The 288,358-nt window shown below is 40.1% G+C and overlaps 4 protein-coding genes across 11 annotated transcripts; 1 reads left to right on the forward strand and 3 right to left on the reverse strand.

Annotated features, from left to right (window-relative positions):
• Window positions 1-39,602: 39,602 nt before the first annotated feature.
• On the reverse strand, window positions 39,603-162,424 carry KLF8 (KLF transcription factor 8). Of its 2 annotated transcripts, none has more exons than XM_024564373.4 (6): window positions 161,909-162,424; window positions 90,454-90,527; window positions 67,686-68,250; window positions 64,102-64,204; window positions 63,234-63,373; window positions 39,603-45,760 (listed from the first exon to the last, which is right to left on the reverse strand). In XM_024564373.4, exons 2-6 carry the CDS (start codon window positions 90,523-90,525, stop codon window positions 45,579-45,581), a joined length of 1,062 nt encoding a protein of 353 aa, XP_024420141.2. In that variant the 5' UTR covers window positions 90,526-90,527; window positions 161,909-162,424; the 3' UTR covers window positions 39,603-45,578. The 2 variants fall into 2 exon arrangements, with proteins under 2 accessions (XP_024420141.2, XP_024420140.2); XM_024564372.3 differs by lacking the exon at window positions 161,909-162,424 and adding an exon at window positions 103,558-104,288.
• Window positions 162,425-187,408: 24,984 nt separating this feature from the next.
• RRAGB (Ras related GTP binding B) lies at window positions 187,409-244,340 on the reverse strand. Of its 6 annotated transcripts, XM_045198623.3 has the most exons (12): window positions 244,323-244,340; window positions 243,983-244,126; window positions 213,455-213,488; window positions 210,617-210,716; window positions 206,257-206,340; window positions 204,334-204,400; window positions 196,573-196,795; window positions 194,074-194,169; window positions 191,773-191,895; window positions 190,251-190,342; window positions 189,077-189,192; window positions 187,409-187,934 (listed from the first exon to the last, which is right to left on the reverse strand). In XM_045198623.3, exons 2-12 carry the CDS (start codon window positions 244,018-244,020, stop codon window positions 187,837-187,839), a joined length of 1,071 nt encoding a protein of 356 aa, XP_045054558.1. In that variant the 5' UTR covers window positions 244,021-244,126; window positions 244,323-244,340; the 3' UTR covers window positions 187,409-187,836. The 6 variants fall into 6 exon arrangements, with proteins under 6 accessions (XP_045054558.1, XP_024420107.1, XP_045054560.1 ...); XM_024564339.4 differs by lacking the exon at window positions 244,323-244,340 and having other exon boundaries at window positions 243,983-244,187; XM_045198625.3 differs by lacking the exons at window positions 243,983-244,126; window positions 244,323-244,340 and adding an exon at window positions 214,803-215,007.
• A 115-nt stretch (window positions 244,341-244,455) lies between these two features.
• Window positions 244,456-245,926, forward strand: MAGEH1 (MAGE family member H1). The gene has a single exon (XM_024564351.3). The coding sequence runs from the start codon at window positions 244,723-244,725 to the stop codon at window positions 245,380-245,382; it is 660 nt and encodes a 219-aa protein (XP_024420119.1). The 5' UTR covers window positions 244,456-244,722; the 3' UTR covers window positions 245,383-245,926.
• A 21,027-nt stretch (window positions 245,927-266,953) lies between these two features.
• USP51 (ubiquitin specific peptidase 51) lies at window positions 266,954-271,105 on the reverse strand. Of its 2 annotated transcripts, XM_053917559.1 has the most exons (2): window positions 270,518-271,105; window positions 266,954-269,374 (listed from the first exon to the last, which is right to left on the reverse strand). In XM_053917559.1, exons 1-2 carry the CDS (start codon window positions 271,103-271,105, stop codon window positions 269,093-269,095), a joined length of 870 nt encoding a protein of 289 aa, XP_053773534.1. In that variant the 3' UTR covers window positions 266,954-269,092. The 2 variants fall into 2 exon arrangements, with proteins under 2 accessions (XP_053773534.1, XP_045054584.2); XM_045198649.2 differs by having other exon boundaries at window positions 266,954-271,105.
• Window positions 271,106-288,358: the final 17,253 nt, after the last annotated feature.

A 288,358-nucleotide genomic window follows, 5' to 3' on the forward strand; every position in this document is an offset into this window, starting at 1 on the left:
ATGACAGTGGCCCCATAAAATTATAATGACATTTAATTTCTTATAAAATGGAAGAATATGTTGTTCAGAACTTTTTTCTCTGAAAAAATACCTGTGGAGCTTGGCAATAGAATCCCTCTCACAACACTTCAATTTTGAGTGTACAGATCACATTCCAATCAATCAAGCACTGACCTGTTTCAAAACAGAGGAGCCTGTCACCACAGCACTACATATTGAGAGGTCGCTACAGCCCTACCAGATCTAACTTGATGGTCTTCAGAGGACATTGCTGTAAACTCTTTGCTGAGGACCCAAGATCCTGAACAAGTTCACAAGTCCATAGGAGCTACCTTAACAAGTATTAAGTGCCACTGCTGCTTTAGTAAACGCTTTCTGTGGTATTGTGGATCCAGTTTGCCCCTTTATTTTGGAAATATTTTCAGATTGTAATGATGTAAAACATAGGTAAGTTTTATTTCTTCCATCAGATCAATGCCAGAGAGACTTCTTTGTGCCATATAGGATCAATGAAACAAAATACAAATTTCCAATGTCAAAATTTTGAGTCCTAAATCCTACACCCTCTCCATGTTAAATAAACATGCTCTTTAAAAAAAATAAACACCAAAAAGTTACTTAATCTGACCATTGCTCCAATATGCAATAGCTAAAAACACATTGCCATGACAATGTCCTATATTCTTTTTTTCCTCCATCTTGGTTTTTTTATTCCTGCTCATCCTCATGTCACCTTTCACTCCCTCCTGACGTTCACTATTATAGTAACCTACACCTTTCCAGATCAGTTTCTCCTTGATATTTCCAATCAGTTGGAAATATCCCAGATCCCCGTTCATGGAGCAGCATCAACAGTTTCAATGTTCTATTTCTGACCCTTTTGGATGAAAGCAGGGTGAAGGCTTGTGGGACAGTGTTTATAATCTACAGTACTGTACTAAAATGCCTTAGTCCTTCCCATTTACTCAGTACTTACTCATTGACTCACCCAGAACAACTTCCAATCCAGCAAACTGCGTTCATGGTAAATAGTCCATACAGGTGTATCATTTTTTATGTTTTATACCTTATGTTTACTAGAGTACCTTTTCTATGTTTAAATATTTACTTACACAAATATTTACCCTTATGTTACAGTTGCTTACAGTGTTCAGTATAAAGTATTCAGTATATGTGGCAGTGGTTTGTAGCCTAGAAACAATAGACCATATCTAATATCCTAGGTGTATCCTAGGTGTATCCTAGGTTATACCATGTAGGATTATGGAGGTGCACTCTGTCATATTCATACAATGACAGAATTGTCTAATGATGCATTTCTCAGAATGTAGTCTTGTTGTAAAGTGACACATGTCTATACATATATGCATTTAATATATATTTATTTATTATAAGAAATTGACTCAATGATTATGGAGGCTGAGAAGTTCCATGATCTTCAGTCTGTAAGTTGAGACTCAGGAAAATCAGTAGTGTAATTCCACTCAGGGTGTGAATGCCAGAGAACAAGGGAACTTATGGTATAAATCCCAATCCAAGGAGAAGAGAAGACCAATGTCCCAGTTCAAGTAGGTTGGCAGGAAGAAAAAGGGGTAAATTTATCCTTCCTCCAACTTTTGTTCTATTCGGGCCCTCAATGGATACTCACCCACATTGGGGATGTCAGTCTATTTTACTGAGTCCATCAATTAAAATGCTAACCTCATCCCAAAAAAATGCTCACAGACACTCCCAGAAATAGTGTTGAATCTGTGCACTCTGTAATGCAGCTAAGTTTACATAAAATTAACTATCACATGCAAAAATCAACACAAAGTGGATAATAGACTTAAATGTAAAATGTAAACTTAAAAAACTTTTAGAAGTTTTAGAAAATATTTAGAAAACTCTTAGAAAATATTCAGGGCCTAGGATATAATAAAGACTTCTTAGAGATGACTAAAAGACTTTTATATAGACTAAAAGTATAGTCTATATAAAAAACTTGATGAATTGGACTTCATGAAAATTTAAAACTTTTTCTCCATGAAAGATCCTGCTGAGAGGATAAAAGGTTAAGCTATGGAATGGAAAAGGACAGCTGTATATCATTCATCGGACAAAGAATTATTATCTGGAATATATATTAAACTTTTAAAATTCAACAGTAAATAAAATAATAAATCAACTTATTATATATCTCCAAATAAACATGAGCAAGAAACATAAAAAGATATTTCATTGAATATAATATAATGTTGGCAAAACAAAATCACATGAGATGTTCAACATCACTAGGTCTTAGGGAAATGTCAATTAAGGCCATGATGAAATATCACTACATAGGGGGAGATCCAAGATGGCGGAGGAGTAAGTAGAAGCTACACTAACCTCCTCCCAAGACCAATCCAGAATTACAACTACATTGCAGAGAAATCATCTGAAACAAACAACTGAACAATAGTGGGAGAGAAGACTTGTAACCACGGACAGGCAGAAAAAACAGCTTCACCACAACATGACTTGATGTAGTGCAGGTGAGACATGAGAGGGCTGGCTGGGCACCCACAGGAAGCAGCTGAACTGCCAGAGGATTATTTCAGCAGCCAGGGGGTTCCCTCTGAGTACAATGGGGTCTAAACCGTAAGCTGGACTCCCCAGCCTATAGCACCTGAACCCAAAAAGAACCCAAATAACATCCAGCTGCGAAAAGTAGCAACATTTCCCTCTGCCAGAGACAGACATCTGGAATCACAGCCTTTCAAAAGGCCAATGCATAAAATTTCATTTGCAACCACTTACCCTGGGCTCTTGCAAGTGGGGGGCAGAGTAGACTAGAGATGCTTGAGGAGAGAAGGGGACAGTGGCTTTCAGGAGAGAACTGAGAGAGCAGCTGCCAGGATCCTGGTGCTGAGTCAACCCCCATATTGCAGGAGCTCTTGCTCATGCAGAGCACTCTCCTCCAAATGGCAGCAGCCTGAGGGGAAGCAATAGCCCCACCCACAGGAATTACTCTGCCCCATGCTGTGGTGCTTAAGCTCGACTGCTATTATAGTGACCAGATTAACAGCTGAAGAAGTCAGCCATAGACTGTGGATCCCTGGTAGTCTCTAACAGGCTGCCTAAGGCCAAACTGGGACACCATCTGACATCACCAGAGGTGAATCCAGAAAGAAAAAAAACAGTGGTGCACACTAGATGCTACTGAGACGAATTCCAAAACAGTCTTCTTCATGATTTGCGATATTTTCTCTCCAGCATAGCTTTGTAACATTCATTTCTTACCCTTCAAGTTTGTGCATATTAAGTCACTAGATTTTAATTATAGTTTATTAAAAATCTCATATTTTGCTCCTCCCTTCTACCCCATTTTACCTTTTTGTTTCCTCTTCTTATTTTCATTTAAAATTTTGTTTTCTCTCTCGCTTCAACCTGTTTCCATTCTGCACTCTTACTATTCCCGTCCCCTCCAACCTCTCAAAGCCATTTTTCTTATTATTGGCCATCTCATATTCTTTTTCCCACTCTTAAAATATCCCTGGTTTTCTCTCCATTTTTATCAATTTTTGCTTGATGGTTGTGGATAAGGTGGTTATTGTTGCATTTCTATATTTTTTTCTCTAGATCTTCACTATTTTTGTATTTCAAATCTCAAATTTTACCATTCCCCTGTCCTACTCCATTCTGTCTTCCTCCTGCATTTTCTTTTTTCATCTCAAACTTTAATTTTTCCCTATCTTAGCCTGGTTTCGTTCCTAACTCTTAGTATTCCTTCTCCATCTATCAGCTCAAAATCAATTCCCTTTCCTATAGACATCTCTTAAGCTTTTCTTTCTTTCCTCTTTCCTGTTAGGTAGCCGAGGTAGCTAAGAAAGGACCTGGAGCCAGAAAGGTCCAAGTAAGGGCTTTTATTCAAGGCAGGACACTGAGATCAGGCAGGCTGGGTCGGAACAGATGGAAACCCCAAGGGAAAGTGTAGAAGGGTTTTTAAGGTGTGTAGCAGACCCCTGGGGGAGGGCGAGTCACCCGCTGATCTTCTCCAGCTGTCCTGGGTATCTGATCAGGAAGGCCTGATTCTGTAGAAAGCTTGAGGGAGAGGGGAGGGGACACTGAGGATTCAACTGGTTTCCAACAGGATGCCAGCAGGCTATGCCTCAGGTGCTTGTGATATGGGGAATCTGAAGGTCAGGTATTTAGCTGGAGATGTATACCTTCTTTGTTCCAGCATAGGCGGTACTTAGGTCCATGTTCCAGTACATTCTAACATCCCAGGCTTTTTTTCTGTTTTATTTGGGGAAGATGTTGCCAAATTTCTTCTGTAACTAGTTTAATGCTGACAAGGGTTGAAGAGTCATCTTTAGGTAATATCTAGAAATCGAGCCTGGGCCTGTACAGGATTCTGATCCTGCAAGTAGAGGGTGGTCCCGACTTGTTTTTTGAGCTGGTCTAATCTGGAAGATATAAACTTTATAAGCAGGTTAAATAGGCATGGGCCAAACAGGAGTAAAAGAAGTATCATGAATAGGGGGCCTAAGAAGGGCAATAACCAGGTCATATTAGGAAGCCATGAGGTGGGCTCCCACAAGGAAGTGGAGGTCCTGATCTTAGATGCAGACTCATGAATACTTTGAATGTTCTGCTGGACTTCCCCTGATTTGTTTATATAAAGGCAACACTCTTCTTTAAGGTACAGCCATGTTCCTCCTGCTGAGGCACTAAGGAGGTCAAGGGCCCTCCAGTTTTGTAAAGCTACCCCTGCTAGGGAGTCCAGCTGTTCCTGGTGTGCAGCTAGGGTTTCCCCCATCTTAGTTAGTGATTCAGCCGTGTCTTGGGAAATTTGGTGCTGTATGCCTAGTGAGGCACCCCCTATTGCAAACCCAGCAATGGCACCAATTAAAGCTATTATGGGGATTAGTAGAGGCCCCCCCTTTTAAAAAGACACCCATGTCCCCTGAGCAGGAAAGGAAGTGAAGTGTTTTCCTAAGCAAGGCTTACTTCTATGAGTAGGTATCCTAAGGAGCATTGCCCTATCCAGTTTGGGTGTAGGATCCAGTATATGTGATCCACAAATCCAGTATATTCTTGAGGGTGGGTATAACTCTGCAAACATGTATTGAGTTGTGAGTCAACTGTGTATGCTTTGTCTTGAGGTGCCATCTGTAACCCTAGTTCCCCACCATTCTAACCCTTGAGCCACTAAAGATGCTATAAGCAAAGAGTCTAGGATGGGGGTAGGACCTCTTGTGACTTTTTTTTTTTTTTAATGCATTCAGTGAAAATGGAACCTTGATATTTTCCAAAGTGGAGAGCTATGTTTTGGTCTCCATAGAGTGTGGGGCATTGTTGAGTGATGGTTTGGAGAAATGAGGAAAGTTGATGGCATAAAATTAGAGGGTATAGAAATTTGAGGAAAGGTGGGAATCCTACATGGAGGGCTCTGTGGAAATGAGAGAGGAATTATCTTCTTTGGTTTAGAGGAAGTATTAATTGCCCTGCTTTGGTGACATACTCACCTTCCCAGACTGCCCTTTCTTGTACAAGTTTTTTAATTTCTTCGGGAGTGTATCTTGGTGTTAGAGTAGGGAGAGTTAAGAGTTGGTATTTAGTGGCAGGAAGGGTGGCTGCTTGTTTAGTGTGTTTGCCTGCCCACTCATTCCCAATTGAGATGGCAGCTGTATCGCCCTGGTGTCCTTTGCAATGAATGACTGCTATTTCAGAAGTTTGCTGTGCTGCTAAGAGGAATTTAGACACGAAGTCTGTATTGGTGGTAGGGGATCCTTTGGATATGAGGAAACCCCTCTATGCCCATATGGAGGCATGTGAGTGTCAGATATGATAGGCATATTTGGAGTTAGTGTATATGTTGATTTTTCTGTCCTTTCCTATGCTGAGGGCTCAAATTAAGGCTATGAGCTCAGCTCATTGTGATGATGTCCCTGGTGGAAGAGGGCTAGCCTCAATGATTTGGGTGAAGGATACAATAGTGTATCCAGCCCTGTGCTGACCTGCGTTTAGGAATGAGCTCCTGCCTATGAACCAGGTGTCTTCTGGGAAGAGAGAGGCAATTCAGAAATATGAAGAAAAGGCAAAATGATGGTGGACAGGAATTTAGTGCAGGAATGTTCCTCCCCCGTGGTTTCTGGTAGGGGGAGGATTGTAGCAGGTTTTGTGGTGGTGTATCTAGCTCCTTTTACATGGGATGCCTAAATTTAGGAAGAATTGCTGTCGCCTTGAGGGATGCAGGAATTTTTCTGCCTGATTGACAATTAAGTCTGCTATTGCATGGGGGGAGTAGACAGTTATAGGTTGAGAATAGGTAAGTTTTTGGGCCTCTGTAGTAAGTATTGCTGCAGCAGCCAGGGCCCTCAGGCATGAAGGCCAGCCTCAAACGGTAGGGTCTAGCTGTTGAGATAAGTAGACAATTACTTTGAGATCAGGTCCTGATTTTTTTCCAAATAACCCTAACACTATTCCTTGCCTTTCATCCATATAAAGGATAAAAGACTTCTAGGTTAGGGAAGGCTAGAGCCAGAGCTTCTGTTAGGACTTTCTTCAGCTCCTTAACTGGTTGGCAAATTGACTTATTTGGTGGCAGGGGTTCATTTAGTGGGCCCTTGGCAGCATCATACAGTGGTTTAGCTATGAGACCAGAGTTGGGGATTCAGATTCTAAAATATCCAGCCAATCCAAGGAAGCAAAGGAGAGCTTGTTTAGTTGTAGGAATTGGCATGGAGGCAATGAGGGTCTTACAGTCAGGGATGATCTCTTCGTGTTTGGGGGATAGAATAAATTGTAGACATATTACTGATGATTTGGATAGTTGGGCCTTATTGGGGGAAACTCGGTAACCTAATTGTCCTAAGTGATTAAGGAGTTGGGCCATGTGTGTCTGCGAGTCTTATAGGGTCAGGCTGCGGAGTAGAAGATCATCAACATGTTGTAGAAGGGCTGATGGGGAGAGATCAGTGGCTTTAAGATCCCTAGCCAGGTATCCCAAAAAGGTGGGGACTGTCTTGAAATCCTTGGGGTAAACTGCCCAAGTAAGTTGTTGGGAGATATGGGTGTCAGGGTCAGTTCAAGTGAATGTGAGATTTTGAAAGTCAGGTTGTAAAGGAATGGTGAAAAATGTGTCTTTGAGGTTGAGGACAAAGTAATAGGTAGTGTTTGGAGGAATAAGAGAAAGAAGAGTGTATGGGTTAGGGACTACTGGGTGGAGGGGAATAACAGCTGGTTGATGATTTGTAAGTCCTGGACTAAACGATAAGTGCCATTTGGCTTTTTGACTGGAAGAATGGGTGTGTTGTATGGGGAGTTTGTAGGTCTCAGTAATCCTGCATGAAGGAGGCAGCTTATGATGAGTTTTATTCCTTGTAGGGCGTCTCATGCTAGAGGGTATTGAGGCCATGCTGGAAAGTGGATAAAATCTTGGAGGGAGATCCAAATAGGGAGTTGGTGTTTAGCTATAATAGGAATATCAGTGTTCCAAACTATAGGATGTACTTCTATGACTGGGAGGGATAGTGACTTGTGAGGTTTGGAACTAGCTAGAGAGAGCAAAAAGAACCTTTGAGGATTAGGAGGAGAAGGAATGAGTATTTGAGCTTTAAATTTGGCTTGGAGGTCTTTTCCTAGAATTGGTGTTGGCCAGTGAGGAAGAACTAAAAAGGAGCGTGTGAAGGAGTGTCCTTCTAAGGAACATGTCAGAGAGGGAGTATGGAAGGGTTGAGAAATTATACTGCTGACCCCAACAATAGAAACTGAGGAATGAACAAGACTTCCAGAATATTCGGGAAGAGCAGAGTAAGTGGCCCCCGTGTCTATTTGAAAGACTATTGGCTTACCTGCTATTTTTTTTTTAATTTTTATTGTTACTCAATTACAGTTGTATGCCTTTTCTCCCCATCCCTCCACCCCACCCCAGCTGAACCCACCTCCCTCCCCCACCTCCACCCTCCCCCTTGGTTTTGTCCATGTGTCCTTTATAGTAGTTCCTGTAATCCCCTCTTCCCACTGTCCCAGCCTCCGCCCCCCGCCCTGGCTATTGTTAGATTGTTCTTAACTTCAATGTCTCTGGTTATATTTTGTTTGCTTTTTTCTTCTATTGATTATGTTCCAGTTAAAGGTGAGATCATATGGTATTTGTCCCTCACCGCCTGGCTTATTTCACTTAGCATAATGCTCTCCAGTTTCATCCATGCTGTTGCAAAGGGTATAAGCTCCTTCTTTCTCTCTGCTGCGTAGAATTCCATTGTGTAAATATTCCATAGTTTTTGGATCCACTCGTTTGCTGATGGGCACTTCGGTTGTTGCTTGAGGAAAACATTGGCAGGAAAATCTCAGACATTCCACGCAGCAACATCCTCACAGACACATCCCCTAAAGCATGGGACATAAAGGAAAGAATAAACAAATGGGACCTCATAAAAATAAAAAGCTTCTGCATGGCTAAAGAAAACAGCACCAAATTACAAACAGAACCAACAGTATGGGAAAACATATTTGCTAATGATACCTCAGACAAGGGCCTGATCTCCAAAATATATAAAGAACTCACACGACTGCACTCCAGGAAGACAAACAACCCAATTAAAAAATGGGCTTACCTGCTATTGACAGCGTTACCCGCGGCTGCGCTGTGTAGATGGTCGCAGGGCTTATGGTGGCTCCCGGGCACCCTCAGTCTTCCACAGCCAGTCCTAGGAGCTCTGGGAGCCTGAAGCTAGGGGTCCATTGTGAATGGGTAACCGATGTCCCCTTGCCTTGAGAGGCCTGAGGACAGTCGGACTTCCAATGGCCCTCTACTTAACAGAGAGGACAAGGCCCTAGTGGAGGCCATGGCTGCAGGCAGCACCTGGCCCAGTGCCCTGACTTGCTATGTTTAAAGCAAGCTCCCAGGGGAGGCTTTCCTATCTCTTTGCCTTTTCCATTAGGCGGCCCTTGGATGTCTTTCAGTGTTGAGGCTAAGAGCTGGTAAGCCTGACAACGGGACTTGGCCTTTGCCTCCTCTCTTTCCCTCTTTTGTTGTGATCGTTCCTTGTCTCTATTGTTAAAGACCTTAAAGACCAGTTTCATTAGTTCAGTTTGTCCAGTCTTGGAGCCAGCATCAAACTTTTGAAGCTTTCCAAACAAAATATAACCAGAGACATTGAAGTTAAGAACAATCTAACAATAACCAGAGGGGAGTGGGGAGGGTACAGTGAGGAGAGGGGATTATAGGAACTACTATAAAGGACACGTGGACAAAATCAAGGGGGAGGGCAGAGGTGGGGGAGGGAGGTGGGTTCGGCTGGGGTGGGGTGGAGGGATGGGGAGAAAAGGCAGACAACTGTAATTGAATAACAATAAAAATTAAAAAAAAAACTTTTGGAGCTTTCTCCTTATGTCTGGGGCTGACTGTGAGAAAAAATGTATATGGAGAAGTAGGCTGCCTTCCAGGGAGTTTGGGTTTAAGTTAGTAAACCGTTGGAGGGTGTCCTGGAGATGGGACAGAAAGGCTGCAGGGTTTTCATTCAATCCTTGTATAATTTCCTTAAATTTATCATAATTGACTGCCTTATTTGCTGAGGACTTAAGGCCAGCAATTAGGCAGGTGATCATATGACTACAAGCCCACCTGCCTGGTCTCCCTTCCTGATAATCCCAGTCAGGTTCTTCACGTGGGATGGCAGTAGCACCTACTGGACTATTATTAGGGTCTTGTCTGTTTAAAGCATCTGCATGGGCCTGAGCTGCTAACCAAACTCGTTCCTTCTTCTCCAGGGACAGGCAAGTGGAAAGAATGATATAGAGAGCCCTCCAAGTTAAGGTCATAATAGACAGTAAGGTATTCAAATTCCCTAATAAAGCACATAGGTACATTTTTTATTGTTGTTCAAGTACAGTTGTCTCCATTTTCCTACTTGAGAACACAAATTAGTCCAGGAACCTGCCTGTGGAGAGAGGATTGACATGACTAGATATATGGTACAGATAGTGGCCCAAACCAGCCACAAGAATGAGGCATCCAGTGCACCTCTCTTATTTAGCCATCAGAGAAGGAAAGGGAACAACAGAAAACAACAATTAAAATTTCTTCTCCCCTGCCAAAATAAAGCAAATAGGGTCAGAGGAGTAGGATCCTAATTTTTGTTTGACCTGAGAGAGATTGCAGAGGGAGGAGGGACATGGACTCAGATTGGACCCTAGTGTGGGGAACTGTTCCAAGCATGGGAAATGTGGCTCAGCCCCCACTCAGAAAACCAGTGGGGAGTGAGGTTGGCAGGCAGGACCTATGTCCACAGACAGGTTCTCCAGTGGGAAATCAGGCCTGTATTGTATCTAGACTGCTATGAGACTTGCTCTTGCTAAAACTCCCTCACCCTGAATTGAGGCAGCAAATGTTTACTAAGTATCTTTAACTTCCTAAAGTCTGTGCTAAACCACCCAAGTATGGAGTGTGACCAGTTTCCCCCTCAAGCTGTAATATCCTTCTCTTTGAAGTAATTAGCAGTATTCTGTCCTTTGTTGTCTTTAAAAGGTAATCACCTGTGGTGAACCTGTGCATAGTAAATGAGGACCATCCTCCATGTAATGTGCCCAGAAAAACAATAAAAGCCTGTTCAGGCAGGGGTCGGCTCTCTCTCTTGGGCTCTCTCTAGCCCTCTTGCCCTCTCTCACTTAGAGAGTGGCCATGCCATCCCTTTTCCTCCACAGGATTTCTGTAGTCCGTGTGTATTTGTATATTGCAGCCACAACACCGGATCCTGCGGGCGGGATCTGCGTCACCCTGAGGCCCAGCAACTTCCCTAAGGGGGCACATGGAGCACATACCCGGGGGTAGAGGGTCACCCTGGGATTGTGTTCAGTGGGGTGAAAGAGGGGGATAACTGGGACTGGAGTGAGTAGAGGAATGGGAGGAAGGTGAGAGAGGGTCAGTTTAGGGGTCTGGGGGAGGTGTTGGGAGGGAGTGCGACAGGAGCAGAGGGAAAAGAGTGATCAGCAGGATCGAAAGGAGGGTCCATAGACTCAGAATGTGAGGACTTGGGTAGAGGGGTTGGAGAAGTAGGACTTGGTAAGTGGAACAGGATTGACAAAGGGAGGGGCGCCTTCACAGGTCAAAAAAATGCCTGAATATAGAAGTTGTCAAGATCAGTAAGAATTTGAGGGTCAAAGGACCCATTTTCAGGTCAGATGGACCTGTTGTCTAATTTATATTGAGGCCAGGCATTATTACAATAGAAAATGAGCCTCTTCAGTTGAATTTTGGACTTGAGGTTTAATTTCTTAAGGTTATGAAGGAGACATCCCAGCAGAGTGTCTCGTGGAGGGCGGGATTGAGATGCCCCCATGCTGGAGACAAAGGTAAGGAAGATAAGTGTTCCTTAGACCAAAGACCACTGAGGGGGCATCCCCTCCTCAGAGTGTCCTGGTCCATGCAGCTAAGTGGAGGAGTTTAAGAAAAGGGCATCCCCTTTACTCAGTCTCTTCACAGGTCCTGGACCTGCAAGCAGCTCCCTACTCGGGGCTGAGATTTTCTGGAATGTTGTCCAGGATAAAAGTGCAGAAAAAGGAGAGCCAGAAAGGAACTGAGCCTTATTTCCTTACCATGAGAGATTCACCAGTGTTGATGTGATGTCCAGACAAGTGGGTCTCCCTGAGTTCTTGATCTGGCTTCGAGGTGTCTAAACCTCACAGACAGGGCCAGGGGGTTAGCCAGGAAGGAGCTTCTGCTGCCTACTTCTCCCCTAGTCCCAAGCCTCAAGAGGCTGGAGGTGACGTTCCAGGTTTTGGCACCAAAATGTTAGGTAGTCGAGGTGGCTAAGAAAGGGCCCAGAGCCAGAAAAGTCCAATTATGGGCTTTTATTCAAGGCGGGACACTGATCAGGTGGGCTGGGTCCGAATAGATGGCAGCACAAAGGGAAAGGGTACAAAGTCTCTTAAGGTGTACAGCATATCCCGAGGAGAGGGTGAGTCACCCTGCTGATCTTCTCCAGGTGTCCTGGATATCTGATCAGGGAGGCCTGATTCTGTAGAAAGCTGGAGGGAGAGGGGAGGGGACACTGAGGATTCAACAGGTTTCCAGCAGGATGCCAGCAGGCTATCCCTCAGTTGCTTCTAATATGGGGAATCTCCAGGTCAGGTATTTAGTTGGTGATGTAAATCTTCTTTGTTCTAGCATAGGTGGTAGGTTAGGTCCATATCCCATTCTAATGTTTCCCTCTTATTCCCATCCCACCTATATTAATCCTAGCTCATTTGTTGTTGATAGAGATGTGGTGGATCTTTTTCTCCAATTTGGCTCCCATTGTTTAAATTTATTTACTCACTTTTTCCTTTTTCTTTGTCTCTCACTGTATATTTTTTCAATTTCTGTTTAAATCTAATACCACACACTTCCCTTCTCTTGCACCATTCAAACTTCTTCATTCCCTTTTTTTATTTACAATGTAAATTTTATTTTCTTTCTCTCTTTTCCTTGCCCCAATTCCTTACTCTTATTTTTGCTCCTCTTTCTTCCCTCTCAAACTCATTTTTCTTTCAGTTAGTCATCTCAAATTGGTTCCTCCTTTATTATAATAGTCTTAACCTCTTTATACTATTAATACCATGGGCTCATTTGCTATTTTTCCCCAGAAATCAACACATTCTTTCATTTTTAATATCTACATTGTATTCCAGTGCTTTGATACATCATAGTTGCAAAGCTATTCTGTTATTTTGAACATTTTGTTGTTTTAAATCTTTTTTAAGATTAGGAACAATGTTTCAACAAATATCTTTGGACAAATTATCTTCTTTTTTTATTGTCTAGCCTTTTTACCCATTGCTGTCCCCTGCCTCATCCCCACTCACAGTCAATGACACCTGTAGTCTGAGCCCATGAGTCCTTTATTCATGTTCCGTGACTTGTCCCTTCCCCTTCTTTCCCCCATTATCCACCTCCCCACTCCACTCTAGTCACTTTCATTTTATTCTTTATTTCCATGTCTCTGGTTCTATTTCTATCATTTGTTTGTTTTGTTGATTAGGTTTCACTTACAGGTGAGATCATATGGTATTGATCTTTCACTGCTTGGCTTATTTCACTTAGCATAATGCTCTCCAGTTCCATCCATGCTGTCACAAAGGGTAGGGGCTCCTTCTTCCTTTCTGCAGCATAGTATTCCATTGTGTAAATGTATCATAGTTTTTGGATCCACTCATTTACTGATGGTCACTTAGGCTGTTTCCAGCACTTGGCTATTGTAAATAATGCCACTCTGAACACCGGGGTGCATAGGTTCTTTTGAATTGGTGTTTCAGGATTCTTAGGGTATAATCCCAGCAGTGGAGTTGCCAGGTCAAAAGGCAGTTCCATTTTTAGTTTTCTGAGGAAATTCCACACTGTTTTCCACAGTGGCTGCACCAGTCTGCATTCCCACCAACAGTGTACTAAGGTTCCCTTTTCTCCACAACTCTCCAACACTTGTTGTTTGTTGATTTGGTTATGATGGCATTTCTGACCTGGTGTGAGGTGATATCACATTGTGGTTTTAATTAGCATCTCTCTGATGGCTAGTGATGCTGAGCATCCTTTTATATGTCTCTGGGCCCTCTGTGTGTCCTCCTTGGGAAAGTGTCTGTTCAGGGCTTATGCCCATTTTTTAATTGGATTGTTTGTCTTCCTGATGTGGAATTGTGTGAGTTCTTTAGATATTTTGGAGGTCAAACCCTAGTCTGAGGTATCACTGTCAATCATGTTTTCCCATACGATTGGTTCCCTTTTCATTTTGCTGATGTTTTCCTTAACCATGCAGTACCTTTTAATTTGATGTAGTCCCATTTGTTTATTATTTCTTTTTTATAGTTTCATTTTCATATATATATATTTGTTCAAGTACAGTTGTGTCCATTTTCCTACTACCACTTTCCCCTGCCCTTCTATCCCTTCCCCTACAGGATGTATCAGTGAAAATATTGCTGCATGGGATCTCTGAAATTTCCTGCCTATGTTTTTCTCTATTGCTTTTATGGTGTCACAACATATATCTAAGTCTTTTAATCCATCTTGAGTGTATTTTGCAATCTGGTATAAGTTGGTGATCAAATTTAATTTTTTTGCATGAATTTGTCCAGATCTCCTGACACCATTTGTTGAAGTGGCTATTTTTACTCCATTTTAGGCTTCTTCCCCTTTTGTCAAATACTAATTGAACATATTGACATGGGTTTATTTCTGGGCTCTCTATTCTGTTCCATTGATCTCTGTGTGTGTTCTTATGCCAGTACCAGACTGTTTTGATTACAGCAGCCTTGTAATATAGTTTGATATCAGGTAATTGGAAGAAAGGGCAACCCTAGAGCATACAAACAAGGAGATCAAAGAGACTGCATCACTGAGTCCCACAGAATTCCGAGCACAGAAGTTCACCCTACAAAGACAGCTGGCAAAGCAGAGCATCAGCAATTACATAAACAAACAAAAAGAGTCACCTAAAATGGGGAGACAACGAAACAACCTGTAATCAAAAGGAATGGAAGACTCCCCAGTAAAAGAGCTAAATGAAATTGAGGCAAGCAATCTATGAGACACAGAATTTTTTTAAAAATTGATATAAGAATGCTAAAGGAACTAAGTGACAATGACAAGGAACTGAGTGGGAACTGTGAAAGTGTGAAAAAGAAAATAGAAACTGTAAACAAGAACCAGGAAAAAATGAAAAATACAATGTCTGAGGTAAAAAAAATATATACACTAGAAGGAATTACAAGAAGGTTGAATGAAACAGAGGACCAAATCAGCTAGCTGGAAGACAATGAGATAGAAAGAAATACTCAGGCAAAGCAAAAAAATGAAAAAAGACTCAAAAAGTATGAGGATAGTTTAAGGGAACTTCAGGACTACATGAAACATAACAACATTCACATCATAGGACTACCAGAATGACAAGAAAAGGAGCAAAGCATAGAAAGCCTGTTTGAAAAAAATAATGACAGAAAATTTCCTTAACTTGGACAGGGGAAAAACCATGCAAGTTCAGGAACCACAGAGAATATCAATCAAGAAGAACCCAAATAGGAGTTCACAAACAAAAGAGGAGAAATTATAAATGATATCATGGAAATAAAAAGATTATAAGAAATTACTATGAACAACTATATGTGAAGCAATTTGAAAACCTGGGCCAAATGGACAAATTTCTATAAACATATTATTCTCCAAAAGTGAGTCAAGAAGAACCTGAAAGCCTGAATAGACTGGTAACAACTACTGAAATTAAAGCAGTAATCAAAAAACTCTCAGCATACAAAAGCCCTGTGCTGGATGGCTTCACGGGAGAATTTTTCCAAATATTCAGGGAAAAGCTAGCCATGATCCTTCTCAAACTATTCCAAAAAATCCAAGAAGTGGGAAGATTCTCAAAATGTTTTTTTGAAGCTAGTGTTATCCTATTTCCAAAATGAGATAAAGACACTACAAAGAAAGAAAACTATGGGCCAATACCACGGGTGAATATAGGTGATAAAATCCTCAATAAAATATTGGCAAACTTCATCCAGCAATACTTAAAAAAGATCATACCGATGATCAAGTGGGGTTCACCCCAGAGATACAAGGATGGTACAATATACACAAATCAATAAATGCAATACATCATGTAAACAAAATGAAAGACAAAAATCACTTGATCATATCAATAGATGCTGAAAAAGCATTTGATAAAGTACAGTATCCATTTATGATAAAAACACTCAGTAAAGTGGCAGTAGAGAGAACATACCTCAAAATAACAAAGGCTATATATATGAGAAACCTGCAGCCAACATCATACTGAGTGGGCAAAAACTAAAACTTTCCCCCTACAATTAGGCACAAGAGAAGGGCGTCCACTTTCACCACTTCTGTTCAACATAGTATTGGAAGTTCTAGCCACAGCAATCAGACAAGAAAAAGAAATAAATGGCATCCATATTGGAAAGGGGGAAGTAAAACTGTCACTGTTTGCAAATGACATGATAGTTTACATAGAAAACCCTATAGCCTCCACCAAAAAACTACTGGACCTAATAAATGATTTTGGCAAAACAGCAGATATAAAGTAAACACTCAGAAATTGAAGGCACTTTTGTACACCAACAATGAAATATCAGAAACAGAAATTAAGGGGAAAAACCCATTTACTATAGCAACAAGAAAGATAAACTATCTAGAAATAAACTTAACCAAGGAGTTAAAAGACCTGTACTCAGAAAACTGCACAATCTGAAGAAAGAAATTATAGATGACACAAATAAATGGAAGCATATACCATGTTATGGATTGGAAGAATTAACATCATTAAAATACCCAAAGCAATCTACAGATTCAACACAATCCATATTAAAATACCAATGACATATTTCACAGACATAGAAGAAACATTTAAAAATTTTATATGGAACCATAAATGACCCTGAATAGCCACAGCAATTTTGAGAAAGAAGAACAAAGTAGGAGGCATCACAATACCTGATATCAAACTATATTACAAAGCCACTGTAATCAAAACAGTCTGGAACTGCCATACGAAAAGATGCAGAGATCAATGGAACAGAGTAGAGAGCCCAGAAATAAACCCAAATGTCCATGGTCAATTAATATTTGACAAAAGGGGCAGAAGCATAAAATGAAGTAAAAATAGCCTCTTCAACAAATGGTGTTGGGAGATCTGGACAGCTACATCAAAAAAAAGAAACTCGACCAGCAACTTACACCATACACAAACATAAACTGAAGATGGATAAAAGACTTAAATATGTCACGACACCATAAAAGTCCTAGAGGAGAACATAGGCAGAAAAATTTCAGAGATCCCATGCAGCAATATTGCTAGGTTATGAGGTATGTCCAGGAAAAGTCTAGCTACTATTAATATAACAACAACAGTTTGAGTGACATTAATGTAACCTGGCAGCCAAGGAGAGTGGACTGGAATGTGCTGGTGTGAACAATGATGACTTCACTATGCTAGTCAGTGGGGGTAGTAGATGCAACTGAATGAACATGTGTAGTGTGTAGACACTGAATTCTAAATGACTTAGCAAGTAGAGCAACGAATCTGCATCAAATTTTGCATTAAGCTTGAACATTCCCTTCCGGAAACTATTCGGATGATTCAGAAGGCTGCAACTATGGGCAACTGGTGTTTGGCAGCTTCATCACATTGCGCCCGCTCATGCATCAAGTCTCCTGCAGAGTTTTTTGGCAAAACATCAAATCACCCAGGTGACTCAGCGCCCCTATAGCCCAGATTTGGCACCTTGCAACTTCTGGCATTTCCCAAAACTAAAATCACCTTTGAAAGGGAAGAGATTTCAGACCATAGATGAGATTCAGGAAAACATGATAGGGCAGGTAATGGGAATAGGGAGAACCGTGTGAGGTCCCAAGGTGCTCACTTTGAAGAGAACTGAAGCATCACTGTCCTATGTACAATGTTTCTTTTATCTTGTTTGTTCTTCAGTAAATATCTCTATTTTTCATATTACATGGCTGGATACCTTCTAGACAGACCTCGTATATATATTCAGTGCTTAATGGAATCAACACAGAACTAACACATGTTCCCATACATTTGAGCCCCACTTCTGGGCAGGCTGGATGAATGCATGTAAATTCAAATGAATTTTGTTCAGTAATGCTGTGCTCCTCTTTGTCCTACTATGTGTGTATTTGTCAAAGAAACAGTGAATAATCAAGAATATTTACTAGCAAAGAATTTATTTACTCAGAGTCAAATCTTTTTAATTTTACAACTTAAATTGCAGGACACCAAAGTTTTATTTCTTCTGTGGAGATCAACCTTTCACTTTACTTTAAGCTACTATTGACCATATTTTCCATAGGCAACAGTAATACTTGTTCTCAAATTAGGGGTGCCATATTTAGCAAATAAAAATATGGGAAACACAGTTGAATTTAAATTTCAGGTAAAATACCCTGGCTGGTGTGTCTCAGTGGATTGAGCAGCAGCCTATGGTCCAAACGGTCACTGGTTTGATTCCCAGTCAGGGTACGCACCTGGGTTGCAGGCCAGGTCCCCAGTAGTAGGCACGTGAGAGGCAACCACACATTGATGTTTCTCTCCCGCTCTTTCTGTCTCCATTCCCCTCTGTCTAAAAATAAATAAATAAAATCTTTTTAAAAATAAAGAAATTTATAGGTAAATAATGAATAAATAATGAATTTTTAGCAAAAGTGTGGAGAAATTTAGAGATGTCTTTATGTAGATAAGTGTTGACCTTTTAGCCAGTGTGTAAGCTTTCAGTACAAGGACAAAGACTTCCTAAAACACAACTATCATTACAGGTAATTTGAAGATGGCATAAGGGTCCATTCATAGGTGGCTGATTTCTGTCTTAAAATGTTCCTTTTCTATACTTATACCTGATTTCTAAATTGTTTTATTTTAATTTCTCTAAAGTTGGCATTTGGGAAGGAACAAGGATGAGAAGAATGAAACTTTTTTATAATCATCTAATGAAATACACATGGGCAAAATTGGCCCTTGGTTAAGTCTTTGATGCTCTTATGCTGAGAACGTGCAAACTATTGCATTCTTCTAGTGTGATGTACAGGCCTAGCAGCTAGATACATTCTTTTTGGAATTTGGTGAGGCAGTGGGAGGATAGGAAGGAAATAGGGATGAAAGTGTTCCTAGATTGTAGAGCTTGGAACAAATCCATGTAATTTCCAAATCTGGCAAACAGGCCTTTTTGGGACAATTGTAAATCTATGTATGGCTTTGAGATGTTTCAAGGTGGGAGGCTGGGTAAAAAAACAGGGAAGGAATTTAAATAGCTCAGAAATTAGAGATTCTTCAAGTCTCAGAATATCTCACTTTTCTTTTCTCTCTCTTGGAAAAACAGCCCTAAGACTGGAGTGACAAAGTCTGATTATAAAATCACACCTGCCCCTTCCTTCCTATGGCTGCAGCTGTTCTAAGCACCATCACATTCTGGCTGCCAAATTAGCAAATATAACACCTGCCTAACAGTGTGATTCAGGAGAATTGGCTCTCATATGAGCTTTAGTTTGCATCTTCCCACCTATGGAGTCTTCAACCTGTTTGCATCTGTTCCTGTCAAGGCCGAGGGCAAATTCCAACATGTGGAAACCATCTGAGGAAATAATGTTACAGTTAAACCTCATGAATTTGGACAGTCTGATTAAGAATTTGTATAATCCAGAACCAGGTCAGGATGAATTTAACTGCTATGATATATATGATAAAATGTTCACTAAGCACCCATGTGGAAATGAAATTGATGCACTGGGTATAAATAGTTGTCAGGTCCTGATGTCTCTGTAAGCCAACTCTTTATTATCCAGTTTGGTTATTGTATTTCCTTGAAAAATTCGCTCTTGTATCTCTTTAAATATCACACTGGTCACTAGTTCAAAGTGCTTTTCTTCCTCTGTTAAAATTCAGAAGGTTCAACTCTTTCAAGCAACCAAAAAGTCTATTTAGGTTTGTCAGTAAGAGAAACCAGCTTTAAAGCTGCCCCCTTTCACCCATAAAACAGTTCTCATGAGTCTACTTCAGTAAGACCCCATCATTTTCATACAAACTAAGAATGTTATTCTGATGGAGTATTGACAAAAGTAAAATAATTTTAAAATCTATTTCAAAAAATCCAGTACCTCTGTACATCATAATTAGCTTTAGTCCTTAGTAGCTAAGTGCTCATGCCTTGAAAAGAGGTTGAGAAGGGGATGTCAGAAAGCATGTTCAGCAGGGTCTCAGCTCCTGTCAGGAAGCATGTGGGCAGGTTGGCTAGCAACAGCAATTTAACCATTAAATCATCTTCCTGATTTGAACAATAAGGATGATTCAAGAGAAAGTGTCCTCAGGCCCAAGAAAGTAACCTTGATTTTTCTCAGCTATATGAAAATATCAGGGTATTAATGCCTTAAACTGGCATTGGCCCTTCTGGTCTAACAAGCACTATGTGCAGCATACAGTAAATTGTTTGTTCTGACAAATCAAAACTGTTCCTGAGTTTGTTCAACACTTTCCTGGACTGTTTTTGCTTCTTATTCCTGTAGTTTTTTGAATGGAACATATTTCCTCCTTTTCCTTTAGTGATACTACTCCTAATCGAAAAAAGCCTAACACTATGCTCTAGTATTAAGGGTTGGGGAGATCTAGAGCTGTTAAAACTTATTTAACTTTTAGTTCATTGGGAGATGTTGGATAGCAGAGTATGATGACAATTACAATCACTATCCTTCTTTTCATGCCTTAAACACAGAGAAGAGAGTCAAGGTTCAGTCTGTGCAAAAAGAATATGAGAAACATTGCTCTGGCTGGTGTGGCTCAGTGGAGTGAGTGCCGATCTGAGAACCAAAGGATTGCCGGTTCATTCCCAGTTAGGGCACATGCCTGGGTTGCGGGCCAGGTCCCCAGTAGGGGGCGTGCAAGAGGCAACCACACATTGGTGTTTCTCTCCCTCTCTTTCTCCCTCCCTTCCCCTCTAAAAATAAATAAATAAAATCTTTTATAAACAAAGACAATGAACTGAGAAGAATACTTGTTACTCATATGACAGGAAAAGGTTTAATTTACTGATACAGAAGGACTCAAGAAAATTTTGTAAAATTAAAATTAGTATTAAAATCTGAGCAAAGACCTTCCCACATTTAGTGGTAACCACATGGCTAGAGAATGAGTATAAATGGAATCGTGCTACATAACCACTAAGCCCTGGAAATGGTCTCCATATCCCACAGGCAGAGGGACACTACCATAACAAGTTCCAGGTCCAGGAAGTCCTCTTTGTCCTCCCACTCATCAAATCTCATTCCAGGCCTGGGAAAACCTTCTCCTACAGAGAGAAACAACAGGCCCGGCCTGGGAAAACTACTACTGCCCCCTCAAACAGTACCAGTAGGAACCAGGGAATGTTTCAATTGAATGAGGTTAAGTAAAACAGACCAAATACCACTGCATATGCTCTTAAAATTAGAATGTTATTGGGATAAAACCATACCAATTAAGCCAGGACCTACACACCATCTCTAAACAGGGTGGTTGCCTATTAAAAATTTTTAATTATTAAAATCAAGATTACCCCAATATACTAGCCAAATTTCCTATTATATAATAAAAACATCACCCCTAATAACAAGAGTAGAAAAGTCACAACTTGATTAACTGATGCTAACAGTGAGAAACAGGAATGTTTATAAACTTCTAAGACTTTAAATCAGTGTCTTCTGGAGGGCCATTGTGTAATATGTATCAAATGTAAAATAGATCCACTGTCTCTCTAACTTCCACTTCTAGGGAATCATTGTAAATAGATAATGGCACGAATAAAAGACAGTATATGAAAAAATATTTAAATCTAAAACTGACTTTAACAATATACAAAAAACCTAATTTAAACACTATAATCATCTATCATTAAGGATCAGTTAAGTAAGCTGTAGTTTAATCCAAGTAATGGAATAGTGGACATTTAATAATGTTAATAAAAATGGCAATAATGATGTTTGTTGACTTGGAAAAATATTCAGACTATGTTATTATGTAGAAATTGGCTTCAGAATATCAGGAAAAGAATGCTATTTTCTGTTTTTAAGATTTTATTTAGTTATTCTTGGAGAGAGGAAGGGAGAAAAAGGGGGAGAGAGAAACATCAATGTGCAAGAGAAAGATCAATTGGTTGCCTCCCACATGCCCCCACCTGGGGACCTGGCTCACAACCCAGGCATGTGCCACACAGGGAATTGGTTTGCGGGACAACACCCAACCCACTGAGCTACACCAGTCATGGAAGTCCTATTTTCAAAATTTCATATTTCTATCTCTTGCCAAAAGACAGAGAAAAAAACAATGTTTTCTTAGATAGCTATGCTTATCATTGAATAATAGAATTTGAGATCAATTTCACTTTCCCTTTCTTCCTTGCATTTTATGCATTATTTTAATATTTTAACAATAAATATGTATCATTTTTATAACAATAAATCTATAAAGGCAACATAAAATTTAAGAATATAAAGCATCAATGAAGCTTTATGCATTTTATAAGTTCTCAAAGAACTCTGGGTGGGTAAGTCTGAGGAAAGTATACATTACCATATAACAAATTTATCAAGATAAACTTCTAATGTCAAACATAATATGGTATATTAAAGATAAAAAGCCAGAAAGTCTTTTTGGATATTCTACTCTTAACATGTATTTCAGGATATATGTAATAGTTACACCAGTATTTCAGTTTCATCATCTACTTCTATGTGGTATCTTGAATATAGTTTCTGCACACAAAATCCTTGAAACATTAAAGTAAGTCCCAGGTCTGTTTTGCTCAGAAGACACGGTACTCTTAGGTAATAGTGATAATAGTGATGATGTTGATAACAATAATAATGCAGGAAAAGAAGAAAAACAAAGTAGGAAGAGGATAATTAATGGTAATAGTTATTGTCTTGGACTGGCTGAAGATGGTGGCATGAAAACATGCACCTGCCTCCTTTTCCTGCTCCAAATCTCTAGAAATGATAGAAAAGAGAATCCATAATATTTCTCAAAAACAAAATGGCCCTCTGCTGTACCAAGAATTATGAGGACTCCCTGAAAGATGAACACAAATAAGATTGGGTTGACCAAGGAAACCATAGTCATAAATATATGAAGAAGAGCACTCATAAAAGATAATGGTGGCTCAGAGGCAATATAAAGTTGAGGTAGACAAATGTGGAATGTAGTAGGAGCTATGGGAGCAATTGTCAGTATGATTAGCTGAGGCATTATGTGTGAAGTAGCCATATATGTCACCTCTCCAATCCCTGTCAAGAATCACACAGCAGAGGATTTTGCTATTAAGCTGTAGCAATATGTGTGAATGATTAGACCTGAGAGAAAACTGAATGATTTGAATAGTGGTGACAACAGAACTGTAAAATTCCCATGACCTTCAGAAAATCTGCTTATATACCTTTCCTGGTGTGATATTCCATTCTTCCCTCATAATCACTGGAGGTAGGCTTTGGTAGCCAGAAATACACTCCACAGAGAAGCAAAAAAAAAAATTTCAAATTTAAAGGTAAACCTGAAAAAAACTGTCAACAAATATTTGAGGAAAAAAAACATAGACCAAAAAAAGATGGACCAAACTCAACACAGAAGACCTAAAGGTGAAAGCAAGAAAAAAAAAAGATAATTTAAAAATAAAATTAATATCCACACAGATATAAAAGAGGATATAACATATATGAAATAAGAACAGGCTGTCATAAATAATTAAAAATATTGCAAATTAAAATGGGCACAGGTAAGTGGTAAAATAACTACCTGAAAGATTTAATAGAAGATGTAGTATGAATGTATTGCAAAATACAAATGGAGTTAGAATACATAAAGCAAAATTAAGACACCCAAGAAGGGACCTAGCACCAAGCCCACTCATAGATACCACCAGGTATCCACCATGGATTCCCACCACGGATCCTTTCAGCTGCCTGCCTGTGGACCCTGACAGATAGCTGTCACATGCTTTCACAGCTAAAGCCCACAGAGAATCTCTGGCCAGATGCCTCAGGAAGAACTTTCCCAGATTAAGCCAGTCTGCAAAGAATGAAAGAGATGGCTGCTTCTTTTTAAAAAATATTTTTAATTAATGTTCAATTATAGTTGTCCACATTTTCCCCCCATTACTCTCCCCTGCCCTACCTGCCCCCGCCTCTCACATTCAATCTTCCCCCGCCATTGTCTTTCTCCATGGATCCTTTATAAACTTTTCTTGACTTAACCCTTCCGCTTCTTTCCCCCATTATACCTCTCCCTCCCTCCCCTCTGGTTACTGTCAATTTGTTCTTTATTTCCATGTCTCTGATCCTATTTTGCTTTCTTTATTGATTAGGTTCCACTTATATGTGAGATCATATGGTATTTGTCTTTCACCATCTGGCTTATTTCACTTAGCATAATACTCTCCAGTTCCATCCATGCTGTCATGAAGGGTAGGAGTTCCTTCATTTCTGCTGCATAGAATTCCATTGTGTAAATGTACCATAGTTTTTGGATCCACTCATTTACTGATGGTCACTTAGGCTGTTTCCAGCACTTGGCTATTATAAATTGTGCTGCTGTGAACACTGGGATGCATAGGTTCTTTTGAATTGGTGTTTCAGGATTCTTAGGGTATAATCCCAGCAGTGGAGTTGCCAGGTCAAAAGGCAGTTCCATTTTTAGTTTTTTGAGGAAATTCCATACTGTTTTCCACAGTGGCTGCACCAGTCTGCATTCCCACCAACAGTTCACTAGGGTTCCCTTTTCTCCACAACCTCACCAGCAGTTGTTTGTTGATTTGTTAATGATGGCCATTCTGACCTGGTGTTATGTGGTACTTCATTGTGGTTTTAATTAGCATCTCTCTGATGGCTAGTGATTCTGAGTACCCTTTCATATATCTCTGGGCCCTCTGCCAGTCCTTTTTGGAGAAGTATCTGTTCAGGTCTTTGGCCATTTAACTGGATTGTTTGTCTTCCTGCTGTGCAGTTGTGTGAGTTCTTTATATATGTTGGAGATCAAACCCTTGCCTGAGGTATCATTGGCAAATATATTTCCCCACATGTCTGCTTCCCTTTTCATTTTGCTGATGTTTTCTCTAGGCGTGCAGAAGCTTTTTAATTTGATGTGGTCCCATTTGTTTGTTCTTTCCATTTTATCCCTTACCTTACTGGACATATCAGCGAAAATATTGGTGCGTAGAATATCTGAAATTTCCCTGCCTATGTTCTCCTCTAGGACTTTTATGGGGTTGTGACTTATACTTAAGTCTTTTATCCATCTTCAGTTTATTTTTCTGTGTGGTGTAAGTTTGTGATCTAGTTTCGTTTCTTTTTGCATGAGGATGTCCAGATCTCCCAACACCATTTGTTGAAGAAGCTATTTTTACTCCATTTTATGCTTCTGCCCCCTGTGGCAAATATTAATTGACCATGGACATTTCTGGGCTCTCTATTCTGTTCCATTGGTCCATGTGTCCATTCTTATGCCAGTACCAGACTGTTCTCATTACAGCAGCCTTGTAATACAGTTTGATATCAGGTATTATGATCCCTCCTCCTATGTTCCTCTTTCTGAAAATTGCTGTAGCTATTCGGGATCATTTACGGTTCCATATAAATTTTTGAAATGCTTATTCTATGTCAGTGAAATATGTCATTGGTATTTTAATAGGAATTGCATTGAATATATAAATTGCTTTGGGTAATATGGACATTTTGATGATGTTAATTCTTCTAATCCATGAACACAGTATGTGCTTCCATTTATTTGTGTCTTCCTTAATTTCTTTCTTCTGTGTTACTTAGTTTCCTGAGTACAGTTCTTTCACCTGCTTGGTAAGGTTCATTCCTAATTACTTATTTTTCTTGTTGCTATAGCAAATGGGATTTTTTTTTCCTGATTTCTGTTTCTGATCTTTCATTGCTGGTGTACAAAAATGCCTTCAATTTCTGAATATTGACTTTGAACCCTGCTGTTTTGCCAAATTTGCTTATTAGGTCAAGTAGTTTTTTAGTGGTGTTTGTAGGGCTTTCTATGTACACTATCATATCATCTACAAACAGTGACAGTTTTACTTTTATTTCTCTTTCTTGTCTGATCACTGTGGCTAGGACTTCTGATACTATATTGAATAGAAGTGGTGAAAGTGGACATCCTTGTCTTGTTCCTGATCTCAGTGAAAAAGCTTTTAGTTTTTGTCCATTCAGTATGATATTGGCTGTAGGTTTCTTGTATATGGCTTTTACCATGTTGAGGACTGCTCCCTCTATTCCCACTTTGTTGAGTGTTTTTATCATAAATGGGTGCTGTACCTTATCAAATGCTTTTTCTGCATCTATTGATAAGATCATGCGATTTTTGTCTTTCCTTTTGTTTATGTGATGTAGTATGTTTTTTGATTTGCAAATATTGTACCATCCTTGCATCCTTAGGATGAATCCCACTTGATCATCATGTATGATCTTTTTAATGTGTTGCTGGATGCAGTTGGCCAATATTTTGTTGAGGATTTTAGCATCTATGTTCATCAGCAATAGTGGCCTGTAGTTTTCTTTCTTTGTTGTATCTTTATCTGGTTTTGGAATTATGGTTTATCTGGTTTAGGGTGATGCTGGCTTCATAAAAACAGTTTGGGAGTCTTCCATCTTCATGGATTTTTTGGCATAGTCTGAGAAGGATAGGGGTTAGCTCTTCCTTAAAAGTTTTGTAAAATTCTCCTGTGAAACCATCTAGTCCAGGGCTTTTGTGTGATGGGAGTTTTTTGATTACTGCTTCGATTTCATCAGCTGTTATTGGTCTGTTCAGACTTTCTGCTTCTTCTTCATACAGTTTTGGAAGATTATATATTTCTAGGAATTTGTCCATTTCACCTAGGTCTTCAAATTTCTTGGCATATAGTTCTTCATAGTAATTTCTTACAATCCTTTGTATCTCTGTGGTATCAGTTGTAACCTCTCCTCTTTCATTTCTGATTGTGTTTATTTGGGTCCTCTCTCTTTTTTTCTTGATGAGTCTGCTTAAAGGCTTGTTGATATTGTTTACCCTTTCAAAGAACCAGGTCCTGGATTTATTGATCCTTTGGATTATTATTTTAGTCTCTATGTTAATCAGTTCTGCTCTGTTCTTGGTTTTTTCCTTCCTTCTACTCACTCTGGGTTTTGTTTGTTGTTGTTCCTCTAGTTCTTGTAGATGTAGAGTTAGGTTGTTTATTTGAAATGTTTCTATCTTTTTGGGGGGTGGAATATTTTTTATCATTTCTTATTAATGTTCAAATACGGTTGTCTCCCTTTTCCCACACCACTTGCCCCCACCCTACCCACCCCCACTTCCCACCCTCAATCCTACCCCCATTTGGCTTTGTCCGTGGATCCTTTATACATGTTCTTTGATGAGCCTTTCCCTTCTTTGCCCCATTATTTCCCTCCCCGTTCCCTCTGGTTACTCTCTGTTCTTAATTTCAATGTCTCTGGTTATATTTTGGTTACTCGTTTGTTTTTTTGATTAGGTTCCACTTATAGGTGAGATCATATGGTATTCATCTTTCACTGCCTGGCTTACTTCACTTAGACACAGGTGGCAAACACAAGGCGTGCAGGCTGAATCCAGCCCCCCGCCTTGTTTTATCCAGCCTGGCAGCTTGTTTCTACCTAGCGGCAGCACCCAGCTCCTTGCCCCTAGTTAAGGAGTAATTACATTTATACAGTCCTAAAATTACATTTGGCCCTTTGAAGGCAACCACAAGGCTGATGTGGCCCCCAGTGAAAATGAGTTTGACACCCCTGAGTCTTAGCATAATGCTCTCCGGTTCCATCCATGCTGTTGGGAAGGCTAGGAGCTCCTTTCTTTCTGCTGTGTAATATTCCATTGTGTAAATGTACCACAGTTTTTTTTATCCACTCATTTGCTGATGGGCACCTAGGTTGCTTCCAGTACCTGGCTATTGTAAATTGTGCTGCTATGAACATTGGGTTGCATAGGTTCTTTTGAATTGGTGTTTCAGGTTTCATAGGATATAATCCCAGCAGTGGAGTTGCTGGGTCAAAAGGCAGTTCCATTTTGTTTCTATCTTTTTGGGGAGGCCTGTATTGCTATGATCTTACCTCTCAGGACTGCCTTTGCTGTGTCTCATAAGTTTTGGACTGTTGTGTGTTCATTTTCCTTTGTTTCCAGATACTTTTTGATTTCTTCCTTGATCTCATTATTGATCCATTCATTGTTTGATAGCATCCTATTCAATCTCCATGAATTTGAATGTTTTTGAGTTTTTCCTTGAGGATGGTTTCCAATTTCAGTGCCTTGTGGTCCAAGAAAATGCTTGACATGGTTTCGATTTTCTTGAATTTGTTGAGGCTGGTTTTGCGTTGGTATGGTCTATCTTTGAAAATGTTCCATGTACCTTTTGAAAGAACGTTGTTACTGTCTTTTAAATATTTATGGTATCTTTTATTGTTAACATAGTTTTAATTTTCAGAAATATTAAATATGTATGCATTATAACATTTAAGACACTACTATGTTTTTATTCTGCTATTCCCCATTCGGAAGCACATTTATTTTTTTAATTTTAATTCTTATTTTTTTCCATTACCATTTAACATTTTATACCCCAGCAATCACCACACTAGTATCCATGTCCATGAGTACTTCTTCCTTTTTGCTCGATATCTCCACCTCCTAACGTCCCCTCTCTACCAATAGCAGCCATCCTTCTCTCTATCTATGAGTCTGTCTCTTGTTTGTTAGTTCAGTTTGTTCACTAGATTCCACATATGAGTGAAATCATATGGTACTTGTCTTTCTCTGGCTGGGTTATTTCACGTAGCATAATGTTCTCCAGGTCCATCCATGCTGAGGCAAATGGTACAATTTTTCTTCTTTTTTGTAGCTAATGTGTGTAAATGTCTCATAGTTGTTTTATCGAGTCACTTAATGATGGACACTTGGGCTACTTACATATCTTGGCAATTGAAAATAGTGCTGCAGCGATCATACAGGTGTTTAGGTTCTTTTGAATTAGTGTTTTGGGTTTCTTTGTATATATTACCAGAAGTAGGATCACTGGATCAAAAGGCAGATCCATTTTTTATTTTTTGAGTTATCTCAAAACTGCTTTCCACAGTGCTTGCACCAGTCTGTATTCCCACCAACAGGGCAGAAGTTTCCCTTTCTTCACATCCTTGCCAGCACTTGTTTATTGATTTATTGATACTAGCCATTCTTACAGGTATAAGCTGATATGTCATTGTGATTTAATTTGTATTTCTCTGATTACTGACATTGGGCATTTTTTCTTATGTCTATTGGCCACCTGTATGTGTTCTTTGAAGTAGTGTCTATTTTTAAATTGGATTGTTTGGGGATTTTTAGTGTTGAATTTTGTAAGTTCTTTATAAATTTTGGATATTAACCCCTTGCCACAGGTATTGGCAAATATGTTCTCCCATACCATTGTTATCTTTTTATTTTGTTGATGGTCTCCAATGATGTGCAATAAGTTTTAAGTTTGATGTACTCCATTCTGTTTATTTTTATTTTTTTGTTGATTTTTTTATTTAAATATATTTATTGATTATGCTATTACAGTTGTCCCATTTCCCCCCCCACTCCACTCCATCCTGCCCACCCTCCTCCCTCCCACATTCCCCCCCCCATAGTTCATGTCCATGGGTCATACTTATAAGTTCTTTGGCTTCTACATTTCCTACACTATTTTTACCCTCCCCCTGTCTATTTTCTACCTATCATCTATGCTACTTATTCTCTGTACCTTTACTCCCCTCTCCCCTTCCCACTCCCTTATTGACAACCCTCATGTTCTAGTTGTTTGCCTAGTTGGCTCTCGTTTTGGTTTTAGGTGTGGTTGTTAATAACTGTGAGTTTGCTGTCATTTTTACTGTTCCTATTTTTGATCTTCTTTTTCTTAGGTGACTCCCTTTAATATTTCATATAATAAGGGCTTGGTGATGATGAGCTTCTTTAACTTGACCTTATCTGAGAAGCACTTTATCTTCCCTTCCATTCTAAATGATAGCTTTGCTGGATACAGTAATCTTGGATGTAGGTCCTTGCGTTTAATCTTGGGTAATGTAATTATGATGTGCCTTGTTGTGTTCCTCCTTGGGTCCAGCTTCTTTGGGACTCTCTGAGCTTCCTGGACTTCCCGGAAGTCTATTTCCTTTGCCAGATCGGGGAAGTTCTCCATTATTTGTTCAAATAAGTTTTCAATTTTTTGTTCTTCCTCTTCTCCTTCTGGCACCCCTATAATTCGGATGTTGGAACATTTCAAGGTGTCCTGGAGGTTCCTAAGCCTCTCCTCATTTTTCCAAGTTCTTGTTTCTTCATTCTTTTCTGGTTGGATGTTTGTTTCTTCCTTCTGGTCGATACCATTGATTTGAGTCCCAGTTTCCTTCTCATCACCATTGGTTCCCTGTACATTTTCCTTTGTTTCTCTTAGCATAGGCTTCATTTTTTCATCTGTTTTTCGAACAGATTCAAGCAAGTCTGTGAGCATATTGATAACCAGTGCTTTGAACTGTGCATCCGATAGGTTAGCTATCTCTTCGTCGCTTAGTTGTATTTTTTCTGGAGCTTTGAAGTGTTCTGTCATTTGGGCCATTTTTGTTTGTTTGTTTGTTTGTCTTGGTGCGTCTGTTACTTTAAGGGGCGGAGCCTTAGGTGTTCACCGGGGCGGGGTAATGCTGGTGGCTGAGCTGTGACGCTGTACGTGGGGGAGGGGCCGAGTGGGAGCATTGGCGCCCGCCTCACTGTCCTCCGGATTTCAATCTTTCACTCCGATACCCACAATCAAACTGGGCCACTCTGGTGCTGGTTCCCGAGTAAGTGGGCCTGTGCACACTCTAGGCCCCTGTGGGTCTCTCCAACAACCTCTCCTGTGAGGCTGGGAGTCTCTCCTGCTGCCACCCCAACCCCCAGGGGCGCTTTCAATCAGAGGTTTGAGGCTTTATTTCCCAGAGCTGGAGCCCTGGGTTGCACGGTCTGCTTCGCTGCCCGCAGTTCGTCAGGTTTATCTGTGGGCAAATGTGGTGCCGCAGGGTGCTACCTGCTGCTCTGCCTGCCCCGTTCTCTGCCACTCTGAGTCCGGCACTCTGGGTTTATCTGTGCAAATGTGGGGCCGCAGGGTCTGCTAGTGCTCGGACTGCCTGCACCATTTGTCCCACACTCCGCCAGTCTCAGTCCCGCCACAGCCACGCAAGTCCTCTCCACCCCGGTGCCCGTCTCCGCCCCTCCTACCAGTCTGGATGTGTTTATTTTCTATTTCCTTGGTGTCAGTCCCCCTTGCTGTTCGATTCTCTGTCAGTTCTGGTTGTGCGAGGAGGCGCAGTGTGTCTACCTACGCCGCTATCTTGGTTCCCCTGTCCATTCTGTTTATTTTTTTATTATTTCCCTTGCCTGGGGAGATATATCAGATAAAATATTGTTACAAGCAATATCCAAGATTTTACAGCCTATGTTTTCTTCTAGGATATTTATGGTTTGGAGTCTAATATTTAAGTCTTTAATCCATATTGATTTTATTTTTGTGTGGTGTAAGAAGGTGGTCTAGATTCATTTTTCTGCATGTATCTCTTCAATTTTTCCAACACCATTTATTGAATAAATTATCTTTAGCCCACTGTACAAGGTCTGTCCAGAAAGTGTCCAGCCACACACTATGAAAAATAGAGACATTTATTGAAGAAGATACAAGATACAAGAAACATTGTTCATAGGAAAATGATTCCTCAGTTCCCTTCCAAGAAAGCACCTGGGATCTCACACAGTTCTCCCAGCATCTCTTGCACTGTCCAAAACACTGCAAAATCCTTGGTTGGAATTGCCATCAGCTGACCTATCGTATTTTCCTGAATCTCATCGATGGCCTGAAATCTCTTCCCTTTCAAAGATTATTTTAATTTTGGAAAAATTCAGAAGCCACAGGGCTCCAAATCTAGGCTATAGAGGGCTTAGTCACCTGGCTGATTTCATGTTTTGCCAAAAAATTCACTCATCACAAGGCGTGATGCACGAGCGGGCGAGTTTTCATGATGAAGCTGCCAATCACCACATACCCATAGATGAGGTCATTTTCATTGTATTGCATCTTTCAACTGATGAAGAGCATTGAGGCAGTACTCCTTATTAATTGTTTGGCCTAGAGGGGTGTACTCATGATGGACAACAACTTCCCAATCAAAAAACACAGTTAACATGATCTCGATATTACTGCAACTTTTCTGCACTTTTTTCAGGCATGGAGAACTAGGCAGCTTCATTGAGACGACTGAGCCTTTGTTGCTGGATCATAGCTATAGACACATAATTCATCTCCGGTTGTGACCTTCTTGAGGAAACCTGATTCATTGGTAGCAGTTTGAATCAAGTCATCAGCAACTGCAGCATGATGTTCCTTCTCCTCTGGTAGCAGAAGCTGTGGAACAAATTTTGCCACCACATGTTTCATGCCAAGATCCTGCATCAAAATTTTAGACACAGTAGTTTTTGGAATCTCCAGATCAGCTTCTAGTTCTTACAGTCAATTGCTGATCTTTGTTCATTGCAGCCTGTACATGTTCAACATTCTTAGGTGTTCTGCTTGTTTAAGGCCTTCCAGAACGTGGATCACTTTCAACAGATTCTTGACCATCTTTGAAGCATTTGTGCTACACTTTATTTTTGCTGCACTCATTACATCATCCCCAAATGCCTTCTGAGTCATCAAAATAGTTTTCTCAGAGGAATATTCAAGGTTAACACAAAATTTGATTCAGATTCATTGCTCTACTTGCAGTTATTTTGAATTTGACAGCCACACAGTACACATGCTCACTCAATGATATCTACTGTACCCACTGACTGTACAGTGAAGTTGTCATTGTTCACGCATGCACATTCCAGTCCATTCTCTCAGCTGCCAGGTTACATAGATGTCAGGCAAACCGTTCTCATTATATTTACAATGACTGGACTTCTTCTGGACAAACCTCATATGTGCTTGCTCCTTCTGTTAATTTTTTTCTAGAAACCTAAATAATGTATCATCAACAATTTGTTTTTACTAAGTTTTTTTCTTTTTTCACATTACCATATAACCATCTTATACTCACTTCCCCCCAGAAATCACCACACTGTTGTCCATGTCCATGAGCCTTTTTTCTTTTTTGCTCAATCCCTCTACCTCCTCACCTCCCACCCCGCAACTAGCTGTCATCCTGCTCTTCATCTGAGTCTGTTCCCATTTCCTTGTTCAGTTTGTTCATTAGATTCCACATATGAGTGAGCTCATATGGTATTTGTCTTTCTCTGACTGGCTTATTTCACTTAGCATAATGTTCCCTAGGTCCATCCATAACGTTGTAAAGGGTAAACTTTTCTTCTTTTTTATGGCTGAGTAGTATTCCGTTGTGTAAATGTCCCATAGTTGTTTTATCCATTCATCTACTAATGGACACTTGCGCTGCTTCCATATCTTGGCGATTATAAATAATGCTGCAATGGACATAAGGGTGCCTATGTTCTTTTGAATTAATGTTTAGGTTTCCTTCAAATATATTCCTAGAAGTGGGATTGCTGAGACAAAAACAGATTCATTTCTAATTTTTTGAGGTATCTCCATACTTCTTTCCACAGTGGCTTCACCAGTCTGCATTCCCACCAACAGTGCAAAAGGGTTCCCCTTTCTCCACATCCTTGCCAGCACTTGTTGTTTATTGATTTATTGATAATAGCCATTCTGAAAGGTGTGAAATGATATCTCATTGTGGTTTTAATTTGCATTTCTCTGATGATTAGTGACATTGAGCATCTTTTTGTATGTCTATTGGCCATCTGTATGTCCTCATTGAAGAAGTGTCTATCCAGGTCCTTTGCCCATTTTTTAATTGGATTGTTTGTCTATTAGGTGTTGAGTTTTATAACTTTTAAATGAATTTTGGATATTAACCCATTATCAGATGTGTCAGTGAATATGTTCTCCCTTCCCGTGGGTTGACTTTTTATTTTGGTGATAATTGCCTTTGCTGTGCAAAAACTTTTTAGTTTCATGTTGTCTCATTTGTTTATTTTTTTTCTTTTGTTTCCCTTGCCTAGGGAGATATATATGATAAAATATTGCTATAAGCAATGTCTGAGATTTTGCTGCCTCTGTTTTCTTCTATGATTTTTAGTTTTTCAGTCTTAACATTTTAGTCTTTAATCCATTTTGAATTTATTCTTGTGTGTAGTGTAAGAAGATGATCTAGTTTCATTTTTCTGCACATTTCTGTCCAATTTTCCTAGCACTATTTATTATTAATTTTTAAAAATTATTTTATTGTTGTTCAATTACAGTTGTCTGTATTTTCTCCCCACCACTCCCCCCACCTCAGCCAAACCCACCTCCCTCCCTTGCTTCCACCTCCCCCTTGGTTTTGTCCATGACTCCTTTGCAGTAGTTCCGGAAAACACTTCCCCCCATTGTCCCCTCCCCACTCCCCTCTGGTTATTGTTAGATTGTTAATTTCAGTATCTCTGGTTATATTGTTTGCTTTTTTCTTTTGTTGATTATGTTCCAGTTAAAGGTGACATCATATGGTATTTGTCCCTCACCACCTGGCTTATTTCGCTTAGCCTAATGCTCTCCAGTTCCATCCATGCTGTTGCAAAAGGTAGGAGCTCCCTCTTTCTCTCTGCTGTGTAGTATTCCATTGTGTAAATGTACCATAGTTTTTTGATCTGTTCATTTACTGATGGGCACTTAGGTTGCTTCCAGCACTTGGCTATTGTAAATTGCCTACCACCATTTATTGAATAAATTATCTTTAGTCTATTGTATATGTTTGCTTCCTCTGTCAAATATTAATTGACTATAAAGATGTGGGTTTATTTCTGGGCTCACTGTTCTGTTGTTCTATTTGTTGGTTTTTATGCCAGAACCATGCTGTTTTGATTACTATAGCCTTATAATATAGTTCCATATTGGGTAGTGTAATTCCTCCAACTTTGTTCTTCTTTCTCTGGATTGCTGTTGCTCTGTTGGGCCTTTTGTGGTCCCATACAAATAATATAAATTTTTGAAATATTTGTCCTAGTTCTCTGAATTACATCATTGGAACATTTTTAGGAATTGTGTTGAATCCATAGACTACTTTAGGTAGTATGGACATTTTTTTAAATTAATTAATTAATTTATTTATTTTTATTCAGTTACAATTGTCTTCATTTTCTCCCCATCCCTCCACCCCACCCCAGCTGAACCCACCTCCCTCCCCCACCTCCACCCTCCCCCTTGGTTTTGTCCATGTGTCCTTTATAGTAGTTCCTGTAATCCCCTCTTCCCACTGTCCCAGCCTCCGCCCCCCGCCCTGGCTATTGTTAGATTGTTCTTTTTTTTTAGAACCATCTTATTTTTTTTTTTTATTTTTTTAAATTGTTATTTAATTACAGTTGTATGCCTTTTCTCCCCATCCCTTCACCCCACCCCAGGTGAACCCACTTCCCTCCCCCCTCTCCACCCTCCCCCTTGGATTTGTTCATGTGTCCTTTATAGTAGTTCCTGTAATCCCCTCTACCCACTGTCCCCGCCCCCACCCCCCACCCCCGCCCCTGCCATTGTTAACATTGTTCTTAACTTCAATGTCTCTGGTTATATTTTGTTTGCTTTTTTCTTCTATTGATTATGTTCCAGTTAAAGGTGAGATCATATGGTATTTGTCCCTCACCGCCTGGCTTATTTCACTTAGCATAATGCTCTCCAGTTTCATCCATGCTGTTGCACAGGGTATAAGCTCCTTCTTTCTCTCTGCTGCGTAAAATTCCATTGTGTAAATATACCATAGTTTTTGGATCCACTTGTTTGCTGATGGGCACTAAAGATTATGTTCCAAACACTTTAATGATGTTAATTTTTCCTATCCATGAACATGGTATGTGCTTCCACTTATTTGTACCTTCTTCAATTTCTTTCTTCAGTGTCTTTAATTTTCCAAGTATAGGTTTTTTACATCCTTGGTTAGGTTTATTCCTGAGTATTTTATCCTTTTTGAAGCAATTGTAAATGGGATTGTTTCCTTAATTTCCTTCTCTGTTAGTTCATTGTTGGCATATAAAAATAAAACTGATTTCTGGATATTAACTTTGTATCTTGTTGCTTCTTTGCTGAATTCATGTATCAGTTCTAGTGGGGTTTTTGGTAGAATCTTTGGGGTTCTCTATATAGAGTATCATATCATCTACAAATAAAGACAGTTTTACTTCTTCTTTTCCAATTTGGATGCCTTTTATTTCTTGTCTGTTTGCTGTGGCTAGGACTTCCAGTACTATGTTAAGTAAGAGAGGTAAAAGCTGATATCCCTGTGTCATTCCCAGTCTTAAGGGGAACGCTTGTAATTTTTGCCCATTGAGTATGATGTTGGCAGTGGGTTTGTCATATGTGACCTTTATTATGTTTAGACACATTCCCTTTGTCCCCACTTTGCTGACAGGTTTTATCATAAATGGGTGCTGGAATTTACCAAATGCTTTGTCTGCATCTATTGATATGATCATGTGGTTTTTATCCCTTATTTTGTTTATGTGGTGAATCACATTTATTGATTTGTCAGCGTTGTGCCAACCTTGCACACCTTGAATAAATCCCACTTGATCATGGTGTATGATCTTCGTGATGTATTGTTGTATTTGGTTTGATAATATTTTATTGAAGATTTTAGCATCTATCTTCATCAGGGATATTGGACTGTAATTTTCTTTCTTTGTAGTGTATTTATCTGGTTTTGGAATTAAGATAATGTTCCCCTTTTAAAATGAACTTGGGAACTTTCTCTCCTCTTGAATTTTATGAATAGTTTGAGAAGCAGAGGTGTTAGTTCTTCCTGGAATGTTTGGTAAAATTCACCTGTGAAACCATCTGGTTCCGGACTTTTGTTTGGAGTTTTTTGATTACTGCTTCAATTTCACTAGGTATAATCTGTCTGTTCAGATTCTCTGATTTTTTCTGTTTTAGTTTTAGAAGATTGTACATTTTTAGGAATTTATCCATATCATCCAGGTTGTTCAATTTGTTGGCATATTGTTTTTCATAATATTTTTTTTACAATCCTTTTTTATTTCTTTGGTGTTAGTTGTTTTTTCTCCACTTTCATTTCTGATTTTATTTGGGTCCTCTCTCTTTTTTTCTGCATTAGTCTGGTTAAATGTTTGTTAATCTTGTTTATCTTTTCAAAGAACCAGCTTTGGATTTATTGATATTTTGAATCTTTTTTTAGACTACATTTCATTTATTTCTGCTCTGATCTTTATTTTTTCCTTCCTTTTACTCACTAAGCTTTGTTTTTGTTCTTTTTCAAGTTCCTTTTAGTGTAAAGTTAAATTGTTTGAGTTTTTTCTTATTTTTTGGGATAGGCCTGTAGTGCTATGAATTTCCCTCTAGGGTTGCTTTCCCTGTGTCCCACAGATTTTGGATTGTTGTGTTCTCATTTTCATTTGTTTCAAGGTATCTTTATCTCTTCCTTGATCTCATTGTTGACCCATTCATTGTTTAATAACATGTCATTTAGCTTCCATATCCTTGTGTATGTTTCCAAACTCTTCTTGTGATTGATTTCTAGTTTCATACCATTGTGGTCAGAAAAAATGCTTGATATGACTTTAATCTCATTAAATTTGTTGAGACTTGTTTTGTGTCCTAACATGTGCTCTATCCTAGAAAACATTCCTTGTGCACTTGAGATGTATAGTCTGCTGTTTTAGGGTGAAATGATCTGAAAATATCAATTAAATCCATTTGATCTAGTGTGTCAATTAAGGCCATTGTCTCCTTGTAGATTTTCAGTCTCGATGATCTATCCAATGAAGTTAATGGGGTGTTAAAATCCCCAACTATGACTGTATTTCTATTGATCTCTATTCTTATGTCCTTAAATATTAGCTTTGTGTTGTCCCAAAGGTGTCTTAAGTTCTCTTCATCTTTTTAATTCTTTTTCTTTTGCAGCTATCCTTGGGTGTTTTTTCTACCTTGTTTTCCAAAATGCTGATTCAGTGTTCTGCTTCATCTAATCTACTTTTATTCATTCCAGTGTAATATTTATTTCAGATATTGCATCCTTTATTTCTGACTGGCCCTTTTTATGTTTTCTATGTCTTTTTTAATGCTGTTGAACATCCTTATAATCATTACTCTAAACTACATCTGATAAATCGCTTGTTTCCATTTCATTTAGTTCTTCCTGAAGATTCTCTTTTTATTTTATTTGAGGCCTGTTTCATTGTCTTCCCATTTTGGCTGCTTCTTTGTGTTTGTTCCTATGTATTAGGTAGATATGCAAAGACTGGTGCAGAGCTATGTCAGATGCTGCCTGTGACTGTCCTTGAGAAACATGTTTGGAGCTATCTCTGATTTCCAGCCTGTGATTCCCTCTGCTGGGCCTGTCTGGGTGCAGAAAGAACAAGGCTGTTCACCAAGGCCATTTTCTACCAGCACCCAGCCTCAGGGAGTGTCTGCTAAAGTCTCAGAGCTCCCAGAGATCTGTCTTTGTTGTTACACTTAATCACTGAGATAACCTCTACCTATAATCCTCAGCAGCCCAGCTTAAACTCCACAGGGTGGGTAGAGTAATTCCTGTGGGTGGGGCTATTGTTTCCCTTCAGTCTGATGCCACTTGGAAAAGAGTGCTCTGCCTGAGTAAGATGACTTCTACAGTATGGAGAATGACTCAGCACAGGCATCTTGGTAGCTGTTCCTTCATTTCTCTGCCCAGAGCCGTGAGACCCAGACTCCTTTCACACATTTCTAGTGCACTCTGCCCTTCCTCTGCCAAAGCCCAGGGTAAGTGGCTGCAAATGAAATTTTCTGTGTGTTGACCCTTTAAGAGGTTCTCTGCATCTGTAGCCATCTCTCCCTGGCAGACAGGAACCTGCTGCTTTTCACTGCTGGATGCTATCTGGGTTCCTTTCCTGGCTCTGGTGGTATAGGCTGGGGAGCCCAGCTAGGGGATTAAGCCACATATGTCTCAGGGGGAACCCCCATGACCACTGAAATATCAATACAGAACTTCAGCTGCCACCCATGGGAGCCCAGGCAGCCCTCTCACACCTCCTCTGTACTCCCTATCAGTCACATTGTGGTGAAGTTGTTTCTTCTGTCTGTCCTTAGTTATAAGGCTTCTTTCCATCTATTGTTCAGTTGGTTATTCAAGATTATTTCTCTATAATTTAGTTGTAATTCCAGTTTGGTCCTGGGAGGAGGTTTGTGCAGCTTCCACCTACTCCTCCACCAACCTGGACCTCCAAGAAGTAAATTTATTGAGAGTAGCTGTATTTTATTCATTTCTATAGCAACTAGCAAAGAATCTGGATTATTGGTAGCTTTTCATTCAATATTTGTAGCATCAAGTCAATGATGCTTTTATCCCAAAGGCATGACAATGATTCTTAAAATAAGTAAATGAGTAATTAAATATTACTGAGAAACCTATAAACTCTGAGAATTCTTGTTTTATATTATTTGTAATTAAAAATATCTTTCTGGCAGCCCCAGGACCAGTAACCATTCAATGTATTTTTCTAGATCTTGTTCACAATCTTTCTCACAGGATTTCCTCCTTTCTACTTTCCCCACATGTCTTCTCTGAAAGACCAAGCTTCCCAAAGCAGAATCTTTGAACAAGACCACTTCCCACATCGTCAGCAGAGGTTGGTATTTATACTGAAGTAGCTTTGGAGTTTAAAGCCCTCCCTATACCCTCCTCTTCCACATTACTTCTTAGAAAAAAACAAACAAAATGGTGGGTAGAATAGGGATGGGCAAGAAAAGCTAGCCACCTAAATCAGTATCCCACAAACTCTTGTGGGTGTCCTTGTAGGAAATATACAAAAAGAGCAGACAGTCTTCATGAAGCCCCATTCAGGGACATTTCTGACTAGATTACAAGAATGAGGAGGGTCTCTTGCTTAAAAAGAGAGATTATTGTGTTTAAGACAAACTAGCTTCCTTTCTTGCCCCATGCTAATACACAATAATTTCATCACAACTTTACTCAGCTAAGTGGGGAAAAGCTCTCTGCTCATGCCATGCCAGGTAGAGGAAACATAAAATAGAGACAAAGTCAAAATAATATTCATGATATCTGAAGTTTAAAATATTTTATTAATAAAAAAGTACAATAATCAAACATAACAAGATTGCTTAATACCCAAGCACACACCCTGCCTGGATGCCACAGAGGGAGAGTCTCATTAGGTTAGAACAGAGTAACCTCTACAGTGGCCATGCTAACTGAGCAAATTCTTGAGTATTGCCAGGTGTACAACAGGCTTGTATATAAGAGATTGTTCATGATCCTAGTTTCAAAGCCATATCTCTGGAGCAAGAACTAGTATAAAAATAGAGGAAAAATGGGGTGCTGCTCTAAAGCACTGAAATAACGAGGCACAAACATAAGAGTTATAGAGACTAAAGCTTATATACTGTTCTGTAATTTCTTTAAACAAACTAACAATAACAACAATTCAATCAATCCCTTCACTGTGGGCTCCTTACCCTAACACAAAAAAAGAAAGTTTCTGGGACTGTTCTCCTAATGTGACCTCCTGCCCAAAAACAGGAATGGACAATACTAGGGATTCTTTTTTCTCTTTTTATTCATAAATACAATGAAAACAGCACTGCATACAACATAGTTAAAAAGTAATGTCCAACACAATTACTGACCCTGGGAAACATCTACTGGGAGCGAAGGAGAGTTTTGTAACACTTAACAAAATAATATCTCTCCCCCTGCCCTAGACTCACCACCCGAACAGGAAATGGAAGGTGAAACCAGAGTTTGAGAATCAAAGAAATATCCTGCCACTGGTATAAATCGCACCCTCTTCCCTCCCACTCCCACCCCAACCACCCCACCGTACTTCCCTCCTACCTATACTGCTCAGAGTACAGTAAGTGAGGGAAGAGAAAATGTAACTGGTGAAGTTGAAGTGGCCAAAATCTGAAGGGCTCTGGGAAATTGCCTTTGTGCTTCTGACAGGGTGACATGTAATGTGGTCCAGGCAGAGTGAGGAAATGAGAAGAATACAGCTTTTGAAGCAATGGATTTTGCCTACTTATCTCTCTAGGCCTTAATATGCTTCAAGTAAGGGAAACAGATGAAAATCCTATAGTTAGTAAAAAGGAGAATGTAAGAAAAGTGAAAGTAGGAGAGGAAATAATATTGCTTCCAGTGACCACTCTTTAATTACCCTTATTACTGACTCAAATTTAGCTCTATATCACCCAGAAAGCCTAATCCTCTCTTTTTTCCTAGGGTAAATATAGGGTACTATAATTATCATCATAGTGATTATCATAATACTTTTTATTCATTTAAGGATCTCCCATCATTTTTGCCAACATCCATTAATAAGAATCCTCACAACCTTCCTGTGAGGTAGATATTTAGATCCCTCTTTTACAGATGGGTTAACTGAGGCACAGAGAGGTGATGTGACTTGCCTAAGGTCAACCATATGAAAGATGGAAAAATATGGAAGAGGTAACTTAGGGTAGCACCCTTATTGTCAGAGAGCCGTATTTGCCAGTGAGAAAGGATAATGCTACATTTTTCTTTAAACTGGACACACCTACTTTCTTCTGTGTCCATCTCTCTATGTAGGTATTAGCACACTATGGGGGATCACTAATTTCCCTAGGCTTATTCAAGGTTAGGTCAATTCCCAATGGTTTGTTTCTTGTGGAAACTTTTTGCAGGCAGGATAGACCCACAAGTTTCTGGGACAAAGAATTCCCTAATTCCTAAATTTTCCAAATCACTTTGTTTCAAAGAGGTGTTGGGAGTTTTTAAATGTTACTACCATACACATAAGCACTGTGTTCTAGTTGTACCCACAGTGTACAGATTAAAAATTCAAATAGTGCTATACATTTATACTAGAATTACACAATTAAGGAAATAGATGTCAGAATGTGGGTGCCAAGTTTCTCACTGTTTGAGTGGAAGATTACACACAAGCAAAGGGAAAAGGCTAGAATGATCCATTTGGTAATGGACTGGCATTGGAGACATCACTATGAACTCACATTTCTCTTAATAAAGATATGGAAGATTACATCTAGAAATATTTGTAGATATGTGTATCTATACATGAGTTAGTATATACGCATATACTTTGTTGCTCTGTTAGCTTAGGTGGCCTAGAAGCAACAGGAGCAACAAGCATAACTAATTCCCAGATCTTGGTTTCTAATACAATCTTCCATTAAAAGGAACCAGGACTCTTTAAAGAAATGGCTGAGCATTGGAGTGGGTCAAAAATATATACAAGATGAGCCTGGAGCATCTAGTAGTGCCAGAAAATAAGTATAAGCTAAAAAAAATGATGAGGGTCTGTCAAAAAGACTTAGGAGTCAACCCAAAAAAGCACCCAATGGCCAATGCTGGAACAATTTGAGCATACAACGTAAAATTTTATTGGATTATAAAACAAAGTACAAAGTAAATGTGAGTCCATACTGACACAAGTAAATGATTGCATAAATAAATAAATGAGGGAGAGGAGTCAAATCTCCCATGCAGAATTCCAAATATGTTTTTGTAGACATACTCAAGGATATGGTGCACAACTCAGCACTCCTTTAGTGTGGGCTGCACATAGTGGCTTCTTTCCAAAGAGTCCAGTATGGGATTTGGGGTAGAGAGTACAGAGGAGAAAGCTGACAAAACACTATCTCAGCTAGGTGATCAAGGTTAACACCAAGGGTATAAGTCATGTTAATATGATGTGATAAAAATAGCAGTTTACCTCTATGCTCTTCCTCCCAAAACCCCATAACCTCAGTTTAATCATCAGAAAAGTAATCAGACAAATCTCAGTTGAGGGACATACTCCTTGAAACTGTAAAAGTCATAGGAAAAAAGGAAAATCTGAGAAACCATGACAATTAAAAGAAGCATAAGGAGATAGGTCCACTAAATGTGATATAGTATCTTGAATGGGATACTAGAACCTCCCCCAAAAAGATACTAGGTTAAAATTAAGGAAATTTGAATATTTGGACTTGAGTTAATACTGTATCAATATCACTTCATTAATTATAGCAAATGCATCATATTAATGAAAGATGTGAATAGAAAAATCCTGGATGTAGGGTATAGGGAAACTCTCTGTAGAATCCTCACAATTTTTCTATATATCTACAACTGTTCCAAAATAAACATTTTATTTATTTAAAAAGAAGTTACCGTCACAAACCTTTCTATCTTACCCACAATTCATTCCCCCAATCTACCCAGCCAATTCACATTCTTCAGCTTTTCCTGAATTTTCCAATCATAATTAGCAATAGTTATGTTCAACTGACAAGCATCTACAGATGGAGGAACTCCACTGCAACAAATCCCAGGATATTATCCAACCACATCAAACAAGGCCATTTTTCATACCCTAGGCAACTATCCACACCATGGTGCTTTGCTGATGTGAGCACAGCATGTTCAATGAACCCTAAGTGCCGCTTAAGAGATATAGTTTCTTTTCATCTTACCGTCACAACAAAATTCTATATGCTTTTGGTGCAGTACTGTATTGTACTGTATTTGAATCACTGTATGGTATGAAATACTCTTAATAAATTTTAACACATTACTTAAAGAATATGTAATGATTGGAATCATTTTGTCATTACTTGGAGGGGAGAGGGCGATGAGAATAGGATTAAAATTGTTGCCTGACTATAGAGAATTAATAAAGCAGTAAAAAAGTCCCTCCTTACTTAGCAGAAAAAAAAATTGAATAAAAGCTTAGAGGAGTCAGGGATGTCAATATTTAGAAGTTTAATTTGATCATTCTAGTTAGTATAATAGTATGCTTAATATCCTTTATGTATTAATAAATTATATACTCTAATGCAAAAGATCCTGATGTCTGGGGGACACAAGACAGTTATGAACTCTGGAAAAGGTTGTCTCAGGATCCAAACTCTGGAGAAAATGGGTAAGTCTTTGGACTCTACTGTGAAATACCATATCAACTACTCAATCATCAACTACTCAATTAAGACAATATGTATGATGGTAATTTAGCTTTAACAATCTGTCTTAGAGCTACATAAAAGTTCCCTTTCATTCTACAGTGTGAACTTACACACCAAAAGTCAAAGGAAAGTCTGTATCAAAATAACAATGAGAATAATAAAAATCCACATGTCACTTTGAAAAATACAGGCAGGCCTTAAATTTATAAAGGTTTATGAGCTGGACATGGTATGTTTAAGTGAGGTAAATCAATTCTTAGATATGTAGAAAGTGTCAGAAGAGAAAAACTGTGTGCCTAATGTTGTATGTTGATGACCACAGGCACACTTTACTATTTAATCAACTGTCAATTATTTTGTAAGTGGTCTAAAGTTTTCTGAAGCATAACATAAAATTGGATAAATACTGCAACCAATCATGTAAAGTTTTCTCTAATTTGGTTTAATAATGTGATCCCTGGAAGAATGGGTGTACAGGTTTATAAGGCTTCAAGGAAAAATCTGGAGAAAGAATCTGACCCGTATTTGTCTCATCTGTAAAATATGTATGATGGGTAAGACTAGATGGTTAATAGTATCCCTTATTGGTGCTAGAATTCTATTATTTATTCAGAATGGATAAACCTTGGGAGGTAGTAACCTAAAGTATTTAATCAGGGACTGGTTGAATATTTGCCAAGGAAAAGGGGGTCCATATGAAGACAACCTTTAGGGGAGAGGCTAAGTCCAAAGTTAGGTGATGCAAACTCCCATTCTCCCCAGAGAGAGGAAATATACCATGTGGAGGTAGATCTGAAGTCTAGAGCCTAGAACACAAGGTTTTATGTCTCAGAGACTATTATGAAATAGTAAGATTTGGTAACCAAATGTGTATATTATGCAACATGTTGTATGGCTAAAAGAAATGGCTTAGGTGTTCATAGCAGTTGCAGAACATCGAGTTACTTTTTGTATTTCAGTTTTCAGTAAAAGCCTCTTATATTCCAATTGAAACACAGGAATGCATGCTAATAATGCCATGGAATGAACAAATATTTTTCTACAATCCCTTACCTTTCTATAACATGGCCCCAGTGTATGATTTCTCATCATGCGTTATACTCATAATAGTTGCTTTATGTAAACAAAAGAATAAACAGTACATTACAGCCCCTCAAGACACTGTCTCAACAGGCTGCCCTTCGAATGAGGTTTGTGTTCACAGCACTTTTAGTATCTTATCCAAATAAAAGCCCTCCTCTATTTGTTTTCAGGATTATCCTAGTTCTGCTTCTTTCTATCATGATCCAACATACTCTCCTGAAACACCTTTCACCCTACTGGCATGTTAATGTGTGCTTTGAATATTTGTCCTAACAAATATTTAACCTAACAATGTGATTGTGCTGTAAAATCTTTAATCTTAAAGGAGAAAGAGAAGGAAGAAGGAGAAGGAGACGGACAAGAAGATCCCTTCATTTCCTTTGATGGACTTAGGAAGCAAAAGCACCTGCACTGTCTGAAAACCAAACTGTAAGAACAAACAGGATTGGATTTACAAAACCTTTCAGTTTTGTATGGGACTCAGTTTATTCACTGAGAATGTGTCCTATGCTCAGGAACCAAATCCATTCTACCAATGAAGTACACTGTTACACCCTCTTCTGTCTAGGAACTTGAAAAAAAGTTATTTTAAAAGTTACCAACCACTTTTAAGTACTGATTCAAAAAAAAAATACTATGGATAAGAATTCTCAGAAAAAGAAGAGGAAAAAAAAGCAGCATATGTTTTTTCACAGCCTTGAGTTGGATTCCCGTTTTGTTATTGTAGGAAAAATGTCCCATCTCCGACCATGTGTGCCACACTTTTATTCAACCTATGTGGTGGTTGATAAAACTGGGGAGTGGATGGTGGAGAGGTGAAGATGGAATATGAGGAGCCCCCATGGAAAAGCAGTCTCATCAACCTGGCTCAGTGAGCTGCTCCAACCCCATCCCAGAGGCATGCTGAAGTCAAAGCGGAAAAGATGGTCATGACCTCAGTACACACACAGGAATGAGTTCAGCACAGCTCTTCTAAGTGTGGACTGTAGAGCTCACATGGTGTCGTGGCGCCGGCGGTGCAGGGACAGGTGGTCAGAGCGAGAGAAGCTACGGTTGCAGTCTGTGCACCGGAAGGGCTTGATGCCTGTGTGCTTGCGGAAATGGCGGGTAAGCTCATCTGAGCGAGCAAATTTCCAGGAGCAGCCATCCCAGGTGCATTTATAAGGCTTCTCTCCTAAAAAGAGAATATGAAAAAAAAAAAACAAAAAAAAAAAACAAGGGGAGTCAGAGAAGAGATGTTTGGATACTGAAAAGATAACAGAGCATATAACTTTTTATCAAGGCTTTGGTCAAATGGTGAGACAATCACTTTGAAGACATGCTCTCCTTCACCTTCACAGAATTGCTAAACAGAAGCTGAACTGATAGAGTGCAAAACACATAGGCACTAACTCAAACAAGGCTTTGCTTGAATACTGGCTCTACTACACACTACCAGTGTGACCTTAAATAAGTAACTTCTCCCTGGCTGGGTCTCTGTTTAATCATCTCTAAAGGCAGATAAAATATCTCACAGGGTTGTCTGACACATTTTCTTTTCTGAACACAGTTAGTAAATGATAAACCTGGGATCTAAATCAAGGTCTTTGACACTTGATACTGTACCACACTGTAGCAACAGTATTTTCTCCTCTAAATGCCTCCCAACAACTAGTCTAAAAGGGAGCCATACACACAGAAAGAACATGTGATTCAATACAATGAGCCCTCAGCTTTCTAGAAAAAGGGCAAAAATTAAAAGGCATGGAATGGGGTGAGGAGAAGCATCGAGTCAAACTTTTTAAAATAGTCCATGCTCAGTATTCCCAGATTGCATCTGGGTTATATATGGGATATGTATGCTCTGGATAAAAAGCTAAAAGAAAAAAGGAATATAATATAAAATATATTAACACAAGATGATCCCACTAAGTCACACACCACATACTTAATACTCAGAATAAAGGTGATATCAATACTTTTAAATGTAAATTGTAAGAGAAAATATTAACAGTGAATGAATACCTGGAAAGTGAGGATGAAAACTGTGGAAAGAGGACTTCCTCTTTTTACTTTTCTATATCATTTGAATGTTTTAAAAATCATGATATTGTACCTTGGCTATTGTAAATAATGTTGCAATGAACACACAGGTGCATCCTTTTTAGAATTAGTGTTTTCAGTTTCTTTGGAAAAATGCCCAGCACTGGGATTGTTGGGACATACGGTAATTCTCTTTTTAATTTTTTGAAGAAATTCCATACCTTTTCCATAATAGTTAAACTAGTTTACAATCCCATCAAAATTTTAAAATAAAAGATAAGAAGCTATATAAGCAGAAATGAATATCAATTATGGTGAAGTCTAGGTCATAGGATAAGGGTAATGTTTGTTTTCTTTAAGTATAGTTGGCACACAATATTATATTAGTTTCAGGTGTACAACATAGTGATTCAATATTTATATACCGTAAATGTGATCACCACATTAAGTCTAGTAACCATCTCTTTGATTTCTTCTTAATGTGTTTCTCTATTTCCCATCTTTTACAATGAGCATGTATTATTTTGTAATCATAAACAATAATGCAGACAAAATACAGTGGTATTCTTACTTTAAAAGATTTTATGTATTTTTTGAGAAAGAGGAAGGGAGGGAGAAAGAGAAGGAGAGAAACATCAATGTGTGGTTGCCTCTTATGCACCTCCCACCGGGAACATGGCCCACAACTCAGGCACGTGCCCTGACTGGGAATCGATCCAATGACCCTTTGGTTCGCAGGCTGGCACCCAATCCACTGAGCCACACTAGCCAGGGCTGCATTGGTATTCTAATAGTCTCTCTTCCTCCAGCTCTTTCTCCCCTTTCCTTTTTACAAGTTCTCCAAGACATTTAATTTTATGCTTTTCTAAGTTCGGGTGGCAATCTGGTTTGCACATACTGCCTTTTAACTTATTGCCCACCACCTACCAATCTCTCGTGTTTATTAATTCATGATACAACTTTCAAAAAAACAGGTTTGGACCTTCCTCAGGCAACCATTTTGAGGACTAAAGATGACAATTACTGACCACTTCAATATTCAGAAATTGCTGCTGTAGCTGCTAAAAAGAATGAAATAGAGTTGGATATATTAAGAGCAAATGATGACCAATAAAATTTTACCAAATATAAAGAGAATACTACTGAAGGTCTACAAACGCACACACCAACACAGTGGGATTTCATTTACACTTTTTTTTTTGAAATATTTATTGATTGTGCCATTACAGTTATGCCATTTCCCCCCCTTCACTTGACTCCATCCTGCCCACCCCCTCCCTCCCATATTCGCCCCCTATACTTCATGTCCATGGGTCATACTATTAAGTTCTTTGGCTTCTACAATTCCTACACTATTCTTACCCTCCCCCTGTCTATTTTCCACCTATCATTTATGCTATTTATTCTCTGTTCCTTTTCCCCCTCTCTCCCCCTCCCAATCCCCTATTGATAACCCTCCATGTGATCTCCATTTCTGTGGTTCTGTTGCTGTTCTAGTTGTTTGCTTAGTTTGCTTCTGTTTTTGTTTTAAGTGCGGTTGTTAATAACTGTGAGTTTGCTGTCATTTTTACTGTTCATATTTTTTTATCTTCTTTTTCTTAGATAAGTCCCTTTAACATTTCACATAATAATGGCTTGGTGATGATGAACTCCTTTAACTTGACCTTATCTGAGAAGCACTTTATCTTCCCTTCCACTCTAAATGATAGCTTTGCTGGATACAGTAATCTTGGATGGAGGTCCTTGCCTTTCATGACTTGGAATACTTCTTGCCAGTCCCTTCTTGCCTGTAAGGTCTCTTTGGAGAAATCAGCTGACAGTCTTATGGGAAGACCTTTGTAGGTAACTGTGTCCTTTTCTCTTGCTGCTTCTAAGATTCTCTCCTTCTGTTTCATCTTGGGGAATGTAATTATGATGTGCCTTGGTGTGTTCCTCCTTGGGTCCAGCTTCTTTGGGAGTCTCTGAGCTTCCTGGACTTCCTGGAAGTCTATTTCCTTTGCCAGACTGGGGAAGTTCTCCTTCATTATTTGTTCAAATAAGTTTTCAAGTTTTTGTTCTTCCTCTTCTCCTTCTGGCACCCCTATAATTCGGATGTTGGAACATTTCAAGATGTCCTGGAGGTTCCTAAGCCTCTCCTCATTTTTCCGAATTCTTGTTTCTTCATTCTTTTCTGGTTGGATGTTTCTTTCTTCCTTCTGGTCCACACCATTGATTTGAGTCCCAGTTTCCTGTGCATCATTATTGGTTCCCTGTACATTTTCCTTTGTTTCTCTTAGCATAGCCTTCATTTTTTCATGTTTTTCGAACAGATTCAACCAAGTCTGTGAGCATATTGATAACCAGTGCTTTGAACTGTGCATCCGATAGGTTGGCTATCTCTTCGTTGCTTAGTTGTATTTTTTCTGGAGCTTTGATCTGTTCTTTCATTTGGGCCATTTTTTTTTTTTTGTCTTGGCACGTCTGTTACTTAAAGGGGCAGAGCTTTAGGTGTTCCCCGGGGCGGGGCGGGGTAACGCTGGTCGCTGCACTGTGTCGCTGTATGTGGGGGAGGGGCTGAGAGGGAGCAGTGGCGCTTGCTCCACTCTCCACCGGATTGCAGTCACTCCATCTGCTACCCACAATCAAATTGGGCCCCTCTGGTGCTGCTTCCCGAGTGGGTGGGCTTGTGCACACTCTAGGCCCCTGTGGGTCTCTCCAATGACCTCTCCTGTGAGGCTGGGAGTCTCTCCTGCTGCTGCCCCAACCCCCACGGGCTCTTTCAATCAGAGGTTTGAGGCTTTATTTCGCCACGCTGGAGCCCTGGGTTACTCGGTCTGCTTTGCTCCCCTCCGTTCCTCCCGGTTTATCTGTGCGCGAATGTGGGGCCCCAGGGTCTGCTAGTGGTCAGACTGCCTGCCCATTTCGTCCCACACTCCACCAGTCTGGGTCCCGCCACAGCCACGCGAGTCCTCTCCGCCCCGGTGCCTGTCTCTGCCCCTCCTACCGGTCTGGATGAATGTTTCTTTTTTATCAACTTGGTGTCAGACTTCCTTGCCGTTCGATTTTCTGTCAGTTGTGGTTGTGCGAGGAGTCTCAGTGTGTCTACCTACGCCGCCATCTTGGTTCTCCCATTTACACTTTCTAAACTTCTGTCTAGATCTCTCTCTCTGTCTCTCTCTCTCTCTCACACACACACACACACGACAAAGGAAAAATGGTCTGGAAGACTACACAGCAAATTATTAACAGTGGGAAGAAGAGTGAGACTGCAGGTGATGTTGAGAGTGTGTAAAGGAGAATTTAACTTTTTGGTCTATATAATGCCATCCTATCTCCACACCTCCCAACTGCTTCAGTGTTATAAATTTTGTTACAATCTCTCAAAAACTTCTCCTGAGTATTCCTATATTCTCTACACCCAAAAGAAGAAAATTTGACTTGCAAAGCAGTGACACCCTGTGGTGATATAAGCTCATTGCTAGAATTCACAATTACTGTTCAGGAATTGAGCAAAGGAGATTAGTTTTTCTATTTCAAAACAGTTACATCTCATTATCATTGAACAAGCTCCTGTTTGTGCCATTGCACCTCATCAGACACAATGCATGACTCCCTCAACATAGTATCTAAATTGAAGAACAAAACATACACAGGAAATTAATTCGTAATATAAACTGTACATATAAATATGATATAAGTTTTAAGGCTAGATAATCTGTGAGCTAGTATGAAAGCACTAAACTGGAGGCATGGGTAGGTTAAGGTGGAACAGAAGGCAAAAAGCAACCCAGTCAATTAGGGGCACAGGCTGGTAAGGCACTAGAGTGAAAAATGCATACTCTGAAGCATGGGGTATCTTTAAAGAAGTGATGTGAGATGACTCCTATTATAAAGGCAAGACTAAAAAATTTGGATTTTTGTATGAAAAGTAGTTGGATATATACAACAGGGAGGGCAGTGAGAGTAGTCTGCCTCAGATATAAACAAAAGGAGGATGCACTGAATATAATTTTAAAACAATCATAAAATAGAGTAAAAGTTAGCTTGCTCTTTTTATCATGTTCCAATTATAAACAGTGTCAGTAATAAAACCCTCTTTCCTGCCATGATAAATAGCTCCCATAGCCTCCTCCCTCTCGGTACACCACTGCCTGAAGGCAATGAGGGACGTTGTGGGTAACACTGACAATTTTTGAACTCAAGAGTGACTTAGTAAAAGTTGTATATTAGAATGATCTAGCCATGGTATGTGAGATGTATTACAATGAATAGGAGGCTACTGGGTTAACCTACTTGTGTGGCATATAAAGAGGGTGTTCAAATTATTTATTCATGTTGTCACAAATGAAAATATTTTATTCTTTTTTATTGCTACATAATATTATAGTATATCTATCTATCTATACATACATACATGTATGTGTGTATGTATGTATGAATGACATCTTTTTATCCATTCAGGGATGGATCTAGAAAGTATTACACAAAACTGAAATAAGTCAAGTAGAGAAAAGACAAATACTGTACGGTTTCACTTAGATGTGTAATCTAAAAACAAATGAACAAACAAAACAAAAACAGACTCATAGAAAACAGAGACCAAAGGCAGAGGGGAGTGGACTGGGTGCAAAAAGTGAAGGGATGAAAGAAGTACAAATTGTCAGTTACAAAATAGTCACAATGATATAAAGTAGAACATAGGGAATATTGTCAATAATATTGTAATAAAATACCTGGAAGCAAGTGGGTAATAAATTTGGGGACTATTCATAAATTATATAAATGTCTAATCACTATGTTGTACACTTGAAACTAATATAATATTGAATGTCAACTCTAATTGAAAAATAAGATTAAAAAGGGGAAAGGAGAATATAGCCCATAATATTGTGAATTGTTTGCACAGTGACAGGTGATTACAGAAAAAGTGGGGTGATCACATTGTAAAGTATAAAATGTCAAATCACTAGATTGCACACCTGAAACTAATATCACCAATATAATGTTGTATACCAACTATACTTAAATTTAAAAAATTAAAAGATAATTATTTATTGAATTGATGAAGGAAACAAGAATAAATGTAACAGGAGATTCAAATTAGTAAAATCATAAATGAGAGAAGAGACATTACAATGGATGTCTCAGATACAAAAAATATTATAAGGGACAATTAATAACAATTATATGCCCATAAACTAGATAACTTAGAAGAAATGGATAAATTCCTAGAAACATACAACCTACCAAAACTGAATCAAAAAGAAATAGGAAGCCTGAACAAACCAGCAGCAAATAAGGAGATTGAATCAGTAACCAAAAATTTCACAAGAAAAAAGCCCACCAGAACCAGAAGGTTTCATGGGTGAATTCTACCAGACATTCAAAGAATAATTCATATCAATTCTTTTAAAACCCTTTCAAAAATTAGAAGAGGAAGGAATACTTCCAAATTCATTCTATGAGAACAACATGACCTTGATAACAAAACCAGACAAAGCACACTACAAGAAAACTATAGATCAATATACCTAATGAATATAGATGAAAGAACCCTCAATACAATAACAGAAAATGGAATTCAACAGTATATTACAAGGATCATACACCATGACCAAGTTGAATTTATCCTTGGGGCAATGAAAGGACAGTTTAGTGTACTCAAATAAATCAATGTGATATAATACATTAACAAAATTCAAAAAAGCCACATTATTATCTTAATAGATGCAGGAAAATAATTTAACAAAGTCCAACACCCATTCATAATTAAAACTGTCAACAAAATAGGTATATAAGGAATTTACTTCAATACAATAAAAGCCATATATGACAAACCCACAGCTAACATCATAATTAATGAGGAAAAACAGAAAGCTCACCGCCTAAGATTCAATACAAGGCAAGGATGCCCACTCTTCCCATTTCCTTTCAACATAGTACTTACTAGAAGTCAGAGCCTGAGCATTAGACAGGAAAAAGAAATAAAAGGCATCCAAATTGAAAAGAAAGAAGTAAAATTATCTCCATTTGCAGATGACATAATCAGATACATAGAAAACCCTAAAAACTAAACAAAAAACTATTAGAACTGATTTTTAAAATTCACTAAACTTGCGATGTACAAAATTCAGTAACACTTTTATACACAAAAAAGTATCTGAAAAGGAAATTAAAAAAAAACCATTCACAATATCAACACACAAAAAATAAAATACTTAGAAATAAACTTAACTAATGAAGTGGAAGACTTGCATACAGAAACTTATAAAACACTGATGAAGAAATTTTTTAAAGACACAGATAAAAAGGAACATTTTGCCCAGCCAGCCAACACTGGGAGCAGCCGCTTTGCCCAGAAAACCAATGATGGAAAAGAACAATAAATAATATTGAGTAACTGACAAATCTAGCATCTAGAGAGAAGATGGTAACCAAGGAGGTAGAAGCTGAGTCCACTTGCTCCTCTCCCCAACTCAGACACTTGGCTGATCTTCTGAAAACTAAGCTGATCATTCAATGGAATCTTAGCTGATGTGAAGTTTGGAAGTGAAGAAATACAGAAGATGCTTCACAATGGGTACATACAAGATGTGGCAGGGATTGTGACTCCCAATTAGCCAGCCAGAGGGGAAAATCCAACAATGTGTGAGCCATCAACAATCAAAATCCAAGTACAACAAGAGAGCTCAATAAACTAAGTAAAGGGCAACCCTACAGAGTCCACACTGGAGATCAAAGAGACTGCACCACTGACTCCCACAGAACTCCTACCACAGAAGTCCACCCCATGAAGAACAGGCAGGCAAAGCAGATCACCCTGAGACACAGAAAAAAACAAAAAGAGTCACCTATAATGGGGAGACAAAGAACCCCTGATCGAAAAGAAAGGAGGAATCCCCAGAAAAAGAGCAAAATGAAAATGATGTAACCAATCTATCAGATAGACAGAATTCAAACTAATGGTTAAAAGGATGCTCAAGGAACTCAGTGAGAACTATAAGGAACTTTATGGAGGCTACAAGGAACTTAGCACAAACTACACCAGCATGAAGAAGGACATAGAAACTATGAATAAGAACCAGGAAGAAATGAAGAATACAATATCTGGAATGAAAAATACATTAGAATAAATTAAAAGCAGCCTAGATGAATCCAAATCAGCAAGCTGGAAGACAAGGTAGAACGAAATACCCAGTACGATCAACAAAATGGAAAAAAAAGACTCAAAAAAAAAATGAGGAAAGTTTAAGGGAACTGCAAGACAACATGAAAAGTAACAACATTTGCACCATAGGAATACCAAACAGAGAAGAAAAGAAGCAAGGGATAGAAAACCTGTTTGAAAAAATGATGAGAGAAAGCTTCCCTAACTTGGTGAAGGAAAACATCATGCAAGTTCAGGAAGCATAGAGGGTCCCAAACAGGATAAACCCAAAGAGGCCCACTGCAAGATACATCATAATTAAAATGCCAAATGTGAAAGACAAAGAGAATCTTAAAGGTGACAAGGGAGAAACAGCTAGTAACATACAAGGGAACTCTGATAAGGCTATCGGGTGATTTCTCAACAGAAACACTACAAGCTAGCAGGGACTGGCATAAAATACGCCAAGTAATGAAAAGCAAAGGGCTGCAACCAAGACTACGCTATCCAACAAGGCCCTTATTTAAAATGTAAGGCGAAATAAGGAGCTACCCAGACAAAAGAAGGCTAAAAGAGTACATCTCCACTAAGCCAGGACTGCAAGATATGTTAAAGGGAATGCTATAAAGGAGAAGAAATATGAATATTTCTCTCTCTCTCTCTCTCTCTCTATATATATATATACATACATATATATATATATATATATATATACATAGATATATATATGAATGAAACAGTAAGAGAAAACAAGAGAGAAACACAGGTGTGGTAAAAAAAAAAGGCAATGAATAAGCACCTATCAATAATAACCTTAAATGTAAATGGATTAAATGTTCCAATCAAAAGACATAGAGTAGCTGAATGGATAAGAGAACATGAGCTGCACATATGCTGCATACAAGAGACCCACCTCAGAACAAAAGGTTTACATGGGTTGAAAATGAAATGATGAGGAAAAAAAATATTCCAAGCAAATGGACACAAAAAGAAAGCTTAGGTAGCAATACTTCTATAAGTCAAAATAGTCTTCAAAAGAAAAGCCATAAAAAGGGACAAAGAAGATCACTACATAATAATTAAAGGAGTAATCCAACAGGACTATATAACCCTTGTAAACATATATGCACCCAACACAGGAGCACCTAAATATATGAAGAAAATCTTGGAGGTCTTCAAAAAAGATATTGACAACAACACAGTCATCATAGGGGATTTTAACACCCCACTGTCAACAACGGACAGATCTTCCAAACAAAGAATCAACAAGGACATTGTGGCACTGAACAACACTCTAGATCAGGTGGGCTTAATTGATATATACAGAACCTTTCATCCCAAAGAAGAAAAATACACATTGTTTTCAAATGCACTTGGAATATTTTCAAAGATGGACCGCATGGCAGGACACAAAAGAAGCCTCAACAAATTCGAGAAAACTGAAATCATATCAAGCATTTTCTCAGACCACAAGGGACTGAAACTAGAAACCAACCCCAAGGAAACAACTCAAAAACATTAAAATACATGGAGATTTGATAACATGTTATCAAATAATGAATGGGTCAACAATGAAATCAAGGAAGAAATCAAAAAGTGTCTAGAAAAAAATGAAAATGAACACACAAGCCCAAACTTATGGGACACGGTGAAGGCAGTTCTGAGAGGGAAGTTGATAGCAATAAAAGCCTACCTAAAGAAGATAGAAAAACCTCAAATAGCAGCATTATTTACAATAGCCAAGTGCTGGAGACAGCCTAAGTGTCCACCAGTAAAGGAGTGGATTAAAAAAAAACAACTGTGGTACATTTGCACAGTGGAATACCATGAAGCAGAAAGGAAGAAGGAGCTCCTACCCTTCAGGACAGCATGGATGGAACCAGAGAGCATTATGCTAAGTGAAATTAGGGAAGCAGTGGAAAACAAATACCATATGATCTCACCTATGAGAGGAATCTAATGAACAAAATTAACTAAGGAACAAAATAGAATCACTGAAAGGGAAAGATGGGAGACTGAAAGTAACCAGAAGGGAGGGCAGAGGGGGTGATGGTGAAAAGAAGGGGAAGGGACTAGTCAAAGGACATGTATGAATGACCCATGGACATGGACAACAGTGTGGGAATTAACTGTGGTAGCAGGGGGTGGGATGGGTGGAAGAGGGCAAAGGAGTAAAAATGAGACAACTGTAATAGAATAACAATAAAAAATGGGGAGAAAAGGCATACAACTATAATTGAATAACAATAAAAATTTTTAAAAAATTATAGAAGACATTGATAAATAGAAAGATATCCCATGTTTGTGAATTAGAAGAATAATGTTAAAATATACATAATACCCAGGGTGACCTACAGATTTAATGTAATTTTCATCAAAATCCCATTGGTGTTCTTTATAGAAATAGAAAAGTAATCTTAAAATTCGTATGGAAGCACAAAAGACCCTGAATCGCCAAAGCAATTTTGAGCAAGAAGAATAAAACTTGAGGCATCAAACGTTCTGATTTCAAAATATATCACAAAGCTACAGTAATCAAACCTGTATAATACTGACATGAAAACAGATATATAGACCAATGAAACAGAAAAGAGAGCTCAGATATAAATACATGTGTCAATAACATGCCAATAAAAAACAATGGGGTAAGGATAGTATTCAATAAATGGTGCTGGGAAAACTGGATTTCACATGCAGAAGAATGAAATTGGACCCTTATCGCACACCATATACAAAAGTTAACTCAAAATGAATTAAAGACTTAAAACTAAAACCTAAACCATAAAACTACTAAAAGAGAACATAGGGGAAAACCTTCTTGACATTGGTCTAGGCAAAGTTTTTTCTTCTTCTTCTTTTTTTTTGGGGGGCATAAGACACTAAAAGCACAAAAACAAAAATAGAAATTGACAAATGGGATTCCATGAAACTAAAAATCTGCTGCAAAGAAAAGAAACAATCAATAGAGTCAAATGGAACCTATGGAATAGGAAAATATATTTGCAAAGCACATATCCCATAAAAAGTTAATATCCAGAATAAATGAACTCATACTGCTCAATAGCAATAAACTCAAATAGCCCAATTAAAAGTGGACGAAGAATCTGAATAGACACTTCTCAAATGAAAACATGTAAATGATCAATAGGCATATAAAAAAAGCCAACAGTCATAGCTTCAACTTCATTAATCGTCTGGGAAATGCAAATGCAACCGACTACAATGGCTATTATTAGAAAGACAAAGGATGAGACATGTTGGAGAAAATGTGGAGAAAAGAGATTCCTTGTACACTATTACTGGGAATAAAAATTGGTATAGCCACCATGAAAAATAGTATAAAATTTCATCAAAAATTAAACATATTTGTCCCTCACCGCCTGGCTTATTTCCCATATGATCTTACCTTTAACTGGAACATAATCAACAAAAGAAAAAAGCAAACAAAATATAACCAGAGACATTGAAGTTAAGAACAATGTAACAATAGCCAGAGGGGAGTGGGGAGGGGACAGTGGGGAGAGGGGTTTACAGGAGCTATTATAAAGGACACATGGACAAAATCAAGGGGGAGGGAGGAGGTGGGGGAGAGAGGTGGCTTTGGCTGGGGTGGGGTGGAGGGATGGGGAGAAAAGGCATACAACTGTAATTGAGTAACAATAAAAATTTTTTAAAAAAGAAAAAAATAGAAAAAATTAAACATATTGAGAGGAAGATGGTGGCAAGGTAGGTGGGAGCTGAGCCCACTTCCTCTTTCACCCAACTGGGACACCTAGCTGATCTACCAAGGAACAGAGTGAACAAGCAACAGAATTCTAGCTGATAAGAAGTTTGGAAGCTAAAGTGTGCAGAGGACATTTAAAAATGGAAGGTAAGGAGATTTTCCAGGTTGACGGGAGAGTCTCCGGGCCCTGCATGGGAGACTGCTGCTGCTGCAGCACCTTTGAAGGAGAGCTGGGTCAGTGATTGTGACTTGGTGGCTCCCCCTCCTCTTAGAGTGGTGAGTTTATAGACCCACGCCAGGAGAGACCTGGATGCTTAAAGTCACTGGGGGTATAAAGACACAGTGAGAGACACACAACTGGCAGCGTACCCTACCTAGGACACTGGTCACCAGCTGGGAAAGTACCAGAGAAATTGGGGAGCTGGGTGACACCTGGAGATGGTAGAAGAGATGGGTTGTGATCCAGATAGTCTCTGGACTGGTCAGAGAGTTGGTCTCTGTGGAAAGCTGGGCACTTGTTAAGAACGGCCTGCTGAAAAACAAGAGGAATTCACTCAAAAAAGGCTCTCAGATACTGTGCAAGGACCACCCCTACGCAGCAGCCAGGACACTGAAGAGGGAGGAGGGGGTATGTGATTTGTTCCCACTAAGTGAACTTTAGGGACTAATCAAGGGTTGCACAATGAGGTGCACATAGGTGCCAGCATGGCAAATATGCAGAGTGGAGAGTGTAGGCCCTGCAATGCTATGAAGGTGTGGAATGGAAACTAGACACCTGTGAAAATTATAGCCCAGACTGAGCCCCCATCCTCGCTGAACCACAGGAAAGAAAAAAAGATGGAGCCCAGCTCCCCTCTGCCTGCAGCATCCAGGAAAACCAGCAAAACCCACTTGGCAGGTTTAAAGTCAGCAGGAGGCCTTTTTTCCCAAGTGTAAGACAATAAAATTCCAGTCAAGATGGAGGCATAGGTAGATACACTGTGCCTCCTCACACAACCAGAAGGACAACGACAAATTTAAGAACAAGAAACAAGAATAACTGACAAAAAATCAAACTGTACGGAAGCCTGACGACCAAGGAGTTAAAGAAGAAACAATCACCCAGACCAGTAGGAGGGGCGGAGATGGGCAGCCCACAGAGAGGACTCGAGGCAAGGTGGCGGCTGGCAGAGTGGGAGGTACCACACCCACATGCAGATAAAACAGGAGGAACAATTGGGGATCGAGACATACCATGCAACCCAGGGTTCCAGCGCAGGGAAATAAAACCTCACAACCTGACTGAAAAAAACCTGTGGGGGTTGAGGCGCCCGGAGAAACTCCCAGCCTCACAAGAGTTTGTTGGAGAGACCCACAGGGACCTAGAAAGTAGACAAACCCACCTGCCTGGGAATCAGCACCAGAGGGCCCAGTTTGCTTGTCGGTAGTGGAGGAAGTGACTGAAAGCCGGCAGAGAGCTGAACAAGTAGCATTGTTCCCTCTCTGAATCTTCCCCCACATACAGTGCCACAATACAGAAACCTGGGTTGCCCTGCCCTATTGAATACCTAAGGCTCCACCCCTTACTGCATAACAGGCATCCTGAGACAAGAAAAATATGGCCCAAATGAAAGAACAGATCAAAGTTCTATAAAAAATACAACTAAGTGATGAAGAGATAGGTAACCTATCAGATGCACAGTTCAAAACACTGGTGATCAGGATGCTCACAGAATTGGTCGAGTATGGTCGCAAAATCCAGGAAAAAGTGAAGGCAATGCAAAATGAAATAAAAACATATATACAGGGAACCAACAGTGAAGGGAAGGAAACCAGGACTCAAATCAATGGTCTGGACCAGAAGGAAGAAATAAGCATTCAAACAGAACAGAATAAAGAAGCAAGAATTCAAAAACATGAGGAGAGGCTGAGGAACCTCCAGGACAACTTTAAATGTTCCAACATCCGAATCATAAGGGTGCCAGAAAGAGAAGAGGAAGAACAAGAAATTGAAAACATAATGAATGAGCACTTCCCTAATCTGGCAAAGGAAATAGACTTCCAGGAAGTCCAGGAAGCTCAGAGAGTTCCAAAGAAATTGGACCCAAGGAAGCACACACCAAGGCCCATCATAATTACATTACCCAAGATTAAAGATAGGGAGACATCTCAAAAGCAGCAAGAGAAAAGGAGACAGTTACCTACAAAGGAGTTCCCATAAGACTATCTGATTTCTCAAAAGAAACCTTGCAGACAAGAAGAGGCTGGAAGGAAGTATTCGAAGTCATGAAAGGCAAGGACCTACATACAAGATTACTGTATCCAGCAAAGCTATCATTTAGAATGGAAGGGCAGATAAAGTGCCTCTCAGATAAGGTCAAGTTAAAGGAGTTCATCATCACCAAGCCCTTATTATATGAAATGTTACAGGGAGTTACCTAAGAAAAAGAAGATACAAGGCATACAACTGCAGACAACTGTAATTGAATAACAATATAAATTTAAAAAAAAAAAAGAATAGCACAAAAAAGTCTGAGGTAACCGCCACCCAGATTTCCCCAAATGTTAACATTTTGTTACATGTACATTATCATTTTCTGTGTCTCTTTCTGAATTACTGAACATATGGCTGCTGATTACTTTTTTCAGAATGAAAAAAAGTGATTTTAAAAGAAAAAAAACAGTAAAAATGACAGCAAACTCACAGTTATTAACAACCACACCTAAAACAAAAACAAAAGCAAACTAAGCAAACAACTAGAACAGGAACGGAACCACAGAAATGGAGATCACATGGAGGGTTATCAACAGGGGAGTGGGAGGGGGAGAGAGGGGGAAAAGGTACAGAGAATAAGTAGCATAAATGGTAGGTAGAAAATAGACAGGGGGAGGGTAAGAATATTAAAGGAAATGTAGAAGCCAAAGAACTTATAAGTATGACCCATGGACATGAACTATAGGGGGCTTATGTGGGAGGGAGGGGGTGGGCAGGATGGAGTGGAGTGAAGGGGGTGAAATGGGACAACTGTAATAGCATAATCAATAAATATATTTAAAAAACACTGATAATACCTAACATTTACTGAGTGTTTCCTATATGTCAGATACTATACAAAGTGTTTTTTCACTATTAATATTCCCACATAAGGAAAATGAGGCAAAAATGTGAAGTAAGTTTTGGTTAATGAGTGGAAGAATGGGATATCAAATCCAGAAAGTGCAATTTCACAATATATGTTCCTGGCAATTATGTCTACATCCTCAATAAAACAGCTACTTAATGAATGAAATAACAGAACTTTAGAAACAAAGAACCAAGGGCATAAGAGAATATTAACAATCAATGATAAATTTTGAGTCTGGGTGAATGCATTGATGCCATTATTAAAAACTGGTGCTTGACAGTATATTTAATGGCAATTGTTGTATCTGTATTTTCTGCTTTGTATGATTGTCAGCTCAGAGGAGATGTACAGCTTTATGGCATGCTCGAAGAAGGATCCAGATAAAGAGCCTCATGGCTCTCTGCTGAGAGAATTTCTACAAGAGACAAGGATATCACTCTTTGGGGCCCCTTGAAATAAATCCCTATATTTTGAGGGATAGCTTACTGAAGCACTGTAGCTACCTTAGTTCCAAAGAACCCGTGGAGTACCAGCAATAGAGAAAAATATACTTAGGTTGCATACCAAGGTATGATTCCAAGGGACTTTTCCCACTTAACTGTGTGATCATTAGCAAACACAAAGGTTTTATCTCTGTAAATAGAAGCTCCATACACCCAGTCACCCAAAACAAAAGTATGAGAGTAATTAGTGTTCCCTCAATCATTAATACACTTCTTTCTCTCCACATCCACTCTCCACATCTTAGCTAGGCTCTCATCATTTTTGGTGTGGACTCTTAAGTGATCTTCCCCCTTCCATTCTTGCATCTAAATGTTTCCACTACCACCCACTGCACTTAATACACCCTAGCAATGCTAGACTTCTGTCAGTTATTAGAATAAAGCAAGCTTATACTCATCTCATAGCTTTTGTACTCTGCCTAGATAAGAATAACAATTTCCTCAAGCTTTTGGCATAGTTGGCTCCTTCTCATATTGACTATCATGTTTAATATCAGAGCCTTTTAAAGATACTGACTTGAGTAAACTTTAAAAAACACTTTTAGACAACTGGGGAAATTTGATATTACAGAATTTTTAGATTCCTTTCCTTGAGTACTTTAAATATCTCCTGCCACTCCCTTCATGCTTATTTTTAAATGTCTTTGCCTTTTAAAGATATATTCTTATTATCTATTACAAAGATAATATGATGCCTGAAATTTGCTTCAAATTAATAGTGTGGAGTGGGGGAGTTGGTAGCAGTGTAGAAGAAACAAATTGGCCATACACGCATAGTAAAATAATTGTTAAAGTTGGGTGAGGGATACATGAAAGTTCAGTAAACTATTCTACTTTTTTCTATTGAAAATTCAGATTTAAATATATATATAAAGCCTGATAAATATATAAATATATATATTTACAAATATATTTTATATATTATAATATTTAATATATAAATATATCTTATTAGATTTGTAAATATATAAATATATACATTTAAACCTGAACATGTATCTATTATCTATCATCTACTTATCCATCTATCTATCTATCTATGGTCTGGATCACTACAGTAGCCTCTTAAGTGTTCTTCCCCTTTCCTCTCTTGCATCTCAATGTTTCTACCACCAATCACTGCATGCAACATGTAGTAGGTATTTTAGACTTCTGTCAGTTACTAGAACAAGGCAAGTTTATTTCTATCTCACAGCTTCAATCACACACACACACACACACACACACACATAGTCAGTAGAATAAGACTCCACCCAACAATCCAACATGAAGGAGAAGCACACAAATAAATAAGAAGAGGGTCATAGGAATGTTCAGACAATGTAGCCTGGAAATCAGTCACCTGTTCATAGCTTCAGGGCACAGCAACTAGGACTCTGGACCCTTCTATATAAATCCTAGCATGACAAATGCAACACAGTATTATGTTTCCAAGGAAAGTGGGTCCCTTTTCTTGTCCAGGGTATCCAAGTCTCAATTCTGAGCTGGAGGTGATTTGTAAGGAAGAGTCTCCCAGGCAGAGCGTGTAAACTGATGACTGGCAAGCTATATCTGGCACAGACAGGTTTCTTTGAGTCCATGGTGTTATACAAAATTTTTAGTTAAATGCCAACATTCATATTCTAGGGTACTTCACATAAAAATTTTAACATTCTGCTTTTCTTTACAATTTGGGAAATTTGGTAATTCTTATTTGGAGTTGAGTACAGTCCTCCTCCAGATGGGCAGGTGCTCCCCAACCACAGTTTGACGTAATCCCTACCAGTTCTGCTTTACATATTTTTAAAATGTGCACCTTTTTTTGAATGTGAACAAATGTATGTTACAGGTTGGTGGATGGTGCTGAGCTCCAAATGCTTGGTTTAATTTCACTTAGTCTAATCTGCCTTTGAGTTTTTCAATACTCATAAAACCTGTGGAGCTCTGATGACCATCAGAAGATACCAAGCTTAGTGCATTCATAGGTTTGTTTTAGAAAAGCTACTTTAGAGTATAAATGAGATATAGAAATAAAAGCCATGAATGGAACCTGTGCCCATGAATGTAAATGGATTGGTCTTTGTTTGAAGACTTTCTTCTCTTCTTATCTCTCAGAGGCTCCGGTGTCTCCATGCATGCATGTGTGTGTGTACGTGTGTGTGTTGGGGGTGGGATGAAGGTGTGCAGACCTGTATGGATTCTGCGGTGGGCTTTCAGATGAGAGCTTTTGGTGTATACTTTGCTGCATCCTGCAAAGTCACATTGGTGAATCCGTCTTCTCTTCAAGTCAAGGGACTCTTCTCCCTGCATTTGGGTCATTGCTGCTGATCTGAGAAAATGAGAGAGGGAGGGAGGGAAGGAGGGAAGAGAAAGAGAGAGAAATAGGGTCAAAGATTTATTTTAAAGTAAAGGCTAAATAAATGGACATACATACAGTGGGGCCACCTCATACATACATTTAATTATGCAAATTTAACACTAGGTCTTTAAAAGAAGAAATAATTGAAAGAGTACAAGCATTTCCCTCAACTAGCCCATTCTGCTCAGTTAGTGCAGGTTCCAGGAGGTGGCAATGTTTCTTTGGGTAGATTCTGTTCCCAAATAGTGTAAGCATTTTACTCTAATAAGTCTCATTCTTGTGTTTAAAGAAATGTATTTTTCATACAACATGATTGCTAAAAAATACAATTAAAATAATTTTAAAATAAAATTGCAGAGACAAATATCAAAAAATAAAACACAAGCCAACTACTTTATTAGTTTCAACACTGGAAGACAAGGCTGCTTTAAATTTACAGGAAAAACAGTACACAACTATACAGGAAATTTGAACATTTTCAAGGGTAAAATTGATGATCTACAATTAGACTATAATTCTGCCATAATATGCCTGTCTATGTACATGTATGCACACAAACTCATACTTTGCTAGGAAGCCAGTTTTCCTGCATTCTGTTGTCCTTAAATTCTTACTGTTGTATCCAAGAATTTCTTCCACTTCTGTCACAGACACACAGATATATACACAGAAAGGGACTTGAAGACAAAAGTACTCACTCTTGCTGTAGTCCCTGTAAGGCCAAGGATCCACTCTCATTTGCACTTTCTTCACTATCACTTGGGATTTCCAGTGGAGACATGGAGGTGGGGTCAACTTTCACTGAAAGCAAAGAAAAGGAGAAATGTGGGATACAAATATATGTGCCTGTATTATCATTTTCAGGATTCCCACTTTGGCACACAATGAGAAGTAGCAGAAGGAGAAATAAAGAACAGAAAAAGATGAAAGAAGCATATTTGTATAAAAGGAAGAAGAATCTTTGAAGTATTTAACATACCTGGAAACACAAATTCCTTTGAGGGATAGATAGAGATAGTAAAGAGCATTTTTGTACCACTAGAATAAGCTTCTCTAAGATAGTGAGTGAGATAGGATAATGTGTTTCTCTAGGATAGGATCTGGTTATGATTCAACTCTGTATCTCTAGCCTCCAGAACGGGGTATACCTGATCAGGTTCAATGTGTGTTATTGAATCAGCCTCTCTGAATAGTTTCCTGGTTATCCTAACATAAATGACTAGTCTCACCCAGAGGTAAGAACACATCCTTTGGCTTTTGCGCTCCCAATGAAAACAAGCCAATGAGATGAAACACATATCTGGTACCTAGTAGGTTTTGATACATGTTATATCTTTACTTTCTCCCTATGTTGGGAGAAGCCTTCAAATATCTCTTATTATCAATTAGTTATATTTGTGACACCTAACGAGGCTCAATCCTGTGGTCAGCAGTCTCCTAGATCTAGTGAAGGTTTCAAAACATCTATATAGAAGAAGCTTGAGAGCAGTAATAAGGTTGAATGAGAAGGGCCTGGCTAGTGCAGTCACCTCCATACATTGATTGTGCATCATTCACTAAAAAACTTTTTAAGCATGCATCTCAATATATGTGTGTCTGCACGTGTGTGTATATGATATAGATGTACTAGTATATTAAAATTTTTATACATTACAAAAATGAACATGTAAGGAGCAAGAAACTACCAATATGAATTTTATACTTTCTTCTCATGCTCCAGTTGTTTTGTGCACCTCCCTCATCTGAGGTGTAAGCATACCATTTTGAAGACCACTGGGCTAATGGTCTTAGCTTAGCTTGAAACTACATAAAACACTTTTAAAATGTATTGTTTATTTAGAGTGGCTGGGGTGGACTGATAGGTATTATGGGGGAATTCAAAGCACCTTCTCTTGGTGCTACCACTGTCTTGATATCAGTAAATCCTCACACAGGGAATTTTATTTTCCCATTTCTTTTTCTGTCCAGCTCTCTCTCCCTATACAGGAATTGCTAACCATATTTTAATTAACCTCCTCAAGAGATCTCAAAAACAAGATTGCTATGAATACTTATCATTACCAAATTTAACCACTAGTCAATGATGGCATTTTCGTTCAAAAAGAGCAGAATCTCAGCAACTTGATAGTCAGTATGTTGCTTTCCAGGATCATACATTTGGTGATGGAATGATCACAAGGTATTGAATTTCAAAGGTCGAAAACTCATAGGAAGTTTATATATGTAAACACGATAAATCTCTTCCAGTCCCTCCAGCCCCTTCCCTTCTGAGATCTATCAGACTGTTCCGTGTGTCCATGCCTCTGGTCCTATTTTATTCATCAGTTTATTTGTTCATTAGATTCCATATATAAGTGAGATCACATGGCATTTGTCTTTCAGGTATATATATCTATATATAAATAAATAATCTGAAATCTGGTTCCAAGTCATTTCCACCCTCCTCTCTCTCTTTTGGTCTTTGTAGTTCATGCTAAACCTTTTTCAGCTCCTCACTGACATGAATTTGAGTCCTCAAACCATCCTAATTTCTCTCCTCTAATTATACTCCAATTTCTCATCATCCTTCCTAACACATAACATCCAAAACTGATTGGAATGCTACAGATAGGGTGAAGTGAAATATCTTGAAACACTTCAAGAAGACATATATTTTTCTTTGATCACTCCCAATTACAAACTAAAGAGGACATAGTTCCAGCTGGGGAGCTGAGTGGTTGGGAGATAGTGGTAAAAGGGAGACTTACTTTACACCTTTCTGAATTCTGAACTTATTTAAAAAATTAAACAAAAGGAAAGGTTAAGCAATATGAACTCTTGCCTAGACACATTTTCAAGTTTGTTCATGAAATTATTTGTTGCAAGACAACTACTATCTACCACTGAGGTAGGTTCCCTGGATACGCACAAACAGAAATAAGATACAGTCTTGTACTTGAGGAATTTACAATTCAACTAGGAAGACTGCCCATATACTTGAGATACAGGTGAGTAAAAATGTAAACTGGAGGGTGATAGATGCTAAGTGAAGAGGAATATAGGGGAAATGGCAATATTTCACAGACTTTTACCTGGAGGGAAGATAAAGGTACATTGTCAGGAAAGGCAGGAGCTAGGTCTGGCTAAGTATATTAAGCTAGAAGCATTCTCAGCTGGTCCACCAAAGCATTCTAATGGCATAGAAGAATAAAAGAATAAAGTCCCAAGCCTTGGTAAGCTTAAAACTATTTTTGAAGTTTGTGTTTTACCTTAAAATGTAATTCAAATTTTTTATTTTTCTCTTTAATGAAAACATATTTTTAAAATATAAAATATTTTAAATTACAAAAATGAGAGCAAACTAGGCAAACAACTAGAACATGAGGGTTGTCATTAAGGGAGTGGGAGGGGGAGAGGGGGGGAAGGTACAGAGAATAAGTAGCATAGATGATAGGTGGAAAATAGACAGGGGGAGGGTAAAAATAGTGTAGGAAATGTAGAAGCCAAAGAACTTATAAGTATGACCTATGGACATGAACTATAGGGGGGGAATGTGGGAGGGAGGGGGGTGGGCAGGATGGGGTGGAGTGGGGGGGGAAATGGGGCAACTGTAATAGCATAATCAATAAATATATTTTAAAAAAAAGTAAGATAAAAATAAAAAAAAATATTTTAAATTACTTACTCTCAAATAATATACAGATTCCAGGAAGATTCATAGTATTTCACTCAAGGGTATGCATATCACAGTTTGAGAAGCATGGGCTAAACCAAAGAGTGCCACTGAACATTCTTAAGCATTGGAAAGACATGATAAATCTCTTCCAGTCCCCCCTAACCCTCTCCCCTCTGAGATCTATCAGACTGTTCCATATATCCACGACTCTGGTCCTATTTTGTTCACCAGTTTATTTGTTCATTAGATTCCACATAGAAGTGAGATCATATGGTACTTGTCTTTCTCTGACTGGATTATTTTGCTTAGCATAATAGTCTCCAGGTTCATCCATGCTGTCGCAAACAATTGTGGTGAAGGCTGGGGGGAGCTGGGTAGAGGAGGATAAAGGGGAGAAAATGGGGGACATCTGTAATAGGGTCGAAAATAAAAAACCAAAATAAATGAATGAGCAAAACAGAAACAGAAAAAAAAAAGACAATAAAAAACAGTGTTTATGAAAGATTATGCTTGAAGTTGTGTGCAAGAATAATTGAAGGGGGTGAAAAGAGGTAGGAGACAGGAAAACTCACAAAGAGAATAGATGAATGAAGGTAGAGCCCAGCAAAGGGACACGATGATGCTCACCTGATCCAGCATTTTTGCCATCTCCTCCAATGAGTGGGACTGTAATGGCTGCAGGGCTCCCATCTGCAGGCAAAGTAGTATACACCATAGGCAGCGACTGCACCACTACTGGGATGGTTTTCAGGCCACCCATTTTATTTGGCAGACTGACTGAGGGGATGGTGTGAATCACATGCAAAATCTGCTGGCCACAGGTGCCCTGAGAGGAGGCCAGAATAGAGCCTGGAGTCAGAACGGTAGGGATGTTTGCTAAAGTGCCTGTGTCAGATGTCGAAGTGGACACTACAGGAGTCTGAGAAGCAGGCTGTGGCTTAGGAGGACGTACTGGAGCTTGCAGCATGCTGGCAGGCTGGAGAGGAGCCTTCGGCTTGTGAAAGGAGAGGTCTACCGGTTCCACCTGGGGCAGGTTGAAATCATTAGCCAGAAGTTCTTCTGGGGGCTCAATCTTGATGTCACTAAAGAGTGCTGGGTTCTCCATGGGGTTGGCAGCCAGAATTGGTAGAGATGTCATGTTACCTCTGTCTGCTGTCTTTGGGGGATCTCTGATCTGAACAGAGCCAGTGACCTAAAATAAATTAATAAACAAATGAGAGATGCAAAATATCAGTGCCAGCGCCCTGAAAAAGACATATGAGCAATGAAAGGAACAAATCTCTACTCTCTTCTCATGGACAGAATATATATGGAGTTGAAACAAATGAGGCATGAGTACACTAAAGAGGGAAAAGGAAGAAAAACTTTACTGAGCATCAGTACTAAGCACTGTATCGGGCAACTGGTATAAATTGTTTTATTTGATCTTTGCAATAATTCTGCAAGATTAATTCAAGTCAAATCTTCCTATGTATCCACTATAAATACTGTGCTAAGCCCAGTAAGAGCACACATGAATGAGGTATAGCCACAAAGTACATACTAATATACTACCTATAATTATGTGAGTAGTCTATAAATCATAGCATAATAAGTGATGCAGCAGATATATGAGAGATGTTTTAAAATAATAAAATTGGATGATTTATTCTGTCTAGGATCAGGGAAGGCTTCAAGAAGGAACTGAATTTTAGATTGGTCTTAATGAATTGATGGGAGGTCTCTAGGCAGAGAATTGGTAAGAAAGACATTCTGTCTGCAGAGACTTAACAGACAACATGCTTAGGAAATATTGATGCAGTACAGTCAGCTGTATTTTTTAATCACTTTTATTGTTATTCTATTACAGTTGTCTCAATTTTTCCCCATTTGCACTCCTCCACCCATCCCACCTCCCCACTCCTGCAGTCAAGTCTCACACTGTTGTCCATGTCCATGGGTCATTCATACATATTCTTTGTCTAGTCCCTTCCCCTTCTTTCCAACACTGTCCCACAGCAAATATAAGAATTATAAGAAAATACTATGAACAATTACATGCCAACAAATTCACAATCTGGAAGAAATGGATAAATTCCTAGGAACTGCACCAGTCTGCATTCCTACCAACAGTGCAGTAGGGTTCCCTTTTCTACACAACCTCACCAGCACTTGTTTGTTGATTTGATTATGATGGCCATTCTCACTGGTGTGAAGTGGTATTTCATTGTGGTTTTAATTTGCATCTCTCTGATGGCTAGTGATGCTGAGCATCCTTTCATATGTCTCTGGGCCCTCTGAATATCCTCCTTGGAGAAGTGTCTGTTCAGGTCCTTTGCCCATTTTTTAATTGGATGTTTTGTCTTCCTGGTGTGGAATCATGTGAGTTCTTTATATATTTTGGAGATCAAACCCTTGTCCGAGGTATCATTGGCAAGTATATTTTGCCATGTGGTTGGTTCCCTTTTCATTTTGCTGATGTTTTCTTTAGCCATGCAGAAGCTTTTTATTTTGATGCAGCCCCATTTGTTTATTCTTTCTTTTATGTCCCTTACTATAGGGGACATATCAGTGAAAATATCACTGCATGGAATATCTGAGATTTTCCTGCCTATGTTCTCCTCTAGGGCTTTTATGGTATTGTGACTTATATTTAGGTCTTTTATCCATCTTGAATTTATTTTTGTGTATGGTGTAAGTACATGGTTGAGTTTCACTTTTTTTTTTGCATGTTGCTATCCAGATCTCCCAACACCATTTGTTGAAGAGGCTATTTTTACTCCATTTTATGCTTCTGCCCCCTTTGTCAAATATTAATTCAGCATAGGGACATGGGTTTATTTCTGGGCTCTCTATTCTGTTCCATTGATCGATGTGTCTATTCTTATGCCGGTACCAAACTGTTTTGATTACAGTAGCCTCGAGTATATAGTTTGATGTCAGGTATTATGATCCCTCCTACTTTGTTCTTCTCTCTCAGAATTTCTGATGCTATTCAGGGTCATTTATGGTTCCATACAAACTTTTGAAATGTTTGTTCTATATCTATGAAATATGTCTTTGGTATTTTAATAGGGATTGCATTGAATCTATAAATTGTTCTGGGTAGTATGGACACTATATTGGTGATGTTAATTCTTCCAATCCATGAGCATGGTACATGCTTCCATTTATTTGTGTCTTCCTTAATTTCTTTCTTCAGTGCTGTGTAGTTTTCTGAGTACAGGTCTTTTTACCTGCTTGGTTAGGTTTATTCCTAGGTACTTTATTTTTCTTGTTGCTATAGGAAATGGGATTTTTTCCCCCTGATTTCTGTTTCTGATATTTCGTTGTTGGTGTACAAAAATGCCTTCGATTTCTGAATATTGATTTTGATATTGTTTTAATTTTCTTAAATTTGAGACATGTTTTGTGGTCTGTACTGTATGTTATTCCCCATGCACTTAAAAGAATGTGTCTATTGTTTCGGAGTGAAACATTAAAAAATTACCTATTCCATGCATCTTGTCCAATGTGTGATATAAGATCACTGTTTCATTGTTGATTTATATCCTCTTGTTGGGTTGATCTCCTTATCATTATATGATGCCCTTCTTTGTCTATTGTTATAGCCTTTACTTTGAAGTCTATTTTGTCTGATACAAGTATTGCTTCCCCAGATATGTTTTCATTTTCTTTTGCATGAAATATATTTTTCCATCCCTCTACCTTCAGTCACTGTGTGTCTTTCATTCTCAAGTGAGTTTCTTGTATGCAGCATAGGTATGGTTCTTGGGTTTTTTATTCATTCAGCCATCCCATGTCTTTTGATTGGAACATTTAATCCATTTAAGTTTATTTTTTAAATATTTTATTTATTTTTAGAGAGAAGGGAAGGGATGGAGAAAGAAAGGGAGAGAAACATCAATAGGTGGTTGCCTCTCATGTGCCCCCTACTGAGGACCCAGGCATGTGCCCTGACTGGGAATCAAACTGGCGACCCTTTGGTTAACAGGCCAGCACTCAATCCACTGAGCCACACCAGCCAGGGCTAATCCATTTACATTTAAAGTAATCATGGATAGGTATGTAGTTATTGCCATTTTATTGTTTTCTGATTGTTTTTGTAACTCTTTTCTTTCTCATTCTCCAATTCTCTTGTATGTTAATGACTTTCTGTAGTGTTATGTTTGGATTCCTTTCTTTTTATTTATTTTATGTCTCATAGATTTTTGGTTTGTGGTTACCATGTGCTTCATATATACCAAGCTACAATTATACTTATAACAGTCTATTTTAAATTGATAGTTGCTTAAGATCAAACACATTCTAAAATCTACAATTTTTACTCACCCCTGACCTTTATGTTTTTGTCATTATTTTTGCCTCTTTTGTTTGTGTTCATGTGTATATCTTAATTTACTGATGTAATTACATATGATCTTCCTACATTTTGTCTTTTAACCTTTGCACTAGCTTTATAATTGGTTGATATACTGTTTTTAGACATATTTGCTTTGTCAATGAGATTTTTTTCTTTCCTATATAATCTTTTAAGTCTTGATATTTTCTATTCTCATTAAAGAAGTCCTTTTAACATTTCTTGTAATGCCCATTCCATGTTGATTAACTCCTTAAGGTTTTTATTGTTTTGGATGCTCTTCATCTCTCCTTCAATTTTAAATGATAGCCTTGCTGGTTAGAATAATCTTGGTTGTGGGTCTTTTATTTTCATCACTTTGAATATTTCTCACTATTCCCTTCTGTTATGCAAAGTTTCTGCTGAAAATGAGCTGAGTCTTATGGCAGCTCTTTTGAACATAACTACCTGCTTTTCTCTTGCTACTGTAAGATTCTCTTCATCTTTAAACTTCACCATTTTAATTATGATGTGTCTTGTTTGGGCCTCCTTGGATTCATCTTGTTTGGGTTTCTCTGCACTTATTAAACCTGTGTCTTTTTCCTTCACTAGGTGAGGGAAGATTTCAGTTATTATTTCTTCAAATTGGTTCTCAATTCCTTGCTCTCTCTCTTCTCCTTATAGTACCCCTATGATGTGGATGTTGTTACACTTGATGTTGTTCCAGAAGTGCCTTAAACTGTCTGAATTTTTTAAATTCTTTTTTCTTTTTGCTGTTCCAATTGGTTGTTTTCTGCTACCTCTCTTCCACATTGCTGATCTGATTCTCTGTTTCATCTAATCTGCTATCAATTTACCCTAGTACATTCTTCGTTTTGGTTATTGTATTTTTTTCAGTCCTGATTGGTTCTTTTTAATGTTTTCTATCTCTTTCAGTTCTCACTGAATTCATTTATTCTTCTCCTAAGTTCACCGAGCATCCTTATAACCAGTGTTTGAGGTTCTTTATCTGTTAGATTGTTTGACTCCCCTTCATTTAGCTTTTTTTGTAGAATGCTGTATTGTCCTTTCACTTGGGACATTTCTTTTTCTCATCATTGCCTGACTCTCTATGCTTCTGTTTTTATAAGAGTGGTCTTATAGGTGGTTCCAGTCAAGATGGAGGCGTAAGTAGAAACCCTTTGCTCCCTCACACAACCAAAAGGAGAAAAACAACCAATCTAAAATCAATAAAGAACCATAAGGGCCAGAAAATCAAACTACATGGAACTCCAACAACCATGGAATCAAAGAAACAGTCAAACAGAACAACCAGACTGGTAATGTGGCAGACAGAGAGAAACCAAGATGAGGCAGTGGACCGTGGGGGCAGAGCTGGCTGTGGCAGACCATGGGGGCTGCACGGGAGGGGCTGACTTAAGGGGAAACTGAGACTCAGAGGTGGCTGTGGACTAAGGCGGTTGCCACAGTGGGAGAAACTCCCAATTTCACAGGAGAGTTCATTAAAAAGTTCGCTACAGATGCGCAGGCAAGTTGCATTGTTCCCTCTCTAGCACCTCCCCCACAGGCAGCGCTGCAGCACAGCAAGGAGGGTTGCCCTGCCTGGGTGAATAACAAAGGTCCCACCCCCTTACAACTTATCAGGGGCCCCAAGCAAAGAAAAAGGGCCAAAATGAAAGAACAGAGTAAAACCTCAGAAAGAGGGCTAAATGAGGAGGATATAGGCAACTTATCTGATGGAGAATTTAAAGCCCTCGTAATGAAAATGCTCACAGAACTGATTGGGCTTGGTCAAAAATGAAAGAACAAATGGAAGATACCCAAAATGAAATAAAGCAAAATATGCAGGGAACCAACAGTCACAGGAAGGAAACCAGGACTCAAAGCAATGATTTGGAACAAAAGGAAGAAATAAACATCCAACTGGAACAGAATGAAGAAACAAGAATCCAAAATAAATGAAGAGAGACTGAGGAATCTCTGGGACAACCTGAAATGTTCTAATATCCGAATTAAAAGGGTGCCAGAAGGAGAACAACAGCAAGAAATTGAAAATTTATTTGAACAAATAATAAAGGAAAACTTCCATCCCCAATTGGGCAAAGAAAATAGACTTTCAGGAAGCCCAGAGAGTCCCAAAGAGGAACATACCAAGGCACATCATCATTAAGTTACCCAAGATTATATACAAAGAGACAATCTTAAAAGCAGCAAGAGGAAAGGAAAGAGTTACCTACAAAGGAGTGCCCATAAGGCTATCGGCTGATTTCCCAAAAGAAACCTTGCAGGCAAGAAGGGGCTGGATAGAAGTATTCAGAGTCATGAAAGGCAAGGACCTACATCCAAGATTCCTCTATCCAGCAAAGCTATCATTTAGAATGGAAGGACAGATAAAGTGCTTCCCAGATAGTGTCAAGTTAAAGGAGTTCATCATCCCCAAGCCCTTAAGATATGAAATGTTAAAGGGACTTATCTAAGAAAAAGAAGATAAAAAATATGAAGAGTAAAATGACAACAAACTCACACCTATCAACAAATGAACCTAAAAAAATAAAAGAAAGAAAAACAATGAAAACCATAACTAAGTAAACAACTAGAACAGGAAGAGAATCAGAGAAATGGGCATCACATGGAGGGTTTTCAGTGGGGACAGGGAGAGGAAGAATAGGGGGAAAGGTACAGGGAAGAAGAAGCATAATTGGTAGGCATTAAATAGATGGGGAGGGGTCAAAAATGGTATAGGAAGCAGCGAACTCAAAGAACTTATATGTACAACCCATGGACATGAACAGTGGGGGGGGGTGGATGCTGGTGGATTGGGGGGTACAGGGTGGAGGGGGAATAAAGGGGGAGAAATTGGGAAAACCATAATAGCATATCAATAAAATATAATTAAACAAAAAGGAAGACTGCTTTGGTTGTCAAAAAGCATCTAAATATAACATAAGCAACTGAAACCCTGGCTGGTGTGGCTCAGTGGTTTGAATGCCGGCCTACAAACTGAAAGGTTGCCAGTTGCATGCAAGAGGCACTGGATCAATGTTTCTCTTCCTATCTTTCTCCTTCCCTTTCCCTCTCTCTTTAAAAATAAATACAAATTTTTTAAAATAAAAAAATATGTAAGCAACTGAAAAAAAGTTGAATATTACGTTATGGGGTAATACACTATAAAAGATATCACATAATACATTTACTTTAAAAAAAAAAAGAGTGGTCTTATACAGAAGGTGTCTTGTGAGGCCTAATGGTACAGTTCCTCTTGGTCACCTGAGCCAGCTGCTCCAGTGGTGTCCTTGGTGTGGGTTCTGTGTGCTCTCCTTTTGTTGTTGGGCATTAATTGCTCCTGGCATGTCGGTGGGCTGGGTTGATCCTCAGGCTTACTGGCTGTGAGAGTTGGCCTTGACTACAGTGGAAGAGCTGTTGTGTGGGGCTGACCCCATGGGGTGTGAGCTGCTTTAGCAGGGTTCTGGGGCCAGCCAAGGCCACCCTTCATGTGTGTTGATTATGGAGCTGGTTGGGTGGGGCTCTGGTACCATCTAAGGCCACCACCAGGTGTGTTCTAGCTGTATCCTCTTTGAAGGGGCTCTGGTGCATCCCAAGTTTAGCTGCCACTTGTGCCTGGCTTGGTGCCACTTGGTAGAAGGTACAAAGTGATCTGTAGTCAGCTGCTGCTTGTGTTGGGTATTGAGGCACTTGGGGTAGGCTACACTGAGAACTGAGGCCAGCTACCAGTTAGGCCAAGCTGTGGCTGCTTAGTTCGAGTTATGTTACATGCCAAGACTGAGTACTGCTTATTACAGGTTTGGATTTACAATGCAACTGGAGGTCGGTCAACACTTGTGCTGGGCTCGGGGCCACTTGTTAGGAGTACAATGCATGTTGAGGCTAGCTACTGCTTGTGTGAGGTTTTTGGATTTTTGAGAGTGTCTGTAGCATGGGACAAGGGTGGCTGCCCCTTCTATAGGGTTTGCAAACCTTTGAGACAGTCTTCAGCAGAAGCCAAGGGTGGCCACTAAGGGTGTAGGGTTTGCTGACCTCTGGGAGAGTCTGCAGTGTGAGCCTAGAGCAGACACCACTAGTGTAAGGTTTGTGGATTTTGAAAAAGTCCAGGGTGTGAGCTGAGGCAGGATACTTCTGTGGAGGAACTACTAGAAAAGGCTTGGGCTAGGTGAGCTACTTGTGTTGTGAATGGTCTCAGGGAATCAAAAAGGTGGGAAGAATGGAGTTAGCAAGGTTAATGGAGAGCACAAGTTTTGTGCCCACCTGAGCTGGGCCAGCTGAATGGGTGGAAGAGCTCAACAAAGGAACAACGGCATCTGCCAACACTTCAGTCCCTTGAGAAAGTTGCTCCAACTCCTTCCTCTCTAGTCCTTACCTTGGAGTTACTCAATATAGTTCCTCCCCATATACCCTGTGTGCTTTTTCCAACTGTTTCTTCTGCCCTGGAGCTTAGAATGAGTGAGTTTGTGAGCAAGTAAGTTTCTGGGTGAGTGAGTTTGAGTGCAGGCCCTGCAGGAGCAAGATTTCCGTATCTCCCAGACCTTTGTCTCGGATGCAATCCCCACTGGTTCATTTTCACAGCAAAATGTTATGGAGACTGCTCTTCTTGGCACTGGTGCCCTGGGCTGGGGTTGGGACTTTTCACTCCTCAGAAAGAACTTCCAAACCTGAAATATCCCTCCCATTTCTTAATCACCACACCTGCCTGGTCCACATCTCCACCCCTCCTACCTGTCTCAACATGAATTCTTTATATCCTTCCCCTTCCTTTTGAAATTCTATTCAGCCAGTCTTCAGGTGGCTCTCAGTGATTGTTGTTTTATTATTTAATTGTAATTTTTATGTGATCACAGAAGTTGACCTCAGAGTTTACTTAGTCTGCTATCTTGACTATGTCATAATAATAACTTCGTGAAAGCATATCATCACATATTTCCTTCTGTACCTATCACTCATGTGTACTGGTTATTATACTTAAGTGAATTCAGCCTGTTTCAAGGATTTTCTGGCTTGTGAATGTTGAATTCAGCAAGTGAGTTTCCTCATGTTTGAAAGCATCTCTTAAGGTTAACCTTACTCTTTCTTGCTTTGTATCCTGAAGACATAATAAGACAAATATCTCATATCTACACATTACTATAGTGAGTAATTTTTGTGTGTACTGAGAATTCTCTTTTTAATATGGTCAAAATAATTTTAATAAGAATTCTGATATACAGTCTGACTTCTTCCATATTTTCAATATAAGTATCCTTATTTAAAAAAAAAAAAAACACACGATCTGCCTTACCTGATCTTTGTACATAGCTTAATTTACTTAAGGGTTCTGAAGAAGACAAGATGTAAGAGGTGAGTTTTCAGCCCTAGAGTTTTGATGAATATGTTTTGGCTTTCTTTTTTATTTTTCAATTACAGTTTACAGTCAATATTATTCAGCATTAGTTTCAGAAGTACAGCAAAGTAGTTAGAAAATCATGTACTTTACAGAGTGGTCAGACAGCTGCCTCAATTATCAGCCTGGCCGTGCACAGATTCATCATGATACTACTGTCTACCTTCCCTGAGCTGCAATCCACATCTCTGTGGCAATTCTGTAAATACCAATTTGTACTGCTTAATCTCTTTACCTTTTTCATCAAGCCTCCCAAGCCCCCTCCCCTCTGATAGCTGTCAGTCTGTTCTTTGTATCTATTAGTCTGTTTCTATTTTGTTTGCTTTATTTTGTTCATTAGATTCCACATATAAGTGAAATCATATGGTATTTGTCTTGCTCTGACTGACTTATTTCACTTAGCCTAATATCCTCCAGGTCCATCCATGCTATCACAAAAGGTAAGATTTCATTCTTTTTTACAGCTGAGTAGTATTCCATTGTGAAAATGTACCTCAGCTTTTTAATCCACTCATCTACTGATGGGCACTTGGGCTGTTTCCAAATCTTGGCTATTGTAAATGCTGTAATGAACATAGTACATATATTCTTTCAAATTAGTGTTTCAGGTTTGTGTGAGTATTCCCAGCAGTGGAATCACTGGATCAAAAGGCAATTCCATTTTTAACTTTTTGAAAAACCTCCACACTTTTTTCAGTAGTGGTCCCACCAACACTGCATGAGGGTTGCCTTTTCTTCACATCCTCGCAAACACTTATTGTTTGTTGGTTTATTGATGATACCCATTCTGACAGGTGTGAGATAGTATCTCATGGTCATTTTGATTTGCATTCGTCTGATGATTAGTGATGTTGACAAACTTTTCATATGTTTATTGGCCATCTATATCTCTTCCTTGGAGAAGTATCTATTCAGGTCTTCTGTCCATTTTTAATTGGATTGCTAATTTTTCTGGTGTTGTCTTTTAAAAAAAATTTTAATGAGTTTATTTTTAGATTAGTTTTAGGGTCACAACAAATTGAGATGATACAGCAATTTCACATATATCCCCTATCCCCATACATGCACAGCCTCCCTGCAAAGTCCAGTTTACATTGGGCTTCACTCTTGCTGTTGGGTTTCGACAAATGTATGACATGTATCCATCATTACAACAGCAGAGTATTTTCACTGCCCTAAAAATTCTTCCATTCATTCCTCTTCCCCAATCCCATCCTCAGGAACCATTGATTGTTTTACTGTCTGCACTGGTGTTGTCTTTTTTAAAATAAATTTTGGATATTAACCCTTTATCAGATGTATCATTGGTGAATATCTTCTCCCATTCAGTAGGTTGTCTTTTCATTTTGTTGATGATTTCCTTTGCTGTGCAAAACTTTTTTAATTTGACATAGGCCCATTTGTTTATTGTTTCCTTTATTTTTCTTGTCTGTGGAGATATATTAAAAATATTGCTATGAGAAATGTCTGAGATTTTACTGCCTGGGTTCTCTTCTAAGAGTTTTATGGGTTCAATCATTTAACCCATTTTGAGTTTATTTTTGTGTATGTTGTAAGAAGATGGACTAGTCTCATTTTTTGCATGTATCTGTCCAATTTTCCCATTACTATTTATTGAATAGACTGTCTTTATCCCATTGTACGTTCTTGCCTCTTTTGTCAAATATTAAGTGACCATATAAGCGACCAAGTGACCAAGATGTATTTATTTCTGACCTCTCTATTCTGTTCCATTGATTTATATCTGTTTTTATATGAGCACCATGCTGGTTTCTTTTGAGAATTTTGATAAGAGTTTCTTTAAGCCAAACTGATAATGAGGGCCAGGAAGCAACTTTCAAATGCTCTAGTGCCATGCTGTTTTGATTACTATGGCCTTGTAGTATAGTTTGATATCAGGTAACATGACACCTTCAATTTTGTTATCCTTTCTTAAGATTTCTGAGGTTACTTCAGGTCTTTTGTGGTTCCATATAAATTTCTGGATTATTTGTTCTAGTTCTGTTAAAGACACCATTGGTATTTCTTTTCTTTTCTTTTTTTAAGATTTTATTTATTTATTTTTAGAGAAAGGGAAAGGGAGGAAGAGAGAGAGAGATACAAACATCAATGTGTGGTTGCCTCCCATGGGTCCCTACCAGGGACCTGGTCCACAACCAGGCATGTGCCCTGACTGGGAATTGAACCAGTGACCCTTTGGTTCGCAGGCCAGTGCTCAATCCACTGAGCCACACCAGCCAGGGCAACACCATTGGTATTTTGATAGGAATTACATTGAACGTATAGATTGCTTTGGATAGTAGGAACATTTTATTTATTAAACAACAACACCATTGGTATTTTGATAGGAATTACATTGAACGTATAGATTGCTTTGGATAGTAGGAACATTTTATTTATTAATTCTTCCAGTTCATGAACATGATATATGCTTCCACTTATTTGTATCTTCTTTAATTTCTTTCCTCAAAACTATAATTTTCAGAGTATAAAACTTTTACCACCTTGGTTAAATTTATTCCTAGGTATCTTATTTTTATTTTTTTGCAAAAGGAAATGGAATTGTTTTCTTAATTTCTCTTCTGTTAGTTCAATATTGTTGTGTAGAAAAACTACCAATTTCTGATTATTAATTTTGTATCCTGTTACTTTGCTGAATTCATTTACTAGATCTAGTAGTTTTTTGATGGAGTCTTTAGTGTTTTCTATGTACATTATCATGTCATCTGTGAATAATGACAGTTTTACTTCCTCCCTCCCAATTTGTATGCCTTTTATTTCTTCTTTTTTTCTGAATGCTGTGGCTATTACTTCTAGTACTATGTTGAATAAGAATGTTGAAAGTGGACATCCATATCACGTTCTTGATCTTAAGGAAAATGTTTTTAGTTTTTACCTTTTGAGTATGATGTTAGCTGTGAATTTGTCATATATGGCCTTTCTTATTTTGACATATGATCTCTCTACTACCACTTTGCTGAGAGTTTTTATCATAAATGCAAGCTGGATTTTAGCAAATGTTTTTTCTTCACCTATTGATATGATCATGTGATTTTTATTCATTTTGTTTATGTGGTGTATCACATTTATTGATTTATGAATAGTTTACCAACTTGCATCCCCAGAATAAATCCAATTTGATTAAGGTGTATAATATTTTTAATTTATTGCGGGACCCAGTTTGCTAATATTTTCTTGAGGATTTTAGCATCTATGTTCATCAAGAATATTGGCCTATAATTTTATTTCTTTTTAGTGTCTATCTGGTTTTGGAATTAGGATAGTGCTGGCCTCATAAAGAGAGCTTGGAAGTCTTCCTTCCTCTTGAATTTTCCGGAATAGTTTGAAAAGGTTAGGTATTAGTTCTTTTTTGAATGTTTGGTGAAATTCACCTCTGAATTTTAAAAGTCCAGTCCAAGCCTTTTATTTGCTAGGAGTTTTTAAATTATTGCATCAATTTTATTAGTTGTAATCTGTCTATTCAGGTATATTGATTCTCCTTGATTCAATTTTGGAAGACTGTATGATTCTAAGGATTTATTCATTTTTCCCAGATTTTCCAATTTGTTGGCATATATAGTTGTTCATAGTATTTTGTTGCAATCCTTTGTATTTCTGTGGTGTCCATTGTTACTTCTCTTCACTTCTGATTTCATTTATTCGGGTCCTCTCACTTTTATTTTTCTTGATGAGTCTGGTTAGAGGTTCATCATACTTTTTCATCTTTTCAAAGAACTGGCTCTTGGTTTCATTGACCTTTTGTATTGTTTTTTAGTCCCTCTGTCATTTATTTACACTCTAATCTTTATTATTTCCTTTCTTCTACTTATTTTGGACTTTGTTTTTTTTTTTTTTTTCTAGTTCTTTTGGGTTTAGGGTTAGGGTATTTGAAAATTTTCTTGCTTCTTGAGTTAGGCCTGTAATGCTATAAACTTCCCTCTCAGGACTTACTTCACTGTGTCCCATAGATTGAGTTGTGTGCTCATTTTCATTTTCATTTGTTTCCAGATACTTTTTGATTTCTCCCTTGATCTCTTTGTTAACCCATGCATTATTTCATAACATGCTATGTAGCCTCCATGTGTATGAATGAATGTTCTTCATTTTTTAAAACTGATATTGATTTTTAGTTTCATGCCATTATAGTCAGAGAAGATCCTTAATATGATTTTAATCTTCTTGAATTTATTAAGGCTTATTTTGTGTTAACATGCAGTCTATGTTTGAGAATTTTCCATGTGCACTTGAGATGAATGTATATTCGGCTGCTTTGGAATGAAATGTTCGGTAAATATCAACTAAATCCATCTGATCCAGAATGTTATTTAAGGTTCCTCTTTCCTTGTTAATTTTTGATCTGGAAAGTCTATCCATTGATGTCAATGGGGTATTAAAATCCCCTACTATGACTGTAATGCTGCTGATCTCCTTTTTAAAGTCCATCAAGATTTTCTGTATATATTTAGGTTCTCCCATGTTGGGTGCATAAATGTTTACAAGGGTTGTATCCACTTGTTTGATTGATCCCCTTAGTATTATATAGTGACCGTCTTAATCTCTTGTTATGGTAATTGTTCTGAAGTCTATTTTTCTGCAATAAGTATTGCTACTTTAGCTTTTTTTTTTGCATTTCTGTTTGCATGGAATATTTTTTCCACCCCTTCACTTTCAGTCTTTAGAAAGGCCCTTGGAAATGGAGGGTCAGGGAAATCCATTGTTGAAAAATAGCTTTAATTTACAGCTTGAAAGAGGGAAGGCAAGACTAGGAAGAAAATGGAATAACAATGTACTTTAAACAGCACAGTAGTTGTAAAGGAGAGAAAGGGGCATTGTCATGGTATACGATGAAGCCCAGGCTACTCCCAAAAAGAAATAGGAAAACTGGTTTTGTACAAAGATATCTTCTAGCTTCACTCTGAATTTAGACTAATCACTTTCATCCTTGCATGCACATATATGCACATACACACACATATGTGCACATTCATTGTTTAAGACAAAAAGTCAATTTAACCCTCTGAAACTACAGTCTTTCTCTAATTAAGACATCAAGTATTTGGGTATTAGAGAAAAGAGATGGAGATGGATATTACTAGAAAGCTAGACATAATCTAAACCTAGACTAACTTAAAATCTTATATCACCATCTCGATAGTATTAGGAAATGGGAGTACTATAAATCAAAAGAATTCATTAATTTATATAAACTAATAAACTAAGCAATCTTAAGGGACTGGGAGAAAAGTGTCAAGCATAGTAGCAGCCACATCCAGGCAAAATGAGGTTACAAATGTACATATGTATATATGTGTGTATATATGCATGTATATAAATGTATGTGTATATTAATTCATTGGGTATTTAATTAGTATCTACCATAAAAATACGGGAATATTATTAGCTAGTATGAAACTATGGAAAATATGAAAAATAATAAGATGAAACATTTTGTATTCTTCAAGGCACCTAAGATTGTTTTTAGGTGATACATGGATAAGTTATTTTATTGAAATTGTTATATACAAGATCTGTCCAGAAGGTATCTAGCCATGTAATATGAAAAGAGACATTTATTGAAGAAGATAAAAGATACAAGAAACACTGTACACAGGACAATGATGCCTCAGTCCCCTTGAAAGTAGGCACCTTGGGACCTCACACAGTTCTCCCAATTGCCATCAGCTGCCCCGTCATATTTTCCGGAATCTCATCAACAGTCTGAAATCTCTTTCCTTTCAAAGGTCATTTTAGTTTTGAGAAAAGTCAGAAGTCACAGGGCACCAAATCTGGGCTATAGGGGCTGAGTCACCTGGGTGATTCAATGTTTCACCAAAAAACTCTGCACAAAACATGATGCACGAGTGGGCATGTTGTAGTGATGAAGCTGCCAATCACCAGTTGCCCTTCTGAATCATCCAAACAGTTTCCATGGAAGAATGTTCAAGCTTAATGCAAAAGTTGATGCAGATTTGTTGCTCTCCTCGCTCAGTCATTTTGAATGTGATGACCACACAGTACACATACTCACTCAATAGCATCTACTGCCCCCACTGACTAGTACAGCGAAGTTGTCATTTTTCACACATGTGCATTCCAGTCCATTCTCCTTGGCTGTCAGGTTACATTAATGTCTCGTAAACAGTTCTCATTATATTAAGAATGACTGCAATTTTTCTGGACAGACCTCATATTTCTTTATTATATATTAGAAAAAATACATATATAACACATTGTAGTGAGCTCATGTTTCAGAAAAAGATGTCCATGTCCTAATCCTCAGAACCCATAAATGTTACCTTATTAGTAGATATAATTAAGCTAAAGATCTTGAGGAGATCATCCTGGATTTTTTGGGTGGGACTTAAATTCAATGACAAGTGTCCTTAAAAGAGGCACAAAGAGGACAAACACACAGAGACACAGAGAAGAAAGTGATGTGAAGGCACAGGCAGATATTGGAGTTCTCATGCCACAAGTCAAAGAACAAACGCATCCACCAGAAGTTAGAAGAGGGAAGGAACAGATTCATCCCTAGAGTCTCAAGAGAGTTTATGATATTAACACCTTGATTTTGGATTTCTCCTCTAGAACTTTAAGATAATAGATTTCAGTTGTTTTAAGCTACTCAAATTGTGGTAATTTGTTGCAGTAGCCCTAGGAAAATAATACTGCACATCAAACCCTAATTCTCTAGTTTGCTTAAGACAAAACAATATAGGTATTTTTTTATTTTTATGTGAGCTAATTTTTAAAAAGTAGATAACTAATATTGATAAGGATACAGCAAAAATTGTGAAAGTGACACTTAACTAATTAAAGTTTGGGAAACAGAATACCACTGTGTGAAAGAAGATATATTTACCTGAAACAGTTGACAATTAGAGAACATGTAATAAGCAGAGCCACATAAGTGACTGATACAGATACTTAAGCATTACAGGACCTCAAATGTACTAGAGATCAGTGAGAGTTGGGGCTATAAGTGAAAATTGTATGGAAGAAATGAAATTGGAATTTGGACTCTTAAGGAAAGTGTGGGATTTGGTAAATGAGACTGACTGAAGCGCATGTCAGGCAGAAAGAACAGCATAGGAAAAGGTATCACTAAGAACCTTTTAGAAATGAATGACCCAAGTATTTAATATTATAGAGATATTATTAATTTTCTTGTTGTAATAATGTTGGTCTAGTTATGTACGAGAAAGTCATCGGTTGTAGGTGATGCATGCTGAATTATTTAGGGGTGAATTTCTTGATGCAAATTACTTTTAAAAGTAAGGAATGAAAGAAAGAAGGGGAGAGAGAGAATGAGACCATAAAAATATATATCAAAATACATATTAACAATAACACATTGGAAGGGGAAAGACATATGTAGTACAACATGAATCCTAAAGCTGCTCATACACTTGGTCCAAAAAGTTGTACTTTCAGGAAATAATCAGAAACTAGGAACAAAGGGCAGCTGACAACCAAGTGAGCACTCATTGTATGGTATGGCGATGTAAGAATTCAAAGAAGGGGGAGCAGCATACATGTACTGACCTAGAAAGACACCCAACAATCCAACCTCATGATGTAAACAAATCATACAGACCAAACCAGGAAGCTTCTGGTCAGTAGGATGTTATCAGCATTGTACTGCTATAGAATACAAGCTCTGGGTCTTTGTCCCCTGGGACATGACCAGTGTTCTCTGGCCATGTAACACAAGCACATTTGCTTTACTAAAACCAAAGTATCTGGGAAATGCCAAGAAACAAAAAACAATTGCTTACGTCATTTACTGTCCAGAATTTCTGCACGTTGAACCAATTTCAAAGTGTTTCAAATTCTGGAAACTTAGTAAATGTAAACAACACATAAAAAAGCATTGTTGGTGGGAATGCAGACTAGTGAGGCCACTGTGGAAAACAGTATGGAATTTCCTCAGAAAACTAAAAATGGAACTGCCCTTTGACCCAGCAATTCCACTGCTGGGATTATACCCTAAGAACCCTGAAACACCAATCCAAAAGAACCTGTGCACCCCAATGTTCATAGCAGCACAATTTACAATAGTCAAGTACTGGAAGCAACCTAAGTGCCCATCAGCAAATGAGTAGGTCAAAAAACTATGGTACATTTACAGAATGGATTCTACGCAGCAGAGAGAAAGAAGAAGCTTATATCCTTTGCAACAGCATGGATGGAACTGGAGAGCATTATGCTAAGTGAAATAAGCCAGGCGGTGAGGGCAAATATTATATGATCTCACCTTTAACTGGAACATAATCAACAGAAGAAAAAAGCAAACAAAATATTACCAGAGACATTGAAGTTAAGAACAATCTAACAATAGCCAGACGGGAGGGGGAAAGGACAATGGGGGGGAAGTGTTTTCAGGAACTACTGCAAAGGACACATGGACAAAACCAAGGAGGAGGGTGGAAGCAAGGGAGGGAGGTGGGTTTGCCTGGGGTGGGGTGGAGAGATGGGGAGAAAATGCAGACAACTATAATTGAATAACAATAATTTTTTTTTTAAATAGTCAACAGCTCAAGGGCTAAAAAAAAGCATTTTGGAACTGTATATAAGTATACAGAGATTTAAAAATAAGGTAGCTATGCATGCTTGACAACATTTCACTGAGTATTTTTATTTTTAAGTACATTTTATTGATTATGCTATTACAGTTGTCCCATTTTTCTCCCCTTTATTCCCCTCCATCCTGCACCCCCTCCCAGCAGCATTCTCCCCACCCCTTAGTTCATGTCCATGGGTTGTATATATGAGTTCTTCAGCTTCTCCATTTCCTATACCATTCTTAACTTCCCCCTGTCTATTTTGTACCTACCATTTATGCTTCTTATTCTCTGTAGCTTTTCTCCTATTTTCCCCCTCCCCCTTCCTGCTGATAACCATCCATGTGATCTCCATTTCTGTGAATCTGTTCCTGTTCTACCTATTTGCTTAGTTTGTTTTTGTTTTTGTTTTTTTTAGATTAAGTTGTTGATAGTTGTGAGCTTGTTGTCATTTTACTGTTCATATTTTTGATCTTCCTCTTTTCCTTAGATAAGTCCCTTTAACATTTCATATAATAAGGGCTTGGTGATGATGAACTTTAACTTGACCTTATCTGAGAAGCACTTTATCTGCCCTTTTATTCTAAATGATAGCTTTGCTGGATACAGTAATCTTGTATGTAGGTCCTTGCCTTTCATGACTTGGAATACTTCTTTCCAGCCCCTTCTTGCCTGCAAGTTTTCTTTTCAGGAATCAGCTGATAATCTTATGGGAACTTCTTTGTAGGTAACTGTCTTCTTTTCTCTTGCTGCTTTTCAGATTCTCTCCTTATCTTTCATCATGAGTACTGCAATTATGATGTGCCTTGGTGTGAGCTTCATTGGGTCCAACATCCTTGGGACTCTCTGAGCTTCCTGGACTTCCTCGAAGTCTATTTCCTTTGCCAGATTGGGGAAGTTCTCTTTCATTATTTGTTCAAATAAGTTTTCAATTTCTTGCTCTTCCTCTTCCCCTTGTGGCACCCCTATGATTCGGATGGTTGAACGTTTAAAGTTGTCCTGGAGAAGCCTTGCCTGGGTAGCTCAGTTGCTTAGAGCATTGTCCTGATATGCCAAGGTTGCAGGTTTGATCCCCAGTCAGGGCACATATGAGAATCAATCAATGAATGTCTCTCTCTTCCTTCCTCTCTCCTCTGAAATTAATAAATAATTTTTTAAAAAATAAAAAATAAAGTTGTCCTGGAGGTTCCTCAGCCTCTCATTTTTTTGAATTCTTCTTTCTTTATTCTGTTCCCATTGAATGTTCATTTCTTCCTTCTGTTGCAAATCACTGATTTGAGTTCCAGTTTCCTTCCCTTCACTGTTGGTTCCCTGTAAATTTTTCCTCATTGCACTTTACATCGCCTTCACTTTTTCTTCTATTTTGCAACCATTTCCTTGAGAGTCATGTTTACCAGTGTTTTAAATTCTGCATGTGATAGGTTAGCTATCTCTTCATTGCTTAGTTTTTTTTCTGTAGTTGTGATGTGTTCTTTCATTTGGGTCATATTTCTTTGTCTCAGCACACCTGTTCCATTGTAAGAGGCAGAGCCTTAGGTATTCGCCAGGGTGCGGCAACCCAGATCGCTGTGTTGTGATGCTGTATGTGGAAGAGGGGTCAGAAAGGGAACAATGCAGCTTGCTCGGCTCTGCAGGCATTCAGTAACTTTCCCTGCTACCTACAAGCAATATGGGCCTCTGGTGCTGGTTCCCAGGTGGGTGGGCTTATGTATGTTCTAGGACCTCATGGGCATCTCCCACAAACTCTCCTGTGAGGCTGGGAGTTTCTGCCACCTTCACAACCCCCACAGAATTTTACAGCCAGAGGTTTTGAGGCTTTCTTTTCCCATTCTGGAGCCCTGGGTTGCACAGTCTGTATTGCTCCCCAGTTGTTCATCCCAGTTTATCCGCATGCAAATATGGGACTTCCAGCCGCTGCCTCATCTGCCCAGTTCTCCACCCACTGCCTTGGTATGTGTCCTCTCTGCCCCCACTGCCCATCTCCACCCCTCCTATCAGTCTGGATGAATGTTTCTTCTTTAACTCCTTGGCTGCCAGACTTTCATACAGTTTGATTTTTTGGCAGTCCTGGTTGCTTTTGTTTTTAAATTTGTTGTTGTTGTTCTTTTGGCTGTGTGGTGAGTCAAAGCATATCTACCTATGCCTCTATCTGGGCCAGAAGTCTCATTGAGTGTTTTTAAATTACACGTCCAACAGATTTTATGTAACACTTATACTCAGCCTCCTTTTAGTATTAACTATGACTAAGAACCAGCAAACAGCAGATGTGCTGCAACAATTAGCACATTTTGATGTGTTAATAGTCCCTAAATGTTAACAGTCACAAATAAGATAAACAAGACATTAAATTGGGTTTAATATCATTAAAACAGTACAAAGGCATCTTAACATATGCACATGCAACTTAAATTCAATTGTACACCAAGAGCAAAATATTTAATGATTAAAAAACATTTTTTGTAAAATATGACTGTTAATGTAAGCCAGATGCTTTGGTGACTTAAGTAAAAAAAAAAAAAAAAAAAAGAATCAGTATTGAATATACAAAACCATATACTTAATTTTATAAGGAATTTAAGAGCTTTTCAAGGGTATTTTTTACTGTATTTGGGTTTTACTTATGCAATGACTTTACAACTCAACTCTGAGCAAAATGTGACTTCTGCATCTAACACAGAGTACCTGGTTATAGAAAACATGATCTGTTTTAAATCATTGTACTCGGAGTGTCTAAGTTCATAATTTTCTTATCTGTAAAACTGGAACATCAAAAATACCTATCTGTGGCTCTCTGCTCCTCCTGTCTAACAGCCACATCTTCCTGTGCAGTGCCAGACTCATCCGAGACATGATGGTGAAGGTTGGCGTGAACAGAGTTGGCCATATTGGGCCCCTAGTCACCAGGGCTGCTTTTTACTCTAGCAAACTGGATGTTGTCACCATCAATGATCCTTTCATTGGCCTCAACTATATAGTCTACATGTTCCAGTATGATTATACTCTTGGCAAGTTCAAAGACACAGTCAAGGCTGAGAACGGGAAGTTTGTCATCAACGGAAAGTCTATCTCCAAATTCCAGGAGCGAGATCCCACCAACAGCAAATGGGGTAATGCTGTTGCTGAATATTGTGGAGCCTACTGGTGTCTTCACTGCCTTAGAGAAGTCTGGGGCTCACTTGAAGGGTGGAGCCAAGAGGGTCATCATCTCTGCCCCTTCTGCAGATGCCCCCATGTTTGTGATGGGTTTGTCATGTATGGCAAGTTGTCATACTTGCCATACATGACAAGTATGACAACTCCATGAAGATTGTCAGCAACACCTCATGCACCACCAACTGCTTGAACCCTCTGGCCAAGGTCATCCATGTCAACTTTGGCTTCGTGGAGGGACTCATGACCACAGTTCATGCCATCATTGCCACCCAGAACACCATCCCTGCTTCTACTGGCACTGTGGGCCAGGTCATTCTTGAACTGAATGGGAAGCTCACTGGCATGGCCTTCCATGTCCCCATCCCCAATGAGTCGGTTGTGGATCTGACCTGTCACCTGGAGAAATCTGCCAAATACAGTGACATCAATAAGGTAGTGAAGCAGGCAGCAGAGGGCCCTGTCAAGAGCATCCTGGGCTATACTGAGGACCAGGTTGTCCCCTTCGACTTTAACAGTGATACCCACTCCTCCACTTTCAATGCCGAGGCTGGCATTGCCCTCACTGACCACTTTGTCAAGCTCATTGCCTGGTATGACAATGAATTTGTCGACAGCAACAGGGTGGTGAACCTTATGGTCCACATGGCCTCCAAGGAGTAAGAGCCCCTGGACCTCAGCCCCAGAAACAGGAAGAGAGGCCCTCAGCCGCCGGGGAGTCCTCACCCCAAATCGATCTCCCAGCACACTGAGAATATTTTGACCTCCAGTTTCCATCTTAGATCCCCTGAAGAGGGGAGGGGCTTAGGGAGCCCTACCTTGTTAGGTATCATCAATAACATTCACTGTACCCCCCCCCCAAAGAATACCTATCTGTGATGGTTAATTTTACATGTCAACTTGGCTGGGCCACAGTGCTAAGATATTTGATCAAATGTTATTCTGAGTGTTTCAGTGAAAGTGTATTTTGGAGTAACATTAATATTTAAATCATCAGACTTTAAATAAAGCAGATCACCCTTCATAATACGGGTTGCCTTCATCCAATCACTTGAAGGCCTTAATAAATAAAGATTGACTTCCTTTAGCAAGAAAGAATGCTTTCAGCAGACTGCCCTTGAATTGAAACTGCAACTTTGCTTTAGCTCTCCAGCCTACCCATTAGATTTATTTTTTTAAGATTTTATTTATTTTTAGAGAGAGGTGAAGGGAGGGAGAAAAACATCGATGCACAAGAGAAACATCAATTGGTTGCCACTCACATGCCCCCAACCAGGAACCTGGCCCACAGCCCAGGCATGTGCCCTGACCAGGAATCAGACAGGCAACCTTTTTGGTTTGCAGGAGGATGCCCAACACACTGAGCCACACCAGTCAGGCCCTACCCATTAGATTTTGGATTCACTAGGATTCTATAGTCATGTGAGCCAATTCCTTAAAATCTGTCTCTTTCCCTTCAGGTAAATATGCAATAGATGATAGATGATAGACAGATAGATAGATAGATAGATAGATAGAAAGGAAGAATTTTGTTTTAAATATACAGATATACATCTATAGCTCCCTATCTATCAAGAGAGGGAAATATTGAGATATACACATTCTGTTGGTTCTGCTTCTCTAAGAACCCTGTCAAATACACTATCCAACAGAGTTATTGTGAAGATGAAATAAGACAATGCATTTACTCTTCAGAGTGCCTGAAATATGAAATAGTGCTAGATAAATGGTTGCTATTCTATACCAAGCCCTTATTGACTTGATCCCAGAGGTTGTTTATTTAGGCCAGATCTACTATTTGAATCTGAAACCCAAGCATTCATGTACTTTTTGGAAACCTCCCTTTCTTCACCCTTTCTCAGTCCTCAACATGTTGTTAGAAAGAAAAATGATCTTCAGCTCAATAATGATTATGAGGTACTCAACACTATTATGGTACAATATTAGTATCTCTTTTTCCTGACAACTGACCTGTTTGAATACATGCATGGAGCCACCTTCTGAATTAAGTTGGACCTCCAAGTTGTTTATGAGTTGATCCATATCTGGAAAAAAGACAAGAAAAAGACAATTTTAAAATAAGCTCTAACCCACTATCTACACATACAATATGCCATTCATCCTTGGTTACATTTATTTGTGTTTTTATTTTTTTAAAGATTTTATTTATTTATTTTTAGAGAGAAAGGAAGGGAGGGAGAAAGAGAGGGAGAGAAACATCAATGTGTGGTTGTTTCTCACGCACCCCCTACTGGGAACCAGGCCCGCAACCCAGGCACGTGCCCTGACTGGGAATTAAACCAGTGTCCCTTTGGTTTGCAGGCCAGCGCTCAATCCACTGAGCCACACCAGCCAGGGTTGTTTGTGTTTTTATGAATATTATTACTCAGGACTTACTAGATACTGAGAAGTCAGTATTTTCACAACATTCTAATTTATATATTCTGATCATCAAGATAGCCCTGACTTATCCCCAATAACATAAGCTGCCCTCTCCCCTCAAATTCTGTATGCATGTTAATCTGCTTCTTCCAACCTCTCCAACCCACCCTACGTGCACAGAAATGTCAACATTGCTACATAGTTTCCAGAAATCTCCCCTTCCTGGACTGGCTCTCTTTCTAGAGAATCCTATGCTCCTTTATGGATATTCACCCTAATGAACTTGTTTACACATCAGCATCAATTCTCTCTAAAGAAATATTTGTCTCCCCCTCTTAAATATATGAGCCAGGTGGAGTTGATATAAGCAGTCTTTTACGTCCTTGTTAGATACTTTTCATCCTATGGAAAAAAGACATTTGGTGGCCTAATGCAGCTGCCCTGAACCATCACAATCATTCCCACAAGAACTGCATACCAGCATCTCTTTAACGAGATTTCCTTTGCTCTATTTACATTGTAAACTCACTATACAGGAAAACACAGGGCAATGAAGATAAATCCAAGCTTGCTTAGGATTTAATTGTTCAGATTTTAGATCATGCTAAATGTCTCCAAGTCAATTACAATTAGTTTCCTCATTTATGACTTAGTTGCATTTCAAAACATTGTCTATAAGTCAGTTAATTGCTTTAGACATCAAGTACATTTACCTATAGAAATGTTCATTTACAAGTCACTTCACAATAGCCATTTAAGACCTAATGCATTTAATATACAACAAATGCACAATTGGCAGAAACATAAAATTATAATACGGCCAAAAAAACCTAAAAGATAATCCTAAAAAAATTCCTTTATTTACTGAAATTCAGGAATGCAGGAAACTTGTCTTTCTTTTAAAAAGATTTTATTTATTTATTTATTTTTAGAAACGGGAAGGGAGAGAGAAAGAGATGGAGAGAAATATCATTGTGTGATTGCATCTCACACGCCCCCTACCGGGGACCTGGCCCACAACCCAGGATGTTCCCTGCACTGGGAATCGAACCAGTGACCCTTTGGTTCTCAGGCTGGCGCTCAATCACTGAACCACTCCAGCCATGGTGACCAGTCTTAATTAAATGGCAATAACACACAATGAATTTTCCACTGGGATTATGAGAAAAATTCTGGACACTATCAAGAGTTTGGAGAATTTTAATAATTTGAAATATCTCCAATTTTATCTCAAAGTGCATATATTTTCTTTTCTTTGTTCGAAGCATATGAGTAGAACTGCTTACATACACATCCATCATTAACTATATCTTTATTGCCAGAATGGCAAGACAGCAGAGTAAAAAGAAGCCACACTAACCTCCTCCCAGGACCAATCTGGAATTACAACTAAACTGTGGAGAAATCACCTGGAACAAACAACTGAACAATAGTGAGAGAGAAGCCTCATAACCTAGGGCAGACAGAAGAATCATCTTCAGCATAAACTGACTAGTAAGGAGTGCGGTGGGGACTCGAGAAGGCTGGCTGGGCACCCACTGGTGGCAGTGCTAGACAGATAATTGAGCAACTGGTTAGATCTCCCTGAGAAGTCTGGGGTCTAAACACTAATTGGGGATCCCCAGCCTAGAGCCCCACAGCCCAAAGAGTACAGAGATAACAACCAGTGGCAAAGAGCGGCAGGGCTGCTCTCTGCCAGAGATGGATGGCTGGAGACGCAAAGAGCCATTCAAAGGTCTAACACAAAAATTTTCATTTGCAGCCACTTAACCAGGGATCCAACAAAGGCAGGGCAGAGTGGGATAGAGACACCTGAGGAGACACTGGGAATGGAAGCTTTGGAGAGAGAACTGAGATGGTAGCCAGCAGGATTCCGGTGCTGAGTCATGACCCCTATGGCAGCAGCCATCCTGCCCAGTCAGACTACTTCCCTCCAAGCAGAGCAGCCTGAGGAGAAGCAATAGCCCCAACACCAGGAGGGATTCTGCCCCACCCTATGTGGCTTGAGCCTACTGCTGAGTTCAGAGTGATTAGATTAACAACTGAACTAGAGAGCCACAGACAGTAGATCCTGTGCAGTCTCGGAGCAGGCTGCCTAAGGTCAGACAGGGTCAACAACTCACACCACTGAGGCAGATCCAGAAAGAAAAAACAGTGGTAAATACTGGAGGCTTCCCAGACGAAATCCACTGTGGTCTTCCCCATGATTACTGATGTTTTCTTTCCTGAATAGCTTTTTAACACCCATTTCCTATCAAGCAAGTTTGTGCATATTGTCAGCAGATTTTATATTACTGTTTATTTCTCTCCATTCTTATAATACTCTTAATCTCCATACACCCTTATTAATGCTGGTTCATCTGCTGTTGATAGTGGGATTTCTGGGGGCAGATATTTTTGCGAGGATGGGTTTGTTCCTTGGGCTTTGTGGATTTGTTCAGGCAGCACCTGCACAACAGCATATAAGACAGGGTGGGAGGAGAGACCCTCAGTCAACCAGCTGGAGGGAATGACCCACCAAAAAAACCCCCAATAACAATCAAAGCCCAATTACATCCAGAGACCCAACATAAATGGCATAAAGGGCATCCCAAGAGCATCAAGTTCAGGAGATCAAGGAGACTGTACCACTGAATCTCACAGGTCTCCCACCATAGAAGTTCACACCACAAACTCAGAGATCAAAACAGGTCAATTTAAGAAACATAGGCAAACAAGAAAAGTCTCACAAATAATGCCAAGACAAGGAAACAACCCCCAAATAAAAGAAAAGGAGAAATCCTCAGAAAGAGTGCTAAAAGAAATAGAGGCAAGTCAACTATCAGATATTGAGTTCAAAACAATGGTTATAAGGAAGCTCAATGAGCTCAGTGAGAATTACCAAAAACTACAGGGAAATTACAAGGAACTTACTGTGAATTACAGGAGCATGAAAAAAGACATAGAAACTATCAATAAGAGCCAAGAGGAAATGAAGAATACAATTTCTGAACTGAAGAACACAGTAGAAGGAATCAAAAGCAGGCTAGATGAAGCAGAGGATCAGATCAGCGAGCTGGAGGACAAGGTAGGAAAAAAACCCAAAAAGAGCAAGAACAGGAAAAAAGACTCAAAAAGAATGAAGGGGGGTTAAGAGAACTGCAGAACAACATGAAATGTAATTAATATCCGTAAAATAGGGATACCAGAAGAAGAGCACCAAGAATAAAAAACCTGTTTGAAAGAGTAATGATGGAAAACTTCCCTAATTTCATGAGAGAAAAAGTCACACAAGTCCAAGAAGCACAGAGGGTCTCAATCAAGAGGAACCCAAAGAGGCCCACTTCAAGACATGTCATAGTTAAAATGGCAAAATTCCAAGACAAAGAGAGAATCTTAAAGGTAGCAAGGGAGAAACAGTAAGTAACATACAAGGGAACCCTGATAAGGCTAGCAGCTGACTTCTCAACAGAAACACTACAAGCTAGAAGGGAATAGCAAGAAATATTCTGAGTAATGAAAAGCAAAGGCTTGCAACCAAGACTACCCAGCAAGGCTCTCAATTACAATGGAAGGTGAAATAAGGAGTTTCCTAAACAAAAGGAGGCTGAAACAACACACCTCTATCAAACCAACATTGCAACATATGCTAAAGGGACTGCTTTAACAAGAGGAAGAAAAAGAGTGAGAGAGAGAGAGGAACACAGGTACAAAGGGGGTAGAAGGGCAATGAATAAGTACCTATCTATAATAACCTTCAATGTAAATGGATTAAGTGTTCCAATCAAAAGACATAGGATAGTTGAATGGATAAGAAAAGATGACCTGTACATATGCTGCCTAAAAGAGACACACCACAGAACAAAAGACCTACACAGACTGAAAGTGGAGGGTTGGAAAAATATTCCAAGCAAATGGACAAGGAAAAAAGCTGGAGTACCGATACATACATCACACAAAATAGACTTCAAAACAAAGGCCACAAAAAGAGACACAAAAGGGCACCACATAACACTCAAAGGAAGAATCCATCAAGAAGACATAAACATTGTAAACATATAGGTACCAGTCATAGCAGGACCCAAATATAATAGGAAAATCTTGGAGGACTTCAACAAAGATATAGAGAGCAACACACTTATACTAGGGGATTTTAACACCCCACTGTCAAAATGGATAGATCTTCCAAACAAAATATCAACAAGGATATTGTGGCTTTGAGCAATGCACTAGATCAAATGGACTTAAACATGTATCTTTTCATCCTAAAGGAAAAAAATGCACATAGAACATTCGCAAAGACAGACCACACGACAGGACACAAAACAAGCCTCACCAAGTTCAAGAAAATTGAAATCATATCAAGCATTTTCTCTGACCACAAGGGACTGAAACTAGAAACAAACCTCAAGGAAAAAACTCGAAAACACTCAAATTCATGGAGATTGAATAGAATGCTATTAAATAATAAATGGGTTAATAATGAGATCAAGGAAGAAATCCTAAAGTTTCTGGAAACAAATGAAAATAATGAGATCAAGGAAGAAATCCTAAAGTTTCTGGAAACAAATGAAAATGAACACACAATAGTTTAAAACTTATGGGACACAGCGAAGGCAGTCCTGAGAGGGAAGTTCATAGTGATACAGGCCTACCTAAAAAAGATAGAAACATTTCAAATAAACAACCTAACGCTACATCGACAAGAACTAGAGGAACAACAACAAACAAAGCCTAGAGTGATTAGAAGAAAGGAAATAGCCCAGATCAGAGCAGAATTAAAAGATACAGAGACTAAAAGAACAATTCTAAGAATCAATAAATCCAGGAGCTGGTTCTTTGAAAAGATAAACAAAATTGACAACCTTTAAGCAGACTCACCAAGAAAAAAAGAGAGAGGACCCAAATAAACAAAATCAAAAAGGAAAGAGGAGACTACATCTGATACCACAGAAATACAAGGGATTGTAGGAAATTCCTACAAAAAGCTATATGCCTGAGGGGAGAACCAAGATGGTGGCGTAGGTAGACACACTGAGCCTCCTCGCACAACCAGAACTTACAGAAAATCGAATGGCAAGGAAATCCGACACCAAGTAAATAAAAAATAAACATTCATCCAGACTGTTAGGAGGGGCAGAGAAGGGCAGCCGGGGCAGAGAGGACTCGTGTTGCTGGGGCGGGACCGAGACAGGCGGAGTGGGGAAGAACGGAGCAGGCGGTCTGATCACTAGCACACCCTGCAGCCCCACATTCGCACACAGATAAACCGATAGGGCCAGACTCAGAGTGGTGGAGAACGGGGCAGGCAGAGCAGCAGGTAGCACCCCGCAGCCCCACATTCGCGCATAGATAAACCGGGACAAACGGTGGGGAGCTAAGCAGACCCCGCAACCCAGGGCTCCAGTGCGGGGAAATAAAGCCTCAAACCTCTGATTGAAAACACCCGTGGGGGTTGGGGGGGGCAGCAGGAGAAACTCCCAGCCTCACAGGAGAGGTCGTTGGAGAGACCCAGAGGGGCCTAGAGCATGCACAAGCCCACCCACTAGGGAACCAGCACCAGAGGGCCCAATTTGATTGTGGGTAGCGGAGTGAAAGACTGAAATCCGGCAGAGAGTGGACCGGGCGCCATTGCTCCCTCTCGGCCCCTCCCCCACGTACAGCATCACAGAGCAGCGACCAGCGTTACCCGCCCCTAAGAAAACCTAAGGCTCCGCCCCTTTAAGTAACAGACACACAAAGACAAAAAAATGGCCGAAATGACAGAACACTTTAAAGCTCCAGAAATAATTCAACTAAGCAGCGAACAGATAGCCAACCTATCAGATGCACAGTTCAAAACACTGGTAATCAAGAAGCTCACAGAATTGGTTGAATTTGGTTGAAAACTAGATGAAAAAGTGAAGGCTATGCTAAGAGAGACAAAGGAAAATGTACAGGGAACCAATAGTGAGGCAAAGGAAACTGGGACTCAAATCAACGGTGTGGACCAGAAGGAAGAAAGAAACATCCAACCAGAAAAGAATGAAGAAACAAGAATTTGGAAAAATGAGGAGAGGCTTAGGAACCTCCAGGACATCTTGAAACGTTCCAACATCCGAATTATAGGGGTGCCAGAAGGAGAAGAGGAAGAACAAAAAATGGAAAACTTATTTGAACAAATAATGAAGGAGAACTTCCCCAGTCTGGCAAAGGAAATAGACTTCCAGGAAGTCCAGGAAGCTCAGAGACTCCCAAAGAAGCTGGACCCAAGGAGGAACACACCAAGGCACATCATAATTACATTCCCCAAGATGAAACAGAAGGAGAGAATCTTAGAAGCAGCAAGAGAAAAGGACACAGTTACCTACAAAGGGGTTCCCATAAGACTGTCAGCTGATTTCTCCAAAGAGACCTTACAGGCAAGAAGGGGCTGGCAAGAAGTATTCCAAGTCATGAAAGGCAAGGACCTCCATCCAAGATTACTGTATCCAGCAAAGCTATCATTTAGAGTGGAAGGGAAGATAAAGTGCTTCTCAGATAAGGTCAAGTTAAAGAAGTTCATCATCACCAAGCCCTTATTATGTGAAATCTTAAAGGGACTTATCTAAGAAAAAGAACATAAAAAATATGAGCAGTAAAAATGACAGCAAACTCACAGTTATTAAGAACCGCACCTAAAACAAAAACAGAAGCAAACTAAGCAAACAACTAGAACAGGAACGGAACCACAGAACTGGAGATCACATGGAGGGTTATCAACAGGGGAGTGGGTGGGGGAGAGGGGGGAAAAGGTACAGAGAATAAGTAGCATAAATGATAGGTGGAAAATAGACAGGGAAGAATAGTGTAGGAAATGTAGAAGCCAAAGAACTTATATGTATGACCCATGGACATGAATATAGGGGGGGAATGTGGGAGGGAGGGGGGTGGGCAGGATGGAGTGGAGTGAGGGGTGAAATGGCACAACTGTAATAGCATAATCAATAAATATATTTTTTAAAAAAAGCTATATGCCAAGACATTTGAAAACCTGGGTGAAATGGACAAATTCCTAGAAAATACAATCTTCCAAATTGAATGAAGAAGTGGAAAGCCTGAACAGACCAGTAACAGGTGGTAAAATCAACGTAGTAATCAAACCACTCCTGGCACCCAAAAGTCCTGGACCTGATGGTTTCACAGAATTTTACAAAACATTTAAGTAAGACCTAACCACTATCATTCTCAGAGTATTCAAACAATCCAAGAAAAGGGAAGACTCCCAAATTCTTTTTATGAAGCCAGCATCACCCTAATCCCAAAACCACTTGAAGACACAGAAAGAAAGAAAACACAAAACTTAAACACAAAAATAAACTTAAGATGGATAAAAGACTTCAATATAAGTCGCGACACCATAAAATTCCTAGGGGAGAACATAGGCAGGAAAATCTCAGATATTCCACACAGCAATATTTTCACCAATATGTCCCTTACAGCAAGGGACCTAAGGAAAGAATAAACAAATCAGACTTCATCAAAATAAAAAGCTTCTGCACAACTAAAGAAAACAGCATTAAAATGAAAAGAGCCAACTGTATGGGAAAATATATTTACAAATGATACCTCAAACAAGGGTTTGATTTCCAAAATATATAAAGAACACATAAGACCCCACTCCAGAAAGACAAACCATCCAATTAAAAAATGGGCAAAGGACCTGAACAGACATTTCTTTGATGAGGGCCCAGAGACATATGAAGGATGCCCAACATAACTAGACATCAGAGAGATGCAAATTAAAACTATAATGAAATACCACTTCATATCAGTCAGAATGGCCATCATTAATAAATCAACAAACAACAAGTGTTGGCAAGGTTGTGGAAAAAAAGGGTACCCTGGTACACTGTTGGTGGGAATGCAGACTGGTGCGGCCACTGTGGAAAACAGTATGGAATTTCCTCAGAAAACTAAAAATGGAACTCCCTTTTGACCCAACAATTCCACTGCTAGGATTATACCCTAAGAATCCTGAAACACTAATTCAAAAGTACCTATGTACCCCAATGTTCAGAGCAGCACAATTTACAATAGTGAAGTACTAGAAACAGCCTAAGTGCCCATCAGTAAATGAATGGATCAAAAACTGTGGTACATTTACACGATGGAATAGTACACAGTAGAAAGAAAGAAGGAGCTCCTACCCTTTGCAACAGCATGGGTGGAACTGGAGAGTATTATGCTAAGTGAAATAAGCCAGGTGGTTGAAGACAAATACCGTATAATCTCACCTACAAGTGGAACTTAATCAACAAAACAAACAAGCAAGCAAAATATAAACAGAGACATTGAAATAAAGAACAAGCTGACAGTAACCACAGGGGAGGGGGAAGGGGATAATGCACTGAAGAAGGGGAAGGGTCATCAAGGAACATGTATAAAGGACCCATGGACAAGGATAAAGGGGAGGGAGGATTGAATGTGGGAGGTGGGGGTGGGTAGGGGAGAGTAATGAGGGGAAAATGAGGACAACTATAATTGCACAACAATTTTTAAAAAGGAAAGATTCCTAATAAACAGATAACTTTAGTTGCCTCTGGTGAAGCAAAATAGGTGGCTAGTGGACAGGAATCAGAAGAAGACCCTTCATTTTATATACTTTTATATATTTTGAATTTTGAGCAATGTTGAATTTAACAATTTAGGGAAAACAAAACACACTTATGTGCTCTATTGGACTGTAGGCTAATTGTACCTCTGGACTAAATTAAGGTGGTGGCAGACAGAAAAAAAAGAAAGTAACTAATGCCAGATAGAAATGGGAAAAAACAACAGCCCTTGGCTACTAAGTAATAAGGAAACATTTTGAGTATGGAATATGAGAACCAGAACAGCCATATTTCCACACTGCTTACTAGACTTTCATATATTCTTCTAAGTGCTTATTAAATTAACAAATTTATTTCTTTACTATAACTCTATGAGGTAATTTCTACTATTTTTCTCAAATCATGGATAAGAAAAGCCAAGTGTAGAGTTTAAATAACTTCAGCAAGGTTATGATGATGGTAAGTTGCAAAACCAGGGAAGTGAAAAAGAAAAGTCTTGAATGAGGGGTGGGGAAAGAGTCTAGGAGTAATGACATATTCTATTTTAGAGATAATAAGATTGAAGTTACAACAAAATGGCAAAATGCTAGTTATTTGATACCTGGATTGGTATCAAATATATGAATTTGGCTCTGGAGTTAGGTTACAGCTCCTTAATCTAAACTGTTTAATAATCTCAGAGTTCGGTTTGCCCATATTACATCTATTTTGTCTAAGTGTACAGTTAATATCTTTAAGTCTATTATACGAAGTACCTAGCATGTTACAGACATTTAAATCCAGCTTCCTGTCCCACTAAGCTACCCTACTCTTCTCCAAACACACAAGAAACATGTAAATAAAGTAAGTTACTCAGCCCTGACTGGTGTGGCTCAGTGGACTGAGTGCCAGCCTGTGAACCAAAGGGTCACCAGTTCGATGCCCAGTCAGGGCACATGCCTGGGTTACAGGCCAGGTCTCCAGTAGGGGGTGCCCAAGAGGCAACCATACGTTGATGTTTCCCTCTCTTCTTCCCTCCCTTCCCCTCTCCCTAAAAATAAATAAATAAAATCTTTTAAAAATCAGTTACTCAAAGTAATGAAAATGATGAGAGCCTCCACTTACAAACTATGTATTAGAAGTCAGGCCCTGGGTCCAATGTGTTTTCCTTACATTATTTATAATAACAAATTAACATACCATTTTAGAGGTAAGGAAACTGAGGCTAGATGATAAAGCTGAGCTGGGGATAATAAATATATCAGAAACCCAACCTCAGATATAAAACCCAAGTTGAAAACATTACAAGAGAATAAAGAAGTAAATCAAACAAGGTCGCACATTGTCTTTGGTAAGCTAAAAAGCCCAATATGACAATGAAATTCAATCTCACTCTATTTAGTAATGAGATGCCACTTGTACTGGATGATCTTCTACACCAATTATCCCAATCAAGTTTTCCCTCATTAACAAAAACATGAGATTTTGAAGCTAAATCTTAGAAGATCTTCTTTAAAATATGTACCCAGTGTTTAAAATTGGGTAAGTACTTTGAAGATACAATCATAGTACATGTCCTCAAGCACCTTTTATGTATAAAAAGGGGGGGATAGGGGCTTAGATATGTATACAAATTATGGTAATAGCGTAGATTCCAGAAAATGCAGGTAAAGTGAAGTAGAAACTCAAGATTTTATCTCTATATGCAAGAATCAGGGGAGTTTTCACAGAAAAGGCATTTAATTTGGGATTAGTAATGGAGGGAATACTATAAATACTATCTTAAGAAAAAATTATGAAAATAAGTACATTCCAAGGCAGTTCACTTATGATAAGTATCAACTGAGCAGACGAGACCAGTGATGTACAGTTTCTAAGGAATAGCTGAGGAGATAAGGAAGGTTTGATGTGGGGGCCAAGAACTAATGCAGGACTTGAAGGAAGATTGAGGTTTGTATGTAGAGGCAAAAAGAAGATATTTAAGATGGAAAGAATTGAAAATGAATTTTAAACAATTTCCTCAGTACTTGACACATAGTATGCCAACACATATTTGCTAAATGAATTATATATCCAAAGGCAATATTCTCATTATTCATCAATTTATGTGAGGTAATAAACTGACTCAAGGCAAGGGTAAATATATAAAAGTGTAAAATTATAATAATGCCCCCACCAGAATGAGAAAGAATAAATGGCTGTTCTCCATGCCACCATGCACACTCAAGCTAGAGAGATGAAAGGTGCCTGGACTGTATTTGGTGGCTTGATTATTGGAATTCAATTAGCTGTACCAACAAAGGCTTCATCTCAGAAATACATATACTAGAATGACGGGGTGGGGGTAGAAGAGTGGTAGTGGTGATCTAGTTTGTATTTTCTCCCCAATTTTTTGTCCAATGTATCCTGGAAGCCTAAACAAAAGGGTCCTGTAGTTCTCCAGAGCTCTGAAAGTAGAGCTCTTATCTAATTTGGTGTTGAGGATGGACTAGATCCATGTGTCACTTTTACTAAGTTTATATTTCTTCCTAGGTTTTCTGCTTGTCCACTTTCCAAGCTAACCTGAAGACACTGTTCCCAGCCCATTCTCTGTGTTCCCAATAGTCACCAAAGATTAACAACTCTCATATATAAGAATGTTCTCCCCAAAATTATGTAGAATGGGATGAAGTCACTTGTGAGTCACTGGTTTATGTTGTTTAAACATCCTGTTGGTTATATCATTCTGTTTAAGTTGCCTGAAGAATGAGGGGAAGGGCAGACTAGTGGCCCGTTCTTTAAGAAGTGCTAAAGTCCAGTGGGAACAATGTTAAATCAGAAGTAAATAAAACCTGTTCTAACCTCAGCCTTTGGGCAAGCTAATCCAATCTTCTGACGTCTCCTTTCACCCCATTTGGAAGGTGTTTTAAAGACAGCAGAGCACTAATTCTATCAGAGACAAGAGTCTCAGACTGAGCCAGAAAAGTGAAACTAAGTGGCAGCCTGTGTCACATACACCATAGTATTTAATCTGCCCAAATTTCTTTTGAGATAAGATTATTAATACACATTCTTTAGAGGAGAAAAACAACATCCAGGGCAAGGCAGCTAGTAAGTGCTGATATTAGAGTTTCAAAGCAGTTACGCCTGCTACTCCAATGCATCATAATTTCCATTAGTTTCAAATCCAAGCTTAAAGATTATTCTCTTTGTCTAGTTATTATCACTTAATAAATGCTTTTCTACAATGAACATAATGCTAAAGGAAATAAAGGACTCCTCCTCTGACCATCTGTTTGGATTTATTTTTCCAAAGAATTTATTTATTTATTTATTTATTATTTTTATCATTTTTATTGTTATTTATTACAGCTGTCCCAATTTTTCCCCCTTTGTCCTCTCCTGCCCATCCCATCCCCTGCACCCACAGTCAATTCCCACACTGTCGTCCACATCCATGGGTCATTCATACATGTCCTTTGACTAGTTCCAAGAATAAATTTTATTTTGTGATTGAAATTTCCCAAAATTATTGGGATTGAACATACACACAAAGACAAGTCTTCCAAGTAACCACTTCAAATACATTTACTCCAGCAATTCCAGCAATTTGGCCCAACCTTCCACCTACAAAGGAACTAAAGAGCTAGGGCAGAGCCTAGGTTTCCACCTGAATCCAAGTTCAGCCTCTCATTAAAGAAACAGCACTTCTCCACCGGCTTCCTCCAGAACCTCACAGCCCAGCTCCACTCCCCAGGAGCCTAGGCTCAAACCTTAACTCACTTCTCCCTTCTTTTTAGGAGTGTTGGGCTTCTGAATCCTGGTCTCTTTGGGTGCAACTATGGCAGGGCTGTTAGGTTAAGTCAAAGACAAACCTTACTACTTAAAGAGAAATGAGAGTGCCAAGTCAGGGTGGACTAAATTAGACAAAACCATCCGTTCTCACCCTCCTTCATTTCTCCCAAGAGACTTCCCAAATTTCCTATCCCTTCTTTGCTCAGCCCTTTAGCAAAGTTATTTTCCCTTGAGTTTCATTGAATTCAACATAGTTTTTCTACCCTTGCTCCCCAACCCACCCATGCCCCCACCCATCTGCTAAAAGGTAAAGAACAGAAGTGGGGGTGAGGTTGAATATACGCAGAGAAAATAGCAGTGAGTGGGTTCTAATCCCAGAGTCACTTACCGCCCGCGTCACTAGCTGGGAACTCCTGAAGTGTCCAGAACTCATGCTGTCCTCCTGGAGGCTCATAATCCTCAGATGATCACAAGACAGCTGTTTCCCTCACCCTCCTGTCTGACAGCAACTCCCTCTCTCATTCTCTTTCTGGGCCCCCCACCTCCCCTTTTTCTCCTGGCTGGAAAATGGGGATGAGGGCCAGGCAGAGGGAGTCGATTCACACTCAGCTGGGCCGCGCTCGAAACAAGGAAAACAAACCTCCCAAGCATCCAGTCCCAAATCAGGGGGCCAGAAAAAGCAGACTTCCTAAAAATTATCTTCCCCCTGCTGCCAATGCAGCTTTTCCTAGGCTAAAAATAAAGTGTGTTCGCTGGGTCGAAGCAGCCAAAACTGAGGATCTTCGGTTCCCCTTTCACCTCCACCAATTCAGTTCCGGCCAAACCCACTCTCTACACATCCTCTGAACTCTACACACCCTTGAGCAGAGGACCTGGTGTTGGACCTAAGAAAAGCAACCCAGATCCTAAAGCAATTACTTGAATACAAAGTTGAGGACTCCTTCAAAAAAGGGATCTTTACTGCAGCCCCAGCCTGCGCACACCCCAGCGCCTTCCTAAAAAGAAAGAAGGGAGGGTCAAATGCCTACAATTGGTGGAAATATATACAGGCATCTCCAGTCCTGGACAGAGGCTGCAGTGAAAAATGGCAGCAACTCCTACGGGTCCTCTGGGGACAGGTTTCTTGGAGGCACCTAGCTGCCGCCCTGGGGACCTTGCACTCTTGCCGGTCAGATCCTAAAGTGCTAGCTGGGCAACCTGAGTGGGTGGGGTAACTCCGTCTCTAGCCCGGTCAGACCCAGGAAAGAGGTGTGACTCTAGTTGAGGGTGGAGTTGCTTAAAGGGGACTGAGTCTGCAGGAGGACAGTGCAGACTGGGACGAGGAAAAGGGGAGTGGGGCGGGGCACTGGGCGGAGAGCACTGGCCTTGCCCCGCCCAGCAGCTTCTCAGTCTCATCCCCAGCAGGTATACAGCTGGAGTAAATTTCGATTCTTTCCGTCCCAGAAAGTGGCTTGCAAGCACTCTGCTTGGTCATCTATCCATTCGAGTTTAAACTAACTCACCAGGGAAGAGTGAAAAGAATTCAGGGATTGACAGTAGGGGCTGTCTAGAAAGAGAGAAATGGGGAAAGGGAAAAGCAAGGCTGGCAACTTGAATCATGTTTACCCTCCTACCTCTCCATGGTAACAGTATGACACCAGCAAAGACAGCGAGGTCACAGTGTCTTCTCAAGGAGGAGACCAAGAGCAGAGGAAAATGGAGCTGGGGGCATTTTCTAGCAAGAGATAAGGAAAGAAGGTAAGAGTGAGAAAATGGGTGGGGAAGAAAGAGGAGTTAAAAGATTTGTGAATATAGTAAGGTTCTTTTTGTCTCCCAGATACCAGACCTCTAAGAATAGTTGTCAAATCCCTGAGACCACCATTCAGCCAGGCATTTATTGTTAAGATTCCTGTGAGCTTAATCCATAGGATAACAGCTACATTTTCAGGATTACTTTGCCCTTGCCTGAAAGTCCCTCTCTAGCTCATTTTAATAGGAGGTCAGTAGTAAGTCTCAAGCAACCACAGGCCCTTATCAATGTCTCTTCCCTACCACAATTCTTTCACAGGGGAGGAAAGTGCAGAGAGACAATAAACAAAGCAGAGGGAGGGAGGGAGCATAGAGAGAGGAGAAATAATAATAGCTCCGGTGTATTCAGCACCTAATATGGGCAAATCACTGGGTCAGGTGCATTCATTCATCATTTCTTTTTTTTTTAAGATTTTATTTATTTATTTTTAGAGAGAGAGGAAGGGTGGGAGAAAGTGAGGAAGAGAAACACCAATGTGTAGCTGCCTCTCACACGCCCCCCTTCCTGGGGGCGTGGCTCGCAACCCAGGCACCTGCCCTAACTGGGAATCGAACTGGCAACCCTTTGGTTCACAGCCCCTGCTCATTCCACTGAGCTACACCAGCCAGGGCATTCATTCATCATTTCTTATTCCCGATAACAACCCTGGAAAGTAGGTACTATTTACTCTCCAAGCCCATTTTTTAAAAATAACAAAACTGAAGTCCAAAGCCCAGTAGTTCCCAACTTGCTTGATATTTCTGCCTTAATGTCTTGTAATCATCTCATTCTCTTACTATGCGCCAAACTCGCTGATCTTCCTCCTATAGTTCAATAATAATACCCCCCATCATCCAAACCAGAACCCTGGGACTCATCCTCTAACCCGGCAATTTTCAACCTTTTTCATCCCATGGCACACATAAACTAAACACTAAAATTCTGCAGTACACCAAAACGTATATTTTTCCTGATCTGAAAATAACAGGTATAATTTTGACTGATTTACAAAAAATAATAATAATAGTAATTACCTACCCATTTTGCTCCAAGGTGACATTTTAAAAAATCAGGTGCCTATACTTCCACATAAGTATTTCTGGTATCAAGAATTAACCAATCAGATGCAACCTTATTATACGACATGATCAGTAACATGCAACTCTATTATGTGACCTATATATATTTATGGTTCAAGAAAGGGCATGACGGCTACCATTGTGTTGGCTGTTGTCATTTTTTAACTTTACTTTTATTGTTGACACTATTACACATGCCTTCATTTCCCCCACCAGTGCCCACGTACACCCAGCCCCCACCCCATTCCCTCCGGTCATCATCATTTTTTAATTTGATAATCTGAGAAAAAAAGAAGTCAGTGCCCCTGACTAAATAGTTAGGTACTGAATGTTTTAAAAGTTCTTGTGGCACACCGTTTGAAAATCCAGGTCACACCTGTTGTGATCTGGACTCAGCCTAAGTCTGAAGCAGCAGAAATTTTAGTGCTTTCCCAGGCATAATCTATATTATAAAATCCCTGAGAATGCCTGTTTCCAAGTCTATGCTTTGCCTCACCTTGCCTTTTCTTTTTGACATGGTTTAACCTCTCTGTTAATCTTTCTTCAAAGGATTAATCAAGATCATCTTCCCTACTTAACTCCTTCAGGCAAAACTGACCATTGCCTTCTCTGTGCCCTTCTCTGCCTCAAAGCACGTATTCGTTGATATAATTGCTCCCCCCTACTAGACTATAATGTCCCTGAGCTTAGGCACCAGGTGTTATCATTCTGTAACCTGTATGCCAGATAATATTATTAACAATAATAATAGTTACTGAGCATTAACTATGTGCCAAGGTCTGTTCTACACACATACACACACTGATTGAATCCTTCTGACCGCCTTATGGGTAGGTATTATTACTGTCTACATTTTACAGATAAGGAAACTAAAGGACAGAGACTAAGTAACATGAATAGTTTGAAAAGAATCATTTTATGCCACAGACCAGGGGTGTCAAACTCATTTTCATCGGGGACCACATCAGCCTTGCGGTCCTCAACAAAATATTGACAAACCGCATCCAGCAGTACATTACAGAGATCATACACCCTGATCAAGTGGGATTCATCCCAGGGATGCAAGGATGGTACAATATTCGCAAATCAATAAACATAATACATAACAAACAAAATGAATGGCAAAAACTATATGATCATATCAATAGATATTGAAAAACCTTTTGATACAGACAGCACCCATTTATGATAAAAAACCTCAGCAACCCTGGCTGGTGTTGGTTCAATGGATTGTGTGCCGGTCCGGAGGGTCACCAGTTCAGTTCCCAGTGAGGGCACATGCCTGGGTTGTAGTCCAGGTCCCCTGTGAGGGGCAGGGTCTATAGGAGGGGCTAGGATATATGAAATCTCATACTCTATGTAATTGTGAGAACCCTACACACGAAAACCCTACATGAAGAACTCTGTTTATAATAAAGTTCTCTGGTTCTAACTTCCCCTTCCCTAAACTTCCACTTCTCTTATATAAATACCCCTCCATCTTGGCATGTGTGTTGGAGAGTGCACAGAGCTTGCCATGTCTCAAGCACTGGTCTGCAACCATTTCTTTTTTCTGAATAAATTCTTTTTTTTCTTTTTTTATTGTTGTTCAAGTACAGTTGTCTCCATTTTCACCTCACCACGACCCCTGCCCCCCCATTCCCGACTCCCGCCCTCGAACCTAGCTTTGTCCATGTGTCCTTTATACATGTTCCTTGATGGCCCTTCCCTTATTATCCCTCTCCCCCCTCCTCTCTGGTCACTGTCAGTTTGTTCTTTATTTCAATGTCTCTGGTTGTATTTTGCTTGCTTGTTTGTTTTGTTGATTGGGATCCATTTATAGGTGAAATCATACCGTATTTCTCTTTCACTGCCTGGCTTACTTCACTGCTCTCCAGTTCCACCCATGCTGTCGCAAAGGGTAGGAGCTCCTTCTTTCTTTCTGCTGCATAGTATTGCATTGTATAAATGTACCACCGCTTTTTGATCCACTCGTTTACTGATGGGCACTTAGGTTACTTCCAGCACTTGGCTATTGTAACTTGTGCTGCTATGAATATTGGGGTGCATAGGAGTGCATTGGGATGCAATTCTTTTGAATTGGTATTTCAGGATCCTTAGGGTATAATCCCAACAGTGATATTGCAGAATAAATTCTTTTTTGTGATGAAACCCTTAGTCAATACTATTTTCACTTAACACTAGGAAGCACCACAGGTTCTCCTTTGTATTAACTGGCTTAAGAAATAAACCAAATAGCAACCTGCAATATCTTTAACTGCTTCCATCTCACCCTAAGCCTTAAGAGACTCCCTAGTTGGAGTAGTAGCCTCTCCTTTCCTCTATTTACCCAAAGAGTCAAATGACAATCATGAGTTAAATTTAGCATGGAACCTAATTAATAGCTAAGAAATGCAAAGATACGTCCTATGTCAGGGTCAACAAGATGTTTGTTCTTCCCATTCCCTGTTCCTCCTCTTCATCCTCCTGCTTCTCCTTTTCATGAAAGCCAGCTGACAAACTACTAGGGTGGAGCCCAGTGTGAGGTAGGGAGGGAAGGAAAAGCCTCATTAAGAAAACCACCCTCCCTGCTCTAAGAACAATAACAACAAAAAGAAAGCTTGGGGAGCTGAGGGTGAAGAAGGTGGGGAAGAATAGAGTGAAATGAGGAAGGGTGGAGAAGAGTAAAAGGAGTTAGGGACCCAACAGGGTAGAGCTGGTCTGGGAGGGGAGGGAACTCAAGCAGTATATAAACAGAAAAGCCTGCATTCCTAAATCATTGTTCACAGAACAAAAATGTAGGTGAAACCAGTGCATAGCTCAGTTCTAATGGGAACAAAATTCCACCCCCTCACCCACTTTCTTCTTGCTCTGCGGTTTCCTAGAGGGCATATTCCTCCTTCTAGGAGATCTTTTGTCCCTCTGCTAATGTTGAACAGTGTTAAGTTCCTCACACATCCCAGAGATCGTGCTAAGGCTACTGTCTGCAAAGGATAAGGATATTTTGGAGAAGGAAATCTACTTAGCTGAAAGGAGAAAGCCTACAAGGAGATGGTGGGAGAAAAACAATGACTTAGCTTACAAACCACACAGCCTTGGGCAAGTAACTTTACTTCTCTTAAACTCAGTTTATTCACCTACTTCTTTCAAAGGTATGCTGCTAGTACTTACTTCTCAGAATTGTCAAAAAGATTAAATAAGATGCAGAGCTGGATTTACAGTGAAATTAATAAAGCTTGAGCTTCAGGGACCCTCATTTGAATGGGCCCTTACCAAGACCCTGGGAGGGATAAAACAGCATGTTTTTCCCAAATTGTATAAGCCTAAGGTCCCCCAAAACCTGGATCTTCCCCTTATGAGATTATAGCCTACAAAACACAATGCTTAGCATAAAGAAAGCACTCAATAAAGGATAACTGTTATTCTTAGCAATGACAGCTCTTAAATCTACTAGCTTTGGATTGAGTCTCTTTCTAGCCACAGATACTGGGACTATGCCTCTATGTTTCCCATACCTCCCATTTTGAACATATAAATAAACCAACTTATATAAATTACAACTAAACTGCTTGCTTGAGACATTCAGACACATGAGTAAATTCAGCTTAGGAATAGCCAATGGAACATGAGCAGGTGACCAGTGTTTGAAATTCTCCTCACACAACACCGTCCCAGGCAACTCCGGCAGGCCTGCAAACTCCCACAAGTTTAGTTGTGTCTCAGACTCCTAACTTTATGAGCAAAAAGCTTAACTAGGGGTACACAGTACATGTGTGTGTGTGTGTGTGTGTGTTGGAGTTAGGTGGCTGGGTATTATGGATTTTTCATACCAGTTTAGAACCTAAATGCTACCACACCCATAAACTGGAGGAGAGAAGAGGCTTTATAATCAACCAAGCCAAACTGGAAAAACTGGGAGCCTCAGACTCATCTGCTGGAAAGAATAACATACTGAGCCTGGTACCCAAAATATTATTCTGAATCAGGAAAGGATCCTATAGAGTGTACAAGAAAAAGGCTTGCATTCTTGCTTTCATATTAAACAAATAAATATACATGATTGTCTAAGGAGATGTATAAATAAAACAGAAACTTATTTATCACTGACCTAATTCAGAGAGATGTCAGGGTCCTGCAGGTCCCCCAAATATAGGCTCACACTTGTCATCTTTGTATTAAGACAAGCATCTCTCACTTTCCTAACAGACGAGTTGTGTCCATCTCCCACTGTCCCTAAAGCCTTTACCCTTCTGCCCACTATAGTCTTATCACTTCTCTCAGAAAGTAAAACAAATAGTAGGAGAGTGTGTCTTTGGTGCTTTCTTTAAACCCTCCCACTAACATACCTATTGAAATACTGCACCTTTGTTATTTCCTTCCTCTGCTCTTTGTCCAAATGGCCCTGTATTACAGTAGTCATTTTCCTTCAAGTTAAATCACAAATACTGGAACAGCCTACCATAAAGCCACAATGTCAGGACATAACCTTCTCAAGTCAGGCTAGCAGTGGATTTGAATGTGGTGACAGTCGCACAACCTCATGGATATAGAACAAACAATTGAATTGTCCACTTTAAGTAAAGGAATCGTGGTATGCCAATTATATCTCAATAAAGCTGTTATTTTTTTAAAAAGAAAAAAAAGAGTAAAACAAGCAGATTAGCAGTAGCAATTCACTCCCTAAGGTAAGATAAATTATTTGATCTGGGAAGAGAATCCAATTAGTATGTCAAGGAGATACAGGCAACTACACATGTCTATGCAGCTGAAATGATCAGGACTATGTGAACAACAGGTAGAAAGAATATACACAAGTAGCCCTGGTCGTGTAGCTCAGTGAATATAGCTCTGGCCCGAGAACCAAAAGGTCACCAGTTTGATTCCCAGTCAGGGCACATGCCTGGGTTGTGGGCCAGGTCCCCAGTAGCAGGCAGGCAAGAGGCAACCTCACATTGATATTTCTCTCCCTTTCTCCCTCCCTTGCCCTCTCTCTAAAAAATAAATAAATAAAATCTTAAAAAAGAATATACTGAAAATAAAATATTGAAAACACACATTGGATAGAAGAGTTATTCACTCAAGCACAGAATGTTGATGTAGGAGGGACTCAAAGAGACTATTTCATCCAGTGTTTTTCAACATGTGGTATGCACTCTAATACCAATATGAAGAATTATCTTAGGCGGTATATAGATAAATAATTTCTAATAGTGCATATTTATTTATAGGGAGTAAAACTGGAATTCTATTTGTGGTAGTTATTTTTGATGAAGTTTTTTAGTAAAATAAGTATGTTTATTTAAGAAAGCATGTTAAATAAATAATGCTACAAGTGGTACTCAGATATGGTATAAATCATAAAGGTGAAATATAAATAATTGAACTTTAGCAATAAATTTTTTAATCCAATTCTCCTCCCAATTCAGGAATTTATTAGACATCTTAGTTTAGAGGAAGGTCTAACTCACAAATCAATAAACACGTAGCAAGCTGCCTCCTCCACTAGTGCCTCTGACTGAATTGCTAGTAGATCATGGAAGCTTTCCAAGGAGCCTAGATGAAGCCTTATACTTTTTCAGAATACACCTCTACAGAAAGTTTTCCTTGAACCTCCAGTTTGGGCTAACAAGCCCTCTTCCAGTCCTTATAGCAGTCTGACGTATTTCTCTCACGCAGCTCACTGCATTATAGTATACTTACCTTTTTATGTCAGACTCACCCATTTGTCTGTCAGTTTCTTGAAGTCAAAAAGCAGCTCAATCATCAGCAGTTCAATTATCTTTATACCTTTATCTCGAAATACAGTGCTTATCATGTGACAAGTGCCCAATAAAAGTTTGTAGACTGGAACAATTTAGAGCCAAAATGTCTGGGTGTGAATACTAGGTCACCACTTACTAGCTGTGTGATCTTGGATAAGTTATTTAATGTAGCTGGGCCTCAGTGTCCTCATTTGTAAAATAGGAATTATAACAGTACCTACCTCATAGGATATTGAGAGGACTATGTAACTTACATGTGCATGCAAAAAGTTAAAAATACATGTACATCCAACATGCTTACAACAGTACATGGCTCAGAGTAAACACCACATAAATTTTTATTATTATGTTGAACTGAAATATGCCTCTTTGAAATTTCTACCTATTAGTTCTGGGACTGACCATTGAAGAAAAATAGAGCAAGACTACTCCTTCCATATCATGCTCCCTCAAATGTTTCACCTTTGTTTCTCTCCATAAACATCCATGATTCCTTAATCTATCCCTTGTGTAATATGGCTTCCATCCTCGCAACCACTTCTTTTCTTGGTTGTTTAGAGCAAAATGATAAGGACTCCTATCTCACAGAGACCAAGGTGCTTTTCCACAGAGTTTACCAGGTAAGCAAGTACAAGGGTGAGTATAAATATCTTTATTATCATAAAAGAAGGAAGATCATCCCAGATTAACTATAATAATAAAGAGTTGGACATTGGATAGCTAAATTATAGTACATCCATATGATTGATTAGACAGCCATTAAAATTTAAGTTTTTCAATATTTTCAGTGACCATGGAAAATACTTATATTATGCCAATAATGTTAATGGTAAAACAGGACATAGAAGTATACTTATGCTATCATTTAAATTTTGTTCAACATACACATCATACATTTTTACCACAGAAACAAACACATTTTAGTATTTTTTAAAAAGGATAGCAGTGGGATTCTATGAAATTTATGTTTTATTTAAATTTTCTTCTAAATATGAGTATGTATTATTTTTTTACTTTATTTTTATTGTTGACACTATTATACATGTCCTCATTTCTGCCCCTTTGCCCACCTCCACCCAGTCCTACCCCCCCTTCCCTCCAGCCACTACCACACTGTTGTCTATATCTATGGGTTATGCATATATGTTTTTTGTCTAATCCCTCCACCTTCTTTCATTGAGTCCCCCCTCCCTCTTCCCCTCTGACAGCTGTCGGTCTGTTCCACATATTGAAGTTAGATATAGGATTAAAGTTGGAGATCGTTGAAGGATTATGGAAATTTTATTTCCTTTATTATATTTTTCCAAATTTTCTATAACAAATTTGTATTGCTTGTATAATTAGAAAAAAACAAACCAGACAAATTGTTCATAAATCAGAATCGTATTATAACCTATACTTGCATGAATCACATCAGCTTAAATAAAAGACACTAGGACTACTAGTCAAGATGGCAGCATAGGAAAACACAGCTCACCTCCTCACACAACCACATCAAAATTACAACTAAACTATAGAACATCCATCACTCCAAACTATCAGAAATTGAGCTCAATAGAAGTCCCACAACTACAGAATTAAAGAAGAAACCACATCAAGTCTGGTCAGAGTGGTGGAAACATGGAATGGACTGATTTCACACCCACATGTGGTGAATAAAAATCGGGAGGGATATATCAGGAACGAGGGGTTCCAGCCCCACACCAAGCTCCCCAGCCCAGGGTTCCAGTGCCAAGAAGATAACTCTCCTTAACTTCTGACTGCAAAAACTAGCAGGTACTTAGGCTGTGGAAGATACAAACTGCTGGATTCCCAGGCAGTTCCTCTTAAAGGGCCCATACACAGACTTACTTGGACTCACTTCCTCTGAACCCCAGTGCAGGGGCAGAATATTGAAAGACATCAGAGACATACAGGGAGAAAATGAATTGTCTGGCATCAGGGCAAGAGCTGGGGGGACAGCTCTCTCCCAGACAGAAGTGCTTGCAGAGGCCATTGTACTTTTTCTGAGCCTTCCTCTCACAGAGCCAGCAGGTAAGTGCCATACCGGAGACTCCATCAACCTAGCTATAACTGTTTGCCCCACCCAGGTGATTCCCTGGAGCCTGGCCCCGCCCAAATTTTGGGTCCACCCAAGCTGTTTCCAGTGATTTCCACACAAATAGCTTGTCTTGGCCCATGCTTCAGATTTTCCTAAATTCTCTCAAACAAGCAGCATCTGGCTTCAGCAAGCCCTGTACCTTTCACTAAGTTACCCCAGGCTCGGCACTAGCAGCAGCTGGAGTTGGCTCATAGCTTGGCCTCACCTGGGGACCTCCAAGCCCAGCATGAGTAGCAGCCATCTGAACATCACTCTGTAGCTTATGCTGTGTGACCCTGGACAGAACACAGCGGCTGTCTGACCTTGGACCTGCCAACAGCTATCAAAGCTCAACTACAATGGGAGGGTGTACACAGCCCACAGGGTGGGTGCACTTTGAGCACCCAGCTAGGTAATAGGGGAGGCTGTACCACTGGACCCTATAGGACACCTACTGCATTAGGCCACTCTACCACACCTGGGAGAAAGAGCAGCTCTACCTAATACATAGAAACAAACACAGGGGGCTGCCAAATGAGGTGACAAAGAAACATGCCCCAAATGAAAGGACAGAACAAAACTCTACAATAGAACTGAACAAAACTCTACAATAGAACTAAACAAACTGGAAATAAGCAATCTACGACATGCAGAGTTCAAAACACTGGTTATAAGGATGCTCAAGGAACTTAGTGAGGACCTCAACAGCATAAAAAGATCCAGTCAGAATGGAAGAATACACTAATTGAAATAAAGAACGATTTACAGGGAATCAACAGTAGAGTGGATGAAGCCAAGAATCAAATCAGTGATTTGGAATATAGCAAAGCAAAAAATAACCCATCAGAGCAGAAAAAATAAAAAAGAATCCAAAAAAAAAAAATGAAGAAAGTGTAAGGAGCCTCTGGGATAACTTCAAACATACAAATATTTGTGTCATGGGGGTTCCAGAAGGAGAAGAGAGAGAGCAAGAAATTGAAAAACTATTTGAAGAAGTAATGAAAGAAACCTTCCTTAATTTGGTGAAGGAAATAGACATGCAAGTCCAGGAAGCACAGAGTCCCAAACAAGATAAATCCAAAGACGCCCACACCAAGACACATTGTAATTAAAATGCCCAAGGTTAAAGACAAAAAGAGAATCTTAAAAAGCAGCAAGAAAAAAAGCAGTTAGTTACCTAAAAGGGACCTCCCATAACACTGTCAGCTGATTTCTCAAAAGAAACTTTACGACTAGAAGGGACTGGCAAGAAATAATCAATGTCATGAAAAGCAAGGACCTATAACCAAGGCTACTTTACCCAGCAAAGCTATCATTTAGAATAGAAGGAGAGATAAAGAGCTTCCCAGACAAGAAAAAGCTAAATGAGTTCATCATCCAGTATTATATTAAATATTAATGCGTCTTCTTTAAGAAAAAGATCAAAAATACAAATATAAAATGGCAATAAATACATATCTATCAACAATTGAATCTAAAAAACAAAATAAACAAACAAGCAGAACAGAAACAGAATGATAGATACAGAGAATGCTTATGATGGTTGCCAGATTGGAGGGACGTAGGGTGAATAAGGCAAAGGCATTAAGAAGTACAAATTGGTAGTTACAGAATATTCATGGGGATGTAAAGTACAGCACAGGGAATAGTGTAGCCAAAGAACATATATGCATGACCCATGGGCATGGAGAATAGTGTGGGGATTGCCTGAGGAAGTGCGGGGGAGGCTGAATGGAGGGAGGGCAAAGGAGGAAAAATTCACACAACTGTAATAGCATGAAGAATAAATTATGATGTTTAAAAAACATAAATAAAAGATACTCAAGTAGTATGTACAGGGGTGGGCAAAAGTAGGTGCACAGTTTCAGGTATGTGAAATAAGAGTTTATTCTTGTATTATTATTTATTAGTTATTGTATGTTTTCCTTTTTAAGATTCATTTATTTATTTATTTTTAGAGAGAGGGGAAGTGAGGGAGAAAGACAGGGAGACAAACATTGATGTGTGAGAGATACATCTATCAGTTGCCTCTTGCAGCTGGGGACCTGGCCCACAACCCAGGCATGTGCTCTGACTGGAAATTGAACTGACGACCTTTTGGTTCACAGATTGATGCTCAATTCACTGAACCACACCAGCCAAGGCTATTGTTTTGCATACAATCTACTGTAAACCTACTTTTACTCACCCCTTTGTATGTAATGCTAGTACTACAAACCACACACATCATTTCTTACCTAAACTATCAAAATAACCTCCTAACTGGTCTCCCTGTCTCCACTTGTGCTCTCACCAGCTGCAGAAATTTCTCAAAGTATCATATTACCCTCAGAATGAAAGCAAAAACTTCTTAGTGTAGCCTACAAGAAAGGCCTTCATAAATGGCTCACACATTTTTTAGTAGCCTCTTCTCTTTGACCAAGACTTGCCACCTGCTCAGGTGCTTTGCAAGTCAAATGCTCTGAAAACCAAAGTACAAGAAATCTGGCTGAGTGTCCCTTCTCCTCTTACACATTTGGCAGAACAATTTTCCTTAGTAACAATAATCACAATTTGTAATTAAGTATACTGTGCATTTGTATGATTTTTTTTCTATACCCATCTCTCCCACTAGACCTCTTTCTGAGAAAGCAGAATCCAGGCCAATTATATTCCCAGATGTAATCCAGATTTTGAAAGAGAGTAGTTACTCAATAAGTATTTGTTTACTTTTCTGACTAGCTGGCTAAATAACATCCTCATCTCATTTTTTAAATGTGAAGTGTTTATTTTTTAATTGTCTGATCTACAAAGCTCCTTAGTGTGCCTCGATGGCAAGGGGTCACATAGTGAGAGTGGGGTAGAGCAGAAGTATTTTTTCCATTAAGAATAATTGGGGAAAGAGGTTTAAGGGCTAAAATTAGTCTACATTTTTGTAGTGATGATAATATGAATGTTCTTTACATATAGTAAGACATTTACATGTATTAAGACATTTCATTCCTGCAACAACCCAGTAAATATGATAATCCCCATTTTACAACGGAGAAATTAAAGCAGGGAGAAGTAACTTTGCCAAAACCACACAGCACATTGCCCCTTTCAGTTATCCTGATTGTATCTGAATCCAAAGAACATGGGACATGCCACAGGATCCTCAGAAATAGGTTCTAGAGATCCGGGTAAAAAAACAATTTAAACTTCCATAACTTTTATCGAATGACAATAGTTTTTGCATGTTCACATCTGTCCTTGGCCACATTGTGTTATAATGAGAACAGGGAAGCCTCACCTAATGCCACAGTAGGAATGAAGCAGGGGGCACTATTCCACAGTGACCACCAAAAAGGTCATTTGCTGTGGAATTATTTTTGCATTTACAGTTTACTTTAAAACTAGTCCTGACAATTTCAACCAGTCTTATTGTTCCCATTTTATAGTTTGAGCAATGCACATTATTTATGAAACATTACCTCATACAATCAAGATTTTGTGACATCACTTAAAACTCCAGTATATCATGGTTCTCACACTTGAATGTCCATTCCAATCTCCCAAAAGTCTTGTTAAAACACAGACTACAGGGCCCTAACCTACCCTCTGGGTTCCTGATTCAGTAAGTCATGGGTAGGGCCCAAGAACTTTAATTTCTAGCAAGTTCCTAGGTGATATTGATGCTGCTATTCTGGGGACCACACTTGGGAGACTAAAGGTCTGGATTTTTCTCATTAAGATAAGGGGAACATACATACTGCTAGCCTGTTATTGCTCTACAGGTGTTGGGAACCAACAGTTGATTGATCCATGGGAAGTACTTTGTTAATCTTCACAACAAGGAATGATTTCTATAGTTAATTTTTTTTAATTCCTTTTTATAGAAGCAGCTAATAACAATGGCTACCATATCCTGAGTACCTACTCTGCTAAGCACTTTATGGACATTACCTTATTTGTTCCTCACTATAATATTGAGATTCCCACTTTGCCTTGGGTAGGGGCTGAAAGCCCAGTGGTGAAAAAGGTGAAAGAAGACAAAGATAGATCTGAAGAACACAATTGGAGAGAATAAATAATAATAATAATAATAATAGTAATAGTAATAATAATAGGCTAACATTAATAGTGCACTGTAAGAAGCCCAATATTGTCCTTATTTAATCCAAGCAACCACCTTCAGAGTTAATATCCCAGTCTTTTAACAAAGTGCATCACAGAGTGTATGAGTGCTTAACCTCTACTGCTTCCCAATGTTCAGTCTCAAGCTATCACCTGGTTTAAATTGGGTGGATAAGGAGGACTGCATTGTGAATGGGAGAAGTTGAGGATATCAAGGAGAGGCTGGAGGTCAGCAGGCATCTCCAGCTCTGCTCCCCATCTAAATATTTCTGAACTCTAGCCTTAATGACAGCTAAGGATCATATTTTTAATGAAATATCTTTTTCCACCCCATTACTTACAGCCTGTGTGTATCTTTCATTCTGAAGCAGATATCCTATAGAGAGCATACGTATGATTCTTGTTTTGTTATTCATTCAGCTACCCTACATCTTTTGATTGGAGTATTTAATCCATTACATTTAAAGTAATTATTTATGGGTACATATTTATTGCCATTTTATTCTTTACAGTATATAACTGAATTTATTAGGGTGACATTGGTTTGCAAAACCATACAAGTTTCAAGTGTACAGCTCAACAAAACATCATCTGCACACTACTTCATGTGCCCATTGCCGCAAAGTCTCTTTCTGTCCCCATTCTACCCCCACTTGGCCCACCTCCACTTAACCCCCAACCCTCTCTCCCTCTGGCTATCACCACACTGCTGTCTGTATCTATATGTTATATATGTATATTTCTGGTTAAACCCTTCACATTCTTTCATTCAGCTATCCAATCTCATTCCTTTCTGACAGCTGTCAGCCTGTTCCATGTATCCATGCCTCTGTTTCTATTTTATTCATAAGAATATCTTATTCATGACATTCCACATATAAGTGAGATCACATGGTTTATTACACTTAGCATAATAATCTCGAAGACCATCCACACTGTTGCAAAAAAAAAAAATGTTTTTTTACGACCAAGTAGTATTCCACAGTGTAAAGGTACCACAATTTTTTATCCACTCATCTACTGATGGGGATTTGGGCTGTTTCCAGACCTTGGAAATTGTAGATAATGCTGCAATGAACATACAGATGCATTTATTCTTTCAAATTGGTATTTCAGTTTTCTTAGGCTATATTCCCAGAAGTGGGATCTCTGGATCAAAAGGTAGTTCCACTTTCAATTTATGAAAAGAACATTCAAAAGTGGGAATAAAGGGAGCATACTGCAACGTAGTAAAGACCATATATGAAAAACCTACTGCCAATATCATACTAAATGGGCAAAACCTAAAAGTGTTTTCCTTAAGAAAGGAAGAAGATAAATAAGGGTGTCCTCTTTCACCACTCTTCTTCAATATAGTACTGGGAGAACCTAGTACTGGGGGTCCTAGCCACAGCAACCGCACAAGAAGAAGAAAGAAAAGTCATACAATTTGGAAAAGGGAAAGTAAACTTTCATTATTTGCAGACAACATGATAGTGTACATAGAAAACCCTATAGTTTATACCAAAAAAAAAAAATACTCAACCTCATAAGTGAATTCAGCAAAGTAGCAGAAAAAAGTAAACATTCAGAAATCAATGGCATTTTTGTACACCAACAATAAACTATCAGAAAGAGAAATGAAGAAAAAAATCTCATTTACTATAGCAGCAATAAATAAATAAATAAAGTACGTAGGATTTAAATTTTACCAAGGATGAAGAAGACCTGTACTTGGCAAACAATGGAACACTGAAGAAATTAAGGAAGACACAAATAAATGGAAACATATACCCTGTTAATGGATTAGAAGAATTAACATCATTAGAATGTCCATACTACCCAAAGCAGTCTATACATTCAGTGCAATCACTATCAAAATATCAATGACCTAATCCACAGATATAGAACAAATATTTCAAAAATTTATATGGAACAATAAACAACCCTGAATGGCTTCAGCAATTCTGAGAAAGAACAAAGTAGGAGGGATCCCAATGACACTGTAATTAAAACAGTCTGGTACTGGCATAAGAACAGACACATAAACCAACGGAACAGAATAGAGTCCAGAAATTAACCCATGTCAATACGGTCAGTTAATATTTGACAAAGGGGGCAGGAACATTAAATGTAGAAGAAAAAAAAACACCTCTTCAATAAATGGTGTTGGGATATCTGGACAAGTACATGCCAGAAAATGAAACCAGGCCACCAACTTACACCACACACCAGAATAAACTCAAGATGAATAAAAGACTTAAATATAAGTCATGACACCATAAAAGTCCTAGAGGAAAACATAAGCAGGAAAATTTCAGATATTCCATGCAGCAACATTTTCACCAACACATCCCCTACAGCAAGGGATATAAAAGAAAGAATAAACAAATGGGAGTACATCAAACTAAAAAGCTTCTGCACAGCTAAAGAAACTACCAACAAAATGGAAAGGGAACCAACCGTATGGGAAAACATATTTGCCAATGATACCTTGGACAAGGGTTTGATCTCCAAAATATATAAAGAACTCACATGACTCCACACCAGGAAGACAAGCAATCCAATTAAAAATGGGCAAAGGACCTGAACAGACACTTCTTCAAGGAGGATATACAGAGAGCCCACAGACACATGAAAAACTGCTCAGCATCACTAGCCATCAGAGAGATGCAAATTAAAACTATAATGAAATACCACTTCATATCAGTCAGAATGGCCATCATTAATAAATCAACAAACAACAAGTGCTGGCAAGGTTGTGGAAAAAAGGGTACCCTGGTACACTGTTGGTAGGAATGCAAGCTGGTGCAGCCACTGTTAAAAACACTATGAAATTTCCTCAAAACACTAAAGATAGAACTGCCTTTGGTCCAGTGATTTCACTGCTGGGATTATACCCTAAGAATCCTGAATCACCAATTCAAAAGAACCCATGCACCCCAATGTTCATAGCAGTGTTATTTACAATAGCCAATTGCTGGAAATAGCCTAAGTCCCCATCAGTAAATGAGTGGATCTAAAAACTGTGGTACATTTACACTACAGAATACTACATAGCAGAAAGAAAGAATTCCTATCCATTGTTTCAGCATGGATGGAACTGGAGAGCATTATGCTAAGTTAAATAAGCCAAGTGGTGAAAGACAAACACTATATGATCTCACCTGTAAGTGGAACCTAATCAACAACAACAACAACAACAAAGCAAAAAAACAAGCAAGCAAAAGAGAACCTGAGAAGACTTGGAAATAACGAATAATCTTACAGTGACCAGAGGGGAGGAGGGGGGAGGATAATGGGAAAACAGAGGAAGGGGCAAGCCAAGGAACATGAATAGAGGACTCATGGATGTGGTTAATGGGGGAGCTGACTATGAGAGTGGGGTCAACAGGGTAGGGGTGAGCAGTGGGGACAAAGGTGGGGCAACTATAACTGAGTAACAATAATTTTTTTTTAAATGACACATTAGACCAAATGGACATAATTAACATTTACAGAGGCTTTTGTTCCAGAACATCATATTACACATTCTTCTTCAGTGCACATAACACATTTTCAAAAGATAGACCATATGTTGGGTCACAAAACTAGCCTCTACAAGTTTAAGAAGACTGAAATCATAGCAAGCATATTCTCTGATGACAATGCTTTGAAATTTAAAATCAACCACAAAAAGGAACTTAAACTCACAAATGTGTGCAGATTACACAACATACTACTAAAAAGGACTGTGTCAAAGAAGAAATAAAAGGTGAGATCAAAGATACATAGAGACAAATGAGAATAACAATATGCTATATCAAAACTCCTGGGATACAGAGAAAGCAGTAATCAGAGGGAAGTGTATATCATTACAGAACTGTCTCAAGAAAAAAAGAAAAATCTCAAGTAAACAGAATAACATTACATCTTAACTAGAAAAAAAGAATAAAAGTAGCTCAAAGTCTGCAGAAGAAAGTAATAAAAATTAGAGCAGAAATGAATGAAATATAAAACAAAAAGACCACACAAAAAAATTAGTACAATAAAGAGCTACTTCTTTGAAAAGACGAATAAAAATGATAATGGTGGTGTGGCCTACTACATTAAGCCACATTGTCAACACACAGAGTCAAAGCAGCTCTACCTACTACATAGAAACAAACACAGGGAGGCTGCCAAACAAGGAGACAAAGAAACATGGCCCAAGTGAAAGAACAGATTAAAACTCCAGAAAAAGAGCTAAATGAAATGGAGACAAGCAATTTATCAGATGCAGAGATCAAGACACTGTTTATAAGAATTCTCAAGGAACTTAGTGAGGCCCTGAGCAGCATAAAAAAGATCCAATCAGAAACAAAAGATACACTAATTTAAATAAAGAACAACTTAGAGGGGAAAAACAGTAGAATCGCTGGGGCTGAAAATCAAATCAATGGTTTGGGACATAAGGAAGCAAAAAACAACCATGCAGAACAAGAAGAAAAAAAAAAGAATCCAGAAAAATGTGAATAGTATCGCCCTGGCTGGTGTGGCTCAGTGGATTGAGCACCAGCCTACAAACCAAAGGGTTGCCGGTTTGATTCCCAGTCAGGGCACATACCTATGTTGTAAGCCAGATCCCCAGTAGGGGATGCTCAAGAGGGCACACACTGATGTTTCTCTTCCTCTTTCTTCCTTCCTTCCCCTCTCTAAAAAGAAATAAATAAAATCTTTTTTAAAAATGATGATAGTATAAAAAGCCTCTAGGACAACTTTAAGAACTCCGACATTCACCTCATAGGAGTGCCAGAAGGAGAAGAAAAAGAGCAAGAAATTGGAAATCTATCTGAAAAAACAGTGAAAGAAAACTTCCCTAATTTGGTGAAGGAAATAGACATGCAAGTTCAGGAAGTGCAGAGAGTCCCAATTATGATGGATGCAAAGAGGCCCAGTCTAAGAAACATCATTATTAAAAGGCCAAAGGTTAAAGATAAAGAGAGGCTCTTAAAATAAGAGAAAAGAAGTTACTTACCAGAAGGTTGCCAGATGGGAGAGGGGAAGGGGAGAACGGGTGAAGAGGTGAGGGGATTAAGAAGTACAAATAGGTAGTTACAGAATAACCATGGAGATGTAAAGCACGGTATAGAAAATGGAGTAGATAAAGAAGCTATGTGCATGACCCATGGACATGAGCAATGGTGGGAAGATTGCCTAAGGGAATAGAGGGTGCTGGGTGGAAGGGGGCAAAGGGAGAAAAATCAGGACAACCATAATAACATAATCAATAAAATATAATCTAAAAAAATGGGAGGGATACCTTGGGAATGAGCAATCGCAGCCCCAGGCCAGACCGCACAGTGCAGGGTTCCAGCACTGAAAAAATAAATCCTCATAACTTCTGGCTATAAAAACCAGTGGGGGTGGGGCAGTGGAATAAACTGCGGGTTTCTCAGGAGAATCTATTTAAAGGACCCACACAGACCTAGAATGTATGCAAAGACACCCACTCTAGGAACCACCACCAGGGCAATAGTTAGAAGGGTGTCAGTCACAGATGGGAAGTGAGTGAAGTGACTGGAAACAGGGAGAGTGCTGGACAAGCTTCCAGAAATCAAGCAGAAGCACTGTCCCCTCTCCAACATCTCCCCCCCACACACAGAGCCACAAAGCAGTGAAGCAGGTTGCCCCACCCCGGCAAACACCTAAGGCTTTGCCTCATACAACTTAACACGTGTCCTCATACAGGAAGTCAAGCAGCTCTACACAATACACAGAAACAAACACAGAGAGGCTGTCAAGTTGGGGAGACAAAGAAATATGGGCCAAATGAAAGAACAGAACAAAACCCCAGAAAAAGAACTAAGTGAAACAGAGATAGCCAACCTATCAGATGCAGAGTTCAAAACATTGGTCATCAGGGTGCTCAGAGAACTCATTGAATATGGCAAAAGCATAAGGGAAGAAATGAAGGCTACACTAAGTGAAATAAAGACAAATCCAGGGAACCAACAGTGAAGGAAAGAAAGGCAGAATTCAAATCAATGATTTGGAACAAAAGGAAGAAAGAAACACTCAACCAGAATAGAATGAAGAAACAAGAATTCAAAAACAATAAAAAAAAAAAAAAAGAGGAGAGTATAAAAAGACTCTTGGACATCTCTAAAAATGCCAACATCGGAATCATAAGGATGCCAGAAACTCAGAGAGTCCCAAAGAAATTGGATCCAAGGAAGAACACAGCAAGACACATCATGATTAAGTAACCTAAGATGAAAGATAAAGAGAGAATCTTAAAAGCAGCAAGAGAAAAGCAGAAAGTTACCTACAAAGGAGTACCTATAAGACTAACAGCTGATTTCTCAAAAGAAACTTTGCAGGCAAGAAGGGACTGGCAAGAAGTATTCAAAGTCATGAAAGGCAAGGACATAGAACCGAGATGAAACTAAACAGCAAAGCTATTATTTAGAATGGAAGGACAGATAAAGTGCTTCCCAGACAAGGTACAGCTAAAGGAGTTCATCATCACCAAGCCCTTATTATATGAAATGTTAAAGGGAATTATATAAGAAAAAGAAGAAGATGAAAGCTGTAAACATTAAAAAGCCAACAGATTTCCAACTATCAACAAGTGAATCTGGAAAATAAAACAAACCAAGCAAGCAAACAACCAGAACAGTAACAGAATCATATATATAGAGGTCACTTGCAGGGTTATCAGCTGGGAGGCAGAAGGGGGAGAATGGGGGAAAAGATGAAGGAATTAAAAAGCATAATTGGCAGGCACAAAATAAACACGGGGATGTTAAGAATACTGGAGGAAATGGAGAAGCCCAAGGAACTTATAAGCATGACCCATGGACATGAACTATAGGGGCAGGGGTACTGCTGGAGGGAAGGTGGATACTGGGCGGAGAGGGGCAAAGAGGGAAAAATTAGGACAATTGTAATAACATAATCAATATAAAATATACTTTTAAAAAAAGAAACAGCACTCAGTGTTTGTCATGTGGCTTAGGGAACATAAGTAAATATTTGCAGTCATAGTGACAGTATAATTATTAGTCCCTATAGTAGGCAGAATGAGGATCCTCCCAAGAAGCTTGCATCCTAATCCCTGGAACGTGAATATGTTACCTTATATGGCCAAGGGAACTTTTCAGATGTGACTAAATTAAGAATCTTGAGATCGGGAGATTATCCTGGATTATCTAGGTGCCTCCTATGCAATCAAGAGTCCTTATCAAAGAGAGATAAGAGCCAGAAAAGATGTGATAATGGAGGGAGAGGTCAGAAAAATAGACCTATGAGCCAAGAAAATGATCAGCCTCTAGAAGCTGGAAAAGGCAATGAAATGAATTATCCACTAGAGACTCCGGAAAAAATGCTGCCCTGCCAACACCCTGCTTTTAGACTTCTGACTTCCAGAGCTATAAGATAATATGTTTGTGTTTTAAGCCAAGTTTGTGGTAATTTGTTAAAGCAGCAATAGTAAATTAATAGTTTTTTCAATGTTTCCTGAATAAATAATTGATTGAATTAATCCCTTAGAGTCATGGTAATAATTCTGTTATTAAAGAGTATTTTTCCCTCCAAGAAATAGATTACCAAATAATACTGTGGAATGTCCTTGGAATAGACTAATTTTTATCTAACTAAGCCAGAAGTACTGGCCTGAACTAAACCACTTTGGGCTCCCTCAGAAACATGACCCTGAAGCCATGATTTTCTACGTTGGCTGCACATTTGAATCACCCTGGGAGACTTACAACAATGTCAGTGCCCAAAAAGTACAACAGACCAATGGCAACAGAATGTTTGACAGTTGAGACCCAAATATCACTATTTTTTAAAATTCTGCTGCCGAGTTTCCAAAATACAGTCAAGATTGAGAACCACTGTTGTAATTTTCTTTTTAGAAATCTATTAAGGTCCTTAGGAAGTCTTCACCTCTCCAAAGCCACATCACACACACCACTCATTAGCTACTCAGACCAGGAACTTTTTGAGGCCTCAGTTGCTAGCCAAAAAATTTTTATATATACATGGTCTGGTAGACGTAAGGCCTGCTTGAGTGTGGTTGGCAGGGTAATAATATGGGTGTGATAATTTATAGTTTTAACTTGAACATTTCACCTAAAATGTCATATGATGTGCTTACGTGTGATATTGTTATGTTACAGAATTACATGCTTATGATTTTGTAATAAAAAGGGTGTTATTTGCCCCAGATCTTTCTAATAATAACAATTCTTCTAATAATAATCCTTCTAATAATTCTTCTAGTGTGTCTTTGCTTGGCTGCTATAACAAAGCATCATGAAACTGGGTAACTTATAAACAACACAAATTTATATCTCACAGTTCTAGAAGCTGAAAAGTCCAAGATTAAGGTGGCAGCATAGTCAGGTGAGGGCCCTCTTCCAGGTTATAGTTGGCACCTTATCCCTGTGTCCTCACATGGTGACAGGGCTAAAGACCTCTTTGGAGCCTCTTTTGTAAAGCACTAATCCCATCCTTTTTTTCCTGCAACAGCTTTTTATTGAGCACCTACTATGTGATGGGATCTCTAATCCAATTCTTGAAGTCTCCACCCAAACAACATCAGTACCTCCCAAAGTTCTCACTGACCAATGCCATTACTTTTGAGGGTTAGGATTTTAGCATACAGATTTGGGAAGGTCACAAACATTCAGACCATGGAATAGTCAGAATTTACGTATTTTTTAAATATATTTATTGATTATGCTATTAAGGTTGTCCCATTTCCCCCCCCTCATTCCACTCCATCCTGCCCACCCCCTCCCTCCCACCTTCCCCCCCTATAGTTCATGTCCATGGGCCATACTTCTAAGTTCTTTGGCTTCTACATTTCCTACACTATTCTTACCCTCCCCCTGTCTATTTTCCACCTATCATCTATGCTACTTATTCTCTGTACCTTCCCCCCCTCTCCCCCTCCCACTCCCCTATTGACAACCCTCCATGTGATCTCCATCTCTTTGGTTCTATTCCTGTTCTAGTTGTTTGCCTAGTTTGCTCTTGTTTTTGTTTTAGGTGTGGTCGTTAATAACTGTGAGTTTGCTGTCATTTTTACTGTTCCTATTTTTTATCTTCTTTTTCTTAGGTAACTCCCTTTAACATTTCATATAAGGGCTTGGTGATGATGAACTTCTTTAACTTGACCTTATCTGAGAAGCACTTTATCTTCCCTTCCATTCTAAATGATAGCTTTGCTGGATACAGTAATCTTGGATGTAGGTCCTTGCCTTTCATGACTTGGAATACTTCTTGCCAGCCCCTTCTTGCCTGTAAGGTCTCTTTGGAGAAATCAGCTGACAGTTTTATGGGAAGACCTTTGTAGGTAACTGTCTCCTTTTCTCTTGCTGCTTCTAAGATTCTCTCCTTCTGTTTCATCTTGGGGAATGTAATGATGATGTGCCTTGGTGTGTTCCTCCTTGGGTCCAGCTTCTTTGGGACTCTCTGAGCTTCCTGGACTTCCTGGAAGTCTATTTCCTTTGCCAGACTGGGGAAGTTCTCCTTCATTATTTGTTCAAATAAGTTTTCAATTTTTTGTTCTTTCTCTTCTCCTTCTGGCACCCCTATAATTCGGATGTTGGAACGTTTCAAGATGTCCTGGAGGTTCCTAAGCCTCTCCTCATTTTTCCGAATTCTTGATTCTCCATTCTTTTCTGGTTGGATGTTTCTTTCTTCCTTCTGGTCCAAACCGTTGATTTGAGTCCCAGTTTCCTTTGCCTCACTATTGGTTCCCTGTACATTTTCCCTTGTTTCTCGTAGCATAGGCTTCATGTTTTCATCTGGTTTTCGAACAGATTCAACCAATTCTGTGAGCGTCTTGATAACCAGTGTTTTGAACTGTGCATCCGATAGGTTGGCTATCTCTTCCTCGCTTAGTTGTATTTTTTCTGGAGCTTTGAAGTGTTCTGTCATTTAGGCCTTTTTTTTTTTGTCTTGGCGCGTCTGTTACTTTAAGGGGCGGAGCCTTAGGTGTTCACAGGGGCGGAGCCTTAGGTGTTCACAGGGGTGGGGTAACGCTGGTCGCTGCTCTGTGATGCTGTATGTGGGGGAGGGGCCGAGAGGGAGCAATGGCGCCCACTACACTCTCCACCGGACTCCAATCTTTCACTCTGCTACCCACAATCAAATTGGGCTCCTCTGGTGCTGGTTCCCTAGTGGGTGGGTCTCTCTAATGACCTCTCCTGTGACGCTGGGAGTCTCTCCTGATGCTGCCCCAACCCCCACGGGCATTTTCAATCAGAGGTTTGAGGCTTTATTTCCCCGTGCTGGAGCCCTGGGTTGCGGGGTCTGCTTCGCTTCCCGTGGTTTGTCCGGTTTATCTGTGCGCGAGTGTGGGGCAGTAGGGTGCTACCTGCCGCTCTGCCTGCCCCGTTCTCCGCCACTCTGAGTCCGGCCCTCTCCGTTTATCTGTGTGCGAATGTGGGGCCGCAGGGTCTGCTAGTGGTTAGACTGCCTGCCCCCTTCGTCCCACACTCCGCCAGTCTCGGTCCCGCCACGGCAACGCGAGTCCTCTCCGCCCCGGCTGCCCATCTCTGCCCCTCCTACCGGTCTGGATGAATGTTTATTTTTTATTTCCTTGGTGTCGGACTTCCTTGCTGTTCGATTTTCTTTCAGTTCTGGTTGTGCGAGGAGGCACAGTGTGTCTACCTATGCCGCCATCTTGGTTCTCAGAATTTACATATCTTGACCTCCCCACTTCTTCTCTCCCTGGAGCTTTGCATACCCCCATAGATCTAGCACAATTTCTTACATATAGCATCCCCAATAAATATTTCTTTAATTAACCTGACAGTGCTTATTGCCACTGTGGTCTTTATCACCTGCTGTGAGTATTACAGAAAAGGTTGTTCCTTGGAAACTGAACTCCCAACTCATATCTGTGGCAGATATGATCTTGAACTATCAATGTTAGACATATGCAGGATCTCTAGAAAGATAGGAGGTAAAGGCCAATAGCAGAGTTGTAACATGACACCAAGTGCTGGTACTTGTTTGTAAGTACATTTTAAATATAAATCAGTTTAATTAGCTTGACATATATTGAGTGCCTACCATATCATAGCAGGGCACTCCGTTAGTCTTTGTGGGAGGATTTATATATCATCTCTACCCTCAAGATATTTTCAGTGTAGTAAGAGGGATGAAGCAAACTATATTTATAACTGTAAGGCAAAAAATAGGTTGTCATAAGAGAGGTACAAAGTACTACAAAGGGATCAGGAAAAGCTTGGAGATAGGCCTTACAGAATTTGTAAAAATTTTCCAGAGGGCTTAGCTACCTGGAAATGGGGTAAACTGTTGGAGGATCAAAAATAACTATTACTGGAGTGGCGGGGAGAAAATGCAGAGAACTGTAATTGAACAACAATAAAGTAAACAAATAAATAAATAAAATAACTATTACTGTTACTGTGCTAAGAACTTTTATGCATTAACACACTTAATCCTTACAACATCCTCACTGAGTTAGGTACAATGTTGTCATCCTTCCTTTAGAGATGAGTAGACTGAGATTCTGAAAGGTTAAACCACTTGCTTAAGATCATGCAGAGAAAGTAGCAGAAGTAGGGCCTGAACCCAGGTTTGTCTCTTACTGCAGTGATTTTGCTCCTCATTGCTACATTATGTTGCTTCCCCTGATGCTCTAACTTACACACTAACTGCACACACTGCAATCATCCACTCTAAAATTTCCTCATGTGCACAATGACAACTTCACTGTACTAATCAGGGGTGTGGTACATGCAATTGAGTGAGCATGTGTACTGTGTGGACGTTGCATTCAAAATGACTGAGTGAGCAGAGCAATGAATCTGCATCCAGTTTTGCATTAAGGTTCAACATTCCTCCAGGGAAACTATTCAGATGATTCAGAAGGACACAGCTATGGGCAACTGGTGATTGGCAGTTACAACATGACAATGCGCCCGCTCACGTATCACATCTCCTGCAGAGATTTTTGGTGAAACATTAAATGACCCAGGTGACTCAGCCCCGCTACAGCCCAGATGTGGCGCCCTGCAAGTTCTGGCTTTTTCCAAAACTAAAATCACCTTTGAAAGGGAAGAGATTTCAGACCATCAATGAGATTGAGGAAAATACAATGAGGCAGTTGATGGCAATTGGGAGAACTGTGTGAGGTCCCAATGTGCCTACCTTGAAGGGGACTGAGGCATCATTGTACTGTGTACAATGTTTCTTGTACCTTGTATCTTCTTCAATAATGTCTCTATTTTTCATAGTACATGGCTGGATACCTTCTGGACAGACCTTATATATAGGTTTCAAGTGTACAATTCTATAATACATCATCTGTATATTATATTGTGTGTTCACTACCCAAAATCAAGTCTCCTTCCATCTCCATTTATTCCCCTTTTACCCTCTCCTACCTGCCCCCAGCCCTGTTTCCCTCTGGTAATCAACATACTGTTGTGTATTTCTAGGTTTTTATTTTTTTGCCGAATCCCTCTGACAGTTTTCAGTCTGTTCTCTGTATCTATGTGTCTGTTTCTATTTTGTTTGTTTATTTGTTTAAATAAATAAATAAATCATTGATAACCAAGGATTCAGAGGTAGTCATTTTATTATAGTAATTGGCATGCTGTTATGCTGTTCAAACATTAATTATTTACTTTCTGGAAACAAAGTTAAGTTTGCCATATACATCTTAAACATTTGTGTGAGAAAGTATACAGAAAACATCAAAAGCTAAACTTATTTTCTAGTCTGTGGTCCAAACCACATAAATGCACCAGAAACCTACCCTTTCCCAATTATTATCAACATAACACCTTCCACTCAAGTTGAATAACCAGAATAACTATTTTTAAAAGTGTCTCCCCCCTCCATTTGAACACTGCCCACAAACTCAAAGTGAAAAACAAAGGCTTACCAAGGTCAAACATTAGTACTGTCCTGGAGAGCTCTGCATTTGTAACAACTGTCCTTGTGCTCTGGGAAAGCAGCCTAGGTTGTTTCATTGATAAACTATACAGGATATGATTGGTTAAACTGACTCAGTACACCATAATGTTTGCTGAAGTCTAATCTCAATGTCCTGTTCTGTTTGCCTTGTCCTGTAAGGCAAGAGTTACTTTAGCCTGGCCAGAAGATTCATCTAAGTACAACAGAAGACAATTTGAGAGTTTAGACACTAGATACATAAAAAAATAGAACCTCTCTAAAAGGACTTTTCCAGAACAACAAAAAAATGGAAACAGACTCATACACACAGAAAGAGAACTGGTGGTTGCCAGAGGGGAGGAGGTTTGGGGGACTGGATGAACCATAGGACCATAAGGGTTGGGGGGATGTGTGAAAAAGGTGAAGGGATTAATAAGTAAAAGTTGGTAGTTATGGAATAGCCATGGGGATGTAAACTTTAGCATAGGGAATATAGTCAATAATATTGTAATAACTATGTATGGTGCCAAATAGGTACCAGATTTATCAGGGTGATCACTTAGTAAGACATATAATGTCCAATCACTGGGTTATACACTTGAAACTAATATAATATTGTATGTCATGTGATTTAAAAATAAAATATTTAAAACCAAAACTAAAAAGATTTTTACATAATCTACATATAGTTGACCAGAAACATGTGAAAGGATACGTAATCTGTCAGAAAGTCTCAAAATACACAGATAATTCCCTCCGATATAATTTATTCACTCATTCTTTCAACAAATATTTTCTGGTTTCCTTCTATGTGCTAGGCACAAAGGGGAACACATGGTTAGGACATTCTTAGGCTGTTAGATATAGTGCTGTGAAAGTCCTGAGTGGTATAAACAACCTCCATTACCTACCTAGTTTCATTATAGGACTTCTGTTATTTCAATGATATTATTTCTTTTTTAAAATTATTTTATTGTTCTTCAATTACAGTTGTCTGCATTTTCTCCCCACCCCTCTACCCAACCCCAGCCAAACCCACCTCCCTCCCCTGCTTCCACCCTCCCCCTTGGTTTTGTCCATGTGTCCTTTATAGTAGTTCCTGAAAACCATTCTCCCCACTGTCCCTTCCCCTGTCCCCTCTGGCTATTGTTAGATTGTTCTTAACTTCAACAGAAGAAAAAAGCAAACAAAATATAACCAGAGACATTGAAGTTAAGCACTATCAATGATATTATTTCCATTCAAGGTAAGACAAGGTAGAGAAGGTGGAAGAGTACATAAAAGAAGGATATTTATAAAATAGGCCTGTGACATTTCAGTCTGTCACTTTCCTAATTTAGGTACTTGAAAGCAGCATGGCTGTGGCTAGGTAACTCAGATGGTAAGAGCATCATTGATATGCCAAAATTGTGGGTTCAATCTCTGGTCAGGGCACATACTAGAATCAACTGATGAATGCATAAATAAGTAGAACAACACATGAATGTCTCTCCTTCTCTCTCTCTCTCAAATCAATAAAAAAAAAAAGCAGCACGATATGCTACTTAAGGACAAGGGCTCTGGTTTTAGATCTGGTTTTAGAAGATAGTTTAAATTCCAGATGCCAAATGCTAGCTGCATGAATGTAAGTTATTTAGTTAAATTCTCCATTCTAAATTTTATTTGTAAGAAAAAAAGGGGAAGCACTGGCTGGTGTGGCTTAGTGGATTGAGTGCTGGCCTGTAAACCAAAGGGTTGCCGGTTCGATTCCCAGTCAGGGCACATGCCTGGGTTGCGGGCCAGGTCCCCAGTATTGAGTGGGTTTGTGAGAAGCAACCACACATTAATGTTTCACTCTCTCTTTTTCTCCTTCCCTTCCCCTCTCTAAAAATAAATAAAATCTTTTCTTCAAAAAAAGAAGGGGAGATACAAGATGGAGGAGTAAGTGAAAGCTACGCTAACCTCCTCCCAGGACCAATCTGGAATCACAACTAAATTGTAGATAAATCATCCTAAATAACCAACTGAACACTAGCTAAAGAGAAGCCTTACAGCCACAAACAGAGAGAAGAAAATACTTTAGCACAATGTAACTGGTAGGGAGTGTGGAGGAAGCGCAAGAGGGTTGGCTGGGCCCAGGGGGTTCCCCCTAAGAAGTGTGGGGTCTAAACCCCAAGCTGGGCTCCCCAGCCCAGAGCAGGGGAAATGAACCCAGATTAACATCCAGCTGTGAAAAGCAGCAGTGGTTTTGTCAGCCAGGGAGAGGCTGCTGGAGACACAGAGAGCCACAAAGAGCCAAAGCACAAAATTCTGTTTGCAGCTACTTCCCCTGCACTCTGGCAAAGGGAGGGCAGAGTAGACTAGAGATGATTGAGGGGAGTCTGGGGTTGGTGGCTCTGGTAAGAGAACTGAGGGAACAAGCTGCCAGGATCCAAGTGCTTAGTCATCCCCCATACAGCAGAGGACATCTCTCTCAGGCAGAGCAGTCCTCCCTGAATGACATCAGCCTGAGGGAAAGCAATAGCCCCACCCACAGGAATTACTCTGCCCCACCCTGTGGTGCTCCAGCTTGACTGCAGAACACAGCTTAGATTAACTGATTAGGTTAACAGCTGATTAGTTTAACATCTACGGTGGAAAATACAAAGAAGCAGCCAAAAGGGGAAGACAAAGAAATAGGCCCCAAATGAAAGAACAAGAGAATTTACCAGAACTAGATGGAATGGAAATAAGCAATTTATCAGAGAGTTTAGAGTAATTATTATAAGGATACTCAACAGCATAAAAAATGACATAGAAACCATAAAAAAAGATCAGTCAGAAATAAAGAATGCAATATCTGAGATAAATAACGCATTGTAAGGAAAAAGCAGGTTAGATGAAGCAGAATATCGAATCAGTTTTTTCGAAGACAAGGTAGAAAAAAACAATCAGGCTGAGCAGCAAAAACAAAAAAGAATTTGTAAAAATGAGGAGAGCCCTGACTGGTCTGGCTCAGTGGATTCAGCACGGGCCTGCGAACCAAAACATCACAGGTTCAATTCCCGGTCAGGGCACATGCCGGGGTTTCAGGCCAGGTCCCCAGTAGGAGGCACACAAGAGGTAACCACATACTGATGTTTTTCTCCCTCTCTTTCTCCCTCCCTCCCCCTCTCTCTAAAACTAAATAAAACCTTTTTTAAAAAAATGAGGAGTGTTTAGGAAACATTTTGGACCACATGCAGCATAACAACATCCTCATCATGGGAATACCAGAAGGAAAAGAGACTGAGCAAGGGACTGAGAACCTATTTGAAGAAATAATAACCAAAAACTTCCCTAATCTGGTAAAGTAAAAAGTCGCACAAGTCCAGGAAGCTCAGAGACTCCAAAACAAGTGGGACCCAAAGAGGCCTACACGGAGACACATCATAATTAAAATGACAAGGTTTAAAGACAAGTAGACAATCCGAGAACCAAGATGGCAGCGTAGGTAGACACACTGCGCCTCCTCCCACAACCAGAACTGACAGAAAATCCAACGGCAAGGAAGTCTGACACCAAGTAGATAAAAAAGAAACATACATCCAGACTGGTAGGAGGGGCGGAGGCGGGCACCGGGGCAGAGAGGACTCGCGTGGCCATGGCAGGACCGAGACTGGCGGAGTGTGGGATGAAAGGGGCAGGCAGTCTGACCACCAGCAGACCCTGCGGCTCTACATTTGGGCACAGATAAACCGAGAGGGCCGGATTCAGAGTGGCAGAGAACGGGGCAGGCAGAGCGGTGGGTGGCACCCCGCGGTCCCACATTCGCGCACAGATAAACCGGGACAAACGGTGGGGAACGAAGCAGACCACGCAACCCAGGGCTCCAGCGCTGTGAAATAAAGCCTCAAACCTCTGATTGAAAATGCCCGTGGGGGTTGGGGGAGCAGCAGGAGAGACTCCCAGCCTCACTGGAGAGGTCGTTGGAGAGACCCACAGGGGCCTAGGGCGTGCACAGGCCCACCCACTCGGGAACCAGCACCAGAGAGGCCCAGTTTGATTGTGGGTAGCAGAGTGAAAGATTGGAGTCCGGTGGAGAATGGAGCAGGCGCCTCCCCCACGTACAGCATCACAGAGCAGCGACCAGCGTTACCCCACCCCTGTGAACACCTAAGGCTCCGCCCCTGTGAACACCTAAGGCTCCGCCCCTTAAAGTAACAGACGCGCCAAGACAAAAAAAAAAAGGCCTAAATGACAGAACACTTCAAAGCTCCAGAAAAAATACAACTAAGCGAGGAAGAGATAGCCAACCTATCGGATGCACAGTTCAAAACACTGGTTATCAAGACGCTCACAGAATTGGTTGAATTTGGTCGAAAAGTAGATGAAAAAATGAAGGCTATGCTAAGAGAAACAAGGGAAAATGTACAGGGAACCAATAGTGAGGCAAAGGAAACTGGGACTCAAATCAACGGTGTGGACCAGAAGGAAGAAAGAAACATCCAACCAGAAAAGAATGAAGAAACAAGAATTTGGAAAAATGAGGAGAGGCTTAGGAACCTCCAGGACATCTTGAAACGTTCCAACATCCGAATTATAGGGGTGCCAGAAGGAGAAGAGAAAGAACAAAAAATTGAAAACTTATTTGAACAAATAATGAAGGAGAACTTCCCCAGTCTGGCAAAGGAAATAGACTTCCAGGAAGTCCAGGAAGCTCAGAGAGTCCCAAAGAAGCTGGACCCAAGGAGGAACACACCAAGGCACATCATCATTACATTCCCCAAGATGAAACAGAAGGAGAGAATCTTAGAAGCAGCAAGAGAAAAGGAGACAGTTACCTACAAAGGGGTTCCCATAAGACTGTCAGCTGATTTCTCCAAAGAGACCTTACAGGCAAGAAGGGACTGGCAAGAAGTATTCCAAGTCATGAAAGGCAAGGACCTACATCCAAGATTACTGTAGCCAGCAAAGCTATCATTTAGAATGAAAGGGCAGATAAAGTGCTTCTCAGATAAGGTCAAGTTAAAGGAGTTCATCACCACCAAGCCATTATTATATGAAATGTTAAAGGGACTCATCTAAGAAAAAGAAGATAAAAAATAGGAACAGTAAAAATGACAGCAAACTCACAGTTATTAACAACCACACCTAAAACAAAAACAAAAGAAAACTAAGCAAACAACTAGAACAGAAACTGAACCACAGAAATGGAGATCACATGGAGGGTTATCAATAGGGGATTGGGAGGGGGAGAGAAGGGGGAAAGGTACAGAGAATAAGTAGCATAGATGATAGGTGGAAAATAGACAGGGGGAGGGTAAGAATAGTGTAGGAAATGTAGAAGCCAAAGAACTTATAAGTATGACCCATGGACATGAACTATAGGGGGGGAATGTGGGAGGGAAGGGGTGGGCAGGATGGAGTTGAGGGAAGGGGGGGAATGGGACAACTGTAATAGCATAATCAATAAATATATCAAAAAAAAAAAAAAGACAAGTAGACAATCCTAAAAGCCACAAGAGAAAACCTGATAGTTACCTACAAGAGACCACCAATTAGACTGTCATCTGATTACATATCAGAAACATTTCAAGCCGGAAGGGAGTAGCGTGAAATATTCAAGATGATGAACAGCAAGGACCTACAACCAAGGCTACTTTAGTCAAAACACAAATTAGATTAACAAGGCTATCATTTAAAATCAAAGAGAAATAAAGAGCTTCTGAGACAAGAAAAAGCTAAAGGAGTTTGTTAACACCAAACCAATACTGCATGAAATGTTAAAGGGCTTACTTTAATAAGAAGAAGAAAAAGTGAAAGGAAAAAAAAAAACCAGGAAAACAGTCTAACAATAAAATAGCACTACATACATATCGACCAATAATCACCTTAAATGTAAATGTCTTAAATGCTCCAACCAAAAGATATAGGGTAGCTGAATGGATAAGAAAACAAGACCCATATATGTGCTGCCTCCAAGAGACCCATCTTAGATTGAATGATACACACAGACTAAAAGTAAGGGGTTGGAAAAAGATGTTTCATTCAAATGGAAAAGAAAAAAAAAAGCTGGGGTAACAGTAGTTATATCTGACAAAATAGACTTTAAAATCAAGGCTATAGAAGAGGCAAAGAAGGACACTACATAATCATAAAGGGAACAATCCAACAAGAGAATGTAACCCTAGTAAACATTTAAGTACCCAACACAGGAACACCTAAATATGTAAAGCAAATCTTGATGGACATAAAGGGAGAGACTGAGAGAAATACAGTCATAGTTGGGGATTTTAACACCCCATTGACTTCAATGGATAGATCTTCCAGGAAGAAAATCAGCAAGGAGACAGCGGCCTTAAACAACACACTAGATCTAATGGATTTAATTGATATCTTCAGAACATTTCACCCCAAAGCAAGAGAATATACATACTTTTCAAGTGCACATGAATGTTTTCTAGGTTAAACCACATTAGGACACAAAACAAGCCTCAATAAATTTAAGAAGACTAAAATCATATCAAGCCTCTTCTCTGACCACAATGCTATGAAACTAGAAATCAATCACAAGAAAAACACTGAAAAACACACAAAGACGTGGAAGCTATATAACATGTTATTAAACAATGAATGGGTGAACAGCAAGTTCAAGGAATAAATCAAAAGATACCTTGAAACAAATGAAAATGAGGACACAACAATCCAAAATCTGTGGGACAATGGGAAACAATCCTAAGAGGGAGATTCATAGCATTACAAGCCCCCCTCAAAAAAAAAAAACAAGAAAAAGCTCAAATAAACAATCTAACTTCACACTTAAGAGAACTTGAAAAGGACAACAAAGCCCAAAGTGAGTAAAAAGAAGGAAATAATTAAGATCAAAGCAAAAATTAATGAAATAGAGTCTAAAAAATATTTAAAAAAGGTTAATGAATTCACGATCTGGTTCTTTGAAAAGATAAACCAGTTTGACAAACCTTGAACCAGACACATCAAGAAAAAAGAGAAAGGAACCAGATAAATAAAACCAGAAATGAAAGAGGGGAAATAACAACAGACACCAAAGAAATACAAAGGATGGTAAGAAAATATTATGAACAACTATATGCCAACAAACTGGACAATCTGGATGAAATGGATAAATTCCTAGAAACATACACTCTTCCAAAACTAAATCAGGAAGAATCAGAGAATCTGGATGGGCAGATTACACCTAATGAAATTGAAGCAGTAATCAAAAAACTCTCAACAAACAAGAGCCCTGGACCAGATGGCTGCACAGGTAAATTTAACCAAACATTGTGAGAAGCAACACTTCTCCTTCTCAAACCATTTCATAAAATTCAAGAGAAGGGAAGGCTTCCAGACTCATTTCACAAGGCCAGCATTATCCTAATTACAAAACCAGATAAAGACACTACAAAGAAAGAAAATTATAGGCCAATATCCCTGGTGAACATAAATGCTAAAATACTAAACAAAATATTAGCAAACCAAATACAGCAATGCATCAAAAAGATCATACACCATGATCAAGTAGGATTTATTTGGGGAATGCAAGGATGGTACATCCTTGTGATTTGTACCAAGGATGGTACAATCAATAAATGTGATTCACCACATAAACAAAATGAAGGATAAAAAACCACATGATTATACCAATAGATGCAGAAAAAGCTTTTGATAAAATCCAGCACCCATTTATAATAAAAACCCTCAGCAAAGTAGGATTAGAGGGAACATACCTAAACATAATATAAAGGTCATATAGGACAAACCCACTGCCAACATCACACTCAATGGGCAAAAACTACAAACGTTCCTCTCAAGATCAGGTACAAGGCAGGGATGCCCGCTTTCACATCTCTCATTCAACAGAGTACTGGTAGTCCTGGCCACAGCAATCAGACAAGAGGAAGAAATAAAAGGCATCCAAATTGGAAAGGCACAAGTAAACTGTCTTTACTTTCAGATGACAAGATACTATACATAGAGAACGCTAAAAACTTCACCAAGAAACTGCTAGAATGGATAAATGAATTCAGCAAAATAGCAGGATACAAAATTAATATCAGTAATCAGTTACATTTTTATATGCCAGTAATGAACTAACAGAAAGGAAAATTAAGAAAACAATCTTATTCACAATTGCTTCAAAAAGAATAAAACACCTAGGAATAAACCTAGCCAAGGATGTAAACGACCCATACTCAGAAAATTATAAAACACTGAAGAAACAAATTGAAGAAGATATAAGTAAGTGGAAGCACATACCATGTTCATGGATAGGACAAATTAATGTAATTAAAATGTCTATCCTACCCAAAGCAATCTATAGATTCAATGCAATTCTTATCAAGATTCCAATGACATATGTCACAGAACTAATAAAAAGGCCCTGTATAGCAATAGCAATCCTGAAAAAGAACAAAGTTGGAGGAATCATGCTACCTAATATCAAACTATACTACAAGGCCATAGTAATCAAAACAGCATGTCACTGGCATAAAAACAGACACATATCAATGGAACAGAATAGAGAACCCAGAAATAAACCCATACCTTTATAGTCAATTAATGTTCGACAAGGAAACAAGCACATATAATGGGCTAAAGACAGTTTATTCAATAAATGGTGTTGGGAAAATTGTACGGATACATGCAGAAAAATGAAACTAGACCACCTTCTTACACCACACACAACAATAAATTCAAAATGTATCAAAGACTTAAATGTCCAATCAGAAATCATAAAAATCCTAGATGAAAACATATGCAGCAAAATCTCAGACATTACTCATAGAAAATTTTTATCGGATGTATCTATCTCCCCAGGCAAGGGAAACAAAAGAAAAAAAATAAAGAAATAGGACTTCATCAAACTAAAAAGTTTTTGCACAGCAAAGGAAATCATCAACAAAATAAAAAGACAATCCACAGAATGGGAAAACATATTCACTGATACATCTAATAAGGGGTTAATATCCAAAATTATGGTCTCATTTTTATTTGCACTTCTCTGATGATAGTGACACTAAGCATCTTTTCATATGTCTATTAATCACCTGTATGTCCTCTTGGGAGAAGTATCTATTCAGGTCCTTTGCCCATTTTTTAATTGGGTTGTTTGGTTTTTTGGTGTTGAGTTTTGTAAGTACTTTATAAAGTATAACAAGTGCTTTAGAGGATGTGGAGAAAGGGGAACCCTTTTGTATTTTTGGTGGGAATGCAGATTGGTGCAGCCATTGTGGAAAGCAGTATGGATATGCCTCAAAAAATTAAAAGTGGATCTGCTTTTTGACCCAGCAATCCCACTTCTGGGAATATGTCTCAAGGAACCAAAACACTAATTCAAAAGAACATAAGCACCCCTATGTTCATTGCAGCATTATTTACATTTGCCAAGATATGGAAACAGCCCAAGTGTCCATCAATAGATGAGTGGATAAAACAACTATGGGACAGGTACACAATGGAATTCTATTCAGCCATAATAAAGAAGAAAATTTTACCCTTTGCAACAGTATGGATGGACCTAGAAAACATTATGCTAAGTGAAATAAGCCAGTCAGAGAAAGACAAACACCATATGATTTCAGTCATATGTGGAATCTAACGAACATACTGAATTAACAAGCAAAACAGAGACAGAGTCATAGATGGAGAAGAGATGACAGCTAGTTGCAGGGAAGGTTAGGGGGTGGAGGGATTGAGCAAAAAAGAAAAAACACACATGGATATGGGTGGTGACTGCAGGGGGTAGGGGTGTATAAGGGGCTAAATGGTAATGGCAAAAATGTAATAAAGATTACATATTTTTTAAATGTGAAGGGATTAAGAAGTACAAATTGGCAGTTACAAAAAAATCACAGGGATGTAAAGTACAGCATAGGGAATATAGTCAACACTGTTGTAATAACTATGTGTGGTGCCAAGTGTGTACTTGAAATATCAGGGGGATCACTTTGTAAAGTGTATGAATGTCTGACCACCATTCTGTACAACTGAAACTAATACAAAATAATATTGAATATAAACCGTAATGGAAAAATAAAATTTTTTTGAAAAGAAAAAGGGGGAGGAGCAAAATATTTTGTAATACATTATTAATAAGATTCAGCAAAATAGTATTTATACTAAGTTAACATAGTGCCAGGCATTCAGAAACTAGTTCCCTTCTGCCTCTTGAATATTCAAGAACTAGCTGTTTTACTTGAGTACTTTTTTTCACAATAAGGGTGTACTATTTCTGACTGGCAGAAGGGTGCCTAAGTAATAGCATTTAAAATACAAATTTGAGTTCCCCAACATTATTCTGTGTTCAAGCCTGCTCAGTTTATGATGATTACATTTCCCGACTTTATTTTGAATCAAATCAGGACAAATTTAACACACCCTCCCAAATCTACCTTAAAAAACAGTATAGCCAGAGGAAGCTTTTAAGAAAGTTTAAGGTACCATTAGACATTACTAACTCATAACTGTTTATGGCTACCATTACATCTATTGCACAGCTGCAAAGAAAGACTTTAACTGGGTAGATCCCAATTAAGGCATGCTTAAGAGTCTACTCCTGCAAGTTCTCAACTATCATAGAGTCTCTGGCTATCAAGTAATCTTATCACCCTGCAGGCGGCACACAGAGTTCTAGGGTCTGGCAACACATGGTTTGAACAATTTCTCCGAGAAAAGCCTTGAATTCTCTACTTCATCTAGCCAGTAAGTTTACGTTGTCCCCTCCTCCCACTGGAGAAGGACCTCACCCCTTTTCAAATATAGCTGGTGTGCTTCAGGCCCAGAAGTAGGAACCTATCTTGATGTGCTTTATTTCGCATTCTCCAACAACTGTGAACACCACCCCTGAATATCTGAGTCACCCTCACTCCTCCCTTTGGACTAATAAAAACTATGAACACTGGAATCTGTTACCTCAGAGCTCTTCAAAGCTTGCATGCACTAGTTATGAGACATTTCCAGCCAAAATAAAACTATTTTCAAGAAAACTTTAAAATAACTACAGTAATAATTCAGCAAAGCAAAGCTATATGCAGATTAGAAATAAAGCTACCAGGAGATGGTCACAAGCTAAGGTGAAGTAGAAAAAGCAAGTCAACATCAAGGAATTGCTTCAAGAAATAATTTCAGAAGTGTAAGGTATAGGTACAACGTAAGAATCAGGAGTTGGGTTCAAGTCTATATTTTACCACTTACTAGCTGTATGACCCTGAGAAAACCACTTAACATTTTAAGTCTCAATCTCTTCATATCTAAAAAAAGGGGGGATTAATGAACTTTGATTTTTTTACATCCATGCTACACAAAATGTTATCCACCCACCACTATCTGCATCACCCAGAAATGTGTTAGAAACATAGAATCTCCTCAGGTCCCACCCCAGACCTTTTGGGTCAAAATCTGCATTGTGAGCAGATATGCAGTTAATTTACATACAGTGAAGATAGAGCAGTACTGACTTAGGTGAAATGGAGGGAAATGAGAGAATTTGTATAGTTTCATCAGCAAATTAAGGAGGCCAAAGTTAGAGGTAGGTATGAATGGGGGCTTGAAACATTTTTTAAAAGTCTTGGAACTGTTACTGTGTGGTTGGATGAAAGAAAAGATGGTGAAGCAGCCAGTTCCCTCAGACATTGGAAAGCATGTGCTTACAGTAAGTAGTTTTAAAGGAGAAGGAATAAAAGAGAAGACACTGAATATATGAATACTACCATTTACTGACTGAACAATATATGCTAGGTACTTTTATGTGTTATAGAATCATCATAACAATTTTACCAGATAGGTGTTGTCAAGAATTTAGAACAGATGAGATTGGGTACATTAAGGGTGGTATGGCCAATGATACATCGGACAAGGGTTTAATCTCCAAAATATATAAAGAACTCATACAACTCAACACCAGGAAGACAGACAATCCAATGTAAAAAATGGGCAAAGGACCTGAATAGACACTTCCCCAAGGAGGACATACAGAGGGCCCAGAGACATATGAAAAAATGTTTGACATCACTAGCTATCAAAGAGATGCAAAGTAAAACCACAATGAGATATCACCCCACACCTGCCAAAATGGCTATTAATACATAAAAAAACAAGTGCTGGCAAGGATGCAGAGAAAAAGGAACCCTAGTACATTGTTGGTAAGAATGCAGACTGGTGCAGCCTCTGTGTAAAACAGTATGGAATTTCCTCAGAAAACTAAAAATAGAACTGCCTTTTGACCCAGCAATTCCACCGCTGGGAATATACCCTAAGAATCCTGAAACACCAATTCAAAAGAACCTATGCACCCCAATGTTCACAGCAGCACAATTTACAATAGCCAAGTGCTGGAAACAGCCTAAGTGCCCATCAGTTGATGAGTGGATCAAAAACTCTGGTACATTTACACAATGGAATGCTATGCAGCAGAAAAAAAGAAGGAATTTTTACCTTTTGCGACAGCATGGTTGGAACTAGAGACTATTATGCTAAGTAAAATAAGCCAGTCAGTGAAAGACAAATACTATATGATCTCACTTATAGGAGGAATCTAATGAACAAAATAAACTAATGACCAAAATACAACTAGAGGCATGGAACCATTGAACTAACTGACAGCTGTATGAGGAGAGGGGTGAGGTGGGGACTGACTGGAAAAAGATGAAGGGATTAGTCAAAGAATATATATATGAACGACCCATGGACATGGGCAATAGTGGGGGGACTGACTGTGGAAGTGGGGGGTGGGCTAGGTAGAGGGGAGCAAAGGGGAAAAAGTGGAACAACTGTAATAGCATAAACAATAAAATATTTTTTAAAAGAAAAAATAAATAAAAACTAAGGTGAATGAAAAAATAATTTAGAACAGTGTCTTACATATAGCAATTGTTCAATACATGTTAACTTTTATTGTCATTTGCAATAAATACTGTCTTAACCTGCCAAGTAAAGGAGCTAGAGGTAGCAGAGAGATGATCCACAGTAACAGACTCGTACTTTATTGCAACTTTAACATCAACAAAGAGGAAAGTGAAAGCAAACCAATGTCTGCTCAGATTTCAAATGTCCTAAGTGAAATTTCTCTTTCTAGGAAGTTTGCTGGCTTTGGCTCTGAGTTCTTCCCTCTTCACACTCAAGAGTGTAGAATATTACCCTGGCAATAAGCAACTTTTAGCTTGAGGAAGTCAGGATAATTCTATTCTGTTTATAAAAGGCAAAGCAAATGCCAGAAGAGATTGCAGAACTGAGGCAGAGATTGAATTCCTTTGGAAGGAATCCATCCCATGATCTTGAGAGAGGATAGTTTCAGCCAGGACAGCTTACTTTAGTACTATGAGGAGTGGAGGAAGCTTTCCTCTCAATACCCTCTAAGACTAGGAATCCCTGCACCCCAAAGCTCTGAGCTGAGAGTGGAATCCTTCAATATTGACTGCTACTTTTGTAAGGAATATCAGGAAAAAAACTTTGAAGTCACTGAAAAAAATTATTGAAAAAATAGGTGTCCAAAACCTCGGCTGGGAACCACAAAATCTGGAAATCTCCTTTGAGTCAAAGGGATCCAAGAAACAAAAACACATGAAATCCCTTTCATCCTGTCCAATTCTAAAGCTTGTGCATTACACTTATGAATGAAACTTTTGCTAATTCTTCAGTCCTGAATACATCACCATTAGCTGCTCTCCTTTAGACCTCTCTCCCCTTTTTCATACAGGGCTGTTAACTCTTTAAGAATGCACTCACCAGGCCTTATTCAGTAGCCTATAGGTCATTATAATGACCGATAAGGTGATTTTAAGTTACTAGAGGAAGGAAGGAAGCCCTGTGGGATTCAACATGCTAAAGGAAAGCCAGGGTAGGGTGTTCTGGCAATTTTGGCCTCAAATTGCTTTGTAATAGGAACAGTGGGGGTGTACTGAAACTTACACACTCCCAAAATAACAGGACTAAATCTAGCAAGATCAGAAAGGCCTAGGATTAGGTTGATAGAGCTCCAAGAGAACACAAGAAGTTACCACAAAGTGAACAGAACCACAATAATGCTTGGTACAGGGAATGCATTTGGAAGTGTCTGCTGCACACAACGATCCCCTTATAACTCCTATCTGATTTACAAATGTGTGTCCCTAGTTTATATTACATAACCTTAGCCTCCTGGCCAAAGTTCGTTTATCTAGGCAACCGACTCAAGCCAAGTAGATCAGCGCCCATTCCCTGTGATTTGGTAATTGGTATTAAGAGAGCCAGTCAATACCTTTCTGTGTGACTGAACTGTAACATGTGAACTCAGGAGATAAAGGAGGTATCTCTTGCCCACTCTATGCTCTAATCTGCTAACAGAGAAAACCTAAACTGATATGAGAGGGAAGCAGATATGGGACATAGGGGAAAAAACCAGCCTGAGTTCTCAACAACTTCCCATTTCTAAAACCTAGTTCATTCCCAAGATCCAGTAACATTCCTCTTGTGCTTAAACTATCTCCACTTGGCTTCGCCTTTTGCAACTAAAGGATAGAAATGAATAAATAAGATGTCTTAAAGGGCAGCTGCTGCTCAGATCCTGGTGACTGTTATCATGCAGCAGTATGGGCCCAGCGATACAAAATATTTCAGGTTTTTCAAGAAAGTTGAAAAGATTTATTTTACCTAAAATAGTCCACCTTTTATACACTTGTAATGAAATCAAATTTTGGAAAATATAGTTCAATATAAAGTATATCTGTGGCCTGAATGTAGTTTGTGGGCCCTTGAATTGTGACCTCAGCAAGTTTTCTGCCTTACCTGCTCCTTCCTTAACTTCTTAAGTCTTCCATCTATGACTATTTTTTTAAAGATTTTATTTATTTGTTTTTAAAGAGGGGAAGACAGGAAGAAAGAGAGAAATATCAATGTGTGGTTGCTTCTCGAGCACCCGCTACTGGGGATCTGACCTGCAACCCAGGCATGTTCCCTGACCGGGAATCTGACCGGGAATCGAACCGGCTACCCTTTGGTTTACAGGGCAGCACTCAATCCACTGAGCCACGCTAGCAAGGGCCTATTACTATATTTTTTTAATCTTTTTTTATTGTTGTTCAAGCTGTCTCCATTTTCCTCCCACCCTTGGTCCTACCCCTCTTTGGCTTTGTCCATGTGTCCTTTATACTTGTTCCTTGACAACCCTTCCCCTTAATCCCCCCAATATCCCCTCTCTCACCTCCCCTCTTGTTACTGTCAGTTTGTTCTTTTGTTTAACAATTTGGAGTTTTTTTTCAAGATTTTATTTATTTATTTTGAGAGAGAGGGGAAGGGAAGGAAAAAGAGAAGGAGAGAAACATCAATGTGTGGTTGACTCTCATGAGCCCCATGCTGAGGACCTGGCCTGCAACCCAGGCACGTGCCCTGACTGGGAATCAAACTACAACTGCAACCTTTTGGTTTGCAGGCCTGTGCTCAATCCACTGAGCTACACCAGCTAGAGCTGTCAGTTGTTCTTAATTTCAATGTCTCTGGTTACTTTTGTTTTCTTGTTTGTTTTGTTGATTAGGTTCCACTTATAGGTGGTACATTTACATGATGGAAGACTACGCAGCAGAAAGAAAGAAGGATCTCCTACCCTTCACGACAGCATGGATGGAACTGGAGAGCATTATGCTAGTGAAATAAGCCAGGTAGTGAAAGACCATATGATATCACCTGTAAGTGGAACCTATTACTATATTTTTTATATGTACCCATTTGTACGTTGCATTACACTGTTATTTAGGTCCAGAGTTAGTGACTCAACTTGATCCTTTTTAGTTTTGCTGACTAGCCAGCTAAACATATTATAATGATTAAAAATGTGAATTGTGAAGCCAAACTATCTGATCGAAATCAAGTTCTGCCAATTATTAGCAGAATTTTCCCAGTTTCCTTACAGGTATGGTCATAGATTTGAAGTGCTACAGTGTCCCCATTTATCAAATGGAAATAAATTCAGTGCTTAGAGTACTACCTGTCACATGTATTATTGTTATTGTTGTTACATTATTATTACTAATATTAATTGTTTGAATATCTGACTAGCAGCCATATTTATTTTTCTGATCTCCCAGAAAGTACAGGTCTCACCCTTTTCCCCTGATCTGTAATCACTCTTGGGGATCAATGAGTGCTCAGGTTTGTGTCTAACTTCTGACCCCAGAAATTTTTCTGGTCTCTGTTGACTGACACAGTGTTAAAGATGTCTCTAGTTTCCCTATTTAGCACTAGAAGCAGCTGTTCGTGTAATCCCTAAGGTTCTTAAAAGTAAAGAATGACTTCTGGAGAAAGTACTCCTAATACTGTGCCTATAAAAACCAGAGTCCTTTATTTATGGTTGTGTCTTGATTCTGTGTACTTTTCCAGTCTTTTTCCCTGCCACTGACCCAGAACATCCTTATGACCCAGCCATAATGAAACACTCACTGTTTCCTAAATATATCATATTTCTGGAATCTCCATTCACTTACACATGATGTTCCTTCCATGTACAATGTCCTTACTTTCTATACTTGCCTACCTTGAAAACTCATTTATGGGTCAAGACTCAAACATCACCTCCTCTTGTGAGTCTTCGGTGATTCCTTCACCCCCAATGTCACCTACATCTTTTCTGCTCATATTAATGATTTGCTTACCTGTCAATTTCCCAATTTTTCCCTCCTTGAGTTTATTTAGCCTCCCTGTAACCTTCAGTGTCCTTGTCAACAAAATAAGTATAAACCTATTATGAATTTATATGAGAAACATGAAAAGGGCTCAAAATGGTCCCTGGCATATAGTATGCAAATAAATACTACATCTTTGGTAGAATTTTGTTTCCAAGCTGAGTTCTACAGCAAGATTGAGGTTTTATATTTTTGTATTTCCAGCCTGTAGCACAAAGCTGACTGCATAAGGGCTCTCAGGGCATGTATGTTGAATAAGGAAATAAGATTAATGAATGAATGTTGCTCCCCTTTTCAAAACTATCTGCTTTATATATGTGGGAATGGTTAATATATAGATAGCCAGAGCTCCAGATCACATTCTACTACAGCAGAAGAACACTCTAAACTCCTCTGAATATTTTCTGCTCTACTACCATGCCAACACTGACCAGCAAAAGTGCCACTCATTGAGGGAACTATTAGAAAGACATCTTTCCAAGGAACAAAATACATGCCATCTCAGTATCATGTAATATTAGCTAGATAATAACATTCTTTAAGACCTAGCTGTTTCCCTGGAACACTATAGAGGAAGAATATTGACCTTGTTGCTTCTCCAGCAGCTGATTTTGCCCCACCTATATTATAACCAAAAGCAAAGAGTTATTATCTAATGTCATCCCTTCCCTAACCTTATCCCATTCCTCTCTAGGCCCACATTCTACTAATGTTCATTACCTGCCTTTCATTATATGATTCTTCCTGCTTAGAATGTCCTTTCTGCTCCACTCTGGACATCCAAATCCTACGTATACTTCAAGGTGCTGCTGGCTTCACAGAGAAAATGACACTTGAATTGGATGTCATGATATGCACAGGAGCTTACCAAAAAGAGAAGGATGGAGTAGAAGGAAAGGTGGAGGTGGAGTGGTACATGTTGTAAAAAGGAGAAAGACATTTCTAGAAGTCCTGATAGCATGAACAAACACATGGTATTTGTGAAAGCCCATGGCATGTTCAAGTAGTAGCAGTTAGTTTAATGTGGGTCCTGTAATGAGGAAAAGTCACAGGCAGTAAACACAAAAGCTAGGTTAAGGGCAGATGTGAAGTGTCTTACAAAAGGCAGGCATTTAGTAATACTCTAAGTATTTGAAGGATTCTTAACATAAAACTGGCAAGATAAAAACATGTATTTTAGAAATATCCTAATATGTAGACTAGTTTGGACTCTATATTAGTCTGCTCATGGTGCCATAAATACTAAAAACCGGATGGCTTAAACAGAAATTTATTGTTCCACAGCTTTGGAGGATAGAAGTCTAAAACCAAGGTGTCCACAAGGTTAGTTCCTTCTGAAGGTTATGAGGGAAGGATCTACTCTAGGCCTCCCTCCTTGGGTTGCAGATGGCTATCTTTTCCCTGTGCCTCGTCATGTCATCTTCCCTCCATGTGAATCTGTCTTTGTGTCCACATTTCCCCTTTTTATAAGCATACATAACAGTCATATTGAGTTAGGGCCCCACCTAATGACCCCATATAAACTTGAATACCTCCATAAATACTCTGCCTCTACATATGGTCACCTTCTGTGGTACCAGGAATTAGGACTCCAACATATTTGAAGGACATAATTCAGCCCATAGTAAAGGTCATAGAGATTGGAGGCAGATAAAACAACAGTAAAAGAAAGGAGCTATATTAATAGGCCACATCAGATATGATGAAAAATTAAGCAAAAATACTACAAGTAGGGATGGAGACAATACAAAGATTCAAGAAGCAAAATCTAGAAGGGAAGGAGAAGGAAGAATCATAGATGACTCTAGGCTTTATTGTTTGGTTGGTTATGTGATTGTTCATCAGGGATAAAAATGGGAGTGCGGGGCTTGATGATGAATTCAGTTTTAAACATACTAAGTTTGACATGACAAGTTAAGATGTGCAGTTAAGAGATGAATGGGTGGACCCACGCTCAGGAAAAACATTCAGCTTGGAGATGCAGATTTGTCATACAGGCACTTAAATGGTGTTGAAACTCTTAAAGAGGTGAGATAGTCCAAATTAGGAGTATACAGTGGCAAGAGAATAGAATGAAAAGAGCAGCCCCAGATAGGTGGTAATCCAAGAAATTGTCATGGAAAACAAGAAGGAAGCAATGTATGAGGGGGGACCCAAAAAATACAAGAATTAACTTCTGGAGGGCGGGCCCCTTGTAATACAGGCTTCCCCAGATAAGTGAGTATTCTAGGAACCCACTTGTATCAGTGTACCACCTGGCGTTGTTGTAAGAGCCTGCTTTTGGCTTCAGTGAAATTTTTTCCCTTTTTTTTTAATTATTGTTCGATTACAGTTGTCCCCATTCCCCCCCCCCATTACTCTCACCCTGCCCTACTCACCCTCACCTCCCACATTCAGTCCTTCCCCCCACCCACTGTCTTTGTCCATGGGTCCTTCATACACATTCCTTGATGTGACCCTTCACTTTCTATCCCCTGTTATCCCCTTCCCCCCTTCTGGTCACTGTCAGTTTGTTCTTTATTTCCATGTCTCTGGTTCTATTTTGCTTGTTTGTTTGTTTTGTTGATTATGTTCCACTTATGGGTAAAATCATATGGCATTTGTCCCTCACCACCTGGCTTATTTCACTTAGCATAATGCTCTCCAGTTCCATCCATGCTGTCACAAAGGGTAGGAGCTCCTTCTGTCTGCTGCATAGTATTCTATTGTGTAAATGTACCACGGATTTTTGATCTACTCATTTATTGATGGGCACCTAGGCTGTTTCCAATACTTGGCTATTGTAAATAACACTGCTATGAACTTTGGGGTGTATAGGTTCTTTTGAATTGGTGTTTCAGAAAGAGGGAATATGGCGGAGGAGGTAATGGAAGTCGCACTGACCGCCTCCCAGGGCCAATCTGGAATTACAACTCAATTATGGAGAAACCACCCAGAACAAACAACCGAGCAATGGCCAGAGAGAAGCTGATAACTTCGGACAGACAGAAAAACAAGCTTTGGCACAACCTGTCTGTAAGGAGTGTGGTAGAGACTCAAAAGGGCTGGCTGGGCGCCAATGGGCAGCAGCACCGGAGGGATAATTAAGCGGCCAGTTGGATTCTCCTGAGAAGATTGGGGTCTAAACCCTAAGCTAGCATTCCCAGCCTAGAACACCAGAATCCAAAGAGTACACAGATAACAACCAGCAGTGAAAAGCAGCAGGGTTGTTCTCTGCGAGACACATGGCTGGAGATTCAAAGAGCCATTTAAAGAGCCAACACACAAATTTTCATTTGCAGCCACTTACCCTGGGCTTTGGCAAAGGCAGGGGCAGAAGAGCTGCCTGAGGAGAGACCCCGGACGGAAGCTTGGAGGAGAGAGCGGAGAGAGTAGACACCGGGATCCCGGAGCTGTGATCTCTTCCTGATGGCAGCAGACACCGTGCTCACGCAGACCACTCCCCTCCAAGCGGCAGTAGCCTGAGGGGAAACAATAGTCCCAACCCCAAGCGGGACTCTGCCCCCACTCTGTGGTGCTTAAGCCTGACTGATGAGTGCTTAGGGACCAGATTAACAATCTAAGGAGAGAACCAGGGACAGTAGATCCCTGGCAAAGGGGTTGGCAGAGTGGACTGGAGACACTGGGCACTGAAGCCTCGGAGAGAGAACTGAGAGAACTACCGCCAGGATCCTGGTGCTTAGCCAACCGCCTTTCGCAGCAACCATCTTGCTCAGGCAGACCACTCCCCTCTGAGCCGCAGCCTGAGGGGAAACAATAGCCCAACCCCATGAGGGATTCCGCCCCACCCTAAGGTGCTTAAACCTGACTGCTCAGTCCTGAGAGAACAGATAACAATTAAAGGAGACAGCCAGGGAAAGCAGGTCCCGGGAAGTATGGAACAGGCTGCCTAAGGTCAGATGAGATCGACACCTGACATCACCAGAGGCAGATCCAGAAAGAAAAAAAAAAAACAAAAAACAGTGGTAAATACAAGAAGCTACCGAGAGGAAAGCCACTGTGGTTTTCTTAGTGATTTGTGTTTTTTTGTTTCCTGAATAGCATTTCTTGTCCAGCAAGTTTGTACATATTAAGTCATTAGATTTTATACTATAGTGTATTTTAATTCACATAGTTTGCCTTTCCCTTCCTCTTAGCCCATTTTACCTTCCTCTTTCCTCACATTATTTTCATTTCAAATTTTGTTTTCTCTCTTGCTACAACTTGTTTCCATTCCACATTCTTACTATTTCTCCCCCATCCAGACACACAAAACCAATTTTCTCGTCAATGGTCATCTCACATCCTTTTTCCCTGCTCTTAAAATATCTGCATTCTCTCTCCACCTTTAACAATCTTTGTTAGTTGGTTGTGGGTAGGGTAGTTGCTGTTGCATTGTTTTTTCAAATTTCTCTCTAGAGCTTCACTAATTCTGTATTTCAAATATCAAATTTTACTGGTTCCCTGCCCCTTTTTTTTTTTTTGCCTCAAATTTTAATTTTGCCATCTTAGCCTGTTTTTTTCTTGTCTTTCTTCTATTTCTTTTTCATCCTGCCCTTTTATTTTTCTTTATTCTCCTTCTTTTCTTTTTTCTTTTTCCTCATGCCCCAAATTTTAATTTTTCCCTCTTAGCCTGGTTTTTGTTCCTCACTCTCAGTACTCCCTCTACCTATATCATTTCAGAATCACTTCCCATTCTTCTAAAGATCTCTTAGAATTTGTATCTTTTTTCCCTCTTATTCCCATACCACCTATATTAATTTTAGCTCATTTGTTGTTGATAGTACTATGGTGGATCTTTCTCTCCAATGTGGCTCCTATATTTTTATTAATTAATTACTATTTTTCCTTCTTTTTCTTTCTCTCTCTCACTTTATTTTATTTTACATTATTTTAATTTCTGTTTTAACCTAATATTATATGCTTCCCTTCTCATACTGCATTCCATATTCTTCATTCCCTTTTTTATTCATGAGGTAAATTTTACCTTGTCTTTTACCATTACTCCAATTCCCAACTCTTACTGGTGCTCCTCCCTCTACCCTTGCAAAATCATTTTTCTTTTAGTAGGTCATCTCATATCCACTCTCCTTTCTTGTAACAGTCTTAATCTCTTGACACCCTTATTAATACTGGTTCATTTGCTGTTGATAGTGGGATTGTGGGGGGGGGGCAGTTACATTTGTGGGTGTGGGTTTGTTTCCTAGGCTTTGTGGTTTTGTTCTGGCAGCACCTGCACAACAACGTACAAGACGTGGTGGGCGGAATGACCCTCAGTCAGCCAGCTGGAGAGAAGGACCCACTAAAGAAAGACCCAAAAACAATCAAAACCCAATTACATGCAGAGAACCAGCATAAAAGGCATAAAGGGCATCCCAAGAGCATCAAGTTCAGGAGATCAAGGAGACTGCACCACTGAATCCCACAGGTCTCCTACCATAGAAGTTCACACCACAAAGTTAGAAAGTCAAAACAGATCAATTTAAGAAGCAGAAGCAAGCAAGAAGAGTCCTACAGATAATGGGAAGACAAAGAAACAACCCCCAATCAAAAGGAAAGGAAGAATCCTCAGAAAGAATGCTGAATGAAATAGACACAAGTCAACTATCAGATAATGAGTTCAAAACAATGGAAGCTCAATTAGCTCAGTGCGAATCACCAAAAACTACAGGGAAACTATGAGGAACTTACTGCAAACTGTATCATCATAAAAAGGGACATAGCAACAATCAACAAGGGCCAAGAGGAAATGAAGAATACAATTTCTGAATTGAAGAACACAGTAGAAGGAATCAAAAACAGGCTCGATGAGACAGAGAAACGAATCAGTGAACTGGAGGACAAGGGAGAAAAAAACTCCCAAAAAGAGTAAGAAAAGGAGAAAATACTCAAAAAGAAGGAAGAGGAGTTAAGGGAAATTAAGGACAACATGAAAGGGAATAATAGCTGCATAATAGGGATACCAGAAGGAAAAGAAGAGGAACAAGGAATAGAATACCTGTTTGAAAAAATAATGATGGAAAACTTCCCTAATTTCATGAGAGAAAAAGTCACACAAGTCTAGGAAGCAGAGAGGGTCCCAATCAAGAGGAAACCAAGGAGGCCCACTGCAAGACACATCATAATTAAAATGGAAAAATTTAAAGACAAAAACAGAATCCTAAAAGGAGCAAGGGACAAACAGGAAGTAACATACAAGGGAGCCCCGATAAGGCTAGCAGCTGACTTCCCAACAGAAACATTAGAAGCCAGAAGGGAATGGCAAAAAATATTCCGAGTAATGAAAAACAAAGGCCTGCAACTGAGACTACTCTATCCAGTAAGGCTCTCAATTAAAATGGAAGGTGAAATAAGGAGCTTCCCGGGCAAAAGAAGGCTCAAAGAATACAGCTCCAACAAACCAGCTCTGCAAGATATGCTAAAGAGACTGCTTTAAGAAGAGGATGAAAAACACTGAGAAAGGAACAAAGGTAAAAGAGAGTGAAAGGGCAATGAATAAGTACCTATCAATAATAACCTTAAATGTAAATGGATTAAATGCTCCAATAAAAAAACATAGGGTAGCTGAATGAATGACAAAACATGACCCACACATATGCTGCCTACAAGAGGCCCACCTCAGAACAAAAGACCTACACACACTGAAAGTGAAGGGATGGAAAAAAATATTCCAAGCAAAGGGACAGGAAAAAAAAAGCCAGGGTAGCAATACTTATATCTGACAAAATAGACTTCAAAACATAGGCCATAAAAAGAGACACACAGAAGGTCACTTCATAATACTCAAGGGAAGAATCCATCAAGAAGACAGAAACATTATAAACATATATGCACCCAACATAGGAACATCCAACTATATAAGGAAAATCTTGGAGGACTTCCAGAAAGATATAGACAGCAACACACTTATACTAGGGGATTTTAACACCCCACTGTCAAAATAGATAGATCTCCTAAACAAAATATCAACAAGTATATTGAAAAATTGATCAGTACCCTAGATCAAATGGACTTAGCTGATATCTATAGAACCTTTCATCCCAAAGAAGCAAAATATACATTCTTTTCAAATGCACATGGAACGTTTTCAAAGACAGACCACATGAGAGGACACAAAACAAGCCTCAACAAATTCAAGAAAATTGAAATCATATCAAGCATCTTCTCAGACCACAAAGGCCTGGAGATAGAAACCAACCTCAACAAAAAAACTCAAAAACGCTCAAACACATGGAGATTGAATAACATGCTATTAAACAATGAATGAGTTAATAGTGATATTAAAGAAGAAATCAAAAAGGTTCTGGAAACAAATGAAAATGAACACACAATGATTTAAAACCTATGGGACACAGTGAAGGCAGTCCTGAGATGGATGTTCATAGCAATACAGGCCTACCTAAAAAAGATAGAAACATTTATTTTTTCTTTTTTTAAAATTTTTATTGTTATTCAATTACAGTTGTATGCCTTTTCTCCCCATCCCTCCACCCTACCCCAGCCGAACCCACCACCCTCCCCCACTTCCATCCTCCCCCTTGATTTTGTCCATGTGTCCTTTATAGTAGTTCCTGTAATCCCCTCTCCTCACTGTCCCCTCCCCACTCCCGCCCCAGCTATTGTAAGATTGTTCTTAACTTCAATGTCTCTGCTTATATTTTGTTTGCTTTTTTCTTCTATTGATTATGTTCCAGTTAAAGGTGAGATCATACGGTATTTGTCCCTCACCATCTGGCTTATTTCACTTAGCATAATGCTCTCCAGTTCCATCCATGCTGTCGCAAAGGGTATAAGCTCCTTCTTTCTCTCTGCTGCATAGAACTCCATTGTGTAAATGTACCATAGTTTTTTGACCCACTCATTTGCTGATGGGCACTTAGGTTGCTTCCAGTACTTGGCTATTGTAAATTGTGCTGCTATGAACATTGGGGCGCACAGGTTCTTTTAGATGGGTGTTTCAGGGTTCTTAGGGTATAATCCCAGCAGCAGAATTGCTGGGTCAAAGGGCAGTTCCATTTTTAGTTTTCTGAGGAAATTCCATATTGTTTTCCACAGTGGCCTCACCAGTCTGCATTCCCACCAACACTGCACTAGGGTTCCCTTTTCTCCGCATCCTCTCCAACATTTGTTTGTGAATTTGTTTATGTTGGCCACTCTGACTGGTGTGAGATGGTACCTCATTGTGGTTTTAATTTGCACCTCTCTGATGGCTAGTGATGCTGAGCATGTTTTCATATGTCTCTGGGCCCTCTGTATGTCTTCCTTGGAGAAGTGTCTGTTCGAGTCCTTTGCCCATTTTTTAATTGGGTTGTTTGTCTTCCTGGAGTGCAGTCGTGTGAGTTCTTTATATATTTTGGAGTTCAGGCCCTTGTCTGAGGTATCACTGGCAAATATGTTTTCCCATACTGTTGGTTCTCTTTTTATTTTAATGCTGTTTTCTTTAGCCATGCAGAAGCTTTTTATTTTGATGAGGTACCATTTGTTTATTCTTTCTTTTATGTCCCTTGCTTTAGGGGACATGTCTGTGAGGATGTTGCTGCATGGAATGTCTGAGATTTTTCTGTCAATGTTTTCCTCTAGGACTTTTATGGTGTGACGACTTATATTTAAGTCTTTTATCCACCTTGAATTTATTTTTGTGTATGGCGTAAATTGATGAAAAGATAGAAACATTTCAAGTAAACAACCTAACCCTACAAATACAAGAACTAGAGGAACAACAAACAAAGCCCAGAGCGAATAGAAGGAAGGAAACGACCAAGATCAGAGCAGAATTAAATGACGTAGAGACTAAAAGAACAATTCAAAGGTTCAATAAATCCAGGGGCTGGTTCTTTGAAAAGATAAACAAAATGGACAAGTCTTTAACCAGACTGATCAAGATAAAAAGAGAGAGAACCCAAATAAATAAAATCAGAAATGAAAGAGATTACAACTGATAACACAGAAATACAAAGGATTGTAAGAAATTACTACAAATGATTATATGCCAAGAAATTTGATAACCTAGGTGAAATGGGCAAATTTCTAGAAACATATAATCTTCCAAAACTGAATCAAGAAGAAGCAGAAAGCCTGAACAGACTGATAACAGCTGGTGAAATTGAAGCGCTAATCAAAAAACTGCCAGCACACAAAAGCCCTGGACTGGACGGTTTCAGCGCTTTTTTTTTTTTTTTTTTTTTGAAGACTCTTTCAACACGTTTGCTCATTTCATGATGGGTGATATATATGTGTACCTGCCCATAACGAGCTGAGTGTTCAGTCATTTTTGACCAAAAAAGGCATGACTCCAATGCCACACCCTCCCTATTCACCCATCATCACCCTGAGTGACTCCCCCTTCCATGAAAAAAGTCCTCAAAGGGAAGTGTTTTGCCCATGTGGAAGAGGTAAAACAAAAAAAAATGGCAGAAGCACTAAAAGGCATCAAAATTAAGGAGTTCAACAGCTGTTTTGAGCAGTGGAAACAAACATCTCAATAGATGTACAGCATCAAATGGAGAGTACTTTGAAGGTTACTGAAGTTCAAACATGTAATAAATACACAATTTTTTGGGGGGGGGGGCCCTTGTATAGCAGCCTCAAATGTAGTAGAACATCAAGTATGTTAAAAACCTAAAGAGTGAGCACTGGACGTAACATTTATGAAATATTTAGGTAACTTTGCAAAAGTGGTTTCAGTAACAATTTAAATAGAAACTGCAAAAAACGGGGTGGTAATTTGAGTGAGTGTTGTTAAAGAAAGATTGATTTAGACCAGGGAAAGAATGTGTTTGCAAGCTGCAGCATAGTCAATCTAGCTAAGGTATAAGTCAATATAGTCAATAATAGTTAAGGTATAGGCTTTGTAGACTTGGGCTTAAAACTCAGTTCTGCCACTTAGTAGCTATGCAAATTTGAGCAAGTTGCTTGATTCTTCTGTGTCTCAACTTCCTTAAGTGAAAAATGAAGGAAATAATAGTATTTACTGGATAGGATTGTTGTATTATGTGAATTGATACATGTAAGGTGCTCAATAGAGGGCTTGGCACAGAGTAGGTCTTCGACAAATGTTAATTATATTAGGTAGGGATAGTTGGATGGGTGAGAGAACCAAAGAAGAAAAAGAAATTGAAGACAGGAAAGAAGGAAGCTGATGGAACAACTTTTCAGAAGGTATAGGAGAATGGATACTCTTCTGCTAACTAGCTGTGAACCTTGGGTAAGGTGGTTTACTTTTCTGTGCCTTAGTTTCCTATCTATAAAATGGAGATGATAACAATGCCTACATTACATGTTGTGAGGATTAAATAAAATGATACATGAAACATAGTTCCCACTGGGAAGAATTCGGGGAATAGGATAGTGAATAGCTTAGAAGAAATCACATGTGCCAACAAGACTCAAAGTTAAAAAACAAAGTTCCAAGGGAAAATTTTTCACAATTTCATGATAGAGTAAAACAATGCTACAAAATGTTGTGATGTTTTCTTTATGAGGTTAAACATTCTTTTAGTGCTAAGAAATTTATTGTGATTTTTTATTAAAGTACATTGAAAAGACTTTTATATTTAAGTAGTTTCAAATGTGTTTGAAGACTTTTTCAGATAATTATGTTATAAAACAATGGTTAGTATGAAATTAAATTGCATTAGTTGACATAACTTCAGCAATAAGCTTACTAAGCTTTTTCTTTAAAAGAACATTCTATCCAAAGCATAAAAATATAAACCATATCATTGTGTTAAAATGAAGAATTGAAGATTCATCCTCCTTACTAGAGTAAAATTTTAAGTAAAATAATTGTTAATTATTTTCTTTAAAAATGGTTTCTTATCTTACTCAGAATAAAAACCAAAATCTTTATAAGGTCCTATATGGTCAGGCCCGCTCTGTCTCTCTGACCACATGTCCCATCACTATCTTCCTCTCCACTCCAATAATACTGGCCTTCTTGCTATTTCTTGCTTTGCACAATCTATTTCCTGTGTCTAGAACACCATCCCCTCAGGTATTCTCACAGCTGGCTCTCTCACTTCATTCAGATACATTTTTAAATATCACTATAGCAGAGAAATTTTCTTTAACTGCCCTATATTAAATGTATCTCCCCAATCTCAAGTGCCTTACATTTTTTCTCCCACCTTATCCCCACCTAGCAAATACCTTTACTATTTATTGGCTTTCCGCTCCACCAACACACCATAATTAGAACATAATCTCCAAAAGGGCAGGAGGCTTTTGTTGTTGTTGTTCATTGCTAAAATTCCACAGTCTGTGCAGTGATGGTACAGAATAGATTTTAAGTATTTGGTTTTTATTTATTTTTTTAAATTTATTTATTTTTTATTATTGTTCAATTACAGTTGTCTGCATTTTCTCCCTACCCCTCCACCCCACACCAACCAAACCCACCTCCCTCCCCCACCTCCACCCTCCCCCTTGGTTTTGTCCTTGTGTCCTTTATAATAGTTCCTGAAAACCAGTCTCCCAACTCCCCTCTGGCTATTGTTAGATTGTTTTTATTTATTAGTATTGTTATTCAATTACAGTTGTCTGCATTTTCTCCCCACCTCTCCACCCCACCCCAGCCAAACCCACCTCCCTCCCCCACCTCCACCCTCCCCCTTGGTTTTGTCCATGTGTCCTTTATAGTAGTTCCTGTAATCCCCTCTCCTCACTGTCCCCTCCCCACTCCCCCCGGCTATTGTTAGATTGTTCTTAACTTCAATGTCTCTGCTTATATTTTGTTTGCTTTTTTCTTTTGTTGATTATGTTCCAGTTAAAGGTGAGATCCTATGGTATTTGTCCCTCACCGCCTGGCTTATTTCACTTAGCATAATGCTCTCCAGTTCCATCCATGCTGTCGCAAAGGGTATAAGCTTCTTCTTTCTCTCTGCTGTGTAGAACTCCATTGTGTAAATGTACCATAGTTTTTTGACCCACTCATTTGCTGATGGGCACTTAGGTTGCTTCCAGTACTTGGCTATTGTAAACTGTGCTGCTATGAACATTGGGGTGCATGGTATTTCTTGAATGAATTAATTAATGAATATCACAACACAATGTACTTTTGTTTTGATACCTTTGTTTATCACAACTCCTTACCCTTGAAGGCTAAGCAACAACTAGGAAGGAACTGAAACCAAAGTAAATGTATGGGCAAGCTGTTCTAGTCTCAGCAAGAACAGCCTAGTCCATCAGATACAAACGTTTGAGAAGGGAACCTGGGAGCCAAAACTACTTCTACCTCTACTCTCTACTACGGAAAGAGAGAGAGCACAAAGTATCTTTTTTTTACAATTATCCCTCATGAAATCCTTTTGCCTACAAGTAGATAAAAATTCTCTACAACCCCAGGAAACAGAATGAATAACAGCAAACAATTTAAATTTCTCTGGGGAAGCCACTTGAAGCCCTTGGGAAAGAATTTCTATTGCTTGTCTGTGGTACTTGTTAGTGGGTTCACAAACCTTTCATTGTCCTAAGAAGAAAATAACCATATTTCAGGAATGGAATTTTATGACAGCTAAGAACTGCCTAGTTTCCATATCCTACAACTAGAAACTCTCCCAAAGGAAAACAAACCAACATGAACACAAAGGGACAATCAAATGTTAAAATGGAATCATAGCTGTTTCTAACATATTCCATGCATACTAACTGCAGGAGGCTGGCTATGGTACCAACATATAAATCTTTCTCCACCCTCCATGCAATGGTGTGGATAGTGAGTTCAGTGGGTATGACATATACAAGTGGCTCTTGGACTTGGCTCTGTGACAAGATTGTACTCCCACTGACCAGAAGTAATCAGAAGAGTTCCAGTTGAATTAATGTTTCTTTTGTTTTTAGGAGCCCATAGGCCAGTGACTTTAGGGAGAAATAACCCTAAGTGAGGCTTTCTTCTTTATCTGAATCCAGTGGACTCAATGATATGGCCGTTCAGAATAAGGTTGCTTTGAGGTTTGGAAAACCAATTGAGGAGAGAGGGGATGGAGGAAGGTGCTTTAGTTAAATGTTGCCTAGGAACCTAGAACTAACACATGCTCTTGATGAGAGATGGCACTGGGGATGCAGTGAAACCCAACACATTAAAGAAGGGAGGGGCTCTGTGACAGCTGAACTGGTAAATTGCAGAACACTGGGAGCTGTGGCATTCTATTGATGGAATAGAAACTTTCGGAGTGAAATACTAGCCCAAAACCTCAAACAACACGTTTTCATCTCCTTAACCTGTGGGATATCATTAGGCTCCACCCAGTCTTGCAACCCTCCCTAAACAGAGAGATGAGAGAGAAAAACATGAAAGAGATGTCACTGGTCCATCTGAGGCCTTCTAGCAAGTCTCTACCACACCAGTTCTTTTATTTAACATCAGAAGGGAACTGGTGAAACCCTCCTCCCCAACACAATCTTCCTGACTGGACATGGACATGGGAATAGCAGATCATCCAAGGTGGCCTAGGGTTTCTTATTGAAGCATATTACTCTTTTCCTTTTGCATTCCATTTTGACTTGAGCTCCTACCTCTTCCACCTGGATTGCCCAGCCATTTGGGCTTGGACATAGGGATGCCTGGTACTAAAGGATAGACAATAAACAGAAACCATCGAAACTTTGACATGATGGATGCTTGGTAAATACTCTAATAACCAAATTCAACATTCAGTCCTATATCCTAAGAAGAAACCTTGGCCATCGATCTGTTAAGAAAGGAGTCAGTGACACCACTCTGCATGGCCTTGACATATTAATAGACAGTGCTCAGTAGTGGGATCAGCCACAGGCAAAGAATTTAGCTTTCAAATAAATTAGCATACAAATAAGTATTTGTAGAATGAATGAATTTTTTCAAGTCATCTGCACTGCTATGGCACCTCTTAGGAAACAAATATTTTTCCATTCAGCTAAAATTGCTAATTGACTGCAGTTAACTAGTGTGCAACTTTGGGTGCACATTCTAAGAATCAACTGGATATTAGAACCAAATTTGGAGGTCGGTATGAGGGAGAAAAAGCTGTCTTCTCCATACAAATTCCCTCAACACTCATAGTGTCATAGTAAGGCAAGTGACCGTTGTCCTTCTCGAAATTTAATTTCCAGTACAGATTTCCCTCAATTGAACTAGAGCACTGTCCCTTTAAGAAGCCAGGCAAGATGGAGCCCTCCCAACTCACAGCTAGGGGCTTTAAGCAACCTGATAAGGATGCTGGAGTGTGACAAAAAGAAAGAACGCCTGGAGGGGGTAAGTCGAGGCTCTAATGACCTGAGGGGAAATCGAGTCTCAAACCACACAAACATCAAACTCTGAGCGCGCATATTCCGTGGATGGCAGCTCCCCTAGCGCCACCCCTCCTCCCCTTCCCTCCCTTTCTTACCCCACCCTGCTCCACCCTCCGGATCTTCCTTGAAAGAGTCTCCTTCTATAAGGTGGCTCCTTTGCCGCCCAGCGGAGACCCCAGTGAGGGGGTTAAAAGGAAGGGAAGGAGGTGGGTAGGCAAAATGAAAGAGACTTACTTTCGCATTCTGCGCCTCCGAAGGCATCCTCTCCACCCAGCCTGGGGCCAGGGCCAACGGACGGGGCGGGGCTGGGGTTGAGCTGACGGACTCGGGGTCCTCACTCCCTCGTACTACAAACCTACTTCAGTGGAGAGTTAAGAGGGAATGGGCACCGACGAGGGCCGGTGTATACTCGATTTTAATTATCTCCAAAGGAGACAGAAGGGTTTGAGAGAGTTGACCGTGGGTAGGAGTGGAGGTGAGATCTAAAACCCTCCTTTTCCTCCCTTTCTGGCTAGCTTTCTCCGCCCGGCATTAGCGATATCAGGGGCAATGGTTTTCTTTTTTCTTCCTTTTGGTTTCTCCCAGCTGCCGGTCCCAGACCCCACCCAGCGGCTCCACCCCATCCACTGCTACACATTCTGTCAATCACCAGCCCCTTTAAAGCTGCATCGCACAACTTGGGTTTTCGTTCGTCTTTGGCGGGCAGACAGAATCACAGGGTTCCTGGCCTTTCCAACAATGCCTCCGACCTTTCTGCTGAGTTTAGGAAGCTGAGGTTAGTTGCTCCTGGAAGCTTCCCCTCCCCCTCTGCCTCGAAGCTTTCACAGTCCGCTCCACCCAAAGTCCTTCCGGGCCGGCCAGGCCACGCCATACCCAACTCCTTCTCCTTTCTTTACTTTGTTTCTGGGAGAAAGTGGCTCCCTAGGCTGCCAGATAGCCAAGAAAGTTTCTGCAGCGTCCTCTCTGGCGCCGCCCACTTCCTTACAGTTTTTGGACTGAAGTGGCTATAGCAGATCTCCTGTCTCTGGGGCCTGTCAGTTTGGCCTGACCCGGTATAGTCAGTCTTCTCTAACTCTCATCTGTATTTAAGTCTCCATGTTTCGGACCAGAATAGGGAGGAGAAGCTGGGGGTTCCCAGAAATGTGTGCTTCATGCCTCTAACTCACCCAAAATAACTGTCCCACACCAGCACCCCACTCCATAAGTAGGCAGAAAAGGGCCTTGAGGTCCCATCCACAATTAGTGGAACTCCAAAATGATCCATCAGAAATCATATGTAATAACATTCTCCATTCCAGTTAATAGCAACACCTGGTTGTTCAGGGAAAAAAAATAATTGAGCAATCCTTGACTCCCGCTTTTTCTCTCATACTTCACATCCAATTCTTCAAGAAATCCTGTTGACTCTATCTGAAAAATATGTCCAGAGTCTGACCAATTCTCACCGTTTCCACTAACACCACCCTGGCCCCAGCCACCATCTTTAGACCCTGCCCCTGCCTACCCCTTTGACTTGATTTATAAAAATGTTGTTCAAAAATAAAAAATAAAAAGAAACCTTGTTCACTCTCCACTAGCCACACTGATCTCCTTTTTATTCAGTGTGCTACGATCTGCATGACCTCAAGGACTTTGCACTTCCTTTTATTTCTATCTGGTTCTACCCATGGCAGGCTCCAATATCATTTAGATTTCAGGAAAGCTTTCCTTGACCGCCCAGATTAAAGTAACTCCCATGTCCCAGACACTGTCTGTGACCTTATCCCATTTTGGTTTTTTAAATATGTTATTTATTTATTTATTTTTAGAGAGGGGGAAAGGAGGGAGAAAGAGGGAGAGAAGCATCAATGTGTGAGAGACACACTGATCTGTTGCCCCTTGCATGCCCCCAACTGGGGACCTGGCCTGCACCCCAGGCACGTGCCCTGACTGGGAATCGAACCAGCAACCCTTTGGTTTGCAGGCCTGAGCTCAATCCACTGAGCCACACCAGCCAGGGACCATTTTGATTTATCATAGCACTAATTACAATCCAAAACAACCTCATATGTGTGTTTGCTTCTTTGGTAAAGTATCTCTCCCATTAGAGTGTAAGCTGACTAAGGGCAGGGACTTCATCTGTTTGTTCTGTGCTCTAAACTGAGCATACTGAACAATGGCTGCCATATAGTAGGGACTCAATATTTGTTGAAAGAATGATGGAAGGTAATATCTTCCGGGATGTATCTGGTTGTTATCACTTTTTAAAATAACATTCAAATCGAAAATGAAGACAACAAAAGAGACACACCTGTTATGAACCACTTTTCCCATCTATTGTCCCTTAGAACGTCCATCTGGACACCTCGCGTGTGAGCTGAGTTAGCAATGGTATTTGCAGCAGTGGCAGTATACTTTTATTTTGGCTTTTAGAGTTCGCAATTGATTGCTGGTGGTTGACTTAAATGGCCTTAGTTTTGTCAAGTCAGTGCTAGGGAGCATAGTTCTTGAGGGCCTCTTTGTCTCTAGATGTGTTTCTTACTTTGGAGTCAGAATATCTATATATGCTCTCCCATGCCCCCAAGGATGTATTAACTAATGTTATTCTCTCTACCTCCCCATGACATAGTTATTATTATTATCCTCATTTTACAGGTGAGAAAACGAAAGCATAAAAAGATAGAGTGACTTGCCAAAACTCACATCCTTAGGAAATGGTAAAGCTGGGATTTGAACCGAGGTAGTATAGCTCCAGATATATACACCTTCCCACTACTTTGTAACCTTCTGGTCAGTCATAATATTGGGAAGAGCAGACACCCCAGTTTGCTGGATGTCAATTGGTTAAAGATGAAAGGATGCAGCTGTAATTAGGGACATTTATTACATAAAACTAAAGGGTGGTTTGAGCAGTTCTGTAAGCAAATGACCTTGATACAAGTCATACGAGGCAGTCACTTCCCCTTTCCAATGGAAGGATCTAGGGCCATTTAACCTCAAGAAGAGAAAATTTAGGATAAGAATCCTGTCTTCTAGGCTTATCTTAAGCTGTCATTGACATGTCCTTGACTGTTTATCAATTGTGTATCCTAACTCAGTTATAGGCCTGATCATAAAACCTACTCAGGCAAATTTTCCGGACTTCTGGTCATGCATAACAGATACCTCTTGCTAGGTTGCTACTTATACTTAAGCGTGATATCATGAGGATGTTTGAAAGATACCATGGTTGTGTTCTCACTACAGTGCTACGCACTGTGGGGCATAGGCAAAGAATGGTCCCACGGAAGTAAAGGTCAGAAGTTTCTTATAACCCAGTACTACCACTTATTTGCTGTGTGACTGTATGTAAGACTATATGCAAGAGCCTTGTATTTTTCATCAAACAATGATGTTGAACTAATGGTTGTGAAAGGCTCCTTCAATCTCAGAAATTCTCTGTAATTTCCCTTTGGTTAGCTTACTGATGTCAGAAAGTTCTTTACTTTTAAGGTTTTATTTATTTACTTTTAGAGAGAGGGAGAAAGAGGAGGGAAACATCGATGTGCAAGAGAAACATCAATTGGTTGCCTCTCACACGCCCCCAAACAGGGACTTGGCCCACAACCCAGGTGTGTGCCCTGACCAAGAATCAAACCAGGTGACCTTTCAGTTTGTGAGACCACACCCAACCCACTGAGCCACACCACTCAGGGCTAAGTCAGAAAGTTTCTATGACAGGAAAGGGCTTGGAATATCAATTTTCTGGGAAAAGTAGATGCATTCCCTTAATCACATTCCTCTCGATTAGATTTTAATAGATATCACATAGGATGTAGTAGATGTCCAATTAACAAGGATTTACCTTCTTTGGAAGTGGTTTGAAACCATGGGTTGTTCTGTAATGGCTATGTCTGATATCTGTAATATGCGAACCTTCTCCATTGGCCATAATAACTTACTCCAGAGGAAGATCCCTGACCCAACTGGGGCAGTTTCTCTCTTCCAAGCACATGGCGAGAGAAGATCCACAAATTGCTCTTGAACCCAGAACTGACCTTATTCTTACCCTTTCTGAGTCAATGTTTCCCTTAACTCTGAGATATCCCGTTATCTTTTAGTTTATTTTTCTTTTAGATTTTTATTTCATTTATATTTAGAAAGAGGGTAAAGGAGGGAGAAAGATAGGGAGAGAAATATCAGTGTGAGAAGAGAAACATTGATTGGTTGCCTCTTGTACGCAGCCCGACCAGAGACTGAACGCACAACCCAGGCATGTGCCCTGACCAGGAATTGAACCAGCCACCTTTCACTTTGCAGGATGACACCCAATCAACTGAGCCACACTGGTTATGGCTATCCCATTATCTTTTTTAAAAAATGGATTTTATTGATTATGCTATTACAGTTGTCCCATTTCCCCCCTTTATTCCCCTCTATGCTGCACCCCCCACCCACATTCACCCCCTCTTAGTCATGTCCATGAGTTGTACATACAAGATCTTTGGCATCTCCATTTCCTATACTATTCTTAACCTCCCCCTGTCCATTTTGTACCTGCCATTTATTTCTCTTGCCGCTTTTCAGATTTGCTCCTTATCTTTAATCTTGAGTAATGTAATTATGATGCGCCTTGGTGTGTGCTTCCTTGGGTCCAATTTCTTCAGGACTCACTGGGCTTCCTGGACTTCCTGGAAGTCTATTTCCTGTGACAGATTGGGGAAGTTTTCCTTCACTATTTGTTCAAATAAGTTTTCAATTTCTTGTTCTTCCTCTTCTGGCACCCCTACAATTTGGATGTTGGAGCGTTTGAAGTTGTCCCAGAGATTCCTAAGCCTCTCCTCATTTTTTTTGAATTCTTGTTTTTTCATTCTATTCCATTTGGATGTTTATTTCTTCCTTTTGCTCCACATTGTTGATCTGAGTCCCGGTTTCTTTCCCTTCACTCTTGGTTCCCTGTATATTTTCCTTTATTTCACCTTGTGTAGCCTTCATTTCTTCCTTCATTTTGTGACCGAGCTCAATTAATTCTGTGAGCATCCTGATTACCAGTGTTTTGAACACTGCATCAGATAGGTTGTCTATCTTCTCGTCGCTTAGTTCTTTTTCTGGAGTTTTCATCTGTTCTTTCATTTGGGCCGTAGTTCTTTGTCTTGGTGCACCTGTTACGTGATAAGGGGTGGAGCCTTAGGTATTCACTAGGGTGGGGCAACCCTCTTTCCTGCCTTGTGGTGCTGTCTGTGGGGGAGGGGTCAGAGAGGGAACACTGCTGATTGCTCGCCTCTCCTCCCACTTTCCGTACCTTCACTTGCTTCCCACAAGTGGATTGCGCCCTTTCAGGTGCTAATTCACAGGCGGGTGGGTTTGTGTACATTCTAGGACCCCACAGGGCCTCTCCAACAGACCCTCCTGTGAGACTGGGAGTTTCCCTTGCTGCTGCAACCCCCACAGATTTTTTACAGCCAGGGGTTTTAAGTCTTTAGTTTCCGTCACTGAAATCCTGGGTATCATCTGTCTTGCTCCACATTGTTCCTCCTGGCTCATCCAAGCACGAATGTGGGATAACCTGTGCAGTCCACTGCCTTGCCTTGCCGCACATCCTCTCTTCCCCAGCTGCCCATCTCCACCCTTCCTACCACCAGTCTGGGTGAATGTTTCTTTAAATCCTTGGTTGTTGGACTTCCATGCAAGTAATTTTCTGGCAGTTTTCATTGTTCTTTGTTCTTAAATTGGTTGTTATCCTTCTTTTGGTTGTGCGAGGAAGTGAAGTGTTTCTACCTATGCCTCCATCTTGGCCGGAACCTTGTAAGTACATTCTGATAAAAAGTAAGTAACTGGAGCTCTGGCTAGTGTGGCTCAGTGGACTGAGTGCTGGCCTGGAAACCAAAGGGTCGAGGTTCAATTCCCCATCTAGGGCACATGCCTGGGTTGCAGACCAGGTCCCCATTTGGGGTCACTCGAGAGGCAACCACACATTGATGTTTCTCTTCCTCTCTTTCTCCCTTCCCATCTCTAAAAAATAAATAAATAAAATCTTTTAAAAAAATAAATAAATGGGTAACTTCCAGTCTGTACAAGATAATGTAGATCCATTTCTCCCTGCTCTAACCACTAAGCGCAACTACACACCCTTGAAATAACACAAAGGACAACCAAAGGAGAACTCCGTGGTAGGAAGGGAGTAAGAGAAAGGTGAACTAGTTTGTGTTCTCAGAACTAAAGGAACAACATGTCAGCAGGCCATATTATGTCCACCCTCACACAACTACCACATGTACAGAAGGCAATCCAGACCCAGTATTTCCCAACCCTCAACCTAACAACAAGACAGCCCAAGTAGTCACATTCTTCCCCTGAATCGAAAGGGAATTCCTCTGATACCATCAGCAAGAGGGAATCCATTGGGAGTCCCACCAAGTATAAAACGCCAAGGAAGTTATCTTCCTCCCTGCAGGTCCTGAGACTACTAAGAGATGCCTAGGTGAGCAGATCAAACTAGCAAGAGAGACCCAGCCACAACAGGCAGCCTGGCTTGAGAGTTTCCTTTCTACTCCAATTGGTCCTCAGATTTCCATCACCCTGAGATTATTGGACCAGACAAGCAGATTCCTCTTTAATCCTACAGGCCTCAGAATCCCATCACCTTCTCAGTGGCACCAGGGAAGCCAAGGAGCACAAAGAGAGGAATCCCACCAAAACAAATATCTGGCTCAGGAAATGCTCTTCATCATCCATTGCAGGGAGATGGTTCCTGCCACAACAAATGTCTGCCAAGGAAGCATCTTTGACCCTGTGTCCATGATACTCCCCCTTTCCACCTGAAGATACCAGAGAACCTAGAGACACCCAGAGACCTGGCCTGTGGAAACACTATCCACCACTTCAAGCAGCACCAGTAAGGTCCAGTGGGAGACTTAATAACACAAATCAATCAGAATAAAACCAGAGTGCCTGTAAAATTAAACTGTCATGAAAACATCATTAATGGGGAAAAACACAATAAAAAACACCTCAGCCAACTAAAATAGGCCAAGGCCTGATGCTAAAGCTAAACTGAATAATTGCCTTCTAAAACAAATGATTTAAATAGGACCCAGCATCTATTAACCTAATAGATATAATTTCTTTTTTTAATGTATTTATTGATTATGCTATTACAGTTGTGCCATTCCCCCCCCCCTGCTCCAAGCCATCCTGCCCACCCCCTCCCTCCCACATTCCCCCCTATAGTTCATGTCCATGGGTCATACTTATAAGTTCTTTGGCTTCTACATTTCCTGCACTATTCTTACCCTCCCCCTGTCTATTTTCCACCTATCATCTATGCTACTTATTCTCTGTAACTTCCCCCCCCCTCTCCCCCTGTCCCACACCCCTATTGACAACCCTCCATGTGATCTCCATCTCTATGGTTCTGTTCCTGTTCTAGTTGTTTGCCTAGTTTGCTCTTGTTTTTGTTTTAGGTATGGTCGTTAATAACTGTGAGTTTGCTGTCATTTTTACTGTATATACTTTTTATCTTCTTTTTACTAGGTAACTCCCTTTAACATTTCATATAATAAGGGCTTGGTGATGATGAACTTCTTTAACTTGACCTTATCTGAGAAGCACTTTATCTTCCCTTCCATTCTAAATGATAGCTTTGCTGGATACAGTAATCTTGGATGTAGGTCCTTGCCTTTCATGACTAGGAATACTTCTTGCCAGCCCCTTCTTGCCTGTAAGGTCTCTTTGGAGAAATCAGCTGACAGTCTTATGGGAAGACCTTTGTAGGTAACTCTCTCCTTCTCTCCGGCTGCTTCTGTAATAGCATAATCAATAAAATATATTTTTAAAAAATAAAAAGATTTTAAAAATTCACAACTTGATTGAGAAAAGGTAATCAACTTATACCATCACTGAGATTTTAAATTGTTGGAATTCTCTGGCAAGGATTTTAAAGTATCCATTAAAAAGTGCTCCAATAATCAATTATATATTCCCATGAGACAAATGAAAAAATATAAAATCTCAGCAAAGAAATAAAAGTTATTATAAATGGAAATCACAGTACTGACAAATCCAATAACAGAAAGTATTTAAAAATACTGAGTTCTATGGCCTTAGTAGTAGAATGAAGGTGGCAAAGGATAAAATGAGTCAGTAAATTTAAGCTCATATCAATAGGCTTTTCCAACCTGAAAAACAGAGAGAAAATAGAAGGGAAAAAATATGAACTGAGCCTAAAGGACCCGAGATACAATAACAAAGATCTAATATTTGTATCAGTAGCATGCCAGAAACAGTGAAGAAGCAACTGGAGCAGAAAGAGTATTTGAAGAAGTAATAGTTGAACACTTCCCATATTCGGCAAAAGATACAAATGGACAGATTCACAAGGTGAGTGAAACTAAAACAAGGAAAAGCCCAATGAACTCCACACCAAGAAATTGTTGTGATAAAATTTCTGAAAAATAAAGACAAAGAAAAACCTTGATAGAGCCTGAGAGAAATAACACATTGGCTATAGAAGAATAGCAATTCAAATGACAGTGAATTTCGTATCTGAAATCATAGAGTCCAAAAGGAAGTAACACTTTAACATCTTTCAAAAACTGAAAGAATAGAGCTGTCAATCATGATTTCTTTATCTGACTAAATTATCATTTAAAATTTAAGGGAAATAAAGACATTCTCAGGCAAATGAAAACAAAGAATTTCCTGAAAAAACCCTCTCCCCACTATCCCCTCCCCACTATAAAGGACACATGGACAAAACCAAGGGTGGAGGCAGGGGAGGGAGATGGGTTTGGCTGGGGTGGGTTGGAGGGGTGGGGAGAAAATGCAGACAACTGCAATTGAACAGCAATAAAAAATGTTTTTAAAAAATGGGGGAAAAAAAAGAAAACAAAGAATTTGTTACTAGCAGACCTGCTTTTAAAGGTTGGCTAATCGAAGTGCTTTAAACAAGAAAGAAAGTGATAAAAGGAAAAAATCTTAGAGCAACAGAAGAGAAGGAACAACAAGAAGTTTAGACATGTTATGTAGCAATATTTTTGCTGATTATATCTACTCAGGCAAGGGAAACAAGGAAAAAATAAACAAATGGGACTACAACAAACTCAAAAGATTGTGTGGCAAAGGACCTCATCAACAAAATGAAAAGGGAACCCACTGTATGGGAGAACATATTTTCCAATGATACATCTGATAAGGGGTTAATTTGCAACATATATAAAGAACTTATACAACTCAATACCAGGAAGACAAACAATCCAATTTTAAAAAATGGTCAAAGGACCTGAATAAACATTTCTCCATATAGGATATACAAATGACCGATAGACATATGAAAAAATGTTCAGTGTCACTAATCATCAGAGAGACGCAAATTCAAACCATAATGAGATATCACCTCACACCTGCCAGAATGGCTACCATCAATAAATCAACAAACTGCTTGAGAGGACGTGGAGAAAAGGGAACCCTAGTGCACTGTTGGTGGGAATACAGATTTGTGCAACCGTTGTGGAAAATAGTATGGAGTATATTTCCTCAAAAATAACTGAGGTTGAACTGCCTTTTGAGCCTGTGATCCTACTTCTGGGAATGTATCCTAAGAATTCTGAAACACCAGTTCAAAAGAATATATGTAACCCTATGTTCATAGTACTGTTATTTCAATAGTCAAGGTCTGGAAACAGCCCAAGTGGCCATCAGTAGATGAGTGGATTTAAAAAAAAAAAAAAACATCGATACATTTTTTTATACACACAATGGAATACCACATGGCCTTAAAAAGAAGGAACTCTTACTTTTTGCAACAGCATGAATGGACTTGGAGATTATTTTGCTAAGTGAAATAAGCCAGTCAAAGAAAGACAAATGCCATATGATCTCACTTATATGTGGAATCTAATGAACAAAATGAACTGACAAACAAACTAGAAATAGAGGCATGGATACATGGAACAGACTGACAGCTGTCAGAGGAGAGTTGGGAAGGGGAACTGGATGACAGAAGGTGAAGGAATTATCCAAGAATATATATGCATAAGCCATACAGTCAGACAACGGGGTGGTGATGGTCGGGGGGTGGGGGGCCACAGCAGGGAGATGTTGTCAGAGCAGGGCGGGATTGGGGTCATCTGTAATAGTGTAAACAATAAAAGTAATGAAAAAAATGTAATGTCAATCCTCAAATTCTTCCAAATACTTGAAAAGGAGGAAACACTTTCAGAGTTATCAGTGAGGCCAGCATTACCCTGATACCAAAGCCAGATAAGGACACTACAAGAAAAGAAAACTATAGACCAATGTCCCTAATGAACATAGATGCAAAAATTCCCAAGAAAATGTTTGCAACCTGAATTTAAGAACACATTTTAAGGATTATACAGCACATCCAAGTGGGGCTTATCCTTGGGATGTAAAGATGGTTTTATATACACAAATCAATCATTGTAATACAATACATTATGAAGAAAAACAAAAGTCACCTGATCATTGTAATATATTTTTTAAATCATTTGAAAAATGTAACATCATCTCATGATAAATACTCTCAATGGATTGTGTACAAAAGGGACATACCTCAAAATAATACGGGTCATATATGACAAACCCACAGCTAACTTTGTACTCAATGGCAAAAATTTGAAAGGTTTTTCTCTGAGATCAGGAGGAAGAGGACAGTGCCCACTCTTACTGCTATTATTTAATACAGTACTGGATATCTTTTCTAGAGCAATTAGGCAACACAGTGAAATAAACAACATCCATATCAGAAAGTAAGAATTAAAATTGTGACTATTTTTTGATGATATGATTTTGTATGTAGGCAATCCCAAAGACCCAACCAAAAAAACTGTTGGAAATAATAACAAACTCAATAAAGTTGCAGGATATAAAATCAACATATAGAAATCAGTTGTATTTTATACACTAGTAATAAAAAATATGAGAAAGAGCCCTGGCTGGTGTGTCTCAGTGAATTGAGCGTTGGCCTGCAAACCAAGGGGTCACAAGTTCGATTCCCAGTCAGGGCACATGCCTGGGTTGTGGACCAGGTCCCCAGTAGGGGGCACGTGAGAGGCAAACAGATTGATATTTCTCTCCCTCTCTTTTTCCTTCCTTACCCCTCTCTCTAAGAATAACTAAAATCTTTTTTAAAAACATGAGAAAGAAATAAGTAAAACTATCCATTACACAATAGCTTCAAAAGTAATAAAATACCTAGTGGTAATTTACCCAAGACGTGAAAGATCTGTACAACAAAACTACAAGGATTCATTGAAAGAAATCAAAGAAGATACAAACAAATGGAAAGACACTTTGTATTTAGGGATTCAAAGGCTTAATATTATGAAAATAGTCATACTACCCAAAATCATGTACAGATTCAACACAGTCCTTATCAATATTCCAATGGCATTTTTTTCTCAGAAATAGAAAAAAAATTAAATTTGTATAGAACCACAAAAGACCCCCAAAGAGGCAAAGCAATCCTGAGAAGGAAAGACAAAGTCAGATGTATTACACTTCTTGATTTCAAACTACGCTACAAAGCTAATTAATTAATTAATTAATTAATTACCATAGTGTTTTAATTGCTGTAGCTTAACTGATAATTAATTAATTATTAATTAATTACCATAGTGTTTTAATTGCTGTAGCTTAATTAATAATTAGTTAATTATTAATTAATTACCATAGTGTTTTAATTGCTGTAGCTTAATTGATAATTAATTAATTATTAATTAATTACCATAGTGTTTTAATTGCTGTAGTTTAATTAATTATTAATTAATTATTAATTAATTACCATAGTGTTTAATTACTGTAGCTTAATTAATTATTAATTAATTACCATAGTGTTTTAATTACTGTAGCTTTGTAGCATAGTTTGAAATCAAGAAGTGTAATACATCTGACTTTACATAATCAACAGAAGAAAAAAGCAAACAAAATATAACCAGAAACACTGAAGTTAAGAACAATCTAACAATAGCCAGGGGGGGAGTGGGGAGGGGACAGTGAGGAGAGGGGATTACAGGAACTACTATAAAGGACACATGGACAAAACCAAGGGGGAGGGTGGAGGTGGGGGAGTGAGGCAGGTTCAGCTGGGGTGGGGTGGAGGGATGGGGAGAAAAGGCATACAACTGTAATTGAATAACAATAAAAATTAAAAAAAACACAAAGTATGCTACCAAATATAAGTTTCCTTTAGTTTCTAATAAAAGAATCCAAATTTTATTCAAGGAAAAAAAAAAAACTTACTATGGTAATGGAATAAAAATAGAAACATAAACCAATGGATCATAATAGAGAGCCTAGAGTTAAACCCCCCATATACAGTCAATTCATATTCAACAAGGGACCCAAAAATACCCAAAGGGGAAAGCTATAGTCTACAATAGAATACTACTCAGTCATAAGAAAAGATGAAATAACTGCCATTTGCAACAGCATGGATGAATCTTGAGAAGATCATGCTAAGCCAAATAAATCAGACAGAAAAAGTCAAGATCCATATAATTTCACTCATATGTGAGATATAAAACTAAAAGAACAAGTGAACAAACAAGAAAAACAAACAGAAATTCATAGACACAGACAACAGTATGGTGTTTACCAAAGGGACGAGGGGTGGGGGGGGCTGGTAAAGGGTAAAGGAGGGGTGAAAGGTAATGAAAGAAGATTTGACTTTGCATGGTGGGAACACCATACAGTATACAGATTATATATCTTAGAATTGTTCACTTGAAACCTATATAATTTTACAGGTTTCACCCCAATAAATTTAATAAAAAATATTTTTTTTACATTTTAAAAGGTTATGAGCACTTCGAGTGACATTGTCTAATATTTTAACAGGGTAATTCTGACAGCTGCGTTTAGAATAAACTGGAAAAAAGACACAGTTGAAACTGAGTGATCAGTTTAGAGGTGATTGCAATAGTTTGGGTGAGAAATGATGGTGGCTTGGTAGCAGTGGAGGTGGAGAACTGTAATCTAATTCTGGAGTGTGTTATTTAGAATAGAGCAATTAATTGTTCATGGATTAGGTGGAGCTGCAAAAGAGAAGCATCAAGGATGACAGCAAAGTTTTCAGCCTGAGTAACTGGGAGAGTTGTCTGTCAATTTTCTGAGTTGGGGAAAAATGTTTGGTTTTGAACATATATTTTTTAAATTTTTACTTCCTTCTTGTGGAAATATAGTATCTTTCTTTTTATTGAGTTTATTGGGGTGACACTGGTTAACAAAATTCTACAGGTTTCAGGTGCTCAATTCTACAATACACCATCTGTACACTGTATTGTGGTAATGGACAGGGGTTTTCAACATATTAAGCATTTTTTGATAGCAGAAAGCAAAATGTAAAGAGAACCACCAACAATGATAAGTTGTTACATACTCACAAAGCAGAATAAAAACAGCCATAAAAAAAAGAATGAACTAAAGCTGCACACATCTACATGGATAAATATCACAAGTATAATATTGAGAAAAAAACAAGTTGCAGGAGACTATACACAGTAAGGTATCATTTACATGTAATATAAGAATTTGATAAACAATACTATATGTATTTTAAGAATACACAAATAACATAATAAAATATAAAGACATACATGGGAATGATAAACTTCAAATTCAGAATAGTGGTTGTTTCTGAGGTAGAGAAGAGAATGTGATCAGCAAGGCATAAACTGTGAGCTTCAGTTTCCTCTTCTATGAAACAAATGAAAACACCTATTTCATAGATTTGAGGAAGGATGATGATAACACAGTGGTATCTCGGTACTCGTCATTAATTCATTCCAACAACTGGTGAGCAAGTGACCACTGATGAAGCGTTTTCTCTTGCAGGGTGACGTCATGACTCATACAAGTTCTAGCAAGTGAGAGGAGTTGCATGTGGCAAGCATGTGCCGATTTCTGAAGCATTTTTTCTCATCAAAATGTGATGAGTACCAGGTTTAATGTTTTCTGAAGCCAATGAGTACCAAGGTATGACTGTAGATGTAATATACCTTAACAGTGATTTGTATGTCATGGGTACTCCATGTTAGCTGCTATTAACATTATTATTGTACAACATGATACCTGAGGAGACAGATGAAGAAATTTGAAGAGCCTGGATCATGTTATTCTTTCCCTATATTCATTCACCCAGTGCCCCTTTGTCCTATGCAGTGAGGCGCTGGGTTAGGGTATGTCATAATGGAACAGGCCTAGAGAAAAATTATACCCGGGTTTAAGCTATAAGCAATTTTGACAACTGTGACAAACAAAATGTAGGTTAAGAACACACAGATAATATTGGTTAGTGGTTCTCAAACTTGAGAATGCATTCAAATCGATAGGAAGTTTTGTTAAAACACATGTTTCTGGATCCCACTCCCAGATATTCTGATTCAGTAGGTGTGGGGTGGAATCCAAGAATATATATTTTAGGCAGGTTTCCAGGTGATGCTGTTGGTCTGGAGACTTTGAGAACCACTTTCCTAGGTAAATTGCCTAAGTGTCTGCTTACTTAATGTGCTTACTTCTTGGGAAAAACAGGAATTATATTGTAGTTTGACCTAGAGCTAATGAACTGAATGCTCTTATTTTCTCATAGCATCCGAATCATATGATTTCCCCATGTACTTCCTTGTATCCATTAACTAAGGATAGTGCTTGAAAATTTGCTTCATCACGACAGTGGTGGATAGACCACCTGTGACCCAGAAGAGTTAATTCAATGTGTACACATTTAGTCAATACATAATTTATTGAGTCTCTGTTATTTTCTAGGTAGGGATTAAACAGTAAACTACACAAACAAGACCTTCTGTCATGGTCTTTACCAACTTCCAGACAAGTAAATAGAAAATGACTGCGCAGCATGATAGGTGAGTCTTCTGATAGAGCAGTGATTTTCAAAATTTTTTATTTCATGGCACACACAAACTAATTATTAAAATTCTGCAACACTCCAATTTTTTTTTCTAATCTGACAAAAAAATAGGTATAATTTTGATTCATTCACATCAGATGGTTATTGTTGTGTTGGCTCTTGTCACTTTTTTTCTTCAACAATCCAGGTGCAAGGCAGTCAGTGCCCCTGACAAATAGTCAGGTATTGGATATTTCAAAAATTCTTGCGGCACGCTGATTGAAAATTATTGTGATAGAGGGATATTTGGCTGAAAACTCCCTACCTAAGTTAGCCTGTGTCAGGGAGGACAAACGAGCAAGCTAACTTTTGAAGTACTCAATTATTTCAAACCCAAATAAATCTCCTGATTCTTGGTGAAATATTTTTTTCCACCAGACCAGACTATATGATATTGATAGCAATAACCAGTACTCATTGCTATCACTTCCTGTGTAGCACTTCCTGTGTGCCAAGCCCTACTCTCTTAAGTGTAACTCCACAAATTGTGGACAATATTATCTCCCAATTTACAGATGGGAGAAACTGAGTCTCAAAGATTAGATAATTTCTTAGGATTATTTGCTACCAATTAGTAGAGCTGGGGTTTGAACCCATGCACTCTCATTTCAGGGATCTTAACCATGATGTCATAGTCACTCCCAAAGGAGTTTATAATTGAAACTCAGTGTGGAAATACCACAATGTAGCTTCATGCTGTCATTTTGATCTCATACACATGCTCAACAGTTATATCCATTAGGCGAGAATCCTGATCGCTGAGTTGGCTTTAGAATAAACGCTTTGATTTCAAAAAGAATTTCTTAGTACTATTTAAATAGACTGCACCATTCAGAATGTAACATTTAAACAGGCAGTCTGTATACATTGGGGATCTAATGATAAATAGGTCAGAACAATGGAACCTCAGCAGTTCAAGGGCTGTCCCTCAGTTTTGAACCCTGAGAACCTCGATTTTGACCATTCATTGTGCTCTGGAAAACCAACTTATAATTACAAACCAAGATTACCGTGTTATTCCTGTCTTTACCCCCCAAACCTGCCATTCCTAGATTTACCATCTTAGTAAACGGCAGCACCAACCTCAACCTCCCAGCCACCTCATCTATAAACAAACCTGGAAGTAAAGGTCAATTCCTCTTCTCCCTTATCCCCCACATTCAATGTCTTTTGACATTACCACTTTAATTTCAAGTCTGCATTGTTTCTCATCTGGACTTTACTGTATCTAGAACCCTATCTCCAGCCAGTATTCCACAATGAATCCATGGCCATAATAATAACCACCATTTACCAAGTTCCTACTATGAACTAGGCACTGAGCTAATAGTATTACATGTATTATCTCATTTATTAATTTATTTGGTCCTCACAAAAATCTTAGGAGTTAAATACTATTGTTATGCCATTGTTCAGATTTAGAAACAGAGTCAGAGAGGTTATTTGCTAAAAATAACATCACTGACAGCTGGCATCATTGCAACTCAAAACCAGTCTGACTCCAGTGCTCATGTCCATAACCATTGTGTCAAAGTGCTTCCCACTACTATCCTAAAATTCAGAGATTTTTTCCTTAAAATTCTTAAGGTATTCCCCACTTTTAGAACAAAATCCACACCCCTTAAAGTTACATTTATTATTTGTCATTAATCTACTTTCAACTCAAATTTCCCTTATTTGTTCCCCAGCTTCTGTGAACTGCAGTTACACCTAACATCTTGCTATTCTTCACCAGACACTTTTAGGCATCTATGCTTTTGCTCATGTTGTTTTCTTTTCTTTTAGTTCCCTTCATCTTTTCCACATTTGGGAAATTCCTACTCATATGTCAAGGTTTTCTGCCTCTTCTTTGATGCCTCTTATGCTTTCCCATATGTGGCATTGTGCTCTTTCTATCTCATTCTACCACAGACTCATATAATAATGCTTTTCATGGTATATCGTAATTATTTGCATTAGGCCTTCCCCTTAAACATAGATAGAAATTTGAATTTGCATGCTTATATATGCCCCAAGCGTCTTAAATCCAGGGACCATAACCAATTTATATCTGTATCCTCATAACCTAAGAATGTTAGTGACAGATGCAGGTGTTCAAGAAATGTTAAATAAATTAATAGCATAAAATAGCTGCTTAGTGAAGGGGTTATTTTGGCAGTAAAAATTGTGGAGGCTTACTTGGCCTGCTCAAAATCAGAGCAGAGGATATAGCATGGCCCTACAGTGTATCACAGATAAACTATGCCAGAACACATTGTTTCAGTTCTAGTGATGAAATGTATAAAGCTGCCAGACTCCAGCACATTTACAAACTCCAATGCCTCTTCTATGTACTCTGTGCACAGCAACATTTTTATGCTTGTATGATGGACCTCTTATTCACCTGAGCAGATTTTTACTATTGCCCCTCACCTTGCTCCCACCTCTATCCCAGCTGTTCTGGATGTATGAGATCTGTCCGGAAAAAGTCCATCCATTGTTAATATAACGAGAACGGTTGGCGCTACATTGATGTAACCTGGCAGCCAAGAAGAGTGGACTGGAATGTGCATGTGTGAACAATGACAACTTCACTGTACTAGTCAATGGGGGTGGTAGATGCTGTTGAATGAGCATCTGTACAGTGTAGCCATCACATTCAAAATGAGTGAGCAAGTAGAGTAATGCATCTGCATCAAATTTTGCATTAAACTTTAACATTCCTTCACAAGAACTATTTGGATGATTCAGAAGGCTGCAGCTATGGGCAACTGGTGGTTGGCAGCTTCATCATGACAACACACCCGCTCACGCATCACATCTTGTGCAGAATTTTTTGACAAAATATCAAATGACCCAGGTGACTCAGCCCCCCTACAGCCCAGATTTGGTGCCCTGCAACTTCTGGCTTTTTCCAAAACTAAAGTCACCTTTGAAAGGGAAGAGATTTCAGACCATCAGTGAGATTCACAAAAATATGACGGGGCAGTTGATGGCAATTGGTAGAACTGTGTGAGGTTCCAAGGTGCCTGCTTTGAAGGGGACTGAAGTATATTGTCCTATGTACGATGTTTCTTGTATCTTGTATCTGCTTCAATAAATGTCTCTATTCATATTACATGGCTGGATACCTTCTGGACAGACCTCGCACACACAATATTTACAGACTGTGCCACTCTCCTGAAGCCAATAAACTTAGCAATATACCAGACATGATTGTCCTATGCTTCAATGCAGATGAGCTACATTATGCCCTGCTCTCCATCTCTTACCCTAAGTTCCACACTGCTCTTCAATTATCTTATGGGGGCACTAATGCCTGAAGATGAGTTCCACCATGAGTTCCACTATGATTGCCATACAGCTACCTGGCTGCTGTTTGGATCTGTTGCTGTCAGCCCTCAATGGGGTTGATTCTTGTCCTTGTATCATCCTTGGACTGAGCTCCTAGTACAACCTTGATTCCTAACATGCTGTTTAATCAAACCCTCTTTGTTACCCCCCAAAATATGACCCATGGCATCTCCTGCTTTGAATTTCCTTGATTACCCTTGGATTGTTTCCAGTGTATCCTGATTGATGTTTGGCCTCAGAATGGCTTTACTTTTGAAGAGCCAAACAGCTTGTTTTATGTACTCCAATGAGTTCAACATAGTGGCTTCCCTCATCCCAAGAAAACTGTGACACCTGCTGGGGACTAATTGTGGAATTCATAGTATTTTGAAATCTGTGTGTTCAAAGATTATTTTTCTCACATTGTGTTAGTTCTCGCCTGTCCCAGCCTTGCCCCCAACCCTGCGCCATATCTCCATGATGATTACATGATTACAAATCTGCTGTAGGCTCTGCCCTAATCAGCGATCCTGTAACCAGTAAGGATCCACCCAATAAGATTTTTAGAAGTTTCCTCCTCATTAACAAGATGGGGATGATTTGGGGCTAAGAATAGTTTATGGCTGCCTTGGATGCAGTGCCTGGCGAGTAAGTAGGACCTGAAAGCCTGGGAAAGAATTGGACTGCAGCAACCTTCCTGATCCCCCTTCCTTCAAATATGGGGCTTAAGCTCTGAACCCCCTCTAATAAGTTTAGAGACTGAATGTACTTATCTCAGTCCTGCAATCTTCCATCCTGTGACTAGCAATTCTTTCTCGGAGGCCAGCCCAATATCCTGGTTGTAGAATAGAATTGGGTTAAGGAGAAACCCAAGGATTAATATGGATAATGACAGTGGTGATAGTAGTTGTGTATATAATGCTGGTGGTGATGGTAATGGTAGACAAAGCAACGACGGCAGTAGGTGTGGTGGCTGGAGATGATGATGATGGTCATGGAAATGTTTACTCAGACTTTCGGTAAAGTTCTGGGAAGTCCAGCCCCCTTGAGTAAATATTTGTTCAGGCATTTTTCTTGCCTTGTATGAAATTGCCTTCTCTGTTAAAGATCCATTTTTCCCCTATGAATACAGCTGTTTCACATAAATCCTAACACTATTCTAAACTCCTACTTAGATCAGGCCCCTCTTTTATAGCAACATCTGCCTTGGCTGTGCCTGAGTTTTCCCCCACAGTCCTTGGATTTGATTGTCCCTCTACTTCCCACTCTCAGAATGGGGAAGCTGAGACCTCCTATTCTCTCCTGAGTAGCAGCATCTCCAAATCAGACTTACATAAGTTATCTTTGAGAATTCCCTCGATGATAGGAAAATTATTGTCAAAAGAAGGCTTATTAGTCAACAGATGCCTTCTAATTTGTTTTTGATGCAAAAACCTGTATAATTTTGCTTTAATCTGGGAATCAAACAGATTATTGACTCAGTATTTTCCTTAAAAAATAATGGTTGTTTTCATCTGAAATTTTTGGAAAAGGTCTACACATCATCAGTATAGGTTAAGGACAGACAAATCCCACTGATGCAGATGGAAAAACAACACACTTATTTTTTAACTTATTTTTTTACTAGTAAAACATTTAGTGAATGAATAAATGAAACCTGACAGATATTTCAAAACAATGAGACATTAGCAATACAAATTGTTTGTTCTCCAAGTGCATAAACAGAAATAACAGTCCCATAAAAATAAAAAATAATGACAAACTCCCCTGGCTGGTGTGGCTCAGTGGATTGAGTGCTGGCCTGTGAACCAAAGAGTTGCTGGTTCGATTCCCAGTCAGGACACATGCCTGGGTTGCAGGCCAGGTCCCTGGTTGGGGGCGTGTGAGAGGCAATCACACACTGATGTTTCTCTTCCTTTCTTTCTCCCACCCTTCCCCCTCTTCAAAAATAAATAAATAAACAAATCTTTTTTAAAAGGATTTAAAAAATAATGACAAACTACATGAGGCTTCTGAGTCAGGTTAAAGAAGATTCCCCCGCAACCCAAGGTGAGAAGCAATAGCGAAGTGTTGCCTATGCCTGGCTGGGCAGCTATTTGAAGTGCTTTTTAAAATTTTTAAGTGAGGTATACTTGACATATAATATTATATTTGTTTTGGGTTTACATTATGATTTAATACGTTTATAAACTGATCAGCACAATAAATCTAGTTAACGTACATCAACTTACATATTTAAGAATTTTTCCTTGTGATACAAGCTTTTAACATTTAAAATCCTCTTAGGAATTTTCAAATATCCAATGCAGTACTATTTAACTACAGTCACCATGCTGCACATTAAATCACCAAGATTTATTTATTTTATAACCGGAAGATTGTACCTTTTGACACCCTTCACCCCTTTTATCCACCCGCACGCCTCACCTCTGGCAACCACCAATCTGTTCTCTGCATCTATGAACTCATTGTTTTGTTTTGTTTCTTTGTTAGACTCCACATGGAAGCGAAATCATATGGCATTTTTCTGTGTCTGACTTATTTGACTAGAATACTGCCCTCAAGGTCCATCCACTTTGTCTCAAATGGCAGAATTTCATTCTTTCTTATGGCTGAATTAAATATTTAAATAAAGTCACATTTTCTTAATTTACTCATCCATCGAGGAACACTTAGGTTGTTTCCATATTTTGGCTATTTTGAATAAGACTGCAATGAAAATAGAGTGCATGCATCTTTTTGAATTAGTGTTTTCATTTTCTTCAGATAACTACCCAGAAGTGGAATTACTGGATCATATGTATGGTAGTTCTATTTTTAATTTTTTAAGGAACCTTCATACTGCACCAATTTACATTATCACCAAGAGTGCACAGGGCTCCCTTTTCACCATATCCTCACCAACACTTAGAATTTGTCTTTTAATAACAGCCACTCTAACAGATGTGAGGTGATATCTCATTGTGGTTTTGATTTGCACTTCCCTGATGATTAGTGATGTTGAGTAATTTTTCACGTACAAGTTACCCATGTGTATGTCTTCTCTGGGTAAGTGTCTATTCAGATCCTCTGCCAATTTTTAAGTCACATTGTTTGCTCTTTACTATTGAGTTCTATGAGTTATTTGTAGTTTTTTAGATATTAACCCTTTGTCAGATACATCACTTGTAAATATTTTCTCACGTTCAGTAGGTGGCCTTTTCATTTTGTTGATGGTTTCCTTTGCTGTGCAGCTTTTTGGTTTGATGTAGTCCCACTTGTTTATTTTTGCTTTTGTTGCCTTTGCTTTGGGGTAAGATCCCCACAAAATCATTGCCAAGCCAATGTCAAGGAGCTTATTGCCTATGTTTTCTTTTAAAAGTTTTATGGTTACAGGTCTTACATTCAATCTTTAATCCATTTTGAGTTCATTTTTGTGTCCAGTATAAGACAGCAGGCTAGTTTCATTCTTTTGTATGTGCCTCTCCAATTTCTAACACTACTTACCAAAGATACTGTCTTTACCCCATTGTATAGTGTTGCCTTTGTCATAGATTAATTGAGTATATGGGCATGGATTTCTGAGCTCTCTATTCTGTTCCATCAATTTTTGTTTCTGTTTTTATGCCAGAGTCATATTATTTTGATTACTATAGCCTTGCACTATAGTTTGATATCAGGTCATGTGATACCTCCAACTCTGCTCTTCCTCAAGATTGCTTTGACCATTCGGGGTCTTTTGTGGGTTTGTATAAATTTTAGGATTATTTTCTCTAGTTCTATGAAAAATGTCACTGATATTTTGATAGGGATTGCATTGAATCTATGGATTGCTATGGTCAGTATGGACATTTTAGCAATATTCTTCCTATCCAGGACCATGGTATATGCTTCCATTTATTTGTATCTTCAATTATTTTCTTCAATGTCTTGTAGCTTTCAGAGTACAGGTCTTTTACCTCTTTGTTTAAATTTATTCCTAGGTATGCCCTGGCTGGTGTGGCTCAGTGGATTGAGTGCCAGCCTATGAACCAAAGGGTCACCAGTTCAATTCCCAGTCAGGACACATGCCTGGGTTTCAGGCCAGGTCCCAGGTTGGAGGTGTGTGAGAGGCAACTAGTTGATGTATCTCACACACATTGATGTTTCTCTCCCTTTCTCCCTCCTTTCCCTTCTCTCTAAAAATAAATAAGTACATTTAAAAAAAATTATTACTAGGTAAGTTTCTAATGTAATTTTAAGTGGGATTTCTTAATTTCTCTTTCTGGTAGTTTATTATTAGTGTATAAAAGTGCAGCCAATTTCTGAATATTAATTTTGTATCCTGCTACTTCATTGAATTTATGAATCACTTCTAATAGTTTTTCTTTGGACTTCTTATGGTTCTCTACATATAGTATCATGTCATCTGCAAGTAATGAGTTTTACTTCTTTCAAATTTGAATGTATTTTCTTTTTCTTGTCTGATTGTTGTGGGTAGGACTTCCAAAACAAAGTTGGGTAACAGTGGACATCCTCGTGTTGTTCATGATCTACCTCATGAGGTTCTTGTGAAGATTAAGTGAGATAATCCTTATAAAGCATTACAACCTGAAACTTAGGAAGTACTCAACTAAAGGTAGAACTGTTTTCATCTGGCAAACCCACCTAAGTTTTCATGATACTCTGTTGGGTTAGCAAATAAAGATGGTTAAAACTGGGGAAAACTAGGTCCCTATACAAACTGGTACCTGTATTCTTTATGCTAGCAGTAAGTAGCTCCCATTTGCAACATCTTAGTTATAAAATAGAAGTTTGTAGTCATTACTTTTGTCTAAAACAGTGGTTCACAAAATTTTGTATTACTTTGAGAATCAGTGGCCTAAATAAACTATATACAAGGTCTGTCGAGAAAGTATCCAGCCGTGCAATATGAAAAATAGAGACATTATTGAAGAAGATACAAGAAACACTGTACATAGAATGATGCCTCAGTCCCCTTCAAAGTACGCACCTTGGGACCTCACACAGTTCACCCAATCACCATCAGCTGCCCTGTCGTATTTTCCTGACTCTCAAGGATGGTGTGAAATCTCTTCCCTTTCAAAGGTGATTTTTTGTGAAAAGCCAGAGGTCGCAGGGCACCAAATCTGGGCTATAGCTGGGCTGAGTCGCCTGGGTGATTTGATGTTTCATCACAAAACTGCATGAGACATAATGCGTGAGCAGGTGCATTGTTATGATGAAGATGCCAATCACCAGTTGCCCATTGCTGCAGCCTTCTGAATCATCCAAAGTTTCCATGGAGGAATGTTCAAGCTTAACACAAAATTTGATGCAGATTCATTGCTGTACTCGCTCAGTCATTTTGAATGTGACAGCCTCACAGTACACATGCTCACTCAATGGCATTACCACCCCCACTGACTAGTACAGTGACGTTGTCATTGTTCACACGTGTATTTCAGCCCACTCTCCTTGGCTGCCAGGTCACATCAATGTCACACAAACCAATTTTGTTATATTAAAAATGGCTGGACTTTTTTCTGGGTAGACCTTGTATTTTACTTGGTATAATGCCTTCAACTCACCTTGTAAGCCTGGTGAACGTTTTCCCATTCCTGCTTCCATACCTACATTTCCTCTCTTCCCTAAAGTAGTTGTTCTCAAAGTATAGTCCCTGAACTAGCAGGATCAGCATCAGCATCACCTGGGAACTTGTTAAAAATGCAGATTCATGTGCCCCACCCCAGACCTACTCTTGTGGTGGAGGTGGGACAGCAAGCAGTATGTTTTAACAGTCCCCTCTTAGTGATTCTGATGCATGTTCAAATTAGAACCATTGCCCTATCCTACTGACATAGCTAACATTGCCTGTTAAAAAGCATCATCTCATTGTATCACTAGACCACAGGTGGCAAACCCAAGGCCCTCGGGCTGAATCCAGCCCTCCAACTTGTTTTATCTGACCTGGCACCTTGTTTCTACTTGGCGGCAGTGCGGAGCTCTCGCTTAACGGTTAAGGAGTAACTTAACTGTTACTCCTTACATTTATACAGCCCTAAAATTACATTCAGCCCTTTGAAGGCAACCAAGAGGCTGCCGTGGCCCCTGGTGAAAATGAATTTGACACCCCGTGCACCAGACCACGTTTCACATCTGCTTTTTATTTTTTCTCTCCATTTCTGTGTGCGTGCCTTCACTGTGCACTTGTGTTTCCTTCAGTTTTTAAGTGGCTCCATCTTAATTTTTTTTTTTGTCTTCAGGGACAAAGGGTAGTTAGTCATTACCATAAGGATTATGTTGAATAATAACCTTATTTTGCTAACCTTTCATCCTTTTATACATCCTCTACATCTAAGTTACAACTAGAATCTGAGCAAGAATTGAACCAAGAGCAAATAGAGTAATGATATAACTTTATGGGATTTTTTTTTGAGCTCTTCTAATTTAATGTCTGTATCTATATCTATCCATCCAACTTCTAAAGAAAGCGCTTTCGGGAAGCTCCTTCAAATCCCACCCCAAATATTAAGGATAATGAGGACGTGCCAAATTATGACTGCTATTAGTCACAGAACAGATCCCCAGTTCATTTGCTCTTTTCATTTTCCTAGATGTTAACAGAGTAAAAAAATCTGAAACGTTTGCTTTAAAAACTCTTCATTCTACAGAAGATTAATACAATTGTTGATAAAACTAGTCCTGTGCAGTTAAATCTTGAGATTTTTAATCTACATAATGCAGGCTACCTAAAAAAAATAGGAGGATAGTAAGTTGGGAAAAAGTGCAATTCTGGTGGCCTGGAAGAAGCTTTTTCACGACATAAAACAAGAGAGTAAGGGGACTAAATGGTAATGGAAAAAAATTTTAAAAAAAATTTAAGAGAGACAAGAGAAATGAGTCTACTGTGCTGTAGATTCCCTAAGTACTTTTGTGTTGTTATCCTATCTATAGAAAACTGAAAACCTAAGGGCTTTGAGTACTTCTAGGTAGTGTTATAAAGCTACATTTTCTCCCAGTTCACAATGCTTCCTGTTTTCCTTAGGGGATGATGTCAAATATAACTCCCAGCTTGAAAAAGAGTTTAATACCACTTGACAAGCATAATAAAGGCATATCCCATTAGGCATTATAGAACATAAAAAATTAATCATTCCCGGACCCCAAAGAAGAGTTACATCTCACAAATCCTATTATTTCCCCTCAACTTTTATTCATCCCTTCTCCAGTTATACCCTGAATCAGGCTTTTAACACACCTCAGGCCTGGATTACTATCAGAGCTTCCCCAACTGCCATCAGTCAGCCCATACAGCCTAGTTTAATTTTCTTTCAAAATTCCTTTCATGTAATTCCCCTCCTCAAAAGCTTACAATGGTTTCCATTTCCTAACCCATTATTTCTAAACACTCCTGCCTGGATTTAAGGCTATAATCAGGCTCCATCCTTTGCATCCAACTTTATTTTATACTATTTTCCAACCAGTAGGTCCCCTTCCCCTAGAATAACTGTGAAATTAACTTGCTCTATCTTAGGGAAAAGTTAAATAAACAAGGAAAAGAAACACAGACACTGAAATCCCTAACTGCAAAAGTTTATTTACAATTGGAGTTAAGGAATATTTTTAATGCATGCTGAGAAAACAGTAATATTCCAAACATCTAGGTTACTATCTGATAAGGAATACAAGACAATATTGGAAGAGACTTTGGCACACACGATTATTGGAACTAGGTTATCAGAACATACTATAGAACCTTATTATCAGAACACTTACACATTATCAGCTACTGTTACATCACGCCAACTTAATGGACAGGTCCTCTAATTTCTCACTGGCTATTTGAGTAAATAACATTCAAGGTTAAACATTAAGACTGGAGATTGTAGGGAAGAAATACAGAAGTGGTAAGCATCACAACATTTCAGAGCCTACGTACACGAATACAACATTAAGATTAAGAAACAGTATTTCAATTTTCTTCTGAAACAACTTTTGGCAATGTTCAGCGCATGAGAAGACACTGCTTTGGTCCATCCACTCTTTCCAGTTTTTCAAAGTGTTTCCTGGCATTGCGGATGTTGATCAGAGTAGCTGCAGAAGCTGAGGGAAGGGGTAGGGGAGATACCCAGTAAGTAAGTGCAGTCAGTCAAAGGAATGTCTGACTAACAAAAACAAATAAGCAAATAAAAGAGAGCCAAATCCCTCAACGTAGTACGTCACAGACAACACAAAGGGACAGGAAGCCCCAAGTTAACCAGGGTTTAATTTTTCTGAAAATGTAGATGTGTTTATATTTTAAACACAAAGTTCAAACATCAAAAATTTTCAAAATCTTTTATTTGGAGGCTCATAGTATAAAACCTATTATCTTATGTTTTATTTTAATATTAACCTAAGGCAGTAAAAGGCAGTAGATCAGAGATAATTTAAACTTCTGGGAACATCCTGAAAATACTGCTAGAACCTCGATCGATCTCAATGGCTGAGATGGATATGGCTACTATGGCATGGAAGCACCAAATACCTCCGTCTACGGCCATAACACAAATGTGGGAATATGGTCCTTAGAAATATACAATGACATATAAAACAGTTCAACATTTAATAGTCTAGAGCTTAGATTGACTAGTCTTTTAAAATCTATACCACATATAGCATAAATCATACATTTGGGTTCTCTTTTCTTTAGAATTAAGAATAATGTAACAATGGCTAGAGGGGAGTGGGGAGGGGATAGTGGGGAGAGGGGTCTACAGAAGCTACTATAGGGGACACAAGGACAAAATCAGGGGGGAGGGGGGGGATGGGATTGGCTGAGGTGGGGTGGAGGGATGGGGAGAAAATGCAGACAATTGTAACTGAATAAAAATTAAAAAAAATTAATAAAATAAAATAAAATAAAATCTCCAGATTCACTTACTTCATTTCTGAAGTTGCCAAGAACAAAACATAATACTGTAGAACCTAAATTATTTTTAAGCTTCAAAATATACATTTATTGAATAGAAAAATATGTATTATTAGTACTAAGACAGTTTTTATCTGGTAAAACATATATATAACAAGAAATTTACCATTTCAACCATTTTTAAACGTACAAGTCAGTGGCCTTAAGTGCATTCATACTGTTGTGCAACCGTCCTCATTACAAAATAGATTTTCAGTATCTAATAAAGTACCACCTCTAGGATAATTTAATAAACATGTGGCTCTGAACCTATGTCTGCTAAGTTTAAACTTACGAATAGATGGATCAGACATCACAACCATCACATAAGTGTTGGATGTAAAGATATCGATGAAAGCAGCAAAGTTAGAGTTCCTGACTTCCATGCTCTGGAAAGAGGCAGCCAGCTTGCTATGGGAGAGAAGAGAAAAGAGTAAAGAACATAAAATAATACCAAGAAATTCTTATCTTTCAGGTTAAACATTTTCATAGCATTATACCTCAATTCACCACTTCATCAAGACAGTTAATCACTAACTCCACTTTGTTTTCCAAAGAAACTCTAATGCTGAATTTAACATGTTTTGGAAAGTGACTTAGAAAGAGAGTTAGGACTTGATATGGACTGTGAAACGAAAGTGGGTTTAGACTTAGCTCCATGGTTAAAATCATGTTATAAAAGATTTCTCTAATTTCAAGAAGCTTTTTAGGTTGAAATCCTATCACTGAGATTAGCTTTGGAATTTTAGTCACACTGAAATTCAAGAAATGATCCCATTTCTTCGAAAACAAACAAGGTAATTATATCTGCACATCATTCAATATTTCTTATTAAAAACGTTAGCATTAAACATGCCAAAATATCTCAAAGTGCCTCTTATGCTAAGGTATAAAAGGAGTACATTTACACCATTCTATTGTCTGGGCATCAAAGTTTTATCGGAATAAGAATTTTGATTCTTAAATCTTTACTAAATTATGAGATTCAGCCATTCCATCTTCCTATGTTCACAATGCCAACAAGACTCAAACTGTATTTAATCAAAGCTGAGACAACATGACTAGACATTTCTAGACTATTTTGTACCATTCCTGAATCAGTACCTCCCTATTTTAATTACTGTAGCTTTATATAAAATTTTGGTATTTGGTAGGGAAAATTATCCTTCTTTCTTCTTCAAACTCTCTTGGACAATTTTTATTTCTTCCCAAACAAGATCAAACATCTCAAAAGGGTACTCTGCTTAGATATTTTTCATATGCTTCTTCGATATCACTTGAGTTTACATGAAAGGAAAGTAAGTTTCACTCACTCAGTCAATTGCAGGCTCCCTTACAGTTAGCTTTCTTTTCAATTGAAGGAACTATTCTGGATATAGAAGTGTGATCCACTACAGTTATTTGAACCTCTCAAAAATAACAATAACAATTTTTTTCCAGAGATAAAGAGATCACACAAGATCTCTTACCTGCAGCTCAGCTTAAACTGCTTAATAATGTTGCTGATTTTTTCAAATCTGTGGGCATCGCGTTGCTCTTTACATTGATAGTGAGAAATCACCTATGAAAAAGAACAAAGCCCTTTAAACACATGCAATGTAGTCATATCACCCTCTGCTAGCTACTCCTCCAGGCAAGCACCTGTCAGTCAGTTTCTTGATCACCTGATTTTAGGGCAGACTTGGCACCTGGCTTACTGTCTCATTTCCTCTGTCCCATATGCTGCCAACATTATGCATATTTCAACGTTATCCATAATTTCAACAGCCAGTGATTCGGTTATAATTTTATTAGATCATTTAAGTACAATCTACTTTGGCTTGTTGCTGTTATCACCTAATTTAATCATTAAATGTTCATTTTATTTCAATATTTCACAGGATGATCTTTGATTTAAAAAAATTACAAATCACAAGGGAAAAGTAAATAAAAATCCTTAGCTGTTCTTGGGGTGTACTTCACATATTTAATATTAATGAAGCCTGTAATCAAGTGGCTTTTGGTATTATATTTAAAAATCTTAACTAAAAGATTCTAACTTCTGAGAATTGACTATTTATAAATGAATCTACTCAGGATGGACTCCCATGCCAGCTGAAAACACTTGCCCGCATATTTTTGGATTTTAATAAAACCAGACAAGCATTTCCTATAGGCTGAATAAATAGAGACAAAATTTTCTACTAGGAAACAAACCTGAGTCACTTGCCAAAACCAATGATATAGATATTATCATCTCCATTTTAGAGAAGGGGAACCAAACTTAGAGAGATTAAGAAATGTGTCTAAAATCACCAAGCATTGGCAGAGCTCAGAAAAAAATTATTTACTGTAAGCTGCTCTTATGAGTTACATTTACTAAGCTGACCAGCAACTACTTATGCAGTGCTTTTTGACATCTCAAATTAGTTTCTGTTACTGTTATTAAAAAATTTTACTTATAAATATAACATTGGTTTTGTATCCTCTCTCAGGGCTATACATACAGGAGGCTCTAATATAGTTAAGATGAATTTATAACAAAAATTAGAATACCAACATACCTCTTTTCTCCTCCACCTCTCCAGCTGAACTGTTAGCTATGTCACTGAGTTAACTATATAACACTTCTTCCCTGTTAAAAAGTTTTCAACTAAGTATTTTAGAGAAAGAGGTGAATACAAGTTTCCTCAAAAGGGAAATAACCCTCATTTCATAATAAAATTCAATAGGAAACAGGGATAGTTCAACACAAATGAACAACAATTTGCAGAAATAATCTCAACTGTGTAGTAACGCATACCTAAGTTTCACTAACTACTCAAGAGCTACAAATCAAAGGCCATCTTTCAGGTCGCTTACTGACAGTACTACCTTATAAATAAGGCTATGCACGCTAACGTAATGGCAAGAGGAGAGAAGGTTCTTCCTGAAAGTGGCAATGTGTTGTTCTCCGTTGCTGAATAAAAGAAGGCAAGTGTGAAGTCTATCTGCAGAGCAGAAAGTTCTCACCAGAAAAGTAGCTCTCTCAAATAGAAGCACTTCATCAGCCTCGATAATTTCAGCAAAATTTCTTAGGTTCATTTCCAGTTGCTGAACATTGGGAATCAGCTGATAAACAATGCTGGACCAGGCCTAACAGAACAGAAGCATGGTGTCATATTACTAACAGGTAGCCAGTCCCAGACCTTTGCAAATAAGTAAGCACACTACAACATATGGACAGAAAAATATGGTGATAACTGAGTCCCAAATACTGATAACAAATATGATATAAAAGAAATAAAATGAGAAAACGAAGCTAGTATTTGATATTTATCCTTCAGTTGGAGTTTTGAAAAAAAATTCAAACACTTTTGTAAAATGCTGGAGAAACTTTTTTATACTGATAATTAAAAATAAAAAATAACTTCATTCCACCATGTTATTTTAGAAGTTGAAAACTCTGAGCTACTACTGGGCTAAACCAGCTTCTAATCCGGTCATGCAACAAATATTTAAATCTAACAATGTAGACTGCACTGAAAATCAGAACCTGATAATGCTGTATTTAACATCCTTCTAAGAATCAGTTTTGTGAAAATATCGGAGTCACACAGACAAATGGCCCCTTCGCTCAATGGGATAACATACGAGAGAAAATAGCGGCATCGTCATTCCAAAAGGTCTATTTTCAGCTGTATGAACTACTGAATTTCAAATGGTACACTGTGTGTTTGCCTAAAACTGACTTCATCTAGAGGAGTATGACTAATGAAAAGATGTGAAATTAACCACACCCTCCCTCTATTCTTTGTAAGGCTCTTTTATTTGAATTTCCATTATAATACTTCCTTCAATCTCACTCTAATTAGTCTGGTAAGGTGTAGAGTGTTCTTCTCTCCCCTACTAGAGGTCTGGAACCTGGTCTTAGTCATTTGCGTGTCCTAGAGCATCAAGCAGGTATGTGATGAGTGCTTGCGGAATAAAACTTAATATAAAAACAGGTTAGCTCTATGCAACATTTACGTAAGAGATAGTAGTGCCACATCTCTGTTCCAATTAGTTTTATTACTTAGGCATGGGGTTTCAGGTTCCAAGTTCCCAGGTTGGTGTTAATGTCACTGCTGAATTTACCTTGGAGAAGACACCAAAGCTAACCACAGCAGAGACATTGTCACTCACAGCAGTGTTGTGATTAGCCAAATGTCTTTGGTCGTGTTATGTATTGCCATCCTTCACACCGCAGTTGGTTCTTATCAGTGCGTCATGTCCATCGTTATTCACGGTTACCTGTTCTTTGGGAATAAGGCTTTGAGAGAAATTCGGCCCAAATTAATCTAGAACAGTACTTCCTAGACAGGAATCTCAAAAATTATCTGTTATTTGAGTGAGGCTGGGTCAATGTAACATTGGGAAAAAAATGAATTAGTTAAAAAATAAAAGCAATGGCTATTTTTTTAAAGTCCAATTTGTTTCTTTTTCTCCTTGGTAAATCAGGTTTCTGTGCTTCTGGTTGTAGACACTTGTCAGATGCAGTTGATACTGAGGCTGTGGCTACCAGTGACAGGGAAGGATGTTTTCTCATCCGGAGTTAGACTTGTCGCTAAGATACCAGAAACAGTCTGAAGAAAAGGTCTGAGCACAGGAGGACCTAAAGGAGCCAGTGTTTCAAATCACTAGATCAGGAGGAGAAAGGGAGGAAGCAGGATAAGGAACCTATGTGCCAGTAAGGTAATTTCAGCTTCGTCCATAACACAGCTACTATTGTAACCTCTACAACTGCTGCAAGCAGCGTGGTATCCATTCCAGCAATGGGAACAATCTTTCTGGTTGAAAGCACGCTAGTCTCCACTTGGCATGAAAGTGGAAGCTACCAAATTCTAGGCATAACATGTCTCAATTTGAGCCTCCATTCTCCAATCTCTCCCTTAAATATTGCTCTTCTGCTGCCATACAAACCTCAGCAGACTAGTGTATATCCTGTAGAAGTACCTGAATATTAGAGACAGCTCCAGTCAGCACTGAGACTGGTGCTGGGGTCAAAATGGATGACAGCCAGTGAAGCCTCGGCTGTCAGGAAGATCAGTGTCAAATCACTCATGACCGAACTGGCTAATTTGGTGTGGTTGGTAGGCCCACCAACCTGATCTAAGATCACAACCAAAATCTCTTAAGATTAATTTCTATATTTTTCAAACGATTTATTATAGATTTTTCAAAAATTCAACATATTTAGATGGCTATGACAGTTTTAAATCTTCTCCTTTTGGTAATACCCTTCTGGCTTTTTTTCATGCTCTAAAATGTGGGAACTCAGAGAAACATACACACCTTATAGAGAGTTTCATCCCAGATCGATGTTCGGAAACAAGAACATTCCAGTGGGCGAGACAGACGCCTCAGATCTTCTTCTCGCTCTTTAAAAATCTGAATTTAAAAGTCCAACATACTGATGAGAATATACATTCTCCCCTTTCTTTGCAAAAGCTGTGATATAATTATTTCAGCATATTTTAAACAGAAAGCATTTCCTCTTTCTTCGGAATTTTTCAATGTGTACATTACTTCAGAAACTAGGTGGCAGAAATGTTTTCAGGTCAGGTCTAAAAGTGCAACAGCTACTGGAGTTCTTCAGGCCCGTGCTGGTTGTGTGGAGTACTCCCTGAGAGCACTACGTTAAAAACTCAAATTTACCATGTAGAGTAGTCTTTAAAGAACACATATAACATTCTAAATCACCCAATCCCCAGATTTTAAGATCGGGGATTAAGATCATTTTAAGATCGCTACCCCATGTCAAACTTTGAAAATCAAAATATTTTAACCTTTGTAGATACCCTTCTCTCATGCATACATATATGCATTCTGTTTGGACCGTATTTACTTGGCTATACAGATATAACACCCCCCAAACACCCCCCCTACACAAAAACCTATTCATCATATGTATCTGTGTATGTGCCCACAAACATATGGGAAATACCTATTTATACAAATACACACACACACATTTTCCACAAATGGGTGAGTGTGTAGTAAGTGCGTATACACACAGTGATGGTTAATTTTGTGTATCAACTTTGCTAGGCCATGGTACCCAGAAGTTTGGCAAAACACCAGTTTAGATGTTGCTGTGAAGTTATTCTTTAGGAGAGATTAATACCTAAATCAGTAGACTTAAAGCAGATTCCCCTCCTTGATGTGGGTGCAACTCATGCAGTCAGTTGAAGACCTTAAAAGGGAAAAACCACCACCCCCAGGAAGAAGAAATTCTGCCTCCAGAAGCCAGCTGCAGTATCTTATCTTTCCTGCCTCTTTAGCCTACAGGCATGACGCAAAGACTGCAGACTTGCCAGTCCCCGCAACTGCATGACTCAATTCCTTAAAACCCATCAATCAAGCTCTCTCCCCACCCCCTGCTCCTTCCCTCTGTCTGTCTGTCTAGCTATCTATCTACACAAACACACTTATTATTGGCTCTGTTTCTTTAAGGAGCCCTGACACAGAGAAACTTCTATCTTACTTGAAATTGATGTTTAGGGAAGTAACCTAGTCATTTTTACTTTAAAACTTCCACGTCTGAAGTCTGAATCTTTAGTAAAACAGAATATACTTTTCTTAATTTAGTTTAAAATCCCACAAAGAAAATTAATGTATCTTTGGAGAGATTTGTATAAGTATTTAGATCAGTTGATCACTAAAATTAGAATTAAAAAATCCATAATGAGATCATTTGTTGGATGCTCTAGTTTTTTCTATTACAAATTGCGACAGGAAATGAAGTGATTTTTGTAAAGGAAACAAAACAAACAACAGCAAGAATCATATCAAAGCACTCACAATCTCAAGCCCCCAGCTACATACAGATTTTCGGCAGTACTAAAATAAAATTAAAACTAAGTGAGGGAGAGAGAAAGGAATAAAGAGATTAGCTACTCAAAGTAGTTTTCAGAATCAAATACAGAACTCTGTCCAGTAGTTTTTAAAAGCCTATAAGCTAACCTAGAAACAAGAAAACATACCCAAACACTGGAACACTGGAGGCAATACCATAACTAGTTATAGGAAAAAAGTATTCCTGACCACAGCTATTACCAAAAAAATCCTTTAGTTAAGTAAAGGGTATCCTTAGACTCCTAGGCTCCAACCCACAGAGGAACTAACTGTATTCTTCTATATCACCAGTATATTCTAAAACTGTTTCCCTCATGCTTATTCCTTAGAAACAGGACCCTCTCTTTCAGCGTAGACTTTAAAATCCAATCCTCTTATTTTATATTGGGCAAACTAAAGTTAGACTACTTTGAGACTTGCCAGTCTTGCTGGGAGAGTTTGTCCTTTCTACTGTGTCCCTTCTGCTTCTGGTTTAAATTTATGTATACTAGCTCCCACTCTAGGAAAGATCAGTATACCATATCGGTGCAGTGATAAGGGACTTGGCATTGTGCCCACCTCAGTGTAACTGGCACTTGAACTGATGCAGATAGTTTCCAAAGTTAACATAATGAAGCTGTGGTATTTCTTCATCTAGCCTTGACAGTAACTTCCTGCCCGGAAGGACAGTAACGCAGGGGCAGTTAACATACTTAGTGATATTACGTGGTCAGGTTCCTTACCTAATCTTAAAATGATCTTTTAAATAAATACCATCTTTCCCTTACCATGGACAATTTGTTTATGAGTGTTTAAAAAAAGACAAATGACAGAACTTTAGTTTGAAAGCTTATGTGGAGATTTTTTCCCTGAAAAACGAGACAAATGTACCTATACCTCCACGCAAGTTTACAAAGCATGTCCCCTGTTTGCTGCGGCACCCGTCCTGTATCATACCAGGTCCCGTTGATCCTCCTGTACCAGATCCATTTTGTGCACCAAGCAAAAGATTTTGGCATCTGGAGAATTCTGCAGAATGGCCTCCAGGCATGACTGATAATAGTGCATGTCCTTTTCCAGTTCGCGGCTCTCCACATCAAAGACGTAAATCAGAACCTCCACATTTCGGAAGATGTTGTCTCGTTGGCTAGTGAAGTAATTTTCCATGAAGTTGTCCTGTCTAAGTAAGGAACAAAAATCTGGGTAGTAAGCAAGTTCTCAGTTTAGTCACTTGTACTTACGATCTGTCCTATGTGAAAGATAATTTCAAGGCTTCAAATTAAAGGGCAAATAAATAGCAAATTGGTCTGGCCACAACTCCCTACTTCTTGAGCCCCACCACGCACCACCTTAAGCCTCTCCCCTTGCGTTCCAAACATACTTTGACCGGCCCTCAGTTCTCATAGCCCCAGGTCTATCCACCAAGGGCCTTTACACATGCTATTCATTGTGTCTCATGGGTCACTACTTCCACATCTCATTAACTCCGACTGATCCCTTTAGAGTTCAGTGAAAACCATGCTTACTCACAGAGACCATTCCTGACCTCCCATACGAATAAATCTGGTCATCACAGGCCCTTATACCAAAACACTGTTCTTTTTAATGTTTACAAGTGTGACATTACATGTTTGCATGAGTTTTTTAATTAATGGCATTCATTTCCCTAAACAGAAAGTTCCATGATGGCAAGGAATGTGTCTGTTACTGTCTGCTATTGTTTCCTAGCTTTTAGCAAAGAGTCTGCCATAGAATAGGTGTCCAGTTACTATTTACTGATGAATAACTAGTCAAAAGATCCAAGATGCTGGTGGTAGAGTAGGTGGACGCTACACTAACCACCTCCCAGGACCAAACTGGAATTACAACTAAATTATAGAAAAATCATCCTGAATAACCAACTGAACACCAGCTGGAGAGAATCCTCATAACCAAGGACTTATAGAAGAAATACCACCACCACCACAAGACTGGCAGGAAGTGAGGAGGCGCGAGAGGACTGGCTGGGCTCCCATGGGTGGCAGTAGAAGTTCCACAGGGACATTTCAGTAGCCGGCGGGGGGGGGGGGGTCCCCCTGAGAGGTATGTGGTCTAAACCCCAAGTTGGTCTCCCCAGCCTATAGCACCAGAACCAGAAAGGTGCCCAGCTAACACCCAGCTGTGAAGAGCACCAGGGTTTCTGTCCGCCAGGGAGAGATGGCTGAAGACTCCAAGAGACTCTTAAAGGGCCAATGCACAAGATTTCATCTTCAGCCACCTACCCTGGGTCCTGGCAAAGGGAGGGCAGAGTGGACTAGAGACACATGAGGAGATTCTGGGGTTGGTGTGTCTGGGGAGAGAACTGAACGAACAGCTGCCATGATCCCTGTGCTGAGTCATTCCCCAAACTGCAGAATCCACCTGTTAGGGCAAAGCACTCCACTGCCAGCAGCATCAGTCTGAGGAGAAGCAATAGCCCCACCCACAGGAATCCCTCTTGCCCTGCCCTGTGGATCTTAAGCTCTACTGCTAAGTACAGCTGGAGGCTATTTCAGACACCAAGCCTAACAGAAAGCCTGCAGGTGGAGGCAGGCCTTTGGGGAGCTCTGAGACTTTAGCTGACCCTACCCCAGGCCCAGTGCCAGTAAAAGCCAGCCTTGGTTCTTTATGCACACATCCAGGCCTATGAGAGGGAGCAACAAGCTGTGAATCACTGATAGTTCCAAACAGGTTGACAGAGCCAGTCACAGGCAGTGTCTGACATAAGCTGCACCAGAGTCTGCAGATCTACCAAATACATTGAAACAAACACAAAGAGGCAGCCATAATGGGAAGACAAAAGAAACAGGCCACAAATGAAAGAACAAGCAAATTCTCCAGAAGAACTAAATGAAAAGGAGGCAAGCAATTTATCAGATACAGAGTTTAGAGTAATGATTATAAGGATACTCAACAGCATGAAAAAAGACTTCGAAATCATAAAAAAAAAGGCCAGTCAGAAATAAAGAACACAATACCTGAACTAAGTAATATACTGAAAGGAATGAATAGTACGTTACAAGAAGCAGAGGATCCAGTTAGTGATTTGGAAGACATAGTAAAAGAAAAAACACTGAAGCAGAGTATCAAAAAGAAAAAAAGAAAACTTTTTAGCCCTGGCTGGTGTGGCTCAGTGGACTGAGCCCTGGACTGCAAAACAAAGGTCATGGTTCGATTCCCAGTCAGGGCACATGCCTGGGTTGCAGGCCAGGTCCCCAGTGGTAGGGGCACGTGAGAGGCAACCACACATTGATGTTTCTCTCTTTTTCTCCTTCCCTTCCTCTCCCTCTAAAAATAAATAAATAAATAAATGCTTAAAAAAAAAAAACCAACAAACAAAATCCCTGGACCAGATGGCTTCATATGAATTTTATCAAACATTCTGAGAAGAACCAACACTTTTCCTCCTCAAACTATCTCAAAAAATTCAAGATGAGGGAATGATGATTAGTGAGGCTTACTTTTCAAGACCAGCATTATTCTAATTCCAAAACCAGATAACGGCATTACAAAGAAAGATAATTATGGGCCAATATCCCTGATGAACATAGAGGCTCAAATCCTCTACAACATATTAGCAAATCAAATACAGCCATACATCATGATCGAGGGGGATTTATTCTGAGAATGCAGGGTTGGTACACCATTCGCAAATCAATAAATGTGCTAAACCACACAATCAAAATGAAGAATAAAAACCACATGACCATATCAATAGATGCAGAAAAAGCATTTGATAAAATCTAATACCCATTTATAATAAAAATTCTCAGCAAAGTGGGAGTAGTGGGAACATACCTAAACATAATAAAGGCCATATATGACAAACCCACTGACAGCTTCATTAAGCGTCCCCCTAAGATCGGGAACAACATAGGTGTCCACTTTCACTTCTCTTATTCAACATAGCACTGGAAGTCCTAGCCAAAGTCATCAGACAAGAAGAAATACAAGGCATCCAAATTGGAAAGGAAAAAGTAAAACTGCCTTTATTTGCAGATGACATGATACATAGAGAACCCCAAAGATTCCACCAAGGAATCACTAAAACTGATAAATGAATTCAGCAAAGTAGCAGGATACAAAATTAATATCTAGAAATCAGTTGCATTTTTATATGCCAATAATGAACTATAAGAAAGGGGAGTTTAAGAAAACAACCCTAATCACAATTGCTTCAAAAAGAATAATATATCTAGGAATAAACCTAACCAAGAATGTAAAAACCTGTACTTGGAAAATTATAACACACTGAAGAAAAAATTAAAGAAGACACGAATAAGTGGAAGCACATACTGTGTTTACTGACAGGAAGAATTAACACCATTAAAATGTCCATACTACCCAAAGCAATCTGGAGATTCCACGCACTTCCTATCAAGATTCCGATGACATATTTCATTAGAACTAGACCAAGTATTTCAAAAATTCGTATGGAACCACAAAAGGCCCTGAATAGCAACAGTGACCCCGAGAAAGAACAAGTTGGAGGGCTCACACTACCTAATATCAAACTATACTTAAGGTTATAATAACCAAAACAGTATTGTACTGGCATAAAAACAGACAAAAAGATCAATGGAACAGAAGATAGCCCAGAAATAAACCCACACCTTTCTAGTCAACTAATATTTAACAGAGGAAGCAAACACATATAACAGGTTAAAGAGAGTTTATTCAATAAATGGTTGGGGACTTCCGACCAAGATAGAGGTATAGGCAGAGACACACTACACCTCCTCGCACAACCAGAAGGACAACAACAAATTTAAAACCAAGTAACAACCAGAACTGACAAAAAATTGAACTGTATGGAAGTCCCACAACCAAGGAGTTAAAGACGACACATTCATCCAGACTGGTAGAAGGGGTGAAGACAGGCAGCCACGCAGAGAGGACTAGTGGCAAGGACGCAGGTGGCAGACCAGGTGGTCCCACATTTGCATGCAAATAAACCGGGAGGAACAACTGGGGAATGAGACAGAACGCGCCACCCAAGGTTCCAGTGCCGGTAAATAAGGCCTCAAAACCTGTGACTGAAAAAACCTGTGGGGGCTGAGACAGTGGGAGAAACTCCCAGCCTCACAGGAGAGTTCACTGGAGAGACCCACAGAGTCCTAGAATGTACACAAACCCACCCACCCGGGAATCAGCACCAGAAGGGCCCAATTTGCTTGTAGGTAGCAGCAGAAGTGACTGAAAGCCTGCAGAGAGCTGAGCAAGCGGCATTGTTCCCTCTTGGACCCCTCCCCCACATACGGCCTCATCGAAGCAACCTGGGTTGCCCCACCCTAGTGAACACCTAAGGCTCCACCCCTTACTATGTAACAGGTGCGCTGAAACAAAAAACTATGGCCCAAATAAAAGAACAGATCAAAGCTCCAGAAAAAACACAACTAAGTGATGAATCAGGATGCTCACAGAATTGGTATGGTCACATAAGAGAGGAATAAGTGAAGGCTATGCAAAGTGAAATAAAGGAAAATGTACAGGGAACCAACAGTGAAGGGAAAGAAACCAAGACTCAAATCAACAGTTTGGAGTAGAAGGAAGAAATAAACATTCAACCAAAACAGAATGAAGAAACGAGAATTCAAAAAATAAGGAGGGGCTCAGAAACCTCCATGACAACTTTAAACGTTCCAACATCCGAATCATAGGGGTGCCAGAAGGAGAAAAGGAAGAGCAAGAAATTGAAAACTTATTTGAAAAAATAATGAAGAACTTCCCCAATCTGGCAAAGGAAATAGACTTCCAGGAGGTCCAGGAAGCTCAGACTCCCAAAGAAGTTGGACCCAAGAAGCACACGCCAAGGTACATCATCATTAAGTTACCCAAGATTAAAGAGAAGGAGAGAATCTGAAAAGTAGCAAGAGAAAGGGAAAAGAGTTACCTACAAAGGAGTTCCCATAAGACTATCAGCTGATTTCTCAAAAGAAACCTTGCAGGCAATAAGGGTCTGGAAAGAAATATGCAAAGTCGTGAAAGGCAAGGACCCACATCCAAGATTGCTCTATCCAGCAAAGCTTTCATTTAGAATGGAAGGGCAGATAAAGTGCTTCCCAGATAAGGTCAAGTTAAAGGAGTTCATCATGACCAAGCCCTCATGATGTGAAATGTTAAAGGGACTTATCTAAGAAGAAGAAGATCACAACTATGAACAGTAAAATGACAACAAACTCACAACTATCAACAAATAAACCTAAAAAAAAAAAAACAGAAAAAACCAAAAACAAACTAAGCAAACAACTAGAACAGAACAAAAATCATAAAAATGGATATCACATGGAGGATTATCAGTAGGGAGTGGGAGGGGGAAGAATGGGGCAAAAAGGTACAGGGAATAAGAAGCATAAATGGTAGGTACAAAATAGGGGGAGGTTAAGAGTAGTATAGGAAATGGAGAACCCAAAGAACTTATATGTACGACCCATGAACATGACCTAAGGTGGTGGAATGGTGGTGGGAGGGGGTGCAGGGTGGATGGGAATAAAGGGAAGAAAAAATGGGATAACTGTAATAGCACAATCAGTAAAATATACCTTTAAAAAAAGAATAAATTCAAAGTGAATTAAAGACTTAAACATTAGATTTGAAACAATAAAATTCCTAGAAGAAGACATTGGCAGTAAAATATCAGCCATTGCTTGTAGCAATATTTTTTCTGATATATCTTCTCAGGCAAGGGAAACAAAAGGAAAAAAACCAAACGGGACTACATCAAACTCAGAAATTTTTGTGTGGCAAAGGAAATCATCAACAAAATAAAAAGATAACCCACTGAATGGTAGAACATACTCACTGATACATCCGGTAAGCAGTTAATCAATACCAAAACCACATACAATCCAATTAAAAATGGGCTGAACAGACGCTTCTCCAAAGAGGACATACAAATAGCCAAGAGACATATGAAAAGATACTCAACATGACCAAGCATCAGAGAGATGCAAATTAAAATCACAATGACATATCACCTCACACCCGTCAGAATGGCTTTCATCAATAAATCAACAAACAACTAGCGCGGGTAAGGGTGCTGGGAAAGGGGAACTCTTTTGCACTGTTGGTGGGAATACAGACTGGTGCAGCCACTGTGGAAAGCAGTATGGAATTTCCTCAGAAAACTAAAAATGGAACTGCCTTTTGACCCAGTGATCCCACTTCTGGGAATTTACCCAAAGAAACCTGAAACGCTAGTCAAAAGAACTTAAGGGCTGCTATGTTCATCACAGCATTATTTACAATTGCCACGGTATGGAAGCAGCCCAAGTGTCCATCAGCAGATGAGTGGATAAAACAACTATGGGACATGTATACAATGGAATACTACTGAGTCACAAAAAAGAAGTTTTACCTTTTGTGAAGTATGGATGGACCTGGAGAACATTATGCTAAGTGAAATAAGCCAGTGAGAGAAAGACAAATACCATAGGATTTCACTCATATGTAGAACCTAATGAACAATCTGAACTAACAAGCAAAATAGAGACAGACTCATAAATAGAGAGCAGGCAGACACCTCTGGCAGGGTAGGTGAGGGAGTGTATGGATCAAGGAAAAAGGACTCATGGACATGGACAACAGTGTGCTGACTGCGAGGAGCGAGGGTGGTATAAGGGGGATAAATGGTAATGGAAATAAGTACAGTAAGAAAATGACTAAAGAATTTGAAAAAATAAAACAAAATTTAAAAAAGAAAACTATAGTTGTACCTCTACAGGAGCTTCAGCTACAGTCCTTAATTAAGGTTTAAATAAAACATTGGTTGTTCAGGCCATCAGAAACAATAACTAGTCAAATACTCTAAATTATATGAAAATGACTCCAAGGTAACTTTTTAGCAGAATGTTGCCCTTTGTCATTTAAGCTGTGTGCCACTTCCCAAGAAGTTCTCAATGACCAGATGTGTAGCAAAAACTAGAATTTTTTATTTGAAAAAATCATGAACCTAGTTTCTAGACGTGAGATTATGTTTCTCCTAAGGTCACACAGTCATTTAATAACAGCACGGTATTTTTCCGCAGGTGACAGATACCTTGCTGTTATTAAATGGCTGTGTGACCTTAGGAGATACATAATGTCACCGGACCTCAGCTGCCTGATGTGTAAAAATGACATTAACATCTTATTGCCTAATAGTAATGGAGTTGGACTAATTTTGACACAGATTACAAAACTGGAAGCAATAATCATGAGGAAGGATTTGTATGGAGAAATCTGCTAGCATGTTAAGTGATGCATCTCCCAATAATAAGTCATTATCTTTTGGAATATTTCGCTATTTTTTCTTAACAAATACTCACTCAGCAGCAACTACTCCATGGCAGGCTCAATACTGGGAGCTGGGAAACACTGAGCTAACAATATCTATTTTGTGAAGGACTTGGCTATGCTTTTTATATATATATATTACCTTACTGAATCATCGGAACGACCCTGTAAGTTGACGTCATCATTACCCCTACTGTACAGATGAGGAAACTGTGGCTCAGAGAGTTTAAACGATCAAGTTAACACAGCAAACAGGGCTGAGATGTAGTCAGAGATCTTTACGTAATAAATGCCAATTCTAAAGAAATTCTTATCCAATGTATTATTATGAGTTATAGTTACTCTAGTGTATGCTCCATGCTGAGTGTACTAGCTGTCGAGATCCCTGCCAGCAGCCTCACAAACTAGTAACCGGATGGTACTTACCCACCACAGTCCCACAGGTTCAACACCAGGTTTCCCAGAAATCGAACATGGGAATGTTCTACATCAACTGGAAGATAAATATGACAAATCTAGTAATTGTAGCATGCGCAGTGAAGTTCAAAAATAAGCAAAGCACTAACCCCCAGAATTGAGAAGGACCAAAGTGGAGTGAAATGCTCAAAGCCACAAGAAGGTGATTTTCAGCTTAGTAGCATGGTTTAGTGGCAAGGCAGGCGCCCAAACTACCCTCAGCTATAGAACTGGCTTTTGTGTAAGTCATTTTACTTTTTAGTAGTTTAGTGCTTAGAGCAGAAACAACCTCCAATTATACTACTAATGTTAAAACTTCAACATATAAGACAGAAATGTATACCATTTAATAGCTTTTCCCTGACCTACCTGCCCCTACCAATGCCCTCCACACACACACACAAAATATTTAAAAACAAAAAATACAAAAAAATGATATAACCATATTTACTCCCCCTATTATATTCCTTATTTTGCTACTGACCCAGCCAATTTCACATTCAATTCATTGCTATTCCTGTGTCATCCCTCTCAATTCCACTCCTTGTTTTACAACCTGCCACTAACATTAAGGAAGGCCTTTCTCTTCTCAAGCCCACACACGGACAACAGCTCATAATTATCTTCCACCAGGAAGCCTGTACCCACTTTATTTCATCCTATAGGCTACTGCTAGGTTCATCTTCTTAACACCACTTTGAACATGTCACTCCCCGATCAAAAAACTTTCAGTGGATCCTCTATGTCTATAGGGGGGCATTCAAGGTCCTTCAGAATTTGGCTTCCAATCTACCTTTATATTCCCCCATGATGCACATTAATAATGTCTTTCGCTCCAGTCCAATTTGGTTTATTCGTAGTCCTCCCAAACCCCACTACCTCCCCAACCCCCAATATACCTTCCAACAGGGGTCGCAAACTTGCTGATATGGGCCAGGCCAGTAAGTGTAGGAGAGCAAAGCTAATCATTTATGAAGAGTAAACATTCACCCAAGGGGACGATGGAGTGGGTGGCAGTTACTCAGCTCTAGCTTATTTGCCATGCAGGAACACGGGTTCAGAATTAACAGATCTTTGAGTTTTCAATAGTAGTGGGAAATTCAGACTTTTATGGAAGTTTTTACATATTTATATCTAATTCCAATTTTTCTAAAACACTGTACAGGCCAAATGAAACACATCTACAGGCCTCAGTGCCTGTTTGCGACCTCTGCCTTACACTTCCCTCCCACTCGCCCTATTCTTTGCCTACTCTGTCCATCTGCCTAGAAAGTCCTCCCCACCTTTCTTAGATTCATCTTTTAAGACCCAACTAAAACCCACCTTCTCTAAAAGCCCTACCTGGCCACCCCCACTTACCGTCATCACTCCCTCTGAATTCATTCAAACAATTATTAAGCATCTACTCTCTGCCAGGCACTATTAGTCACAAGAAGGAATAATAAAAATTCTTATCCTAGAAATTAAGTCTAGCAACTATCACCTTTAAAATTTATGTGATAGTCAATCAGCAACACAGTGGTGTTTCTTCTAGGACTATTTTGAAGTTGTTGCTTAAAGTGACTGCTATCTAACTTTTGTGCAATTTCACATGTTCAAAAACTGGGTCATAAGCAGCAAAGCATTATTTTTAAAATGGGCATTGGAGTCAAACAGTTCTTAGTTCAAATGCCAGCTCTACTCCTCTGTGTGACCTTGGGCAAGTCACTTAACCTCTAAGTATTAGTTTCTTCTTCTATTAAGAAAGCTGGGAGGCATACTACTGACCTCACAGGATTATTGTGCAGATTAAAAGGGTTATCATACATAAAGTGCCTGGCACATAGTAGGTGCTCAAACTACTTCCCTTCTCCCCTTTCCTTCCCCCTCCTTGGAAAAGGAATCATATCTTACATGTCTTTGTATTTCCAACAGAGTCTACGAGAGAGTAGGTGCTCAAACTGCTATTAATTTGAAGACTATGTAAACGGTCTAGTACTAAAAAAAAAATGGAAAGAAGTGCTACTGAGAAAGGGAAAAACAATAACAAAAGTGACAGGATTCAGTGACTGTTTAGATATGGAGCACATGGGATAGACATTGGTTTCTATTCCCATCATCACAGATAACGTGACCAATGGCCCCATTGCCAAATCCAGTGGACTTTTTAGTCCTTATCTTACCTTCTACAGAATGACACTGTTGACTACACTTCTCAAAAAATTCTCTTCTCTCGGCTTCTGATGTCACACCTACAACCTCTCTGGAAGATCCTCCTTCACAGGCTCCTATTCTTCTTTCTGTCCCTTAAATGTTAGAGTTCTTCAGGATTCCGTCTTTGTCCACCTACTCTTTCTCTATGTATTCTCCCAGGCAAGCTAGTCCATTTGTATTATTTTATTTACCATTTGATAACTGATAAATCATAAATATGTATCTCTAATACAGATTTCTCTTCTCCCTTTCTGAATCATATATTGGACATCGTGATTAAACCACAAGTATCCCAAACTCAGTGTACCCAAATATAAGTCATCATCTTTCCATTCTTCCCACAAAATCTATTCCTCTTTCAGTATTCTCCATCTTAGTGAATTTAACCAGCTGTCTAAGCTGAAACCTTAGCTTCATTCTTGAGTCCACTCTTTTACCCCACCATTCTCCCCAAACCTATCAGCAGGTCCTGTTGACTGTATCTCTTAAATACATCCCAAATCCACTGGCATATCTATGACCACCACCCTAACCCACGTTAACACTCCATGATCTCTTACCTGGTCTATTAAAATAGTTTCCTAACTTGTTAACCTGTTTCTACCTTGGCCTACCCCCAAACTATCCTCCATATTACAGATATAGTGATCTCTCCCAGATGCACATTTTTATTCCAGTTTTTTTTTAAAGAAAAAAAATATCTCTGTATATGTATGATTGTATATGCTTAGGGGAAAAAAAGGCCAGAGGGTAGCTTCAAACTACTAATGATGGTTGTCCCTAGGAAGTAGGCCTGAGAATGAGGAAAGGAATACTTTCTATATTTCTTTGATGTTTGAATTTTTCACAAGTCTCTTGTCATTAAAGTTGAAAATCAAAAATAATACAATGTGACCATATGACTTTTCTGTTTGAAATACTCTAGGGGCAGCCCTCTATACTCTCAGTTCAAACCACCTGACCTGGCTTATAAGGCACCTTATGATCTAACCCCGACTTTCTGTCTCCCTCTTTAGTCTCCTGTCTCCTATACCGCCCTCTGGCTCTCTCAGTCTTCTTGTCCTGCTGTTATAAGAGCAACTAAAAAGAATCAAGAACAGAGCTTTGGGAAATCACATACACTTATGGGGCAGAAAGAAGAAAATATTCTTTAAAAAGGGGGAGGGATGTTTAAAGATAAAGGAAGAAAACCAGGATAATAAAAGCATTAAATAAAAGCCAAGGGAACAGAGAATTTTGAGAAGGTAAGAAATCTCAGAGCCGTCAACAGTGTTTTAGACTAAAATACTTCATAATCATTTTTTATTAACAAGTTTACTCTTCTAACAACACATTTTAACAGCCCCCTAATAAATTCATTATACCACCACTCTGCATCCTTGCTTCAAATTTCAAAACAAAGTAGGCTCTAAGTTTAACAAAATACAACTGAATTTTTTTCATCAATGACAATCTAGAAAAACAGTAAACATTACAGGTGATGTAGTATTTTTGAAATACTCTTGTACTACTGTTAAAGAAAATAAAAAATTGCACAAAAAAGAATAGCAAGTAAAACTCGATGCACTGTATGTATTTTTAATTAGTCTACAAGTTAAACAGTAGAACCAGACCTTTCTTCAGCAATGATGAACTAGCTACTGAAACACGAACTCATTCAGGTCAACATAATATTTTAAAGTATAGTTTTACTACCTTTAAGGAAATGCAGTAATTACTAACAAAGTATTATCAATAGAGGACCCACTTGAGATATCCTTAAGGGAAGAGCTCTGTCCCATTCACAGTGCCTGGCACACAGGAAGCTCCAGAAAGGCACTTGTTGAATAAATGGCTTGCTTTAATGTACACAGTCATATAATCTGCAATACACTGGGTTGCAAGACTATTCACTAGACTTAGGGTATTCCATCAACTCAGCTAATTGGCTGAATACAAAAATATTAATTGAACTAGAAAAAAAGGCACTACAATAAAATGTGCAGAATTTAAAACACAAAGAGAAAGCAGTCTTCACAGAACTGTGGTTGTAGTATAATGAATAGAACAGGAGCACAGACTGACATTCTAGCCCGAATGCTTAGAAGTTGAGTGAGCTTAACTTCTAGGTCATACTTTCTTCATCTATTAAAATGAAATTATTGTAATATAAGGAATAAAGTAAATAAAATAGCACGTAATAAACATGACCTTCCTCTAATCTACTAAAACCATATGATTATTAAGTCCAGATATTTAACTTGGAAGAATAGAAAAAAATTAAAGTTTAGCAAATCAAGACAGGGATAAAACTGAACAGGTACTTTCTAGAAGGAAGGCTCTTGAGGTGTGACAGGCCAAAGGACCCTGTCCTGACCAAAATTTTTGATGAACTACTTAGAGGAAAACCAGAGGAGATGCTTATCCAATGTATAAACTGTACAAAGGCTAGGAAAAGTGGCTAACGTATCAGGTGAGAGAATAAGTAGCTAAAATAAAAATACGATCCAACCCCTTTCCTACGGGTAAGGTAACTGAGGCCCAGTGAGACAGTAACTTGTTCTGGACTTCAGTTAACAAACAATGGGTTCAGGGACATATCATGGGCTAAAACAAACAAAACTGAATGATTTAATAGAGGTAGGCATTTATTCTTAGGTTCAAAACAGTAACTGCACAATAATCAGGAGAATATGTGTTTTAATAATAATAGATATGTGAAAAGAAATTGGGTGTTTTTAGTATGACTCAGTCTAATGAAAGTCACTCCACAAACAGAGAGCCAGACTGTGCTGCCCAGAACAAGAGATGTAATAGTCCTACTCTGCCCTGATTAGGCCACATCAATATTCAGGTCTCAGCACTTTAAGAAAAATGTAGACATGTTCAAATAAGTCCTTAAAAATTCTTCCAAATAATGTCAAATGAGGAATAGATGAAGGAACTGGAGATGTTTAGCTGAAGGAAGGTAAGGCTCGGGAGAGAAGAGATGGCTAGGACAGACTGAGACATTAACCGTGCTCAAATATTTGTTGAGGCTCAAGAGAATGGAAAGGGGACAGCTAGCAGAAGTAAAGGGAAATTGACTCAGGGTTGTAACTAAGAAATAGCTTTCTAACCATTAGAGCTGCTCCAATTCAGAGTCTATACTACACTCTCAGCACTTTAAGAACAGAAATGAGGTTTCCTTCTCCTTTGAATCCCAGCATGTGGAACATAAGGTGTTTTAAAGAGATCTGTTGTTCTTGAAACCAGAGTGAGATCCTTATGAAGTAGCAGGTGACTTGTCTCTAAAAGCGTTCAAGATGCTTGAAACTCAGATCTGGAATCTCTAAAAGCCAGATGGGGCAATGGTTTCATCACCTAGAGGCCAAGGATCAAGGCAGAATCCAGAAATGCTTGGATGCTGCAAAATGAAATGGCATTACAGCCTAGAGACAAAAGGGGCCTCTCAGGAGCATGGATCCACTGGCAGCCCAGTTAGCCTATACTAAGAAGCCAGATTTAATATTCAAACCATAAAGGGCAATGAATCATTTCTCAAGTCGAACATGGAACCCCAGTGAGAACATTGATGTATATCCAGGAAGAGAAGCAGCAGAGTACAGATTAGGTTAACCTCCCTCTCACAAACCCCCATCCCCAGCAAATCACCTTTTAATGAAGACTAGCACTAACTATTGCTTTAAAAAATCTTCAGTGATTTTATTGTTATGCTTGTTAATACCTATCAATTAATTTCCCTTCATATAATGACAGTTACAAACAAATACCTCCTCCCCAAAAACAAATAAACAAAAGGGTCCCTATGCTTGTTTCAGAAAGAGCAGGATAAAAAAGAAGTTGGGCAAAGGCATCCCGCTTGGTAAGCAACCTAGGAAAGAAAGAACCACCCCAACAAAGCAAGCAGCAGTAACCAGAATTAGGCCACACACCTCTGAGAAGAAATGAAAAAAAGGGGAAAAACATGCTGCAAGATACCTCTCAACCGCTGCATCCCCAAGTAACTGCAACCGAGTGTGTTATGCAAATCATTAATAGTTAAGGTCACCTGGCTTTACAATACGATAAAACATCTTACTTGTTGCACCAAGTCGACGTGTGTCTCTGGCAATATAATTTGCAAAAATAATAGATCTCATGCTGGTCTTACCAGACCCACTTTTACCCATCAACAGCACCTAAGGACAAAGCGGGGGAAAATAATGAAAGAAGTTAGCAATCTAGAGCAAATCAAGTCTAAAGGGATCTATTTCTCTCCTGTACTTGATGTTTCACTGCAGCGACAGTACCAAGGACCTGATGCAGCTGCTGATAACTAATTCCTCAACCAACAGTTCGGTGGGGGGTACCTAGAATCCCAGGGGCCAGGTACTTAGCTGTCATGAGTCACACATCCTCTTGGCAATAGGATTGCAGTGAATTTATTATGCTATTAATATATGCTATCGTATGTTCAAAACTATATTAGAGACATACCAACTTCAGAGGAAATTGAACCCTGATCTCTCATAATCTAACATTTTATGCACTAAACCAGGGGTGTCAAACTCATTTTCACCAGGGGCCACATCAGCCTCACAGTTGCCAGCAATGGGCCGAATGTCATTTTAGGACTGTATACATTTAACGACTCCTTAACAGTTAAGTGAAAGCTCAGCACTTCTGCTGGCTAGAAACAAGGTGCTGGACCGGATAAAACAAGGTGGAGGGCTGGACCTTGTGTTTGCCACCTGTGCACTAAACTATAGGGCAGGAGATTTTAGTGTAACAAAGTTCTTCCCCCTGCTCTACGTCAACATTTCCATCTCTGCCACCCATCTCATCCTTTCTATTTACCTCCATGATTTTGTTCCATTAACTACTGTTTCTTTTCAAAAGTGTCCCATGGCCAACACAGGATCAAGCCCTTAAACTATATTATCAACCTCCTTGATCTGGTTTATTTACTCCTCTGCCCTTATCTTCTGACCCTCCTGGCCTAGAACTTTTACAGCCCAGCCACACTGAACTGAACTGCATGTTGTTCATTTGGTTGCTCCCAGATCTCCAGGGACCCCTGCTCTATGTCTTTGTTTCACGTTATGCTCTCTGCAAGTAACTTTCCATTCCCTTTTCTTTCTTTAACCAAGTTCACTCATCCTTCAAAACTTGATTCAGTGACCATCTCCTCAAAAAGCTTCTGACCCCAACGCCCTAAACCAGCTTAGGTGTGTTTCGCTTCTCTCCTCGTAGAACACAATTTTTAAAACTTTTATTTATTAATTGGCTTTAGAGAGAGAATAAGGGAGAGGGGAGACAGACAGAAAGACAGACAGACATAGATTTGTTGTTCCACTTATTTATGCATTCATTGGTTGATTCTTATATGTGCCCTGACTGGGGATCGAACTTGCAACCTTGGTGTATAGGGACAATGCTCTAACCAACTGGTGGAGCTACCCAGCCAGGGGGACGCTCTTACAGCACTGCAAAGACAATAACATATTGAAGTTAATCCATTTTTTGGGTCTGAGGTCCTGAATGACAGGGAGGATCCCCTTTGTATCTCCAGTGTCTAACATATAACAGATGTTCAAAATGTGTTCATCAAATGAATGAACAAGCTATCAAAACAAAGGTATAAAACAAGAGAGTTATTAACAATGAGAACTGTCCAATGGAAAGGCTGGCCTTATGAAGGTGAATAGCCTTCCTTCCTGTCAATGTCGGCATATAACGAAGACAGAAAAACACCTGTGGAAGACGCTACAGATTCTTGCACTAGGAGGGAATTGGATAAGGCAAATTTTGAGTCTTTTCAAACTTATTGAAACATAAAGTTCCAATTACATTGCTTTTCAAATGAAAGGGGGATATATACATGTTCTAATTTCACTACTGAGATAATTTATAAAAATTTCTAATTACAAATACAGGGAGCATTAATGAAAGTGTACTGCATTCAAGTTCAATTTAATCTAGTTAGTTATATAACTTTATTACACTAAGGAAATATTACTGATGAGACAGTCTAAAGTTGTTACAGAAGTTTTGGTGTTATTCTTATTCAAGCATACATTTCTGGTATTTTTAAATATCCTTGTTGATAGCAACTTTAAACAGGCTCATCAAGAACATTCTCTCAGCAAACTGGAGTTTTTTATATAACTGAAGTATTACGTAAAGTTAAGCGTAAGTCTGATACGTCTTCTGTTTTTTTAATTTAAGAAATCTAACCTCAATTGCTTTTGAAGCACTTACCAAGGTTAACTGTGTTAGGTACTGATCTAAATGCTCTATATGTATTTGTTCATTTAAACTTCCTAACAACCCTGAGATAGGTAATATTGTCACCATTTTATAATTGAACATAAAAGCCCAGAAATTTCAGAAATTTTCTCTAGAGCTATGCTCTTATCGATTTTGCCTAAACCCTACGGTGGGTACCATAGAGTACAAGGGAAGGAATGTTCAATTCCATCTGGAGAACTCATGTAAGACCTTATAGTAGTAACATTTGAGTTGGGTTCAACATCAATGTGCAGGCAGAGGCCTGTGTACTGTGTGTGGATGGCCTGCACAAAACGCAAATTAATTTGTAAATCTGGAGAGAAATTCTGCATGGCTGATAAGATGCATAGGTGTGGCAGATGATTTAGTCAGAAATCAATCTGTGAAGGGCATTCTATGCCACGAACTCATTTGGATTTTATTCTACAGGCTTTGGAAAGTTACAAAAAGTTATTAAGTATGTGAATGATCCAATTAGATTTATATATTAGAAAAATTAAATCAAGTAGCAAAGAAAGGGACAAGAGTTGGGGAGAACATTTAGAAGGTTCCTGTACGATGGTATACATACACCACAAATAATAATTCCTGAATAGTAACGTCTTACCCTTACCTTCATGTTTTTGATGTACCTAACCCATCTTACCTTTTTCTTCATGGCTGGATTTGGCAGCACCCACCTGCCAATATAAACCAAGAGACAGAGTTTCCATGATCCAATTGCCTTAGAAATTGGAATTAAATAAATACAAATTAATGTAGAGATGTACAAGAGCATGTTTGGCACAATAACTGAGTACAGTTGTGTGGGGGACCTCATTCTGAGGCCCTCATTTTCCTAAATTATAAGACTGGGTTTATGCTCCTTATCCCCTAATTACATGCTCAGGAGATAGCACCTAGTTAAGATTTGTTTAGGGATATAAACGAGCCATTAAAATTCAAGACTCAATTTTTCATAATCTTAAAATAATTATATCAAAGCAACATACACAAATGCTTTAATAAATCAAACAACATTGTCATATATAAATGCCCTCTTTTTTTAAGCCAGCCTCCTATTTTAAAAATCTGGGAGCATCTTTAGCCCTGCAGCTGTCTCAAGTCATATTTCACTCATTACAGGCACAAAGAATGTAAAATACAGGATTCAATTTCAGGTACAAATTGGCACAGAAAGCATTCTCAAGCCACTTATCTCCGCCCAGGAAATAACCACCCTCTTTTTAGTCTTATCCTCACCATGATGATGCCAAATCTGATAATCCAAAACAATGCAGAACTTACTTAGAACACACCTCCCAGGACTCAAATGAGGCCTGTCCCTGTCTCAAGAGTTCTTTTGGCCCAGTTATCAACCAATTATCTGTAGTTTACCCTGTCGCCGGAAGTATGGTACCAATTACCTTACTGGTAAACAGAAGTAAGTTATCGTGGGTGGTGTGTTCTAATTCACAATATTCTCTTCAGTTAGAAGCCCCTCCCCCCAGATTTGGCATAATACCCTTCACCCACCCAAGCGATCCTTCCGGTTCCCCTATGGGAGGATCCATTCTTGGCCCCAGATTCTCTTTCTCCATCTTTTTCTCAGAGTCAGATTCTTCCATCGTGCAACAAGTCGTTTCCAGTCCCTTCTAAAACCGCAGTACTCTTTCCCTTTTTTTCTCCGTGTTCACCTCCTTAGCCGTCTATTTTCATCGCCTGCGGCCCTTCGGCCTGCTCTATTCGCGCCTTTGCCTTTGTCCACTGGGGACTGCTTGCCCCACGGTTACCTTTACCACCTTAAAGTTGGCCACGAGGCACGGCCGCGCTGGGGGCTCAAAGGCTAAGTGATGCGGAGGAGCAAAGGAAGAGATGGAGGGCGAGAGGGAAGGGGGAGGTCTCGAGTTGGGGCCTCGTGCCCCAAGGTCTCGAAACCCAAAGGTGACTTCACCCGCAAAGAGGTGGGGACTACCCACGCAGACCTGGCGGAAAGAGCACACCCAGGTACGCACAGAGCTGCGAACGCCTCAGCCGGCTCGTGCCTCCCGAGCCCGCCCTACCGGGAAAGACCGCCGGCGGCGACGTTTACGACCTCACCGCCCGCCCTTCAGGAATCCGGATACCTCGCCGCAGCCACCCGACTGCGGGCCAGAATCACGTGGGCACCTGCCGTAAACCAGGGGCCCGTCACGTGACGGCCGCTACCAAAGGGGTGGGGGCTGGGAAGAATATCATAGAAACTGCCAGGAGAAAGACAGAGTGCCGGCCGCCGACGTCACGTGGCCCTGGCTCGCTCTACGCCAGGGCTTATGGGGGCCCCGCTAACTGGCTGGCGTTCTGGTGAGCCAGCTGGGCCCACCCACCCACCGCGGAGAATTAAAGGAGACGGTTGTAAATACAGTGCCTCACAGTTAGCTCTGTTTTTTGTTTTTGTTTTTAAACTGCTATTTTACTGTTAAACGTGTTTGGTGGGGAAGATCCAGGATTGTCTTTATCTTTCTGGTTTTTAAATTTCTATCTTCTTTTTTTATTATTAGTCCCTGTAACCGACCTTGTTATTAAATGAGTTAATATCATCTAAAGCGATTACAACAAACTAATAAAAGTTATTGTTGGGATCAGTGGTTCATAGGGGTTTTTAGATAACACACTCATCTCCCCACTTAGTTAAAACTGGAAGGGAAATAAAATTTAATATAGTAAGAAGACAGTAAAATCTAAAATTGATAACAAAGGTCTACTGATAAATATACACTTACTATATTTAGATATGGAGACCACCAGACAAAATGGCCATAAGAGTTCAAAGGGATTGCTTTTGGAGAGGGGCTGAGGATAGGAAGTTAGGCGACTGTTGCTTTTCATCTTAAGCCCTTCTGTATTTCTAGTATACATAAATGTGTGTGGGGGGGTATATATACACATATACACATTTATATAAATGCATTGTATATATACTGAAATTATACATATATATTTAAACCACGTGTATATATTACTTGATAAGAAAGAAAATGAAGGGCCCTGGCTGGTGTGGTTCAGTGGATTGAGTGCTGGCCTGTGAACCAAAGGTTCGCCGGTTCAATTCCCAGATCAGGGAGCATGCCTGAGTTGCTAGCAAGGCACCCAGTAGGGGGCATGTAAGAGGCAACAACGTACGGATGTTTCCCTCTCTCTTTCTCCTGCCCTTCCCTTCTGTCTAAAAATTAAAAAAAAAAGAAATCTTTTAAACAAAGAAAAAAAAAAAAGGAAAGAAGGAGAGGAGAAAGAAAGGAAGGGAAGAGAAGGGAAACTGAAGAGGGACGTGGTGCTTTCTGCTCCCAGACTTCCCCATTTGCCATCCTATGTGATCCCTTGTCACCACAACTGCCATACCACAAGAAAAACGTATTCTATTCTGATCACGGGATTCCTTACCCCTATCACTCATTAATCATCTTCCTTCTCCCCACTAGCTGCCTCTAAACCAGCCCCTGATCTTTTCCTGAGTGTTGAAAAACCTTAGGTCTCAAGCCTCGAAGTCACTTTAGATTCATTGCCTTGCATTACAAGACAGTGAGATTAAGTCATAATTAGGGTCAAAGATAAACACAGCCTGAGTTAAAGCAGTGAAAACAGATTTTATTCAATAACTATCGACAGTAGAGGGAAATGCTAAGCTCCATTTCAATTTGTGCAGAGGTGATTGGGTATTTTAAAGGGACAATGAGGGAGAGGGAGAGCTAGGCCTCAGTAGAGCCAGAGAAGTAAACAATTACAAAGGGTTAGGCCATGAAAATGTGATTAAGCCAGCTGTGTCTGCTAGCTGGCGGTTATGAAAGTTAGGGGTGTATCCTCCCACAGAGACTGGGAGATAGAGGCCCTAACCTTCCTGATGTTTACATTTTAAAGGAATGACTCAGGTCCTTGAGAAGGACACTTCTGAGTTGTAAGAGATACATATTGTAAGCCCTTTTTACTAAATGCTCTCAGAAAAGTAGGTCACGGGCCTACCATCAGACTAGAACAAAGAGTAAATCCTCCTTGCAGGGTTGAGCTTTCTCAGACAAGCACTTTAATTAAACATTGGGGTTAATGGGGGGCTGGTGTTATAGGACAGGGACCATCCTGGAGCAGGTCTGCCTCAGGCCAGCCTGTACTGTGTGGGTTCTTGACTTCATGTAGGAAAGATTTCACAACATAAGTCCAGGTAATTTTGAGAGTACACTTATTAAAGTTGGGGACAGTGAAACAAACGAAAGGCTTAGGGCAGAAGAAGCAACAGGACAGTAACAGGAGAGAGTGTAGGTGGTGCTCTACCCTGGCTCCCTAGAAACGTTATAGAAAAGGAGTGAGCCAAGGCGGGGCAGCTGTTAGCTTACTGGGAAGTCAGAGAAAAAGGGGGACTTGGAGACAGGATCAGGGCATAAGCGCACTACTCCTCTGGCTGCAAGTCTTGTGGGGACCCTTAGAGTCTAGGAAGTAAAAAGTTTGCTCACAGAAAGGAGCATGGGCATGCTCTAGAACAGGCCTGCACTGATAACCTTCGTTTTGAGGGTTTTATCTCTTTTCTGCTGGTGAGACTCTTAGGGGAGGGTTTCAGTAGAATATTCATCAGCTTCAGGTGCACTTTCAATATGCTAGTGCATCAGAATGAGTGTATAGGGGAGTTTGAGATTATTCTCTGGTCAGCTTTATTGTTTTACTTTTATTTTCTGTCTGTCTGGTTCTAATGTGGTTTTTGTTATTTGTTCCTCTGACTTCATCTGTCCTTGGGTTTAGCTGGCACAAATGTCACTGACTGGGTCTCTGTTCACTATTTTCCCCACCTAGGGTGATTTAAGCTACTGATTCTCTGGTTAGGAAGGAAAGGTATAAACTACTTACTCTCAAATGTCCTTGGTTAAGGGAGATAAAGTCTTGCCATTCACCAGTTGGCTGTAAGTTGCTCAAACTGTTTAGCTTTGTTTAAATTTCTTGTCTGTTTCCCCATTCCACTTGCCCAGGAATTTTCCTAGCTTCTTACTATCCTGCCTCAATCTCACCCCAAAACGGCACTTATTGTAAGTAATGTGTGCTTCTTGTGTAAAGGCAGCTTTCCAACATAAACTTCACCCCACCCAACCACACTTCACCAGCCATATTGTCCCCTTAAACTGCTCTGTTATAAAAATTCACAGTCTCCATGTTGCTGGTCTCCCTTTACCCCCTTGTCCAAATCATCATTTTTTTCTACCCACTCTCACCACTTCTATCAAGGTCCATGAAGAACAGAGGAAGAAAGGGAGGAGAAGGGATGAAGATGAAAATGGGGAGAAGTGGGGAGTTGGGAAGAGAGAAGGTAGAGGGGAGTAAGACGGAGAGGAAAAAGGAAGAATAGGGGAAGAAGGATGGTTGTGGAAGAAAGGTATTTAAAAAATGATTGAAGAAATAAACCAAATTAAGAGTTAATGCCAAAGAATGATGATTAAGATTGTTGGCACAATGCATTCTTATGTGTTCTAGAAGTTAAGATTCTGCTTTCCACCCAGATATCTCTGGTTGCTTATTTTTACATTTTCATTAAAGAATCTTAGATAGATAAGAGATGACATTTGCTTTTAATTTTTGTGAAATTAATTTTTAAATTTTTTATTATAGGTCCTTTTCAGAAAGCTCTGCAGAGTTATCCATTCATTCACCAAATAATCCTCACAGTGAATATCAGAGGAAAATATTCCGCCACTGGCAGTGGGAGGGGGAAAGCAACCATTTTTAAATAAGGCAGATTTTCTTTTTATCTTAACAAGGCCTGCTCTCAAAAGAAACTATTTTACTACAGCCTAACCTTCCAGGATTTTATCAGTGCCTAGCCTACCTTAGGAAATACACAACTCCAGCCTACTCTAAGTATCCTGTCCCACTTAAAAGGGAAAAAATATCCTGAGAAGCACTGGTGAAGTTCACAGTCTAGGAACAAAGACTGAGATCGAATTATAAGGCTATAGATTAATACCCCCTTCCCCGCACATTATCACCACATTCCTAAAGGCTTATATACCAAAGTTCCTTTCACCCAGTACATTATGTCCACCTTTCAACAAAAAATACAAGGCACACAAAAAGACAAAAACACACAGTTTGAAAAGATTGAACAAGGAGCACTACCAGTCACATGGGGCACAGATGTTGGAAGTACCCAACAGTGAATTTAAAATAACTATGAGTAATATGCTAAGGGCTCTAATGAAAAAAGTATATAACATGCGATAACAGATAAGGGATGTTAGCAGAGAGATGGGAATTCTAAAAAAACTCAAAAGGAAATGTTTGAGATTAAAAAACACTATTATCAGAACTAAAGAATGCGTAGGTTTGAGTCACTAGTAGACTGGACACGACCGAGGAAAGAATCTCTGGCCTTGAGGATATGTGAAAAGAACTTCCAAAACTGAAAAGCAAAGAGAAAAAAACAACAAAAAAATCAGAAAAGACTATCCAAGGACTGTGGGATAACTGCAAAGGGGATAACATATGCATAATGGGAATACCAAAAGAATTGGTACCGTAATAGAGAAAGAAACAGAAGCAATACTTAAAGCAATGATGGCTGAGAATTTCCACCAACTTAATGTCAGACACCCAATGAGATTTAGGAAGCTCAGAGAATACCAGGCAGGATAAATGCAAAGGAAAGAAAAAAAACTATGCCTAAAAATATCATTTTCAAATTACAGATAATGATAAAAAAAAATCTTGGAAGAAGCCACAAAAAAAACCCTTATCTACAGAGAAGAAAAAGATAACAATTACATCTCATATCTCCTCAGAAGCCATGCAACGAGAACAGAATGAAGTGAAATATTCGAGGCATTGAAAGAAAAAAAAACACACCCCACCAGTGTAGAACTCTGTATTCTACAATAGTAACAGGAATGTAAAGTACAGCATAGAGAATATAGTCAGTCATATTTTAATAACTATGTGTGGTGCCAGGTGGGTACTAGACTTATCAGGGTGATCACTTCAAAAGCCATATAAATGTCTAGCCATTATGCTGTAAACCTAAAATTAATATAATATTGAATGTCAACTCTAATTGAAAAAGTATAAAAAGAAAAAAATTTAAAGTGAACAAGAAATACTTTTGAGGCAAACAAAAATGGAGGTAATTTGTGGCCAATAGATCTGCCTTGCAAAAAATGTTAAAAGATCTTCAAAGGGAAGGAAAATGGTATAGATCATTAATTCAGATCTAGGTAAAGAAAAAAAAGAACATTAGAGAAGGAATATGTGAAACTGTATTTTTCTAATTCTTATTGATTTAATAGACAACAGTTTGTTCAACATAATAATAGCAACAATGTATTTGGTGATTATAGATTATGTATAAGAAATAAATAACAGCAATGATACAAAAGATGAGAGAGATAATTTGGGATTATTTTGCTATTTTAAGTACTTGCACTACCTGTGAAGTGGTACAGTATTATCTGAAAGTGGACTTGGAATAGTGGTAAATGTATATTGCAAACTTTAGGGCAACCAATAAAATATACTTAAAAATAAGTAAAATGCCCTGGTTGGTGTGGCTCAGTGGATTGAGTGTCAGCCTGCGAAGTGAAAGGTCACTGGTTCAATTCCCATTCAGGGCACATGCCTGGGTTGAGGGCCAGGTCCTCAGCTGGGGCTGTGCAGGAGGCAACCAGTCAATGTTTCTCTCTCATATGGATGTTTCTTTCCCTCTCTTCCCTCTCTCTAAAAATAAACAAAGAAATTCTAAAAATAAAAAAATTGTAGTAGAATACACATAATAATTTTTTTAATAAGTAAAATTATATGCAAAGAAAGGTGAGACAATGGAATGAATTTAAATCACAAATGGCAGGAATAGTCAAAGATAAAAATAAAAAAATAAGGGAAATAAATAGAAAACAGTAAAAAGTGTGGTAGACCATAATCTAACTATATCAATAATCACTTTAAGTGTCAGTGGTATAAATACATTAACTAGAAGACACAGAATTTCAGAATGGATCAAAAAACAAGATCTGACCACATGTTTTTGTAAGGGAAGAAGTTTTCCTCAACCCTCTTAGGGACCATGCCTGGATCTAAAAATTAAACTGACAAAGAGAGATTAACAGGAGAAAAAGTATACAAATTTATTTAATATTAGTTCATTGTGATACAGGAGTCTTCATAAGGAAATGAAGACTCAAAGAAACAGTTACACCTGTGTATTTTTTTTCTCTAGACCTGTGTAATTTTATGCAAGGTTTGATGAAGAATGGAGATTCATGTAGAAATATAATTAAGGTTATTAATAAGGTTAAGGTTAAGGAGTATAAGGTAAGTTCATTAAAGTGGGGAAAACTTATCTAAGAATTCTTCTTGGCATCCCTTTGTCTTCAAAGATAAGGATTCCCCTTTTTTTCCTCACATAGGAAGAGCACCACTCATAGGAGGGTCTATGGCCTGTTTATGGGGGAAGGGTAGAAGGAAGGTTGCACTGACCTTTCTGCTTTTGTTGTTTTCTCAAATTCTTTCAGGTTAAAATATTCAACATGCCAAAGTGTCACATTTTAGGGTAGTGCATCCTGAACCTCATCATTGTTAACAATATACACACTTTAAAGACATGTATAGATTAAAAGTAAAGGGTTGGAGAAAAATATACAATGCTAACATTAAACAAAAGAAAGATAGAGTACCTATATTAGTTTTAGAACAGATTCCAAGCAAGGAGAATTATCAGAGATAAGGAGGGACATTTACATAATGATAAAGGGGTCAATACTCCAAGAATACATAACCATCCTTAATGTGTATGCACCTAACAACAGAACCTCAAAATCTGTGAGAAAAAAAATTGATAGAACTGGAAAGAGAATCAGATGAATTCACTGTTATAGTTGAACACTTTAATTCCTCTCTATGATAAATAGATCCTGCAGAAAAAAAAATCAGTAAGGATACAGATGAACTTAACAGCAGCTTCAATCAAATGAATAAAATTAACATCTATAGAATAGACTATTTCATCCAACAACAGCAGAATACACATGCTTCTCAAATTCACATGAACTATACACCAAGATAAGGCTTTTGGGGGGCCATAAAGCACACATTAACAAATTTAAAAGAATCAAAAGCATACAATGTAGGCTCTCAGATCACAATGGAATTAAACTAGAAATCAATAGCACAAAAATAGTTGGAATATCTCAAAATACTTGGAGGTTAAACAGTACACTTCTAAATAGCATGTAGATCAAATAAGAAATCTTAAGAGAAAATTTAAAACATTTATAACTAAATGAAAATGAAATAAAAATTTGAGGGATGTAGCAAAGACATTGCTTTATAGCAGTGAATCCATATATTAGAAAAAAGAAAAATCTAAATTCAATTAGCTTCCATATTAGGAAACTAGAAAAAAAAAGTGTAAACTAGGCAAAAAAAAAAAAAATTAGAGCAAAAATCAATAAAATAAAAAGTGGGAAATTAACAGAGAAAATCAATAAAACCAAAAGCTGGTTCTTTGGAAAAAATCAATAAAATCATATGTCTCTAGCTAGGCTAACTAAGAAAAAAGAGATGGATCAATTTACTAATATCAGAAAACTATATTATAAAGCCACTGTAATCAAAACAGTCTGGTACTGGCATAAGTACAGACACATAGATCAATGGAACAGAATAGAGAGCCCAGAAAGAAACCCAAGTCTGTATGGTCAAACATTATGACCAAAATATTATGTTAATATTTGACAAAAGGAGCAGGAGCATTAATTGCAGTAAAAATAGCCTCTTCAATAAATGGTGTTGGGAGATCTGGACAAGTACATGCAAAAAAATGAAACTAGACCACCAACTTACACCATACACCAAAATAAACTCATGATGGATAAAAGACTCAAATATAAATTGTGGCACAATAAAAGTGCCAGAGGAGAACATAGGCAGGAAAATCTCAGATATTCCACACAGCAATATTTTCACCAATATGTCCTCTAGGGCAAGGAATATAAAGGAAAGAATAAACAAATGGGATTATATCAAATTTAAAAGCTCTGCACAGCTAAAGACAACATCAGCAAAATAAAAAGGGAACCAACTGTATGGGAAAACATATTTGCTAATGATACCTCACACAAGGGTTTGATCTCCAAAATATTTAAAGAACCCACATGACTGCACACCAGGAAGACAAACAATCCAATTAAAAATGGACAAAGGACCTGAATAGACACTCTCCATGGAGGATGTACAGAGGGCCCAGAGACACATGAAAAGATGCTCAGCATCACTAGCCATCAGAGAGATACAAATTAAAAGCACAATGAAATACCACTTCACACCAGTCAGAATGGCCAACATAAACAAATCAACAAATAACAAGTGCTGGTGAGGTTGTGGATTAAAGGGAACCCTAGTACACTGTTGGTGGGAATGAAGTCTGGTGCAGCCACTATGGGAAACGGTATGGAATTTCCAAAAAAAACTAAAAATGGACCTGCCTTTTGATCCAGTGATTCCACTGCTGGGATTATACCCTAAGAATCCTGAAACACCAATTCGAAAGAACTTATGTATCCCTATGTTCACATCTGTGTTATTTACAATAACCAAGTGCTGGAAACAACCTAAGTGCCTGTCAGTGAGTGAGTGGATCAAAAAGTCATCGTACATTTACACAGTGGAATACTACGCAGCAGAAAGAAAGAAGGCACTCCTACCCTTCGTGACAGCATGGATGGAACTGGAGAGTATTATGCTAAGTGAAGCAAGCCAGGCAATGAAAGACAAATACCATATGATCTCACCTATAACAGGAGCCTAATCAACAAAACAAACAAATGTGCAAAACAGAACCAGAGACATGGAAATTAAGAACAAACTGACAGTGATCAGAGGGGAGACGAGAGGGGATAATGGGCTAAAGAAGGGGAAGGGTCAAGTCAAGGAACTTGTACAAAAGGCCCATGGTCAAGGACAGTGGGATGAGGATTGCCTTTGAGAGCATGGGTTGGACAGGGCGGGGGAGAGTAAAGTGGGGGGGAATGGGGACAACTATAACTGAACAACAATTTAAAAAAAGAACTGAAGGAAGACACATTACTACAGATCCCCTGACCATTAAAAGGATACTATAGGAATACTATAAACAACTCTTATGTTCACAAATTTGATGACCTAGTTAAAATGGACCATTCCCTGATACAATCTGCCAAAACTCACACAAAAAGAAATAGAAAATCTGAAAAGGCTTGTATTAAACAAATTGAGTCATTGATTAATAAACTTCCAAAACACAAAGCACCAGATCCAGATGGGTTCACTGGTGAATTCTATCACATACTTAAGGAAGAAATTGTATCAATGCTCTATCATTTCCTTCAGAAGATAAAGGAGGAGAAAATACTTTTTAGAACTTTCTATGAAGCGAGTGTTACCCTAATACCAAAATCAGACAAAAACATTACAATAGCCTTCGTTAGCATAGAGCTAAAACACTTAACAAAATATTAGCAAATCAAATCCAATAGAGTATAAGAATTATACTTCATGACCAAGTGCAGTTTATCCCAGCATGCAAGCCTAGGTCAACATTTGAAAATTAAGGTAATCCATCACAACAACTGGCTAAACAAGAAAAATCACATTATCACATCAATAGGTGCAGAAAAGCATTTAACAAAATCCAACACCCATTCATGATTAAAAAAAAAAAAAAAAAAAAAAACCTCTCAAACTAGGAATAGAGAACTTCTTCAACCAGATAAAGAACATTCACATAAAACCTACAGATAAAGTCATACTTAATAGTGAGCAACTTGAAGCATGCCCACAAAGATCAGGAAAAAGGCAAAAATGTCCACTCTCAATACTCCTTTTTACCATCACAATGGAAATCTTAGCTAATACAATAAGACACAAAAAGAAAATAAAGTGTATACAGATTTGGAAGGAATAAATAAAACTGTCTTTGTTTGCAGTTGACTTAATCATCTAGACAGAAAATCTGAAAGAATCAATATAAAAACAACTAGAACTAATAAGCAATTTTAGCAAACTTGCAGGATACAAGGTTAATATTCAAAAGTCAATAAATTCCCAATGTACTCATAGTAAAGAAGTACTTTTCTTTTTATATAAAAACACAATGCCACTTACATTACCACAAAAGAAGTATACACTTAGGTAAAAATCTTAAAAATATATGCACAATATCTATATGAGTAAAACTCCAAATTTTGATTAAAGACATTAAAGAACTAAATAAATGTGTAGTTTTTACATGATTGTGGGTAGAAAAACTCAGTATTGTCAAGATGTCTGTTCTTTCCAACTTGATCTATAGATTCAATGCAACCCCAGTCAAAATACCAACAAGTTATTTTGTGAATATTGACAAATTGATTTTAAAGTTAGTATGGAGAGAAAAAAGATCCAGAATGGTGAACACAATTTTGAAGAACAAAGTTGGAACGCTGACACTACCCGATGTCAAGACCGATTATAGTCATCACAGTCATCAAGAGAGTCTGATATTGGCAAAAGAATAGACAAGCAGACCAATGCAATAGAACCAATAGCCCAGAAATAAACCCATAGAAATATAGTCAACTGATCTTTGACAAAGGAGCAAAGGCTGGGCTGTGGAGAAAGATAATATTTTCTTTCTTTTTTAAAAAAATTTTAATTTTTTATTGTTATTCAATTACAGTTGTGTGGCTTTTCTCCCCATCCCTCCACCCCACCCCGGACAAACCCCCATCCCTCCCCCACTTCCACCCTCCCCCTTGATTTTGTCCATGTGTCCTTTATAGTAGTTCCTGTAATCCCCTCTCCTCACTGTCCCCTCCCCACTCCCCCCTGCCCATTGTTAGATAGTTCTTAACTTCAATGTCTCTGGTTATATTTTGTTTCCTTTTTTTTTCCTATTTATTACGTTCCAGTTAAAGGTGAGGTCATATGGTCAGACAGTGAGGGAAAGATAATATTTTCAACAAATTGTGCTGGAACAACTAGACACTCATAAGGAAAAAAATATATCTAAATATAAACCTTATATCCTTCACAAAAATTAACTCAAAATGGATCAGGAACATAAATTTAAAATGCAAAACTGTAAAATTCCTAGAAAATAACATCAGAGAAAACCTAGATGATCTGCAGTATGGTGATGCCTTTTTAGATGCAACAACAAAGATATAATCCATGAAGGAAATAATTGATAAGCTTGACATAATTAATTTTTTAAAAAAACTTTTACAGAAGACATTGTCAAGAGAATTAAAATACAAGCCACAGACTGGGAGAAAATATTTGCAAAAGACACATCTGATAAAGAACTGTTATCCAAAATATACAAAGGACTCTTAAAACTCAGTAATAAGAAAAAAAACTTGACTAAAGATGGGCCAAAAACCTCTACAGACACTTTACCAAAGACAATATAAAGATGCTTAATAAGCATATAAAAAGATGCTCTACAATATCATCAAAGAAATGCAAATTAAAACAACAATGACATACCACTATACACCTGTTTAAAAAGGCCAATATCCAGGATACATACAACACTAAATGCTGCAAGGCTATGGAATGACTGGAACTCTCATTCATTGCTAGTGGGAATACAAAATGTTATAGCCACATTGGAAGACACTTTGGTGCTTTATGATAAAACTAAACATACTCTTTAGTTTACCATGTGGTCCAGCATGTGCTTCTTGGTATTTACCCAAAGGGGTTGAAAACTTATGTCCCCACAAAATCCTGCACACAGACTTTTATAGCAGCTTTTTCATAATTGACAGAACTTGGAAATAACCAAGATGTCCTTCAGTAGGTGAATGGATAAATAAACTGTGGTACATCCAAAAAATGGAATATTATTCAGTACTAAGAAGAAATAAGCTATCAAGGCATGGAAAAACATAGAAGAATCTTAAATGCATATTACTAAATGAAAAAAGTCAAAATGAAAAGGCTACATATTGTGTGATACCAAGAATATTGTGTGGTACCAAGTATATGACATTCTGAAAATGTCTAAACTATTGAGACATTTAAAAGATCAGTGGTTGCCTGGGGCTAGGGGAAGGAAGGGATAAATAAACAGAGCACAGAGGATTTTTAGGTCAGTGAAACTATTCTGTATGATACTATAATGGTGGAAATATATCATTATACATTTTTCTAAACTCATAGAATATACAACACCAACAGTGTAAACTGTGGAGTTTGGGGGCTAATGATATGTAATGTTGGTTTATCAGTTATAACAAATGTACCACACTGGTGTGAGGTGTTGATAGTCATAGAGGCTGTGATTATGGGGGTGGGGGACGTGTAGGAAATACATGGAAACTCTCTACACACTCTGCTCAATTTTGTTGTGAACCTAAAACTTCTATAAAAATAAAGTCTGTAAAAGGGAAAAAAATTAAGGAGAAATTAAGACATTCCAGAGTAGAGAGGAGGAGAAGATGGCAGACAAGTGGGTAGAAGCTGAGTCCACTTGTTCTTGTCCTCAACGGATACTTGGCTGATCTTCCAAAAAATAAACTGAACATTCAATGGAATCTTAGCTGATATGAAGTTTGGAAGCCAAGGAGTACAGAAGATGGTTTACAATGGGCGATAAGGAGATTTTATAGGTTGAAGGGGAAATACTCCATGCATTACACCTGCAGACACAGAAAACCTGGTCAGAGACCATAGCTTTGTGGCTCCCTCCCTTCCCAGGGCAGAGAACCCCCAAACCCTGGCTGGGACTGACTTGGGTACACAAAGTCAGGGAGATCCAGGCTACACATACACACAGCGAGCAGCACACCCATAGCTGCAGTGGCAAATGCTAACCAAGAGAGTGCTAGAGAGACAGAGGGATTCTATCTGCACCTGGGTTGGGTGGAGGAGGCAGGCCATGGCCAGCTATGACTGTGAGTGACTCTTGGCTTTTTGGAGAGGTAGTGTGTACGGAAAGCCGGACAGTGACTCAGTGCTGCAGTGGTAGTGTCCAGAGGGACTTTTTAAAAGGGGAGCTGAAGCGTGCAGGGCAGGGACCCTTTGCACAGCTGCCCTGCCAGCAAGGGGAAAAGATTGAGGGTGCAGTTGGCTCCCATTGAATGCAGATGGACAAAGAGATCACAAAAGTGCACAGTGAGGGAATTTCTTGGCCCCATGCTAGAGTAGCTGGCAGGGCGGAGGCTGAACAGAGTGGAGAGTTCAAGACTCTGTATGCTGCGATGGCAGTGGGCTGGGAACTGGATGGGTGGGAGTTGAGCACTTGCAATTATTTACAGTCAGATAGAGCACTAGTCCCCAGTGGAGATCGAATCTCCAAACCTCCAGGAAGGGAAGGACCCCCCTCCTGCAGGATCACAAGAACCACCAAAGGGGAAGATATGCGAAACAAGTAGGACAGGCTCAAGAACCCCCTGCAGGGTGCATATCCACAAGAGAACCACAGAAAGATAAATGCCCACAGAGCCCATTTTGAAGTTCCCTCAGGAAGACAAAGTACACTGGTTCTTAAGGCCCTATTCCCCTGAGGGCAACAAAGCAGGGAGATCAGAAATCAGTGCAGGAAGTGGGAATCACGACCCTGCCCAGCCTCAGCTTGCACACAGACCTGCCATCAGCATCAAGCAGGAAAGAGCTGACCCTCTTACACAGATTGGCCTCTCTCTTGAAACAGACAGCTAATTCATCAGAAACTATATATTACTGGAAATAAACTGGGACAGACTAAGATGGGTGGGGCAGGGGCAGAAGGAACACACCCACAATTCTCCCAGAAGACTGCACAGAAACCCAGGGGTCCAACCCTCTCAATCACAACAGAAGCCCCCCTCTAGAAGCAGGTGAATGTGATACAGGTGGTGCTGCCAGAAGTTGGACAACCCACACTGGGACTTTGAACTGATAAAAAGCCAGAGATGGATCCAGAAAGAGAAGACAGAAGGCAAACACCAAACTACTGAGATGAATTCCACCTCATTCTTCTTCAGAATTTGTCGGGTTTTTTCTTTCTTTTGCATAGCCTTTTAATATTTCTTCTATTGCTCCAATTGTACTACAATTAATTCACTATTCTTTGTCTTTTATTTTTTATTCTTTTTATTCAGACTTTATATTATTTTTTAGTTTATTGTTATTTCAAATCTCACATTGTACCCTTCTCATGTCTTACTCCATTTTGCCTTCTTCCTGACCTTTCTTATTTTCATTGTAAATTTTAGTTTCTCCCATGCTATGCCTTGTTCCTATTCCTTACTCTTACTATTTCTCCTTCCTCTATCCTCTCAAAAGCATTCTTCCTTCCTTTAATTAGCTCACATTCTTTTCCCCCTTCTTATAATTAATTCTTATTTTCTTTACACCATTATAAATTGTGGCTTCTTTGGTGTGGATATTAGGATTATTGCTGTTCTTGTTCAACTGTATTCCTATTTGTTCACTTCTTTTTTAATTTCAGATCTCATAGGTCACTCTCCCCCATCTTACTCCATTTTGCCTTCCTCCCGTCCTTGCTTATTTGAGTTTGGAATTTTATTTTTCCCTTTCTTACCCTGGATTCTATTCCTTACTCTTATTACTTCTCTTCCCTCTATCCGCTCAAAATCATTTTTATTTACTGTATGTATCTCATATTGTCTTTCATATAATATTCTTATTTTCTTTCTGCCTTTATTAATCTTTGCTTAGCCATCATTGTGATTGACCTTGTGGTTTTTCTGCAATTTTGTTCCCTTTGATTCGCTGCCATTTTAAATTCATTTCAAACCTCATTATTATCCTCTCCCCTTTTCTTACTCCATTTTGCCATCTCCCTTCCCTGTTTTACTTACATTTTAAATTTTATATTCTCCCTTTCTTCATATTTTTCTATTTCCTACTCTTTATTTCTCCTCCCTCTTCCCACTCAAAATCATTTTTCTCTCCTTTAGTCATCTCATATTCCCTTTTCCTATCTTATAATGTTCTTAATCTCTCTCTCCCTTTATTAATATTAGGTCAATTGCTGTTGGTACTGCAGATGTGGCAGAGGGATATTTTTGCTGGTGTGGGTTTGGTTTTCTGGGTAGTATTGCTTTGTTAACCTGCATCTGTACAACAGCATACAAGATGTGGTGGGGTTGTGACTCCCAGTCAGCCAATTGAAGAAGAGACCCCAAGGACGAATGAGCGACCAATAATCAAAACCCAAGTACAACAAGAAAGCCTACATAAATTGAATAAAGGGCAATCTTAGATCTCAAATTGGGATGCCGGGTGACACCTGGAGATGGGAAAAAAGAGGGGCTGCAACTGGCCATGACCCAGATAGACTCTGAACTGGTCAGAGTTGGAATGTGTGGAAAGTGGGGCGCTTGTTAGGAGTGGCAGGCAGCACCAAAGGGGACTTTCCTCAAAAGCTGATCTCAGCTGCTCTGCAGGGGCCTTGTGCACACAGGGACATCACTCTGGAGCAGCGGCCAAGCCAGTGAAGAGGGAGGAGTGGAGGCTTGATTTTCTCCCACTCAGGGCGCCTCACGGACTGTTCAAAGGGCTCACTCAGAAGGGGCTCGGAGATGCAGCAGCCCCCAGAAGACTTCATTCAATAGGGGAACTGAGCCACCCTGCAGGGACCTCCCGCTGGCTGAGCGGCCAGGCCAACAAAGAAGGAAGGGGGCAGCTTGATTTGTTCCCACTCAGTGCAACCCCGGGGACTGATCGAAGGGTTGCAAAACGAGGTGGATTATCGGAGCTGGCCTGGCGCAAATACAGAGAGTGGACAGTGCAGGCCCACAGCGCTCTAAGGGCATGGGCTGGAAACTGGACTCCTGTGATTGTTGTAGCCCAAACTGAGCCCCCATCCTCTTGGAACCACAGAAAAAGAAAAAAATGGAGCCCAGCCCCTTCTGCTTGCAGGATCCAAGAAGGCCTGCAAAACCAGAATGTCAGGTTTAAAATCAATAGGAGGCTCTTTTTTTCCCCTCAAGAGTGAGACAATAAGACCTGGAGCTATGAGAAAATCTGAGACAGATCCAGAAAAAAGCCAGAAGGCGAACACCAACATTTGAGACAAATTTCACTTTGCTCACCTTCAGAAATTGCATGTGTTTTTTTATTTCTCACTTTTCCATTTATTTATTTTTGTTTTGTCTGTTTTTAAAGATTTTTTTTTTATTTTTAGAGAGAGGAAAAGGGAGGGAGAAAGAAAGGGAGAGAAACATCAATGTGTGGTTGCTTCTCACACACCCCCTACTGGGGACCTGGCCCACAACCCAGGCATGTGCCCTGACTGAGAATCGAGTGAACGAGCAATCCTTCGGTTTGCAAGCTGGCACTCAATCCACTGAGCCACACCAGCCAGGGCTATTTGTTTGTTTTTATTGTTTGATTTTTTTTATTCTTCCTTTCATATTGCATTTTAATTTTTCTCCTTTCACTTCACTCGTATTCCGAATAACACACTACTCTTGGTCTTTTACTTTTTATTCACATTATATATCTCTTATCATACTATTGTTATTCCAAATCCCACATAGCACCCTTCCCTGCATTTAATCCATTTTGCCATCATCCTGAGCTTTATTACTGTTGTGGTTAAGCTTATTTTCTCTCACACTACGCCAAGTTTCCATCCCTTAGTCTCACTATTTCTCCTCACTCTAAAGTTGCATAAGCGCTCTTCTTTCTTAAGTCAGCTCATATTCTTTTCTCCTTCTAATAAGAGTCATTCCTTTTTCACCTTTCATAAACAGTAACTAGTTGAGTGAAATATCATAGTGATTGTGGTACTTCTCCAAAGGATCTCCGATTTGTTCACTATCTGTTTGTACTTTAAATTCCATAGAATACTCTCCTGCTGTCTTACTCCATTTCGCTTTCCCTGTCCTGATCAGCTGAATAAGGAATTTTATTTCATTGCTTTCTCTCTCCTTTTTTTTCTTTCTCTTTTCCCCTCTCTAACCTCAGCTTTACATATTACTCTTATTAGCTTGCTTCCCCCATCCTCTCAAAATCACTTTTCTTTACTGTAGACATCTCATATTCACTTTTTGCTTTTCTACAATATTCTTATTCCTGTTCCACCTGTATTAAACTTCATTCAGCTATCATTGCTATTGATCCTGCTGTAGTTTTTCTGCAATGTTGCTCCCGTTGATCCAGTACCTTTTCAATTTCACTTCAAACTTCATAGTATACTCTTCCTTCTTCTTACCCCATTGTTCCCATCACCCTTTTGTGTTTTATTTACATTGTAAATTTTGCTATCTCCCTTTCTTCACCTTGGTGCTATCCCAACTCTTATCAATTCTCCTACCTCTTACCACACAACAACATTCTCTCCTCTTTTAGTCATCTCATATTACCTTTATCATATCTTATATTATCCACGATCCCTCTTCACCTTTATTAATCTTAGTTCAATTGTGGTTGAGACTGCTGATGTGGTAGGGGTGTTCTTTTTGCATATGTTTGGTTGTCTGGTAATACTTCTTTTTTAACCAACATCTGTGCAACAGCATACAAGACAAGGTGGGCGTTGAGAATACCAGTACAATGGCTGGAAGTAGAATCCACCAAAAAAGGAGACACCAACAGATAAACCCCAAGTAAAACAAGAGAACCCACACAAATGGAAGAAAAGGCAACCCTAGAGCATACAGACAAGGAGATCACAGAGACCACCCCACTGAGTCCCACAGAACCCCTACCTCAGATGTTCACCCTATGCAGACAGGTGGCGAAACAGAGCATCAGGACTCAGAAAAACAAACAAAAAGAGTCACCTAAAATGGGGAGACAAAGAAAGAACCTGCAATTGAAAGGAATGGAAAACTCTCCAGTAAAAGAGCTAAATGAAGTGGAGGGAAGCAAACTATGAGATATACAATTCAAAAGAATGGTTATAAGGATGTTCAAGGAACTCACTGACAGCTACAATGAACTGAGTGGGAACTATAACAATGAAAAAGGAAATAGGAACTATAAACAAGAACCAGGAAGAAATGAAGAATACAATATCTTAAATAAAAAATATACTAGAAGGAATTACAAGCAGGCTGGGTGAAGCAGAGGACCTAATTAGTGAGCTGGAAGACAAGATAGAAAGAAATACCCAGGTAAAGCAGGTTCACGAAAAAGACTGAAAAAAATACGAAAATAGCTTAAGGGAACTGTAAGACAACATGAAACGCAACAACGTTCAAATCATAGGAATACCAGAAGGAGAAGAAAAGGAGCAAGGGATAGAAACCCTGTTTGAAAAAATAATGACAGAAAACTTCCCGAACCTAGAGAGGGGAAAAGCCGCGCAAGTTCATGAAGACCAGAGGGTCCCAGTAAGATGAACCGAAAGAGTCCTACTCCAAGACATATCATAATTAAAATGCCAAATTTAAAGACAGCAAGGGAGAAACAGGAAGTAACATACAAGGGAGCTCTGATAAAGCTAGCAGCTGACTACTTAACAGAAACACTACAAGCAAGAAGGGAATGGCAAGAAATATTCCAAGTAATGAAAAGCAAAGGCCTTCGACCAAGACTACTCTACCCAGCAAGGCTCTCATTAAAATGGAAGGCCAAATAAGGAGTTTCCCAGACACAAGAAGGCTCAAAGCGTCCACCTCCACCAAACCAGCACTGCAAGACATGCTAAAGGGACTGCTGTAAGAAGATGAAGTAAGCCCTAGCTGATGTGCTTCAGTGGACTGAGTGCCAGCCTGCAAACCAAAGGGTCATCGGGTCAATTCCCAGTCAGGGCACATGCCTGGGTTGAGGGCCAGGTCCCCAGTTGGGGGCATGTACACAAGGGATAACCACACAATGATGTTTCTTTCCCTCTCTTTCTCCCTCCCTTCCCCTCTCTTTCTCCCTCCCTTCCCCTCTTTCTAAAAATTAATTAATTAATTAATCTTTTAAAAAAGATGAAGGAAAAGAGTGAGAGAGAGGAACACAGGTACAAAGAGGGTAAAATGGCAATGACTAAGTACCTATCAATAATAACTTTGAATGTAAATGGATTAAATGCTCCAATAAAAAGACACAGGGTAGCTGAATGGATAAGAAAACATGACCCGCACATAGGCTGCCTATAAGAGATCCACCTCAGAACAAAATATCTATAACAGACTGAAAGTGAAGAGATGGTAAAAATATTCCATGCAAACGGACAGGAAAACAAAGCCAGGATAGCAATACTTACATCACACAAAATAGATTTCAAAACAAAGGCCATAAAAAGAGACACAGAAGGACACTTCATAATATTCAAGGAAAGAATCCAACAAGAAGATGTAAACATTATAAATATATATGCACCCAATATAGGAGAATCCAAATATATAAGGAAAATCTTGGAGGACTTCAAGAAAGAGATAGACAGCAACACACTTATACTAGGGGATTTTAACACTCCACTGTGAACAATGGATAAATCTCCCAAACAAAGTATCAGCAAGGATATCGTGGCACTGAATGACACCCTAGATCAAATGGACTTAACTAATATATATACAACGTTTCACCCCAAAGAAGCAAAATACACAGTCTTTTCAAATGCACATAAACATTCTCAAAGATAGACCACATGATAGGACACAAAATGAGCTTCAAAAAATTCAAGAAAATAAAGCATTCTCTCAGAATACAAGGAGTTTGAAACTAGAAACCAACCTCAAGGAAAAATCTCAAGAACATTCAAATTCATGGACATGAATAGCATGCTATTAAACAATGATTAGGTTAATAAGGACATCAAGGAAGAGTTCAAAAACCTTCTGGAAACAAATGAAAATGAACACACAACAGTCCAAAACCTAAGGGACACAGTGGAGGCAGTCCTGAGAGGGAAGTTCATAGCAATACAGACCTACCTAAAAAAGACAGAAACATTTCAAATAAACAACCTAACCTTACAGCTACAAGAACTGGAGGAACAACAACAAACAAATCTCAAAGCAAGCAGAAGAAAGGAAAAGACCAAGATCACAGCAGAATTAAATGACATAAAGACTAAAAGAACAATTCAAATGATCAATAAATCCAGGAGCTACTTCTTTGAAAAGATAAACAAAATCGACAATGCTTTAACCAGACTCATTGAGAAAAAAAGAGAGAGAACGCAAATAAACAAAATTACAAATGAAAAATGAGAAATTACAACTCATACCACAGAACTACAAGGGATTGTAAAAAATTACCATGAACAACTATATGCCAAGAAATTTGAAAACCTGGGTGAAATGGACAAACTTCTAGAAAAATAGAATCTTCCAAAACTGAATGAAGAAGAAGCAGAAAACCTAAACAGAACAGTAACAGATGGTGAAATTGGAGCAGTAATCAAAAAACTCCCGCCACACAAAGCCCTGGACTGGATGGTTTCATAGGAGAATTTTTAAAAACATTTAAGGAAGAGTTATTCCCTATTCTTCTCAGACTTCTCCAAAAAATTCAAGGAGAGGGAAGCCTCCTGAACTCTTTTTATGAGGCCAGCATCATCCTAATCCCAAAACCAGACAGACACAACAAAGAAAGAAAACTACAGGCCCCCATCACTGATGAACAGATGCTAAAATCCTCAACAAAATATTTGCAAATCACATCCAGGAATACATCAAAAAGATCATACACCATGATCAAGTGGGATTCATCCCAGTGGTACAATATTCATGAATCAATAAACATAATACATCACATAAACAAAAGGAAAGACAAAAACCACATGATCATATCAATAAATGCAGAAAAACCATTTGATAAAGTACAGCACCCATTTATGATAAAAAAAAAAACCACTCAGCAAGTGCAAGTAAAGGGGGCATTCCTCAACATAGTGAAGGCCATGTATGACAAACCTAGTGCCAAGATCATACTCAAAAGGCAAGAACTAAGAGCTTTCCCCTGAAGATAAGCAACAAGACAAGGGTGTTCGCTTTATCCAATTCTATTCAACACAGTATTGGAAGTCCTAGCCACAGTGATCAGACAAGGAGAAGAAATAAAATGCATCCAAATTGGAGAGGAGGAAGTAAAACTGTCATTGTTTGCAGATGAAATGATAGTGTATATAGAAAAAAAACCCTATAGTCTCCAACAAAAATCTACTTGGCCTAATAAGTGAATTTGGCAAAATAGCAGGATACAAAGTCAATATTCAGAAAACAATGGCATTTTTGGATACCAACAGTGAAATATCAGAAAGAGAAACTAGGGGGGAAATGTCATTTGCTATAGCAACAACAAAAGTAAAGTAAGCGCCTACAAATGAATTTAACCAAAGAGATAAAACACCTGTACTCAGAAAGTTATAGAATACTACACAACACTGAAGAAAGAAATTAAGGAAGACACAAATAAATGGAAGCATGTACCATGCTCATGGATTGGAAGAATTAACAACATCAAAATGTCCATACTACCCAAAGGAATTTATAGATTCAATGCAATCCCTATTAAAGTACCCATGACATATTTCACAGATATAGACATAGAACAGATATAGAACAAACATTTCAGAAATTCATATGGAACCATAAATGACCCTGAATAGCTACAGCAACTTTCAGAAAGAAGAAAAAAGTAGGGGGGATCATAATACCTGGTATCAAATTGTATTACAAGGCCGCTGTAATCAAAACAGCCTGATACTGGCACAAGAACGGACACATAGATTAATGGAACAGAATAGAGAGCCCAGAAATAAACCCTACTCTCTATGGTCAATTGATACTTGACAAAGGGGGCAGAAGCATAAAATGGAATACAAATAGCCTCTTCAACAAATGGTGTTGGGAGATCTGGACAGCTACATGAAAAAAAATGAAACTCAATCATCAACTTACACCATACACAAAAATAAATTCAAGGTGGATAAAAGACTTAAATATAATTCATGACACCTTAAAAGTCCTACAGGAAAACATAGGCAGAAAAATCTCAGACATTCCACGCAGCAATATTTTTACAGATATGTCCCCTAGAGCAAGGGACATAAAGGAAAGAATAAACAAATGGGATCTCATCAAATTAAAAAGCTTCTGCATGGCTACAGAAAACAGCATTAAGATGAAAAGAGAACCAACTATATGGGAAAACATATTTGCCAATGATACCTCGGACAAGGGCCTGAACTCCAAAATATATAAAGAACTCATATGACTCCACTCCAGGAAGACAAACAAACCAAATAAAAAATGGGCAAAGGACTTGAACAGACATTTCTCTAAGGAGGACATACAGAGGGCCCAGAGACATATGAAAAGATGCTCAGCATCACTAGCCATCAGAGAGATGCAAATTAAAACCACAATGAGGAACCATCTCACACCAGTCTGAATGCTCATCATAAACAAATCAACAAACAAGTGTTGGAGAGGATGTGGAGAAAAGGGAACCCTAGTGAACTGTTGGTGGGAATGCAGACTAGTGCAGCCACTATGGAAAACAGTATGGAATTTCCTCAGAAAACTAAAAATGGAAGTGCCTTTTGACCTGGCAATTCCACTGATGGGATTATATCCTAAGAACCCTGAAACACCAATCCAAAAGAACCTATGCACCCCAATGTTCATAGCAGCACAATTTACAATAGCCAAGTACTAGAAACAACTTAAGTGCCCATGAGTAAATGAATGGATCAAAAAACTATGTTACATTTACACAGTGGAATACTACTCAGCAGAAAGAAAGAAGGAGCTCCTACACTTTGCAACAGCATGGATGGAACTGGAGACCATTATGTTAAGTGAAATAAGCCAGACGGTGAGGGACAAATACCATATGATCTCACCTTTAACTGGAACATAATAAATAGAAGAAAAAAGGAAACAAAATATAACCAGAGACATTGAAGTTAAGAACAATCTAACAATGGGCAGGGGGGAGTGGGGAGGGGACAGTGAGGAGAGGGGATTACAGGAACTACTGTAAAGGACACATGGACAAAATCAAGGGGGAGGGTGGAGGTGGGGGAGGGAGGGGGATTTGGCTGGGGTGGGGTGGAGGGATGGGGAGAAAAGGCACACAACTGTAATTGAATAACAATACAAAATTAAAATTAAAAAAATAAAGAAAGAAAGAAAAAGAACAATCTGACAATAACCAGAGGGGAGGTGGGAGGGGATAATTGGGGGAAGGGAGAAGGTTTTTCAGGAACAACTATGAAGGATACATGGACAAAACCAAGGCAGGTGGAAGCAGGGGAAGGAGGTGAGTTGGCTGGGGTGGAGGGGGAGTGGTGCAGGGTAAATGCAGACTTCTGTAGTTGAACAACAATAAAATAATTTAAAAAATAAATGTGAAGGGTTAACCAATAAAAGTTCTGGCAATAAAAAAAGAAGAAAACTATAGAATACTGAAAAAAATTAAGGAAGATACAAATAAATGGAAGCGTATACTGTGGTCATGGATTGGAAGAAATAACATCATTAAAATGTCCATACTACCCAAGCAATCTATAGACTCAATGCAATTCCTATTAAAATACCAATGGCATATTTCACAGAAATAGAACAAATGTTTCAAAAATTTATATGGAACCAAAAAGACCCTGCATACCCTCAGCAATTTTGAGAAAGAAGAACAAAGTAGGAGGGATCACAATACCCGATATCATATTGTATTAGAAGGCCACTGAATCAAAACAGTTCGGTACTGGCATAAGAACAGACACATAGATTAATGGAACAGAATAGAGAAGCCAGAAATAAAGCCAAGTGTCTATGGTCAATTAACATTTGACGAAGGGGGCATGAGCATACAATGGAGTAATGATAACCTCTTCAACAAATAGTATTGGGAAAACTGGATTGGTACATGCAAAAAATGAAACTAGACCACTAACTTACATCTTATACCACAACACACTCAAAATGGATAAGAGACTTACATATAAGTTGTGACACCGCAAAAGCCCTAGCAGAAGACATAGGCAGTAAAATTTCAGATATCCTACGTAACAATATTTTTGCTGATATATCTGCTAAGGCAAGGGGGAAAAAGGCAAAAATAAACAAATGGGAGTACATCAAACTAAAATATTCTGCACAGCTAAAGAAACCATCTTCAAAATGAAAAGGGAACTGACCGTACGGGAGAACATATTTGACAATGACACATTGTTCAAGGGTTTGATCTCCAAAATACATAAAGCACTCTTACAACTCAACACCAGGAAGACAAACAATTTAATTAAGAAATGGGCAAGGGCCTTGTCTGGTGTGGCTCAGTGGATTAAGTGCCAGCCTGTGAACCAAAAGGTCACTGATTTGATTCCTAGTCAGGGCACATGCCTGCGTTGCAGACCACATCCCTGGTAGGGGCGCATGAGAGGCAACCACACACTGATGTTTCTTTCCCTCTTTTTCTCCCTGCCTTCCCTTCTGTCTATAAATAAATAAATAAATAAATTTTTTTAAATGGGCAAAAGATCTGAATAGACACTTCTCCAAGGAGGACATACAGATGGCCCATAGACATATGAAAAGATGCTCAACATCATTAGCCATCACAGAGATGCTAATTAAAACCACAGTAAGATATCATCACCTCACACCTGTCAGAATGGCCATCATTAATCAGTGAACAATCAAGTGCTGGTGAAGATGCGGAGAAAAGGGAACCTTACTTCACTGTTGGTGGATGTGCAGACTGGTGCAGCCACTGTAGAAAACAGTATGGAATTTCCTCAGAAAACTAAAAATGGAACTGCCTTTTGACCCAGAGATCCCACTGCTGGGACTACACCCTAAGAATCCTGAATCTTCAATTCAAAAGAACCCCATGGTTCATATGCACCCCAATGTTCATAGCAACATTATTTACAATAGCCAAGTGTTGGAAACAGCCTAAGTGCCCATTAGGAAATGAGTGGATTAAAAAACTCTGGTACATTTACCCAATGGAATACTACACAGCAGAAAGAAAGAAGGAACTCTTACTCTTTGTGACAGCATGGATGGAACTGGAGAGCATTATGCTAAGTGCAATAATCCAGGCGGTGAAAGACAAATACCATGTGATCTCACCTTTATGAGGAATCTAATGAACAACAAAAACTAACGAACAAAACAGGATCACAAGAATGGAAAGATGAAATAGACTGAAAATGACCAGAGTGGAGGGAGAAGAGGGATAATGGGGTAAAGCAGGGGAAGGAAATAGACAAAGAACATATATAAAGGACCCCACGACAGGGACAATGGGGTATGGATTGACTGTGGGAACGCAGGGGTGGGAAACAGGGCAGGGGAGAGCAAGAGGTGAGGAAAATTGGGACAACTGTAATTGAACAACAATAAAAAAAGAGTAAGTGGTGTTTCAGTTAACAGCTGGAGGAACCCTTATGTAATTGCATACCATATTTTCATGAGACGGATATTTCATCTCCCTCTCAGAGTCATTCCAACCCTTAAACAGAAAGCATGAAGGACTAGGATTCCCCATGGAAAAGGGTTTGGGCATGTCCAGGAATAACCAAGGAGGGACCCTAAAGCCTACCAGTGGTATGCAACTAGGGTCCACAAGAGCACATTGGGCTGATTTCATGAGTATTTTTGGCATCTTTTGTTCATATTATCCCTGATGTCACTCGAGTGAGTCAGTACCTTGAAGACCTCAGAGAACCTCACGGTGAATTTTAGGAAGCATCATTACTCCTGTGATAATGCAGAGTTGACTAATATTTCCACTTCCAGGTTTTGAGGGGACTTATGCTTCTGAGAAAGAGTCTGTGGGAAACCCAGTATGAGATTATCCTTGAATCTCTTACAAGACACAAATTCCATGGATAATATCCAGTCTTCCCACAATTCTGAGGGCTGGCCGCACCTTTATTTATTCTGTGGCCAGTGTGTTGGAAGAGGCTGAGACTAGGAAGGCTTCTGCAAGCATTTCAAATCCTGTGATTCTGGAGAGAGTGAATCAAAGAGCCAATTCCGAAAGGCCAAGGCACCCACGATTAGAGCAAGACAGCCAACCTGCATCTCCTCCTGCATTGCTAATCTTATCACCTGCCAAAGCCAGAACCCTGAGAAGCCCAGTTAACCTGTTTCTTCCCCTCAATGCCCAAATGCAAGCAATCCCAAAGGCTTGTTTATCAGCTCTGATATCCAATCCCACCTCATGATCTTCACTGCCATTACTGTATTTTGGGCCACCACTAATATGAACCTAGATGAGGGCAACAGCCTCTAATCAAATTTCCCACCCCACACTCTATCATCCTTCACAGTCCATTCTCCATACTGCAGCCAAACCTCTAATCAGACCAGTCATTTGTTGGAAACCATTCAGTAATGTCCCATTCAATGGCTTTGGTTCAACCAACCTTATATATCATAAAATTATTTAATCAGGCAAGACTTTGCTTCCTGTTTAAGATTCAGGAAAAAAGTCATAAATTACATTGGTTTCAAATGAAGAAGGAAGAATTTTAAATCATTCATCGTGAACATAAACTAAACTCTCATACTCAGTTGAATATATTGCTCATTTTTTAAAATTCGTGTACACTAACGATTGAACTTTTATTGCAGCATTGTTTGTAGAAGAGGAAATGATTTGGACATACACTGTTCCCAACCAAAAGAAGGATATCTGAAAGATTACTGTAAAACCAATGCAAGGAACGCCACTCAGCCTTTATAAAGAAAGCATTAGAACTATGGTTTGAGGAAATCGTGTTGTTAATTAGAAAAATAAAATAAAATGAAAATTGTGTGTAGAATGGTCCAATTTATATAAATGTAACAAAGCACATCTATGAAGATATGCCCAAAAACCCTATTCATAGATGGTGATCCTAGATATCCAGGCACATGTTTCAGAAGACAGGTACAAAAATACAAATTATTTGCTCAGTAAAAATGGAAATGGCAAAACTCCTGATGATCAGGAGAAAGGTAAATTCCAAGCCTAAAAGAAATCATAACAAAATTAAAATGAGCTAGAGCTACATTTAATAACTCAGTTAAACATCAGGTGAAAAAGGTGAAAGGAATTAAGAAGTACAAATTGCCAGTTATAAAAGTAGTCACAGGGATGTAAAGTACAACAAAGCGAATACAGTCAATAATATTGTCGTAACTATTTATGGTGTCAGGGTTATCTGGTGAATACTTTGTAAGGTGGATAAATGTCTAATCACTATGTTGTACATCTGAAACCAATATAATATCGTACGTCATCTGTAATTGGAAAACAAATTAATTTAAAACAAGAATATAGAAATAAAGCCACTCAAAAAATTATATACAATATTTATAGACACAGAAATGGCTCCTATGCTCAGTCAGCTGGTTGGTGAGCAGAGGCAATGCAGCAGCAAGCATGCACCGCCCCAGACTGGATTATGACTAGGCTTCCCCAACAGGAGGCGTTGGTAGCCTCTGGATACAAAGAACATTGCAGTTAGAACATGACTGTTGGGAAGAAAATCAGTTTCCTGCATTATATTCCCATCAAATCCCATCAGAATGGGGAAGCTATTTGAAATAACAGGTAATTTTGCAGTCCTCTAGGCACACAGATTTACAAAGACCAAACATAAAACAAATATCTAACAAAAAAAAGCTGAACTCAAAGGAATCTGCTCTAACCCAGGGTCACTGGTATGTGCTGTTAAATTCCCAGAGAGCCTCACAACAAACCTAACAGACAAGACTGGAGAGTTCAGACTTTTCGTTTCGTTTTTGTTTTTTTCCAGAGGACACAGAGGCTAGGAAAATCATCAACATCAAGGAGCTTGTAAGTGACAGGGCTGGGCCAGACCTCTCGTTCCCAGGTCTGAGTTCAGTGCTCATGCCTCTATCCAAGGCATCCCCCTTCTACGCAGGTACAGAGGACTTGGCCTCGTTGGGTGCAGTTCAGCTGGCCATTCTGCTTTCCGAACAGGTCACATTGCCCCACCCAAAATTAGTTCACCGAGCATAGAACTTATTCCAGAAACTCTACCAAGGGCTGGGAGACATCGAGGGACTAGACAGGAATCTTTCCCTCAGTAGGATCACTCTTAGGTCCTGACAAGCAAGCGTTTAATTTTTTCCAGCAAAACTGGTAAAGAGTATTCACTTGCTTTTAAAAGTTTGGCTAAAAACATGTGCAAAATCTTTTCCATCGTGTATCCCTTCAATGTGCGTTTGTTAAACGCCACTCTCACACATTGCTGAAACTCCTTGACTGGCAAAGGCTGTTCTTCCTGTGATAAGCGCTTTTCACTCATTATCTCATTTAGTTCTCACAATCCTATGAGACCAGTTCTTTAATTAACCTCACTTTCAAGATGGGGAAAGGGAGGCCCACAAGCAAATTAACAAAATAGAAACAGACTGACCGTTGCTAGAAAGGAGGGGTTTGAAGAGCTGGGTGAAAAAGGCAAAGGGATTAAGCAAAAAACAAAACAAAACAAAAACCCCAAAACAAAAAAACACACCTCACAGACCCAGACAACATATGGTGATTACCAGAGGGAAAAGAGGGTGGGAGGAGGTAGAAGAGGGTAAAGGGGGGATGAATAGTGATGGAAGGAGACTTAACTCTGGGTGGTGAACACACAATACAATATACAGATGATGTATTATAGAATTATACATTTGAAACATATAATTTTATTAGCCAATATCACTCAAATAAATTCAATAAATTTTTAAAAAGAAATATGCACAGTACTTGCCCTAAATACTCCTTTCTCAAGGGAGCAAAAATTGATTCACTACCCTTTTGGTCAGACCAAGACAAGCTTTAGGGACAGAACGGCCTGTGAGCAGGCAGATGGAATTTAGATACTTGGCGCTGAGAGGAAAGGCAATTCAGGCAGAGGAAGCAGTGCGCAAAAACCTGGAGTGGATAAAGTTCAGAATATACTCCGAATTGCATTCAGATTACCGAAAGAAAGAAAGAAGTAAAATAAATCAGGTATTTGGATAGACCGGAGCCTAGGAACCTCAGAGCCAACCTACACTCCTCCACCCTCTCCCATTTCCTTTCACCCAGACTCTAAAGCCTGTCAATCATCACCCTTAAAATGCCTTTCTGCCTCTCCATCGCCGTGGCAACCACCTTAAGGCTCATTTTCATTCCCTCTTTCCTCTTATTCTAATTGCTTCCTAAGTGACCTGCGAGACAATAGTCTGCTCCTCTGTAAGGCTGTACAAATGCAAGTCCCATCCAGTCAGTGCCCTGTTTAATAAGCCCGTGAATATATAGCATTTTAAAGTCTCTGCACCTCTTGCATACTGTTCGCTTTCGCTTTTGCAGTTCCATGTCCTCTTGTCCGGCACTTCAGCTATTGCCATCAAATCTGGGTCCTTGAGGGCCCAAGAATTGATTAGTATGCACAGGAATTTCTTCTGAAAATATGGCGAATGTGCTGTGTAAACCAAGACAGGAAAGGAGAGCTGGGACTAGCTGATTCTTTCCACGCCCCCTCCCTACCAGCACACAAACACACCCAGCCTGCCTTCCGGGGGAATGGAGAAAGAGACACATTCTTTCCCAAGACCCAAGAGCAAATCTTGTACTAGACTGAAAAATACAGGAATCCTATGCATTTCTTCTCTGCATACCTCTGACCTTGCCAATCCCTAGCCGTCTTTTGGACTCAAGTCCCACCCCTGCAGTGGCCAGCCCCTTTTCCTATGTGACAGCGGAAATCTGGGTAAAGAAACCACCCACTTCCTTTTGAGAGTTACCGGAGTGCGTGGCAGGCGAGGCGGAGCCAATTCTGCTGAGCGTTCTCGCGGGGTTGCAGTTCGGGCGAATGCAGGTGGCGGTTGCTCGTGCAAGTCAGCTTGCGTGGGAGTGAGCGCGGTTGCTGAGAACCTCTCGCTTCTTGCTGCAAAGACTGTATTGACTTTGGTGGCTTCGGCGGTAGACTCTTCTTAAGGTAGAGATAGTTGCTTTCTGCAGAGGTTATAGGCATCTTTCCCTAAGGTTGCTGTAGGCTCAGCGCCCCTAGGAAGAGACATGCCACGGGGACGAAAGAGTAGGCGCCGCCGTAACGCAAGGGCCGCAGAAGAGAACCGCAACAATCGTAAGATACAGGCCTCAGAAGCTTCAGAGACCCCGATGGCTGCCTCTTTGGTCCCGAGCACCCCCGAGGACGACCTTAGCGGCCCGGAGGAAAACCCGAGCACTCCAGAGGAGGCCTCCACCACCCCTGAGGAACCCTCCAGTATGGCTGAAGCGCAAAAGACCTCGGTAGCCCGGAGCAATTTTCAAGGTACCAAAAAAAGTCTCCTGATGTCCATATTAGCCCTCATTTTCATCATGGGCAACAGCGCCAAGGAGGCTCTGGTCTGGAAAGTGCTGGGGAAGTTGGGAATGCAGCCTGGCCGACAACACAGCATCTTTGGCGATCCAAAGAAGGTTGTCACAGAAGAGTTTGTGCGCAGAGGGTACCTGATTTATAAGCCGGTGCCCCGTAGCAGTCCCGTAGAGTATGAGTTCTTCTGGGGACCTCGAGCACACGTGGAATCCAGCAAGCTGAAAGTCATGCATTTTGTGGCAAGGGTGCGTAACCGATGCTCCAAGGACTGGCCTTGCAATTACGATTGGGATTCAGATGATGATGCAGAAGTTGAGGCCATCCTCAATTCAGGTGCTGGAGGCTACTCTGCCCCTTAGGGAAATCTGGTGCAGACCCTTAGGGGAGAGGTGATGTAAAGAGCCTCATGGGTACCCCAAGGAATACATCACATGGGTTCTCAGTTCAATATTATGGTGAAGGGGGTACACTGTGTTTAGTATTTGTGATCAGTGCTACTAGTTTAACTGCAAAATAGAGGGTTTGCTTTAGATATTGTAAAATTTTATTAATTTTAATATAGTATTGATTAAGGTCACAATATGTTTAAAATATTTGAAGAAACGATATTTTTCTCCTTTTTCCTGTCACTGAGATTTAGTATAACACTTTTGCTATTGTTATAAAATGAAGTATTTCCATTATACTCCGTGCTGTGGTGCCTATTTTATATCACTGACTAGGCTGTTCTTTGAAACTGTAATAACCAGTAAAATGTGAAAGGAGGGTGGGGGGAATCATTTACGTCTGACTTTTATGAAAACCTTTGTGTATGCTGTTGTGTAAAGAAGACTTAAAACTACCATGAGTTTGCTTAGTTACTGCAAAATATAGGGGAAATTAATAAAAGCATAATGACGAGGACACCTTGTTCATTTATTGATCACCAGGTATGTGTGAAGCACCAGTGTACACTCTGGAAATGCTCCTTAGCACACAGCCCTCGGCACTAAAGAGTGTCCTAGATTACATGGGAGAGACATATATGTAAACTGGCAGTGTGGTAAGTGCTGTAGTAGGGATGAGCATGGAGTGCCACAAAAATAGGGAAAAGCTAATGTGACCTGCCTTGGGGTTGGGACAAGAAAGAGGACATCGTAGGGTGCTATGAAAATCCAAGAGATGCTTAAGTAAGCTTGGGGGCATTTGAAAGGGCCATCGGAGCATACTGTGGAAATATTGGATATTAGGTATTTTTGAATACTTAGCCCAGCTTGGGGGAGGGGGCATGGGCAAAGGGAAAGGAAAGTCAGAGTGCAGTGGAAATAGAAAATACACTTAAATCACCTGGACAGGCGGGCAGAGGAGAAGGGGTGGTTGTGGGTAAAAGGACATTGTGAGGCACTACAGAAATTCAAATGATGTGACTGTGAGAAAATTCTTGTTGATGTGACAGGGGGTCTGAAAATAATCACGGAGTAGGGGCGCAGAGTAAACAGGGAGACACTAAAGGCAGCACGGACTTCAGGGAAAAGACATCCTTCACTGAACTACTAAGGTTATGTCAAGGGAAGTGGAGAAAAAGAAATGAGATGGGGAAGAGGTGAGCAGGGTCTGGAACATCAAAGGGTGGGAGTCATGGCTGCTTAAAATGAGAACACAAATGGTTAATAAAAATGAAAATCCTGGAGTAATAAAAATGGCTACAGCAAAGCACAGATGGAGCCTTGGCTGAGGCAGAGACAAGATTTGACAAGGTGGGGCATCTCTGGAAGGTAACCTGGCATTTCTGTCAGGAATGTCAGGTTTCTCAGGGCGTACTAACTCTTTTAAAAGTGCGGGGTGTGTGTGTGTGTGTGTGTGTGTGTGTGTGTGGGTGTGTGTGGGTGTGTGTGGGTGTGTCCAGGGGGTGGGGCCGAATTAGCACTTTGTCTCCTTCAGCCAGTGTGGTAAATACAGGGGGCTCTCTGGCATGGTGGTGGCCCATGGTATGCAGTAGGTCCTGTGGTATCAGGTCTCTTCCCACTTCACTGTACCAAGGAGTCCCATGCCCTTCCCATCCATTCTATCACCAGGGCCTTTGGAAGCCTCTCCCTCACCCTGCAGCAAATGTGGGGATGTGGGAGTCATCCCTCACATCCCAATAGGCTACAGGCAAAGAACACGCATAAGGATCTCTGGCGACCCCCAGAGTGACCACATTCACCTGCGGTATCAACACTTGCTGAACTAAGTACACTAATAGGGAACACCAAGGAAGGGTACCTCACCTAGCTTCGTGGGGCTCAGAGGCAGCAGCTATCACACGCAAAGAGTGGCCAGTACTCTGCATCCAGCTGTGTGCAAAGTAAAGCCCCTGGGGGACAGGGTTGGCTAGCAAATGACTTACTGGCAAAGGCTCAGAGACCCATAGACATAAGCCTGCAAGTAATGGAGGCTACAAATAGAAGTGGGAACTACGACCTCTCAGCAGCTTCAAATTCATTCAGCCATCAAGAAAACAGAGAAAGCCTTCTATGATTCAGGGAAAGTGACAGAAACTGGGCTGCAAAAAACACCCCAAAAAACCAAAAACCAAAAACAAACAACCAAAAGGAGCATGTCTGGCCCTGCGGAGGCCATTATTTGTCAATACCTCCTCCAGAGGTAGTCAGGGGTGAATCTCAGGCTCAGATTACTAAGTGGCTTTCCTGTCTAGACCCACAAGGGTGGCAAGTGATCTATCCTAGACAAGACCCCAAGTACATTCCCTGCAAATCCAGAGCGCTTTCCTATAGGCCACCCTGCGGTCCCTCTCTGCTGCCAACACACTCACAAGGTCTCTGTCTTCAAAAGACACTGGTGAAGTCAGTGGAACAGTATCAGTAACCGCGACTGCTGCCGCAAGTCCTCTTGGTGACAAGGCTGAATTTAAATTCTCCCCCTTTTATAGCAAGAGGCTCATAGAAGTCAGACCCCTCCAGGGCAGTCAGTCAGTAAGTGGGAGAGCCTACAGAGCACGGATGCACTGAGCCTCTCCCCTGCACCAAGGTCTTGCCACATACTATCCCTGCTAGGTCAGTAGCATCACACCCTCTTTCCCCCATTCTACAGGAAGCAGCAGCTAGCTCAGGGGAAGGAATAATGTCCCTCTAGAACCTGTGAGAATCCATGTTTTCTTCGGCTCTGCTGGGGAATATTCGTCCAATGGTCCAAAACGGTCATTTCCTAGTGTGAGCCAAGAAGCTTAATTCAGCCAGAGAACCAGTACAAAGGGAGAAAGGGTGGGAGAATATGCCGAGCTGCACTGTAAAATGACGGCTGCTGGAATTCTGAGGGCTTCAGGCAGGAGGCTCCACAGGGTAGCACAAAGGATTGGGTGGCCTGGCCTCACCCAGCCAGAAAGCGATCAATGCCCCAGGCTCATTCTCCCCCAGCCCTTGGCCCGGAGGTTTAGGGCCTCCCACCCCTCCCCAGCCCTCAACACACTGTACTGGTAGTGCAAACAGTTAACTTTCATTTGATTAGCTCAAGACTAAACAAGGGCTGGCTTTCCAGTGGCTGTAAAATGGATGACAGGGCTGAGGGAGAGGCAGATAAAGGGGCTTCGGGAAGGTGGTGAGAACAAGAATATTCATCGTTTCTTTTCCAGAAATCCTTTGAGCTTTGTGCGGTAACTAGAGGGGACACAGGCTGGGAGCCTCTTACTGCGTAAATCAGCAACCTAAGCTGCCCCCACCACCCAGCAGTTTCCACAAAGTGAGTTGAAACGCTGCAGTTTTCCTTGGCCAGCATTCCTCCTAAGTGAATTGAGTTTCTGGGTCCTAGAACCCCCCAGGTGTTTAGGAAGCTCAGGGACACAGAGCCCCAAAGTCCCCAGTGCATAGCAAGACTGGCAGCTGCCATTTGCTGCTTGCCGACATTGTGCCAGACGCTTTGATGGCCGTTTTCACGCATTGTCCCTAACGTTTGCAGCAGTCCGGCACAGTAGGCGCCGCCAGGCCAAGTGTACAGAGGATGAAACTCAGGGTCAGATAACAGAAGCAGGTTGCTAGGGTCACCTGGTTGGTCACTGAAGCCTTGGACATGAACTCGGGGCCAACCAAGTCTGAAGCCTGCACCGTTTTACTGAGACAGCAGGCTGCATCCCCAGGACACCTGGCGCTCCACCCCGCCTTGCGGAAGACTTCTGTCTTCAAACTCCACCGCCACCCAGGGTCCAAGTGAGAAAGCGCATGCTGTGCTGGGGTGAGGAGGCTTGGGAAAATAAAGGTAACGATCCATCTGGGGACGAGATGTGGATGTCCCTTCACGCTGATCCATTGCAGGCCTCATCACCAGGTATCCTTGAGGGGTTGCTTTGTGTGGAATGAGAATTTCCTTCCAAGACAAGTGTGTCTTTCCTCTCACAGCACATTGCTCAGAAACTTGGCCACCCTGAACACGCCATCAGTCCTCGAATTCTATCTAGGTCCTGGCCATCACACAGTGGATTAACAAACCGCACACTTTCTGGGCCTGCGACAATTGCTCGCTGGTCACATTTTCGATCCAGAAGGTACAAGGGCCAGCGGAAATCTTACCTTGATCAGAGTAGAGTGCCTGCGGCAAGACACAGGCAGTGAGTGGTGGGTATCAAAAAGATAGACCGAGGGTGTCTTCCTGGGACCCATTGTTGTGGCCTTGGCCTTAGCAGGCAGGGGCAGAGCAGACCAAAGCCATGGTGAAAGGCAGATATGGATTCTGCCTGGGCCTCCTCAGGCACTCCTGTGAGGTGGGTAGTGGCCAGGATCCCTGTGTCTCCTTCTTTTGGCGGAAGCACAGAAATCCGGCTTTCTGAAGGAAATGACTTCGCCATAGTGGTGGTGTTGGAGAATAGCAATTGGTATGAGCGTGTACTGAGCTCTGTATACAGGTTACTCCAGGGCTTGCAATCCGTGATGCAGTTAAAAATCAAAGAGCATTAAAGAAGAATAACGCTGGAGCCGTCCAGGGCTCAGAGGAAAGGTTGTGGAGGAAAAGCAGACCCTAGGCTTGTACCGCTCATCACCCAGCAGGCACGAAGCTCACACAGGGTACTTTAAAGGGGAAGGCAGAGCCCATAACTTGCTGGTGAATCAGGCCCGGTTCTTGACTCATCAAATTCTGCCTTGGCTTCAGACTAATGAAAGACATCCCTGCAAATGTTATCACAGAGTAAGCAATACATGAGTAGCGCCTGAAATCCCCCCCTCCCCTGTAACTCTGACCAAGGAGGCTCTTGATTCATTCTTGGCCTGCAAAGTATCAAAAATAACTGGGTCCACGTTATTTTGGATGTTGAGATTATCTAACAATCCACCCATTCACTCATTCAACACAGGTTTTCAAAGGTCTATTTGTGCCAGTCACAGTCCCAGTTGCCTGGGAAACATATATGAACAAATCGCAAGCTCCGTTGCATGGAAACAGCAAATAAGAGGTAAAACCTTTTCAATAGCAAACGATACAGTGCCTTAGAAGGTGGTAGGTACTCTGGCTGCTTGCGGTGGGAGTAGTAAGCCCACAGAACACAGAGAAAGGTGCACTGGAAATGCCAGGAAAGAGAGGGAGTATTAAATTCAAAGCTAAAGGGTGGTCAGGGTTGTCCTCATTGGAGGGGGGACATTTCAGCTAAGAAAGGAAGAAGGTGAGGGGGTTCACTTTACTGCTATATAAAGGAAATACTGTTCAGGCAGAAGGGCCCGTGAGTGCCAAGGCTCCAAGGCCCAGATGCCTGGGGTTTGAGGAATGGTGGAGAGGCCGGTGTGACTGGCATGTTATGAGCAAACGGGACAAGAGTTTGGCAGATGAAGTGAAAGAGATGAACAGAATCCCACGTTATGTAGGGCCTAGTAGGCCATTTTAAGAAACTTGGCTTCTGATGGCAATGAAGTGTGGGGGACAGGAGGAGGGAGGCAGTGAGGGATTGAGCAGAGGAGTGGCACCATTCGACTTACCTTTTGACAGGATCTCTTTGAATACTTACTGTATTGAGAATAGAGTGAAAGCGGGCCATGGTGGGGGCAGGGAGACCAGTAGGAGGCTAGAGCTGTAAGTCCAGCTAGAGACGGTGGTGATTCGCATCGTCCTGGTCACAGTAGATACGGTGAGAACTGCTCAGTTTCTAGATGTATTTGGAGGTTGACTCAACAGAATTGCTGATGGTTTGTATATGGAGTGTCAGAGGAGTCAGTGATGACCCCCAATTTTTTCTCTCGAGCTACTACTAGAATGGTATGACGGTCAACTGATATGGAGGAAGGCAGTGGTTAGAGTAGATCTTATAGTTGGGAGAGGGGACCAAGAACTCAGTTTGGACGTGTTGAAGTAAGTAAATGTCTCTTTGACACGTGCATTGAAAAGCAGCTGAGTACAATTCAGCTGTGTAGCAGTCGGGATTTGGCTGAAAAGTTGTGCCTAAGAAGCCATGAGATTACAGGTCATCAGCCAGGGGGTGAGTGTATATAGGGAAGAGCAGAAGAGAAGAAGATCATGGACAGTCGCCTGCAGCATGCAGGGGTCAGGGAGAAGACGGGGCAGCAGCTGAGGAGAGTGAGAGGTGTCACCAGTGCTATAGACTGAGAGTGAAGTGCCCCGGGAGCCAGGTGAGGCAAACTGTATCGAGGGAGAGCCGGTGGTCAGCTATGCACAAAGGGCTGATGCCGGGTGAAATAAGGGGGAGGGCGAGAAGTGACCGTTGCACTTAGTGAGGCACAGGTCCCAGGTGACCTTGATGAGCGCAGCTTCATGGGAAGGTTGGGTGACAAAGCCTGCTTTAGACAGTTTGAGAGAGACTGGCAGGAGAGGAGCCAGTGAGTATAGACATGTCTTTAAAGGAGTTTTGCTGCAAAGGGGAGGAAAGAAACCAGGCAGTGTCTGGTGGAGGAAGAGCAGTCAGGACAAGATTTATTTCAGATGGAAGAAACAGCATTGTGCTGGAGGGAGGCGCTCAGTGGAGAGGAGCGAAATCAACAGCACAGGCCAAGCAGAGAGCATTGTTGGAGCAGTCACCTGGAGTTAGCAGAAGGGCCCTTGGACCTCACATGAAGAGAAGGAAGGGCTACAGCATGCACAAAGAGTTGCAAAGCATGTCGTTACTGGATCGTGGGGACGTCATCCAGGCTTTCCGGTCCCCCTGAACACTTCTAGCTGAGGTCAGGCACCTGCCCACTGGGTGCCCCTCCATGTCTGTTGAGCATCTATTATGTGCCGGGCACACATCAGGGCACCTTAGTAACATTTAATACTCCCCACAAGTCAGTGTAGGTTATATCGTGATCCCCATTTTGCAAGCTAGAGATGTGCTGCACAAGGGGGTCAGATGGAGCAGCAGGGGCACTTAGCCAAAAGATCTGAGCAGGAAAGTTTCGAGCCCAAACAGGCTGATTCTCAAGGCAGACTTACAACCACAGGCTTGGACCCGCTGGCAACTCAACCTGTGCAGTTACGCTCGCTGCCCCTCACCACTGGTAACAAGGCTCCCCACTGAAGCACAGCTGCTTCGAATGACTGTGTGGTAGCCAGTCTGTATGTCTCAGCACCTGCCTCAGGTGTGTGGACGGCCATGCCACTTGGCTAATGGAGCTCTATCTTGGGTCTGAGACTGAGTGTGGCAAAGCCCCTGTGATCTTGACTTGCTTAACCCAGACCCTCCTCTGGAGGCTGGCCCAGCTCCAAGTGGATCTGACATCCCAGAACCACAAAAGTGTCCTCTCAACTTTCAGAACATACTCGTCACAGGAAGGCTCACTGCCTGACCAAGCCAAGACAGGAGTTCCCTGGGAACATTAGTAACTCTGGTCAAACTAAAAGCCACTGTGCCATTTGGGGCACTATCCACTAGACTGCTGGGGACACACACACACAAACGCGCGCGCACACACACACACACACACACACACACACAGTCTCTTTGTTCCCATTCGGGGCTTCCTCCCTTTGGCTTCTTCCTGTTGTTTATCCACTCCCTACCAAACCTGTCTGGCAAAAGATCCCATCTGATACCACCTCAAGCATGAGCTTCACTATGAGGGTGAGGCCCATCTGCAGGGTGAGCCTGAGGATAGATAGATAAGGCTTCCACAGGACTGGGTCTCAGGTTACAGGGTCCAGGCCTATCACGGGAAAGAATAATCCCGTGGCTGATGTGAGCCAGTGGCCGAGTTCCCATTCCATGAGAAAGAAAGGAAGAAGAGATGGCGCTGGGGCCATGGGAGACCCAGATTTGGAGGGCAGCTTACTTTATAAATGAGGTCCTGCAAGGCGCTCACCCGCCTTCTACCCACTCCAGCAGCCCTGACCCAGCAATGGCAATCAAGGCCTTAAGGTGCCCACTCCTCCACAAAGGGACATTGAGTATCAGCTTACTGTGATTTCCACTCAAGCAGTGCTTTAGTGAACATGCTTGAGACTGTGTCCCTCTTCCCAGAGAAGAGCTCCTCCGAGATGCTCCCCAGCCCTGCGGCAGCAACTGCAATGCAGGCTATGACTGAGCTGACCCTGAGGCATCACTGCCCCATGTGATGTTGTGAGGTGGAGAGTAGCCACCGGGATTGGGTAATAGGCACTTTTGAAACCCTGACAAAATAAGCAAGTTCTGGTCCTGGCTGGTGTGACTCAGTGGATTGAGCACCGGCCTGAGAACCAAAGGGTCACTGGTTCGATTCCCAGTCACAAAACACCCCGGGTTGCGAGCTAGGTCCCCAGTAGGGGGCGCGTGAGAGGCAACCACACATTGATGTTTTCTCTCTCTCCTTTTCTCTCCCTTCCCCTCTCTCTAAAGCTGAATACATAAATGAAATCTTTAAAAAATAAACAAACATGTCCTGGGCACCAACTGAGCGGCAGCTGAGGTAACAACCTATGCAGGTTGAGTGGAAGCATGCTGGTCCCAAACCCAAGGCGTCTACACGATAGCTTAGGGGCCTAGTTGAAGTTATCTAACTTGTGTCAGCTTCCGTGAACACCACTAAAAACAAGAATAGTGCTTCCAGCTTTATGGGCGCTTTGTGGAAATCAGTCAGCCCATCTTCTCAAAGCCCTTCGACTGCCGCTTCTCAAACCATCTGTGGCGAAGGACGAGTATTTGTTCTTTACCAAGTCAGTCACTCACAGATCAACACACACACTTGTGTACCGTAAGGAAAATGAAATGATAGGAGGAAGAAAAATGACAAGGTGCAGGTCCTTATGTGCTTGAACATCGTAGAGTCTCTCACCACACGCTATGGAATTCTCTGAACATGAACGCTCAGATTCTGTACTTACTGCAGATCAGAGTGGTAACGCACTTTTGCGAAGCAGCAAGTGCCCACACACAGACTGCGGTTTCATCCGTTCTGCTCTGGCACACGGCCTGGCCTATCAGGGACATTCAGTTGGTGGTTACTATGGCAAGGCAATTATTGCACAATATGGTCCTTAATGTGAAGATGATTAAATAGCAAGAAATTGCCAGTAAGATGAAGAAATATCCAATAATTTGATTGCTGACAAAGTGTCGGGAGTTGTGTGCACAAGAAGTAGTGCAGGAGCTCGGCAAAGAAGATACCTCAGGGACGAGACTCCTGCTGGGCCTGGGCAGTCAAGGTAGAGTGAGACTTCCTTAGTCGCTTTTTGTTTTTCACGAGTGTAGGGAAGTTTCACGCTCGTTGCACACATTTCTGCAAGCCCCGAAAGCATAAAGAGTTTGTGAACTATTTAGCCTTAATCCCAACAGGCAGAGGTTACCTGTGCTAACATTTCTGTGTATACTTTCAATGTGTAGGCAGGAAGATAGTAAAAATGAACATAGTAAAAATTGTAACGACAGCCACATGTATATGTGTACGTACTGAATGCTATAGACGCACATTCATAAACACTTGTATCAGTTTTCTGTGTATTGACACAATATGTATCATGATCCAGAGCCCCAGTCTATTATCACTGCTGACCTCATCAGCCCTCTTGGCAAAGATTCCCACACTTGTTGAGTCTGGGAGTCCCAAAGGGTGACACAAATTCCTATCAAGACCTATCTGTTCATTACAGTCTCCAACGAGCAATCTTGAAGTCCCTGAGAGAGCTTCAGTGTAGCCTCCAAGGTAGGGTGATGACTCTGCTGATGTGTCCCCAAGCATTTGATACAGCTGCCAGGGCCCAGATGCCGGTGCCTGGCTGCATTTAGTGCGGAGGTGAGTGGCATGGCCCTGTCCAAGACCCTGTGCAGAAACGTGGACTCTGAAGCAGCTCTGCCAAAGCCACACTGCCCCTCTCAAAACACCAGTGCCCCCTGCCCGTGTGACCCAGGTTATTTGCAAACAAGTCTCCCGTCTATGACACAGTGCACTACCAGAATGTTAAAAGCTCTAAACTTCTGATCTGGGCAGTTTGCAGAGCATGTGCCCCTGTGGAGCACACGCGCACGCGCTCACACACACACACACACATACACACACACACACGAGCTCCTACTCTCACACATCCACATATTACTGCCTCGCTGAGAAGGAACTGCCTAGTTGGGGAGAGAACGGTTACCACAGCTCTGCTTTTCTACATGCACCCGGGGAAGTTCAGAGGAGCTGGCTGCTCCCAAACTCTAGTCTCCCCACCCTTGTTGTAGAGGAATCCCCTCACGCCTCAGCTCATACAGGACAGAATTATCATCTGCCTCAGGGGACTGTACTAAGTGGCAAAAGGAAAGACCAAACAATAAGCAAAATAAGACCCTACAAACATCGAGATAGAATTGCTCTTGGCCCCAAGGCGGATCACCACAGTCAGTCCACATATCACCTTAGGCTGGTGAACGGCTCAGCCACACAGAGTGGGGACTTGGCTTGGGGCTAGTCTATGCAAGTTTGACCCTCAGGCCAAGGTTAAGTGAAGGGTGGCACCAGAGCCTAGCCTGTGTGTTGTGGGGAGGGGGGAATCTCCTTTTCCTCAGAACCTGTTTCCTTTTCTGCTCTTTGGAAGGGCCGCCCCTCCTCCACTGCTTCTCCATACCTTGCCCACAGCACCTCTTCCTGTCCACTGCCACGTCTGATCTTTCTTCTGGGCTACCCCTCTTACCCTAGTCCCTGAGGCAACTCACAGAAGCCAGGATATCACGGGCTGCTCTAGCACCGTCACGCTTTCTCCGGACGTGGTTGCTCTGTGCTCCCAGTCCTGGGAGTCTGTCTGACTATCCTTATTTTGATGTGCTCCTCTGACCCTGTTGACTGTCTGATGTCCCTTCCTGTCTCAACAGCCCAAGCAGGTGACACCTCCACCTTGCCTCCGAGGTCATACAGATAGGCATCAACCTCTCTGTACAGATGGGCACATAAAGCCCATGCCCACAGACAGCCAGATGTTCCCTCTCTCCTAGATGGCCCATTATCTCAATCTCCACTACTGAATGTGTGCTGACAGGCTTACATTCTCAGGCAGACACACACAGACCCAGGTGCACACACGCAATCATGGGCCCACTCACTATATGTACACCCCGTAAACACCGGACATACACTTCCACACCCACAAACATACCTAAACATGCCTAGGCACCATATGGTTACAATGTGACACACAAGCACACAAGTATGTACACGTGTGCACACAAGGACAGAGACACTCTCTGGGGGTGATGATGCTCAGAAATATCCCTCAATGCACACATACCTAGAAACTAACACACATTACAAGAACGAGTAGCAAACTGAGGGGCTGTCCCTTCTTGTCACTTCCTAAAGCAGAGAAGTCAAGGTGGGACTGGCTGCTGAGAGCTCCTTGTCTATATCTACCCCCCCAGTCTCACCCCAGCTCTGGCAGACTATAGAAGGTACTCATTTCTTAACAAGGATATGGGTAGGAAACAATATCCTATCCTTCCCTGGACCACAGATTCACGAGTGTGGACCTTACTGCCAGTGACATCTCTGCACAGCGCGAGAAAGCCTTGGGTTGGACACACATTGTGGTGCTGGGGAATGGAGGCCTTGGACCATTTATCCTCAGACTGGTGGAGCTAACCAGCAGGCCATCAGGTATGGTACTAACTTCTTGACTGTGGGTGGGAGCCCCTGGAGCTGAGGAAACATCAATAATTGCCCTGACACAACTGCCTTTCGTTCTCTGACACAGAATTCCTATTTGGCGCGCGCGCGCACACACACACACACACACACACACACACATACACCCTGCTCCCAACACTCTGGTCTATGATCATCCAGTTTCCTAGTCCTCATGGGTTGGGGCTGCTAGTACTACTTACATCCTTTGGGAAAGATTGGGACTTGGCATCAGAAGGTCTGACTACCTCACTTTCACTGGGCTGTGTGACAGTGGACAAACCTTTCACGTTTTTGAGTCTCAGCATCCTCAAGTGCAAAGTGGATGTAACAGTGATGCAATCAACGAGATGGCCAGGCAGATTAAATGAGGGGCCACGCATGCAACTGCCTTGTAAAGTGCAAGGGGGAGATAAGCAGATATTATGAGTCTTATCATTGCTAAATATAAAAATAGATAGAGCCCTGGCTGGTGTGGCTCAGTGGATTGATCACCGGCCTGCAAAACAAAGGGTCACTGTTTTGATTCCAAGTCAGGGCACATGCCTGGGTTTCGGGCCAGGTCCCCAGTAGGGGGCGTGTGAGAGGCAACCACACATTGATGTTTCTCTCCTTCTCTTTCTCCCTCCCTTGCCCTCTCTCTACAAATAAATAAATAGAATCTTAAAAAAAAAATAGATAGGAAAGAGTACTGTGACACTGGTCCACATTCCCACCAAGGTGGGGAAAAAGCCTGTCTGTGCTGTCTGATTCCTCTGGAGAGCACGGCAGAGTCTGTGGCCAGAGGATGAGTCCAGGGGTCAATCCTCTCACCATCACTTTACTAGAATGCAAGCTCCATGGGATCAGGCTTTCGTTTGTGTGTGCTTTATTCGCTGATATAACACAGGTGCCTAGACCGGTGCCTCGGGCATCCTCAACAGCCCAAAAATTTAGTTGTGTGTGAGTCAATGAGTCCTTTTGAGCATCTAGTGAAAAAAGATGTCAATGACAGTGATAACAAATGCTTTCAAGTTGTTGAGGTAGTCCCGCACAGAAACCAGATGACAGCAGAGTATTACCTCACTCATGTTTAAATGAAGAATGTGGAATGATTTCAAAATATAAAGACCACTGAAGCTGAGGGGGCACTACAATGAATCATTAATCTACGGGTCAGTTTTGCAACAGCACAACCAGGGATGTTGCTAGGATGCTCTGAAGCTGGTGTGGGATTCTTCCCCTGAGCCTGGGACAGATTCTTGAATGGGGAAGGAATGGGATTCATAGCTACAGCCTACAGTAATTGAGCACCTATGACGTTCTGGGTATGTATTTATATGATAAAATGTCACCCTCACCACACCCCTATCTGATAGGGTTTATAATCCCCCATTTTCCAGGTGACATGCCTGGAATTCAGAGAGGTTGGATAGCTTATAAAGGCCCATGAGCGATTTCTACTTAAATGGCAGACTGAAGATTTAACATTGGGTCTCTCCGAGTCCAAAATACATACTTTCCTCTTAAATCTTAAATATCACTTCCCTCCATTGTCTGAGAGCTGGCTAAAAGTGCTAATGTAGGATATACCAGGTTTTAGGTGAAGTTTGAAACCATGAGAGGGATTTAGACACAATAAATTGATAGGGAGGCACATTTTCGCAGAGTGTCTATTAACAAAACCTCAAACTCGAACACAGTTTGCTCCGTTGTGTGAAGACTACTTCTTGATTTTCGAAAAGAGTCCTACTTTGCCAGTACATGCTTCAGTGGGTACTAAAGGTGGACAGAGGATGACTGCTTACATTCATCATTAAAGATTTGTCAGGCTCTTCCAGCTTGGCTGCTTCATTTCAGGCAATTAAGGAGTCGATTCAAAGGTCTACTTACTTCTCCTTGTCTTCTATGAAATGATGCCTGGGGATTGGGGGGAAGGGTGTGGCCCACGTGACGGTGATATAATGGTAGTACAAAGACGCCCTCAGTCTCAGCGCTCTTCTTTGGATTCTGTTCGTGTGGCTCTGCAGTTGGAATACTTGTTTCTTACTGGACTGTTCTCTTGCCAGACTTGTGGGTGGGCCCCTTTGAGGTTTGGTTGCAATTCAAGAGTTCACTCCAATGTGGGTGCCCAGTGTAACAGTCATCACAACGAGGACACCTGGTCATTTTTCCTTACACATTGTGCTGGGTTGAGTAGTGTGACCCCAAGAGTCATGTCTATATGGCACCTCAGAGTATGACTTTATTTCCAAATAAAGCCTATGCTGATGTAATTAGTTAAAATGAGGCCATGCTGGACTAGGGTGGACCCTAAATCCAATGCAACTGTTGTCTTCATATAAAACAAAGGACACACAGAGACACAGGCCGACATGAAGGAGCACAGCATACGAGGATGAAGGCAGAGATTAGAGTGATGCATGTACAAGCCGAGGAACACCAAGGATGGCGGCAACCACCAGAGGCTAGGCAGAGCAAGGAAGGACCCTCCTCTAGAGGCTTCAGAGGGAGTGTGGGCCTACCAATAACTTGCTTCAGACATCTAGCCTCCAGAACTATGAGAGAATGTGTTTCTGTTGTTCTAAACCACCCAGTTTGTGGTACTCTGTTATAGCAGCTGTGAGAATCTAATACATGCAACCAGTAGTCAAGATTTTGAGCACACACCTCCAGTGCCTGTATATTTAACTCACCATTTACATGATGGTGACGCTATATTGGTAGGAGTATGCAATGCTCTTCATAAAACATACACTGAAATTAGGAATTGAAAAGGATGTCATAAAAAATAAATATGCTTAGAGGTTCTAATGTTTTCTTCCTACACCTCAATAGCTCTTCTTACCCAACTTGTCTGTGTGCACACCCCACTTTGTAGACCAACGTGCTGCAAGATCCGTTCATCCAAGTTGGAGTCACTCTGGTGTGCTCGACAACAAACACTAAGCTGTGTTCAGACACTTACATGAGGCTGCTGACATATTCTTGATGTGTTCTAAAGCAAATGGCAGCTGTGGGAAGGTTCAGGAGTTTGGGGTCTGATCTCGCCAAATCCACTCCGAGTAAAGTGTCTCCACAGACTGCAAGAAAACTTTTGTCTTCCCACAGTCACACTGGTCCCACTGCTGTTGGCACACGCCAAGTCTTCGTCCAGCGTTCCCATCCGTCTAAATAGGACCACTTCCAGGAATTGTCAGAACATGGTATCAGGACACGCATATGTTAACTAGCTATCTCTTCTCTCTCCCTTCCCCTTCCCACACTTCTTCTGAGAAAAATAAACACTTTATTTTACTTTTCTTCCTAAGAGTCGATGACCTAATTCTCCTATATGCCAAGTCATCTTTCCTCCCAAGGCTGCATGTGCACTGTCCCTTACCCCGGGGCCCTTAGGACTGTTGGAAGGCAAAATACTTATTGAAAAACCAATGACAAATACTTACATATGTTATTTCAAACTAGTTCCCCCGTTATACAACATTGCTTCTGCAAATTACAGCATCCAGAATGAAGCAGATGGTGAGACCATCTCTTAGATTGGAAGTGTCAAGACGGGACTGCCCCATTCTTGAATATAATTCAAGAAGAGATGGCAGGAAGCCCCAGAAGTGAAGCTGGTAACAGATACACTAGTCTCCAACTTCTACAATTGTTTCCTGCAGAACCCAGTAGGACCCTCATGGAGTGTGTCCAAGGAATCTTTATTTCCTGGGAATATGCAGGGACATGTTTACGAATCTCCCCTCTTAGGTAAAGAAGAGCAACCTTTCCAAGGGGTCCCGCCAAGAGTTATCACAGTTCTTCTGGCACACTCCTTACTGGTAAGGAAGGAAAGTGACTGAGACAGTTTCCAAGACTGGCGTGTATGCTTGCAGGTCAAAAATTGATGAGGAGAGACGAGCCCTAATTCCTATGAATGGGATGTGGAATATGTGCCCATTCACAATGACAATAGAAAACCAGGGCACATCTGATTGAGGATCTTTGTTTCCATTTACTTTCTTATTTGTCATGAATGGGTAAAAGTTATACCCGTTAAGCCCATTGAAGCAAACTTTTAAAATAGAATAAAGAAGGAAGGTGTGACCCAAAAGCTGCCCAGACCCAACCCTCTGGACAGGAAAACCATGACTGCCATTTCGTCCCAGCCAAGCTTCTAAACTAGGACCCCTTTGCTTCTCCAGTCCTGGCAAGAAGCGAGCAGACGATATTTTCCTTAGCAAAGACATGGCCTGGAGAAGACGAGTTGGGAAAGGCACTTTATTAAGAGACTCTAGGCAACATATCGACCACCTGCAGTATGTGGAACTCTTGGGATCATAATTTGGTCAAACAAATTGTGTAAGTACATTTAGGAGACAAATTTGGAAAACGGAAATGTTACTGGATAGTAGATGCTGTTAAGTTAGTCATTGCCTTGGGTGTGATATTGTGCTGATATGGTTGATAAAATGGGTCCTTATCTATTAAGGTGTGTTTCTGGATCACGAATTGATGCTTACACTTTGCTTCGCAGTACTCCAGAAGAAAACTTTGTGTATGGGATATACTTGAAACACAAACTGAAAAAAGTCAGTGATTGTTGAAGTTGATCACTCTTGAACTTAATGGGTACAGGGAGTGTATTATATATACTATTCCTTCTGCTTTCATATGATTGAAATTCCCCCTAATAATAAAAAAATGAAATACTTGAATTACTAAGGGGAACATGGGGGCAAGAGATGAAGAACAGAAAAAGTATACAACAACCACATTCATGGGAACACAATAGCAAGTGAAATATGAAAATGGCTGTGAGCTCTCAGTCACCTATTCATAGATGTCATGCCAACTGCAGATTCAGGCAGATATAAGCCATCCTTAACATCCTTAGACAAGTGGTGCTGGGAGTGATCCTGCAGTTTGAAACAAAGTTTACCCAGAGAAAGAACTTTGAAAGAAGGGGTTATCTTCCTGATTTCTTAAACATGTGTATTTCTTTTTAAAAAATATATTGTATTGATTATGCTATTACAGTTGTCCCATTTGTTTCTCCTCTTTATTTCCCTCTGCTTCTACCCTCCCCCTCCCATACCAGCATTCCCCCACCTTAGTTCATGTACATGGGTCATACACAGAAGTTCTTTGGCTTCTCCATTTCTCATACTATTCTTAACCTCCCCCCTTCTATTTTGAACCTACCATTTATGCTTCTCATTCCCAGTACTTTCGCCCCCATTCTACACTCTCCTCCTCCCTGCTGATAACCCTCCATGTGATCTCTATTTCTGTGAATCTGTTCTTCCTGTTCTAGTTGTTTGCTTAGTTTGTGTTTGTTTTTGTTTTTGTTTTTAGGTTTGGCCGTTGATAGTTATGTTTGTTGTCATTTTACTGTTCATATTTTTGATCTTCTTTTCCTTAGATAAGTCCCTTTAACATTTCATATCATAAGGGCTTGGGGGTGATGAACTCCTTTAATTTGACCTTACCTGGGAAGCGCTTTAGCTGCCCTTCCATTCTAAATGATAGCTTTGCTGCACAGAGTCATCTTGGATGTAGGTCCTCGCCTTTCATGACTCTGAGTACTTCTTTCCAGCCCCTTCTTGCCTGCAAGGTCTCTTTTGAGAAATCAGCTGATAACCTCACGGGACCTCCTTTGTAGGAAACTGTCTCCTTTTCTCTTGCTGCTTTTCAGATTCTCTCCTTCTCTTTAATCTTGGGTAGATTAATTACGATGTGCCTCGGTGTGTGCTTCCTTGGGTCCAACTTCCTTGGGACTCTCTGAGCTTCCTGAACTTCCTGGAAGTCTATTTCCTTTGCCAGATTAGGGAAGTTCTCCTTCATTATTTGTTCAAATACGTTTTCAATTCCTTGCTCTTCCTCCTCTCCTTCCGGCGCCCCTGTGACTCACACGTTGGAATGTTTAAAGTTGTCCTGGAGGTTCCTAAGCCTCTCCTCACTTTTTTGAATTCTTGTTTCTTCATTGTGTTCTGGTTGAGTGCTTATTTCTTCCTTCTGCTCCAAACCGTTGATTTGAGTCCCAGTTTCCTTCCCGTCACTGTTGGTTCCCTGTACATTTTCCTTTATTTCACTTTTCATAGCCTTCACTTTTCCCTCTATTCCTTGACCATACTCAACCATTTCTGTGAGCATCTTGATTACCAGTGTTTTGAACTCTGTGTCTGATCAGTTAGGTATCTCTTCATTGCCTAGTTGTATTTTTTCTGGATCTTTCATCTGTCCTTTCATTTGGGCCATATTTTTTTTGTCTCCATGTGCCTGTTATGTAGTAAGGGGCAGTGCCTTAGGTATTCTCCAGGGCAGGGCAACCTAGGTTGCTGCACTGTGGCGCTGTACGTGGGGGAGGGGTCAGAGAGGGAACAAAGCCCCTTGCTCATGTGGGTGTGTGTGGGCATGTGTATAGGTCTACATGTGCATGTGTGTGTGACAAGAGTGCTTATGTATGTATGTATGTGTAGGGGTCAACAGAGCACTATATCCTTTTTATTGCCAAGGGTTCTTAAAAGTCACGATGTAGTCTGAGATTCAGCCTCTGGTGCGGGTCTGTGACCAACATCATGACTTCTGGCACCACCCATACCAGATAAATCCCACCCATGGCAGGGGAAGCCTGCTGGAGCTGGGTGCTTTCCACATATCATTTCTGGAAGTCCTCACAGCACCACCAGGTGTCCTCAGCTATAAAATCCCAATTCACAGCTAAGGAAAGTGGGATACATGGGGCTGCAATTCACACCCATGCTGCCAGACACAAAGCCCTGCTCCATGCAAGGCACCAGGACACAATGACAGAAGGGGGATGGCTTGGAGGGGGGATATTAAATTGTGAGACTGAAGAGGAGCTATTTTGTTTGACTAGTTCCATGCCTGAGTTACATAGCTGGGCCAGTCTGTTGAGTTCCTCCTTCAATAGTAGCTTAACTGCCTGGAGTGCAGGATAGGAAAAGAGACAGGAGGGAGGCCAGTCCTCCTCAATCTCTGAAGTGAGGGAGGTATGATCTTCTCCAACTCACACAGACAGGTTCCTGGGTCCCCGCCTTCGTGACTATCTGGGGATGGGGCCTCCAGGCAGGCTGATTTGAAGTGCTTCCAAAGGGAGATCATGTTTCAAAGACTTGGCCCCTATGGTCCAGAAGCTGAAACTGGGTGTGGGAAGGGGATAAGAGAGCTGGAATCCAGGCTGCTTGCTCTTTCCTCTATCCCAGGAGGGTTCATTAAGCCCTCAGGGGTCCTGCGTTCCTTCCTTGTCCAAGTGGTTTGTGGCTCAGGGAAGTCATATAGAGTGCTTTGTGACTCTTTGGTGTTGGTGATCACTTGTTCTATAATTGATCAAATTCATTCGCAATGAGTACCTAGCCCATCCTCATTAATTTTTTTTGGTAATACTAATTTACAAGGTTTTAATTGCTAGGTTAGAAAACCCAAAACCCATTCGTAAAAAGATGGGTAATAAAATATCTTCTCACTGTGAAAAATAAAATATAGCATAGGCACATGGTAAGTTGTAGGATTCTTTTTCCTCTGAAACCACAGTAAAAGTGTGGAGGATGGATAGAGACCGAGGTGTGTAAATACAGGTGGTGGGTGTAAGTCAGGCATTCTTATGCATATTTTGACTTCAGAGAAATGGAAATGAAGTCACCTACTGAAACTGGGGGTAGGATGGTGTTTATTCTTATTCATTCATTCATGCATTCATTCAGCAGCACATTAAGTACGTACCACATACTGTGGTAAGCCTGAGAGATTTACAGACACATAGTCCCAACCCTGGCCCATAGGGGCTACTAGTGTGTTTGCCAGCGAATCAAGATTAAGGAACTGAAAGTTGTGCAGAAATAACAGATGTTGGACATTGTCAATCAACATTGAATCAACTAGGTACCAAATCCTAATAGGCAAGCTCCTCCCCAATAGGCAGGTGGGATGGATCTGTGGTTGAGGGGCTGCTATTGTGGGCACTCTTGGAAGACCAGATGGAATGTGAGTGGTGAACGTGACACCCAAAGTACCAGCCATAGTACTGAAGCAAGAAAGGAAAGCTGATGTAACAAGAGAAGTAATGGTTTCACAGACAGTAAGAAGGCGGTATCTTACAGCCAGGTCTTGGTGTTCTGCCAAATATAAGGCATTGAGTGATACTGTCTAGTAATGGAGATGGATTTTGGCTTCACCCATCCTGGGTAACCTTAGGAAAGTCTTTTACCCTGATCTGATTATCCAAATCAGCCATTGGCATAGAGGCACATTCACCTGTAGCATGGGCAATTTTGTGATACCAGTTCATAGGTCTCTCATTCCAGGTTATCTGCATCCAGATTCGTAAAAAGCTGTCTTCTGTCTGCACCCTTCTGGTATATGCTCTCTTCCACAGTAACATCAGGAAAAGCAAAAAAAATTGTATTCTCTCTACTGGATTGTAATGAAACCTTCATGGGCTTTGGGGACTGGGGTTTGAATACTTGGTCCACTACTTAAAATAGTACAGTGAACTGAAGCAAATTACTTTTTCATTGTTTCCTTTTCCCAATCTGTGAAGTATGTTCAGTCATGATTGTTTCTCAGGATTGTTATATGGACTCAGGGAGGTAGTAGAGGTAAAGCAGTTACCACAGTGCCTTGGTACTCATGAAACACTATTGTACTGTTCTCTCTTTAATTGGGAATAACTACACTGTTGCTGTAAGGTTTGAAACCTAGCACAGGTCAGTGGCTGAGCTAACACCTACTTCTTAAAGACATGCACAGACCTGCTCTGTTTTGTCAATCTTATGTGATGGAGTCTGAGGTCATTCTTCCTTACCTTCTCTACTTTTGTGGCCTTAAAAACAGGATGGACCCAAATAACCGTATAGCTTAGCTAATATGTTCAAAACCCTTGGCTGCAAGTGACAGGATCCCAACTCTAACTTAAGCAAAACAAAGGGCTTTATTGGCTCACATAACTGAGAACTTTGGGGCTTCAGGAACAGCTAGATCCACAAGGTTCAAATGATGCTCTCCAGACTTTCTCCCCATCCAATTCTACTTTTCTCATGGTATGGATATTGACCCCTCAGAGTCCCAGATTCATGCCATCCTAGCCTAGAGACTCCAGTATGGGGGGTGGAGTGGAGAGCAGAGGTAGGGAGTAAGACACTTCTTTCTCCCAGTGTCTCTATATATCCAATTTAGCAGCGGACTCTGATAGCACAGGACCCTGTCAGGTCCTATGGCCATCCTCAGATGAATCACTCTTGTGGGAGACACATGGGTGGAGGAGTGGGGGAACTGAGAACTCTAATCTGGCCTAGTATGAGTGATATGCTCAACTCTTGGGAGGGGTGTGAGGAGCAAGGCAAAGTGATTGCTAGTCCCACTGGAACTACAAAGAAGGACTACAGTACTAAGCAAATTACAGGTCTCAAAACATAGCAACTGCACATCACTCCTCTGTTGCAGTCATGCTGTGCTGTGTGGTATAAAACACTGTGAAATGGTGAGGTACACTCTCCTGGGAAGGTAAACTAACGTGGTATACCATGGAGAGAGGTGTGGTACAGTTACAAAAGACACTGTGGTGAGGGGGCAAGTGTTGCCACACATGTACCAAAGAGCCCAGCTTTGTGTTTCAGCTGCTGCTCCCTCTCCCCTCCGTCTCTCATGACTACCAATTCTTAGGCCTGTGCTCTTTTCCTTACACTGTACCTGAGATTCCCAACATACAACATGGCTATTTCCTCACTGAGCACCTCCTCTCTTAAGCCATTCTCTGAAGCTGAGTAGTATTTGATACACACTGTCTTTGAGGAAAATACAACACTGATCACACTGTATTAGAGCACTAGGCACTTAATAAGGGCTTGATGGGTGAATGAGTGAGAACACATTACTGAGAGTGTGAATAGCGCAAATAACTGAACTCATCTCCATATTCAACAACAATTTATTAACACATAAATGAATAAGGCTTGGCCCCCATTCTCAGAACGCTTGGTGCAGAGGGGCAGACAATCACAAAGCTGCAGTAGAATCACAGTAGAATAAGTACTATCACTGAGGTACTCACAGACAAAGTACTTTGGAGGCACTGTGAGAGGGATACACAGGTGAGGGAGAAACAATTTTCCAATTAACACCTGCTTACAGAATTCAGGGAAGACTCCAGAGAAGTCACTTGTGAGTTGAATCTTGAAGGAAGAATAGGAGCCACCAAGTAAACAGTGAAGGAGTCCTACAGGCTGGGACTCAAGAGATGTAGGTAAGGTTAGGAAAATGAGAGGTTCAGGGAACCGGGCATGAATGATGGAATAAGGGGGAAAAGAGACTGTGAGGAATGAGAATAGTCAAGCACAAACCCATAGCTCTACTATGGAAACATAAAGGTCTTGTTTCTCCATGGAGAGGGAAGAGGGAAAGGAAGGTGGGAGGTCCTAAGATATGGAACCCTGCCACTTCCTCAATCAGGCCACTGGGCTCAAACACCAAGGCTAGAGCTTCACAGTTGTGATCTAATACCCCTAAGCAACTAAATTGTCAAAAGCCCCTCTTCAGAAGAGAATAATTTGTATGGACGCAGTTCTAAATGGGAGAGTCCTTACTATATTCATCTTTTTCAGATGCTGTTGATTCTACCTAAGAAATAGCTCTACTTCCTTCAGGAAATCAGATGGGGCGTGGAACCTAAAAGAGGAAGGTGGGCTAGGGTTGAGGCCTTGCAGTGAACTCACAACTTAATTGTAAAAAGATGGTTACTATAGTGTCCATTTTTTACAAAATTCTGTTTATGTGTAACATAAAACTCAAAAATATATATATTTACAAACACCTTTGTCTTATTATTCCTGTCTCCTCCATTTACTTCTTTCATACCCGTATGTATTTTCATATGCTTAAGTTAAAAAAAAAACCTTTTAAGCTTGTTAATTTTAGCATTTTTCTATTTAAATATATTTAACTTTTTCATTTGATTTTATTTAAATGTTATTTTTAATGGTTTTAAATTTTTATCCTTTTTAAATATTAAGGTTTTTATTTAAATCTCTCAAATTCAAATTGTCTAAAGTTCTTTATATATTTTTAAATCCTCTATTCTCTAATAATCCTTTTTAGATTTTTTTACATTTTAAATTTTTAAATAAATGTTGTATTTTTGTCTTGAACTGTTTTAAACATTCCTTTTTAAACTTTTCTCTAAACTTAAATTTGAATTTTTATTCCATTCTATATTTTGAAAATTTATTTAATAAACTTTCATGAATTTTGCTAACCTTTGATTTTCAACATATTTTATGCTCTAATTTTAATATTTATTTATATTAACATTTTATTTCATTTAAACTTTTAAGAGTTGCCTTTTATAACTTTTGAATTTTAAAGCTGAATTTTTCTCTAACTTTTCTAGTAAACTTTCATTTTTAATCTTTTTTCTTGTTTTATTCATTTTACCTTTTTAGAACTAAGAATTTCTAAAATGTTTTTAAGCCTTATTTTAATAATTTTGAAGTTTTAAATTTTAAAAAACTTCAATTGTAAAACATTTAAAAATATCTAACTTAAAATTTTTCAACATTTAAAAACATTGTTTTAAAATAAAAAATGTGTTAAAAGTTTTCCTTTTAAAGCTTTTAAAATTTTCTTTCAAAATACTATCTTTTTTCCCCAAACTATTTGGTCAGCAACAGCTGGAACACCAATTGTGAAGCTTTTTGCTGATGAATACCCCAACTTCCCACAATATTTTTGTAGAACAAATGACATATAGTAGCGCCAGAACATCTCTATTCACAATGTCCCCATCTAAAACACTTTAATTATGCTATATGTGACCATTTTCGACCGTTCCTCCCTCCTCCCATTTAAGGCTGAATGGTCACTAGCTAGTATTCATTTTTCCCACAGGCCATGGTAAAATATGTTCTTTATATCAAGGTACTAACTGTAATATAGGTGCTGTTGTCATTGTCCATTTCAGGAGGTTTTTGTGATATTTCAAGAGGTGTTCACTGTTGTATAGGTAGGCAGTTTGTTTCACGGCAGGATCCTTGCCTATTTATTTCTCATTTTTCTGGTAAGTGGTCTGATGAGACTAGTCTTTCTCTAGACCCTGTTTGTGATAGAACAGTAAATACCCTTCACTGTAGAGTAAGTCCTCAATGGTAGCCTTGGTGATGACCGCATCATCACAGCTGAACCACTGGTCCTTTTGTTGCCGGATAAAGCTGGTGTAGTGTCCACTTTCCAAAGTTCCATGGTGATTAATCACTGCAAATAAGGAATACTTATTCTCGTTGGGTGCACAATCTGTTGGTGGTTGGCCATCTTTCATTCCGCTCTCTTTAGTGGAAGCCAAAAATGGAGTCATGTCCAGCTCCAAGGGAAAAGAGATAAAAGTATTAATTTTTCGTCTTTGTTTGCCTAAATGTTCAAACCGCTTTAGATGAAAACAGGCTACAATGGGTAATTTCTTCATTGTGAGCTGTTTGGTAGATTCCTGGTAGCTTTGGCAACTACTACATTTGATTTTGGCACTGCTTCCTAGGTGTTCTGGCCTTGTAAACCACTGTAGGCAGTCTGTGAGTGAGGGGATTCCTGGTATGTGGTCATTCCTACTCACTGCGCTGTCAGCTCTCTCTGGACTCTGGGAACCGAATGTGGCACAAGACCCAGGCAAGTCCAAACTGATGTCCCAGCATGGATCTATTGTGGTGGAGACGCTATGGCAAGCTTGACATGTGACATCTGACTGCAAACCACCTGTAAAAATTTGATCTATAATGCAGTTACAGCAGTTGGGGTTACTGGCTTCCTGCCCAACACTATCATCTTTGCTATGTCTATGCAGCACATCTAATATTGCAATAAGGAACTCATGGGCATCCTGCTGCCTGTACCCTGCTAAGTGTTCTGCATGGATCCATATCAGGTGCAGTAACTTATAGGGAATGTGAGGAGTTCGGCTCCCAGAGTACATTGCATGAAAAAGCGAAGACATTTCACAAACAAGACACAAGCTGGGGCTTGTCATTATACATTTGTGCTTGTCAGAGAGAAAAAAATCTTTCAGTAGAGGAATATGGGTAAGTGCCTGGACAATACAATTCATAAAGCAGGTGTTCCCAAGATTGATTAGCCCTCTCAGGCCTACGGTATAGACTGACTTTTTTCTCCTCTTTTTCTTGGGCTTCACCAATTTTGGCTCCTGTTCCTTTAACTCACAGGTTGATTGCTTCTCTTCAACACCTGATTCCATACACTGTTGTTGAGAAGCATCTGTTGAGGTGGAAATTAATGAGTTCAAAATTTTCTCTTTTGTTTCTTTGGCAATCAGTTCTATGTCTTTGTCATATACATAATCCTTACACATAAAGCAATATATAACCCCATGATAGAGGTCTACAGCTAAATTGTGCTGTTTTGTTTCTGCATGTTTATGAATATGCTTTTCAGTAAAGCAGCCGAAAAAGACACAGGAGAGACAAGAGTGGAGTCTGTTCATATGAGCACTACATACATGACAGATGCACGACTTTGCCTTACGCTTCCTAGTCTCTGGGGTCCCACTCCAGACAAAACGCTGGTAGATCAGTCGAAGGTTCTTCTGCCAGTTCTTCACTACTTTAAAACTCTCCACATGACAGCAGCCTGCTGGACCCTGATCAAACTCCACCTCCAGCAGCCAGTCCCCAAAGCCACCTCGATCCCCAGAGCTGCCTAAGTCACCAAAAGAGCTTTGCCGCATTGGGGGCTTGGGCGTCTGCCGGGATCTACGCAGAGGTCTGCGCCAGGGCCGTAGCCGCGGAGGTACTGGGGGAGGATGGGGAGGGGTCGGGGGTGGGGCTGAAGGCCCCGGTGGGCCGCGGGAGCGGGCCCGGAGCTGGAACCGAGGGCGGGGCTTGCGGCGTGGGCAAAGGGACAAGGAGGTGCTCTGCCAGCGAGGGGGCGTTGGAGGGAGCACCTTCTCATCGCCGCAGTTGTTGCTCCATGTCAAGTTCTCCTCAGGCGCGGGCTTACGCTCTTGTAATGGCTCCAGCTTCATCTCCTCAGTTTCCTGGCCTGCACAAGCCTTCGTCGCCCCCTCCGCCGCCTCCTCGTCCTCCATCTCACCCGCCTTCTCAGACACCTCCTGGGGCAAGGCTCCTCCCCCACCTCACGAGCTCCAGCAGACCAAAGAGGCGGAGGGCAAGGAAGCTTCTCGAATTTGGGCCATCAGCTCACCGCCAGGCAGAGAAAGGCGTCAGGAATCGAGCTGCGACTGTTGATGGAATGAGACGGATTGCGGTGAATGATCTGGCTAGCTTCATAGCCTCGGAGGGCCATTAGCGCCCCGGGACCCTCCCACGGGCCCTTGAGCTCAGCCGCGGACGCGGCAGACTCCACCCCCCCCCCAACCATTCAGAGGTTCCCAAGCTAGTGTGAAGACAGATGGAGGCGGTTACCTGCTTTAAAGGCGATCGGCCGGTGCCCAGGGTGGAGGGGGATGGTGCGGGGTGGCGGGATGGGGGGACAGAAGGAGGGTGGAAAAGGTGGAAGCGGGGGTACGGCCTGAGCTTTAGGGTGGAAAGAGATGGAATCTTTAAAAAAGGCGCCACCCTCTGACTGCCTTTCCTGAGCCTTTAGCAGCCTCACTTTGGTACAGCTTCCTCTGACGTTAATTCCTTATATCCTAAAACACACTTGGGTCAACATTTTACCTTAAAAATGGCTGAAAGGGGGCCACCCATGGAAAATGGACTCGGGAAAGAAAATGGCACCCTGCTCCCACCTTACCTATGCTTCTGGGGCTGTGTTCCACCTTCTACCCCCACCTCCAAGCGGTCTTTTGGTCAGCCACACTCTTGCGCCCTCTCACGCTCCTTCGCGCTTGTGTTCCCTCTCACACCTCTGTTCTTGCTTCAGCACCCTCATTCGCTGTGACTCCCTCCGAGAATTCGGAATCCTTCACACGCCTTTCACACGTTCGCCGCCCCCATCTGCAGTGTTTAATCCTTATAAAATCCCTGCCCCTTCCCGCCCCCTTCCCGCCCCCGCCGAGCCCCCAGCCCCACTGTTTGTTTAAAGGTCTGGGTTACCTTGGGCCCCAGGCGCGTGATTCACAGCGTCAGCAGCTGCTGCTGTCCAGGCGCTCCTCAGCCAGCCTTCTCTCCTGACCTCTCCTCAGGGCTGGTCACAAGGGGGCCGCCCCTGGCCCCTCCCCTCTCAACGTGCGGCCCCCAACCCCGGATTCTGCCCTCCTGTAGTGATGAATGGCGCTGCTGTCCCGCGCAGACAAACCTCTTCCTGAAACATTCTACTGGAAGTAACCACAGCGACGGATTCTAGAGGAAGCTTCTGAAATGGAGGTTCTGGCCTCACCTGGCTACAGGCCGGCGCTCCGCAGAAAAAAAGATTCTTTCCGGGGGGTGGGGTATGGAGAGGGGAGGGGTGCAGTGATGGCAACTGCCTGGCAGGAATCCCTCAGGGACCCATCAGAGTCGAATATCTAGGAGTTACATGGAGAGAGGAATGTTATTCTGGAGTGTGAGGAAAGGAAGAATAAGCAAGGACTTCAGGAGAGACCCGGACACTTGCTAGCTGTGTGAGCTCAGATAAAACACCTAGCCTCTCTGAGCCTTACTTGTATCATTTGCTAAACAAAAATGGAAATAATAATCCTAGGTTATGAACACTAAATCACTATATATAAACTAAAGGATCTTTATGACAAGCTTTATCTTTTACATCTCTCTTTTTCAGTCCCCGCCTTATAATCAGCCTATAGCATAATGCCTGATACTTAAAAGTATAGCAAGAAGGAACACTTCTTTCTTTTGAAACTCTCTCAAAGTTATTGCTCAGTTAACTGGATTATTCCTGCTAAGCAGTTCATGTACCTGAGCATGCAGTCAACAAATGTACGTGGATCCTTTAACTGTATGTACTATTGTGCTAGATTGTGCTGTGATAAATAAAGGGTAAAACAGTTCGTAGCCTCCAGGAGTTCGTAGCTCATGTTTTTCCTTTTAACAAATCCAAGGACACAACCCCCATGAAACTGTTAGATACCATAGGTAGCAAACTAAGTCAGGGAGGAGGAGGGAGACATGTCTCGCCCATTGAATCATCAGTCCTGAGCCTGGTTGGATAAGATTGCCAGGTGTTCCGGATGTCACAAGCAGGGATAGCACTGGAGGAGGGGAGTCCTTGAGACTCTGCTGGGAAAGGGAGCCTCTGTAGCAATTTCACTGAGACAAAGAGCCTTTAGTAGCTGAGAAAGAAAGGCTTTGTGGCTGTACATTATTCCCAAGGTTTAGAAGGGGAAGAAGGATGGGGGATCTAGAAGCTGACTAATGTATAACCCCTGAACCCCAATAGTTGCTGCACTCATTAGCCGAGTGCCCACTTTTAGCCTTGCCTCAAGTGTATGAAACAAACTTAACAACTTTATTTCCTCCATATGTGGGGCATTCAGACTAGCCAGATGCCTGCTTGCAGTTTTGTGTTTGTGTGTATTTCATAAATAAACTTGCTATCTCATTTCCACTATACATGTTTGTCCCACACTTGAATTTGTCTTTTGTGAGAGACAAGAACGGAGGAACAGGCTTGGGGGTGGGGGAGGCCTTGACTCAGGTCTCTCTCCAGTAATAAAACTGCTACTTCCAGGACTTGTTACCCTCCCTGCCCAATCCCAAGAATATTTTTGCTTATCATTGAGAATGTTTAATGCTACATTTAATCTTTCCAGGACAGTTATGCACCATGTTTCTAAACCTCATGATTAGAATTCAGTTTTCTCAGGCCTGAGAGTGGCATCTTGTAGGTGCCTTCTTAAAATGGATGTCAGTGATTTTAGAAGGTCAAAGAGAATCAGTGAATATGAATTTTCAGAGTAAGCACAGACCAACATGATCTTGGAGTGAAGAAACACCATAACTGACCCACAGCCCAGAATGACTATACGTTGAGAGGTTCTAATAATAGTCTCCTTCAGAGGAATGTGTTTTCAGGAACATTTGCCTGGGAGGTGAGAGCAATTCTCATATTTTAAAAAAAAAAATCATGAGTAGCTGTGTTTGTAACTTTAAGCAAGCTACACATCATCTTTAGAACTCAGTTTCCTCAAGTCAGAAAAGAGCTGGTTTGACCTGTTAGGTGTTCTTACCATAAACTCATGGCAACTTGGAATCCTAATGAGGTTTCCAGTTCACAGATATTTGGGCCCTAAGTGAGCTAAGGGTCGCATAGTTGACTGGAAAGGCCACTGCCACTCTCATGGTTCTGACTGCCACAATCTGATAACGGAAGGAAGGCTTACTGTTTTCAGGGCAGAATTTTTAGTTTCTCTGGATGCAGGTAAGCTTTCAGTACAGAAGCCTTGAGAAAGAGCCTCAAAAGATGGAATAATGCGATCAAACTGCAGTGCCTTTTGACACATTGATTTTTCTTCTGGAGTTTTCAAAGGACTTTTGGTAACATAATAATCGTAACAAGGACAGCAGGATTTTCCAACACCATGAAACTTGGGCCTGTGTAAATACTAGTGATTTAGATGTGGGATTTAGAAAAATCACACCAGAGAGTAGAGGAGCACACACAGAAAGTGGCAGTGAGTGAGAGAAGGAGAAATGGAGTCACCAGTGGGAGCTCAGGAGGACTTTGAGGGGAGGCAGGGTCAGAGGAGGAAATGGCATACCCTTCTGCTACTGAGTAGGTAGGTGACACAGGGGAAGGTGAAGACTTCTGGTAGCCTGAGGGGCGGTCCCCTCTACCTCCCTGGCTTCCTTCCCTCTATCCGAATTACCCTTTGTTTTGAATGGCCATCCTTTGGCAGAAATCTGGAGTGGGATAAGGAAAACTCAGTGGCCCTGGGAGTTCCACTCAGGTAGGGAGTGCCACCCCTACCTGAGAAAGAGCCAGTCATCACCCCCACATTGTGGCCTACTCCATCCAGGTCTAACCTTGTGATTTCAATTCACCTCTTGACAGCAGAGCTCTCAGGGCTACAACAGGGAGAGGAATCAGGTCCTCAGGATCCCATGATGACTTGGAAGTCACCCAACAGGTCCTGCTCCAACTGCATCCCCAGAGTTGGCTTCAGTCTGGACTAATCTCCAAGGATCTGGCCTACCTCCTGGTTTTCTCCTGCTTTATACCCAACTCAGGTGTTACCTCCTCCAGGAAGCCTTCTCTGATCCCCCAGATCTGCAGGTGGTCCCTCAGAGTACAGTAGCACTACACAGGCAGGACCCTGCTGGACCCAGCCTCCTCAAGGAGGGTCCTGTTGATTCCCTCAGTTTGGACCTTACCCCAGCCCCTCACCCTCTCCTAACCCTGACCCGTTTTTCAACAAAAGGATGCTTGCATGAAGAGACCACCCCAAAAGAAAGATGTTCTGTTGGAAGTGTTACTAGAAAATATGTCCAAATCTCAATCATATAGAAGTGCCTGAGTGCACTGTTGATGGGAATGCAGACTGGTCAGCCACTATGGAAAACAGTATGGAATTTCCTCAAAAAATTAAAAACGGAGCTGCCTTTTGACCCAGTGGTTCCACTGCTGGGAATATACCCTAAGAATCCTGAAACACCAATTCAAAGAACTTATGCACCCCTGTGTTCATAGCAGTGCCATTTACAATAGCCAAGATTTGGAAACAGCCTAACTGCCCATCAGTACATGAGTGGATCCAAAAACTGAGGTATATTTACCCGATGGAATACTATGCAGCAGTAAAAAAAATAAGGAATTCTTACCTTTTGCGACAGCATGGATGAAACTGGAGATTATTATGCTAAGTGAAATAAGCCAGTTGGTGAAAGGCAAATGCCATATGATCTCACTTATAACTGGAATCTAAAGAACAAAATAGGCTAATGAACAGAATAGAACCAGAGGCATAGAAACATGGAACAGACTGACAGCTATAAGAAGGGATGGGGAAGGTGAGGACTAGTTGAAAGAAGGTGAAGGGATTAGTCAAAGAACATATATGCATGACCCATTAACAACGGTGTGGGGATTGACTATGGGAGGAGGGGAGGGATGGGTGGAAGGAGGCAATGAGAGAAAATTGGGACAAATGTAACAGCATAAACAATAAAATATTTAAATTAAAAAAGAAGTGCCAGAGGAAATGTTTTTTGAAATCGTAGACTAATTTATAAAGAAAAATACCTTTTTAAAAAAATTTAAGGGAAGGGCATTTGCTGGGCCACAGCTAACAAAACAGCTGCTCATTTTGGATTAGCAGACCTAGATGGAAATGCTGACTCAGTCATTTGCTGGCTGTGTAATTAGAGTGGGGCCCAACCAATACTTTAAGTTTATGACTATTTACCTGCTAATGCTGGTGCTCAATGCTTGTGCTTCCGGTATGGGGACTGGACTTTGAGAGCCACTGCTGTGGGTTTACGTATTAAGAACCATAGGTCAAGGCCGTCTGACCTTATGGTTTTCTAACTGCAGCAGGTTTGGGGGTGGAGTGCAATAGGAAAGAGAAGGATCTGGAAAAATCCTGCTTCTGCACTCCTGATGCCTCAGGACCTTTAAAACAGGTCCCCTGCAACAATATGCAGCACCTTTCTCCCAACCTGGGCCACTTCTCAATCACCTCACTTCTCTGGGGCCAGCATTCCAACAGGCAGACTTGCAGCCATTGCCTGCCCCTGACTAGGTCTACAGGGAGAGTACTGTGGACTAGGTTCAGGTCTTTTGGGACCCACATTGCCTGCCAGCCTCTGGCTCCTCCCCTTCTGTATCCCTTCTTCTCTTTTTCTTCCCTGTGTCCAACTCCTACCCAGGTCACTGGCCCATGGTGACTCCTTTGGCCTCTTGGTTTTTTAAAATACAAAAGATGCCCAACTTACTTCAACTTCCCCCACCCCCAAATATACGCAACCTCAACTTCACTCTTTACCCTTCATGGCTCTAAGTGTCTCAACCACAGAAGCCTCTGTATTGTTCCTGTCTGTATGATAACATGTGAAAACACCCAGCATGTCAGCCCAATTCCTTCCCTTCCCCATGGATTCCCATTTCAAAACATCAAGTACAGGCATTCTCAAATTTTTGGCACCTTGGGTCCCTTTGGCACCTGGATATAGCCTGTGGTTCCCTTAAGATAATAATATTTTAAAATAAATGCATAAAAGTAAATGTACATGATTATAACATTTATTATACTGACATATGGTTTTAAATGTTTAAAAATATATTGTGATTTGATAACATGTACTTATTAACCCAATAAATAACAGTATCTAGTGATTGACATAACTACCACAATTTAAAAGTAGTGATGAGCATAAATAATACAATACTTTGAGAAATGTGGAACAATGTTATATGAAATGACAATCTTTATTGGTACTATGGTATATTTACACAATGGAATTCTACGCAGCAGAGAGAAAGAAGGAGCTTACACCCTTTGCAACAGCATGGATGGAACTGGAGATCATTATGCTAAGTGAAATAAGCCAGGCGGTGAGGGACAAATACCATATGATCTCACCTTTAACTGGAACATAATCAATAGAATAAAAAAGGAAACAAAATATAACCAGAGACATTGAAGTTAAGAGCAATCTAACAATGGTCAGGGGGGAGTGGGGAGGGGACAGTGAGGAGAGGGGATTACAGGAACTACTATAAAGGACACCTGGACAAAATCAAGGGGGAGGGTAGAGGTGGGGGAGGGAGGGGGTTTCAGCTGGGGTGGGGTGGAGGGATGGGGAGAAAAGGCACACAACTGTAATTGAATAACAATAAAAAAATTTTTAAAAGAAAAGCTTTATTGGTGACATTGTCACATGTAATACTAATATTTCTGTGGTCTCTTGCTTAGGTTCATAATTGCAGGTCACGCTCATTTTAAGTGAGAAGCAGGTGAAAATAAAGATAGGTCTTTTTCCCATCCTTTTGCACAGACCCCTCTGAATTCCATTTTCTGATTGCTTTTGCCTCATAATGCCCTGAGCACTTTGCATAGGAGGCAAATGCATTGTTACAAAGCATCTATTAACTACATATTATGTGCTCTTCTTTCTACAGCCATTAAAATGTATTCTATTACTTGTGGTGCAAGGTAGATATCGTTATTCACACCTTATGGTTGGGAAAACAGAGGAATCATTTCACACTGACCCAAGACCCCACAGATGAGAACAAAGAGTGCTGGTCCTGGAGCCTCCGGAACTTTTGACATAGTGCTATATATTCTGCCTCCTTATCATGTATTTGCTTTAGCTCTTTGTAGGGCGGGGTGTAATTGGGGCATGTGCTCAGTTTACACTATTTCCACATAATTCTGAGTAAATTACTGAGTATTTGTGTGAGGGAGTCAGGAAACCTCATTCACAGAAGAAGCCAATAGACTGCATGTCCCAGTAGGGGAGTACTAAGAATGCTAGAGCCATAACAGTCAGTCCCCTCAGGTCTGACTATTCAGAGACTCTGAGAGAGGTGCTTCCCTGGGGACTCAGCAGAAGAGCAAGAACGTGGAGTTTCTATACAGACAGTACAAACCAGTAACCATACTTTAAAAAAATATATTGAAATATTTATATGTCAGTAAGTATATGTAATAGTACCTGTGAGTAGTGGTAAAGTAATGATGTAAATTGTCACATAAATCATTACATGTCATGCTGACCTCTGCTAAATGGATATCCTATTACTGTGACATCTGAGAAACCTCCACTGCACTTATTGACTACAGGTTTGACCTGTCTCATGGTAGCAAGTGCAGGTTTGTTTTCCATTCTTTATGAAGTACTCAGTGCTTTAAAACAAGTCACTACTTTATTATCTTTAAATTACATAACTGCTACTACTAATTTTCTTTTCACATTGCTTTTTTCTTTTCAGTTATTGTTAGTTCTTGTTGAAGTTGTCAGTGAGTACAATATTTTGAATCTAAAATTTAAAGATTTTTAAATTAAAAGAAGCAAAAACATGCAGAATCAAGAGGTCACCAATTTTGGACAATTATCTAAACTTTTATGTTAAATATAAGAGCAATGAATCTTCTGAAATTGTGGGAGAATAAAAGAGATATAATATCACAAATGAACTAGTGCTGGGCCCATCTCCCAGCATTGTGAAAAAAAATGTAGTCTGTATCATCTTTTCAATAGCGTTATATTCTGTAAAAATTAAGAGTGGATACATCTGATGTGAAAATCCATTGAATTGTTTAATTTTAGAACGCAGTGGATTATTTAATGTACCAGGTGTGAAAAAATATATTTTAAATAGATAATATGCACAGGCAGAAAATTCAAAATGGACATAATTGTATGTAGTGAAATGTTTTCTTCCCTCTCCTGACCCCGTTCTCCATCTTCTCCATGCCAGAGACAGCACTTTTATTAGTTTTCATGTGTATACTTCCAGAATTATCTTATGGAAATACAAGTCTAAATGAGTACTGTCTAGTTATTTTTAACACAAGTAGTAGCAATAATAAACATTGTGTTTCAAAGTGTTTTTTAAACAAACAATGTATCATAAGAAGTATTCCACATCAGAACATAAATAATTACAAAATTGCACTTGTGTAGGATGTATAAGTCTGGAGATCTATTGTAACTGAAAACCATACTTAATAAAACTTCATGAAATACTGGAAATTTGCTGACAGAGCAGATAACAGGTGCTCTTATCGCACACAAACAAATGGTAACTGAGGAGATATGTTAGTTTGTAGTACAAATCAGTATGCAAATCAACCCATCATGTTCTACACCTTAAATATATAAAATATTCATTTAATAAATCATTCTTTTAAGAAAGGTAGTATGGTAATTATAGATTTTGTTCACTTTATTTATTTCTTTTTAGAGAGGGGAAGAGAGGGAGAGAGGGAGAGACACATCAATGTGTGGTTGCCTCTCAAGCACTCCCTACTGGAGACCTGTCCCACAACCCAGGCATGTGCCCTGACTGGGAATGGAATCAGCAATACTTTGGTTCACAAGCTGGTGTTCAATCCACTGAACCACACCACCTAGGGCATAGGTTTTTTTAAAAGGAAGTTAAAGAGTTGCTTTATATTTGAATGGATGCATAATATCTCTACCTTGATAATTTTAACCAGTTCCATTATGGTAGATAATTTGGTTGTTTTCTAGTTTTGTTAACTGCAACCAAAGCTGCAAAGAATATACTTGTACAATGTATTTTATATGTCTGCCTACCCATCAATGGATAAAATACCTAGATATTTATCCTCTACTTTATTTCTTTAAATTTTAATATATTGTATTGATTATACTATTATAGTTGTCCCATTTGTTTCTCCTCTTTATTTCCCTCTGCTTCTACCCCCCCCCATACCAGCATTCCCCCCACCTTAGTTCATGTACATGGGTCATACACAGAAGTTCTTTGGCTTCTCCATTTCTCATACTATTCTTAACCTCCCCCCTTCTATTTTGAACCTACCATTTATGCTTCTCATTCCCAGTACTTTCGCCCCCATTCTACACTCTCCTCCTCCCTGCTGATAACCCTCCATGTGATCTCTATTTCTGTGAATCTGTTCTTCCTGTTCTAGTTGTTTGCTTAGTTTGTGTTTGTTTTTGTTTTTGTTTTTAGGTTTGGCCGTTGATAGTTATGTTTGTTGTCATTTTACTGTTCATATTTTTGATCTTCTTTTCCTTAGATAAGTCCCTTTAACATTTCATATCATAAGGGCTTGGGGGTGATGAACTCCTTTAATTTGACCTTACTTAGGAGAATACCTAAGGCACTGCCCCTTACTACATAACAGGCACATGGAGACAAAAAAATATGGCCCAAATGAAAGGACAGATGAAAGATCCAGAAAAAATACAACTAGGCAATGAAGAGATACCTAACTGATCAGACACAGAGTTCAAAACACTGGTAATCAAGATGCTCACAGAAATGGTTGAGTATGGTCAAGGAATAGAGGGAAAAGTGAAGGCTATGAAAAGTGAAATAAAGGAAAATGTACAGGGAACCAACAGTGACGGGAAGGAAACTGGGACTCAAATCAACGGTTTGGAGCAGAAGGAAGAAATAAGCACTCAACCAGAACACAATGAAGAAACAAGAATTCAAAAAAGTGAGGAGAGGCTTAGGAACCTCCAGGACAACTTTAAACATTCCAACGTGTGAGTCACAGGGGCGCCGGAAGGAGAGGAGGAAGAGCAAGGAATTGAAAACGTATTTGAACAAATAATGAAGGAGAACTTCCCTAATCTGGCAAAGGAAATAGACTTCCAGGAAGTTCAGGAAGCTCAGAGAGTCCCAAGGAAGTTGGACCCAAGGAAGCACACACCGAGGCACATCGTAATTAATCTACCCAAGATTAAAGAGAAGGAGAGAATCTGAAAAGCAGCAAGAGAAAAGGAGACAGTTTCCTACAAAGGAGGTCCCGTGAGGTTATCAGCTGATTTCTCAAAAGAGACCTTGCAGGCAAGAAGGGGCTGGAAAGAAGTACTCAGAGTCATGAAAGGCGAGGACCTACATCCAAGATGACTCTGTGCAGCAAAGCTATCATTTAGAATGGAAGGGCAGCTAAAGCGCTTCCCAGGTAAGGTCAAATTAAAGGAGTTCATCACCCCCAAGCCCTTATGATATGAAATGTTAAAGGGACTTATCTAAGGAAAAGAAGATCAAAAATATGAACAGTAAAATGACAACAAACATAACTATCAACGGCCAAACCTAAAAACAAAAACAAAAACAAACACAAACTAAGCAAACAACTAGAACAGGAAGAACAGATTCACAGAAATAGAGATCACATGGAGGGTTATCAGCAGGGAGGAGGAGAGTGTAGAATGGGGGCGAAAGTACTGGGAATGAGAAGCATAAATGGTAGGTTCAAAATAGAAGGGGGGAGGTTAAGAATAGTATGAGAAATGGAGAAGCCAAAGAACTTCTGTGTATGACCCATGTACATGAACTAAGGTGGGGGAATGCTGGTATGGGAGGGGGGGGGTAGAAGCAGAGGGAAATAAAGAGGAGAAACAAATGGGACAACTGTAATAGCATAATCAATACAATATATTTTTTAAAAAGAAATACACATGTTTAAGAAATCAGGAAGATAACCCCTTCTTTCAAAGTTCTTTCTCTGGGTAAACTTTGTTTCAAACTGCAGGATCACTCCCAGCACCACTTGTCTAAGGATGTTAAGGATGGCTTATATCTGCCTGAATCTGCAGTTGGCATGACATCTATGAATAGGTGACTGAGAGCTCACAGCCATTTTCATATTTCACTTGCTATTGTGTTCCCATGAATGTGGTTGTTGTATACTTTTTCTGTTCTTCATCTCTTGCCCCCATGTTCCCCTTAGTAATTCAAGTGTTTCATTTTTTTATTATTAGGGGGAATTTCAATCATATGAAAGCAGAAGGAATAGTATATATAATACACTCCCTGTACCCATTAAGTTCAAGAGTGATCAACTTCAACAATCACTGACTTTTTTCAGTTTGTGTTTCAAGTATATCCCATACACAAAGTTTTCTTCTGGAGTACTGCGAAGCAAAGTGTAAGCATCAATTCGTGATCCAGAAACACACCTTAATAGATAAGGACCCATTTTATCAACCATATCAGCACAATATCACACCCAAGGCAATGACTAACTTAACAGCATCTACTATCCAGTAACATTTCCGTTTTCCAAATTTGTCTCCTAAATGTACTTACACAATTTGTTTGACCAAATTATGATCCCAAGAGTTCCACATACTGCAGGTGGTCGATATGTTGCCTAGAGTCTCTTAATAAAGTGCCTTTCCCAACTCGTCTTCTCCAGGCCATGTCTTTGCTAAGGAAAATATCATCTGCTCGCTTCTTGCCAGGACTGGAGAAGCAAAGGGGTCCTAGTTTAGAAGCTTGGCTGGGACGAAATGGCAGTCATGGTTTTCCTGTCCAGAGGGTTGGGTCTGGGCAGCTTTTGGGTCACACCTTCCTTCTTTATTCTATTTTAAAAGTTTGCTTCAATGGGCTTAACGGGTATAACTTTTACCCATTCATGACAAATAAGAAAGTAAATGGAAACAAAGATCCTCAATCAGATGTGCCCTGGTTTTCTATTGTCATTGTGAATGGGCACATATTCCACATCCCATTCATAGGAATTAGGGCTCGTCTCTCCTCATCAATTTTTGACCTGCAAGCATACACGCCAGTCTTGGAAACTGTCTCAGTCACTTTCCTTCCTTACCAGTAAGGAGTGTGCCAGAAGAACTGTGATAACTCTTGGCGGGACCCCTTGGAAAGGTTGCTCTTCTTTACCTAAGAGGGGAGATTCGTAAACATGTCCCTGCATATTCCCAGGAAATAAAGATTCCTTGGACACACTCCATGAGGGTCCTACTGGGTTCTGCAGGAAACAATTGTAGAAGTTGGAGACTAGTGTATCTGTTACCAGCTTCACTTCTGGGGCTTCCTGCCATCTCTTCTTGAATTATATTCAAGAATGGGGCAGTCCCGTCTTGACACTTCCAATCTAAGAGATGGTCTCACCATCTGCTTCATTCTGGATGCTGTAATTTGCAGAAGCAATGTTGTATAACGGGGGAACTAGTTTGAAATAACATATGTAAGTATTTGTCATTGGTTTTTCAATAAGTATTTTGCCTTCCAACAGTCCTAAGGGCCCCGGGGTAAGGGACAGTGCACATGCAGCCTTGGGAGGAAAGATGACTTGGCATATAGGAGAATTAGGTCATCGACTCTTAGGAAGAAAAGTAAAATAAAGTGTTTATTTTTCTCAGAAGAAGTGTGGGAAGGGGAAGGGAGAGAGAAGAGATAGCTAGTTAACATATGCGTATCCTGATACCATGTTCTGACAATTCCTGGAAGTGGTCCTATTTAGACGGATGGGAACGCTGGACGAAGACTTGGCGTGTGCCAACAGCAGTGGGACCAGTGTGACTGTGGGAAGACAAAAGTTTTCTTGCAGTCTGTGGAGACACTTTACTCGGAGTGGATTTGGCGAGATCAGACCCCAAACTCCTGAACCTTCCCACAGCTGCCATTTGCTTTAGAACACATCAAGAATATGTCAGCAGCCTCATGTAAGTGTCTGAACACAGCTTAGTGTTTGTTGTCGAGCACACCAGAGTGACTCCAACTTGGATGAACGGATCTTGCAGCACGTTGGTCTACAAAGTGGGGTGTGCACACAGACAAGTTGGGTAAGAAGAGCTATTGAGGTGTAGGAAGAAAACATTAGAACCTCTAAGCATATTTATTTTTTATGACATCCTTTTCAATTCCTAATTTCAGTGTATGTTTTATGAAGAGCATTGCATACTCCTACCAATATAGCGTCACCATCATGTAAATGGTGAGTTAAATATACAGGCACTGGAGGTGTGTGCTCAAAATCTTGACTACTGGTTGCATGTATTAGATTCTCACAGCTGCTATAACAGAGTACCACAAACTGGGTGGTTTAGAACAACAGAAACACATTCTCTCATAGTTCTGGAGGCTAGATGTCTGAAGCAAGTTATTGGTAGGCCCACACTCCCTCTGAAGCCTCTAGAGGAGGGTCCTTCCTTGCTCTGCCTAGCCTCTGGTGGTTGCCGCCATCCTTGGTGTTCCTTGGCTTGTACATGCATTACTCTAATCTCTGCCTTCATCCTCGTATGCTGTGCTCCTTCATGTCGGCCTGTGTCTCTGTGTGTCCTTTGTTTTATATGAAGACAACAGTTGCATTGGATTTAGGGTCCACCCTAGTCCAGCATGGCCTCATTTTAACTAATTACATCAGCATAGGCTTTATTTGGAAATAAAGTCATACTCTGAGGTGCCATATAGACATGACTCTTGGGGTCACACTACTCAACCCAGCACAATGTGTAAGGAAAAATGACCAGGTGTCCTCGTTGTGATGACTGTTACACTGGGCACCCACATTGGAGTGAACTCTTGAATTGCAACCAAACCTCAAAGGGGCCCACCCACAAGTCTGGCAAGAGAACAGTCCAGTAAGAAACAAGTATTCCAACTGCAGAGCCACACGAACAGAATCCAAAGAAGAGCGCTGAGACTGAGGGCGTCTTTGTACTACCATTATATCACCGTCACGTGGGCCACACCCTTCCCCCCAATCCCCAGGCATCATTTCATAGAAGACAAGGAGAAGTAAGTAGACCTTTGAATCGACTCCTTAATTGCCTGAAATGAAGCAGCCAAGCTGGAAGAGCCTGACAAATCTTTAATGATGAATGTAAGCAGTCATCCTCTGTCCACCTTTAGTACCCACTGAAGCATGTACTGGCAAAGTAGGACTCTTTTCGAAAACCAAGAAGTAGTCTTCACACAACGGAGCAAACTGTGTTCGAGTTTGAGGTTTTGTTAATAGACACTCTGCGAAAATGTGCCTCCCTATCAATTTATTGTGTCTAAATCCCTCTCATGGTTTCAAACTTCACCTAAAACCTGGTATATCCTACATTAGCACTTTTAGCCAGCTCTCAGACAATGGAGGGAAGTGATATTTAAGATTTAAGAGGAAAGTATGTATTTTGGACTCGGAGAGACCCAATGTTAAATCTTCAGTCTGCCATTTAAGTAGAAATCGCTCATGGGCCTTTATAAGCTATCCAACCTCTCTGAATTCCAGGCATGTCACCTGGAAAATGGGGGATTATAAACCCTATCAGATAGGGGTGTGGTGAGGGTGACATTTTATCATATAAATACATACCCAGAACGTCATAGGTGCTCAATTACTGTAGGCTGTAGCTATGAATCCCATTCCTTCCCCATTCAAGAATCTGTCCCAGGCTCAGGGGAAGAATCCCACACCAGCTTCAGAGCATCCTAGCAACATCCCTGGTTGTGCTGTTGCAAAACTGACCCGTAGATTAATGATTCATTGTAGTGCCCCCTCAGCTTCAGTGGTCTTTATATTTTGAAATCATTCCACATTCTTCATTTAAACATGAGTGAGGTAATACTCTGCTGTCATCTGGTTTCTGTGCGGGACTACCTCAACAACTTGAAAGCATTTGTTATCACTGTCATTGACATCTTTTTTCACTAGATGCTCAAAAGGACTCATTGACTCACACACAACTAAATTTTTGGGCTGTTGAGGATGCCCGAGGCACCGGTCTAGGCACCTGTGTTATATCAGCGAATAAAGCACACACAAACGAAAGCCTGATCCCATGGAGCTTGCATTCTAGTAAAGTGATGGTGAGAGGATTGACCCCTGGACTCATCCTCTGGCCACAGACTCTGCCGTGCTCTCCAGAGGAATCAGACAGCACAGACAGGCTTTTTCCCCACCTTGGTGGGAATGTGGACCAGTGTCACAGTACTCTTTCCTATCTATTTTTTTTTTAAGATTCTATTTATTTATTTGTAGAGAGAGGGCAAGGGAGGGAGAAAGAGAAGGAGAGAAACATCAATGTGTGGTTGCCTCTCACACGCCCCCTACTGGGGACCTGGCCCGAAACCCAGGCATGTGCCCTGACTTGGAATCAAAACAGTGACCCTTTGTTTTGCAGGCCGGTGATCAATCCACTGAGCCACACCAGCCAGGGCTCTATCTATTTTTATATTTAGCAATGATAAGACTCATAATATCTGCTTATCTCCCCCTTGCACTTTACAAGGCAGTTGCATGCGTGGCCCCTCATTTAATCTGCCTGGCCATCTCGTTGATTGCATCACTGTTACATCCACTTTGCACTTGAGGATGCTGAGACTCAAAAACGTGAAAGGTTTGTCCACTGTCACACAGCCCAGTGAAAGTGAGGTAGTCAGACCTTCTGATGCCAAGTCCCAATCTTTCCCAAAGGATGTAAGTAGTACTAGCAGCCCCAACCCATGAGGACTAGGAAACTGGATGATCATAGACCAGAGTGTTGGGAGCAGGGTGTATGTGTGTGTGTGTGTGTGTGTGTGTGTGTGCGCGCGCGCGCCAAATAGGAATTCTGTGTCAGAGAACGAAAGGCAGTTGTGTCAGGGCAATTATTGATGTTTCCTCAGCTCCAGGGGCTCCCACCCACAGTCAAGAAGTTAGTACCATACCTGATGGCCTGCTGGTTAGCTCCACCAGTCTGAGGATAAATGGTCCAAGGCCTCCATTCCCCAGCACCACAATGTGTGTCCAACCCAAGGCTTTCTCGCGCTGTGCAGAGATGTCACTGGCAGTAAGGTCCACACTCGTGAATCTGTGGTCCAGGGAAGGATAGGATATTGTTTCCTACCCATATCCTTGTTAAGAAATGAGTACCTTCTATAGTCTGCCAGAGCTGGGGTGAGACTGGGGGGGTAGATATAGACAAGGAGCTCTCAGCAGCCAGTCCCACCTTGACTTCTCTGCTTTAGGAAGTGACAAGAAGGGACAGCCCCTCAGTTTGCTACTCGTTCTTGTAATGTGTGTTAGTTTCTAGGTATGTGTGCATTGAGGGATATTTCTGAGCATCATCACCCCCAGAGAGTGTCTCTGTCCTTGTGTGCACACGTGTACATACTTGTGTGCTTGTGTGTCACATTGTAACCATATGGTGCCTAGGCATGTTTAGGTATGTTTGTGGGTGTGGAAGTGTATGTCCGGTGTTTACGGGGTGTACATATAGTGAGTGGGCCCATGATTGCGTGTGTGCACCTGGGTCTGTGTGTGTCTGCCTGAGAATGTAAGCCTGTCAGCACACATTCAGTAGTGGAGATTGAGATAATGGGCCATCTAGGAGAGAGGGAACATCTGGCTGTCTGTGGGCATGGGCTTTATGTGCCCATCTGTACAGAGAGGTTGATGCCTATCTGTATGACCTCGGAGGCAAGGTGGAGGTGTCACCTGCTTGGGCTGTTGAGACAGGAAGGGACATCAGACAGTCAACAGGGTCAGAGGAGCACATCAAAATAAGGATAGTCAGACAGACTCCCAGGACTGGGAGCACAGAGCAACCACGTCCGGAGAAAGCGTGACGGTGCTAGAGCAGCCCGTGATATCCTGGCTTCTGTGAGTTGCCTCAGGGACTAGGGTAAGAGGGGTAGCCCAGAAGAAAGATCAGACGTGGCAGTGGACAGGAAGAGGTGCTGTGGGCAAGGTATGGAGAAGCAGTGGAGGAGGGGCGGCCCTTCCAAAGAGCAGAAAAGGAAACAGGTTCTGAGGAAAAGGAGATTCCCCCCTCCCCACAACACACAGGCTAGGCTCTGGTGCCACCCTTCACTTAACCTTGGCCTGAGGGTCAAACTTGCATAGACTAGCCCCAAGCCAAGTCCCCACTCTGTGTGGCTGAGCCGTTCACCAGCCTAAGGTGATATGTGGACTGACTGTGGTGATCCGCCTTGGGGCCAAGAGCAATTCTATCTCGATGTTTGTAGGGTCTTATTTTGCTTATTGTTTGGTCTTTCC

Source organism: Desmodus rotundus, chromosome X, assembly GCF_022682495.2.
Source record: "Desmodus rotundus isolate HL8 chromosome X, HLdesRot8A.1, whole genome shotgun sequence".
In the NCBI taxonomy this organism is placed as follows: Eukaryota; Metazoa; Chordata; class Mammalia; order Chiroptera; family Phyllostomidae; genus Desmodus; species Desmodus rotundus.

Coding starts and splice junctions, on each gene's coding strand:
- KLF8 (XM_024564373.4), bottom strand. CDS start 90,525: ATGGATCAACTCATAAACAACTTGGAGGTCCAACTTAATTCAGAAGGT. Junction 68,251..90,453: donor CCATGCATGTATTCAAACAG/GTCAGTTGTCAG, acceptor AATTTATTTTAG/GTCACTGGCTCTGTTCAGAT. Junction 64,205..67,685: donor TGGCAAAAATGCTGGATCAG/GTGAGCATCATC, acceptor CTTTGCTTTCAG/TGAAAGTTGACCCCACCTCC.
- RRAGB (XM_024564338.4), bottom strand. CDS start 214,415: ATGGAAGAATCTGACTCTGAGAAAAAGATGGAGAAAGAGAATCTGGGG. Junction 194,170..196,572: donor AGGAGGATCAACGGGACCTG/GTATGATACAGG, acceptor TTTTAAATTCAG/ATTTTTAAAGAGCGAGAAGA. Junction 191,896..194,073: donor GGGATGAAACTCTCTATAAG/GTGTGTATGTTT, acceptor CTGTTCTGTTAG/GCCTGGTCCAGCATTGTTTA.
- MAGEH1 (XM_024564351.3), top strand. CDS start 244,723: ATGCCACGGGGACGAAAGAGTAGGCGCCGCCGTAACGCAAGGGCCGCA.
- USP51 (XM_045198649.2), bottom strand. CDS start 271,105: ATGGAGGACGAGGAGGCGGCGGAGGGGGCGACGAAGGCTTGTGCAGGC.